A 288,358-nucleotide genomic window follows, 5' to 3' on the forward strand; every position below is an offset into this window, starting at 1 on the left:
AGGTGGGGCTTGTTTTAAACAGATGCTGTGATAGTAACAATAGGGATGTCATGGAGAATGTTCTAAACAGTACATAAAAAGCTAGGCTCGGAAGTGCAGGCCTGTAATCTCAGCAGCTTGGGAGGCTAAAGCAGGAGGATCACAAGTTCAAAGCTAGCCTCAGCAACTTAGTGAGGGTCTAAGCAACTCAGTGAGGCCCTAAGAAACTCAGTGAGACCCTATCTCAAATAAAATATGAAAAAGGGCAGGGGATGTGTCTCAGTGGTGAGTGCCCCTGGGTTTAACCTCTAGTACCAAAAACAAAAACAAAAAAAAAAAGAAGAAGCCCTTGATATATAGCAGAAATAATTACCTGAAATCTAATAAGTATTCAATAAATGTTATCTGCAATTATAATTAGGCTTATTATTATTAGACAACAGATGGCAAAAGAGTCCAGTTAACCTATCAGGTCACTTCCAAATAAAAATAACTCATGATTACTTGATTGCTTCATAGAATTAGCAGGAAGAAGAGCCCCAGGAAATGGGTCTCCCCCTGGAACCCAGAGGTAATGCCAGAATCTTTACATGACTGGCTCTTTTTTGGTTTTCAGATCTCAGTTTAAATGTCACCTCCAAAGAAAATGCTTCTTTTTGATCATCTCGTCTAAAACACACTCTGCCACCTACCCAGGTCAATCTCTTATACCTCTATATTCTTTTCATTGAGTCATGCATCCATCACTAACTGATGATTTCTTGTGGAATCATTTGTTTATTAGTATGTTTCCATTCATGGGACTATCAGGAGTATGGGAGCAGGGATCTTGTCTGTTTCATACCTATCTTTACGTCGGATGGAGAAAAGGCCAGACATACTTAGTGCTTTTTCAAAGCAACAAATGAATGAATACACAAAACTTGGAGAAAGGTGTTCATCATCTCTACTAAGTCTCCATTCATATGCCTCTTCTCCATGAGTCTTCCCCAGCCTCCTATACAAAATTTCAGCCTTTCTTCCTCCTCCAGCACAAATACAACTTCCTTTTTCCTTCTATGCTTGACCTTTTATAACAGCCCTTGCCAAGTGACATGCCGTGCAATTTACTTGTTTATAATGTTTATTTTCTATCATAATTGTTCCCTTAACAATACAAGTTCCATGAAAGTAAGGATTTGGGGTTGGTGCCTTTTTGATTCTCTACTCTCTCCCCACTACACAGAATAATCCTGGGCATAGTTTGTGTTCAGCAAAAAATGGATTGGAATAGAGAACAAATGATTCATCAAACAGATCAGATACCCCTTGGCAAGCCAGACATGGCCTGAACTGCCAAATAAATTGTAGCCGCCTGTGTTGGCTAGTCATGGCATTGCCCTCCCAAATGGAAAGGCTTTTTGTATAGAAAAGAGTCGTCTCACCTTTACCCAGTTGTGGGGGGGGGTAAATGTTGGCATTGTCAGCTCCCTTTCTCCAGGGAAATTTCTGGAAAAGCCCTCAGCTGTGAGCCATCAGAGATGTTCACTGGGGAAATAGGAGCCCCTGTCCTGAAGGGCATCTGGGTGATGAATTTCAGCATCCACTACAGTCATAGGTACTTTGAGTAAGGAAGTTATTGGAAGTTTTGAAAAGAAGGCAAACAAGTCTTTTAAAAATTAGTTTAATAAATCTTTAGTGCTACCAGTGCACACATTTAGTCTCAGCTACTGGGGACTAACTCAGAATGATCACTTGAGCCCAGGAGTTCAAGCCATCTAATCAACATAGAGGGATAGATCTGCCTCTAAAAAAACAATTCTTTTAATAACACAAGAAACTGATTTTTGTTTAAAGTTGTTAAAATTGTCTTATATAAATTATGATTTCAAAGAAAAAATTCATGCATAAAAAGACTAAAAGAAAACATGAATATATATATTTTTTTAAAGAGAGAGTGAGAGAGGAGAGAGAGAGAGAGAGAGAGAGACAGAGAGAGAGAATTTTTAATATTTATTTTATTTATTTATTTATTTTTTTAGTTCTCGGCAGACACAACATCTTCGTTGGTATGTGGTGCTGAGGATCGAACCCCGGCCGCACGCATGCCAGGAGAGCGCGCTACCGCTTGAGCCACATCCCCAGCCCCAACATGAATATATTAATAATAGTTGTACCTGGGTCATGATTTTTTTAAGGAAAAATATTTACTTTTTATATTTAATTAATATAATATAATATAACATAATATATTTAATTTTTTACCATATTCTCTATCATAAACATGTTTTGTAGTTGAAAATTGAAACTTGTTTTTAAAAATCTAAAACATTAGATCCTTGTTAGAAACACCTTGTTTCCTTTGGTAAACACCAAATTAGCCACCAGTGTTTGCCAAGGGTAATATGTAAACCTCAGAGGATGAAGTAGGAACCTTAACACTCTGATCTCTATTCTGAATTAAGTAGGCAATGTGAAGTTCAACTAGGAGATATCTTTAAGTGCTTGAGACTCAACATATTGTCTTTGAAGACTTTCTCCATAATCTTTTTCTGATAAAGAAGAAAGAATAGCCTGCTCACATAGTTAAGACATAAACTGCTTTTACCAGAGATATACATAGGTATTTCAACAGCACCAATTTCTTGAATTGAGCATAAAGATATCTCCTGAATAGAGATCAGAGCCAATAAGAGTGTTAAAGTTCCTGCTTCATCTGGTAAAGTTTACATATTACCCTTGGCAAACACTGGTGGCTAATTTGGTGTTTACCAAAGGAAACGAGGTGTTTCCAGCAAGGATCTAATGTTTAAGATTTTTTAAATTAAGATGTTGGTCTATCTTTGTGGTAATGAAGGACATGTACTGTGAACTCACTCAAACCCATAAATATCAAGCCTAAGTTCTAATAGGATGGCCTCAAGTGCAGCAGTTCTTATCTCATAAAACCTTAGCTTTTTCATCTGCTTGGTGTGTATTAAAACCATCACTAATGTGTATAGTATCAAAGGGGTTTGATGACATTTCACAGACCTCTTGATATGGGATAAGTACTTTGTGAATTAGTTATTTCATTATTTATCATGGTTTTTGTTGCTACTGGTACCTTTATTATTCATTTGGTTTTGGTTTCTCCATTACCACTGGCTGAAGAAGGGTTACTTTTTCTTCCTAGTTAAAGACGTACCAATAACACAACTGTCTTCCCAGTCCTTTCATCGAGTATCCTCACACCAATATAGGCAGACGTTTTCCTGAATTCTGTCCATGCAGTAATTTACCTTTGATAAAATCCAAGTCAAGCATTTTTACCAGTTTTAAAGACCACTTGTGCCCACTCCTCAACTCTGACAAAGCCTAGACTTAGGGGAGAAGCCAACTGGGAATGGGGCTCAAACATATATTCAGCCAAAATGAAGCATCAAAACCTTCCAAATTTTGAATTTTTTGGCACATCCTTTATCTTTTTGTTTCCTTAAACTTGGGGCAAGGAGAAATCCCAATGGAAAACTCTTTAAGGCCCTGATCCAAAGCCCAACCCATATCTTGTAAAAATTTATTTATCCTGTGGTCACCAGCCTCTCCCAAGGACCTCTAGGCAGCCTATTTCGTATTTGAACAATTTAGACCATTGACAAGTAAGTGATTTATGATATTTATGAAATTTCCAAGTTATGACCTTTACTCATCAGTCCTACTTCTACCCTGGAACACACAAAGGAATATGCTCCTCTTTTTGCACAACAGCCCTTCAAATGTCTTAGATCCCCTTATGTTATTCCTACATATTTCTTATGATACATTTAATTATTCAATTCATTCAGGATGAAGTATTCACTTTCTATTCTATCAGAAACTACCTTTACTCTAGGGGAAGTCAACAAGAGGAAAGATGACACTGTCTCTAAAATTTTGAATTTTACTTTGCCTTGTCTTTTTCCCAGGACAAAATTGCTCAGATTTCTTTCCCAAATTATTAGGTGTATAGCACAGTTTCACCCCTCTCTCTCCTACTTCACCCTTCTGACTACACTCTAATGCATCTTTGTCTCTCTTAAGGGTTAGCATGCAGCCCGTTGAAGTTGTGTTCTGATCAGTGTAAACATACAAACACTGGATGAACCCAGTGCCCCCAATATCAGTTCCCCTCAAACCCTTATCATCTGAAGTCACCAAAGCATGAGTTTTTGAGATTTTATTCTATTCTTGGTATCCAGAATAGATTGGTATTCTATATCTTGGTATCCATTTCTTTTTAGGTTTTCCTATGGAGAAATTTCTTATATCCTTCCTTTGTTTTCTATATCTATATCTATATCTATATCTATATTTGTATTGCTCCAGACTACAATAGTATTGTCAGATTCTCATCATTCCATAGTTCCTCCCAATTATAACAAACCATGAGCAAAACAACATTCCTAAAACACATCCTTTCATCAGGTAACTTACCTGCTTAAAGGCCTTTACTCTATCTCCTTTACATTCAAAGTAAATTTCAAACTTCTAATAAGACCTTTTCCAATTGTTTTTTAGGACTTTTTTTCCCTCCTTCCTGTCTGATTGCTTGTGCACTTAGGCAACCAAACCTGGGGTAAGGCCATGTCTCATTCACCTCACATTCTCCCCACACTCAGTAGATGCTCAAATGATGTTAGTCATACAAGAGGCTTTGCAACAGCTTGAGGATCTCTGCACTATTCCTCTTTACTCTTATCACACTCTGAATGTCAAATCCACTTTTTACACATGAAAGAAGCTAGCTAGCAAGTTTCCCTGTATAACAGGAAGCACAGTTGCCCTCAATGGTAATCAAGCCAAGTACTCCTTTTTCATCTTACCTTCCAAGTTCCATCTTTCCTACTCTCTTCAAAGTAAACAACTTTTGGGGGCTCTGCCCTGTTGAAGAATAGAGAAGGGTTAATTAAAATAATGCTGCATGCTCCATTCTTTATTCTATTTTCCTAGCACTATTTGTAACTGTGTTAAATGATTAAAATTCACATAGCTTTTTCACAGGTATAATTCATTGTACCCAAACTATTAATCTGTAGTAATCCATCACATTTATTTTGCAAATAAGGGCACTGTGGTCCATTGCTACTGTGAGGATCACAATATTATTCACTGTATGCAAATGATTCACAGCTTAACACCATGTGGTCAGAGCAATATGGAAACAGATGTTTAAAGCCATGTTTGGAGGGGGAGGGGATTGTTGATGAACAGAGACTTCCCAGAAGAGATGAAATGTAAATTGAGATGCAAGTGAATTGGTTCATAACCAATCACAGAGAAACTACTAAGCCCTGATAAGGAATTCGTATTTTATTATAATTACAAAAAATATGTCAATAGAATTTTTGATTAAGGCAGTTATATATAATTGTATGAACAGGGATGTCAAAACATTGTTATAAAGGATGGGTAAATCTAGAGATCTAAGGCATAACATGAGTATTATAGTTAAAAGAATTGTGCTGTTGACATATCATATTTCATACATTAGATTGAAGTGGGTTATGAACTCCCAATTTTACCCCAAATGCAGATTGCAGAATCACGTCAGTTACACATCCACAATTTTACATAATTCCCTATTAGTAATTGTTGTATTCAGCTTTGTAATGTTGTGAATAACCAATAAAAAAAAAGAATTGTGCTGCATATTAAAAATTTGCTGAGAGTAGATTTTAATTGCTCTTACTACACACATAAAAAGAATAACTATGTGAGATGACAGATGTGTTATTAATTGGCTTAACTGTAAGTTAATTTTGCAACTAATTTTATTTGTTTGCTAAATGCCTTCCATACTTGTTATTGTTTTGAAGCAATAATTTAAATATGTATACCAAAATATCATCTTGTTTTTCTTAAATATGTGTAGTAACAATCAAAAAAAATTTTTCTAAAAAGAAAGAGAAGTCTCAAGCATCTTGTAGTGCCAGAGAGTAAAGAACCATTCAAATAACAAAAGAATAAGGGCCTGCCAAAGAGCTGCAGGACCCATGAGAAAGCCTTCCCCATGGAATGGCCAGCAAGGAGCCAGGTGCCCAATGAGAGAAAGATAAATAGCATGGTGCTATTATTATTTATCAAAGTGTCTGATCAGGGAAAATGATATCTTGTTTCAGTCTGATCACTAATATGATTGCATCAAAGGGTTTTCTTCATACATTGACTTTTCCTCATCTGTAAATGAGATAAGTGAACTCAAGGACAGAACCTTTCAGGTCTGAACTCATGCTGTTACTGGTCCCCCCTACCCACTTTTCTTTTTCTTTGCAGTAGCTTTGGTATTATTTATCACCATCTCAAAATCATTTTTACAACTTTCTGGACTCTTATTTCGTTTGTTTTGGTCAGAGTTTCATTCTGTTATAACCACATAAATATGGTATGTATACTGAGATATAAGTCAATTATTAGATACACAAATTAAGAAATATGAGAGAAGAGACAGATATTCCTTATGGATAAGTTCTAAATAATTGATGCAGATGCCCCACTCTTGGGAAGATGGAACTTAACTGTCTTCTCCCCGACATGAGCTGCACTCACTGACTTTATTCCAAACAGTAGACTATGAAAAAAGATAAACAGTAACTTTATAGTTGAGAAACACTACTTAGACCACATGAGAAGTTTTAATATCACCATTTAAGTTTATCATCCTGTTTTTTTTATTGATTATTTAAAGCATTACATAGCTCATGATATATCATCTTTCATACATTTGATTCAAATTGGGTTTTGAACTCCCATTTTCATCCCAAATACAGATTGCAGAATCACATATGTTACATATTCACATTTTTACATAATGCCATATTAGTGACTGTTGAATTCTGCTACCTTTCCTATCCCCTACTATCCCCCCTCCCCTCCCCTCCCCTCCCATCTTCCCTCTCTACCTCCCCTGCTGTTGTTCAATTCTCTCCCTTTTTTTTCCCTACCCCTTGCCCCTCATAACCTCTTATAATTTTATGTATCATTGAAGGTCTCCTACCATTTCCATATGCTTTCCCTTCTCTCTCCCTTTCTCTCCCCCCATTCGTCTTTGTTTACTGTAGTCTTTTCCTCATGCTCTTCCTTCCTGTTCTGTTCTTAGTTGCTCTCTTTATATCAAAGCAGACATTTGGCATTTGTTTTTTAGGGCTTGGCTAGCTTCACTTAGCATAATCTGCTCTAATGCCATCCATTTCCCTGCAAATTCTATGATTTTGTCATTTCTTAGTGCTGCATAATACTCCATTGTGTATAGATGCCACATTTTTTTTATCCATTCATCTATTGAGGGGCATCTAGGTTGGTTCCACAGTCTAGGTATTGTGAATTGTGCCGCTATAATCATTGATGCAGCCGTATCCCTACAGTGAGCTCTTTTAAGGTCCTCAGGGAATAGTCCGAGAAGTGCCATAGCTGGGTCAAATGGTGGATCCATTCCCAGCTTTCCCAGGAATCTCCATACTGCTTTCCAAATTGGCCTCACCATTTTGCAGCCCCACCAGCAGTGTACAAGTGTACCCTTTTCTCCAACACTTATTGTTGTTTGACTTCATAATGGCTGCCAATCTTACTGGAGTGAGATGGTATCTTAGGGTGGTTTTGATTTGCATTTCTCTGATTGCTAGAGATGGTGAGCATTTTTTCATGTACTTGTTGATTGATTGTATGTCCTCCTCTGAGAAGTGTCTGTTCAGGTCCTTGGCCCATTTGTTGATAGGGTTATTTGTTATCTTATTGTTTAATTTTTTGAGTTCTTTGTACATTCTGGATATTAGGGCTCTATCTGAGGTGTGGGGGGTAAAAATTTGTTCCCAGGATGTAGGCTCCCTATTTACCTCTTTTATTGTTTCTCTTGCTGAGAAAAAACTTTTTAGTTTAAGTAAGTCCCATTTGTTTATTCTTGTTATTAACTCTTGGGCTATGGGTGTCCTATTAAGGAATTTGGAGCCCGACCCCACAATATGTAGATCGTAGCCAACTTTTTCTTCTATCAGACGCAGTGTCTCTGATTTGATATCTAGCTCCCTGAGCCATTTTGAGTTAATTTTTGTGGATGGCGAGAGAAAGGGATTCAATTTCATTTTGTTGCATATGGATTTCCAATTTTCCCAGCACCATTTGTTGAAGATGCTATCCTTCCTCCATTGCATGCTTTTAGCCCCTTTATCAAATATAAGATAGTTTTAACTTTGTGGATTAGTCTCTGTGTCCTCTATTCTGTACCATTGGTCCACCTGCTTGTTTTGGTACCAGTACCATGCTGTTTTTGTTACTATTGCTTTGTAGTACAGTTTGACCTCTGGTATCGCTATACCTCCAGATTCACACTTCCTGCTTAGAATTGCTTTTGCTATTCTGGGTCTTTTGTTTTTCCATATGAATTTCATGATTGCTTTGTCTATTTCTACAAGAAATGCTGTTGGGATTTTGATTGGCATCGCATTAAACCTGTAGAGAACTTTGGGTAATATCGCCATTTTGATGATGTTAGTTCTGCCTATCTATGAACAGGGTACATTTTTCCATCTTCTGAGATCTTCTTCTATCTCTCTCTTTAGGGTTCTGTAGTTTTCATTGTATAAATCTTTCACCTCTTTTGTTAGGTTGATTCCTAAGTATCTTATTTTCTTTGAGGATATTGTGAATAGCGTCTATCCTTAATATGTTATTAGAAGAGAACCTCATCTCTGTGACGTTCTCCTGCCAGATCCATAAATCCAGTCAAACCATGAGCAACACAATAGAAAAATACCAAGACATTGAGAACATTCTAAAAACTACATGACTACTTTTCAGAAGTGTCCAGATCATGAAAAACAAAGAGTAACTGTGGAACTGTCATAGACTAAGGGAGATTAAGGAAATGAAAAACTATATGTAATGCAGCTTCCTGTGTGGAATATCAGTGCAAAAACTAGTGAAATTTGAAAAAAGCCTAGACTTTACATTAAGTGATGTGCCAGTGTTTGATTCCTTAGTTTAGACAAATGTATCCAGGTAATATAATATGATAACAAGGAAAACTGGATTTGGGACACACAAGAACTCTGTACTCTTTATTTTCAATGCTGTAAGTCTGTAAATCCAGAACTATTCCAAAAAAGAACATCTATTTAGAGGAAACAATGGTAAAATGTAGGGGGAAGGCAATACTCAGCCAATTGCTCTTGGTCTGAAATAAGGAAGCATCAGTCAAAGATAAAGGAAAACTGAGATTTTGGAAGTAGGTTCAGTGTGACTTGGTGACTAGTTAAAGGACAAGGGAGGCTGGAGAATGAGGGGCAGAAGTCGGAGTGTTGGCGAGTAGCAGGGCCAAGTCATAAATCCAGAGACCCTGTGCCTTTGTACCACCATTCGATACATAACCCATTGCACATAGGGGAGACCACCTGAAAAATTGGGGGACAAACCAGGCACAGGGCAGAGTGATGTAGGAGGAATAGAAAGCAAGATGTGGATAAAGGCTAAATGAAGAAAACTTATGACTGATTCCATTAAGGGATATGGAAGAGCAGGGACCAAAGATCACTCTAAACATGAAATCTGAAGTAATGATATACTTTCAAGAGAAATGAGAAAAAACAAATGGAAAAGGAGAATTGACAGGAAGGTTAAATCGATTTGTTTGATTTGTATACATGAAATGTAATCAGAGCAGCAAGTGGAAATGCACCATATCATATATCATTCTGGGAACAGGAAGGTCAAAGAGTAAAACATTGTTATAAAGGATGAATAAATTCACCATGGTGGGCTGAGGCCAGGTAGAGTCTGGAGATGCATTCTGTGCTTTAGAGATGTGAGATAGGTAGGAGGTTTGGTTAGGAGTGGTTATTTGAAAAAAGTCTGGACTTTACATTAAGTGATGTGCCAGTGTTTTATTCCTTAGTTTATTCAAAGGTATCCAGGTAAGGTAATATGATAACAAGGAAAACTGGGTTGGGACACACAAGAACTCTGTATTTTCAGCAGAAGCTGAAATCTACTTCAATTGTTTTTACTGTTTTCAGGTGCTCTCCTTCCTGATAATGAGTGTTCCCTATTTCCTTATTTGAAATATGGTTACTTATTAATTGATCTTTTGTCCCCCAAAATATGTTACTTCCTTTAGCTATAAGATTCTTTGCTTTCTATATATCACACACAAATTACTTTTTCCAGTAAACATTCATAGTTCTTAACTGAAATACTTCCTTATCTTCCTATTTGAGCATTTAGTTAATCATTGCTGGAGGGGATCAGTCCAGGCTGGGAGAAGAGCAAAGCTGCTAGAAAGTGTGACTCAGGGGACTATTAATGAGGAAAGCTGTACAGAAGTGCTCACAACAGTTCTGTCTGTGTCCAGCACAGGTGGTCTCCAACAACAATGGCTTGCCCTTTTAAGAAAAGTTAAAACAGAAGTTTCCAAAGTTTTCTGCAAATTACATATATAATAAAGAAAGATCACGATGATAAGAAAGAGAAAGGGCAGGTAGTCAATGCCAACATTATCATGAGCAAACCAATAGGCAGCAGTAATAACATTTACTAAATCTTTAGTATCATGGTCTAAGCCATGAGCTTTTCATGCATTATCCTCTTTACTCCTTGTAGTAAGTACAGGTGCAAAGTCCCCAGTTTGTAATTTCAAGCCCCACAGAAATCTGAAAACTAAAGTATTTGCTTTGTTTAAATTTGTATCTCATTCGAGAGAAACATTAAAGAGATAATTTAAGGCTATTTTTAATATATTTTTTATATTTTTATTTGTTCTTATTAGTTATACATGACAGTAGAATATATTTTGACATATTATACATATATGGCATATAACTTCTCATTCTTCTGGTTGTACTTGATGTAGAATAATCATATGGTCATGTAATCATATAGGCACATAAGATAGTAATGTCCAATTCATTCTACTACCTTTCCTATTCTCATTCCTCCTCCCTTCCTTTCATTCCCCTTTGTCTAATCCAAAGTACTTCTATTCTTCAATCCCCACTCACCTTATTGTGAGTTAGCATCTGCATATCAGAGAAAACTTTCAGACTTTGGGTTCTTTTTTTGTATTGGTTTATTTCACTTAGCACAATATTTTCCAGTGTCATCCATTTACTGGCAAATATCATAATTTCGTTTTTCTTTAAGGCAGAGTAATATTCCATTGTGTATATATACCATATTTTCTTTATCCATTTATCTGTTGAAAGGCTCCTAAGCTTTAGTTCCATAGTTTAGCTATTATAAGTTAACTGTTATAAATATTGATGTGGCTGCATTACTATAGTATGCTGATTTTAAGTCCTTTGGATATAAACAGAGGAGTGGGATAACGGGTCAAACAGTGGTTCCAGTCCAAGTTTTCTGAGGAATCTTCATATGCAGTCCTAGTAGCAAATGTATGAGTGTTCCTTTGGAAATCAATAAAAAAAAAGGAGTGAGGGGGAGACCTCTACAATGAAAACTACAGAACACTAAAGAAAGAAATTGAATAAAACCTTAGAAGATGAAAAAATCTCCTATCTTCTTGGAGAGACAGAATTAACATTGTCAAAATGGCCATACTACTGAAAGTGCTATACAGATTTAATGCGATTCCTATTCAAATGACATTCTTCATATAAATTTTTTAAAAAGCAGTCATGAGATTCATTTGGAAAAATAAGAGATCCAGATAGCAAAGCAATCTTAGTAAGAAAGTGAATTAGGTGATATCACAATACCAGGCCTTAAATTACACTACAGAGATATTTTATTATTTTTAGTAATAAAAGTGGTATGTTATTGGCTTCAAAACAGACACATAGACCCATGGTACAGAATAGAAGACACAGAGACAAACCCACATAAATAGTTATCCAATCCTAGACAAAGGCACCAAAAACATTCACTGGAGAAAAGATAGCCTGTTCAACAAATGGTGCTGGGAAAACTAGAAATCCATATTTAGAAAAACGAAATTAAACCCCTATGTCTCACCCTGCACAAAACTCAAAGTAGATTAAGGAATTAAGACTATCTATTTCCTTATGAACAATCCCCAACTCACAATGGTTCAACTTACATTTCTGCTTTATGAGGAGAATATGTTCATTCAATCATTCCAGTTTTCACTATCAGTATAGATTTAATAAGTTACAAGAGATATGCAGTACTTAATTATAGAATAAGCTCTACGTCAGATGATTTGCCCAACTACATACTCTAAGGGATTTGAACATGTTGAAGGTAGGCTAGACTAAGCTAAACTGTTCTGTAGTTGAGTTAAATTAAATGCACATTTGATTTATGATATTTTCCATTTACTAAGGGCTTATCAGGACTTAACCCCTTGTAAGCCCAGGAGCCTCTACATGTTACATGTTTTTCCAAGGAATTATTGCAGTGCTTGATTAGAGGATGCTCCCCCAGACACTTCTGAGCTTTCTGTAAAGCATTGTTCAACTTTTCTAAAATTAAAAAACTGAATCTCAAAATTCATCTAGCCACAGGGGTTTTGATAGAAAATTATAAAAACTGAATCATAAGTGTGAAGTTTAGCTCAGACTCACACAGAATTTGAACTTAGGTCTGTCCTTCTCCAAAGATTGGGCATTCAGTCATTTTATAATGTTCTAGAAATATTATTTTAACAGATGGAATTAGAATTTATCTTAGGGAAAGAGTTATCTTTACTGAGAAGTCATTCTGAAATTAATTTGTTGGATGTGGCGTCTCCTGGACTGAGTTGTCATCTGGTTCTGCTCTAGACAAGAAATAAAACTGGTTGTTTGGTTCCAGAGTGGAGAGTGTAGAAAAAAAAGAAAGAAAAGGCCAAGATCTATAAGTTGGCCACTGCTGGGAGCTAGGGGGTGGGAAATGGGTGGGGGGCAAAGAAGATTCCCAGGTAAGAAGGGTCAAAAAGACTGACCATTCTTTGGAATTATTTTTTATCTAGTATATTGCACAATCTCCTCCACCATTCCTTTGCAAAATTATTAAATATACTATGACCACAAATGACTGGAGTAAATGAATTATTTCCATTTTATCAGATTCCACTGAACTGAAGGGTATTTTGACTCTGGATGTGAAATGAAAGGTCATAATGCCAAGGAGTTTAGTCTAACAGAGGAGAGAAATAAGAAAACTGAAAAATTAGAATTCCCTATTTAATATTCTGTAGGGGAGACATGCTTACGTGCAGAGTTTACTGGATGGGGGAGGGTCACTTTCTGCCTGGCTGAGGACCATTATTCCAGCTCTTCATCTGTGTAGCAGCCAAAGCCGGGAAGATCATGTTCTCATGATGCTGAAAAGCGCTTCTTTAATACTATGTTGGAGGTCACTGATGAATTACAGTTTTGTTTGAGCCATCACAAGGCAGAGGGGTTGCCTTTCTGAGAACTCCTGATGGGAATCTATCAGTTGCAGACTGCTCAGATTAAAGCTGACACCCTACATTAGCCCTAGGTTCAAACTCAGCCACTGGAGGTGGATGTAACCTTCCTAGCCCCAAACAACTTGTTTTCCCCATCTTAATCCTGTTTTCTTCAAGAGGCCTGCCACACCAAACCTTTTGATGTATTTCCCCTTAAATAAAAAATTAGGGCCTTTTTCCTTGTTCAGTTCCACATCTTTTCAGGGCTGGAAGACCCACCAGGCCCCAGCTTTTAAAACTATTTTCTATCTTTTTTTCCTTATTGATTATTTTCAGAACTTTAATTTCCCCACTCACTTCACACCTCCAAGCAGGAATTAGCTCTGGGGATGCTGGTAACCCAACAATACTGTTACTTGGAAATAACCCACCAAGATTCCCAGTGTTGAAAGACATTTGCCTATTGAGTTCTACAGTTTTTTTTTTTTTTTGTGTGTGTGTGTGTGTGTCTGTCTGTTTCTCAGAAATCCATCATTCAAAAATAAGATTATCTCAAGCTTCTTTTATTACTCCAAGAGGAAATACTTATCACCTGACTTTTTATGTTGAAATACTGGAAGACTTTATGGAAAGTTTATGACACTATTTTTTTCCATTTTGGTAACTGATTAAAGGAATTAAGAGTTTTGAGTTTGTAAAAGAGAACATTGAGGAAGGGCCTCATAACTATCTTCCAAAATCTACAGTTGAAGTATATGTCCCCTCTTAAAACCCTTTTTAACACTACATCTCCTTTTAGCCAACACCCCCTATTTCCCACATCCTTTAGAATATAACTTCTTGCAATAGATGTCAGACCCTATATCTCCATTACCCCTCATTTTTTAAACTTATTTTAAATAAAATGTATATATTCCTTCTACCAACACTTAACCCATGTTAAGTCTAGGTAAGTGCTTATTGGATTTAAATGTCAGTTCCATGGCTTCCATGTGCTGGGGAAGGGGTCAAGTTGAGGCACTTCCCCATTTGTCTGACTCCAGGTAAAACCCTAAGCTGAGAGTCAGCAAAAGGGCAGAACCAAGACCAAAAACTTAGCAGCATCTCATGAGGGAAAACGAGATGGAAGAACAGCCTACATGTTAAGGTAAGAAAATGAATGTGATCCAGACATATTTTAGAGTTTCAGTGTCTAGAGTAAGAGAGGGGGTGATATGCTACAGGTTAGTGCATTGTCAAACTGTCCCAGAATAAATTTCTAGGCTATCTCCTTTAAAAACACAAAGACACTTGCATAGAAATGGAAGGAGACCCTCATTGTTATACAAAATTACATATAAGAGGTTGTGAGGGGAATGGGAAAAAAACAAGGAGAGAAATGAATTACAGTAGATGGGGTAGAGAGAGAAGATGGGAGGGGAGGGGAGGGAGGATAGTAGAGGATAGGAAAGGTAGCATAATACAACAGTTACTAATATGGCATTATGTAAAAATGTGGATGTGTAACCGATGTGATTCTGCAATCTGTATTTGGGGTAAAAATGGGAGTTCATAACCCACTTGAATCTAATGTATGAAATATTATATGTCAAGAGCTTTGTAATTTTTTGAACAACCAATAAAAAAAACACAAAGACACAATGGAATGACTCTGAGGACAATCCATAGATTGTCATCATTATTAACAAATACGTGAAGGGATATCCTGGAGAAAATGAAGTAAAACTGTTCTGAGGTCAAGGATTGGGATAAATAGATGAAAATTCCAGAAGAAAAGATTGCAGCCTCATATAAAGAACTGCTATTCCTTTTCCCCTGAAGTATGAAGCAGTGACTTGACAATCAACAGCAGATAGATGGGACTTAAATATCAGAGTGAGGGTTAGAACAGATGACTCTTATGCTTACGAGGAACATGGTTATTCTAGAGAACAATTGCAACCCCTGGAAACATGGTCAGCTGACACTTACTTTGCTTTAAAATGTTTTTTAAAAGACATTCAAATTCCCTAAGATAACTAACCATGGGATTTTCATTAAAAAAAAAAAATGATGCTGCTGACATGTCCAGTTGATTGGAACAATGAAGTGCACCTAAGCTCAGTCAGTCCCTCACTGATGTCTGCACAGGGATGTGCTTATCACTATCTACAACATTCTTTCACTATCAAAACTCAAGCCCAATTCACTCATACATTGCTGGTGGGACTGCAAATTGGTGCAACCACTCTGGAAAGCAGTAAAGAAATTATTCAGAAAACTTGGAATGCAGTTATCCAACTCCTTGGTTTATATCCAAAGGACTTAAAATCAGCATACTGTAGTGACACAGCCACATCAATGTTTATAGCAGCTCAACTCACAATAGATAAACTATAAATGTGGGGGAAAGAATAGAAGTTCATTGGATTAGACAAAGGGAAATGAATAGAAGAGAAGGGAGATGCCAATAGGAAAGACAGTAGAATGAATTGGACAGAACGTTCCTATGCTTACACACAACCAGTGCAACTCCTGTCGTATATATCTAAAAAGAACAAAAAAAAAAATCAAACCCAAGAAGAAATATTTTAACTCCAATTTATTCTTTACAGTATTAGTTAAAGGCTGTTTTAAGAAAGTGAAGTGGTCTGATAGGTCCCAGTGAATTTTTCATAGCTTTTAGGGCCTCTACAAAGTAAAAAAAAAAAAATGTTAGCCAATAACAAAGACAAGACATAGTGGGGACACAACTATATGTAATGTGCATGACAATATACAAAGAAAGTGCAGTGGTGAGGGGAGAACCAACTGGCAGAAAGGCAAACAGATGCTAGAGAGAGAATACACATTTGATTAAAAATCCAAGATCTCAGCAAGGACAGACAAGAGAAGAGTATCCAGAAACTTCTCTACAATTACGTGGCCAATTGGTTTCCAACAAGAGTGACATCACACTGCAGTGGAAAAATAAAACAATATTTTTAGTTATTTAAAATAAGTTGATGGGGCTGGGGCTATAGCTCAGTGGTACAGGATTTGCCTAGCATGGGTGAGGCACTGGGTTCGATCCTTAGCACCACATAAAAAGTAAATAAATAAAATAAAGTTATAAAAAATTTTAAAAAATAAGTTGACTATCCACAGATCCATGTTTAAAATTTTTTCAATCTTAAGACTCTTTACATTATCCATAAATATTAACTACAATGGACAGTAGATTCTCTTCAATTATATAGAATATTTTCATGATCTCGAAGATAGGAACTATGTTCATGAATGGGACACATAAACACACTAAAAATAAAGAAAGAGGATTGCTGAATTGGACTCAACTAAATTTTAAAACTTTTGTTCTTTAGAAGTTATCATCAAGAGGGTAAAAATATAAGCCACTCAATAGAAGAAACCAGTAATCTGTAGGAAACTGAAGCTGACAGAATAAAGAGAATTTTACAAACATCAGGTTGTCATTGACAATATTAAATTCAGAATTCTGGCCTTCTGGGGTGGAAGCCAGTTTCTAAATGTGCCACTAAGTTCCATTTTTAAATAAGTTCAATCTGATCTCCGTGACTAGGAGTGAAAAAACTGAAATCTTCTCATTTCCTTGTTCATAAAAATGGAATAATAATGCCACAATGATTTAAATGATAGAAATAAAATACCACAGTGAGTAATGCACAGAGATTTTGAAAAATTCAGTAGTAGTTACAGTTATAACCATTAGTTATATTAGTGGTTTTAGTGATGGTGACTATGATATAATTAATATAACCACTTCAAATTAATAGTGTTACAAACTGCTGGAGTGGATCATTACCAATTAAATCAAGCACCACAGATATTTCAGCCATGCTTTATAAGTTGGATACAAGTAAAATCTGGTTGGAGAGTAAGTAGTGAAAGGAAAAGAAGAGTGGTTTTGGAATGGCTATGCTATTCTCTGGATAACAAAATCAAAGGCTGAAGAGTAAAGACACAGCAATGTCAAAGAGGTCTTCAAATGACAGGCTAGATATCACAGGCTTTCTATAGCTAGTTTCTGTCAATTTCCTTACTAGGCAAACCCTGGGTCATAGGGTGTGAAAATCAACAGGTGCCCAAACAAAATCCCCACCCCAGTGAGTTTTATCAGTACCCATTGCAGCAGTTCTCTAAAGTTTCATCATTCTTTGATCAGGTGAATAATGAGTCCTTGGGACAGAAGGGAGTAGGTTATGCCATATTTGCTCAAGTTCCCAGGGATAGACATGCAGAAATATGTACATAGAGGTAAAGAAGGGGGAGTAATTTACACAGGCTAGGCAATATAAACACAATAACTGTGACTAATCGTCTAGCACAGTAGCAGTATTGCTCTAGTCAATGCCACCCAACACTGCAGGACAAACAATATTTATTCCATCAAGAACTTGATCATGAAGCCTAAATGTATATCCATTGCTCCAGTCCATGAAAGAGGGTGATAATATTACTAGCTAGCAATTGTAATTTTAGGTAAAATGGAGGATAAAGTAACTGCACAGTATTTATTTACAATTTCTAGTTTTATTTTCACACCAAACAAATATATTACGATATTCATTTTTGTTGTTAAGGATGTTGATTCACTCAGTGTCAGATCACAGTTGAAATGGCAGATTTATTTTTGCAGCCTGGCCTGTCTTCTCCGTGTATTTCATTCATCCCCTTCTACTTGCTGCCACCAACGGTCCATTCCTATCATGATTTTAGGTCTAATTTCTAACCAGAATTAGAAATTTCTAATTGCTAACCAGAGCAAAGAAATGGCCATTATAGCTTGGTAGATTGAGCAAGGACAGAGCTGGGGGTGGGAGCAAGCAAGAGAAGAAGAAAGGAGTCAAGACATTCAGAGCCTATACTCTTCCTGGGGAGTTTGGACAATCAGAAACTAGAAAATAACATGATTATATCTGCATTCTACAAAGTTCATTTGTTATTTCCATGGGTAGATTTTTGAGTAAAGAACAGTAGATGTTGGGAAAACATTTGAAGGAAATGGTGAAAAGCCGAAGAGGAAATACTGGCCTTATTTTAGATATGGCAGTGGAAGGTGATAAGCAGCATCCAGGACTGAGGTCATCCTGGGCATAGATCCAAAAAGGATCTATTAGGTGTAGAAGATGGTGCATGGTAAGGGAAAGGGAAGCATCAAGGAGAACACTTAGGTTTGGACTTGAACAATCATCTAGAAAGAAAAGAAGCAGTGGGAGAAGGAAGAGAAGAATATTGGTGGGAATGATCCAAAGAGTAGACTGGGATGCATCAGATCTGAGGTGCCTAGAGGAAGTCCAGATGAAGATGTCAAGAAAGCACTCAATGTCTTCTGAGTATTTCTCTACAGTAAAATCCAAAGTGCTTACTATACACTGCATGGCCCTGCATGATCTAGGCCCTCATTGTTTTCCTTATCTCATCTCCTATTTTTCTGTCATTTTGCTCCAGCTAAACTGTCATCCTAGGTGTTTCTCAAATTTTATCTCTGCCTCAGAGCCTCTGCACTTGGCCATTCTGTCTAGAATGCAAATTTTTGGATATTAATTTCCTTCTGTTTAGAATGTCACTTAAATAGCAAAACCTCACCAACACAAATATATCCGAAATCCTCCTTTACCTTCTGTATCTTTTTCTCCTTAGTATTTATAATAATATGATATATTTTATCATCATTTGTGATTTTTGTTGTCTGTCTCCCTCAACTAATATAAACAGAAGCTCCAAAAGGACAGAGATCTTGTCATTTTTATTGATTAGGATATCCCTAGGGATTGGCACAGTGCTTACTAGATGTCAAGATCTGGAAAGGGTCTGAGATTTTACCCTATTTGGAAGCTATCAAGTTAGGCTGCCACAGTTTAATGGATGCTAGCAGAAGACAGACTCCTGGGTCAAGGAGACACCTACTTATTCTGTAGCAATGGCCAGAGGGACATCATATGCTCTGGTGTCCCCAAGCCCAATTTTCACAGGATGACATGAAGAGGTACAAACAACACTCACACAGAAAGTGACTGTGTACCAAGAAAAAAAAGCCAGGCTTTGCAAAAATTCTAAATCTTTTTAAAAGGACACCTGAATTTTGTCTTGCAAAAAGATATTTCTGTTGCTCTAGACAATAAACCAACTGACTCCTTGCATCCGAGGGTGACATTATTTTGTTTTAAAGAACCTGTGTTATACAAACACCCAGGAAAAGACAGTCTGAAACAAAGGCGATGGATACTCTACACACAAGTCTTGCAGCAATATGAGAGAACAGAGAATCATCTCCTAATAACACATGATAGACATGCAGTACATATTATTTTTTAATGAAAAATCAAAATTTTGAGTTAGATACTAATATTATTTCAATTTGCAGGTGAATTAATCAAGGCACAGCAAAAGTGAATCAACTATCCAGGAATGCACAGCTGCTAAGTGGTTCTCAGCAGCACCCTCCATCTCCACAGCATACACTTGATAGAACTCAATCCTCCCTAGCTCTGACCTGTCCCTCCATCAACCCCACCTGAGGCTTAGTGAATAGGTGATTGAAAAAGAGAGAAGACAGAAAAGAATAATAAGAGTGGAGAAAGGGAACAAAGAATGGAGAGGGTGTTTTAGCTCTCCTTACTTGCTCATGTATCCAGATCTACAGAGTAGACAGGAACTTTGAGTTCACCTTACACCTAGAAAACTGGAGTTCCAGAAGGGAAGAGCCTTCCCGTAACCACAGAGAGTTAGGGTTTGAGTTAACTATCTAACCGTCAGAACTGCTTTTTCCTGATAGAATTTGAGGTGCCTCTTCCTGTCACCTCTCATGCACACAGCTCTCTCTGAGCCTGGAGGCCAGGCCATGACAGTCAATCAATAACCAGGGGCACCTGCTACGCAACACAGCAGGTGGAGCCTGTGCTGCCCATAGCCTATATGACCCTCCAGTTCCATGGTTGTTGAAAGCAGTGGTAAACTCTGTGCCTTTTTCATCTGACCTCTTGACTCAGAACCTCAGCCATGAAGTTGACAAGCATCTTTCTTCTCTGTGCCTTGGCCTTGTTAAGTTTATCTGGTAAGTGATTTGCATATTTCTCAAATTTAAAACTGCTTGCTCTATTGCATTGCTAAACATATATCTTTCTGGAAATTTAACATGATCTAGACTTAATTAAAACTAGTTAGTCTTGGCTAGCCTTTTGGTCCCAATGAGATAAAATAAGATCAATAGTTAGGAATTATAGAAAGAAAATTTTTAACATAAAATGAGAGAAACAATTCCAGTAGGAGGTGCCCAGAGATAGAAAAGTTTTCCTCTAGGCTGGAGCTGACATTCTATAAGGAATATGATAGAGAGAAAGTGGGGATACCTCAACCTTAAATACATTTATCACTCTGTAAATGCTTAAGGCCAATTTACAAATTTATAATTCTCATGGAATTGCATTAAATAGATAATAATGGTTGCCAGTTATTCAGTATAAAATGTATGGTTTGACTGATTAAAATTTTTATTTTTGATCTACAGAATGTTTCAAAGGAAAATATTCTGCTTGAGTAGATGGTATACATAGGTCCCCAAACTGCCTCTTGACAAGGTTAGCAGACAATTCTGAACCCACAGACTTCAGATTACTTTTTATCATTGAAAATGTTTAACATTTTCAACTTCATCTCCAATCCAGCAGAAAATATTACTGAGAGCCAAACCAGTACTTCCTAAAGAGTAGAATATCATTTGTTATATTTGCTAAATATTTATGGGAGCAGAGGTCCCTTTTCCCTCCTCATACATATTAATTAATGCAAATAGATGCCTGTGGTGAGCACCTGCTCATCAATTTTTAGACTCATCTAGATTCTGAAACCCACGGGGACCCCAACAACAGCATCAGGTTCTGACTATTCCAGCAGCTCTTCTTCTCCATGCCCTCAGAGATTGTTGATATCAAAATTATATCTCATAAACATTTCCTACTTTGGGTGCTCTCAGATTAGTTTCCCTTCCTTTCAGGGAATTCTTCCACATTTACCATCCCCTACATAATGTTAGCAAGACCTGCAATTTTCTGGAGAATGCAGTGTCTATTTTGCTATTTGTAAATTCATGAAATATGATTTGATCCATAGTCAATCTGTGTCATACAAGTGTGAGGAAAGGTTCTTGGGAACTGATGGTGAATTGGCAAAAAGAGTCTGGTTTTAACTTATGAAAAGGGGACTTAATGCAATTATATCTGAAGACCTAGTCACTGTTATGAGAACTGTTTCATAGCTAGTTATGTAAATATCCATACCTCAACCCATAAACTCAGATAAAGATACTTAAACTCCACTCATTATGAGATCAAAGATCTAATGACTGGTTGTGAGAATGTCAGTGAGCCTTCAATGTCACTTACTCAGCACCAATTTCAAGCAGTAAGTACATAATTTCTATTTGCAAGGAAATGAATCAATGTTTCTGAAATACTGAATTGAGATACTTTTAGTCATAATAAGATTTTTACTTAACTTCTTAGGATTTTAGCAGACAGGGAGTAAATGGAAACCAATCAGATGTCCTTGAAAGAGCATGGAAATAAGAGGTGGTCATTGGAAGAGGCCAGCAAAGAAGTCACAGCATTCTGTGAAAGCAGAGGGTTCTGGATAAGAATAGGTCTGCATCTCTCATTTACGATCCAGCTTAACATGTCTGGTTTTGTTTTCATTTGTTTGTTTTCTAGGTAACACTGAAGCTGGCTCCCAAGGAAGAAAGGTAAAGAGAATTTTAGAATTTTATAAGAGGCTAAAACTTTTGATCCAACAGAAATGCAGTCTGTCAACTTTCAGTTTAACCTGAGGTCAGGATGAAGAGTAGGAATGCTAGGAACACTCAGCCTGTTAAATGCAGGTGGTAAGACAGTTCCCCAGCCCACAGTCCTGTGTGGGAGAACACATTCACTGATGCCTGGGCAACTTCTATGCAGATGATGCTTGTTGTGAAAAAATTCACGTATGCACTAGGGCTAGCTGGAAGGACAAGCATTTGAGATGTAAGCTCTCTCTAGTCCACTGAGTAGCCCTTTCTCTTAGGGCCAGCTTGACCATGTTGACATAAGTTTCCCCCAGTCATCCAGGTGCACCTCTAGTTTACAATGAACAGCAGAAAATAGTGAACCAAGTTCTTCCTCTAGAAAAATAATTTTACACCTAACTTTTCCATATTTTCTTTTTTCCAAAAGGTAATTTCATTAAATTTGGTGACCAGAAGAAGTTTCCATCTCTCCTTACACTTATATCTAGGCAGCTGATGAACCAAATGTTTATAAGTGAATAAATTACTGCATTTGTGATAAATGTTATGAAGAAGCTCTGGTACCATTAGGAGCATCACATAGTTAAAAGAAGGTGCCCCTAATAAGTGACAGTGATTTTGAGCAATGAAGGATAAACAGGGCTGGCAAAACACAACTGGTGGGAACACTGCAACAGCCATTTGGTGATTATTAGCTCTTACTGGAGCAGAGCACACAGAGGACAAAGACTCCAAGAATGGAAGACACCTAGTGCTTTTGCATGTTTAAGGGAAGCATGTATAGGGAAGAACATGCCCCAGGTAGCAACTGGCCTGGAGAAGCAAGCACCTGCCATAATTGTAACCTGGGACATCATCTTCCTCACCTGAGGGAATCCTCATGACAGCACTATGACATTGATGGGAAATGGTAACATCATTCCCATTTTATAGATGAAGTGACTGAGATTCAGGAACCACAAACACACCAACATCACACAACTTGCACATAGTAGAAGCTTTACTTAGAACCAGATTTTCTGATTCCAGGTGTTAGATTCCTCTCCTTGGAAAATTCAGTGTAATTCTCCAGATTGTAACCATGCACAAAAAAAAAAAAATTAAAACCATTTAGTAATTTTGCCATCAACTCAAAGAATAGAGGATGATGGGAAATGATTGTGTTTAACTTCATTTTCAGGCTAATTGCAACAATGCAATTACTGGATGCACCAAGATTTATGACCCTGTCTGTGGAAATGATGGAAATACTTATGCCAATGAATGCATGCTGTGCCTTGAAAATCAGTAAGTACAGACTTTTCTTTTTAATATATATTTTAAGTTTATTGTCTTCAAACTTTTATATATCTTATTTTCCTAAAGGCCCAATCAATATACCAATAGCATGAATCTTACTATGAAAAAACGTCAACTTTTTCCAAAACTAATTTTTCCCTTTTTTATCTCTCTGATATGATAATATGATTTTAAAATCACTTAGAGGATAAAACTCATGTTTTAGAACAAAACAACAGATAGTCTAGATTCATAAAAAGCCTATACACAAAAAAGTTACTTTAACTTTAAAAAGTCATTCTTACTGACAGGAGTGATTGTATTTTCTAAAGCCCCCAAATATACAAATATAAATTATATAGATTTGGGTGCCAAAAAGTGATTTTTTGTATCATTTTAAATCATGGATATGATAGCTAACCTCAAAGAAGTTTCATTTTCTGAAGCACCCGTAAGTGGGTGAAAGGAATTGGATTCAGGGGTCAGATGTAAGTGTGGCACCGATTTCATATTTCATTCAGCAACAGAACAATTAACACTAGCCTCTGCCACCTTTCTTAATCTTATGACTAGGAGAATATAGGTCATGAGCACATGTAAGCCACCACCCTATAATTTGTAGCAAATGCCAACAGAAAAGATATAAGTATTACAGAAGTACAGCAGAGACTTGTTTTTAAAACTAGTGCTAGTTGGAATACTATGCAGCAATAAAAAATGACAAAATCATAGAATTTTCAGGGAAATGGATGGCATTAGAGCAGATTATGCTTAGTGAAGCTAGCCAAACCCTAAAAAACAGATACCAAATGTCTTCTTTGATATAATGAGAGCAAGTATGAACAGAGCAGGGAGGAAGAGTAGGAAGAAAAGAGTAACATTAAACAGAGACTTGAGATGGGAGGGAAAGGGAGAGAAAAGGGAAATTGCATGGAAATGAAGGGAGACACTCATTGCTAAACAAAATTACATATAAGAGGTTGTGAGGGGAATGGGAAAATAAACAAAGAGAGAAATGAATTACAGTAGATGGGGTAGAGAGAGAAGATGGGAGGGGAGGGGAGGGGGGATAGTAGGGGATAGGAAAGGTAGCAGAATACAACAGTCACTAATATGGCATTATGTAAAATTGTGGATGTGTAACTGACGTGATTCTGCAATCTGCATTTGGGGTAAAATTGGGAGTTCATAACCCATGTCAATCTAATGTATGAAATATAATATGTCAAGAGCTTTGTAATGTTGTGAACAACCAATAAAAAAATGTAAAAAAAAAATAAATAAAGATCAAAAGGGTAAAAATAAAATGTAAAAAACCATTGCATTTAGAAAAAAAAAAAAAAACTAGTGCTAGGATCAAACTCAGAGGTTTGAACATGCAAGAAAGTGCTTCATCTGCCTCTGAGCTACACCCATCCCTAGAGATTTATTCTTGATGAAAGGAATCAAGAAAGTATTCATGAAAAGAATGCCATTTAAACAGGATTCTAAGTTTTTGGCAGCATCAACAAGGATCATTCTAGGCTAAATAAATATGTGAATAATCCAAATAAAAGAGGTTCCATAAGTGATTCAGTAAACAGTTTTTTTTGGGTTGACTTGTTATTAAAGACTTTGACTTAGGCTCAATGACTATATACATTTCCACTATTGCATGGATTCTCTTCCTATAAAACAATCCCTTTTTTGAGCAGTTTTAAACTGTCTCAGAAACTTCTCAGAGTTTATCAAGGAGTGTGAAAACAAAGATTCAACACAAAACAATATGTATTCTGCTGTATTGTGGGGAATTTGTTTCCACACAAAAGACTTACAAAAAGAATCTGCAACCACTTGTTACTTTTCCCATGACCTATGCTGTTGACATAAGATCAACTATCATATTTCCACCTAAGGGGAGAAAAAACAGAACAGCCCTGAGACTTGGGAAATTTCCAGATGCCAACTTCAAAAAGCCCAATATCGAGGGTGACACATTGGGAAAATATGAGCAGAGGGCTGGGACATTTGTTTGCCCTTTAAGACCTATTAATTCCTGCTGGCTCTTTTTATTCTTTCAAATATATGTAAATGTGGGAGAAAGGTTTGGAGGGCAGAAAATGTAACATTTCTTCCTCTTTCTATTTTTCTTAGATAAGAAAATTAGGTTTATAGGTAAAATTGGCTCTCTTTAATTACAACATTCTCTAATATATGATATTGCCTTTATTTCTATCATGTATTAAAGGCCCTAGACAGTGGGTAGAGATGTTTCTTGGTGGCAGAATGCTTGCCTAGTGAGTGCAAGGCTCTGCGTTCAATCCCCAGCCCTAAAATACATACATGCATATATACCCCAAACAAATTGGTTGCACAGTAACTAGAGTCAAGCTCTCATCCTAGATGCCAGGTAAGCAGATAATATCAAACAAGGGCTGGCATGTGGTAGTCTCCTTTGTCAATATGCACCTGGAGGGGATGTTCAATCAGGACTTTTTCTATTTCTTCCATATATTCTTTGCTATAAGACCATCACCATCCAACAGAATTTTCTATAGTGGTAGGAATGCTTCTATCTGTACAATACATAGCTACTAGCCACTACCACTTAAATGTGGCTAATACAATTGAGAAACTAAAATTAAATATATATATATATATATATATATATATATATATATATATAAATCAGTTATACAGAATAGTGGGTTTTACTGTGGCATGTTCATATATGCATGTGACATAATTTGATCAATTTCTTTCCCTAGTACCTCTCCTTGCCTACTCCTCCCTCCCTGATGCCTTTCCTCTATCCTAACAGTCTCCCTTCTTTGAGAAACTGAATTTTTTATATTATTTAACTTTTGATTTAAATTCAAATAGCCAAAAGTGGACACCAAATATTCTGACCTATAGTGAACAGTAAGGCTATAGAAAACCAATCAACTCATGTGTTCTGTTTAGGTCATTGTACTTACTGTATGCAGCTGATTTAGAAATCAGTATTATTACCAGTTAATGATTATGGGACAAGAAAGAATTAAACTCTCTCAAAATAAACAACCAGAAAACTCCAGTTAAATGGACATATACAAATAGGAATATCAGATATTTTCCAGTAATGGAGAAATAGAGGAAATTTTGTAGGCCAGTATGTTCCAGAAAAGGATGGCTAGAAAAATGAGAGATCAGGAAACAGTCTCTGGAACAATTATAGGATTTAGGGCTATTTAGATAAAGAAAGCTGCAGTATGAAGAGAACAGAATTTTTTAATCTGGAGAGCAGGATGCTTACCACTAGCTGACATTATATGGGCTACAGAAATGATTTCCCTCAACAAGACCTCACAGATTTGGATCCCCAGTTTTCTTTTTTGTTTATATTTATGTTTTAGTTGTAGGTGGACGCAATATCTTTATTTTATTTTTATGTGGTGTTGAGGATCGAACCCAGTGCCTCGTGCATGCTAGGCAAGCACTCTACCACTTGACCCACAATCCCAGCCCCATGGATCCTCATTTTTCTAAAACCAAAGATCAACTAGTTCTGCAGCAGCCTGGGTACCAGCTACGATGGAAACCTGGTAGCTAGGGCAGTAGCATCTGGAACAAAAGAAGCAGCAATAGATAGGAGATTAATTTCAGGGGTCCACTATAACACTAGATGTATGAAGGACAATTTTCCTTTCTGTTGTATGGCTAGTGAAAGTAATAGTTAGCAACAAATTTGTGACGAAAAAGTGAGTGAATAAATGAATGAGAAAAAGACAAAGGAACACATCTTTGTTTAATAAAGCCGTTTTTTTCCCATTATTTTTTTCCCATAGTCACTTTTTGTCAATAAACTTTTAAGTTGATTTTCTTTTTCAATCTCTCCTACAGGAAGCGCCAGATTCCTATCCTCATTAAAAAATCTGGGCCTTGCTGAGAGCCAAGGCGTGAAATCCTTTAAGATCACCAAGATGCCCAGCTGACCTGCCTGCTGAATAAATGTATTTGAACACACTCGTTCTTCCCAAATGCTTTTTCCTCAAACACATGTGTGATTACACTGGGGACAAGGAACTTGCGAAAGACTCAGAATGGACCCAGTGTTAGCAACTCCATAATCTTGTGAGCTCAGACGGTGTTTCCCTTCTAATGCATTTTCCTTCCTATCTTCTTACATCCTGATGCCTCTGTCTTGGGAAATGTGATGCTGATACTGAATGACAGGACCGAAGGGACTGTGGACTCCTGTAATCCCACATATAATTGCCTACTACCACAGGGGATAGTTGGAAAACTCTCAGTCCAGAAACATGTTACCTGTCACATTTCACTAATTGAAATAATTCCTTTATGACAAGCATGTTGGCACACACCTGTAATCTGTAATCCCAGGTACTCAAGAGGCTAAGGCAGGATCATCTCAAATTTGAGGCAAGACTCAGCGACTTAGGGCTGAGGATGTAGCCTAGTGGTAATACTACTACCACCACCATCATCATTCCTTTAGATTTCCTTGGGATTTAACTGGGCATTTATTTTGTATGGCACAGGTCTGTATATGTGGACACAGAGCTACCCTCTCTGGTAGAATAGAGTTGAGTCCTTGAGAGGTTTGGTTTGTCAACCTATTGAACAAATTCATCCTATCTGAGAACTTAGAAGAAAGACATTTCTTAGGGCTCATAAGGATACCAAGCTGGGAACACAATCTCAAGCAGTAATGGGTCTTTGCTTCAACACTTTGCAAAATGGAATCTGTATATATAAAGGGGAGAGAATTGACATGCATCTTGTAAGGATTTTGGATTGATACTGGTAAAGGACATGTTGTCTTGTTAGTGCAGGACTGGACAACTGTTATCATTCTCTGGACAGTTTCTCATAAAAGCAAAGAAACAGTGCAGTCCAAAAGATTTGCTGAAAACAGCACACAGTATTCCAGGGAGTGATGGTTTGTTTGTTTGTTTGTTTGTTTGTTTGTTTGTTTTTTCCCAAGACATGAGCTAACATTCTGGTACCTATTGTAAGCAACAGAGTCAAAAGTTTGGATCTAGACATATCTGAGGTCTGACTTAACTTCCACTTCCCAACTCCATCTTGGACCAAAATTATTCCATTTTGAGTATTTGAGTATTTTTCTTGATAAGACTGAGCTCTCCAAAGACTTGCCTTGGATATCTGCTTTACAATTGCACTAAGGATGTGGGGAGGGTCCTGATTCTGAATTAATTTGAGGAGTGGACACTTGTACCATCAAACCATTCCCAAGAGATGAGATGATCTGGAAAGGGAAAAGGGGGTGATATTCCAGAGAAACTGATGGTGAGGACTCGGCTAAGTGCACCATGGTTTATACGTGAGCCATAATAGCACCATCACATTACTTTCACCTTCTGAGTAAACTTAGAAAAGTGAATACACTTGACTAATATCACCAGAAAACAAAGCGTCAGAGTTAGGCTTTTAATTCAGGGCTGATTTCAAGTCCAAATCTTCCCTGAAATCACAATCTCCTCACATGGATTACTCACTATTCCTTGTATAGAAATGATAGAAAGCATCCTTCTATTAAAACAGTCTATGTGTTTATATTCAGCAATAACTAATAAGAGAGAAGTAGGAAGTGTCCCAAAAGAAAAAAAAATCTACAACTACTAAAAATAAAAGGAGAAAGAAGGAAAAGCAGCTTGAGATCCTGCGTTTCTTAAAAAAAAAAAAAAAAAAAGCCTAAAGTGGAGAAGTGGATAGAGGACTGATGGAGGCTGAGTTGCATCAGGTTTATACATCATGTGGAACATATCACCGATTCAACTAGAAATAACAGGTGAAAAACAATTCTGCACTGAAAAACACAGTTACCTGGCTCTATCAGGTTTAAGTTAATTTCTTGTGATATTTAAAATACACGTCTCGAGGTTTAACTGTGACCACTAGAGGGTGCTGGCCTGCCATGTGAGTCAGCGTAAGCAGAGCCTAAGGGCTCTCACCCAATATTATGCTAACTGCAGTTGTGGATGCAAAATGGCTTCCAGCGCCTCTACTGTCATGCTAGAGGACATTTGAAGGGCACCCCTAACATTCAGGAACTTTGCCATAGTGAATCATTGAATACTACAAATCTTCATGTCTAATGGGACCATTCTGCAAATTCAGAAAGAAGAGTTTAGAAATTATAAGCAGAAGCAAGACAAAAATCCAGATTATCTACCTCCAATGGCTCTGAGCTCATCTCTTCTCTCTTCTCTCCTCTCCTCTCTCTCACTCTCTGATCCATCAGAAAACATAACCACATGCCTGGTGGTTATGCTTTAAAGAGATAATTTACAAATTAGAATGTGTATAAAAATGCAAGCTATCGGGCTGGGGATGTGGCTCAAGCGGTAGCGCGCTCGCCTGGCATGCGTGCGGCCCGGGTTCGATCCTCAGCACCACATACCAACAAAGATGTTGTGTCCGCCGAGAACTAAAAAATAAATATTAAAAATTCTCTCTCTCTCTCTCTCTCTCCTCTCTCACTCTCTTTAAAAAAAAATGCAAGCTATCAAAATTGATAAGATTTTGAAACTGTTTTATGATGAGTGATTGAAAGAAGTAGGAAAATTTTAGCTACAAAAGAAAAATTCTCAGATCTTGGTGGGTTTTTCAAACAATTTAAGGGACAATAGCGTCAACACAGTGAAAGCAGAAACACTGTCCTTTTCTGAGTGCTGGATTATAGGCTCTACCACGAGGAGATACCAAATTAATATTTTTGTTACATAAGTGAACAAGAAAGAGAAATGAACACCTTTTGGTTGTCCCCAAAGGGTAAGAATTTAGACTTTATGAGGTAGAGAATAAAGAGGGACTGACTTTGGTCAGTAAGAAATATACACTACAATGATTAAAGGGCTCTGTTTTAGCATGCTTGGGCTTGCTGTGGCTCTGCCACTACTTAGCCTAGCATCCTGGCAGAAGTCAGAGACTTCTCAAATTTCACTCCTCATCTCTACTATGGGTTAGTTATAACAATTCCTTCCAAGGGCAAGGAGCCCAGGGCTTGGCAAATAATAAGTGTATAAGAAGTATTAGCTGTTGTTATTATTACTCTTATTCATATTATAACCCTTATAGCTCATTGAACAAACATTCGACTACCTTTTGGTAACTTTACTTCTTCAAGTAACAATTCATTACATTATTGAATTGTCAGGGATTTTGTGGAAGATATTCTCAACTGGGTAGAAGTGGACTAAAACTCTCTACTTATATATTTGAAAACATTTAGGATTATAAACCATAACTACGAAGTTCAAACTCAAGTATCAGGACTAATCACAAATTTTATGCATTGAGAAGGGTATCATGGCCATGGGAGGGAATAGAGTAGTAAACCCAGTGCCCATTATTAGGTCTCCTTCCCTAAGTGGAGGTAAGAACTAATCCTCATCAAGTGCAGGACCACAGCACTACACCATGTAGTTAAAGAACCAATTCATTCCTGAAGTTTTCTTGATTTGGTCCCAGAGTATTTGAAATATGAAGCTATCTGATGGGAAAGGATATTTTTAAAATGTTGCAAGGGAGAAGGAAACTTGTTTGAAATGAAACATGTAAAAAAATGAATTATACTGAGCCATTTGAGAAAAAGGAATGTGAAAAATATTGAGCATTTATTTCCATTTCTCTGATCCAATTTATTTCCTAAAAACCTTAGCTTAATCTAACTATGTAGAAATAAACTTTATTTGTATAAGAGAGAATTAAGTAAAAAACACGCACAGCTCCTACTTTTTCAATATTTAGCACTGCCAACAGTTTCCTTTGTTTTCTTTCATTGTTTAAACAGTAATTAACTTTTAACTAAAAACATGAAATATGTAAATAATAAAACAGTATGCACAAAATGAAGTAATGTAGATCTTTCCTTATAGTCAAGTCAGAAGTCACTAAAAAGCCAACAAACAATAAAAATAAAAACAGCTGATTGGAGATCAGGTCAAAACCCAATTACTTGGAGGGCAGGGTGTATGGGGGCAGAAAGATGGTGGAATATGATGGATATCATTATCCTAGGTACATGTTTGACTGCACATATGGTACAACACTACATTGTGTACAATCAGAGAAATGAAAAGTTGTGCTGCAATTGTGTACAATGAATCAAAATGCATTCTGCTGTCATATACCCCCCCATTAAAATAAATAAATAAATAAATAAATAAATTTAAAAGAAAAAGAATATAATCAAAATAGACCCAGGAAGTTACAAAGCCAGAGCCAGATATCTGGCAGAATTAGTTTTGTTCTTATATAGCAGTCAATAACTCATAATGGTTCAATTTAGATTTCTTGACATGACATGGTACAAAAACAATAAACATTCATTTAAAAAAAGCCAATTACTTGAATGGAATACTTTTGCAGTCAAGTATTTTTTAAATGTGTTAAAAATAAAAATGGAGATCACAGTTTAGATACCTCAGAGTTAACTGTCTATTGTCATTTAACACAATTTAGAAAACCCAACTCTGAACAAAACACTAAAGTTAGTTTTTTGTCCTTATCAACATGATTCTTTGAAATGAACCAGCTACCTGTAGACAAATCAGCTTCAAGTGCTCTGCGCCTTAAAGAAGATTATATGACAGTGACTCACAAAAGAGGTCAAAGGTCTTCCTCCTCTACTCTGCAAGTTGTGCTGCAGGTGCTGTAAAATTGAGATTTCCTGCTATTTTCCAGCTTAGGATTTCCTAGTTCATGAACTACTCTTTTGTATTCTCAACAAAATCTTAAAATTCTAACAATCTGATTTTATTTTTGACAGATGGTAATAGGTAACTCATTGTTCTCAATTGTTTAGAGTCATGAATAAGGAGTGTAAAATAGATAATGTTTCTTGATTTTATATTATTCCTTGTTAAAGGAAGAAAAAGGAGAAAATTCGGGGTGGGGGGGGGAATGAAGTGTTTCCAGGGGAAAAGTTTTGTCAAAAGTAGAAGCAGAAAGCAGGTGGCACACATGACTAGGGAGGCTGAGGCAGATGGATCCAAGTTCAAAGCCAGCCTCAAGGTATGGAAATATAGCTCAGTGACAAAGCTCCCCTGAATTAAGTACCCATTACAAAGGAAGGAAGGAAGGAAGGAAGGAAGGAAGGAAGGAAGGAAGGAAGGAAGGAAGGAAGGAGAGGAAAAGGAAAAGAAAGAGAAAAGAAATGGAGAAGCAAAAATAGGAAATTACCAAAAAAAATTAAGAAAAATAACAAAAAGTGGAAGTGAGAGGGCATAAGCAGGATCATGCATATTCTTATTAAAACATAGAGAGAAGCACCTCAATTGACAAGGAATAAAAAGCAGAGAAAACCTAGTGAGCTTTTTAGTGAATGTGGTTCTGGACAGCCACATTCCAAGTGAGTCACCACACTTCGAACTACTTACTGGTGCTTAATTTCGGCTTTTTGAAAGCTCTTTTATTTACTGAAATGAATTGCATGCACTTTTCTTTGTAACTTATAATTATAGTTTGTGGATCTTTTTTACATCCTGGAGACATGTAACATCTTCAAAATAATAACAGAAATTAACTTTAAAAACTTACAGATGTAAATGAGTCCAAGGTGAAAATTGAAGAATAATGAGGATAGTAAGAGCTAACCTCTGTATCTCTGTATGCCAAGACCTGCACTGACTCTCTCCCTTCTGTTGTTCCATTGAGTGCTGACAAGAGTCTTGAGATTCTCATTGTAGGAATGAGAAAATTGAAATTCCAACTCACTCAGGTTAGAGCTGGTCATACTACAGTTCTTGGCCTGTCCGTTATGTTACCCAGTGTTGACACCTCACTTAACTTCTGCTGCCTCTGCCTTCTGTGATAGCACTGATGACCTCCTTTGAAAAATCTTCACTTTAAGTCCTGGAGGCATGCTTTCTGGCCTCTGCCCTACTTGGACTGTTTATTTCCTCCCCACGACTGACTGACTCTCTCTCTCTCTCTCTCTCTCTCTCTCTCTCTCTCTCTCTCTCTCTCTTACACACACACACACACACACACACACACACACACACACACCTTCCAATTCTTTCTCAGTTTCTCGGAATGCAAGCATCACCTGCTCTGGGCATCCTTCATGCCCTGCTACCCAGTTCAGCATCCTCCATTTCTTGCTCTTTATTTGTGCTCACCAATTAATGAGATGTTTTTCTAAGATCTATGCCACTACAAAAGCCCTGGACTCTGCAAAGTTTTTTTTGTTTTGTTTTGTTTTAAATCTCTTTTATCTTCCTAGTTTTTTAAGTATCCTAAGAGTGGCATTGGAGTGGGTCAGTAAGTTCCATTTCATAGGCAAACACTGTAACCCTTTCCCCACCCTGTGCTCAGCAGAATCACTGGTGTTTTAGTCAACTTTTTCGCTGCTGTGACTAAGGGATCTGACCAGCACAACTATAGGGGAGGAAAAGTTTATTTCAGTGCTCACCGTTTCAGAGGTCTTAGTCCATGGAAGACCAGCTCCATTCCTCAGGGCTCCAGGTGAGGCAGAACTTCATGGTGGAGTGTGTGGCAGAGAGAAGCAGCTCACATCAGGCTGGTCAAGAAGCAGAGAGAGAGAGAGAGAGAGAGAGACTCCAGCTCCAGATACAAATATACACCTCATAGCCATGCCCCCAATGAACCTCTTCCTCCAGCCACACCCCACCTGCCTCTAGTTACCACTCTGTTAATTCCATCAGGGATCAATTCACTGATTGGGTTAAGACTCTCACAGTCCAATCATTTCTCCTCTAAAACTTCTTGCATTGTCTCATATGAGCTTTTGGGGGACCCCTCATATCTAAACCATAACAACTGGTATCTACCATGGCTAACTATCCAGGATCAATAAAATATTCTATGAAGCCTGGACCACAGAATCCATTCCTGAATCACATAATCTCTCAGGGGCTGGGTTCACAGCTCAGTGATAGAGCACTTGCATAGCATGTGCAAGGCACTGGGTTGATTCTCAGCACCACATGTAAATAAAATAAAGGTCCATTGACAACTAAAAAAAATAAAAATAAAAAAAACAAACCTTTATAATCTCTCAATCTAATCTTGTCTCGTTTCCATCAATTGCCCTCAGTATGCCCAGCATTGCTTCTGACAAAGTTTAAGGTAACTAACCAGGGGCTCTACCTGCCTGGACTTACCCAGCCCATCTTCCCTCTCACACATCCTTCCAACTGCACTCAGAAAAATGGCACCTAATTTGGATCCAGAGAATGTATCTACACCACAAAGTAATCATAGTGGTGTCCAAAAAACCTACAGTGGCCACATGTTAAGGAAGTCCTAATTCAGCTGGTGGCTGTAGGCCCTCAGCAACACAGAGCCCCACATGATCTTGTTGTTAGGCCTTTTTCCCACTCACTTGTCTTTCTGCACTCCTTTATCTCCTGTCAAATTGTACTGTTTAGTAGACATTACACACACACACACACACACACACACACACACACACAAAGTGCTGTCAGTTAAGATTGTGTGTTTCTCAAACTTAGCATGCATTTGAATCACCTGAAGAGCTTCTTTGGGATTTGGGTGGCCTCATCCTCCTGATATTCTGATGCACTCAATTTGGGGATAGGGCTCACTGATCCATGCTTTATCATTTCAGGAGTTGTTTCCCAATGAATTTGTTCTGCTTTCCTTAACTGATCTCTTTTATATTCCCATAATGACTTGTTGGTCCCTGTCTAACTGTAGTCAACCTGTAAGTAGCATGTGCTTTCTGAAAGCCTTGTTCAATGTGTAATGCAGCTTCCAACACAGATTAAAGGGCAATTTTTTTTTTAAATCAATGAGTCACTTTGACTTAGAATATCTATCTACTGTCAGCAGTAGAAAAGTAGGAACATTTTTGTTCAATACTAGATTCCCAAAACCTAGAAGATATTGGCACAAAGCTGTGCTCAAAAATTATTAAATGAATGAATAGTATGGAGATATTTAAATGAGATTATATAAATGAAAAAAGTATGTGCATATATCTTTCTCTTTTTAGCTTCCCACATATTTATCTCTGTGATCTGCATTAACAATCACAGCACATTTGTATATACTGTCTCAAGAAATAAGGTTAATTTTATATCAAGAATATTGAAGTACTCATTTTTTTTAAATTCTGTTTTATTTCATGATATTATCTGAAAATTTCTGTTTGGAAATTGATCAGATCAAATGTTTAAAGAATTTAATTGAATACCTTGATTTAATGAGGTTGTAATGAAACTTTTAACAATAGAAATCTAAAAAGGATTAAAAACATCCTTATAGGGTAAAACAGGCACTTAGTAATTAAATATGTGTTGCTCTTTTCAGTTTCCAATTTGGTACTTAATTTTCCATTTTGTACTTAAATATTATTTAAATATTTTGCAGTCTTCAAAATCCAAATTAGATTTTGTTTTAAACTGTGTAACTAATATCCAACAAAGATTTTGCCTTTGTAACTACAGATATACTATGCCACATAGTATATCTGTAGTTTTTTTTTGTTCCCATTAAATAATGCTCCCTCTAGTGTTCCAAATATCAGACATCAGACATTCTTCTATACTTACCAGCAAAAACAAAAAGGAGAAAAATAAAGTCTGTTATATATTCTCTGAAATGTTTTTTAAATGCTAATTAAGAGGGCTGGGGATGTGGCTCAAGCGGTAGCGCGCTCGCCTGGCATGCGTGCGGCCCGGGTTCGATCCTCAGCACCACATACAAACAAAGATGTTGTGTCTGCCGAGAACTAAGAAAAAATAAATAAATATTAAAATTCTCTCTCTCTCTCTCTCTCTCTGTCCCCCTCTCTCTCACTCTCTCTAAAAAAAAAGGTTAAAAAAATTTAAAAAAATGCTAATTAAGAGCTATATATAGTAAGGAATATCTTACCTATTAAAGACAATTATTGCTCTGGAATTAACTCTTTCAGGGTTCAGTAGAGACAAGCAAATACCTACAAGCCACACTCTATACACCACACCAGCTGAGATCTGTACCTGAGAAGACTTTACAAGTGAAAGTGGGAAGAGGGCGATTAGTTTATGCAGATATGTCACACTGAGGACATAGGGGACACAACCATCAGTGAAAACAACAGCTCAAATGTTACTGAGGATCTAAATAACATAAGTTTTCAAAATTGATGGGAATACAATCGTCCTTTCAACTGAAAAACATCACAATATTACCTTCTGAGGAAATAATCTCCTTGAGGGAGGGGAGCATGGGAGGAATGAAGGAACTTTAGATAGGGAAAGGGGAGGGAGGGAAGGGAAGGGGGAAGTGGGTAGGAAAGACAGTGGAATGAGATGGACATCATTACTCCAAGTACGTGTATGAAGACATTAATGTTGTGACTCTACTTTGTGTACAACTGCAGACATGAAAAATTGTGCTATGAATGTGTACTATGAATTGAAATACATTCTGCTGTCATATGTAACAAATTAGAATAAATAAATACATTTTTAAATGTACACTTTAACAGTTCAATGTTTTATCTATTTATTTATTTTTGGTGGGGGTATGGTACCAGGGATTTAAGATTTAACCCAGGGGCACTTGACCAGTAAGCCACATTCCCAGCCCTTTCTTGTTTTTTTTGTTTTTTTTGTTTGTTTGTTTGTTTGTTTGTTTGTTTGTTTTTGAGACAGGGTCTCACTGAATTGCTTAGCACCTTGCTAAGTTGCTGAGGCTGGCTTTGAGCTCTCAATCCTCCTGCCTTGCCTGAGCTTCCTGAGCCATTGTGATTACATGTGTGCACCACCTCTCTGGCCAGTTCAAAGAGTTTTTACAAAGATGTGTGGTTATGAAATCACACTGTGATCAAAACAGGGCATATTCCTATCACCCAAAAGTTTCCTGTGCTCCTTTGCAGTGAGCACTGCCCTCTCCAGTCCCAGGCAACACCTGATCTGCTGTAGTAAAGATTAGGTTTGCCTTTCCAAGAATTCTGCAATGGATAGGATAGGTATTTTGTATTTTTTTGTGTCTACCTTCTTCCACATGTCATGATTTGAAATTCATTTACGTTGTTGCAGATATCAACACTTCCTTTTTTATTCCTTAATAAAATAAAATATTCCATTGTATGAAGATCCCATAATTTGTTTATCCATTTATCTTTTCTTAGCTTGTTTTTTTCCCAACTTCTGATTTAAGCAGTTTCTACTTATTATCATTAAAGTTGCTATAATCATTCTCTTAGAAGAATTTGTGGGGTATGTTTTTATATCTCTTGGATCAGTACAAAAAAAGCACAATTTCTGAGTCATGATATATGTTATTTCACAAGAAACTGCCAGCTGTTTTCCTGGTTGTATCATTTTACATTTCCACAGCAATGTGTGAGTTCTAATTGTTCCACATCCTCACCCACATGTGGTATTGTCAATCTTTTTTTTTTCATTTTAGCAAGCTAGTATACTAATATCTCATTGTAGTTTTAATTTTTATTTCTCTGATGACTAATTTTGCTGATAATATTTTTATGTATTTATTGTCCATTTACATAGTTTTCTGTATTTATTCATATATTTTGCCCATTTTTAATTGGTTGGTTTGTCTTATTACAGTCATTAAGTTGTGAGTATTATTGATTTTTCTCCCAGTGTGTACTTTTGCAATTTATTTTGTTAATGGTTATTTTCAAGGAGAAAGTTTTAATTAGGGGCTGGGGTTGTGGCTCAGTGGTAGAGCACTTGCCAAGCAAAAGTGTGAGGCACTGGGTTTGATTCTCAGCACCACATATAAATAAATGAATAATAAATGCCCATCAACATCTTAAAAAATATATATGTAAATGTTTTAATTATGAAGAAGTTTATTTCATCAGTTTTTCCATGTATAATACTTTCTGTTTTATCTAGGAAGTATTTGCCTACTCCAAAGTCAAGATTTTTTTTCTATACTTTCTTCCAGAAGTTTTTAAAAATTTTATCTTTTATGTTTAATCTTTGAATTATTTTGAGTTTATTTCTGAATATCTTTATCTGTAATATTTGAGATCCATTTTTTCATGTCATATTCTGTTTTCTGGCACTATTTAATCATATCCTCATTTTAAGTTGAAAGAATAAATTAACAAATTTGTAATATTCCACTTGAACACAGAAGGAATAATGTCAATTCTATAAATAAGAAATAGCAAAAGAGAAAAGAAAAGAGGAATAGAGAGAGGATTGAAAGGAGAGAGAGATAGTAGGAGAGAGGGAAATGAAAAGGAAAACGTAGGAAGAGAAAGGGAAAACAAAGAGGAGGAAGAATAAAAGATTCAAGAACTCTTCTGAAGCAACACCATATTTTTGTGTTTTCTATGCTAACTTCTTAAAGTCAAGTGATTGTGTGCGTATGTGTGTATAATGTGCATACATACACACATATGTGCATGTGTATACACAGACTCATTGATTCAGGAGATATTTCTGAATAGGTTAATGTCTCAATCCAAAAGAGATCAAGAAAAAAATCATAAACTATTTGGTCAAACAAGCCTTTCTATATTTTCTTGTGAGTTTTATAGGTTTAAATATCACCTAAAGCTTTAAACTATTCATTTAAAGGTGTGTGTCTGTATTGCAAGAGTATGAGCCTTGTAAGGGAAGAGAAGATCAAAAACCTTCTTCTCACTTATTGCTGGGTTCTTGGCTGTGGTACCTAATAACAAAAGACAGATTAACAGATTAACTATTATATAGTCCCCCAAATACTATATATCCATAAATTAAAATGAAGTCTTACTTTTCAGACTAAAACAAACTCCAGTTAGGATAGATAGATAGGATAGATAGGTTCTTTTATTTTGGATATGATATAATGATAAAATATAAAAATACTTTTATCAGTTGGAAATGGTTCAATAAATTTTCTTGATTCTGTCTTAAAATTATGTGAAGTTAATTCTAGTTGATTCTTTTCAGCTTCAAAAGAAGCTTCTGCAGAAAGCAGGTTACAGTAGGATCAATTGGATGACTTAATTCTCAGTTATTGAACAAAATAGTAAGGAAACACTCAGGGTTGATTGTAATTAATTATTCAGAATTTGAAGAAGAAAATAAAGCAGCATTTCAGTATTATTCTAAAGCCTCCTTAGAACACTAACAGGCCACTAAATCTTTTTACCATTCTTTGTACTTCTCACCTTATCTTCAGCTGGCCCATAAGTTTAGCTCCCAGAAAATATTCAAAGGAACCAATTCCAAATCACAGTACATGCTGGCCCACAAGTTTCTCCTGTTGAGCCAGGTGTTCTGAATTCAATTGTTCATTCATTTATTAATTCATACAGTACTCATAAATTGATTGTCTACAATATGACAAGGGCTGGGCACTCTAATCCCTGGAGCTTTGATAATCACTAAACCAGAAAAGATGTCTTCCCTCCTGGAATTCACAGTCAAAGGGAAGAAGGAGCACTCATTACCAAAAGGAAACAAATACATGAGCAAGGTAACTATGCAAAATGTTAAGAACTAGAGAGGAAATAATATGAGGATGTAATAAGAATGATGGGCAAGCCCAGGAAAAAACAGTCACACATTAACTGCAGCACTTCGAATCAAGAGATGGGAACCACTTCCCATCTTCACTTCAGCTAGACTTGTGAAATACTTTGACCAATAGAATGAGGCCTAAGTGACATGTGCATTTTTCAAGAAATACCTCAAAGGAACTTTTAGTTTCTGCAGTCACCTCTTGAAGCCCAAGTGTGTGAGGAAGCCTGAGGTAGCCGGCTTGGCAGGTCCTGAGGGTAAAAACTAATGCCCTCCAATTGACAGACTTACCAACTTCCAGGCAGAGGAATGAGCCCATTTAGAACCAGCCCCTGGTAACCTTTCAACTGACCACAAATGCATGAGTGGACACAGCCAACAGGATGGAGTAACGACAAGCAGAGGCCTGTCCAAGGAACTGGTCTACTGAGTCTTCAGCAAATAAGTGGTTGTTTTAAACCATGATGCTTTTGAGGAGTTGTTATATGGTAAGACGATAGTTGAAATGGAAACAATGGTAATGCCAGCACTTTAGATGGGATGGTCAGGGAGGGCAACCAAGAGCGGGCAGTACTTGAGCAGAAACCTAAATAACAAGAAGCTAGCCCTGAAGAGATACACAGGACATGATTCCAGGCAGGAGCAAATGCAACTGCAAAGGTCATATGGCAGAAAGAAAGAAAGAAAGAAAAAAAGACTAGGTGTGCAGAAAAATAGTAGGAATAGCATTATGTCTGGAGCATGGGGAGGAGGTGGAAAAGATAATATTGTCCAGATGAGGTGGAAGAGTGAGGCAGGCCGCATCAGGTAGAGCAACTGCAGCGACAGTGTTGGATTTCACTCTAGATAGGATAGAAAGTTACTGAGGCTTCTCAGAAGGGAAGTGAGATGTTATTTTTACATGCTTAAATATTATCCTGGGGCTGGGGATGTAGCTCAGAGGTGGATCACTTATCTAGCATGTATGTGGCCCTGGGTTTGATCCCCAGGTAACCAGCACTGAAAAAAAAATTTCCTGGTGACTGTAAAAAACAAAGAATAATTGAACATGACCTGCTAAAAGGCATTTGAGTTATTCTCCACATGTATTTAGTATTCCAGGTTGTGGAAGAACATAACTATGGCAAATTTAGATGGAGATACAAGTCTTGATCATGTAGAGATAATGTAAAAAGAGTAGCCAGTTAACTATGAAGAAAATAAAAAAGGTGTGAGGCTATGAATAATAAGATATAAAATATCTTTTTTTAAAAAAGTGAGTAGTCAGCTGGGTCACATGCTACTGGGAAGTTCAACAATGAATAGGAGGAAGATCTGCTGGATATTTTAACAGGGAAACAGTGACAGAAAAGAGAATTTCAGAGATATGTTTATCAAATGAAAAAGCTTGCATTGAACAAGCTTAAGAATGAATGGGTAGGGAAGAACTGGAGAGAGTCAGTAAAAATAACTATTTCAAGAAATTTTGCTAAGATAGGGAGCAGACAAACAGAGCTGCATGCAGAGGAAAATGTAATCAATGGATGACTTTGCAAGGGTCAGAGTATGTTTGTGTACCAATGTTTAGCCAAGAGGGAGAAACTGATGATGCAGGAAGGTGGGGGTTAATGGTAGGTGTAATGTGGTTTGATGATCTGAAATCTTAATCTCTCCAGATAATGTTTTACATTCTTTTTAAATAAAGCTTTTGAAAATGATATTGTGAGCATGCTTTGCAGCCCTGGATAGTACCCGAGCAGATGGCTGAGACTCCTATAGACCTACTCCTATTGCAAAGATTCTCCTCCTTCAAGGGCACACCTATGGCCCCTCTAGAATTCTTTATTTCCAGTAAATAGTCAAGGAAGTAAGCATGGTCTAATTACAGATGGCTTTGCATATTCTGCTAGCATTAAGTTAGAAATGCACTGATGCAGCATTTAGCCCCATTAAGGGCATTTTTATTATAAAGTGCAAAAAGGGAAGCCTGTAATTTTGAATAAATTCCAGTATGCATTTGTCTTTTAGAGACTTAGTCCCAGTTGTCCTATTTTCTGGTGACTATAATGGGCTGGCCAGATCCTCAGAGACTTGGAAAGAATGGGAGTGAAGATTTGATTATAAGGATACCTAGGGGAAAGGTATATTCACAAACTCCTCAGAATTGCTCTACAGTATGAGGACATTTGTGTTTCTTGTGAATGCTCGCCCAAGGGTCCCACTGCAGAGGATGGTCTGAGAAATCTTATGGACAAAATGATATGTTTTATAGACATCAGTTAATCTTTTTTCCCAAGCACTCTAGTGAAATTAGACTTACATGCCCATAACTGTATGAATGAAAGTTTTGCAGTCAACAACATGGATTTCTCCAGGGCTGATGTGGCTGCCATCATTACTGAGATACCCTACTACCACAGCAGACACTGAAGCCCAATTCTTGTGATAGAACATTCCTGAGGGATCAAACAGCTGTGCTGGCCTAGGCTGATTTCACTGGACCCCTTCCACAGTGGAAAAGGAAATGATTTATCATCATCAGAAGAAATTATTCTGGAAATGGACTTTCTGTTCCTACATGCAGTGTCTTTGTAGGTACTATTATAAATGCCTTGTTTGGTGTTATAATATTCTACATAACATTGCTGCTATATTAGTTTCCTATTTTTGCTGTGAAAATTACTATACAGCCAAAGACTTAAAACACTCTGTTGCTGTGCCTTTTTTCGGTTTCTCATGGCTCAACTGTGTTCTTTAGCTTGTGACCCCTTTTTCCATCTTCAAAGTTCATCACTCAGGTCTATGCTTCCATCATTATACTGAACCCTTCTCCTTTGTAAAAATACCTCCCTCTGTTTCCCTCTTTGAAGAATGCTTGTGATTATGTCATTGGGACCACCACATAATCCAGGATAATCTCCCTTTCTCAAGATCCTGTCACACATGCAAACTCCCTTTTCATAGGTTCCATGGATTAATAGGTAGACACACTCGGGAACCACTATTCAGGTGACCACAGTAATTGACCAATGGGTTTATTCTATAGAAAATAAAGCATGTTAACAGGCCCACATCTATGAAATTCACTGACCTTTTTCTATGTCCTGACTGCAACCCTCAGAAACATTCATCCCTATAGAACATTTGATTCTACTACCGGAGATATACATCACTTTCTGGCTGAGAACCCCTTCCAAAGATGTGATGCTGTTCTAAAAGACATGGCATATGCTTTGAATAGCAGTCAAAATATGATGATGTTTCTATCATTACCAGAATTTACAGATCTGGGAATCAACAGATAGAAGTATACCCAACAATCAACTTAGATAATTTTGGCTTCCTGTGCCCATAAGTTTAAGTCCCACTTTTTTTTTTTTTTTTTTTTTTTTTTTGAGATCTTAACTCCCAAGGAAGAATGTGTCCACCAGATGACATGATGGTTCCATTGATTTGTAAGTCAGGACAATCACCAGATCATTTTGTTAATAACAAATCACAGATGGCTGATGGCTGTGGTAGTTACACTTGATTTTTATTTTGTTAATTTATGTAACATTTATGCATATTAATCAGTTATTTCTTTTTCTGTTCTTCCTTTCCTATCCTGTATTATATAAGAAGTGGGATGTTGGGTAATTTGCCAGTTTATTATTTAATTTGTGACTATCCAGGATAAGCGTATTGTAAAGTGGTTTATTATTTTATGTAAAAGCATCCTATTGTTGTGATGATGGTTACATGAAGTTTAAAGAAGGAAAGGAGGCAAATGAACACGACGTAATCAGGAGGTGGACTATTATCAACTCTATCCCATCTCGCCAGGGCTCTGCTTTGTATAGGTGGCAGAAACAGGAGCTCGCAAGTCACATTTCCCTGGTTCCCTTGTCAGTGGAGGTTAAAGAGAGAAAGAAGAAAGCCATTTTATTTTCTGCTATTTGCATACCTTCAGAAGTGGAAGCAATGTCAATCAGGGTGTAATCTGAGTTCCTGCTCTACTGCAGTGGTGTAGATCCTACTGTAGAAGCCGCAGCAGCAGGGGGATTGTAAGCTCAAGAGCAGGGAGGCCATTCTGGCACTGACGGCAGCACCTCCAGCCCAGACAGCTGGCAAGAACAGCCAGGCTCCAGTCCAGGTTCAATAGCAGCTTCTGGTTTCTGAGCAACAGCCTTCTCTTTTGCTCTTTCAGCATTTCCAAGTCTGTTGTAACCAATTATCTGCATTAAATCCCTTTTTGTTTCAAATATTTAGAATGGTTTCTGATGCCTGGCCTTGACACTAATATAGATTTGAAACTTTGATTTATAAAATATGTAAGAAAACGATTTCCCATGATTGTATGTTCTTTCTACTATTTCCTACCCTGGAGTAGACTATTATTGAGGAAATCGGGATGACTATCACAGCCAGGGAAACAAGGTATCATGGTAGAAAAAGAGTTTTGTGATTTTTTTTTTAGGCACGTTAACATTATCTTTCAGGTTATGTTTCCTTTACAATGGAATAACAGATATAATGTTATTGAGTGGATTGAAATAATGATGTACTCATTTATAAACATTAATTAAGTAATTTAAGAAAAATGCCTGAAATCAATGGAGAGAAGCAATCTGCTATAAGGATGTCAGAGTTTCTATTTCCTCTTTCTCTGTGTCTCCCTTTTATTTACTGTTTTGCTCTCATTCTCTTCTAATTTTACCTCTCTTTCTATATTCTTTCTTATCAATTTCCTAGTCATGATTCCTTCTTTCCATGGAGAGAGAGTTCAGTAGCCAGTTATCCTAGTTACCTCTATCAATAACTAAAAATTTAGTTTATCAGCTATTATAAGTATTAAAATACTTATTATGGAACATTCCCCTGTCATGTAGAGTCTGTGGAACTGCAACTCAGATATGATTTTATATATATATATATATGATTTTATATATATAAAATTACCAGGGGTAGATACTTAGAAATAAATCTGGAAGCTCTGAAGAGCATGGCTAAGGAAGATATTGTTCCAGGCTAAGGATGAGGAGTCAGGGTCCTATCCAGATATGAAGTCATATTGGTGGGAAATCAGTCTTGGGCAGTGGACAAGGACCTAAGGAATAAGTGGTCATGATTGCAAGATTCATATAACAATGAGGAGTTCTGTGCTTTGGTCACAAGAAAGGAAATTATGAATTTACCTGCAAGGGTGAACTTACCTAACTGGACCAGGTAACCACCCTCTCCACTATGACCTGTGTAACCTTTAAAGCCAATTGCTAAAGATGAAGTTTCTCTGGGAGCTCAGAAGACTTACCTGGGAAAACGAGTTGCTCTTTCCAATGCCCACCCTGTCTCCGACACTAGACAATCAATTGCTGTGTAACTATCTACCTATCCTTTCAGATTAAGGGAATCGTATGGGTCACTTCTTTTTCTTTACCTGGAAAAGGAAAATAGAGGTTTGGTGATCAGAGATAAGCATCTGGCTCTGTCCTTCCCAACTTCCGGGTTCTACATTTGGACAGTCACCAAACTGCCAATTGTTTAAATTCTACTTGAAAAATAAAAAATAAAAGAAGAGTATGTGCCTACATTTTCCCCTTATGATGCCTCTACATTACAGTTAAGAATGCTCCAAGACAATCATTTGCAATTACATTTAGTGGGCAAGTTTTCCTAGGATTAATTGTTCCCCCTGAACTGGAAGAAATCATGTGAGAGAAGGAAAAGCAAAAGTATAGGGACCTTGAGTATAAGATTTGTCAGAAAGTGTAAGAGCAAAATAAATAAGGCATTAGGCTAGGATTACCCAGGCCCACATCATACAAATATAAAGATCAAGACTATTTTTAGTGTTCTCTTTTCTGCCTCTCACCTAAGCTCTCCAATTCTCTCTGCCAAGTTCCATATAAATTTAGGCACTCACCTGACCTAGCTTCAAAATCTCACCTTTACCTGTTTATCTTACTCTTTTTTTCAGGATTTCTGGATGGATGTTCAGTTGCCCAAGAAAAACCAGGCTTAAAGCATGTACATCTGTCCGTCCAGATCAATTTAATTTAAGTGGATATGTCCTTCTGGCTGCACACAGGACTTTTCACTGATATTTCACAAAACTGTACTAGAGAGACTTGTCCTGAGAGAGTGTTCCTCCTTTATTTCCCAGAGCAGCTAGGAACAATTGATTGAAGAGCCAGAGTTTTTGTTTCACCATAAACCAAAGGAGCATGCAGTCTATGTTACCATTTCTCTCAAAATGAAGAGAAGGGAAAAAATATTTATTATAACAAAAGGCATTTACTAAGGTGAGCTTTTTATTTATTCTTAATATTAGATTACAAATGAACTATTTTTAAAGAACTGATATTCATAAAGTCATTAAGTAAATACAAAATTAGTAAACCTCAGTGCTTAAAAGAGATGGTTCATGTATATTGAAGCATCTGAGGACTTAATTTTTATCAAAAATACTGATTCTCTGGCCTGTGAGTCTACTATAAATATCATTGAGAGATTTTGATCAAAAGCCTTTCTTTCAGAGATTTGTGTAACATTTGTGTGTGACATTGTACAACCTGAACTCTGCAGTCAGCCTGCCCCTAAGCTTAGCCTGCTCCTACCATTTCTCCTTCTCTTGACTTTCTGATCAGTCTTGCTTTCACTGATTTTCACCAGGAATTTACTTCTAAAATTGCAGGGAATCTTCTCCCATTGTAGGGCTAATACCATATTTACCATGTTTCCCTTTAGCATGGACTAGCAGAAAAATCATCAGTCTCAATGTAGTAAGATTCATGAGAAGATGAAAAAGCAGAGTCTAGCTGTTTTGAAATTCTTCTCGGGTAAGTAGGAGCTATAGAAAAATTAAACTGTGACATCTTGAAGAAAAATTTCATAATAAAGTTGGTCAACAATGAAAAGTGTTACTGGACCAGGTGCTGCACTTAAGACATCCTACTAACCACTAAATATTACTGCTAATATTCCTACTAAATATTCAGCTTAGCATCCTTTTCAGGTGAAACTCATGGAGAAGATGCTGAGAAGTTAAAGGGAGAGAGCCTGTATTTCCTCTCCTACCTCTTCTAAATTCTGGTTTTACTCATGTACTCCAAATTAAGCATCCTGCCCATTTGTTCTGCTATATCAAAATATCACAGACTGGATAATTTGGAAACAAGAGGAATTCATTTCTCACAGCTCTGGAGACTGGGAAGTCTAAGATTTCTCCTTCTAGGACAGACTCTGTAGCTGTGTCCTTACATGGTGGAAGGTATTAGGGTAATAAGAGGCCTTATTGGTTTTTCCTGGCCCTTTTATAATGTCACAATCCCATTCAGAAGGGTTTTGCCCTCTGGACTTAATCAGCTCCTAAAAGCCCCACATCTTCATGCTATTGCTGTGGTGACTTAATTTCAACACATGCATTTTGGAGAACATTCAAATCATACCACTAAGTGTGCATTTTCTTTATGCAGTCAGAAGAAGTAATTGCTCGGTGACATCTAGACCTGTATATTCCAGAGGCCTAGAGAGGCAAGGAGAAGGAGTTTCTTCCAAATACACCAAAACTCTTGCCTTTTTAATCAGGATAAATATTCAAATATAAAACCTTCAAAGCATCTCCATATTTAAAATTGGTCCAATCTCTGTGCAGAGGAGGGAATAATAGATGCTTATAGAGGCAACTATTTTTAAATGTTATAATTTTAGTATAGATAGAATACATTCCTCCAAAAAGTCAGGAAGACTGGGAGAAATTCTCAGGGAAATAAAAACTCATCTTGGGGCACAGAGTTAAATCTGAATATTTCACTGGGGATTGAGAAGAAAATACAGTTTACAATATATATCAAATTTTAAGGAAAAAAAAGGTCTTGAATATTAGGGCCGAGAGAACAGAGGGTAGGAAGGGCAATGCAATATGACAATCTCACAATAAATGGGTTCAGAGTGTGTGTATTATTAAAGACATATTCTAAGAGAGGTAGACCAGAAGGCAATGTACCTTGTATGTATTCAAAATTGGCTTCCCTTAATGCAAGACGCCTACTCAAGGCAAAGCTAGAGAAGGGGGTCATTTGTTTAACCTCGGAAGATAGCCTACAGTTAAGTGCCCAGAGAACTTATAAACCACTTGTCTGGAGGAACTGATCTCTAACCTCAACTGCAGACGATGCTTCCAGCAGTTTATTTGTAAAAAGTGGGTGTGTACGGGTGGGGGGAGAGATAACCATAGCTACAACTGATTACAGGGGCCTATCTTTAATTTTAGATGTATATGATTTGTTATGTTTGGTATCTCAGTTTTCTGACTAATACCAGGTTCTCCTTAAATAAAGAAATAACTAAATCTAAGGTTTGCTCCTTGAATGAATACTAGGAAAATGACCAGAGGGGCACAGAAAAGAATGTCCCAATGGACTCAAGTTCTCTAACCAGCCTTGATGTCTCCTATGCTTTCAGCCCCAAAGATAACACCAACACAGTTCTCAGGAGCTCCAAAGAGGCCTTATCAGAGCCCCTTTTCTTTATTTAATTAGGCCTTGCTACATCAGGTCTCTGCCACAAATACACACACACACACACACACACACACACACACACACATTCACACACACACACACATATATATATAGCCACTTGGCAATAGTTCAGGAATATGTGAATGCGAACTTTGTCTAGAGACCTCTACATCATTGTCAGAAAGGTGGATGAGGATTTCCCAGAACTTATATCCACTCGCATAGTCTGGCTCCCTAATAAAGAGAGTTGTTTTTTTTTTTTATGGAGAAAGACTTGAGAAAAAAAGAGACCATAAAACCAGGGCACTTTTGAGCAATAAGAGAAGCATAGAGTGTCCTCCCTAGACTAAACAAATCATAATGAGTACGGGGCCTCAGAAGCTCAGTATCACATTGCTCAGGCAAGTTTAGGGAATAAATTCTTCAAAGAACAGTCCCCAAGCCCAACCCCACCTTTGCTTTCTTAGGAAGAATAAATGCCGTTTTCTACATATACAAAGTCTGCAGAATGGGCAGCATCTCAGGGGCCAAAGGACTTGGCACAAAGCAATTTCACTCTTCTCAGGGTCTTCTATGACTCTGTATCCTGGATACCAAGGGGGTAGGAATCTCAGGATCATGAGAATCTGAAGTAAAGCACAGGATCCTACCTATCAAGTCCCTGTACATTCCAAATGTTATCATAGCTCAGAGACAAAAGCAAAGGCAGTGGAAAATGAGGAATGGTCACAAATATTGTAGATCAAGTGAAAGTTTCACTTAAATCTGCCTGCGTTATTCATGACTAAGTTTGGCTTACAGAAAATTTATTTTAAAATTATAATGAATCCTATGCGATCATTCAGATTCTTCCTCTAGTGCTGATTGATTTCTCTTTCTTTCCATGTGTACACACACAGAGAAGCACATACAGGATGATCGAACAAAGAGAGAAGAAGAAAGAGGAAAAACAGGAGGAAGTGAAGGAAGAAAAGGAGGAGGGAAGAGGAGGAGGATAGGAGGGAAGAACCAGAGGAGAATAAAGAAAGGGTAGAAAAAGGGAAAATTTTCAGGGAAGTTACAAACATTGTGGTCTTTCCCTGAAAAACATTGGTATGTATTACCTGAAAACAAAGTTTTTTTTCATAGCAAGAGTTTATTTATCAAAATGAAGGAGTCAAGATTGATATGATTCTAATTTAAATATTTTATCCAAATATTGCCGATTACATCATTGAAGTCCTTTATTGTAAGTTTGTGCTTTAAAAATTCATCTTCCCAGGATTCAGTCCAAGATCCCATGGTATTTAATTATATCTCTAGTCTCCTTTAAGTTGGATTTTCTCAGTTCTACTTGGTCTTGTACTGCTTTGAGATTTTTGAAGAATGCCAGCCATGTATTTTGAAAAAAAAAAATGTCCCTTGAATTGGATTTTTCTGCCATTTCCTCAAGAATAAGAATCAGATTATGCATTTTGGCAACTATTACAGAAGTGATGTGTCATTTTCAGTGCATCATGTTCAGAAGGCTCGTTATGTCTATCTATTTTTTATTCTTGGTAGTATTAATTCTGATCAGTTGATTAGAGATATCAACCAGGTTTATTAGTTGCAAAGTTACTATATTTCTCTTCATAATTAATAAGGACCTTTTGTGGAGATATTGTGTATTCTAGTCAGTTTTTTCACTGCTGTGACTAAATGACCTGGCCAGAACAATTTTGTTTTTTTGTTTTTTTTTTTTTTTTAATTTTTTATTGATTATTTAAAGCATTACATAGCTCATGATATATCATCTTTCATACATTAGACTCAAATTGTGTTTTGAATTCCCATTTTCACCCCAAATATAGATTGCAGAATCACATCTGTTACATATTCACATTTTTACATAATGCCATATTAGTGTCTGTTGTATTCTGCTACCTTTCCTAACCCCTACTATCCCCCCTCCCCTCCCCTCCCCTCCCATCTTCCCTCTCTATCTCCCCTGCTGTTGTTCAATTCTCTCCCTTTTTTTTCCCTCCCCCTTGCCCCTCATAGCCTCTTATAATTTTATGTATCCTTGAAGGTCTCCTACCATTTCCATATGCTTTCCCTTCTCTCTCCGTTTCTCTCCCCCCATTCGTCTTTGTTTACTGTAGTCTTTTCCACATGCTCTTCCTTCCTGTTCTGTTCTTAGTTGTTCTCTTTATATCAAAGCAGACATTTGGCATTTGTTTTTTAGGGCTTGGCTAGCTTCACTTAGCATAATCTGCTCTAATGCCATCCATTTCCCTGCAAATTCTATGATTTTGTCATTTCTTAGTGCTGCATAATATTCCATTGTGTATAGATGCCACATTTTTTTTATCCATTCATCTATTGAAGGGCATCTAGGTTGGTTCCACAGTCTAGCTATTGTGAATTGTGCCGCTATAATCATTGATGCAGCCGTATCCCTATAGTGCGCTCTTTTAAGGTCCTCAGGGAATAGTCCGAGAAGTGCAATAGCTGGGTCAAATGGTGGTTCCATTCCCAGCTTTCCCAGGAATCTCCATACTGCTTTCCAAATTGGCCTCACCATTTTGCAGCCCCACCAGCAGTGTACAAGTGTACCTTTTTCCCCACATCCCCGCCAACACTTGTTGTTGTTTGACTTCATAATGGCTGCCAATCTTACTGGAGTGAGATGGTATCTTAGGGTGGTTTTGATTTGCATTTCTCTGATTGCTAGAGATGGTGAGCATTTTTTCATGAACTTGTTGATTGATTGTATGTCCTCCTCTGAGAAGTGTCTGTTGAGGTCCTTGGCCCATTTGTTAATTGGGTTATTTGTTATCTTATTGTTTAATTTTTTGAGTTCTTTGTACATTCTGGATATTAGGGCTCTATCTGAGGTGTGGGGGGTAAAGATTTGTTCCCAGGATGCAGGCTCTCTATTTACCTCTTTTATTGTTTCTCTTGCTGAGAAAAAACTTTTTAGTTTAAGTAAGTCCCATTTGTTTATTCTGGTTGTTAACTCTTGGGCTATGGGTGTCCTATTAAGGAATTTGGAGCCCGACCCCACAATTTGTAGATCGTAGCCAACTTTTTCTTCTATCAGACGCAATGTCTCTGATTTGATATCTAGCTCCCTGATCCATTTTGAGTTAATTTTTGTGGATGGCGAGAGAAAGGGATTCAATTTCATTTTGTTGCATATGGATTTCCAATTTTCCCAGCACCATTTGTTGAAGATGCTATCCTTCCTCCATTGCATGCTTTTAGCCCCTTTATCAAATATAAGATAGTTGTAACTTTGTGGATTAGTCTCTGTGTCTTCTATTCTGTACCATTGGTCCACCCGCCTGTTTTGGTACCAGTACCATGCTGTTTTTGTTACTATTGCTTTGTAGTACAGTTTGACCTCTGGTATCGCTATACCTCCAGATTCACACTTCCTGCTTAGAATTGCTTTTGCTATTCTGGGTCTTTTGTTTTTCCATATGAATTTCATGATTGCTTTGTCTATTTCTACAAGAAATGCCGTTGGTATTTTGATTGGCATCGCATTAAACCTATAGAGAACTTTGGGTAATATCGCCATTTTGATGATGTTAGTTCTGCCTATCCATGAACAGGGTACATTTTTCCATCTTCTGAGATCTTCTTCTATCTCTCTCTTTAGGGTTCTGTAGTTTTCATTGTATAAATCTTTCACCTCTTTTGTTAGGTTGATACCCAAGTATCTTATTTTCTTTGAGGATATTGTGAATGGAGTGGTTTTCCTTATTTCCATTTCAGAAGTTTTGTTGCTGATATATAGGAATGCCTTTGACTTATGCATGTTGATTTTATAACCTGCCACTTTGCTGAATTCATTTATTAACTCTAGCAGCTTCTTTGTAGACTCTTTTGGGTCTGTTAAGTATATTATCATGTCATCCGCAAATAGCGATAGTTTAATTTCTTCTTTTCCTATTTTTATGCCTTTAATTTCTTTTGTCTGTCTAATTGCTCTGGCTAGTACTTCGAGAACTAAATTGAATAGAAGTGGTGATAGAGGGCATCCCTGTCTTGTTCCAGATTTTAGAGGGAATGCCTTCAATTTTTCTCCATTCAGAATGATGCTAGCCTGAGGCTTAGCATAGATAGCTTTTACAATGTTGAGGTAAGTTCCTGTTATCCCTAGTTTTTCTAGTGTTTTGAACATAAAGGGATGCTGTACTTTGTCAAATGCTTTTTCTGCATCCATCGAGATGATCATGTGGTTCTTGTCTTTAAGTCTATTGATGTGGTGGATAGCATTTATTGATTTCCGTATATTGAACCATCCTTGCATCCCAGGAATGAATCCTACTTGATCATGGTGCACAAGTTTTCTGATATGTTTTTGTATTCGATTCGCCAGAATTTTATTGAGAATTTTTGCATCCAAGTTCATTAGAGATATTGGTCTGTAGTTTTCTTTCTTTGAAGTATCTTTGTCTGGTTTTGGGATCAAAGTGATGTTGGCCTCATAGAATGAATTTGGAAGAGCTCCTTCTTTTTCTATTTCTTGAAATAGCTTGAAAAGTATTGGTATTAATTCTTCTTTGAAGGTTTTGTAGAACTCCGCTGTATACCCATCTGGTCCAGGGCTTTTCTTAGTTGGTAGTCTTTTGATGGCTTCTTCTATTTCTTCTTTTGTTATTGGTCTGTTTAAATTGTGTGTGTCTTCCTGTCTCAATCTGGGCAATTCATATGCCTTAAGAAATTTATCGATATCTTCGTTATCTTCTATTTTATTGGAATATAGGGTTTCAAAATACTTTCTAATTATCTTCTGTATTTCTGTAGTGTCTGTTGTGATATTGCCTTTTTCATCCCGTATGTTAGTAATTTGAGTTCTCTCTCTTCTTCTTTTCGTTAGTGTGGCTAAGGGCTTGTCTATCTTATTTATTTTTTCAAAGAACCAACTTTTAGTTTTATCTATTTTTTCAATGGTTTCTTTTGTTTCAATTTCATTGATTTCTGCTCTAATTTTAATTATTTCTTGTCTTCTACTACATTTGCTATTGTTTTGCTCTTCCTTTTCTAGATTTTTGAGGTGTTGTGTGAGTTCATTTATTTGTTGGTTTTTTCTTTTTTTGAGGTAAGAACTCCAAGAAATGAATTTCCCTCTTAAAACTGCTTTCATTGTGTCCCATAAATTCCGGTATGTTGTGTCTGTGTTATCATTTGACTCTAAGAATTTTTTCATCTCCTCCTTTATGTCTTCTATAACCCATTGATCATTCAATAACATATTGTTCATTTTCCATGTGATGTAGGATTTTTCCTTCCTTCTTTTATCATTGATTTCCAATTTCATTCCATTATGGTCAGATATGGTGCATGGTATTATCTCCACGCCTTTATATTTACTAAGAGTTGTCTTATGGCATAATATATGGTCTATCTTTGAGTAGGATCCATGTGCTGCTGAGAAGAACGTGTATCCACTTGATGATGGTTGATATATTCTATATATGTCGGTTAAGTCTAGATTATTGATTGTGCTGTTGAGTTTTATAGTTTCTTTATTCAGTTTTTGTCTAGAGGATCTGTCTAATGGCGAGAGCGGTGTGTTGAAGTCACCCATAATTATTGTGTTGTGGTCTATTTGACTCTTGAACTTGAGGAGAGTTTGTTTTATGAACGTTGCAGCTCCATTGTTGGGTGCATACAAATTGATGATTGTTATGTCTTGTTGGTGGATGGTTCCTTTTAACAGTATATAGTGACCTTCTTTGTCCTTCTTGATTAACTTAGGTTTGAAGTTGATTTTATTCGATATGAGTATGGCCACTCCTGCTTGCTTCCGAGGGCCATGTGAGTGGTATGATTTTTCCCAACCTTTTACCTTCAGCCTGTGTATGTCTTTTCCTATCATATGAGTCTCCTGAAGGCAGCATATTGTTGGATTCGTTTTTTTGATCCAGTTTACTAGCCTATGTCTCTTGATTGGTGAGTTTAGGCCATTAACATTTAAGGTTACAATTGAGATATGATTTGTATTTCCAGTCATGCTTCTTTATTTATTTATTTTAGTTTGGTTAGTTTTGCTTTTTGGTTATTTTCCTCCCCCTTTACTGAGATACTTCCTGCTGTTAGTTTTGGGCACTATTTTTCACATCCTCTTCTTGTAGTGTTTTGTTCAAAATGCTTTGCAGAGCTGGTTTTCTTGCTGCAAATTCTTTTAGCTTTTGTTTATCGTGAAAGATTTTAATTTCATTGTCAAATTTGAAGCTCAATTTTGCTGGATATAGTATTCTTGGTTGGAATCCATTATTTTTCAGCGTTTGAAATACGTTATTCCAGGATCTTCTCGCTTTCAAAGTTTGTGATGAGAAATCTGTCGTTAACCTAATTGGTTTACCCCTGAAAGTAATCTGCCTCTTTTCTCTCGTAGCTTTTAATATTCTCTCCTTGTTCTGTACGTTGGCTATCTTCATAATTATATGTCTTGGGGTTGGTCTATTATGGTTTTGAATGTTTGGGGTCCTGTAGGCTTCCAGGATTTGGCAATCCATTCCATCTTTCATCTCTGGGAAGTTTTCTAGAATTATTTCATTTAATATGCTGTCCATTCCTTTGGTTTGAATCTCTGTGCCTTCTTCTATCCCTATGACTCTCAGATTTGGTTTTTTTATGACATCCCATATCTCTTGAATAGATTGCTCGTGGGAATTAAGCATCTTTTCTGTGTTGACTATATTCTTTTCAAGTTGATAAACCTTGTCTTCATTATCTGATGTTCTGACTTCTACTTGATCAAGTCTATTTGTAATATTCTCGTTTGAGTTTTTAATTTGGTTTATAGTTTCCTGTAATTCTAGGATTATTGTTTGATTTTTTTTTAATATCTCTATCTCCTGGTAGAGCTCGTTCTTTGCCATTTGAATTTGTTTGTTTAATTCATTTTCAAAATATATTTTTATTTCTTGGACTTGCTGTCTCATGTCTTCTCTAATATTCCTTTCCATTCGAGTTAGGTATGCCTTGAGTTCTTTCCTATACCTGTTTCTGAAGTTTCTATGTCCTCCTGTAGAATTGAGTAGTCTTGCATTGTTTGTAATCCTTTTTTCCCTTTTTTTCTCATGTTGTCCACGTTACTTTCCAGCTCTTTTTGATTGTCGTGTTTCTGCTCTCCTCTATAGATTTGTTTTGTTTCTGTATTACTCTGATGTCTCTCCTTTGTGTTGTTGAAGTATGACTGCTAACGTGGATTCCGCTGGGAAGGAATTCCGACGTTCGAGCTCCAGTGACGACACTACTCTGCTATGACGGGCCCCAGTCTCCTTGCCGGGGTGCCCTAATGGGGGGGTGTGACTGGACTGTCTCTGTGTGGTTTCAGCTCCCGGTCGTGGCAGGCGGGTAGACTCCAGCCGCCCAGTATCACAGGCCGCGGGCAGGTGATCCGTCACCAACGGGAGGGCGTTCTCCTACCGCCCAGTTACGCGGGCAGTGGGTGAACTGTCGCCGGTGGGCCTGCAGTTTACAGCTGCCCAGTCGCGAGGGCCTTGCCTCTAGGCTCCTGGTTTCTCCTGCTAGCCTTGGTTTCTCCTGCTAGACCAGATTTCCCCTCAGTGATGATTCTCGGCAGTTCAAACTGTACTCTGTGCCTGTTTTGTTGTTGCAATCTGTCGGACAGTGGTGGTGGATACTTCAGCTGTCCAAGATGGTGGCCGCTGGTTACCTTAGTGGAGTGTCCCTTGTGGGGGGTGGGGCTGTACCGCTTCCGTCCCCATCAGCAATCCCGAACTCAGCCCGGGGGTCAGTGCGGGCTTGGGCTTGGCTGGTGGGATACCACCGTGTCGCAGCCACTTAATTCCCTGCTGACTAGTTAACCCCTTCTCTGGGGCGCCACGCCTTCTGTAGCCTCGGGGCAGGCCGCGCGTATCAGACAGCCTGGATCTCCGGGGTCACACCGTTGGCTTTTGGGATCCCCGGCACTCTATGGTTTTGATTTTTTCTGCTTGCCCCTCCCCCAGCGCTGGCTAGACAGGTTTTGTTTTGGCCGCTGATGGGGGGGGGGTTGGGGGTCAGGTGCCTCTAGCTCTCCTTTAGTCTTTATGCAGGCTCACTCTGATAGTCCCTCCCCCTGAAAGTCTAGGAGAGATTTTAAGCGAAATCCCCCTATGTATGGGGGCTGAGCTGGGTGACACACACCTGTTTGTTGTTGCAATCTGTCGGAGAGTGGGGGTGGATACTTCAGCTGTCCAAGATGGTGGCCGCTGGTTACCTTAGTGGAGTGTCCCTTGTGGGGGGTGGGGCTGTACCGCTTCCGTCCCCATCAGCAATCCCGAACTCAGCCCGGGGGTCAGTGCGGGCTTGGGCTTGGCTGGTGGGATACCACCGTGTCGCAGCCACTTAATTCCCTGCTGACTAGTTAACCCCTTCTCTGGGGCGCCACGCCTTCTGTAGCCTCGGGGCAGGCCGCGCGTATCAGACAGCCTGGATCTCCGGGGTCACACCGTTGGCTTTTGGGATCCCCGGCACTCTATGGTTTTGATTTTTTCTGCTTGCCCCTCCCCCAGCGCTGGCTAGACAGGTTTTGTTTTGGCCGCTGATGGGGGGGGGGTTGGGGGTCAGGTGCCTCTAGCTCTCCTTTAGTCTTTATGCAGGCTCACTCTGATAGTCCCTCCCCCTGAAAGTCTAGGAGAGATTTTAAGCGAAATCCCCCTATGTATGGGGGCTGAGCTGGGTGACACACACCTGTTTGTTGTTGCAATCTGTCGGAGAGTGGGGGTGGATACTTCAGCTGTCCAAGATGGTGGCCGCTGGTTACCTTAGTGGAGTGTCCCTTGTGGAGGGTGGGGCTGTACCGCTTCCGTCCCCGCCAACAATCCCGAACTCAGCCCGGGGGTCAGTGCGGGCTTGGGCTTGGCTGGTGGGATACCACCGTCACAGCCACTTAATTCCCTGCTGACTAGTTAACCCCTTCTCTGGGGCGCCACGCCTTCTGTAGCCTCGGGGCAGGCTGCGCGAATCAGACAGCCTGGATCTCCGGGGTCACACCGTTGGCTTTTGGGATCCCCAGCACTCTATGGTTTTGATTTTTTCTGCTTGCCCCTCCCCAGCGCTGGCTAGACAGGTTTTGTTTTGGCCGTGGCCAGAACAATTTTGAAGGAGGAAAAGTTTATTAGAGGTTCTCGGTTTCAGAGGTCTCAGTCCATAGAAGTCTGGCTTCAAATTTCAGGGCTCACAGTGAGACACGACATCATAGTGGAAGAGTGTGGCAGAGGGAAGCAGCTCATATGATAATCAGAAAGCAGAGAGAGACTCCATCCTCCAGATACAAAATATATACACCCTAGCCATGCCTCCAATGAACCACTTCCTTCAGCCACACCCCACTTGCCTCCAGTTACCACTCAGTTAATTCCACCAGGGATTAATTCACTGATTATGTTAACCCAATCATTTCTCCTCCAAACCTTCTTGCATTGTCTCACACATGAGCTTTTGGGGGACACCGCATCTAAACTATAACAGTGGGAAATCCAGTTGATATCCTCTTCCTAATCAAACTTTTACCATTATCTTCAATATCCATTGATGATTCATGCTTAAAAGTCTTACTGTGACGTTTGATAAATGACAATTTGCAAACATTGGTTCATTCCTCTTGTAGTTATTAGTTTGCATTCTACTGTAAGAATGAAGCTTTTTTTTCCCCACCTACTTATTTCATTTTATTTGTCCATAAGAGCATGTAGTCATGGATTCTAATTTTATTCTATGAATTATATGCCATTACCACCATTATTTATTTTGATGATAAAAGTTTCCCAGATTTTCTTAGTGGGAGTCCTGTCATGCCAGTTCCTTTGACTTTTGATCATTCATTGTGTACTCCTGTTCTTTGTAGTACAGATGTTCCAGGCTCTTTTATATTTAACTATCCAAGCCCTAGAATCAGTCATTTCTACGAAGATTCCTGGTTTCTTTTCTCTTAACAAAGTATGGCATTTGGACTTCGTGGTGTGGGTACTGGTGTATCATTGTTGCTGATATAGTCCCTATGATTTGGCTGAACTAGAATATGTGCAGAGAGTTTTTTCCTCCTCTCCTGATCCCATCACCATTTGTACCCACACCAACAATCTATATGGATCCATTTCTAAAAGACTTTATCCATAGAAGCTTTTTTTTTTAAAAAAAATAACTTTATTGTAGAAATTCCTTATGAAGTGTTCTAATCATGAAGGCCAGACTTGTACAGAACTGAGATAATGAAGTTTAGTATGGAGGCACAGGGTCATTAGATTTTCCCAAAAAACTCCCCTCAGAATGGCAGTCTAGGACTGAAGTTCTGCCTATAGCTCTCACTGGAAGGTGGGTTAGATATTTCCTAGTGAACTCCATCTGTTCCATTGTATATGGGAGGCATAAGAAGAAGAACCAACAGAAACTGGAGCACAAATCCCCAGAGATACATGAAGCCTTGTCTAGAGGGCTGCTCTCTGATACTGGATTAATGATTATTATGACCCCTGCTAATTCTGAAGCCCTCAGGGATGGATCAATAAAAAATTAAAATATCCTTTGGCTTTAAAGACTACATATAAAAGTTTGTTTCAAAGGCAATTTAGAGTAGAAAGAATCTTGAAGAGATGAGCATATGATATGAAGCAAAAGGGTTCTATTATTCCTCTTTGGTCTTCCCACAATGCTAAAATTCTGAGACAGAGTAAAACAGTGACTAAAAAGAAAAATAGGATTAAAGGGTTAGGAAGAAACTCTGTTCTACCTAATTCTGCCATAGCAAATTTACTCACCAAAATATACATGTGAAAACCAATCCTAGAATGTTTATAGCACGAGGCCCAGAATATATTCATAGTTAGATTAGGTCCTGCCAAAAGGCATGACCTAAAAAGGTCCTGGCCCTGATGGCTACACTCACCATGTACCGGGGATGCTCCTGGGAGGGGTGAGACTAAATGTTCTATTGATGAATTTTAATGGAGCCAACACTGGGGAAGCAAAGCATCATTCTTAAGTCCAGCTACAATTGTCATCCACAACCACAAAAATAGGGTTTTGTGGGGATCCTGATGATAGCATGATGTCACTTCTCTACTGAAGTTCCACCATGCAACCAGCGCACTGGTTTCATTAAAGAGGTTCTTGGCATAAAAGTTAGCTAGTGAGATCAAATAAACACACAGACTCGGTTACCTTTTTCTATGACCAGGTCCGAGACGGCTCTCCCTCTGGGTCACACCTCGAACCACCCAGTAGGGCAGCAGGGATTACTCAGGGCTAGCAGGAGAGAGAGAGAGAGAGCACGCCAGGGAGTGGCCTTTTATTGGGGAACAAGAAATTCAGGGAAGAATTCCACCCAATGAAGGTTGAGGGGGGCAGCACTCCAAGGTCAGGGTCAGTGATTGGCCCCCGGGGTCAGTGGTCAGTCACAACCCCACACGGACAGGCTCTCGCACCAGGAGAGGGTCGGGAAAGCTCCGACACAGTTTAGCCAGAGCGCCTCAGACCCAATCCGGGAGTTGCCCAATCATGTGTGAGAATGGCTCCCCACACTGAAGGGTGAGATAGAGGAGTGATGTCGGAGATGTATTCCTCAAGTACTTGCTCAGGAAAATAAAAGAAAGTACATAAAAATTCTTCTCCAAATCTGGTTTCTCAGACTAAGCTCTGAACTAATATTATGATGGATTATCTACATAAGAAGTAAGAAAAAATTACCATATACTTGGAATTGTTAGTATCATCATCTTAATTTTCTCCCCTTCCATTTTATGCATCATCATCTGGGTGTCAAACAGAGGAAAGAAAGTATGAGGATTTAAGAGAATGAAATAAGCAACAATTACTTTGTGATATATGTTAGCCAAAGCTTAGATTAAAAAATATGGGAAATGCAGCTTCTTTTCCTTGATCTCATAGCATTTGCATTTAAAATTCTGCTCATAGGTTCTTACCTAGATTGACCTGAGGGATTGAGACTCAAAAGTGAAATTTAATTTCCATTTTAACCTTTGGTTCAAAACATACAAAAGATTGTTAGTATGATTTATACAATATACAGGCATTTGGTTTACTCTAGTTTAGATCATTGAGGTCAAAATTATTCATAAAATAGTCTTTATGAGCTTGTTAACTCATACTTAAGTCTGGGACATGAAGACTTCTTAAGGGAAGAAGTTAAACAAATCTACTGTTTTCAGAAAGGTCTCTGTAGAAAGTCAGATGTAGGTTATTTTCCAGAAAATTCTGGGAACTTAAGATCTTGTATGATGCAAAGCACTTGTTTCTTTTTCCTTGAAATCATCACCCTACAATGTCTTAGGAGCCAAAATAGAAGTGGTTATAAAAATTGAGAAAATATTGGGAGCTCCATTCCCTCTGATTCACAATGTATTTTAATCCCAGTAATTAAACACCTGAACCAGATAGTCATTAGTCATTCCACTATGTCAAAAGAAAGAACAAAGATCTACTCTCAATTTTGAGGGCCAGCAAACCCCAAGAAACACAGAGGAATTTGCATGAAGCTCAATGCGCCACATATTCTTTGTTTCTATGTTCAAAAATTGTTCCATGTTAGTGACAAAGACAGATAACAGCTTGCTAGGAATCCAGGGTAAATTGTCATGAAGCACTGTGACCTCTTTCTCCTTTCTGGGTCTCCAGCTATTCTTTAACTATAGATAAAATAAGGAAGGTCTATAAATTGAGCTGTTTGGAAATGTTTAAAGAAGTGAGATTGTTAATTTAATCCTGAAGTAAAGACCTTGAAAACCTCATTCAGAATAATATGGTAGCCTGAAAGAATGGTTAAATCCACCACTTGTGGCATTATTATTTTTTTTTTTAAAGAGAGAGTGAGAGAGGGAGAGAAAGAGAGAGAGAGAATTTTTTAATATTTATTTTTTAGTTATTGGCGGACACAACATCTTTGTTTGTATGTGGTGCTGAGAATCGAACCCGGGCCGCACGCATGCCAGGCGAGCGCGCTACCGCTTGAGCCACATCCCCAGCCCCACTTGTGGCATTATTACATGTGAAGTCTTTGGGGAGACAAGAGCATGTTCTAACAGTCTTGAATTCTGCTACTGATACTCTGTTCCCATGTTGAAGGCCAGATACTTAGTGTTCTGGGAAAGGTCTTGGCCCAATTTTCTATTGTAATGTTAAAACTCAGTTTTCCTGGGGTTGTTAAGTGACCCCTCTGTAGGTGAAGTGAAAACAGTTTTTCCCACTTTGTTTTAGAAGAGCTTTCAAAGCAAGATTACTTGGGCCCCCATGTGTGAAAGTGTTTTTTTTAGAATGGATCTCCAGGTTTCGACACAGAGCACAGCACACCAGACACATAGTGTGACAGGATCAAGACTAGCACAAGGTTAGCATCCACCTGGAAATGTTGCTTTCATCTGTTCTTCTTTCTTCTATTTTCATTTATTTATCTATCTGCTGTAAAATGGAAGGATATTATAAGAGATGAGGACATGGATGAAATATTTAAGTTTGGGCTTATTGTGATTCAGTAGAAGCAGTTAAAACAAATTGGCAGGACCAAAGAAAGTTGGGATAAAAGGTATAAAATTCATTTATCTGACTTTAGTATCAGACAGTTGTGCCTTTAATGTTCTGAATGAGGCTCCCTCAGAAAGACAAAAAGAGATTAATATTCATTCTAGCTACTGATTGAGGTGACACAAGAGCTGGCTACTATGATCTAGAGAAACTCAACAATTAACTCAGTTTATTGGGTATCCTAGAGATTAATAGGTTGCACATTTTATTTCAAGTTGTAAGATCAAGTGAGATAGCTTGAGTAAATCTACTCTTCTCCTGTACACATTGCCTGTAAATACTTAGTTCCTCTTTTTTTTTTTTTTGGTACCAGGGGTACTTAACACTCTGCACCACAAGCCACATTCCCAGCCCTTTTTATATGTCATTTTGAGACAGGTTTTCAGTAAGTTTCTGGGCTTTGAACGTGAGATCCTCCTGCCACAGCCTCCCAAGTCATGGGATTACAGGTGTATGCCACCACACCTGACTTCCTCAAACATTCTGGAGGTCAGTTTTAACATCCAATTCAATAATTAATATGATTTATATATTCATTTTGCATTTGTCCAAGAGTCCTGATTTTATCACTTTGGAAAATTATGTTTCCACCAAAGTTAAGACTTTTTCAGATTTATTTGGAAAATGGGTTGGGGTTTTATTAAGGATTGAGAAATTTATTAGAAGAAAAAACAGGTACTTAGAAAAAGGTAGGATTTTGGTCTTCGGGTAAAAGAAGAAACCTGAAAGAGTTAAGGTAAGAATAGCCAGGTGGGGGTATAGCTCAGTGGTAGAGCACTTTCCCAGCATGTGAGAGGTTCTAGGTTCAATCCCCAGGGCCACAAAAAAATAAAAATAAAAAATAAATGTAGGCATGGGAGGGATGAGGAAAGCTGCTTTTCTGACATTTAGTTTCCCTCTATAGACTTGGTCCTATGTTTCCTTTTATCTTCACTCAGAGTTTAACCCACTTGGTCCAGAGCAGTCATTTCCAGCACCTCAGTAAAGTTCTCCAGCTTGTACAGGAGCTGAGGTCAGAGCCATGTTAAATAACAATATCCCAGGAGGAGGCAGAGAGGCAGTGGGCAAACACAGCCCTCCCAAGGGTTTGTTGTCCTTGGTGGAGAAAAGAAAAAAGGTGTGTGTGTGTGGGGGGGGGAACCCTGAAAAATCCAGCTTCTTTATTATCCATTTTTTCTAATGTGGAAGTGTTGGCAGGCTCTAGGCTCTCAATTTCACACTTCAGATCAACTGTAAGAAATAAATCGAATAATAATGAAAAGTAAATATAGGACGTAAATATTTAAAGAAAGTTGACTTATGAATACATGAGACAGACCATGAAATCTTTACTCTCCCCTTTCTGACAATCCTTTTCTCCACCAGCCCCTGCACCTGGCCTGTCTTTCAGAGTAAATTAAGCAGAGACCTATGGGATAGTTTGGAGATGGTGAGGTAGGAGATATTCAAAAAGATTTCCAAATACTTGAGGACCTGAAGGAAAAGGCTAGGGCTTTCAAGAGTTCCATAAGAGGCAGATATGGGGGAGGTGATGACATTGCAGAACAGCTAGAATTCAGAGAGACCCGTCTACATGCCAGGAATCGGCTCAGGCTTTCACAAACATAATCCACCTGAATATCCATTTATTAGGCCAAGGTGAATATTATCCTAACTTCTTCAAAGATGAGGACATGGATGCTGAGAGAAGATAAGGTTACAAGTGCACCTTATCTTAAGGTGGCAGGATAAGGATGATAACCAAGAAAGAAGCCAAGCTGGCTGCAGAAGGGAACACAGCTTGGAGATGGGAGACCCAGAGGAGAAAGTTCATTTCTTGTTTGTAACCTACTTTCCAAGGCCCTTGGGAATTTTCTGAGTGAAAATCCTGGTTTTCACTCCAAGGCCTCACCTAGCCATCTCAGCCTCATTGCTTTCGTGGTAACAACACAAGCCTCAAGGTGGTTTGCACCCCCACCCCCTGCTTTGGAGTTAATACCTAATATCTCAAAAACACCAAACTTGGGAAGAAGCTTGCCTTGCAAGCTGTGTGCTTAACTCTGTCCCTCAAGTTTCCAGACTTTCCCCAGAACTCTGAGGCCTTTCCTCACCATAGATGGTAAAGGTCAAGCCTTTCTTGTTAACCTTTTAAAGAAGTAGTTAATTACTACAGAAGCTGGACATTTTTTTCATATATTTGTTGATCGAATGTATATCTTCTTCTGAGAAGTGTCTGTTCAGCTCCTTAGCCCACTTATTGATTGGATTGTTTGTTTTGTTGGTGTTAAGCATTTTGAGTTCTTTATATATCCTGGAGATTAGTGTTCTAATATGTGTGTGGCAAAAATTTGCTCCCCAAATGTAGGCTTTCTCTTCACCTCATTGATTGTTTCTTTTGTTGAGAAGAAGCTTTTTAGTTTGAGCCCATCCCATTTATTAATTCTTGATTTTATTTCTTGCACTTTATGAGTCTTCTTAAGGAAGTTGGAGCCTAATCCAATGTGATGAAGATTTGGGCTGACTTTTTTTTCTCTATTAGGTGCAGGGTAAAATGCAAATCAAAACTACTCTAAGACTTTATCTCACGCCAGTCAGAATGGCAATTATCAAGAATACAGACAACAATAAGTGTTGGTGAGGATGTAGGGAAAAAGGCACACTTATATATTGCTGATGGGACTGCAAATTGTTTTGTACATTGTTTTCCACTCTGGAAAGCAGTATGGAGATTACTTAGAAAACTGGAAATGGAACCACCATTTGACCCAGCTGTCCCACTCCTCTGTCTATACCCAAAGGACTTAAAATCAGCATACTATAGTAATGCAGCCATATCAATGTTTATAACAGCTCAATTCACAATAGCTAAACTGTGGAACCAAACTAGATACCCTTCAATAGATGAATGGATAAAAAAACTGTGGAATAAATAAAAAATGAAATATTACTGAGCATTAAAAGAGAATAAAATTATGGCATTTGCAGGTCAATGGATGGAGTTGGAGAATATCATGTGAAGTGGAGTCAGCTAATCTCAAAAAACCAAAGGCTGAATGTTCTCTCTTATAAGTGGATACTGATCCATAATGTGGAGGGGCAATGGGAAAAATGGAGGAATTTTGATTGGGTAAAGGGGAGGAGTAGTGGGGAGGGGCATGGAGGCAGGAAAGATGGTGCAATGAGATGAACATCATTACCTTAGGTACATGAATAACTGCTCATATGGTGCGATACTATATCATGTACAACAGAGAAATGAAAAGTTGTGCTGTAATTGTGTAGAATGAATCAAAATGCATTTTGCTGTCATATATACCTAATTAAAATAAATAAATTAATTAATTTTAAAAAATTTTAAAAGGAGTTAATTGTCCACCTAGAAATATCCCTCGAGGACTGGGATTGTGTCTCAGTGGTAGAGCGCTCGCCTAGCATGTGTGAGGCCTGGGGTTCGATCCTCAGCACCACATAAAAATAAATAAATAAAGATATTGTGTCCAACTGCAACTAAAAAATAAATTGAAAAAAAAAAGAAATATCCCTTGAACCTCTCTCTCCCTCAATCTCAAGATCAAATTCATCCTCAAGTCCTTGCAATTCCACTTCTAATGAGTTAGAAAAAGTCCAGTTTCTCTATTGCCACTGCTACTCATCTACCCATCATTGTCTGGAGTTTAGATTGATCACAGCCACTTTCGCTCACCACTGATTTGTTTTCTTGAAACCAAATTCAAATTTTCCAATGGTTTTTCATTGCATTTAAGGAAAACTCCAACAACCTCACAATGGGGCATGAAGTGCTGCATAATTTGGACCCATCCCAATTTTACCCTTAATCATTATGTTCTAGCTACATAGGCCTTCAGCAATATTTCTCATTTCTGGTTTTTTCTCTCCTCAGAGCTCATCTTTCTACCTGAAACTCTCTTTCTCAGCTTTTCCACAATACATACAATCCAAATGTCACTTCTTGGTGTGGATGTCACCCACAGAGTCATCCCGCCCTCTCCATGCACAGTCTTTACTCATCCTCTCGCATCACCACATTTAGTAAAACTCGCTGATGTGTTAGTGTCGTTGGTGTTCTTTGGCTGTCCAAGTCCCTGGACTCCACGCTCCACAAGGACAGGAGTGTGTCCGTTTTGTTCACTGTAGGTTGAATGGGATTATTGTACTTCATGGATCATATGATTTCTAGGGCTATAGTAAGGTATTTTGAGTCTCTAGGCCCCGCAAAAACTCTGAAAACTATGGTGCTTCCCAAAGATAACTTAAAGTAAAAACTATACTTTAAACTATACTTAAAGTTAAAATACTACTTGCCTGGCTGATTAATAGAAATTTCTGGTTGTAGAAAGTTTGAAAAGGGTCACTAAAACAGAACTTTTCTGTTTTCTTTGATATCCCTGATTTTTGCCTGTGTTGTCTGACATCAAGTCATTACAACTGTCCAGGACCTGGAAGGGAAGAACTGCTTCTCCTTTCAGCATCAAGCAAGGGTTGTGTTATCACTTACACCTTACTTAGCAAATCTATAATACAGCAGGGGTCACTTTGAGAGAGTCGTACCTCTTCTTCTCCTGTGAAAAGGTCGATCTTTTGACCTCCCCCCAGTCACGTTATCCAACATAGGCTGTCATCTGCTTAGCTATTGATAAATCTTAATCCTTCAAATAAATTAAAAGAAAAAAATCAGGAAAGAAGATGTGTGAATATATGTGAGGGGACAAAGGCAAAATCTTTCAACAAATGTGGGAGGTACATGTACCCAGGTACAATGCTAGGTACTAGGACTGCCTGAACGCTGAATAACTTTTTTATTTCTCCCTCCTCCTCCACTTCCTCATTCTCCTTTTCCTCCTTTTCTTCCCTCTCCTCCTCTTTCTCTACCTTCTTCATCCTTTGTCTAAAACCAACTCCCCACGATCCCTTCAGTAATATCTTCCCTAGGCTCCCAAACAGGTTATAGCCTTCCTTTATCTTCTGCCAGAGATCCCTGTATTTCTCTGTGGTAGCCCTCGACATAATTTATGTACTTATGCAATCTCTCTTTCCTTTTAGACTGTGAGCTACATACAGGAAATGCTCATATTCTCTGATTCACAGCTACATCCCTGGCACCTAAGATGAGTTTAGTAATAGTTACCGGTAAACTTTTGTTAGGTTAATATATTAATAAATAAATGAATGAATATTATCCCTGACCTCCAATTGCTTTGTAAAATAGGAAAGACAAAGAAAAAATATTTGTTATTCATCATCATGAATGTAGTAATTAAGATGTGACAGCATCTGTTGACATCAGTTATAATGCTAATCCTTGTATCAGTGAAGGTACCCTTCAGGAGATTATGGGTAAATGCTAAAGGTTGAAACAATAGGGCAGGGAAGAGACTTCCAAAGGAAACAGGGGAAGCAAAATGTATTAATCAGCTTCATATTACTATAACAAAATACCTGAGACAATTAACTTTTGAAAAGAAAATATTCCTTTTGGCTCATGATTCTGAAGATTCCAATTCAAGATTGGGTAGCACAAACTGTTTCTGGCTTCTGCTGAGGTGGTACATAATGGCAAGAACAAAGGCAGAGCTAACTACTTACCTCATAAGCCAAAAGCAAGAGTGAGCAAGAGAGGATGAGACCAAGGTTCTATGATTTCCTTTAAGACCATGCCCCCCAATGATCTAAGGACCTCATATTAGGTCTCACTTCTTTTTTTATGGTAGGAGGGGATTGAACAGAGGGACTCATTCTTGTTAGGCTAGTAATCTACCACTGAGCTACATCCCCAGCCAATGCCTCACTTTTTAACTGGTTCTGCCACCCCTCAATTCTATTTTCCCTGGGGACCAAGCCTTTGGGGAACAATCATTCAAACCATGGCAAAAAAATGTCCACCTGCTATGCAAGGAGTCATCCAGAAGTGGTAGAGATGTGGAGTTCAAGGGAGAGTTATTCTAATGCACTTGCTTACTGATTCTATTAATAAAGGACATGCAGTGAAGTCATAATCCTATCCCTATTCTTAGTAAGTGCAAGCAGATACTGACTGGTCATTCAATGTGGTCTATAAACAGTATGTTAATAAATCTCTTATAGACTAGACAGGAGATAAACAATAGTCATTTCTGAACTCCTCACTGTTTTGCCTCTTGTTTGGGGGATATCAGAGGGGTGGTCTATGACAGAAACATCTCCAGATGTCCTCAGGGTCAGCTGCCAGCCAGTCTGCAGTCATGACAGCAGCTTTGTAGAATGACCCTAACTGATCTGAGTGTTTTGGGTTCACCTAGAGAAAAGATATTATGTATAATTGCAGTTACTAATTATTTCCATAATAACATTATCTAATATTATTTATCATTTATCACATGGTAAGTACTCCTTAATACTATACGCATACAAACTTTGATGTTCAAAATCAGACAACCAAATGGGGTAGGTATTGCCACCATGTTGCTGATGAAGAAACTGAGGCACAGAGAAATTAAGTTATTTGCCTAAGAAAGGTCACACGGGAAACAGATGGTAAAGCCTGAACCAAATCCAGGCAATCTGTCTCCCCAGCCCATGCTTTGCAGCTTCCTCCCACAATGCTGTGGTACCTCCTGAAATTTTAGTGCTGCTTGGAGCCAAGTACCACACCCTGTATTTTTTAAGACTTCTCTCAATTCAGAAGTCTAAGTTGGAAAGGTCCCTGGAGAGGTAGACAACCAGGTTCCCATTTTTACTATTGGATAAGAAACTGTTAGAACGAAATCAGCACCACACACACCACTGGGGATGGGCTAGAGAATTCTGTACCTGTGTAAACACTTTGAGTAGCTATTTATAAAATTGTGAGAGATAGATATTATGCTAATACACATGCAAGCTAAATAAAATAATTAGTATAATTGTCTTAGTTATTAACTATGAGAAATATCAAAAATACATAATATTATAATAATATATCTAGCCTTGATTCAGTACAGGAAGTTGTTATTGCATTCATTTATTGGTTTATTCAGCAACAAATATTTGCTAAGAACTAATATGGCTTAGGCACTGGTCACAAATAATGCACAAACATAAATCTCTGCCCTTGTATAGCTTACATTCTAGTTGGGAGAAAGAAATCACACAAAAAATTTTAAAAAATAAGTAATCTGCTATATTATTAATATTATATGGTACATTATACATTTAATAAAAAGTATGTTAAAGTATGTTAACTGTATTATATAACTATATATTATAGTGTACTATAATATTATATTATTAATACTACTTACAGAAGGAGATCATGTGGAAAAATAAAGCATGGTAAGAGAGGAGATGATAATAGAGAGGAGTAAAATTTCAAATTTTCTTAATTTAAAATGATTATAAATAAAGTTGAACTTTCTGTTTCACAAAAAATAAATACATACATAGGTAATGGCTTTCAGTTTTATTCTCTGGGGACCATCTATTTAACTTTCCAATTTTTAATTTATTCTAATTAATTATATATTCAGTAGAATGCATTTTTACATATCTTACATAAATGGAGTATGACTTCTCATTCTTCTGATTGTACATGATGTAGCGTTAACACAGGTTATGTAATCATAGATGCATATATTGTAATAAAGTCCAATTCATTCTACTATCATTCCAACCCCAAACCCTGTCCCCTCCCTTCACTCCTCTATAATCTGAAGTGCCTCTATTACATTCCCCCCTTATTATGAATTAGCATTCACATATCAGAGAAATCATTCAGCCTTTGGCTATTTGGGATTGGTCTTATTTCACTTAGCATAATATTCCCCAGTTTCACCCATTTACCAGCAAATGCCATAATTGGACTTTTTAAGGCTGAGTAACATTCCATTGTGTATATATATATCACAATTTCTTTATTCATTCTTCTATTGAATGGCACGTAGGTTGGTTCCACAGTTTAGCTATTGTGAATTGAGCTGCTGTAAACATTGATGTGGCTGCATCGCTGTAGTGTGCTGATTTTAAGTCCTTTGGGTATATGCCAAGGAGTGGGATAGCTGGGTCAAATGGTGATTTCATTCCAAGTTTTCTGAGGAATCTCTATACTGCTTTCCATAGTGGTTGCATGAATTTGCAGTCCCACCAGCAATGTGGTGGGACTTTTTCCCCACATCTTTGCCAACATTTATTTTTGTTTGTGTTCTTGATAAATGCCATTCTGACTGCAGTGAGATAAAATCTCAGTGTAGTTTTGATTTGCATTTTTCTAATGGCTAGAGATGTTGAATGTTTTTTTAATATATTTGTTGATTGATTGTATTTCTTCTTCTGCGAAGTGTCTGTTCAGTTCCTTAGCCCATTTATTGATTGGTTTATTTAGTTTTTTAGTTTTATAACTTTCCAGTTTTATTTGTGTTCTGCTGAAGTCAGATAAATCCCATTTAAATGTGAATACACAACAAATAAACTAATTCTTACATAATTAAAGTTAATATTTAAAGAAAACTATTATCAAATCATAATTGTCTGCATGAATATGGCAAAACAAGAAAGGGAGAATAGTATTTGGGTGATTAAGTTGGAGAACTGTTCAAATAGGGACCACCAAACTTTTCCTTCCCAGTTGCCTTCAAAGCATCTGTGTTTAAGTTGATAGGAGGCGGAAGAAGACCAGAATCACTTACTCTGTGTTAGCTCTTGGCACTAAAGGTGAAATGCCCTATCACCAACCAATGGGGAGGGTCCTGTCACCTCAGCTTGTCTGAGATACAAAGTCCTCTGTTTCCCCCTCTGCTTGCCTACAAGACCGCCTCCGGGGAGAAAGAAGAAGTTGAAAAGTAGAGCATACAAAAAGAAGCAAGTTGATTGCAACCCATTATTTATTTTTGGTACTGGTGATTAAGCCCAGGGATGCCTAACCATTGAGCTACATCCCCAGTCCTTTTGTAATATTTTACTTAAAGACAGGGTCTCACTGAGTTGCTTAAGGCCTTGCTAAGTTTCTGAGGCTGGCTTTGAACTTGCAATCCTCCTGCTTCAGCCTCCTGAGCCACTGGGATTAGAGGCATGCGTCACCATGCCTGGCACAAACCATTCTTTTATGTTACACATAAAAGTGTAACATAAAAGAATGTGATGGTGATTGGTGGTGCATGTAGGCAGTGTGTGTGTATTGAGGATTTGGGAGAAGGTAGAGGCCATAAGCTACACAAAGTAGGATACAGGCTTCCCCTCAAAGAGGACACAGGATGTACCAAGCGCTGGGGAGGAGTTGCAACCCTTTTCTCACCACCGGGTCACTTTCAAGTCACTTTTGTCAGAATAAGCCTTTAGCACCATGAGTGACCTCATGCAGGAAAGAGTCTTTTCATACTTTTAGATTCATTACTTTTAAGTGACAAATAATTACAGCCAATATTTGTGGACCACCTACTGTACACTAGACATTGTGCTCTACATACATCTTCCCATTTAATTCACACAATGGCCCATGAGGATCTATGATTACTATACAGATAAAGGAACATAGGTTTATGGAAGTTCATTAATTTGTCCTAACACATGCCAGTAGTAAACACTGGCACCAGAAATGACCGACTCTGGAATCTGCATTAATTCCATTTGAACCTGTAAATAACTCCATGATTTATCAAGAATAAGGAATATCTTTACTCTGAGCAGGAATGGCAGACAAGATGAGAGATGGTAATGTTAAAAGAGCTGGCTTTGATTATGGCTCTGCCATTTATTAGTCATTTAGAGTTGAGAAAATTATCTAAGCCCTCCAATACTTAAAACATTTTTAACTGTCAAGTTTTAGAGAACATGTCATCTCCTGGGGTCTTGATATCTTGGCCATCTTCATCACCATCAGAACTATCACATATCGAGTGTTTTCTCAATTTTTTTCTCCTACCTGAAATTGCCATGCTCTTCCCTCAAAACCTTTATATTAAGTGGTGGCTACCACGTACTACTATACTACTAATAGTAATGATAGTAAATATTTATTGTACACTTACTACATGACAACTGCTTTTAGTGCATTATCTCAATCAATCTTTACAACTACAGCAAAAGATAAATACTAGCGTCATCTATAATTTATACTTCGAAAAACAGCATGCTTAGTACTCAACACTGCTGATTTCACTTGCATTTTTCCTACCTCCCACCCTAACTGCCAGCTGGCTTTGGAACTCCAAACAGGCATCCATGAAAATAGCATAGGATTGCTTGCAGGAAATGGAACACTCCAGGAGTTTGACACTAAAAGGGTTTGGAACTGTCCACTAACTAGTGCTGCTGAGAACCTGGGTTGTTCAAAGGAATTTCAGATTCCTCTATTCCAACTTCCTTTTCCTTAGGGTACTTCCAATACCAACAGGTCCTCTTCATGGGTGTGTGTGGGGAGTGGGGAGCGCTGGTAAAACAGCAAAACCTGAGACCCAGCCTGGAGTCGTGCAAAGGAATCAAACAGACTTGGTTTATTAAATAGTCCAGTCATTTGCTTTGCTTTTGAACAACCTTGAATGGCAGTGTGGATGGGTGCGTGGGATGCTATTAAGTATGAACAAATTTGGAGTAAGAATCTGCTATATCTGCTATCACACGACGTAATTTTCTCCATTTTTTTCTGATTGCAGATTTAATCCATTTTATCGGAAAAGTAGAAAATGCAAAAACAGCTAGATTTTCATTAAATTTTAATTATTCTCTTTCCATGCCTTTTCTCGTTTGCTCCATATCTTCCGAAGAAGACCTGGAGTGCAGGGTAGGAGAGACCCAAGAGCATCTCAGAGGGCAACAGCTCAACTTCACTCCCCTGCAGCCCCTGCAGCTTGCTTCGCCCCTCACCCCTCCCCCTTACCCGGCGCTTACCATTGGTCATTGCCATGACAACCAGCAGCTGCCGGGTCGGCCGCCTCTACCGCAGCAGGGGTGGGGCCGTCGGGGTGGGGGAGGGAGAGGAGGAGCTAGTGGAGGTGTCTGCTGCAAGTTCCTGGCTGCTTCTGAGCTCACCCCATCCTCCAAGAGGGAGGAGGCCTGAGCGGTGATGCTGCGCTGCTGTCGCTGCCGCCTGCCTCTGCTGACATTCTAGTGGGGCTGGAAGGGTGGTTCCTGTTCGCCACATTGCCAACCAGAGAGGAGGAGGAAAAAAATCCCAGCAGCCGCTGCTGATGTTGGGTTCGGAGGCTGCATCCGACTCGGTCACAAGGAAAATGGATTCAGTTTGCATCTCTCCCTCCTTTCTACAGCTTCTCCGAGTCTCAGCATGGTGAGTAGGAGACCTAAGGGCTACCTTCTTGGTTTAGCTGGTTATTAAATGACTTGTGTATACATTTGTGGCCTGGATTTGAACAATGACTCCCGTCTCTCAGTCTAGGAGGGGGAGATGTGGAGACAGATGAGGGGAGAGAGAGAGAGGAAGGTTACCAGGGAGAGGAGTGAGAAGGCATCCGCTTGTGTTAAAAAAAAAAAAAAAAAAAGTGTTGTGATTTTTATCACAAATTGGCTCAGAATACAGACTGAGCCACTTGATTCCTTCCCTCCCAAGCTTAGCAACAAAATCAGGGGGTGGAAAACCCGCTAACAACAGGAAAAGGGTGCTGTTGAAAGGAATCGTTTCATTTGCAGCTCTTATATGTAGGGTTTGGGCCTTCCTCAAAGCCCCATTTGGTGTCTCAACCTTCTCGGCCTAATTATCAGGTGGTTTTGTTTATTTTCTTCATTGCTAAGGTGGCCCCAGAATTTAGCCTTCTATTTCATACTCTAAAGGACTCTTGTTGAGAAACAATTTGATGGATCTGGAGCTTCATTTTTAGTATATAGATTTGATTGTGAACATATAGACATGCATCTTATGGTTATTCATATCAGACATACACATTACTTAGCATTTATATTGCATTTATGAAGCATATTTATATGTGGAGGATGCTTGCTTTACTATCATTTTTTATGGGTTTTGAATGGCCCTGCGTGCTTGGAAGTAATTGCAGGTTTTTGAAACTATGTTTCTGGTTTGTATTATTATTCATTGGCTTCCTTTGGATTAATGTGAGATTTATTCTTGTTATTGTCCCTTAGTTTCATTGTGACCAATTAAGACAGATGCCTATCATTTGATCTGCATTACAGAACTAGATGTGAATTCATAGAGTGGCTCTTTTCTTTATTTTTAATTGGGTTTGTTGGGAGTGATATTGAGGGCCCTGGATTTACAATGAGGGGAAAGGGAGGTGGCTTATGGTATTATTTTGCATCCAGCATCTTGCCAAATGAATGTTGGAACAAATCAGTTTTCTCAAAATTCCACCCCAGTCTTTGTATGTGTGTACCTTATGTCCCGTGAACATGAAGCACAGCTGAGCTGGAAGGTGAAATGCATTCATTTTATTTAATAGTGCTGCTATTTGATGTTCATTCCTTCAGTATCCAGGCACCATTTTATAGTTCTCCCAAATATTGTGTTACAGGTCTGCTTCTGTAAGTAATTAAGTAGGAAAGTAGGATTGCTTTTGAATATTTAAGTATTCCCAAGAACACTGGGATAGCTATTTCCAAATCAGCCAGCTTATACAATGAAATGAAAGAGTGAGCAAAGCTTAGCTGGAGAATGGCTCATGCTACTATGTGCTGAAATAGGAGGGGGGTGTAGTTTATAAATGCTTACTAGGATCTGCTTGACCTTTTATTATGTCAAGGTTTTAAGGCAGCTCAGGAAGACTAAAGATGCCTGATATGAGTAGCATGCAGGGCTCCATTACCACCTAGGATAATGGATTTCATTGAACTAAAGCCAGAAAAATCCTTGCAGGTAAAAGTGTGTTATAATATCGCATTCATCATATATACTGATTTCAGTCATCTGCCTCTTCTCCAACAATATCACTCTGGATATCTTAAAAACATTTTTTTGCAATGTAAAATCACATAATTTTTTTTGCCTTCATCTTTCATTTATTTTAACATGTGTCAGGTTTATTGTTTAATTTTTCTGAGAATAATTTTTCTATTTGGTTTATACATGGGACACATCCTTAGTGAGTTAATTTAACCTACTCATAGTATGTCATATGTTATATAGATTCACAACTCTGTAAACGCATGCTATTATGTGCCTAATTGTAACAACTATATAAAGTAGGGCAAGAAAGGAGTTACTGGGCTTATATGTCATATCAATTTTTTATAACACTTTGTGTCCTGAATATTTTAATGATAGCTTTGACTGCCCAAAATTAAAATTTCTGACATATCTACAATAAACTAAAAAAAAAAAAGATATGTAGCAATTGGCCCTGTTTCATACAATGAAAGAAGATAGCATAGGGCTTTGTTGTTATTTCCTTTGTGTTGAGTTTCCATTTGGATGTGGTTTTTATGGACAAAGTTGGTACAGTTTGAACAGAGGCACATCACTGTCTGCCTTAGGCTTAGTACTCACTGTAAGTAGTCTGTTTCAGCTCTATCGCCAGGCCCTGTTTCTGAGGAAGGATTCAGACACTACTAGAATTGTTTCATTTGAAGAAGAAAAAACTGAGAGATATCAGTTTTTTGTTTAATAACAATTATTTGTTTCAAATAAGCTGATGTTTTACATAGGGGTTGTATATTGCTATTTGGGGGAATGTAAAATATGGTCAATGGGCTTCAACTTCATTAAGAAGAATGAAAATTAAAAATATGAAATGTAGAAGTTCCTCTTAGTAAGTGAGAATAGTTACGTGGATAATCAGATAAGGTGGTGCATTCTTCTCTCATTGAAACCTCCAAAAGTATGACCTACATATGCATTTGTCTGGGATGGACTAGTATCCTTCTCAAGAATTCCTCTGGCTTTTTCTAGAGTTAATCATCCTTTTAAGAATGTGAGTTGTTTACTACCAGGTACTTCTAGATCTACAATAGCTAGACTCCATTTTGTAATTGGCTTCTAAATTACGAAATCTGGATATTTAAAAAAAAATCTATTGATCATTTGCTTAGAGAAATTTTTATGTAATTCTGCCAGTATGCAGGGATTAATCTGTTCATTAGAGCCCTTCTTTCTCAGCAGCTTAATGAAATGCAATGCCAAATACCTACACTAAAAGTTTTCCCTCAGCAGGCAAGGTGGTGAACACCTGTAATCCCAATGACTCCAGAGGCTGAGGCAGGAGGATCACAAGTGCAAGGACAGTCTCAGCAACTCAGCAAGACCCAGTCCCAAAATAAAAAAAAAAATTAAAAGAACTGGGTATGTAGCTTAATGGTAAAGCACCCCAGGATTCAACCCCCAGTACCAAAAAAAAAAAAAAAAATACTCCCTGTTGTATGGTTAATGTATTGTATAACGAAAAATGTATTATGTTACTTAGTAGAGCCTAGATACAAAGTAATTCAAGAGCTACCAAGTTGAAAAAAATATATGTAATGAAGAATACATACAAAATGATTTTTAAAATATGCTATTTAAATATGTTGTTTGAGTAGAAGGTACTAATTACCTTTTACCCAAACATTGTCTTGAAAATGCCATTCTTGTTGGACTATTACAGTTCAATATTTTGACAGCCATGAAAACCCTTAGTAAAACTTGTTTTAGTTAAAACGCACATACTTTAATTCTTTATTGGTAGTAGTTATTTCCTAATTTTCCAAGTGACCTCAGGTGATATTTTAATTTTATGTTCACACTCTCAGTTTCCTTAAAAACTTTGTGGAGGGTAAAACTGACTTAGAGTGTCTTAGAAAATATTTGGAGACTAAAAACTCTTTTCTGTATTTCTAATTAATTCATAAAAGGTTAGTGTTTTGTTTCTTGTTGTAGAGGCTTAGAAGAAAAACAGATTGATCATGGAAATTTCAACATAAATAACTCAATAATCAGCTTTCATTGCAATAAATAAACTAGATTAAACTCTGGTGTAACTTTGAGAATTTAGATAAATTCCTCCTTTATATATCCCACTATTTTTCTTCAGGTGAAAACATGCTTACAAACACAATTAATTAATGAATTTGCTAATAACTATTAGTAGAATTCTTATATGATTAGCATAACTTGCATATGCCAGCAACATAAAATTTCCTTGGCGGATATAAGATACACATTAAAATAGATAATGATGAAAACAATATAGTTATAATTAGTACTATCATAATCTTATTTTAATGTAATCACTAATAGTTCATAAGTGTACTTCCCTTTTTTATTTTTTGTTTTATACACTCAACAGATCAGATCACTTGAGTTTAAAAAAACTCATAATTATTTTATATAAATGGAAACAAAGTCACTGAGGTTATATTTGTCCAAATTTGTGTTTGGTTCATGGTCAAACAGGGAGCTAGATTTCAAGTCTTCCAGGCCCAAATCTACCATATAAGAAGGTATAACAAATTGCTTATTTGTTTTATAAAATATAAAATATTGTAAATCTACATTATTTGGCTCATTTTTATTTGAATATTTCAGGTACCACAGTTTGCTTTTTGACCATATTGAATTGCCAAACAGACTAAATACATGTGTAAAATATCTGCAAAAAAAAAAAAAAAAAGAGACACAAAAATATTTTGCAAAATATCTGGGCTTCTTGATATTTCAGGAAAGCATAGAAGCATTTGTCTAGGTGAAAATCCAAACTTTGTTGTACTGTGATATGAACTAAAAAGCTACCTGTAAGTCCTGAGCATCTCTCTACCTCATGTTCTTAAAAATAAAACAAATGTTGTTATAAAATAAGTGCACTTCTGTTTAAGAACTTTCTGATGTTTTCCTGGGCAAATTCTTCTAAAACTTTTCTGAAATATCAAAACTTGATATTTTTCCAAAAACAATCTAATATTTTGGTTTCCTTTATTTAATTTTTTGGGGGGTACTGGGAATTGAACCCAAAGCACTCCACCTCTGAACTATAAAGCTATATCAGCCCTGATTTTATTTTTATTTTGAGACTGCATCTCAAAATTGCCCTGTCTCAGCCACCCAAGTAGTTGGGATTACAGGTATATACCACCAGCACCAGTATTCACCAGTTCTTGATTTTTCTTTTGACCGTCCAAAGCATACACTTTCTCTGACTACATGGTAATTCAATCCTGCAACTAGCAAATCATGCCATCTGAGCTAACATTCCATATATGGAAAAAGGTGTCCCTCATAATTAACTAGCTTGCAATAAAAGTAAGACCTATTGCACTAAAGATAGTCTATTTACAGCATTATTCACTGATATAATTAAATTTTGTCTTTCAAATTTTTTCACTTGAAAAGATAATACATCCTTCATTGTGGGGAATGATACTATACAGAAAAATCTAAGAGGAAGATGAAAATCACCTGTAGGCCTGCCTTCAGGAAATCGTTCCTGTTTGCACTCCGGAATCTTTTTTTTTTTTTAATTTTTTTCCACATGCACATAGAAATGCCCATAGACACATCATTTCATAAATGCACCATACTCAAAAGATTGTTTTCATGTTTTACTTTGCAGAGAATAGCCGTTTTTTTCATGTTAATAAATATATTTTTAATAATTTTTAAATCTCTGTTCATTTTTCTTGATGATTCAAGCTGTTTTTTTCCCCACTTAGAGGTCCTTACACTTGGGTTTTAAGTAAATCTCATGACGCAGGTAGAATTTGCTTGATGTACAGCAGGTGGTGAGCCAGGCATTATTTTCAGGAAATATGAGTTGCTTTTCCCCTGACCTGTTACTTCATCTCATAATGGGTATTAAATTAACCTAGGTCATCCCTTGTCTGCTGATAATGAATGAGTTGAAAACCCAAGTCAGTGAAATCTCTAGTTTGAATCATGAGGAAGTTCACCATGTGTGAGCATCAGTATCAGTTAAAAAAATAAAATAAAAAAAAGAACAAATTTCTTTCAGGTACATTTCCCTCCACCATATGATGGTGGTGTATGCTGTAGTTTTAACCTCTGTGACAAATTGACATCCTTTACAGAAACATATTTAAACAATGTACATTAGCTGCCACAAGACTTCTCAGAATAAACCAGGAGGTATTTTTGTCATCTCTTGTTCACTGTGATCATTGTGCATGTATATGATGGTTTTCTAATGCCAACCTGATGTCTGACTGTTTCTCTGTTTAAACATGAATGGTTGGATTCATCCTAAACCTGATGTATGAACTTTGAATATAACTGTGTGGAGAGGATTTCCTAGATGTGTTTCCTCTGTCACTCCCTGTGTTTTCTTCATAGCACTTGCCAAAAGTCATGACTATAGAGCTATTTGGTTTTAAATTTTTTCCCTTCATTATATTACAAGCTCAAATGGTCTTGTCCACAAGTTAATAATAAATGCATCAGTACAAGGTGGTTGCAATAAAGATTGGTTGACTGACTGAATGAATGAATTGAGGTTCCCATGAAGATCCTTTGTCCTAAGTTTACAGAGATTTTCACTACTAGTTCTTTAGACTGTGATTTTTATTCTTTTAAATTATTTATAGAGCAGGGGATATAGTCCAGTGGTTGAATACTTAACTAACATGCATGAGGCCCTGGATTTGATCCCCAGCACTGGTAATAAATAAAGACATAAATAATCTGTGAAATAAAATAGATCATATTCACATATGTGGTATTCTCAGAATGTTGTTAAGCCCTGGATGGGGAAAATCAAATTCTTAAAGGTACCAAGTGCAGTGATGGATTCATCATTAAAGATAGCTCACTATGTGCTGTGATGTAAGAAAGAAATGCTGTGAACACTTCTATGGCTCCTTTTATGTCTTTTCAAAACTAAATTACAAATAGGAATAGTGATATTGTTAAGGGGATTCCTTTGAATTCACATTAATTTATTAAAATAAGTTAGTAATTTAATTATTAGTAGTAGTATCTAATTACATGTAACACACAGCTATTTTGCTATTCTAGAAATCCATCCTACCAAATTCATTAAAGAATCATTCCTTCATATCTTTACCCAAAGAGGAAGCCGAATAAGAAATATATTCTAAAAATAAACTAAGGCAGCATTCTGCTTTCATGTAAGTTTGGAAATCAAATATAGAAAGGGTGACAGGGGAGGTGGGTGTACTTGGCAGGTGCAGAAACTTACCTTCCAGCCACCTGGGACAGCCTTCCCCCACCCCCCATGGGTTCCTAGCCCTCTGACACACCGAAGCTGAAGTAGGAAGAAAACAGCTTTGTTGCCTTTGTTTGGCATCTAAGTCAAGATCATGGCATTGACTACAATCTTGAAATTCTGGAGTCCCGCTGCAGTTAAAATGCACATGGAAGAACCAGATCTGACCAAGTTTAGCTGACACTATCTGGTTAGAAAACAACTCTTTGGTATTATTTTCAAAGAAGGAAATTTTGCTGTGATTATTATGCCTAAAAAAAAACCTGTGAGTATGTGCTGAAGAAAAAAGGGTGATATTTTCATCATGCCTTCTGTTTCAAACTGGAAATATTCCCCTGGATAATGCTTCCCAGCATAACCACATCAAAAATGTAAACCAAGCAAATGTTTCTCACCCACACTCCTTGCGGACTCTTCCTTGTACAGCATTTCATGGAGAGAGGTACTTTCCAAAAATAAACTTAGTTCTTACTCTGTAGTCATCGATGATCCATATTTAAGGGCTTTAAACTACTCATAAGGACAAACACACCTAATTTGAACACATTTTCCAAAGTAAATGTTGTTCACATTCTTAATGCTATAATACTAATAAAAATAGAAATTTTAATTTATTATTTATCTTTATTAATTAACTTTATTGACACATTGTAATTATACATAACAGTGAGATTCATTGTGACCTATTTGTACTTATACATAACATGATTTGGTAATATCATTCCTCTGTACCTCTCCCCACTCCCACCCCCAACCCCTGTCCCCTTTCTCTACTTGTTTCTAATTTTCATAAGACCCTCCCCACACACACACACACCCTTTTTTCCTCTCTAGCTTTAAATAACATTCTGTTTAAAGACATTCTGTTCCCTCTAGGCTACTGTGTCATTCTGCCATTAAGTGATGAGCAAAACAATCAGTAATTAATTTTCATAGAATGGTAAACAATTTTCTGAATTTATAAAAATCCTATGCTGGGAATTAATATGAAAATCCACAACCTGCTAATTTGGCTAATTGACACTGACTAGATAGAAGGACCTATTTTGAAGATATGTGTTACAGACATGAAACTTGCTTTCTTATGAAGTTCCTAGATAATTTGGACTGTGAAAATGGATACTCTGAAATTCCTGGGATTTCTCTGTTATCTGCTCAGCTCTAGTTACCTACAATCAGAGGCAGGAATTACCCAGGCGCCAGTGGCTCTTTGTCTCCTGCGTCCATGCAGGAATAATTTAAGTGGTAGATACTCAACCATAAGACGGGTTTTTGTGTTTTCGTGAATATATGTTTTTTTTTTTTTGCTGCATTATGGAAAATATTTGAATTTTTACTTCTTTTCATTCCTTTATTTAAATAAATAAATGGAGGCTGGAGATCAAACCCAGGACCTTGTACATATTAAACATATTCTCTACCATGGAGCTCTATCTCCAGCCCCGACTTCCTTTTATTTCTAAAGCATTTCACTTAATAAAATCACCTATAAAATGTAGAATTTGTAGTATTTTGAGTCAGATGGTTAAAGCATTAGTAATATTTAAAAATAAATGTTAGCTTTTAAAAACTGAAGTAATAATAACTGCCCCCCCATCCTGTTTTGTTTTGTTTTGGTACCAGGGATTGAACCCAGAGACACTAACTATTGTGTCATATCCCCACCTTGTTTCCAAAATTTTTTTTTTTTAATTTTGAGACAGGTCTTGCTAAGTTTTTCAGGGCCTCACTACTTTGCTGAGGCTGGCTTTGAATGTGCAATCTTCTCGCCTCCCCCTTCTGAGCTGCTTCAGATTAAAGGTGCGTGCCACCACACCCTAACTGGGCCCATTGATTTAACACATACCCCACTCTTCTTAGCTGGATTGTCACATTTTTAGAGCTGCAGGCTGCATTGCTGCACTTGGGAAGAAGAGAAAGGAAACCTTCAGCTTGAAACAAGGAAAACTGCTCCTCCAACACTTGAGTGACTGTCAGGTTTACAACCTGCGTATATTCATTGGTGTGTAAGAGACCAAAGTTCAAATGCTTGCTAGAAACATACCCAAGTCATTCTAATGCTCATATTTGAGCAGGTTTGACTAAAAAAAATACTGTCCAATCTCTTTTGGCTTGGTATATGTATATTTTTCTCTTTTTTCTCTATTTATGGTTTTTAAAGCCAAGCCTACATAGTTTAGCCAAGGCACCTAGAAAGTATTAAGGAGGCAGTTAGTCATTGGTCACTTACTTACTGAACTTTGACATTTGTATAGTCTGAAAACATTAACTGTCTATATTTATTTTGTATAATCCTTTTGTTTTGGAACATTGATATTTGGCCATATAGACAATATAGAATTGTTTGGGTCTTAGTTCACCTGGTGCCATCAGTAACCACATTCTTGAGGTGCTTAATGCTATCTGTCTAACCAGGAGACCTCTATGACAGTCACTGATGAGATGGCGGAAGAGCATTTTGTTCAGGAGGTAGACTTTGTGCACAAATGAACTTTCCCCTGGGTCACGCTTAAATTGTTTCAGACTTGAGGCTGACTCATCTTTACTCTTGAGAAGAAATGAAGAGATCCATAGTTTAGAGTTTTTCTTATAATTCCAACAACAAAAGGGATACTTCTGACCCTCTTAAATAGCAATGATATATGATATACTCAGAGTTTATAGGTATGAAAAGTAAATTATTCAGAAAAGGAGAAAAACTGTTAAATCCTTTGAGCACTTCTTTGGTATGGATTATACTGGAGTGTTTTCATTGGTGTAGATTTCACCATCTTCAAAAGTCTAAGGCAGTAGGCATTTTTCTTCCCATCTCGAAAGAGGAAAATGAAGCTCTGATGGGTTAAATGTCTTAGAGAGGCATCTGGCCAGTATATTTTAGAGTTGAAATTGGAGAGAGGTCTATTTGATTTTATAGCACAGTCATTAAAACCTGGAGATGTGGGGCCAGGTCCCGCTTCAGGAAAATGCTTGTAAACTTGGGTAAAATGTTAGTAAAAGCTGTATGTGTATCCAGCACAATATTTTTAAAAACATACTTTTATCTGAAATTTCATGAGGTTGACATGAGAAGAAATACTAAAATATCTGGCCCCTTTGAGAAAGAAAGAAAACTTGGCAACAACAGGCCTACCTGTCTCCCAGCAGAGGTGTCTGAAGTTTAACAAGAACCAGCAGGCTGTCTTCTGCATGGGTATTTCCCTCCCCAAATGCACCATCTCCACTCTCCAGGATCCCTCCCCAATTGGTGGCCATTGTTCTTCAGGTAAACATGGAGCTTTTGTTAACATAGAAGCCAAAAATGAATATACATAATAACCCAGCAGACAAACGTTTGCTAAAAATGAATTACCTGTATGAAATTTAATGCTATGGTTTGTGGACAATCACAATGATATTTCAATAGGATAATTTATAGTTTCAAGTAATCCCTCTTATGTCCCTTCAGTTATTTATTTTATGCCTTTCAGGATTAGTAGGCTAAGGTTTTTTTTTCCCCACAATTAATATATATTTAGGACTTTATTTTATAATACACAAAGAACTTTTAATACTTTTACTTAATCTGCAATAATATAGGTGAGGTAGATATCATACTAATATGTATGGCTTGGGTCTTTTGGTCATCCTTACCAGATCTTTCTTTCACTTACAATCAAAGCCAGCCAATCCATGGGTGCCTGTATAAGAAAATAATAAGTAAGCCAAGGGCTTTGTGTTGTTTATTTGGTGGGGTGCAGGAAATATGAATGGGTAATTCTCACAAGTGTACCATTACCATCTTCACCAACACCACACAGCTTCCCTGAAGATCCTCAAAATAGAAAGTGTCTGTAGGCTTCTGATTATTAGCCCCATCCTTTTCCCAAAGGATGTATGTTTTTTAAAGGGAAAAGAGCTAAATTTGAAGAGAATATTAACATGTAACTATTATAGGAAATAAATAATACCCAGTTTCTTGCAGAAGTCTTTGTTTCAGTAAACTGACTACTGTGGCTGCTAGCCAATGGACCTAAACTAAAAATGTTCGTGCACATTTTGAAGAAGTTGGATTTCAAAATGTCTTCAAACTTTCCTTTGTTCCCTTAAGATCTATCTTTCATTTGATAAGTCAAATATAATAATATTTAAATTAGTAAACGGAAATTATTGAAATATAGAAATTTACTTTTTGGACTAAATCCAGGTTAAAAATTTTCTAAGGATTTCTTTCAAAACATGTTTAACAGTAATGTTGTGTTGTTGTTGTTGTTGTTGTTGTTATTATTATTATTATTATTATTATTATTATTATTATTATCATCATCATGCTGTACTGATTTTTGTTTTGCATTACTAGAGGAGTTTCCAAAGAGAGGGACCTCAAGACCTTAAATCAGGACAAGTGGGATGCTTGGAGTACATGATGGAAGAGAATTTCAGTACTTGTCAGTCAGAGGCACAGGTAGATTTATTTAGGAAAGTAGATACACATTCAAGGGAAATGCAGGCTATCTCAGGGGAGAGAAGTCTTTTTGGGAAGTGGGGGTGAAGTAAGAAATAAATATTCAAGGAAGAATGCCAACCATCTTAATAGTGAGAAATATTGGGGGTAAAGAAAGGAATTCACATTCAAAGGACAATGTGGGCCATCTCCAGAAGGAGAGACAGCAACCCCTTGGTATACGGTGTTCATATTTATAGAGGTACAGTTGCTATAGGGCAGAGTGACACAATTTTTTTCCAGTTTTTCCACATTGCCCTCATGTTACTTTTTCCAGCGAAAAGTGAGCCTAGTAGATCTGGAATGCTTGTTTTGCATTTCCAAGTTTCAAGGGCTTTCCCTGCTTTCCAGTGGCTCATGGGGGTGCTTCTCTTTTGAGACCTAGTGGTTCATTTTCTGTATCCTCAGATTCCTATCTCACCAATGTATATTGAAGAAGGTGGTATTATTCTTATTTTGTATGTAACTAAATGAAGGTTAATTGAAATAAAGCAACAACCTTTAATCAACATTATCCAACTAACAACTGATAGAAAATCTGTATATGGGGTAAAAATGAGAGTTCATAACCCACTTGAATCAAATGTATGAAATATGATATGTCAAGAACTATGTAATGTTTTGAACAACTAATAATAAAAAAAAGAAAAAAAAAAGATTCTAACTTTAAGTCTGACTCCAGAGTTGCTCTTCAATAATCTACCCCTCTTCCTTCTTAATGAAAACTCCATTGTCCTCTTGAAAATTAAAGTAAATGAAGGAAAAGACAAATGTATTTCTAATGCTACTAATGTTAAGTATTAATTAAAATCCAATTTTTACTATCACGGATAGCAATACTCTTAAAATTTGTATTCGAGAACCAAGTCCACATAACTACAGATTTCTCAGCAAGGACTCAAAATTAGGGCCCGAATGAATCTCAGTTCTAAAATAAACCCTTTGAAGGTTTTGTGTTTAAATAACTATTAAGAGATCATGTGTGCTTTGTGTATTTGTGATATTGGGGATTAAACCCAAAATTTCTTTATCACTAAGGTACATCCTCAGCCCTTTTTATTTTTTATTTTGATCAGAGTCTCGCTAAATTGCCATTGGCCTACAATCTTCAATCCTCCTGCCTCAGCCTTCGGAATTGCTAGATTTATATATGTATACAACATGCGCAGCAAGTTTTGTGTATTTGTACTGTGTCATTCAGAATTTTCTTTTTAAAACAAAAATTTAAATAAGCATTACTATATTTTTTAAAAACAATTACCTAGTTTTCCTTCCTACACTTCAAGCAATAAATACACAAGAGAAAATTTGTTTTTCACAGTTCTGCAAACTATAACATTTTTTTTTTCAGGGAGTAGTTTCATAGAAGTTTGTTCTCTGGGAAATGCCTAGCAAAATAACTTGAGCAGAATTAAGTCCCAGAATTTAATACTCTGAACAATACCATTTTCCTGTGATCTTATATATAGTTTCACAGTATTAATCCATGAAACTCAAGACTCTCTTGTTTCAATTTTTTTGGAAAAAAGCAGGAGTTATATTAGAAATAGGTTTGGAGAAAAGAAAACTTAAATCTTGATTTGTTTATCTCTGTGTACAGATCAAGAATGTAGGATGAATTAATTGTGACCTATCCTAACCATTGAATACAACAGGGCACTTTAGCTGTAGAAAAATGTTTAGCAATATACGAAAATATGCGAAATGTCCTTTAAGTTTTAAAAAAGGTTCAAGAATCAAAAGATGAATTTAAACCCAATTTTGTGGAGAGGGAAACTATTACACAAGCGTACCCATTTTTTAAAAGGATGAAAACAGTGTAAATCAAAATGCTAACAGAGTGATTCTAGGTGGCAAGTTTATGTGAAATTTTTTCATTGGGTCTCTTATGATTTCTAAATTAGCAAAATGAGGTAAATATTTTTGAAGGAACAATTTTATTATCAAAAATTCTAAAACATCCACAAACACAAATACTTGACCATGTGGAATGCCTCTGCAGGGCTACTGGAAAATGGTTCTTTTGTTCTACCTCGATCTGAGGTTCCAAACTGGTTCTCAGATAAAACCACAGTGTTCCTGGTCTGCCACAGGGAGAAGCCAGAAGGAGGTTAGGACCCAGCCTCTCTATGCAAAACACCCATTGGGTATCTTCCTTGGTTTTGAGAAAAGGTCCTGTCTCAAAATACTCAGAAACTCAATGGCATAATTCATGTCATTGATATTTTTTGTGCCATAATATCTAATTTCTTTAAAGCCTAAACATTTCAACTTGCACTTGAATATCCAGCATCTTATTTTTATTATTCTCTGTGGTTTTAGTTCATAATTGTTATTAGAATTCTTGGGTATAGCATAATACTCCATGTGTAACCCTGTGTGGCATAGTAATAATCCATTTTTTTATTGAAAAATCTTAAGGAAGGGTTATTACATGAGAAACCAAAAACCCATACGAATTCTTCAAAATCTTAAGCTCTTTCCCTTTGGGAGGTAGGCATAGCTATTCCCATCATGAAGGGCCTGCCTGCCTAAATTTTGATGCATTTTCTGAAGTTTATATGATATGAGATATTTTTATTCCTGAGCCTAATAATGCTGATGGTAAAGGTGATGCTGATGCTGATGATAACTCACACTTGGAGGGTGCAGCCAAGAGTGACACAGCTCCCAGGAGGACTGTGTGCATGGCCTCTCCCTCAGCGGTACAGTGGCGCAGTGCTGAATTAGCACCTGCTGTGTGCCAGGTGAGGTTTTGGACACTTAACAAACTTAGCAACTTTGGTGTCCCTTCTATATACTTTTCTTTTTTGGAGGAAACAATGATAGAGAAATGTTAAGGAACATGCCCAAGTTCAACAGTTAGTAAATGGTGTGTGTACTGAATAGCTCCTAAGTGCTGGTCTTGATCCTAAGTGTAAGGGACAAAGATCAGGAACCCATACTCAAAAGTTGTTTAGAGTAGTAGGGATACAAGTCTGTAAACAGAAAGTTAAAAATAAAACATCACAAACATTGCCAGGGAATAGTTTTCCCCTCCACCCTCAAAGAACATGGTCTCAAACGAAAATTGAACAACTTAACACTTGCCATCCAAAAGTAGTCTTATTTCACCTAAATCATAGTTGTCTTTTTTACTGAAGAAACAAAATTAGAACGTTAATTATTTTATAGTGCCTATTTCCATGTATATATTGTACATGGTAATGCTGTACATTAGTATATTTTAATGTTATTTGGCCAAATCTAGCTCAATGGTGAATATTAAGATAACTCAAATACCTTAACTCACATGTGAATTACTAATCAAGGATTATATTTTTTTCTCATGACATCACCTGGTAAACTGTTCAGTTATGAGCAAGACAAATATTTGGACATTTTAAATCAAAACAGAACTATAAAATATTTTTCAAACAAAATGGAAAAGGGTGTTCTTTAGCTTTGTGATCATGATTTTAATATAGGAAAAATTAAGTTTAAAAATAATTTTGACACCTATGATCGATCTATTCTTCTAAGTTAGGTGTGTGTGTGGAGGAGTAAGTAGTGAATGGGGAATCTGCAAAGATGAGTAAGACTGAGTCCTAAAAGTACTGTAAGCAGTAAGCATGTAGGCACTGAAATTGTGCCAAGATACCCTGAAGTCTTTATCAGAACATGAAAACATTTGCAAATGGGTATTGAGCATGTGGAAATCTATACAGGGAAATTTGGTTAGGAACATCAATCAAAACCCATGGATCAAGAAAAAACACTAAAATCAGAAATATTGGGTTTAGGTACCTGAAATGCATGTGGGGATGTTGTAACCTGCATTGCCTTAAAGTTAAAGGAAGAATACTACAAGCTGGGTGTGGTGGCGCCTGCCTATAATCCCAGCGACCTGGAGGCTGAAGCAGGAGGATTTCGAGTTCAAAGCCAGCCTCAGCAAAGGCTAGATACTAAGCAACTCAGTGAGACCCTGTCTCTAAATAAAATACAAAATGGGGCTGGGGATGTGGCTCATTGGTCGAATGCCCTGAGTTCAATCCCTGGTACACACCCATCTCTACCAAAAGAATACTACAGTCATAAATGGCCATTATTCAGGGAATAATATAAAATGTGGATATGTAAAATAAAGCAAAATAAAATCACTCAAACAAAGCCCTGTGCAGTTTGGATGGTTTGCTGTGTTCCAAATTTCAGCCTACATGAAGCTTTATCACTTGGGATATATTAGAAAATGAACTATGAGACTGAAATGAGACATGACTGTCAAATCCTGAAAGGAAAATTATGAATGGCCTTCTAAAGTTTTTTCCCCCATCTGAACCCTTCCTTGTGTGTGAATCTAATAAGGCCATATGCACAATAAGTATTGGAAAACATGTTAGATACATCGATTGCAGTTACAGTCAAGGGACTCTTTCATTATTATTTTTCTGCATTTAGTACATAAAAAGTAACCCAGAAAGTGAGGAAAAATATAAACCCAGAGGAAAAAAGGTCACTGAGTGTTTAATGGGAGTATTGATCCCAGCTAGCTTGCCTTTGCCTTGCTGATTTTCCTCCTCAGAGCCATAATTATTAGTACTCCAGCCGTGGTATTAAGTAATCTGTAAACTCTCCCTCTCTCAGTGTATAGTCATGTCACTGAGGCAGGAGGCTGTAAAACCATCTCAAATCCCTTAAACTCTTTATTTCTCCTTAAGTAAACAGAAAGTCCAGGTTTAAATTATCCACAAGGACGCTTCTGGCTGTAAACCTCTTATGTTTATGACTCTGTGATAGTTCCTTGCACTAGCTGTCAGCCCTGCATCATAATAGATGTTTTCCAAGGTAATTAGGCAATATCAGCTTTTAGCCCTTTCCTCCTTTTCTGTGGGTGTACCTGTGTGTACACATGTGTTATATTGTCATCTGGTGTAGCAAACAAGTTCTTTTTTTAAAATTGATTTTATTTTTCTTAAATACACGACAGTGGAATGTATTACATTCTTATTACGCATATAGAGCATAGAGGGAGGGGGCAGGGGATTAGCAAGGATGGTGGAATGTGATAGACATCATCATCCAAAGTACATGTATGAAGACACAAATTGGGTGTCAATTTACTTTATATACAAACAGAGATATGAAAAATTGTGGTATATATGTGTAATAAGAATTGTAATGCAAAAAAGAAAAAAACAAAGTACACATATAAAGACACAAATGGGCTGAACATACTTTATATACAAAGATATGAAAAAGCAAACAAGTTCTTAAATTCAAACTACGATTTTAAAAATGTAGGTAATGTATGCTTCTAGGCTAATTAGTCACCCACTGTATAAAAGAACTGAGTTTACTTCTAATCCAGCCCAGAAAAGGCATCCTTCGGTGCTGATACTCAAGTGCAAGGTAAATGCTTGATTAGCAGAAATATTACTGAGAGGTTTCTGGCTTATTATTGGGATATATATTAGATCATATGTAAGAACTCTTTCCACTCAATATTGTGAACATGTTGTCAGTGGAACCCCAGTGCAGAGGCATTCTCTTCGCTGTGAAATATTTGCCTTTGCACATTCAGATAATCACCATATAGGTTTCTTTAAGTTCTCCTATTCCAGGAGCCACGTTTTTCGGATGGATCAGTATGACACAGTGCAAAGGCACAAAACTGGGATTCAGAAATCCTGGGTGTAATCTTGGTTCAACGACAGCTAGTATATGGCAAGAGCAGGCATCCTGTCCAATCTTGAGTTTTGCTTTTTCAATTGTGAAAGGAGAGAAATAAAAGATATCGACTCCTTTCCTCATCTTGAGAGGAAAATAAATGGTAAGAAATATATATATAGAAGGGTTTCTTAATTCTTTTGCTTTCAGGTATGTAGGCATATTTGCAGGCTGAATGAAGAAATCATTACTGAAAACCTGAGTCTTTCTATGTGCTCTATTATCATAGGGACTGCAATTATTTATGGAGCTGACTTAGACTTCCATTAGCCTAATTCTGCTTGAGAGAGTGAGGTAGAAAGGTGAAGGAGGAAAGGAGAGAAAAAGATATATTCCTGAGGATGAGATCACAACCCAAGGAGGAGTAAGGGAATTGCAGGTGGCTCAAAATGCATATTAATAAAATAAAGATATTATAAACCTGCATATTAATTTTATCTCTGTTTTGTAATATCTATTTACACAAAATATAAAACTGCATAAAATTACCTTGACTGGCTGGGACATAGGGAAGATATAGTGAGAGAGCATCACAGAAGGCATGCGTTATAAACATTTAAAAAACTATCATGATAAAATGTTAATGAAATGCAAAGATGTTTAGAAAACAGTCGGTGAAAATGTAAGACTTGAAAACACCATGTCTATTAAAAAATGTTTGAATATGCATGAAGAAAAAGGACCTAAAGGAAACAAAAAATATCATTTGTATTCAGGTGGTGGAAATAGTAAAATACTAATTTTAGTGTTTTTCTTCTTGTTAACTTCTATTTCCTAAGGTTCCCCCCCCCCCAATGAACATATAATACTTGGTTAATAAGAAAAGAAGCAGGACTGGGGATGTATTTCAGTAGTAGGGCATCTGCCTACCATGTTCCAGACCCTGGGTTCAATCCCCAGCACTTCAAGGGGGCCGGGGAAGCAAACCAGAAAAAAACAATAACTTTACCTGATCATTTCAGAGAGCTCCTGATAGATATTAGGTAGTAAAAGATAGGCCTCATATTTTTTTTTTCACCATTAAGGTGAGTGATTTGTATCCTTGATCTTTTTTTTTTTTATTTCAGTGTGAATTAACATAATTATTGACCACAAATAAAGGTAGGAAGTGAAAACTCTAGGATTTAGACAAGCCTACTGAGAACAGCAGCACTGTCCTGACAGAATTCAAACTAATGAAACTGAAGGACAAGCCACAGGATCAGGCCACACAAACCAAAGTCATCGCACCATCACCCTCAGTAGAAAAGAATGGAGCTTTCTTGGTGTTCTGTCTACTAATGGTTATGCGGATCAATATCGAGGTCATTTTTCTTTTGGAAAGATGTGACCAGTTGGTTTATATAAACAAATCCTTCTTAATTCCCAAAATGAATTCTGATAAAGCAGCATCGTCCTCTGTTAGTATTTATTCAGTGTATACTCATACTGGAATCCTTTCTAGTTATTCTAGTCTTTTTTAAATGAATTTATTGTAACCATCTATTTTTCCATAAGTTAGACCAGTTGTCATTTCTGTTTTGCTGAATTCAGTATCACCACCACTTTTTGTCTTTGCTCCTGCATTCCATCCTGACCCAATCAATTTTCAATATACTCTTTACTCAGTTAGCTCCTCTTACATTGCTTTTCCCAGATACCCAGTGTCTAGGACCTCACAATTTCAGGAATCTTTCACTGGCAGAGTAGTCCAATGCACACTCTGATTTCCCCCGGCTGGAATTCCTGTCGCGCCTGTGTTCACTACCATATTGTTCATTGCATAATTGTTCTCCTTGCTTCAGTTGGTCTCATCTGAACATCTAGATTCTGCATCTAAACTGAAAGTCACTTGAAGGATTTACAGTCCTCTTCCTGCTCTTAGGAGTGGCAGGAAACCCCTGTTTGAGCAGTGAATCCTGTGTGCTGTGTATACTGGGTGTGCATTATCTCCTGAGCATGACAATTACTCAATTAAGATGGTTTTTGGATCATATGTCACGAGGGAAGACTGGAACTCAGAAAGGCTGTCTTTTCGTGAGGCTGTATAGTTGGTTTCCATCAAACTTGTTTATCTCCTGGCCAGTCAATGTTTTCATCATGATGTTTGGTAGCTCACTCAAAATTTCATTTCATTTTCTACTTTTCCATGCTCTTTATTTTTTTGTTTGCTACAATTACGAGGCAAAATTTAATGGTAAAAATATTAACTCCAACTGATTCTTAATTATTTCTCCCTAAATGCCCTTCCCTGTTTATACCCAGTTTTCTTTTTTGGCATCTTTCCCATGATATTTTTTCTGCTTACCAAAACCAGATTAAACTTTAAGTGCCCAATACACTAAACTACTCTTGTATCCCAGGAATCAACTTGAGATTCCTGTCTACCTCTAAATTAAAATATTCACCCAGTTGTGAAGACAGTGGATTCCAGAGAAAAATGAAACAGAGGAGACAGTGATTCATATTTAAAATCCTGTAGTGCCTCTAGGACACAGAGTAACCTAATGCCCGCAGGAGACAGTAGAACAGAATACTTACTGAGAGAGTGCTGACAGAGAAGGAGGTTCACTGTTCTAACTTAGGGAAGAAAGAGAAGCCAGTCTCATCCTCCCCAAGTGAACCTGCCCATTCCCTCTCATCTTTTTTTCCCACAGTGTTTCTGTTTGTCATTGGAATAAACTATCTTTTTTTTTCCCATTAATGCACTGTGAAGAAATTAAAGAGAATAACTTAGAATACAGACATCCTAAAGGAAATGTCTGAATGTACCATCTGGGCCATTATAACTCTGCTTTCCTCGCATGGTTTTCCTTTGCTCTCAGAATTCAGGTGGAACTCAGGAGTGAGCACATTGGCTGCTAGAGGTCAGATGCTGGGAACAGTGGTAGTCTGAGGCCACTCACCCCTTGTCATGGATGGTCAAGAGGTGATGGTCTGACCGAAGCTTTATTTCAAGCTTAGAGCATTTTACATGGGTATGTTACTTCTTAAAACTGTTTTGTTTGCATTCTCACGCACCACTGGCACAAGTTCAAAGGGAAAAAACTGTCCAAAAGACTTTGTTCATGAACTTAATAGTTCTAGTTAAACATCTTAGACATACACTTTGATCTAGCAATTATTCAGGTAGGATTATATTATATGGAAATAACTGGATAAAATCACTTTATAATTGATCATCAATGTGATTTATACTACTAAATAGTTGAAAATAATCTCTTATGATTGGAATTGTGCCTCCCCCAATACATATATAGAAATCTTGTCTCACAATGTGACTCTATTTGGAGATAGGACCCTTAGGGAAGTCATTAAGGTTAAATAAGGTCAGAAGGGTGGGGTACTAATCCATTATGACAGGTGTCCTTAGAAGAAGAGGAAGGGACACCAGGGATGTGCATGCACAGACAAAGGCCATGTGAGGACATGGCAAGAAGGTGGCTCTCTGAAAGCCAATGAGAAAAACCTCAGGAGAAATTAAACCTGCCATCACCTTGATCTTAGACTTTAATCTTCAGCACTGAGGAAATAAATTTCTGTTGTTTAGGCCATCCCGTCCATGGCATTTAGTTATGACCGCCCTAGAAAACTAAAACACAATGCAGTCATCCAATAATAGGAGAAAACTACATGAATTAGAGTGCAATCTAACAATAGAATAAATATAATTAAAAAATAACAGTTTATATAATACCTAATGATATAGAGAGTGTTCCTAGTATGCTTTCAGGTAGAAAAGGAGGTAACCAGAAACTATGGTGCTATTTGTACAAAAATGAGTGTGTGTGTGTGTGTGTGTGTGTGTGTGTGTGTGTGTGTGAGCGTGCACATACACTCACAGTGTCAGGAAAACATGCAACTAACCCTCAATCCTTTCTAGATATAGTTTTCTTCTTCCTTTTTGCTTTTCCTCCCTCCTTTCTTTCTTTTTAAGGTTGTCTGTCAAGACTATTTCCCCCCAAAGAACCAGAATTATTTTTGGAAATATTCATAAGATACATGTATTTTTATCTCATGTTTTAAAGTACATTTCAGATGGAATTATACTTATCCAGATTGGAAAGTTCCTGAGATAAATATCTACCAACATCTTATAAATTCAAGCATATATATATAATCATTATTTAATTATCTTCATTACCATTATAATTTAATCTGCAAAAATTCCCTTTCTGCACTTGTCATAGCTATTCAGCATTTTTGAGTGGTGAAAAACTATTTACTATTTCTCAAATTTAGTGTAATATCAAGTGATGAGAATATGCACTTGCAGAGAGAAAGATCCAGATTTGAACACTTGCCAAGTGACTTAAAAAGTGTGACCTTGAGAGAAAGTTACCAAACTTTTCTGAGTCTCACTTTTCTTAGCTGTTAAATATCGATTAATTATACTTTCCTTGTAAGTTTGTTGTTAAGATGAAGCTAGCTACCAGTGGAGAGGATTAAGGGGAAGGATTTTGTGTCTTTTTTTTTGTTGTTGTTGTTGTTTTGGGGTTTTTTTTGTTTGTTTGTTTGTTTGTTTGTTTTTGGTACTGGGGATTGAACCCAGGGACCTTAACCGCTGAACCACATCCTTGGCCACTTTTATATTTTATTTTTAGACAGGGTCTTCCTGAATTGCTTAGGACCTTGCTAAGTTGCTGAGGCTAGCATTGAACTTGCACTCCTCCTGCCTCAGCTTCCGAAGCTTTTGGGATTACAGGCGTGGGCCTTCGCACCTGGTTTGGGGGGTTTTGATCTCAGCTTCCTGATTTGTTAGATGTGTGGTTGTAGACAAGTTACTTTAACCTCTTTGTGCCTCAAGTTTTTCACATAAAAAATGGGAACAGCAATGCTTCCTGTACAGCATGGTTTTTGGTATTAAATATATTAAAATGTAAAAAATTATTTAACAGTACTGGCATATAGTAAGACTATATATATATTTATTAACTATATGAAGAATTAATACAGTTGATGATACATAGTATTATTAGCTCAATGTTTTGTATATTTGACAAAGCACTGTGTATTTTTTAGCTTTTTTCTTGTTGTTCAACTGATAGGAATACCTTAATTTAGGAGCTTTTTCAAGAATCTGTTACTTTTCAAGCAGATATTAAGGGATTCTAGAAGAAAGAGTCACCTTGTGCCCTCAATTAACTCTTCAGCCACTCCCATTTCCTTCCAATCTGCCTTGTATGTATATGAAGTCCAATTTAGAATTAGAGTGCACATGCCTTTGGACATGTGCCTCACACTTTTCACAGAATGGGGGAGTTCCTTGTTGCCATCCAAGTCATGGAGAAGCCTGTGGCTTCTGTACCCCCTCTCCTCTCCTCTCCCAAAGACTTTTCTCCTGTAATTATACTCTCATTCCTTTAAACCATTCATTTCTTCCTCTCACCTGGATCACTCACACCAGCCTATAGATAAGCTCTTGTACCACAGACCATTTTTAAAAGTTCCTCTTTTGACCTCTGCATACCTTTCAATCATAGTCCATGGATTTGGTACTGGGGATTGAATCCAGGGACCTTAACCGCTGAACCACATCCTTGGCCACTTTTATATTTTATTTTTAGACAGGGTCTTCTTAGCAAGGTCTGCCGAAAATATTCTCTTGAAGCCATCTACCCCTCACCTCACATTCTTCCTATATGTCCTAGGTGGCTTCCATTTCTTTCATTCCACTGAGACTGCACCTGTTACACCCCTAGTAACCTCTGTCTGTACGTCAATGCCAATTCTAAAGTCTTTTATTCTCTGTTCTTTTCCAAAATATTGGTCACTCAGATAAGACTGTTGATGCCTTCCCTGTTTAAGTTTTTCCTTCATGGTTTCTTTAACTACGCACTCATGGGTTATTTTCTTTATTTCACCAACTGCTTCTTCTAATTCCTGGTGCTGCTCCCTTTTCTACTTTCTATCCCTAAATACCTGAGTTCACCAAAGTGCAGAGCTAGACCTCCTTAAGCATGCTGGCTACACCCAGCCCATGTAACACCACTCAGGCCGTCTGGAGGACAGTGCAGTCAGCCTGCAGTCCTGCTTCTCCTCAGGATTCCAGGGTTACACTCAGTCATCCACTTAACGTCACCCTGCTGTGTTTGCTAGACCTTCAGACAGAACACGGACATGGCAAAAGTCACGTCTTGCTTGCAGAGTCCACAGCAACACCAGCTTTCCTTTCCTGGCCTCCATCTTAGTACATGGCATTAATATCCTCTAAAGGTTTAAAGCCAATTGGAAGACCTGTCTTTGATTTCTTTCTTTCTCTTAATTTTATTAACAACCCTGTTACTTTTACCCCAAAACATTTCCTACTTTCTCATCTTTATTTCCACTTTCCTATTCAGAGCCACCCTCTTTCCCTGCCTGATCAAACTTTCTAACTCATTAATGGGACGCTCTGCCCCCACCACCTGCCCTGCTATACACAGTAAATTCTCAGAAAAAAATTGCATTGACTCTTTTAAACATAAATATAATTACAACTTTCTCTCCCAATGCATCTCGTAAGTACAAACTTTTTGTCAAAATGTACACAGTGCATGACTTCATACACCTCTCTCTACTGGTCTCTTCCTCATGTTCTCCTCTTTCTATTCCTGAGACATACTCTTCTTGGTGCTTTCCTCTCCCTTAATAAGTCTGGCTACATCTTGTCTTCAAACTGCAGCTTGTCCAGTGTCCTGTTTTCAAAAAGGCTGTCTTAGGTCATCCAATCTAGATGACCACTAGATGCTCCTCATCACCTCCTGCCATGTGATGGGCTATGGAACACTCGTCACTGATGGACATTTGGTGTTCTCTGCCACCAGTAAACATTTTGTTTATTTTTATATCCCTGAAGCCTAGAACAGGGTCTGAAGAGTAGGTACTCAATATGTGTTGAATGAATGTTCTAGAGCAGAACTTACTTAAACATTTCCTTGTATGATTTCATGGTTCTCAAAGCTGTCTTCAAAACAATGATCTGATTACCATCTTAGTTCCTGAGACCTTCAGGTCACTTCCTTTTTTGTTTTTTTCTTCCTTTCTGCTTTTTCCCCTTCCCTTCCTTTGTTCTTTTTTCCCCTCCCCTTCAACCTTTCTTGCTTTATTTTCTTTTGTTTTTTTTTTTATGATTAAATAATACTGATATAAACATTTCAGCCTTACATCTTTACCCTACCACTGGGTTATTTTCTGGCAATAATTTATCCAGTAATGGAAATCATTCAAAGGGTAAGGCACACCCTATAATCTTTAAAATCAGTCCAAAGAGTAAGTCAGACCTACAACCCTTAAAGCCTGTTGCTTCTCTTTCTCCTTCCTGTTAGGACTTCATCACCAAAGTATAAGGTGGAGGTGTGAAGAGAAAGAGGGTTCCAAGAGCAATAGAGCAGAGGCACTAGTGTCCCTTAGCATGTGGGTCAGTGATTAGACCAGTCAGAGGACATTTGAGCCTGGACTAAACATGCCTTCACAAGTTTCACTCTTGGGATTTTATTTTGCTTCAGTTTTTTTCCATGGACATCTGGTATCTTTATGTATGTTCTAAAGGAGTTTTCTTGTATAAAACTCAAATATTTTGTATTCAATTCTGTTGAACTTATTCTTTGATTTACTGCTTATAATTCTCAAACATTTGAAAGGCATCACATTTTCAGCTAGTTTTTTGGTGATTTGATGATAAAGTTAACTCATTAAACAACCTGAAATTTACTATGAAATATCATATAAACTACAGGTTATCTAGGTTTGTTTATAAAATAATTGTCTTTGCTCTCTTTCAGATTAAATATTTGTTTCCAAAGAAATCATTTCTCCTCTCTTAAAATTAATTTTTCATTTGAATCTGAGCAATTAGTAAGGCTTCCGTTGGTTACCAACAGAAATTATTTAAATTATTTAATTGCTACATTTCCATGGACATATCTGTTTAGATGAAGTGTAAGACTGAAAATTAGCAGACACATTCTAATTACCCTAGTGCTTCTGTGTTCTCATTATTGGTCTAGTAACATTTTAGTTGGAGGAGTTAAATTTAAGGGACCTTTATTATTTTCTGAAAATTTACTAAATTATTTCTACATCTGATTATGTTGACTAAAATAAAGTCTATGACAAATATGTTTTATTAAATAAATTTATCCTTTATAGGTTAAATAGCACATAGTACAGCTTATACATGAGTTTAAGAAAATCATGGAGGGTTGGGGTACCTCAGTGGTAGAATATTTGCTTAGTATACACGAGGTCCTGGGTTTGGTCCCCAGCACTGGGGGGAAAAATTCATGACCTTATTTTGAACTTAAAAACAACTTGATTGATATTATTTGTATTTGATATAACCCAAAGAATGGCAAAAAAAAAAAAGGAGGGGGAGAAGACGAAGAAGAACCTATAGATAGAAGTCACTTCCAAATATATCTACTTTTTAGCATATCTCTGTCAAAAATAATTATAATAGGGGCTGAGATTTTGGCTCAGTGGTAGAGTGCTCGATTAGCACGGGCAGGACCTGGGTTTGATCCTCAGCACCACATAAAAATAAAGACATTGTGTTGTGTCCATCTACACCTAAAATATAAATATTTTTTAAAAAATAAAAATAATTATAATACTTTAAATATTATGCATAAATTGATACTTAATCTCAGACACACATGCATCATTGCTCAGATTTTTAAAAAAATGCTACCAGCATAAATTAATACATGTTGAATTTTTACCACATATCTAGTACTATGCTAAATGTTCACATGTACTACTTTATTTCATTACCACAACTGCCCAGAGAGGCAAATATTTTAGACATTGTTTGGTCATTTATCTTCTAGATAAGAAACCCAGGGGCTGAAGATTCAGAACTAGGTCCAACTTCAGGGGCAGAAGCTAAATGCACACCCAGGCCCATCTGACTGCAGAGCCAGTGTGGGTCTATTTCTCACTTAGGTGATTTGACTAATTCCCATCTTGTGAAAGCTAAAACTTCTCAGAGGTCTTCTTGAGATTTTTTGTAAAACATTTTAGGACCAACTTTAATCCTGTGGGTGAAGAGATGTCTCCAGGAACATGTTTCCCTAATGCCACATCACAGTCTGTTCTCTGATTTAAAAGTTAAGAATTAAGGTCATGATTTAGTCAGTTTTTTTTTGTTGTTGTTTGTTTGTTTGTTTGTTGTTGTTTGTTTGTGTGTTTGCCACTGTGACCAAAAGACCTGATATGAAGAATTTTAGAAGAGGAAAAATTTGTTTGGGACTCATAGTTTCAGAGGTCCATAGATGGCCAACTTCATTGCTTTGGGCTCAAGGTGTGGCAGGACACCATTCATGTCAAAAGGGTGTGGTGGAAGGAAGCAGCTCAGGACATGGCACCAGGAAGCAGAGAGGTCCCTGATCACCGAGGACAAAATATAAACCCTAAAGGTATGTCTCAGTGACCAATCCCCTCCAGCCTCACCTACACGTCTACAGCTACCAGTTAATCCCTATCAGTGATTAATCCACGGATTAGGTTACAACTCTCATAATCTAATTATTTCCCTTCTGAATGTTTTGCATTGTCTCATACATGAGCTTTTGGGGGGACACCTTATGTTGAAACTAACAGGCAATAACTTCATTTGTGAAATGTTCCTCCCTATCCTAAATATTAGTCCTCTTCACTAGAGGGAAGGTCTACAGAAATTTTGTATTCTGTCCCAGTGACTGCTTCTGTCTATTGGGTTCTTCATTTTTGGTAAGCAATATTTTCTGTGAATGAATAGGTCCCAATGGGATGTAATCACCCTGTGGAACATGCAAACAGACCTTGACCCAGCACCGTGCCTTTTCTTTTGGGCTTCCAAGCATGCACAAATTAGTTTCGTTCATGATCAGCAGGATTCATTCACAAGGACTCTCTTCTTCTTTTCTACAAAAATTAATTTTCTTTAATCAAATAGCACAAAATATGTGAAGGGAAAGAAAATAAGCATTTATACATGTGACAGCTTCTGGCACAGTTTGCAGAGCATAGAAAGTACTGTGCTCCATATTGTTTGTTTTTGTCTCCCTTCTTGCCTTCCCACTCTCTGCACTTCTGGTGTTTTGTTCACTGTTGCTCACCTGAGTGAACAGATGGCAAATCCAGAGACAACAGCTAGCACATGGGAGGGCTGAGCGCAGGCTATTTATTCTGCTGGTCCTACCAGAGGACAAACATGCAGCCCTCCACTTCTCTAGTGACTTTAGACAACAGCAGGCACCTGTCTACCCTCCTCTTCCTCTCACACTCTCCATTCTCCCTTTACCTGATCCAATCTCTATCTAGTGGGCAAGAGTTTCCATAAGGAGTTGTATTAAAAAGGTTTATTAGGCCTTGTTTGTGAAGCTCTTTCAATTCCTCAAACAAAAAGAAGCATAAATACAACACATCATGCTGAGCTAGTTATTTTCTGTTTCATGTATTATAGTCATGAGAAGTTTTCAAGAACAAAGGCTTTTTGAATAGCTGAGGAGGTGAGGTATGGGATTTTTCTAAGGATGAGTGGCTAGGATGCCCTGATCCCTGTGTGTACCACAGTAAGGGGTAAAGGCAGGACCCTTCCTGTTATATATTTATTTTTACTGACTTTTACTGACTTAAATGATTTATTCCATAAAAACAACACAAATAAAATGTCTTTGATAGAACTCTTCTCCCTGACACTTCAGCAACTACATGAAAATATAAAGTGCTTTGGAATGAAATTTTTAATACTTTCCTTTAATTCACTATAGTCAGACCATGAATCACAGTGAATCTTCCTTTTAAAAAATATTTTAATATTCATATTGGTCCCTGCACTGATACGTTCATCTGTCATACATTTTTATGGATTGTGTTGATCAGCTTTTCATCATTGTAACCAACATACTTGACAGGAACAACTTAGAGGAGGAGAAGTTTGTTTTGGCTCATGGGTTCAGAGGATTTAGTCCATGGTCTGCCAGCTCCATAGCTCTGGGCCTGAGGTAAAGCTGGACATCATGGAAGAGAGTGGTGGAGGACAGCTACTCAGTTCATGGCAGCCATCAAACAGAAAGAAAGTGAGGCTCACACTCTGCATGCCTGAAGGATCCTGATTGCTCCAGCCACACCCTACCTACCTACAGGTACCACCCAGTACAGTAATCTTGTAATCCTGTAAAATTATGAATCCATAAAATGGATTAATCCACTGATTAGCTCTTATAATCTAATCTTTTCGCCTCTGAACATTCCTGCATCATGTCACACATATGCTTTCAGGGAGACACCTCATATATAAACCATAATGCAGATGTTTGTAAGGACATTCATATAAAGGCCTGTGTTTCTTTTTACAGGATATACCTGTATTTAGATCAAATTAAATGATCTCAATTCTCGTTGTGGGTCTCCAAAGCAAACATATTAAATTTGCAGATACCCTTGTACCAGTAAATGCTCAGAAAACCTTAGTACCTATTAATCCTTGTAGACAAACTAATTGTTTTCTTAAGAAGTTACCCGTCAGTTTAATTGCAATCAAATAACAAAAATCAATTACAGAGACACTGAGAAGAGCAGTAGCTAATATCAGGTTTACCATTATCAATAACATCCATGTATGAGAAAAACTATTACTGCTATTGCTATTGTACCTGAGGTCTTTATCTCTTTGTATTCCACACACTTTCCCTGGGTGTAGATAATCTCCCCTTTCTTGTGGTTCCTAAATCTGTTTTCAGCACAAATCTCTACATTACCAATTACGTCTTGGACTTATCCATTTGAAAATCCATGGACCTTCCTGTTATGTTTCAAATTTCAGGTCAATACCTACCTAAAATTATTCAAGCCAGAATCTTGGATGTCATTCATGAGACCTTTCCTTCCTCACTTCAGTTAATGACTCTGAAATCATGCTGATTCTCCCTGCACAGCATCTTCACACATCCCTATCTTTCCCACTGTCATTACTCTTGTTTTGACCATAGTCACCTTACATCTGGATTATTTCAATAACGTCTTATAGATTGCTGCTAGTATTTGGTTTCTCCAAAGCTTGCATGAAGGTCTTGGGTTTATCTAATGAGCTTATTCTTGATCTTGCTACTCTGATTCTTACAAGCAAACAAAAAGTCCTCGTTGCCTATGAAATAAAACTTCAATTCTGTAGTCATAAGATGTGAACCCAGTTTACTTTGCAAACTTTATGCAGATTGAGCATCCCCAATACCCAAATCCAGAATCCAGAATGCTTCAAAATACAAATATAACGCCACGAGTGGAAAAATCCCATACATGATGTTATGTGACATGTTATAGTTAAAACACAGATGCTGTAAAACTACTATATAAACTGAGCTTTGGGCTTGCTTGTAAGTTTTATATGAAATAAAAATGCATTTCTTGTTTCAGCATGGGCCTTACCCAGCCCTTTATCTCATGTATATATACATATTTCAAAATGTGAGAAAATATGAAACCTGAAGCACTTGTTGTTCCAACCATTTCAAATAAGGGGTTTTCAACCTGTACTGAAATACAGCTGCTTTCTGCCTGTACACAGGGATGTCAGCTACCTTCCACTCATAATGAACTAATCTGTCCTCAAATCAAAATATTTTATGTCCTCCTGCTGTTTGCACTATCTGATAACAGAGATGAGTGTTTAAAATATGAGGCTTTCAAATTATACAGACTTGGAAAGGAGTTCAAATTTTTTGCTGATAATTAGGAAAGGATTTCTGATTAAGTTATTTCACCTTTCTGGGCCTTATTTTTGTAATATGAAAAGTAAGACTTTAAAATAAGCTTCACTTAACTGGGTTGTGAGGAGTGAATTGTAGGTGCAAGTATAGAAACTTCCCTGTAGAAAACATTGTATCAATTAGCTAGTTACCCAGAGTGCACCTTTTCATATACCTGAAATCTGAAATTCTAGATATCCTGAAAGTTAAAACAAATCAGTAAACTTTCCTTTGTAAGTTTCCTTGGCCTAGACTGCTCCCTCATGAAATCATCATTAATCATCCTTTTATCTAACTTCCCAGAGCATCTGTAATCCTCCTATTATAGCAAACATTGCAATGTATTATTTTTATGGGTCCTCTTTCCGAGCAGACAGTGAATGTTCATGGATAGGTACAATGGCTTATTCATTTTGTATCCTGGGACACAGCACAGATTCAGCCTATAATAGGCATTCAAGAGTTGTTCCCCAAATTGAACTAGTGAGAAATTTAAACATCTTTAAAATCTTTAAAAAAAAAAAAAATATATATATATATATATATATGTGTGTGTGTGTGTGTATGTGTGTGTTTATGTATATATATTTAGTTGTTTGAGTGTGTATGTATATATATTTAGTTGTAGATGGAAATATATATATATATATATATATATATATATATATATACATACATACATATATTTAGCTGTAAACATACATTCAGTTGCAGATGGACACAATACTTTTATTTTATTTATTTATTTTTATGTGGTTCTAAGGATTGAACCCAGTGCCTCACTCATGCTAGGAAAGTGCTTTACACCTGAGATACAACACCCAGCCCCATTAAACATCTTATTTCCCTCATTACACTATTTAGAGATTATTATGCCGAAAATCTTAAAAAGATAAGCCAACAATCAGATTTTCTAATCTCACATTTTTATGAAATTATTTTGAGTTGGAATGCAATGAGATATCTGCTCTCCAGAAACCAAACTTAGTGACTAGAATTGAATCTTTCAAAAAGCAGGAGGAGTGGGTATTCAGTATCTTTTGTTCTAAATTTGCATGGCTCTTTGGCACAGTGAAGTCGGCAGGATTGCATCACTGCATTAGGAAAACTACAGGAATTCATTAGCCACTCAGACAATATGATTTGGTGTTTCATTCTAGTCATCAGGCAGATGTTCAGACCTCAGACAATGGGTACAATGTTCTAAACAGAAAAGCAAATGCTCAGTGCAACCCCTTAGCTATTATAGGAAACATCTTCAATGGAAATTGTATTTGGCTAAGCACACAGGGACAGTGTGATACACCAGATTTACTAATAATATTCACTAAGGATGGATTAGCTTTTCTCCCCACTTGAAAGAAAGATAGTACACAAAAAGTGTGAGAAATAGCTGCTAGGGTTGGTTTTTTGTTTGCTTGTTTTTGTTGAGAAACTACATATGTATAAAATAAACTGGATTTCTAGCTCCCTCTGAAAAATCAGACCTGGAAATACTGAGTGGCTGCATTTATACAGAGTAATGCTCAGGGGTGGCTGGGGAGCAATTGCCCACCTGAGGAAGGCTGTTGCCCTTCCAGGTCCCATTAGTCAGTACCTGGTCCCCTTCACCCACTTATGCATCCCCATCTGACCCTGTAGGGTACACATTTGTATTTTTTACACTTTCCTCTAAGCCTTAGTTTCCAAATGCATAGAATTAGTATAGCAGCAACTTGCATGAGGGACTTCACTAAGGATTAAATAAAGTAATGTTACTTACGTTAAGTGCCTCAGTCAGTCCCAGATACTGTAGTAAGTTCTCTGTAAACACATGCTGACTATTTCTTCTCCTCAAAACCAAAATTTTTTGAGCTTCTTCTATGTGCCAAGTGTGGGATTAAGTATGGAGATATAATGATAACCGATACATGCATGATTCCTGCCTTCAGCGAATTTATATGTTAACATCCAAAAAAAGAACCAGTGATAATGCTATTGGGCAATGTAGATTTTGTTTGTTTTATAAAACAAAGAGATCGAGGTCATTGGGTTACTTTCAGAATCACTGCACTGTATTGAGAAAGCAAAAACAGCAGAGAGGTCCTATCAAAAGGTCATTGAGCAGAACTTCTAACCGATCCTCATTCGCATCCTTCCTATGGCGGCTCCTTCCTCAGAACTCTCTATCTCAGCAGATGGTCCTAGTATCCACTCAGCTGTTCAAGCCCAAAAGCCAGAAATATTTTGATTCCACTCTTTTCCTCTCTTCTGTCTTTCACAATTTTAATTCATCACCAAGTCCTGTCACCTCTTCTTGGCAAAGCATGTTCTCGGTCTGTCCACCTCCCACGTCTGTACTGCTACCAACCCCTGTGGTCCACACCATCATCCCCTCTCCACTGGGTAACCCCACAGCCTCTTGACCCCTCCTCCTGCTTCCACTCCAGCAAACTTTTTCTGTAAAGGGCCATATTGTAAATGTTTTAGGTTTTGTGGTGTCTGTCGCAATCACTCAACTCTTCCCTTGTAACACAAAGGCGGCTATTGATGATAATTAAATGGCTGGGCATGGCAGTGTCCCAGTCAGCCTTGATTTACAAAAACAGGCTACAGACAGACTAGTGAGGGTGATTTTGTAAAAGTGAAATAAGTTCATGTCACTCACTTATCTTAAACCCCTGAAAAATGGTTTCTCCAAGCAGGAAGAATACATCCCCAGCTTTCTCCATGATGGTCAGCCTGGCCCTCTTAGTCTAGAGCCTCTTTCTGCCTCCACCACTTGCATTCTCCATCCTGATTTTCAAAGGCAACAAGCAAATGCCCTTCCCAGGGCTTTTATGCTAGTTGTCCTGCACTGTCCTCACTCTTCACATGACTGATCCCTCCTTACATTCATCCCTGAGAAGGCTTCCTGACTTCATTTCAAGACTCCCTCCAAATGACAGCATTATCCACGACTGTATTGCAGGTTCTTTCCCATGCTTACCACCATCTGAAAACTTCTTATGATTAATTTGGTTAATTTTGTAAGATGCTCTTTATTTACATGCTAGTTATAAGCAGGGAGCCAAAACTTAGGCTACTGTTCTGTCCTCAGAGCTTAGTCCAGTACCAGGAATAAAACAGTCCTCAAAAATTGCATATTGGGAAAGTAACAGAGGGGGTTATGAGGGTCCCGGAAGGGATGGGGGAGGGTAGAGAGGGTAGAAGGGAAAGTAGACATAATCAATGCCCCATACAGGCATAGACGGAAATGTTACAGCAAAGCCCATTAATTTGTACAATTAATACATATTCATTTTAAAAGCACTTTTTCAAAGGAAGAATAAATACTCTCAATCAATGTAAACCGGAGTACCGGTTCAAGCCTGCAGTCCTAAAAGGCTTGCAGAACCTCATCCCTCAGGGCAGACCACAGCTTTATTCTGTCCTCCCTAACCGAAAATTGTCAAGTACAACTGGCCTCAGAAGATGGAATTGTAAAATCCTTTCAACCAGAAAGAATTTAAATTTCAGAAAGCAAAGGAATAAAAATCCATCTAATAAAGAGCCTGTGTCATTGCTAAGTGTGCCCGTGGCTGTGTGGCTGGTCTTTGTCTCCCTGTGGCCCTCTGCCCATGCATGATGTCTGGAGGGAGGTACTTAAGGAAGAGATTGCTAAAATGAGACTTTACAAAGCAAGGACTTTGCTTGGAGATGTTATTAATCTTTCTCTTTCTCTCCTTTTCTTTCTTTTCTTTTTAATGTGGTGCTAGGGATGCTAGGCTGAGTCATATCCTCAGCCCTTAATTTTTCTTTTTTTTTTTTTTAAGAGGGGGGGGAGAGAGAGAGAGAGAGAGAGAGAGAGAGAGAGAGAGAGAGAGAGAGAGAGAGAGAGAGAATTTTTTAATATTTATTTTTTAGTTTTTCGGCGGACACAACATCTTTGTTTGTGGTGCTGAGGATCGAACCTGGGCCACACGCATGCCAGGTGAGCGCACTACCGCTTGAGCCACATCCCCAGCCCTAATTTTTCTTTTTGTTTGAAATATGAAAGATAAAATCTATGTCCCCCAAACAAACCTTTTGACTTGAAAGGGACACAGAAATTCTTTCTCTTTAAAAGTCCTGACTCCTCACTGGAAAAATAAAAACTATTATTTTTATAGGAAGATGGGAAATAATTTAATAAAATGAAAGTTTCTTTTGCTGAGAATGTCGTAATAGGATACTACCAACTGGGTGGCTTAAACAACAGAAATTTACTTTCTCATAGTTCTTGAAGCCAGAAGGTGGTGGTGGGCCTGGTTTCTGGTGAGGGCTCCCTTCCTGGCTTGCAGATGGCCGCCTTCTCACTGATTGCTGCAGGACCTCTCCTCTGTGCACTAGGTGAGAGATTTCTGGTGTGGCTTCCTCTCCTTATCAATATACCAGTTCTATCAGATCAGGGCCTCCACATGTCTTCATTTAACCTGAATGACCTTCTCAAAGGCCCTGTCTCAAATACAGTTGGAACTTCCACCTATGAATTTGAGGGGGACAAATCCAGTCCATAACAATGAGAAGTCAGGAGCATTCAAACATTGCAATAGTACTTAATAAAGGCTTTATAGTGGAAGGAGGGGGCTGGGTTTTGTGTGGGAGGGATTTTGAGTGAGGGTGTCCATTTGTATTTTCTGGCAACATGAATAGCATCCTCTTTGATAATCTGTGCTTATTCTCCGCCCCCCACACCCTGGCGTGGTGCTGGGGATTGAACCCAGGGCCTTGTGTACGCAAGGCAAGCACTCCACCAACTGAGCTATATCCCCAGCCCACTCTTTTATTGATTGATTGATTGATTGGCTGTCATGCATTCCATCACTTTTAATAATTTTTTAGTTTTTACCAAATTGGAGATTAGAATTTCTAGATAAATGAACACTCCCTGTGAAATTCACTTTGTCAGTGAGACTGTAGAACAAAGGAAACCCCTCCCATGGGGCCTTTCTCAGGTGTCTTAACAACACACAGGTCCACAGGGGACATCCCCATCCCTGAGGATGAGAATGAAGCTGTTTACCACCAATGGCCTCCCTTCCTGCCATTGCTCACATGTGTGGCCCTTTTGGGGTGCCTTTCCCAGTGAGTTATTTATTTTCTGTTCTCTCATATTCACTTAAGTTCATTTCACAATATTTTTTACCTACACCAAGGAAGATGTTAAATCTAGATAAGAGCAATTGCTTAAATAATAAGAATATATTCTTTAATTGTTTAACCTGGAAATAATAAGTTTTTATCTATCAAACCTTTATTGAGTACTTGCCATGTGTTAGTCACAATTTAAAGTGGTTTTCATGAATATTCTCTTTTCATCACGTCAGCAATCTTATTTTCTCTTTTCAGATGAAAAAAACTGAGGTTCAGAGTGGATAAATAGAACAAACAAAAAAGTTAGTATCATGCTCAAGGTTAAATGAGAAAGTCATTTCTTGTTTATTAATCATTCATGGAGGAACTAAGCTTAACTGTGTTCTCTTTTAAGTGTCCAAACGTATGCCAAATGCTTCCTATGCACCATTTGATTGTCCATAGTCCAAATTCCACTATGAAGTTTAATTTAGTCCAGGATTGTTTAGGTATGTAATGCTTAGAAGACATTCTTAGGTAGGCAACAGTGTGAGTGGCAGGGTCCTACTCTTCAGATGATTGACAGGCTGGCAGGTGTGGCTGGTACATGTACAAGTAACAAAGCACCAAGTGACATAGCAACCACTGAGAGACCTAGAAGAGTAGAATAACTCTCCTAGAAGAGTAAAGAATAGCCAGCTGAGCAGGATCTCCATTCAGGGAAGAGTCTATGTTTGAGTCCTGGCTCTGTCACATGTAAGCTGTGGGACTGAATGATTTTCCCTAAAGCACAGCTTCTTCCTCTGTTAAGTGAGGGTAAAGATGGCCCCTACTCACTAAGTCGGCTGTGAGAATTAAATGAGATAATATATGAATAGCACTGATTACTGTGAAAACTCAATAAATACTGGCACATAGTAATAACTCAATAAATACTACTACATATTGTTGTTGCTCTATTGTTTAACTCTCAGGAAATCATTATGTTAAAAGTAAAGACAACCAGTCTGCTTATATAGCAGAAAATAAGATCATAGGTTTAGAACGGAGAGATTTATTTGTATGTGTTCTCGATATCACATATTAGTTGTATAGCTTTGGACATGTTTTCAACCTTTCTAAGCCTCCATTTCCTCCTCTCTTAAATGGGAACAATGATGACATCAACTTGTAGCATACTATGTAGTATAATGGTAATGGCATCAGATATTTATATTGTAATTGCAATGTGCCAAGAACTATTCTGAGGGATTTATAGGTATTATTCCATATAATCCTCATAATAACCTTATTAAGTAGTACCAGTCTTATCATTATCCCCATTTCATATCTGAGGACTATGAAGTATAAATTCACAAGTTCATACACCAAGTATGAGCCAGGATGTGAACCCTGGCGTTCTGTGCTCTTTAACACTACATAATCCTCTTCTCATTCGCTAGGTAAGTCTGTGAAACCCTCAGCAGAGGGCTCAGAGAAGTGTCAGCTTTCAGTAAGTGTTCCCAATTATTGTCATAAATAATAAGTAAAGGAAAGTGGCTTTTCAGAGGAAGTAGTACATGAAATGCCACTTAAATAATATGAACACTTTTATTTATAATAAGCATAAATAAATGAGAAAATAGTTAAGCAAACCCAGAGAATTTTTGTACTTCAACATTCCAGATGGTGTAAATGGTTTTATAAAGATACATAGGCAGAAAGGCACAGGACATCTAGGGAAAATAGGGAAAGTTCAGTTTGGCTGTAACATGGCATGAGGGAGGTAGTCCATGGCAAAAGCTCTTGAAAAGATAGCCTGGGGTTAAATTTGGGGATGGTTTCAACAAAATGTAAGAAATCTGTGAGAGGAAATCACTTATGGATTTGGAGTATTAAAACACTGAGTCTCATTTGATGGCATCTTGAGATGGTTTGTAGGATAATGTGGATCAAGGGTAACCTAATAAAAGGCAGCTGAATTCATTCACAAAGCATATGATGAGGTCCTAAGGCTGACCTAGGAGCCATGAGACTGTATCAGAACAGAAATTCAGCCTCTGTGTTGACTTACATTTTGATAATTACCAATTTCTAGAAGCCTCACGTTTTCAGGCCAGCTTTTCCTATGTTGCAATTTGTTTTCCTTCACTGGTTTAATTTATCCTCCGATCAGAAACTCTGGTCCTTTAGAAGTGATGTTTTAAAAGCCCCCCCCCCCTTTTTTTTCTGCAGGAATGTTTACATCTGTAATGATTTCTAGGCTTTGTCCCCAACTGAGAAATGGAGAAGAGTTCATTTCCCTGTGTTCCATTGTCTGCCTGTGCTTAGCAGAATGCCTCTGTGCTGGTGAGCATTCTCTGGTTGTACCGCGACACTCTCAAAATACAAAAGAACCTTGTGTTTAAAAGAGCATCTAATGACTACTGGGCAAAAAATACAGGCACTCCAACATGTGGGCAATAGGGGGCGTTAATGCTTCGTGGAGTCTCTTTCACAGCCTGTGAATCAGTGCTGTGTGATCATCAGTAAGCAGTGGACTCTGGGTAGTATTCTCTGTCTGTAGTGCTGGTCCTCCTGGAGAGCATTAGGAGAAAAATTCAGTCTTTTGAGTTAAAGCATAAACTTTATGGGGCACTGGCTCCTTTGGTGACTTCAGTTTTGGGGGTGGATTTTTGTTTGTGTGTGTGTGTGTGTGTGTGTGTGTGTGTGTGGTGGTGGTGTTTTATAGTGGGGATTAAACCTAGGGCCTTTTGCATGCTAGGCAAGTGCTTTATCACTGAGGTACATCCCCAGCATTTTTAAAATTTTATTTTATTTTGAGACAATATCTTGCTAAGTTGCCAGGATGGCCTTGCACTTTCAGTCCTCCTACTTCAGCATCCCGAGTAGGTGGGATCGCAAACAGGTACCATCATGCCCACCTTAATTTCATGTTTTTCTTAGTAAAATAAATGGCTTAACTGTTCAAACATGTAGGAATCATTAACAAACTATTCTAAAGCAAACAATTGGATTGCTAGGTCACCAATATAATATACAAATTATAAAGTTAAATATATGATCTTCATCAATGCTATAATATAATATATATGAGAATTTCTAAGTAATAACCATTTTTAGAAAAATGTGCTTTTATCTTAATGAATGAATGAAGATGTATGTGTAAAACATGTGGAAAACACAGACTTATATAATTAATTAATATTTTGGTGAGTACACCTTTTACTCTGCAATAATGGAACTAGTTAATTCTTCTTGAGCATTTTACATGGTTCAGGATCCATAATGAATTGTGTATTTATATACGTGTGTGTACAAAGATTTATTGATTACATATTTTATTTTGTATACCTATTATTTTATATATTTATCACATTTATTATATTTAGATAATATTTATATATTTATATTTGCAAACTAGTTTATAAAGCATAAGAAAACCTAAAGTCGCAGAAGAACAGTTGATTCCAATAAATTGTCATTTTGGCATTTTTGGAGTTCTTTGTGTAAATTCTATTCATGCTTTTTCCTTTTATAATTTACATCCCCAGGTTTTCTCTAGGAGAGGATTGGCTGAGGAAATACCTCTAACCGTCATGTCTGAATAAAGGACCATGAAGACTTTTTAAATTCTGATCAAACCTTGCTACACCAGGGTCACTTAGTTTATCAATAGAGTCCTCAAGAAGTATTCCTGTTTCCTCTGACTGGGTCTAATACATGCAAAAATCCTGTTATTTCTAATCATATATTTACCTTTAGAGTTTCCCAGATCCTATATTCTCAAAATTTGATATCATCTCCCCAGAATTCAACTCTCTAAAAATGTAATCTATCTTCAACACAACCTATAATCAAAAATAATAGTAATTTTAAGTATTAGTTGATATTAGTTAAGTATAATTTCATATATAATAGTGTATTCCTATAAAACATGAGGTCTATTTCTATATACCATATGAATATATTAATCTTCATCCAAATTCTAGATAAAGTGTTATGAGTGAAGAATCTGAGGCTCAGAGAGTCTCTGAATAAGCAAATATACAAAAATAAATTCATTAAATTCATGCACTAAAATTGAGGCCCTGTATCCTGTGTTGATAATAACATCTCCCCAAGACTATGTCTTTTCCTAAAAGACACAGCCAACAAAAGTTGGTAATTTAAACTTCTAGAAAAAATTACAGATTGGAAGAGACTCTGTTACTTGTAGACTCAGTAGCATATGTGAGAAATATAATCACTAACAACAAATGAGAACAGTACAAAATGCCATAAAAATCTAATTTGACTCTCTGAGGGTGGGGGATGGTTAGGGAACAAGTGTCCTTGTCCTCCTGCATAGACTCTATGGGTATAACTTGACCACAGCAAATGGCATCTGAACACAGGTCATAATCATGTTGACATAGAGATAACAAAGACTTGACTGCTTCTGGCATTCTCCATTCATAAAGCAAAGGGTGGTTAATCAAGCAGAGTCCAGCATAAGCCAAAACTTGGGGAATCTCAAAGAACAGGTCTCAAGTTGTCCAGATCATTTTAAGACAGCTCCATCTTCCTTTCCCTGCACTGATTACCACTTTACTGGTGTGCTGTCCTCAGGGCACTGATAAGTGTTTGTTAGTATAATCTAACTCTTATCCCCTAAGATTTGTGTGTCTGTGTTTTCCCAAAGGATCTGGTATTCAAGAAGCACTCAGTACAGCTTGCAGCACCTAGAATAGGGACTAAGGGCAGATCTCGTTTCCAAAGATGGTCTCATATCTAAATGATGGTGCTATGTCCACACAAAGAACTGTACAGTCACAGAAATGCTATGTGAGATTGAAAGACATGCAGCAGCCATTTAAAATCTTTACATTGCAAAACATTATTATAGCCCATTATTTACTAAGATTAATTTTGTATGGTATATATTGGAATTCCTTTTGTGAGGAACCCTTATACTGCTTTGCAACTTTTGCTTAAAACAGAATTAATTGGTAATAGGATTAAAATATGGAACAACTTTTGGAGAATTGTTTTGAAATTTTTCTTTTTCATTTTAACTATAATTATTAATGCATATTGATTGTACAAATTAATGGGATTCAATGTGATACTTCCATACATACATACGTATATTGTGCATTCATCCTGTCCACCCACCCTTCTTCCACCCTTGCCACTCTCCTCTCCCTCCCTGATGGCTGCTTTGGGTTTGTATTCACTTGTAATATAACTGGAGCCTCCAAAGTAGAAGTGGCCTAATCCTCACTTGGTCTTTGAATATTGAGCAATGCATTTGTTAACATCAAAGTCCAGTGAACGTTCAAGAATCTGAACATGTTTTCACAATGGCATATGAAGGATCAAGTTGAAACCTAGCCTTATAGGTAGCCATTACCACAAAACATGACATGACATGGGGGAGAAGACTTTTTCCTTTGGCAAGCAGAGTTGGGGAAAATTTCATTGGCCACCCTAGGTCCTCTCCAGGTACCCTTGGAAATAGGCCAATTTTGTGTTGGTTCATTTGTTTGTCTTTTTGTCTTAAAAAATAAAAATGAAGCAGTGTATTTGAGAAAGAGAGAAAAAGGGACAATGATGGAGGGGAAGAAAGAAAGGAAGGACAAAATATTTTTTAAAAAGGGTGAGCAAGGGAAGGATATTGCTTTCAGGCTTCTGATGAAACTTGGAAAAATGCCAGCCTCCACAGTGGAGCATAATTTTCAATTCTGTTTTTCAAGTCTGAACCTTTTGGAAAGGAACTTCTGTTAACAGGTTAAGGGCTTCAAGGGCCTTTCTGGTAGCTTCAGAGAATTCACCAGGAAATCAGAGCCAACTTGAATATAATACCCTGGACAAAAACCAAGAGGGGAGAAAAAAAATATCCATAAGCAGATTTTCTACATCCATTAGAATAGTAGGTGGCATGGCACATTCCCTAATAAAGCCCAGAGTAGTATTGCACTGTCCAAACTGTAGCCTCACGAATTATTTTCTGGGATAATGGAGAGAATAGGGATAAAATTGTTAATTCTAAACTTCAACCCATTAGTGCACAAAAGAAAATTTTAAAACAGATTTTATATCTGTGCTATAAGTTTCCTTTGAGATCAAGATCTAATGCCTGCATATTTGCAGGGGTTGGGATAGGTACTGGGAATTGAAATCAGGAGCACTCGACCACTGAGCCACATCCCCATCCCTAATTTGTATTTTGTTTAGAGACAGAGTCTAACTGAGTTGTTTAGCACCTCGCTTTAGCTGAGGATGGATTTGAACTCACTGTCCTCCTGTCAGCCTCCTGAGCCTTTGGAATTATAGGCGTGAGCCACCTCGCCCTGCTAATGCCTGCATTTTATTGTGAGAGATACACAAATTCTAATTAAAATAAAAGATTTCTCCACACCCACCCACTTTAGTACTAGTAGTCAAATACCATTACTGATATCTGCATCTTTGTCAGGTTCAACAGCCTTCAAGTTCTAAAAAGTTACTTCAAATTAAATGGCTAATGTAAGATTTGTTTAGACAATGTGCTTGAAAGTGACGAAGAACACTGGTTTGCCTCAGCTCAGCTTTCTTGGCTCCAGAACTATGGTACCTTCTGCAAGCTGTGTGATGAATAGCAGGTAATCTCGAGATGCACGTTTCTCACCAAATAAGTAAATGAATAAGTAAAAAAAAAAAATCAAAAGGATCAAGAAGTACTTTCCTCAGTGTCATGTGCAAATTCATAAGATGATGCTCTAAAGAACTGATACAGCAGCTCAGTTATTTATTGTAGTAAGTGCTCATAACTGATTATGATTATGATTTGAAAGGTTTTTCATAGTGAGAAAGCCAAATATTGAAGGTTGAAAAATACTGTGTGAAATTCTTGAGAGTGAATCAAAATTCAGTGCTGTTTTTGGTTTACAGTGGTATAAGTCAAGAAGTCTTGAAAAATACCTGCTGTGTGCCAGTCATTGTGCTAGACATGTTTTGTAAGCCATTCCTCAATAATTAATTTTTTTCTAACACCAAAATAGTGCAGGGATGATAAACAATAAGTTGAAAAAGAAACACTGGGGGAAGGGATCCAGGTCATCATTTCTTTAAGGACCAACTAACTTAACAAATGCAGGATTATGTCCACAATGAGACTGCCCTGCATTCTGCTTTCTTGACCATGCTGTTTGAATTAGCCCCTGTCTCTCTATTCCTCACCTTGCTTTACATTCTAAGTAGCATTATCATCTGTCTCACTGCATGCACATTTTTAGTTATTTTCTGTCTCCCTTCACATGTTTACAAACTCCATGGTGCCATACTTCATCAGTTGTCTCCTAGACCTGGAAAATAGTCAGTGCTCAATAAATTTCTTGTGTATTAATGAAGGAAGGAATGAAATTGCTCCTTGCCACAGAAGGGCTCAAGAATGGGTTGAAATATTAGATGGCGTGATCCTGAGAGTCCAGAGTAGGCTGTGCTGCATCCTAATTGCATTGAATAAATAAGCATCAGGGTTTTTGTGACAGCTCGACAGCTCATGAGTTCTCTGGTTATCTTAAGGATGGTATAACCTTCCCAAACCCACTAAAATATACAATACAGTAGAATAAATATGTCTGTAACCTCGGTGGTTGTGGACAACAAAGAAAGAATGTCACAGATAAGGTAGATTCAAATTGTCTGTCTGTCTGTCTCTTTATTTCTGTTTCTGTGTTGGGGATGAACCCAGTTCATACCATATCATATGCTACCCAAGTGCTCTACCACCAAATGACACTGTCAGCCCCACGTAGCTGTACCGTTTTTAGCAGTGTGGTTTTACAGCGACACACCTGTTGTCCTTTGATACGTGTGTGTTTAATGAGATTTCCAGCTGCACCTTTCATTCTCTGGCCAACACTAATACTATTGTCACCTTCATGGTTAAGGTCAGGTGATGTGGGGTAGCAGATGAAGTTCAACTTGAGCGCTTCTGCTTTTCAGCAGTTTGCTGATGCGTGCGCCCAGAGTTTATTCATGCTCTGGTATTGATTGTACTGTCCATCGATTCTAAACTAGGAGTGTTAATTCAGTACTCAATTATAGCTTTCAGGTTTTCCCTAAAGCTAGAAAGGAAACACTTCCTTGTGCCTCACTGAAGGAATGATGCTTTTCTCTAGTTAAATATCTGGAATGAGTATTACCCGTCTCTACCAGTTTTCTGTGCAATTATTTTCTTTCACTGAGTAATTACTAAAGGCTCTGGAATAAAACAAAGATTTCTTATTCTGATAAACTAATCAAGGATGTAAGCAAAATCATTTGCTTCTAGGAAAAAGTATATACTTATTATACAACTTATGTATTCATTTTAGAAAAAAAATAATGCAAATCAAAAGAATAGACATATTAAATGCTACACATAATTCTCCTCTCTAAGAAATAGCATTTTGAAATCATATTCTGAGGCTAGAAAAGTTACATTTTTAAAAAAAAGTATAAGTCTTTTTAAATGCAGCAATTAAAATTCTGGTAAATATATTCTGTGAAAATATTTTAATTTTATATTTGGAGAATTACTGAAATTGTTTAGTATTTACATAAGGTAAAAGATTTTTATCATGAAGTAATATCCTAATACCTAAATTAATTGAGCAAGTTAATATTTTAATTAATCATAGTTTTTGCAGCAGAATATATATATATATATATATATATATATATATATATATGTATATGTGTGTGTATATATGTATATGTATATGTGTACACACACACACACACACGCATATATATATATATATATATATATATATATATATATATACACACATATCTGTAATATACTTCTTTTTTGGTCCCCAGGGATGCTTAACCATGAAAATACATTCCCAGCCTTTATTTATTTATTTATTTATTTATTTATTTATTTATTTATTTTAGGCAGGATCTCACTAAGTTGCTTAGGGTCTTGCCACATTGCTGAAGCTGCCCTGGAACTTATGATCTTCCTATCTTAGCCTCCTAACCTGCTGGGATTACAGGCATACACCACCATGCCCAGCTATAATATATTTCTTAAGCTGAAGGGAGAGGGCTCCTCATACTGATTAACTTCATCCTAAGAAGTCAGGGCTAGATGAAAATGAGGAGTTAGATTCCAAAATACTGTCAAGGGTGACAAAAAATGCTCTCACTGGACCTTCCGGCTCTAGCAATTTGTGATCACATTAGGATGCCTCCCCACATAAAAGAAACCCACAGCTCATTTTAGAGACAATGTCCCTTCTCACCAATTCTATATGTGAGGCTTTCTCTTCAAGATAGATTGTAGTCATGGTAATAAGACACCATATGATTATAGGGGTAAGGGTCTGGTGTCCAGAAAATAAGATTTTTCAGTTTCTCTCAAGAGAGAGCTGTTTATTATGTTTGTTATCAGTCATACTTTTAAAAAATATAGCTTGTGGAACAAGAATTAAAACACTTCATTTTTATCTTTGCATTGCTTTCTTCAAGACAATCTCTTTTAATGCAATCTCTTTTAATGATAGTCTCGTTTTAGAAAGTAGACTGTCTAGTCTAAGAGATGAGCACAACTCTGAATTGATTTGTTGTGCGTGGGGTCCCCTTGTCTTTTTTCTCATTCTCCAGTCTCCTCTCACTTCTCATCGCCCTCTCTGAAGTGGGAGCCCTGGAAAGGGAAAGGGTAACTGGGACAGAGAAGGTATTGCTGGGTCTTGTGCTGCTTCCAGAGAGCTTCATGTTCTTTTCTCCTGTGGATAATGATGATGACAATGACGATGACAACGATGATGATGATGATGATGATGAATGGATGATATTTTTGTCCACAAGAGAAATAAGCTCACAACTGATTTTGTCCCTGTGGGCATTTGTGTGAGTCCCTCAAAGCCTTTTCCATGGGCTCCCACAGCTGTTACTCTCAGGAGCCAGGCAGTGTTGCTCATGGCTGGCCACCTCTCTGTCTGCTGTCATTGTCTAAGCACACGCCACATAGACCATGGAAAGTCCAGCACTCCTTCCAATTGCTACGTTGGAACACAAGCAATAACAGCCCTGGGCCACCCCATCTCACGTGGTATGAGTATGAGAAGCTCACATATTCTTTTGACCTGTGAGAGAGACAAGAGAAAATGCAGTCACCCTGCAGATGCAGAACACACCCACTCCACTGTGTCCGTAAAGCAGCTCACCAGCCTTTCTGCTGCCCTCCACACTTCTTGTTGAAAATGTCTCCAAGTTCAAGTCCATTGACTCAAGGTTCTAGGAGATCCATCAAGCTCTCACAGAGAGCTTGTGAAAGCCCCTCACTGGGTTTCTAGAAGCCCTTCCCCTTGGAAAGAATTAAGGAGCAGATGTGACATACCATCTTCCAGAGCCTCTTTCCCCAAACCACCCAGACGAGTCCCCTTTTCATGCTAAAGCATTTGTATCCTATGTCTCAATTGAAGATCCTCAGATGAAATGTCCAAGGGTTATGAAACAGGTGTTCAAAATGTCCATTTTGGTTTGGTTTCTGTCTTTGATTTGCAGTATTTGTTATACTTAGGGCTTAGAACTTTAACATCAACACCCTGTTACTCATGACCATATTATGACCTGCTGGAATCTTAATAACCATCATGTGAGATAACTGCAACTCTTATCATACTTTGTCTTCAATGTAAAGATTAAAACTTAGAAAAGTAATCAGTTCAAGTTCATATAGCAGGTAAGTGGCAGAACAGTATTCAATCCTAAGCTTTTCTCACTCCAAAGCCCAAGCTTTTAATCATCAACTTCATATTTACCAACATTTACTTGCCATTGTAAATCCAGTGTTCTAAGAGGGAGATTCTGAGGTGTGCTAAGTAAGTTGTCTGCCTGACCTATACATTGAATTTCCATATATTGAGTATTCTTGAGTTTTTCTGCAAAGCTTTAAACCCATGATAACATTTTGAAAAAAAATCCATATATATGCACAAATAAGACATTTGTGTTAACCTGGCCATTTAAAATCAACCAACTTAATTAAAAACTGTGGTTACTAGTGACAGAGAATAATAGGGAAAAGGGCAGGCAGAGAGGTTGATTGATGAGTCCAATGTTACCGTTTGATAGGAAGAATAAGTCTTAATTTTCTATGACACAGTAGGATAAATCTAATTAAAATAAGACATCATAAATCCAAAAATAATTATAAAAGAGGAATTTGAATGTATTCACCATAAAAAATTGATAAACAGTTTTGTTTTGCTTTGGTTTTGGTTTTTTAAATCTGAACCAAAAAGGCAAATTGCCAGGAGAACAACCTGGAGAATACAGTACAGAATCTAACAGTAATTCAACAAATAAGCAAGCTGTAGAAGCATTTGTTGAATAAGTTAATTATACCTTCCTCATTTCCCAAAATGATAATAGTAAGTTGATTATTTGGATATAAAAAAGCAATAATAAAGTTAATATAAAATCAGTAAAAAAGAATAATCCTGGATACCATTAATGAGAATATTACTTTCCAGTAGAGGAAACATGTTTCATGAGGAGAAGCTCAAAATCAGTCACCTTCTGTTGGAATCAATTCTCATATGTTATTATAAATAGCTAAACCTAGAGGTCTATCACAGTGCAATTGCATTCTGGGCCACATGTCCTAAAGATTATGAAAGTAGGAAAAGTTGTTGGAAGATCCTGCTCAATGTAACAATCTCTGAGGACTTCAAATCTGAGTTTAAATCATCACCATTTTGTTGATGGAAGTCAAAATCTCATCACTATTTATTAGTGAATGCTTTCATCTTCATTTATTCCTGTCTACAGAAAAAAAGGTACTTGAATATATTGGCCTAAAAAGATATTTAAAGTCTTTCTTTCTAATTTGGTAGTGGGAATAGAACCTAGGGATGCGCTTCCACTGAGCCACATCCCCAGCCTTTTTCATTTTTTTATTTTGAGACAAGGTCTCTCTAAGTTACTTAGGGTTTGCCAAGTTGCTAAGGGTGTCCTCAAACCTAAGATCTTCCTATCTTGGCTTCCTGAGATGCTGAGATTATAAGCATGCACTACTGCACCCAGCAAAATCCTGCTTTATAACACAGCAAGAACAGAATCACATGCAGCAAAGCTAGAACAAGGAACCAAGACAAAATTCACAGTAATCATGTGCCTCAGCTTTATTACCTAATTTTATCAGGGAATGTTTTGACATAAAAGTGGGAAGTATTTTCATTCAACCAGATGAAGCAATATTGAAGTTTCAGAATTCAACATGCAACATTCGTGATCTTTATTTTTATAATGAATATTTCTGTACATATCCCGGATTAGCGTTCACATCTGGGTTCTTTAATAAAGACTGCTGGGCCTAACATTAGGTAGTCAAAAATATCTTACCTGAAAGGATAATGCATGTTTATCCCTGTGGTAAGAGAGGTGAACAGCACTTAAGGTGAATAGCAATTAAGGACATCTCAGATCTTACCCTATTAAACTCAGGGTATCTTCTAGAAAATCTCTGTCTTCTTCCCTAATTTGGGAAGTCAACTGGAAATAGTAATACTCAGCTGATGGGTTATAAGGTTTGAACCTAAATTGTTCCCAGTTACCTGAATATCTCTAGTAATAACAATACAGGAAACACATAAAATTTGTGGAAAAAAGAACATATAAATACTCAACCTCAAAAATATTTAAACCCAGGGTTTTGATTAAGTCACCTCTAAGAAAAATCCTTAGCAGGTAATATTCTTTAAATCCAATGGATTAATCTTCCTAGAATGTTTTTGGCAATGTTTGAAATAAAATTTTAATTTTATTTAATCAGGAAATTAAACTAATTTAATTAAATGAATTAGAAAATCCCATCTCTTAAAAAGCAACTTACTATATTTCCTTTTTAAGTCAAGTTAGGAATAAGGGGTGGTTAAGAGGACTAGTTTACAGTCATTGCCTCAAGTTAGAGGCCCTGAGTTGCCCAGAGTGAACTCGAGTCAGAACAGAACTGTCCAACTCCCAACTTCCAGTTCAGTGCTCATCAGACTCTTCCATGCTGACTTCATTATTTCTACAAATGGAGTTTCACTGAGTTACTGATACGAATGTTTTCTAGAAAGGAGCATCACTGAAAAGTAAGTGCTAGGCCTAGAAAACAGAATATTGTTAACTAGCAGATAATGGATCATTCAATTGGTGGAAACTTTTGCAAGATGATACCTGTAATAATACTAAGCAATATTTGAAGTATGCCTTACCATTTGAAAATCACTTTCATATTCTGTATTATCACCAGCTAGCCTCGTTGGTGACCTATGCTGGGTTCACAAAATCTGGCTACATCAATAACTGAGAAAACAGCAAAGAAAGCATGCAAGCACACAGAAATATCTTTTCAAAACCTGGAATGACTCTCAACCTTACAGGTCCTTTGGAAAGAGAGAGCGTGCTCCTGGATTCTTTATTTTTATAGGGCACGGGGCATGCAAAGGGAGGTTCCATAGAAAGTTCTTTCCAAATAAGGCAAGTGTCAGGTTTCAGGTGGTTGAGTCTAGCTTCATGATATCTTGTGGTCAGCAGATTGACTGACATCTTCGGAGGCCACACCCCTCTCGGATGCTGTGTGGGATCAAAGACAGAGTGAGAGGAAAGTGCCCATGTGTATTGCACAGCCCAAAGAGCACCCAACACCAGACCAGTCCTCCCATAAACTCAAATGCTCATAGCTCCCACACACTGCCCGGGGCTGGCTCACGACACTGTATTTTGTCTGATTAGAGTTTAATGTAACTCACTTTGTTCAAATATGGGAAGTAAGATAGCTTTGGTAATCTAGTCAAGGTCACATTATTGATCCCATTGTTGAGCTAGCACTTCAACAGAGGTCTGGCAGGACAGAGACACATTGACGTGGAGATGCCTGAACAGGAAGAATCTCGGAAGACACCATCTTCAGGGTTCTGACCCATCATGTGCTGATCCAAAGGAATACCCTGAAAAGAATGTCTCTGCTTTTCATCTTGCAAAACTACTGGAAGGAGGTGTTTGCTTTGCTTTTTCAGCCCAGTATTTCTTTTTTTACAAGACATCTGCAAGAGTCCTCAGTCCCTGCCCCCAACACAGAGGATAAATCAAACTTTTCACACCCATGAGAAATATAAGGCAGTTTATTAGCAGTTTGCTATGATCTGCATGTAGTTTGTGAATCTTACCTCAAATCAATATCTGTTGTTCTTCTTGGAAAGTGGTTGGTTTTGTCAATAGCTTCTCATAAAAAGATGCTGAAGCAGCAGTGGTGAATGGAAAGATGAAAGTTAGTCAAGAATAAACAGGGAAACTAAGAGGCAGGAGAGCGGAATAAAAAAATGCCAGCACTCAATGATAGTGATTAGGAGAGGCAAGAATGAACTAGGGCAGGCACAGCATGAACCTTATAAAGATAAAGTTATCACCCCTCGCCTTGGTGAGCACAGCCCGTGATGTTGCTGGGTTCAGTTTTCCTATCTCTATCCTGCTCTCACATCTAAAGTGAGTGTATTATCACAAGTATTTTTTCCCAATTTTTATCTACATTTATTTAATAAGTATGACTTGGTGACAACTATCTATCACTATTGTGTTTATCAATGGGAATGAAATAATACTATCTCTCTAAGAGCCTTGAAGTTTTAATAGATTTTTAAAAATCTTCACCTAAACTATGATTTAATTACAAGTACCTTTTCACAGCTAATTTCTTAACAATTTAAAAACATTTAAGCATCATAAAGATCCTAATCTTAGACATATTCTTAAAGGTGCTAGGAAAATTCTTATATAACATAGTAAAATCAAGTGGCATGATGGTGTCAGATATGTCGGAATACCAGGTAATGAAAGGCAAATATCACAGCATGAGCTGGGTTTTACCTCTGATCTCATGAAAAATTACAAGCTGTGTGACATTGGGCAAGTCTCTAGTCTCCGTCTCCTTTCTCAGACAATAAGAGGGACAGCATTTGGGCTGGGGATGTGGCTCAAGCGGTAGCGCGCTCGCCTGGCATGCGTGCGGCCCGGGTTCGATCCTCAGCACCACATACCAACAAAGATGTTGTGTCCGCCGAGAACTAAAAAATAAATATTAAAAATTCTCTCTCTCTCTCTCTCCTCTCTCACTCTCTCTTTAAAAAAAAAAAAAAAGAAATGATTTAAAAAAAAAAAAAAGAGGGACAGCATTTACCTCAATGGGGTTTCATGAAGACCAACAGCATAATGCAGGTAAGGCCCTCAGTACCTAGTAAATGCTCAAGACACAATTGTTATTATCACTACTAATATTAGTGCTATCTCTCCTTATTATTATCTTAAAAAACACTACAAGCCCTGTGTTGTCTCCTACATCCACATTGAGGCAGTCAGGAAGAAATATCCATATATAAATCTAGTATGTGTAAAGTCCTGGGTTCAATCCCTAGTACTCCAGGGAAAAGAAAGAAAGAGAGAGACAGGAAGGAGGGAAGGGAGGAAGGGAGGGATGTAGAGGAGAGAGAAGAAGGAGAGGGGAGGAGAAAGTACAGGAGAAGAAAAGAAAGGAAAGCCCTATATAAATTCTAACTTTATTACAAGTGATGGTGTTATGGTTTGGATGGTTTGTGTGACTCAAAAGCTCATGTATGAGACAATGCAAGAAGATTCAAAGGAGAAATGATTGGGTTGTGAGAGCCTTAACCCATTCAGTAAATTAATCCCCTGATAGGGATTAACTGAGTGGTAAAACTGAAGTGGTAGGGTGTGACTAGGGGAGGTGGGAATTGGGGTGTGGCTTTGGGGTATATATTTGTATCTGGCCAGTGGAGACCTCTCTCTGATCCCTGGTCATCACGTGAGCTGCTTCCTTGAGCCACACTCTTTGGCCATGATGTTCAACCTCACCTCCAGCCTTGAGGAATGAAGCTGGCCTTCTGTGGATTAAGACCACTGAAACCCTGAGCCCTCAAATAAACCTTTCCTCTTCTATGATTGTTCTGGTCAGGCCTTTTAGTCTCAGTATCAAAAAGGCTGACTAAGACAGAAATTGGTACCGAGAAGTGGGGTTGTTGCTGTGACTAACCTGACCATGTGGTTCAGAAGTTTTTTGAAATTGGTGGGAGGAATTTTAAGATATTTAGCACGTGAGCTGTTTCTCTCTCCCATGCTCTTCTGCCATGATGTTCAGCCTCACCTTAAGCCCCGAGGAATGGAGTCTGCCAACTATGGATTGATATCTCTGAAACCATGAGCCCCCAAATAAACTTTTCCTCCTCTACAGTTGTTCTGGTCCAGTCTTTAAGTCACAGCAGTGAAATAAGCTGACTAAAACAGATGGAGACATGGCTTGTTTTCTGTGTTGATCATCAGCAGCTGTGGACTGAACTTCAGTGGCCATACAAATACCTGCTGAAAGACAACACTAAGAAATACTCCATCCAGCTGGGCACAGTGTCTCGGTAACCTGTAATCTCAGTAACTCAGGAGGCTGAGACAGGAGGATCATGAGTTCAAAGCCAGCCTCAGCAAAAGTGAGGCATTAAGCAACTCTGTGAGACCCTGTCTTAAAAAAAAATAAAATACAAAATAGGACCAGGGATGTGGCTTAGTGGTTGAACACCTCTGAATTCAACCCCTAGTACAAAAGAAAAAGAAAAAGAATTGCTCCATCCAAACTGGAGAACATCATGCTAAATGAAATAAGTCAAGCCCAGGAACTCAAAGTTGAATGTTTTTTCTCACAGGCAGAAGCTAGAGTAAAATAAAGGAAAGGGGGAGGGTAAGATAGGCTCACATAAAGACCAATCAGATATAAATTAATAGATGAGCGAAAGGAAGTCTAGTAGACAATGGAGAATGGAGTGGGGGAGGGAAGACTAGAGGGAAATGGGGGAGGGAAAAGGAAAGATCATGAACTGAAATCAATTTCCATGCCTGTATGAGTTTCTCAGGATGAATCCAACTACTATGTATAACTAAAAAGCTCTAATTAAAAAGAGAGAGAGAAAAAAATTACTCCATCTACATGGAGGAAGGGTGCAAAACTGGCAATGATTGCAAATGAAGCCACTGATCTTTTTTATAGTTATTTGGGGTTATAATGGGAAATATACAGAATCACATGATCTGCTTTCTTAGATGCCATTTAATTAAAGCTTTATACTGAGTCAACTAAATGTGCTGAAAATATTTTAGAAAAAACATGGACTGGAAACACAAAATGAAAGGAATTTGGAGGTGTACATTTGGAGTCCTTATTAACCACCTATCTTAAAAGAAAACTCAAGGTCAAAGGAACAGGTCACTTGTATAGAATAGAATTTAACTTACATCTGCTCAGCAATATTCAGATTTTAAAACCCATATACTCCATCATGTTCTAAGATTTTCTGTAGTTATGTTTTGTATGCAGGGCACACTGATCCCAATTGAAATGCTGAGTAGTTTGTTTCTCTGAGACTCAAATTCTCAATACATCTTCTGAATATCAAATACCAACAGCAATGTTACAACACTGGGAAATGTGCAGAATAAATGTGTTATGTCAGGTTTCTGCCATGATACCAAGAACAGCTAATTTCCAAACCATCCTCAGCCCCAGATGGCTCGAAATAAAATGGTTTTGAAATCTAGGTGACCTATTTTTCAAAACTATTGTTGCTATTATCTTGGAGGAAAAATAATCGAGACAAGAGGAAGAGAGAATGGTTGTGTTTGCTGGGACTCTGAACCTGAAGTCCTTTTTTCCTGGATAAATATGATCATGGATTTAAGAGATCATGAATGTAACTGCATGTTATTTCAGGAAGTACTGTTTTCAGAACAACTATAAAAGCCTCATCCAGAATCTCTCCAAATATTCTTCCTTTATTCTGAAGACTTCAGAAGTAGAGAGACTCTGTGTAATTTGTTGTCCAGATCTGGACACTTAGAGCACTGTTAATAGTTATGCCAGGACAGCAGGTGTGAAGCAGGTCTGTCCACAGTGAACTGGAATATGGCCATCATTTAATTAAGTTTAAATTACTTCACATCACCCAAAGGATTTCTTTTGTCTTTAAAATTTTCTTTTTCTAAAATTTTAAGCAATGCCTTTTAAGGAAGCCTGGATCTTAGTGGCTTTATTGACCCATCCTTCCTAATCCATTCAAAATGGAATCAACAAGATTCTTGTTTCCAAAACACGTTGCCTCTGAGCCCATTCATTTTCTTTCAGTCTACCAACCTTACCTCTGTTATTCTGCTAAAGAAAAAAATATTCATGATACTTGATAACGCATAGTAAGGAAGACTTTATTCAGGATTATAACTAGATATCAGGAATACTGCATTGGTGTCTTATAGAAGGGAGAAAGATTGGGCTTAACTCTGAATGTAGCAGGCAAGAGGGAACTTACAACCAAGGAGCAGAAAGGGGCCAGTAGATGGAAAATTACTGAGAGAAAATATCAGGTGTAAAGGGTAGAGGTCTCTGCTAACTTGACCTGCCAGGATTCTTACTGAAGTCAGTCCATGGTGATCAGACATCAACTGAGGGTGATGGAGAATGAGTAACTCAGGCAGATATAGAGGTTCAGGAGTGCTTGCTAAACTGACTTCCAAAGTTCTGTGTTAAAACTGTATTTTACAAGTGCTTAGATAGACCTAGGGGAAGATTTAGGACCCTAAACCTTCAAGCAAAAAACTCCTTGTCACTTCCAGACACTTCTAATTGGTTTGTATTCATCATCATCCTCCTAAAGGAGCCTAAAAATCGCTCAGGTTTGGGGCATAGTTAAAAGAACAGGACGGTGGATATATCCCAGTGGTAAAGCGCTTGAGGTCCTGGGTTCAATCCCCAGCATCAAAACAAAAACCAAAACAAAAAACCCAAGCATCTTAGTAGGAAATCACCTAGCATATCAGTCTCCAGGGACCATTTATTGAGCATGTTCTAAGTGCAAGGCATAATGGCAAGCACTTTATCTATGGTAATTTTATTTAGCTTTTGCAACCACCTTTTCAGATAATTGTTATTACTAATTTATAGATAGCAAAGTGAGGCTTAGAAAATTTAAATTATTTCTATGGTCTTGTAGATGACATAGCCAAACTCACTTTAAACCAGGCATAGCCAAACTCACGTCTGCTTTCTTATTCACAATTCTCTGCTGCATTTTCTTTAAACCTTCTGTATCCTCTAATTTGTTCAGAAGTTTTTCAGGGAATAAATATTTCACAGAACAAAGTTTTTGTTGGACGACATCCAACCCTGCTAACCTTTGAAATTATAATACTTGAGGGACACAAAGCTTGGTGATTTTTCTGTATTCCTTCCCAGCCCAGGTTTTGTTTTGTTTTTATTCTACCAGAGCATCTTCTTTTGGTTTCCAGACTGCTGTCTCAGACATCCTTTAAGTTACCCTTAAGAACTGAGGATGCAATCTAGGCAAGATTTGAATTGTGACTTTATAACTGAAAAATCAAACATAGAAGAGGTGAATGTCTTAACTAAAGTCATGGATCTATGACTAAAATTAATATTGTCCAACACTTAAGTCAAGGACATCCTAATGTACTATATAAGAAATTCCATCTTCCTCCCTTCTTCCTTTTTCTTCCCCTCCCTTCCCTTCCTCTTCCCCTTCCTCCCTCCCTCCCTCTCTCCCTTCCTTCCTTCCTTATTTATCAGGACAGTGGTTTTAATGGAAAAGAGAACTTATCACTCTTCTGATCCAGTTCTGAGAATCAGTTCCCGCTTCCCAACCCTGGGCAGACTGGAGCACGAAGAGAGAGCCCTCTTTTCTTCTGTGTTACTGTTCCATTAAGAAACCTGGCTGAGTTTGAGCTGAGCCTCCCCTTAGCCTGGTTTACTCGAGGGATTTAGCAAATGGCTCTGACCCTGAATTTCCTCTCATTATATTAAAATGTTGGTAGTTCTTATCTTGTAAAGTTTTTTTTTTCTTTTTTTTTTAATGGACTTTAGGGGGCAATGCCTATAAGGCACATAGACCAATGCTGGGCACACTGTATATACAACACACTAGGTATTCTTCTTTTTATTGATATTATGATTGAAAATTAAAAGAAAAACATAAGAAGATAGTGCTGAACATAACTTGCCTCATTATATGAAGCTATAGGTGTGGTAAACAAATGGAAGGAAGATGACAGAAATAAGAAATACTGTTATTAGTTTTGTGAATTATAATTACATGTACATATCATAAGTAATATTAATATTTTCAAATAATAAATATCAATTTACATAGGCCCAGATATTTGTCCCTTTTCCTACTCTTCATTCCCTCCTATATCTGTGAGCACATGGCATGGTGAATGGCGTGGCCATGCTTTGAAGTACTCTATAATGAAAAGTAGAGTTGGATCTCCGAACCTGTATCTTTAGACCTAGCTCAGTGCTCAACAAATACTAAGAATTCAAAAAGTAATTTGTGATTAAAAGATCATTTGTTTAATTAATGTCTTACTTCTTGGAATCCTATCCCCTTGCAGTATGTCTGACATGAAGTCCTTACATGTCTGCGTTAAGTAAATTGTTCTTTATCATGAATAGCATCTTCTGGGTGGTGAATTGCATTTGATTGAAGCCCATTTGGAGATGTAAATATGTTTTGCACAGGCTGTGAGAAAATATTAGGTCCTTGTACCACAGTGTCTTCCAAGTATGTTCTACACCTTTCCTTTTGGGACTTAGATCACTCATTCTAATTTTTTAAAGAGCTGATGTGTTTAGGTTGCTTTTCCTGGGCTACTGTAAAGAGGCAGCTGGGGGATAAGACAGAATGCGTGTTTTTTAAGCCAAGTGGTGTTCTTTTCTGTAATCTCTAGTGGTGATTTATAAAGACTGCATAATGAATGAGACATTAGGCAGAGCAGCAATTGCTAAAAATAACCATGTCAAAGGTACGGAGAGTAAGAGAGAATTATCTTGTGAATATTAAGAAGTATCAACTATTTGACCAATGATTACTTAATTTCAAAAATTGCTTATGATTAGACATGTGGCATGGAGAGAAAAGAAATTCTTTGAAAACTGACCAAACAGCACCATACAGTATTGCCCAAATTAATGTTTGTAGCCCAAAGAAAATTGTAATAGACCATATCACCTAGAATGTAAAAAATCACTGTTAGATCATTTTTGAATATTTTAAAATTATACAAATGTTTCCTATTTTTGGAAGAGTTATTTTACATGATCTATATTAATTTGAAAAGCTTCTAATTAACATAGGGTAGACAGCTGCCAATTTGTGGAATCGAATTTTATTTTATTCTCTAAAGATTAAATATATTTTCATAGCTTAAGTACAAGAAATGAAACTTATATTTTTCTTAAAATTTTATGTAAGCTAGAAAGTGGGGTTACAATTACAGTATTATATACTAATTTAGAAAATGTTTATAAGATGCTAAGATATAAAATGCCAAGTAAATCAATATATTTGTATAATGCACACGTTTCTGGATTTTGTGTGGGGTTATACAGGATGTGTGGTGCTTTTTCTCTCTACTATGATATTAAGATTAGAATGACAGGATAGAAAGTAAAAGTAGTTTAGAAAGGCAAACTCTAGTGAAATGAAAAATTTATTAGTTTTATTCTAAAATTTTCACTGTCACTTGATGCATGGTTAAAATTTTTCAAAATTCAAAATGTAATTAATTAATCACATAACATTCTTATGAAACTCATGATGCAAATCCAAAAGGATGTAGATGTTTGGACAACCATTGAGAGAAATTTTCAGGAAAAAACTGCTTCTTACATAAGGAACCTCAGATGTATGCAAAGTACACAATTAAAAAATATATGAAAAGAGAGAAAATGCAGGGAGGGAAATGAGAGAGAGAGAGGAGGGGAGAGAAGGAGAGAGGAGAACAGAGGAGAGAAATAACTAAAAAGAGCAAGGAGACAAACCTGAAACCTGTGATAGCAAGTTACAACAGTGTCCTTAAATGATTGCACAGGTGTTTATAAAACCATGGGGATGACAATTGCAACCAGGTGCAAAATACTAAGATCCATCATTTGCAGTAAATTGGGTAGAAGTTACAAACAGCAGCCAGTTGATTTCCTAAATGTCATAGATATATGGGACCCTTTAGGAAGTCACCTGCTTTAAAATGTCACACCATCAAATACTTCTGTTGTAAATGATTTATGAAAGCCCAGGATAAATAGGAGTGATAGCCATTGAAAGGAAGGCTGGTGTTCCATAGTTTTTTGAAGTACTTTCATCTCTAGGTGACTGCTTCCAAAGAGGTCCTAGTCCTGGGAAAAATTAAGAAGGTACTCCCCCTTTCCTCCCACACTTCCTTGTGTGAGAAATAGGATTTAAACATAATAATATCATTAGATGTCTTGAGGGGCTATCTTTGATTCAGATAAGTTTTTTTAAAAAACTTCTGCTATGATTATGGATTTGTCCATTTCTCTTTATAACTTGGTTGACCTTCATTTTATGTCTATATTGAATGTATATTAATAAATATATTAAGAGATGGCTTACAAATTATCCTCCTAGGGGAAATTGAATTTCATCATTATGAAGTTACTCCATTTATATCTAGTAAAATCTATTTTTCTGTCATTAATGTAGCCATTACAGTTCTCTTTAAATTTTGTTTTTATGTTGTATATGCTGAAGTAACACATACACAAACACACAAACATACACACACACACACACACACATACACACACACATATGGATTGAACTCAGGGGCACTCAACCACTGAGCCACATCCCTAGCCCTGTTTTGTATTTTATTAGAGACGGGCTCACTGAGTTGCTTAGCGCCTCGCTAAACTGTTGAGGTTGGCTTTGAACTTGCAATCCTCCTGCCTCCGCCTCCCGAGCTTCTGGGATTGCAGGAGTGCACCACAGTGCCCAGCCATTTAAACTCTTTAAAGAGCATATGACTTTGACATTTCTGCTTGGTTGGCTTTTTCCCCACAGTGCTTATTTTTATCTTTTAATTGGCATATTTTAATTCATCCACATTTAATGTAATGATTGATATTTGAACTTACATCTGCTACCTCATTATATGTTTTCTGTTTGCCCAAGCAATTCTATCTTTTTTCACCTCTTTCTTGAGTTCTTTTGGATTGTAGGGAAATTATAATCAATTTCTTTCTTCTATTAATTTAGAAATTGTAGACTATTGTTTTAGCTTTAATTATATTTTTGTTGTATCAAAGTCTAAAATTAACATACACATTTTCCTAGGCCTTCTAACCATATTTACCCTTCTTGAATTATAGCATTAGATGTTATTAGTTTTGTCAATTATAATTACATATACATAATATTAATATTTTCAAATAATAAATATTCATTTACATATGCCCAGATATTTATCCCTTTTCCTAATCCTCATTCCCCCCTATATCATCTTCCTTCTGCCGGAAGAACACCCTTCCTGTGTTTCTTTAGTATGCATCTAGAATGTCTTTGTTTTCTCCGTATTGTCGAAGGATGCTTTCAGTGAATACAGGACTCTAATTGGCAGTTACTGTCTTTCAGCATGTTGAAAATACTATCACACTGTCCTCTGCAGCTCCTGCTGCTGTTGAGAAGGCAGCTGTCAGTTTAACTGTTATTTGTGTGTAGGTTAGCCATCTCTTTTCCTCTGACAGCATATACGATTTCATTTCCTCTTTGCCTTTGATTCTTGCTGATATTCACTGGATTTCTTGACTCTTCTCGATTAGCATATTGCATCAACTATAGAAAAAAAAATTAGCCATTATCTCCTCCAACATTGCCTCTACCCCATTCCTTCTCTGGGATCCTTTCATGCCTCCTTTGAAGATACCACAGGCTTGCATGCTGTATCCTCCATGCCTTTTACCCTCTTTCATCTCTTACACCACTTTCCATCTTCCCATCTCTCCCTGCTTTTGACCTGTCTTTCATTCCTTGATTCTCTTTCTCTTCTAAACTTCCAAGAAACTCTTGCATCGATTTCTTAAATTCGGTTGCTCTTTTTCAGTTTTGGTGATTTCTATTTTGTTCTTTCCCCATCTCCTGTATCACTTTTAGTATTTTCAGGTTGCCTTAAAAAAAAATGTTCAGTGTTGGCTTTTATCTCCTTGAATTAAGGGAGCACAGTGTCTTCCAGGACCTTTGTACAGACCACAGTTTCTGAAATCTGTGGGTGCCTGTTGTCTCTTGTTTCTGCAAATCTTGTCTCCTCCTGTGTTTGGTTACCTTTGTGTGCTGAGAGGTTGGTATCTTGATAATAACAGAAATAGTTTGAGTTCCCCCCAGCCAATTTTCTCTTGTCTTTCCTAGGTTTGTGGGAAATAACAATCTGAAATTACTTTAATCTAAATCAGGGTTTGAATTTTTCCAGGTCACCCAAATCACTTTCAGTCAAGCAGTCCTTAAAAGTTCCCATTTACCTTTATTTTACCTTTGCCTTTAGGATGCGACACTCTGAGGCCCCAGCCTAAAACAAGGATAGTTCACCTAGATTTCCCCTCTCACCCCATTAGTCTGTCCAAAGCTCACATCAGCCTCTTAGTCATCTCTCCTGGATCAGCAAATACCACTGTAGCAAAATCCCCTGGAGGGCTCTGTGTTCTTGGGTGTGGGCTCATATTTCCCACCTAGATCTCAGTCTGGTAATTTTTTATAATTTTGTTTGCTCTTTATTGCTTTTTGAAGTTGGAGGGTTTTTTTCCCCCCCTAGTCTTTTAAATTATTTTCATTGGTTGGGGATTGGCCAGAAGCACGCAGTCTGCCATTAATTAAATAGAATCACCATTGTATTCACAATTTTTACCATTTATTCCTACTTTCCTTGTAAGTAAAACAAAGTGTGTGTGTTTGGGGGGGGGGGTCAGCTGTCAGCTGTTTCTTTGGACTGTTTTAAATAAATTGATACATGCAAAGCCCCAAGAATAATACTCAGTCGTGGAATGCTCAAGTTTAGTTTATGTGTCTTTTTCTAATATTGTGTTGTTTAATAAACTTATTTATTTATTTTGAAGCTCAGGATTGAACCTAGGGGTTCTTAATCACTGAGCCACATCACCAGTCCGTCTTATTGTTTATTTTGAGACAGGGTCTCACTTAGTTGCTTAGGGCATTGCTAAGTTACTGATGCTGGCCTTGAACTTGTAATCCTCCTGCCTTAGCCTCCCAAGCCACTGGGAATACCACCATGCACCCCACCAAACCAGGTTTGTTTATTAAAATTATCTCATGTAAGCAATGTCTGAGCCAGCTACATTCTATCTTTCTTAGCTGACAAAATGAAATGTAAAATGTACCAAGTTAGTTTTATACAATGTATCATTAATATTCAGAATTATTTTTGGATCTTTCCAGTTTTGACAATGCCTTTCCCTCTCACTCCCCTTTCCCATACACACACTTCTAAATAGCAGCCAAGTTCCTTAAAGGAGCCCTGCCTACCTAGAGTTACTCTGATTTATGAATTCAAGGTAACAAAGAGAATATATCTCAGTCCTCAGCGTTATGGACAGTGCTACTGCTCAGGCTTTTGAGAAGGAGAATGGGAAGTGAATGCCTTTGAAGGGAAATGAGCACCCATTCGTTTCTGCTTTTAAATGTTCATAGGCGTGACCATTATTTCCATCAGAGTGGAAGAGGTATGTGCTCGGTGCTATGTGGTTATGTTGTCTAAATCAAGATGAATGAGGGAGCAACCGAGTGAAACACCCAATTCCTTGCTTTAAAATGTCTCCTCCTGCCTCCACTAACTGACATTGGCAAAGCAATTTTGCAATGTGAGAAAGCCTTACAAAGAGATGGGATGCAGCCCTGTGAAAGAACTGTCAGTGGAAGGACTGGAGTCTTTGTTCCCTGGTGTATCTGTTCCTATTGTTTTAGATTTTATATTACATTACGTTAGAAGGTGATCTGTGCAAAGTAGGATCATTTTCATACCGAAATAAATTTTGAAAAATAGAAACAAAAATTTGCAAAGCAGCAGACAAAAAGTCACTGTCTAATCCATCCTGTCATTTAATGGAGGTGGAAACAGTCCTAGAAAGCGTAAATTACTTCATTACAAATGCAATTGGCTGAATCCCTTCCCCTGGCCCAGGCAGCACAAGGGAACCTGGATTGGTTGGGCTCAGACAGACTTTTCCTGGCGTTGCTGGAAGACATGACTTCTTCAGGTGAATGTGGGTTGTAGCCAAAAAGGACCAGCCAGGGCAGGAGAAGCAGTCTGGTCTGATATTAGGTAAGAACCTAAAGACAGAAGACAGAGCCAAAGGTCAGGATGTGGGAGATTCAGATTAGAAAACAGAGTTCAAGGTTCAATATGGCATAAATTTTCAGGTTGTAAGTTATGAATAAAGCAAGATTGATTAATTCATAACTCAGAATAGCTGACCGGAGGTTCTAATGAAGCTTAAGTTTTACTTTTTTAAATTTACATGGCTGAAAAACATCTTTATTAAGATCATAAAAAATCTATAATCTGTTCAAAATTTTCTATGTATCACAGACTATGATTTATACCAGTTCATTTATCAGTGATAATACTATTTCATTTTTATCAATGAGTAAACTGAGGCTTAATAAAATGAGGTTACCCCCAAGTCCCATAAGTATCCCTCTTTCTTTAGAAGTATGCATTCTAACCAATATACCATCCTGCCTCTGTGTTCCTTGTAGAATGATCCAATAAATGACCAAATAAACAGAGTGTTATCACTTTTGTAGGTTGGCAACTACCTGGATATGACTCTAGGAAACTGCAGGCTCTGAGTTTGATTGGCATTTCTTCTTGTAACAGGCACAAGCTTCTACTTCTTGGCCTTAATAGTTAAATATTTCATTTTTGTCATAAAGCTCATTTTCTCAAAGTTTCCATGAAAATAAAAAAAAGAAAAGGTATTTGTTTTTAGATTCATTCATATCTCTACTATTGTTAGTTGTTAAAGTATTATTTTTTCAACATTTATGAACAACATTCAGAAAGATTTAAGAATATAGACTTTTGGCTTAAATAAGAAATAGCACAATGACTTTTATTCCTCTCTATTCAGAAGCAGTTGCTTGTCACCTAGACACTTTATTGCTTGGAATGCATCTTTATAACTGATTCAGAAATCTGCATCAAGATATAAAATAATATTACTCTACATTTGCATAATGCAATTAAGTTTTCAGAGCCGTTTCCCGTCACATCTATCATTTTATTTTATGCTTCTTTTCAGCAGAGCCTTGGTAAATTTTGAATTCATGGTGCCATAATAATATATAGTTGAATATCATTAAAACATTGATATAAGTGATAAAATTACAACCTTCATTTGGACAGCATTATATAAACTGCTTCTACATATATTATTTTAATGGATCTCACAACAACCCTGAGACAGAGATAGAGTAAGTGTTATAATCTTCATTTTACAAACCAGGAAATGGAGCCACAAAAGTTAATTGACTTGTTCTGAAGGTCACCAGCTAGTAAATGACAAAGCCCAGACTAGATTCCAGGACTTTTGATTTTTTAAGCCTCTGCTTTTTAAATTCTTTGTTCTCCCTGACACTTTGCTGTATATAAACATCAAAGCTTTTGACTTTAGATATTTTTCTTGACTTTTATTTCCTTCCTTCTTTCTTTTCTTTTCTGAGCTAATATGATGGAAGAAATGTTAAAACTTTATGTTGTAGCAAAATGTATGTATCTCTATAATGTTAAAAGCAGTTATAACATTTAAACATTTTTTTAAAATATGCAAAACAGGGCTGGGGTTGTGGCTGAATGGTAGAGCACTTGCCTCCCACATGTGAGACACTGGGTTCGATTCTCAGCACCACATAAAAATGAATAAATAAAATATATTGCATCTATGTATAAGTAAAAATATTTTTAAAAAATATTCAAAACAAAAAACTCCAAGATCCCTTAAAAATAATTAAACCCACTCTGCAATTGTGCAGATGAATACACTGATTGTCAAGGAAATTATGATTTTTCCCAAGTTCAAGAAGTAAGTTCATTGCCTTTTAGGCTCATAATAGAGCTTGTGTTTTCTAACTCCTTTATTGACTCAACACTTCTAGATTTTATTAAGCTTCTATTAAATGCAAAGAACTCTCTTAGACATCAAAGGATGCAAACACAAGTAGAGCATGATTGCCTTTAAACAATTTCTAGCCCAATCAATCAATGAGCATGCACATTGATAAATAAAATGCTGTGTAGTATATGATGGGGTCTTTTTTAAAAAAGTACAAACAGATTAAAAGAGGAAAGACTGGAATAATATGAGCATCTCCTATTTTCTTCACACTGAGTTCTGAGAAAATCATTAATATATCAAGGACTTACTGTACTTTTAAAAATCTTGAAAAAATACTATATACAACAGTATATATACAGCATATATATCTTATAGAGGAATGTATTTATAGCATCATGTGATTATGTATAGGACTGTTTACATATGTGCATTTATACGTATATATATAACTAAGTATAGATGTGCACATAAATGCTTTTAGTGGTGTATGTGTATTTACAGATTCATGCACATATATATGAGGGTTTCATAATGCAGAGCCTTAACATTCCTAGTAGATCCTAAGATCTTCTTAACTTCCCCAATGTAATTTAAGTTTTCACAATACAATTACAAAATATCACTTAAGCACTGGCCAGCTCCATAAAGCCAAGCTGTATATCATTCACTGAGAAAATTTTAAAACTGTCAGTTTAATGCATTGATTAATTCAGAATGCTCCCCCCTTTTATTTTTTTTAAATATTTATTTTTTAGTTGTAGATAGAACACAATATCTTTATTTTATTTATTTATATGTGGTGCTGAGGATCAAACCCAGGGCCTTGCAAGTGCTAGGCAAGTACTCTACCGCTGAGCTACAACTCCAGCCCCCCCCCCCCACCTTTTAGATTAAACATCACTCCTAGACACCTATGCATCCATCACCAGCTCTAACCATTGGCTAACTCTCAGGGGTGATTTTCACAAGAAAACAAACTGTGCTGTTGAGGTGGTGATGGCTGTTTCACCACTCCAGGTGAATAAGACCCTCCTGCTTATCGGGTAGCAGCCTGGGCTCACCCCGCAAGCAACCCCAGCTGAACAGCCAATTCACAGCACTCACAGATTGAGCCAGGAACCTCAGCACTACAGATGCCCCATCTCCTGATCTTGGAGATTGCCAGCAAATGTGGTGCTTTCTTGAGAAAGACACAATTTTTTGCATTTTGTAATATTGATTGGGGCTAATATCTTTTTGTTGGTGGTGGTGGTACCAGGAATTGAACTCAGGAGCACTCAACCACGGAGCTGCATCTCCAGCCCTATTTTATATTTTATTTATTAAAGACAGGGTCTCACTGAGTTGCCTAGCGCCTAACTTTTGCTGAGGCTGGCTTTGAACTTGTGATCCTTCTGTCTCAGCCTCCTGAGCTGCTGGGATTACAGGAATGCACCACTGTGCCTGGTTTGGGCTAATATTTTTTTAGGAAAAAATCCAACTTTAAGAAGCAATTCAATTTCAGGAAAATTGAAATATGGTGGGGAAAGTTCAGGTTAGAATAAAAAGTTCAAGTGAAAACTATGAAGGAAAAATAAGAAATTTTTAAAACTATTTTTTAAAATTTTTTACTCTGATTTGTTATATATGACAGCAGAATGCATTACAATTCATGTTACATATATAGAGCACAATTTTTCATATCTCTGGTTGTATACAAAGTATATTAACAACATTCGTGTCTTCATACATGTACTTAGGGTAATGGTGTCCATCTCAAGAACTATTTATTCTGTAGCTTGATTATTAAACTAATCCTAATTAAAGCGTAAGGGTTGGTAATCATAATTCCAACCTGTTTCTCCTCCTTCGTGACTAGCAGTTAATTAAGTCAGGATCTTGAAATGTGATGTCTTGGAATCACTGGGTGCTTGCTAAAACCAAAGATTCCCAGTCCTCACCTTACAGCTCCTAAGTCAGAATTTACCTGGGTGGAGAATAATGTCTGTGTTTTTACCAAACTCCTCTGGTAAGACTGATATTCTTTAAGGCTTGAGAATTAATATCTGGAACCTAAAGCTGGGGGAAACATGAATCCTTTTTTGGTTCACATTTCTTTTTTTATTATTTTATTTTGACTTTACAGTTTTGCTTGCCTTATTGCTTTCTTTCTTTTTTTTCTTCATATTTTTTGCTGCACTGGGGCTTGAATCCAGGGCCTCACACACACTAGGCAAATGCTGTACCACTGAGCTATGTTACCAGCTCTTTTCATTTCTTATTTTGGGATGGGTTCTCACTTGTCTCACTAACTTGCTGAGGCTGGCCTCAAACTTGCAATCTTCCTGCCTCAGCCCCCTGAGTAGCTAGGATTACAGGCATGAGTCACCACCCTCATCTTGCCTTATTGTTTTCAAGTTGATATTATCCTTACTTGTTACTGGAATGTTAGGTCTTGTTTTTACACCTCTTGTATCTAAATGTGTAAAATATTTTCTTATTCTTTGACTCAATAATTGCACACTTCCAAGAATATCTCCTAAGGAACTCTTTTAGAGAACAGGCAAATACTTAATATAAATATAAATCACCCTCTTCTCTGACTTATGATCTTTGGAAAAAATGCTGAAAAATTACCCTAGTTTAAGCTATTTTTCTAACTTTCCTCAAACCATTTGATATAGTTGATATTAAACAGTCCAAGTTCCATCCTGTGGAAGCCAGATCAAGACTCTCTTTTTTGCTAAGACTCTTCACTTATTATTTCTGACCTGATTTACAGAGCAGTCATTGATTCATCACAAGTTGATTAGCAAAACCTACTATTATACATTACAGTTACAGTCAGTCAAACATTTTGGAAGAGCAGTACATGATGGAAAATGCTCAATTTTGGAGCTGGATATGTTACCAGGGAGAGTGTGCTAATGTTTGGGAAACTGGGGGCCACACATTGCATTTCTCTGAGCAGTAGCAGTATATTAACTAGAGGATCTCAAGTAGTTTGGGAATGGTCCTGTTGCTCTGAGACAGTCAGATATTAATCCAATATTTCTTATAATGTGGTGTGGATAGTACCATGAGTAGATTTCTTTTCCTGGAGTACTATACTTATTGTTGCATATATTAGAAAAATATTACTAGCATACCACAACTATGGTTTTATAATGTTTGTCTATGTTGAGGCTAAAATAATGAACTTTAAGGGGGGAGAATGAGTTGGTTTAAAGAAAAACTAATTGAATAATATTAAGTTGGCATGTGGATAGAGGGAAATTATGATGATGGCATAATTTCCTAATAATGCCTAAATTCAGAAATTCTGCATTGATTTACTGGTTGTACATCCGACAAGGGACCATGGACATGTTCCTTTCTGGGAGTCGACAGCTTGGCTGTTCTTGCAGGGGACTTCACACAGTGCCTGGCACGTAGGGTTAATTAATTTATCTATATTAAATCACAGTGTCTCTTTAGATGCCTTTATAGGAAAATGTGTTTCACACACCCTCAAAGAAGGTCTGGGAGCTCAACACACAGCTGAACACATAAGCTCTGACAGCAAAAAGAAAGAGACATAAATCTCAACCCCTTAATGACTTGCCTTCTCCATATAAATCAGTCAATTTCTCTAGAGCCTGAGTTTTGCCATCTGACAGTGGAGACAATATTTAGGTAGATTCTCACTTTTAGAATAAATGGCAGAATCAACATAAAATTCTAGTCATAGTACATGGCACATGGTAGGTACTAGGTACTATACTATTATTGCTGTTGTTTGCTTTTTTTTTTTTTCTTTTTATATTTTTAGTACCAGGGATTGAACTTAACCAATGGCACTTAACCATTAAGCCACATCCTCAGCCTTTTTTTTTTCTTTTCTTTCTTTTTTATTTTTCTTTTCTTTTTTCTTTTACTTTTTTTTTTTTTTTTTTGAGATAGGGTCTCACTAAGCTTAGTGCTTAGGTCCTTGCTAAATTGCTGAAGCTGGCCTTGAACTTGCAAACCTCTTGCCTCAGGCTCCTGAACTGCTAGAATTATAGGTACACATCACTGCACGCAGCATCATTTACTTTCTTATAAAGAAAATTATACTAGGTGGCTATGAAAGTATTGAGAAAAAGAGTTTATGAGTAATCATGACAAAAGATATTAACATACAGACATCCTGGAGAAGAGAACAATTGACGGTAGAGGAAGAAACTACTAATGGTATATCTCAGCCAGAGTCCCCATTCCCTTCTTGACAATGTGGACTGAGCATAGTTGCTGGCCTCACACCCATTCCTGATAGGCACATCTCAGGGAAGGTAGAAAAGGGAAGCAACCCTCTTGAGCCCTCTAGAAATTTAACCAAGGTCAGTTAATTTTGTGAGAGTCCTTAACATATTTTAAGGTCCTCCTATCAAATCTCAATTTTATTTTTTTATAGCCACATGATATTTCATTATAGATACGGATACTTGGGCTGTTTTTAGTGTTTTGCTACTGGAAAAATTACTATAATGGTTAGCCTTATACAAACATCATTTTACCTGTGCACAAGTACACCTATTAGCATAATGTCTAAATCAATGTGTAGCTGCTTGTTCAATTGTCAAGTATGTTGTCAGATTGTTCTATAGAAGCTTGTGCTGGTTTACACATCCATTGCAATACAGGCATGTTTCCTCACATCTGCAGCAAAATATTGCCTTTAAAATATACTTTTTACTCTGTAAAAATATGCATTATAGTTTCAAATTGCAAGTCCTTAATTACACATAAAGTTGTGCTTCTGCTCTTCCAAAGCTCTCTGTCAAACTGAAGGACCAACCCTGTAGCCACACATTGTATCCTGAGGATAGGTCAGAACACTTCATTCTGGAATTGACCTTGATTCACACTTAGCCCACTTCCCTCGCTTTGCAGATCTGATAGAGAAATCCCAAAGTAGAACCGATTTTACCAAGGTTCACAGAGGACCTCAAATGTATTATCTCCTTAACAAATTGCCATTCACTGTCTCTGAGTAAAGTCTGTTCTGAATTTTTTCCCCAGATCCAGTAACCAACTGTTTCATGTGCAGAAACCAAGTGACTTTATAAGAATTTTTCAGTTCAAACTCAGCTCAATCAATCCAAGTTTTCCCGCACATTCGTAATGGGCTTAATTGATGCAAAAAGCATTCCAAGGAACCAAGAAATCAGAGGACAATTATCATTAAAATCAAAGAATATTCTCTCTTGCAGCACCAATGAGCATATTCCCAGGAGATTTCACATGCATCCTGGGCATGGCAGATGATGAGATAAAATCACCCTGCCTGATTTGTGTGCAGATGTTTTCCTGCACTTTGTCATTCACACCCTGCTATGTTGTTAGTGCTATTTTCTCTCCCTGGCTCTATCCCATAAGTGCTGTGTCCTTTAGAAATGTGAATAAATGCAGCTCCACTGGGCCTCTGACTGCCTTCACACCCATCATGTGAAGTGCTGCTCTTTTGGAGAAGCTTCCTCCCTCCACCCCACAGCCTTTTTGCAAAGTCAGAATAATCAACAGTATCAAATATAAAGGTGATTGATAGGCAAAGATATTTAGAAGTCAAGGAAGTAAATCCTCTGCCAGACTTCTCCACTGAGTAGGGACTGAGCCAAGGAATCCTTGGAGAAGCTGACTGATTATTGTTGGGTTATTTAGTCCTCTGGGTGGGTGGATCTCTCCTCCCTGGTTGTCTTTGCCCTTCCTCGCTTACTGTGATGTTAGTGACTCCTTTTCCTTTCTTTACAACAAAACCTCCAGTAGTGAAAGATGTAGTGGGAAGGAAAGGTGCAATGTTACCTCGCGGAGAAAAAACGATAGGCAAACTGGAGTGTAGCACTAGACACCCCGTTAACTCACTCTGGGACTGGAAGCAAATCACAGCATTTCCCTGGATATCATTATTGCTGAGACTCCCACTTCTTTGAAATTCTAGGACTGCTTTTCTTCCCCTTGTGGAAACTCCTGTTGCAGATTCCATCCATTTCACACTTTCCCAAGTGTACTTGTGAGGAGTCTTCCTTTTGCAGGCCACAGAAACACTAAAAATGGATGTTGCAAGAAAGATGATTTGTTATCTCGTGTAAATGGAAAATCTTGAGTATCTCTTGAGTATAGAGACAGAGCTGTACTCAAGCATGTTCAGTTCATTGTTTTTATCTTGTTTCCTCTCAGATTTCCTCCCTCTTGGCTTCTACTGTTCTCTCTGTGTTAGTTCTTCCTTTGTGTGGGCAAGGTAACCACTAGCAGATCCAGAGCAACAGCTCATCAACTCCACAATTTAAATACTCCCACCAAATTCCTGGAATGGAGTTTCACTAGAAAAAAAATTGTGTCCATCCTAGAACAAGTTGCTCTGGATTATTATGTGCCAACTTTTTTTAAAATATGTATTTTGTTTTAGTTGTAAGTGAACACAATACCCTTACTTTTTTTTTTTTAATGTGGTGCTGAGGATTGAACCCAGTGCCCCATGCATGCTAGGTGAGTGCTCTACCACTGAGCTGCAGCCCCAGACCTATGTGCCAACTTTTTACCAGTAAAGTAGGAGAGAGGTAGGAGCAGAAAGGCACTCAACTCTATTGAAATCATGCTAAGAATGGATAAGGGGTGGTTCCCCAGTGGAGGTCCTGTTATTAGAAGACTATAGAGATAATGGGCAAGAAAAATGAATGGTCAGTAATGCTAAACAAATGCCTTGAACTGAGTAATTTAGAAACACAGAATTAATTGCTCACAGTTCTAGAGGCTGATAAGTCCAAGGTCAAAGCATCAACAGATTTGGTGTCCAGCGGGAGCCTCTTCCTCCTCGATGGTACCTTCTTTCTGCATCTTCAAATGGCTAAAGGATCAAATAAGCTCTCTTGCTGATGGCATGTCACTGAAGGCATCCATGAGAGTGCAGCACTCCTGGCTTGACCAACTCTTAAGGGTCCCACCTCTTATTACCATTACCTCCATGTTAGGCTTCAACATATGAATTGTGTGGGGGAAACAGGGATACACCCATTCACATCGCAGCAGTATCATAGAAACCTAAATTTTGCTGACAAGAAAACTCCTTCCTTACCTTCCAAATAGATACTGCCTTTCATCTGGCACTCACTGGGAGGGTGACGAAAAGGAATCAGCATTCTCTTCATCTTAAAACATTCTGCCTCTACCATCCAACCACAAACCAGTCTCTGGCCATAGAGTGAATTAAGTTACTCCTCTGTCTTTGGATCTAACCTTCAGTCTATTTCCAGGAAGCTCTTTTCCTGTTATCCAGAATCCCATTCCCTTTCTTTATTTCATTTCTTTTATTTGAGACTTTTTCTTTCATGGCATCAGGTCCTTATCATATTTTGACCACACATTTCCCTAAAAACAAAATTATCACCATAGCCTCCAGGTTTCTACACGTCATGCACCACTATGAGGAAGACTTGTGGCCCCATGTCAGGAGATAGTTTTACCCCTTCTCACATCAGCAGGTTAGAAATGGTATTCCATTTGGTGTTCCAGTACAGCAGGGTGATTTCTGTTTTCTTTGGGAACCCAATTTTATGCAGGCCTCTCTTGAAAAGTTAGCCCTACATTTGAAAGAAACACTAGGGTTTGTTTCCTTCCCCTGTGCCCAACAGTCATCCCACTTAGAAGATACTGGGAGAAAGCTACTTGCAGTATTGGTTTATATTTCTGGAATCCTGGTTTTATTCTGTTATTGGCTTTTACTATTGTTATGATGCCAGAAAGTTTGTAATTTTTTTAAAAGTAGGTAATATGTTCAAGAAAACTGGATCACTCTATCTAGAAAAGAAACTCTTCTCAATTCCTCACTATTCCTCCAGTCACCCAGCCCTAGCCCCACCTCAGTTGCCTTTCTATCTACTTCCTTTTCCATGATTTCATGTTTAAGACTCCCTCATTGTATTTCCACAAGTGTAGTAACTTCTGAGGATGTCTGTCAATTATCTTCTGTTGCCCTGGAAATCTCTCTACATTTGTCTTTTTTATTTCCACCTCAGGCTAGAGCCTGAGTACATCCCGTGTAACAATCACAGTAGTTTTCTGACTGTAACCCAGCTTGACTTACTAGCCCACTACTCTGTTCCTGTCACGCGTCTATTCAAACCATCAGTGTCACTCATTAAATATGGAATTTACTTGGCCTAAACTGTCTTGCTTGTTACATTTTCCTTAAAATTTCCCTTGCCCTGCTGCTCAAACATGATATGCCTTGGCACTTTTCCTACCATATGTAATAGGTAGATGTACATTTATATGCTTTAGTAGATTATAAAGGAGGGATACAAGAATATAGGCCAATTTTAGGAAAAGCTAGGTAGTGAATACATTCTCAATAGCCTCAGATAACACAGACTGTGATAAGTGAGATTCAAGCCAGATTGTGAAGAACTTTCAATGCTAAGGAGGTAGTATCATTCTGTGGGTCACAGAGCACAAACCAAAGCCCATATTATATTTACTTTTGTACTACCACTTCTGTGCAACTTTAGGGAGCATCCATGAATGACATCCCCTGAAGCTATACAACATGTCAGTACTAGTATGCCTCAAACTCTGTTGAGCAACATCTTAAACATGGCGGGCATTCAGTTAGCTCACTAAATTTTGTCCAAATGCCTTAGGGATCTGTTTTGGTATTCTGTTTGTTGTTTCCTTATCTATGCTGAGATAGGAAAACTAAGGCTGTTAGCACCCCCTGTATTGGGAAGATCACCATAGATTATTGTTAAACCTTTGTTTTTCTTTTAAAATGGAAACAAATATCATAATACTGTATTCACATCTTAGTAGATCGGTTAACAGTTTTAAAATAATAGAAGTATTATTTTGCATAAGCTCGTTAGAAAAATGTTTCAGTTCGTATTTAACCTGTGTCTCAGTTTAAATCAAGCATGTATGCCAACGTGTAGACCTTGATTTCTATAAACCAATGTACAATGAGTGAATACCAATTACCAGGAGAAGTCCATGAGTACTCTCTCTCTCTCACACACACATGCACATGCACATGCACATGTATGCACATACATACACACATACACACCTCCACTTCTGTGATAATAAGGAAGGAAAACAGAGAAGCGAGACTTGTTTCTGATCAGAAGCTAGGAAGGAAGGGATGTTGCAGCTGGAGCAGTGCCATTCCCATTAAATAATGCCTGAAGAGGGAAGCCTATTCAACTGGCTCTCTAGACAGGAAATGTGGGAACCATTAGTCCAATGTCCTTCATAAATTTGCCCTATCTCGAGTCTAAGAAAAGAAAGCCTACATCCTTGAGAGTCTTCTATGGGTGGGTGTGGATGTAAGCCAGGCAATTTGATGCCATTTTACTGTTTTTTTCCCCCTCTCAACTACTAAATAGGCTTTTCTTTCTTTTAGCTTGTGTTAAAAAGCACTTAATTGAGTTGGATTGTTGGCAGCTATCTATAAACTGCCAAATTTAGTACAAGACTCATTCTGTAAGAATCCTGGGCATTAATACTCATCATTTCTTAGACTTAATCATTAATATTCATCCCTAGCTAAGATGTAAGAACAAGGGGGAGAGAATCCTTCCAGTCCTCTAATGATGGTCCTGTAAATATCAAATTGCTTGCTTGCATGTACTTTTATTATTTTGTGCTTCAAGTTATTCATCCTTCAGTGGGAACCGGAAGCACACAAAATTTCTCACAATTGGTTAACTCTGAACCCATATGTGAGTATTTTGGTCAGAAGAACAAGAGTCATGAAATTTAATGTTAATGCTTGACAAAACAGTTTAATTCCCTGAGTTTTATTTTCTTCATTTGATACTTGTGTCTGGTTTTACTATATATTTTTCAAAGATGTACTGTGACTCTTCAACAGCAAGGAAGAGTGACTCAACGATACTGGGAAATGAGCAAAGTTTGAGAAATAGGCAGATTCAGAAGAAGTAACACGAAGGCACATGTGAGAGGCCAAATTATGCACCAGACTGTCCAGGCTGCAGATGGAAATTGCCAGTCACAAGGAGAGAGGGAGGAGGGAAGCAGGAAGGAAGAATGGCAAGCAGCAGCTTTGACAGGCAGAGCCTATCTATTTCACCAGACAATGAAAGGATCTGTGGGAATTTTGTTGGCAAGGGTCATTTTCCTGCAGAATCTTCCCAGCTCCTAGGAAATCCCGACCTGGAATAATGACTGTTTGTGGTGTAGGCAGCCCATTGAAGAGTCCTGCTTCTCTTTTATTTGTTCTTGATATGACTGTGACTCCACAATTAACCCTCAAATAAAATGGGAGACACCACAAAATGGGAACAAGCTGCTGGAATGAATTCCCCAGGAAAATGAACTTTAATCCTCTTTAGCAAAAATAGAACATCAAAGAAAATTTGAAAACATTGATATTTTTCTATTGTAGCTAATAGTGACTTGCAGAAGACAATTCCACATTAAACCTAAGACCAAACAAGAGTGACCATGTTGGACATCAGGAGAAGAGACAAGTTCTAGTTTGGCTATTGTATTCAATTTAAATATTATTAATTAACCATAAAATTCTTTGTGCTATTAGAATGAGGTTTTTGTTTGTTTGTTTGTTTGTTTGTTTTTGGAACTGAGTGATTAAACCCAGGGGCACTTAACCACTGAGCCACATCCCCAGCCCTGTTTTTATTTTTTATTTTGAGACAGGGTCTCATTAATTTGCTTAGGGCCTCTCTAAGTTATTGAGGCTGTCTTTGAACTTGTGATCCTCCTGCTTCAGCCTTCTGAGCCACTCGGATTACAGGCATGTGCTGCTGTGCCAGGCGCAAGGTATTTTTTCTGAAAATAGGAAACTTTGAAGATAATGCTTACTGGATTTGTTTTTCTGAAATCTGACTTGTCTGATTAGAAATTCAATCTTCAAATGGATTGTAACTCTGAGTATAAAAATCATTCAGTTAAGCTGAGTTTTTCACAGTTGCTAAAATTTTGACTTGACAGGACTGGAACTGAAATACAAAACTTTGCAATTAAAAATTGCCATAAAAATAAATTGATGCCTTTAAGAAATGAAAGTAAGGAATTTTAATTCCAGTGGTTTTTTATAAACATTTAATTTCATGCCCCTTATTCTGTTGCCAAAACAAAAGGTCTAATTAAGATTTCAGCATTTTTACCTGTAAGAAATGTTTGCAAAAAAAAAATGTCTTTCCCATCCCTAACCCCATGTGTCACTCCTCTGTTTTGTTCATTGCTTTTTAATTCCTAAAGATGAAAGAGGAAAATGATCTGTAATTTGTAGTGATGACCTAGATAAATGAGGTTATCTCAATGACTACTTGCCATGGTCTCATCAAACATCAGATTCCAATAGTAATCATAATGGCTAGAGTATACTCTGCTTTTCTCTATGCCAGTTACTTCTGTATGTGTTTGCATTTGTGAACTTAATAGATCCAAACAACTCCTCCAAAGGCAGAAGTTAAAAGCTGGGCAGAGAGGAGTTAATATATACCCATGGTTGTACAGTTAGCAATTGGTTACAGCTGGTCCTTAAATCTGTGTTCTGACTCCAGAGCAGTGTCCTTAAGCCCAAACAATATCTTCTTTTCAGTAATTAAAAACAATGTGAATATGTGATTATTTTTATAAATAGTTAACTTTTACTGTTTCCATTAAGCAAAAATTGTGTATAATTTATATTATATACAGAAGTGATGGCACAAATAATAACTATTGTGCTATTTGATAATACAGTGAAATGACCAGGTGCGTCCGACCCCTCTAACTTACAGAAAGGAATGAATTGTTTTCCTACTTCACAGTCTTGCCTTCTCTTCTCCACCATCAGTGCCAGTGCTGACGGTTTCCCTGGTACCATGAACTGTTTTGTCAATGTTGTCATCGCCCACAGACTTTTAAAAAGATACATGTTCTAAATCTAACTCAACAAAAGCAAAAAAAGCAGGGAGCTATGGGGAAGTGGGCGTTAAGAGAGCGAAGCTTTGCTTTGCTTTCGGATGGACCCTTTCCCCATGTCCCCAGGCCAAGACTGCAAGTGCCCTGTTCTCTTTATGTCGTTCACCAACCCACACAGGCACTTGCTCTCTTTTGTTTAAAATTATGTATTGGCTGCTGCCCTGCTTGTAGGCTAGTCCCACTCACAGCACTATCCCTGCTTTTGCAGGGCTTCTGGTTAGTGGAGAAATGAATATGGATCCAAAAATCAGTAGACCACAGTCTATAATAACCTGGTTTGGTGTGGAAAGCCTGGGAAGACTTCTGTATTCGTTTCCTAGGGCTACCATAACAAATTACCACAAACAGTGAGGCTTACACAACGGAAATGCATTCTCTCACAGTGGTGGAGGCAGAAATCAGGTGTTAGGGGAAGAATCTAGACCTTGACTTGTAGACACATCACTGCCTTCAGCCTCTGCCTTCATCTTTTTGTGGCATTCTCCACTGTAGGAGTCTGTGTGTTTGTGTCTTAATTTCCTGCTTCTTCAATGGACATTAATCCTTGGATTAGGGCCCAACTTAATGTATTCATCTTAACTTGATTACATATGGAAGACCCTCTTTTCAAATAAGGTGACCTTCCTAGGGACTAGGAGTTAGGACTTGTGTTTCTGAGGGGCACAACTCAACCCACGTGAGACAACTTCTTCCTGGAGTCAATTGCATTTGAGCCGTGATATTCAAATCTAAGAAAGGCCTCTGCAACAGCCCTAAGGCATGGAGAAGCATCCTATTTGAAGACTTAGGAAGACAGACAAACATGTACGCAAGGAATCACAGGAACAAGGGGACTCAAGGTGTGCACCCACAGCTGCTGGCCAGAGGTTCCCATGCACAGACTCCCTTCCCAGGAGGCGTGGGCATCACAAACCTGGGCATCTTCACCCCAACTCTGCTGCCCACTGATCAACCTGCCCCCTCCTGTGTCCACACGTAGCAAGAGGGAAAAGGAAATCCCTGGTTATAGGCTGCTGAGGGAGAGAGAGCCTATGAGGCACAGCTGAGCTTAAAGCTAAGGCCTAGGGTTGTGGTGTGGAGCTTGAAGGTGACTTGGATTAAATCTCAGCTTTGTGAGGACATGAGTAGGTGACTGCAAGATTCTGAGCCTCAGTTTTCTCATCTCAAGTGCGAGGAGAGTCGTGTGTGTCCCTGGGTGTCACTGTGGACATTCAGTGAGACAAAGCATGTTCCAGTACTTCATCAACTTGTAATGAGAAGAAAGAATGCCACTTGAAATAGGGAAGATAGAAAAACTTGACCTTTTAAACCTCACACAGTTCATCCAAATGACTTCATGGTGACAGCAGAAGCTGGGTAGAGGAGAGGGGAATTACTAATAGCTTTTCCTAATCTGTATCTCATGGAGGAGGTGAGAAGGTTAATAATAACAATAACATTCAATCTGTGCACAGTGGAAAAGGCGGGAGCCTTAATAAGAATCCTTTTAATAACTGCCCACAAGCACGGTGCTTTACGGTAACAGTGCCTTCTTGGATACAGTTTCATGTTATGCTTGTGTCTTCCAAACTCCTTTTAAGAGTAAAACTTACATATCTTGGGGATGAGAGAGCTTTTAAATGTGAACCTTATCTGCTAGTGCACTGCCAGGAGTGGTCAATCAGCTTAATTTGGAGAGGCTGAAGCTAGCAGGTGAGAAGATCAAGGCAAGTGAGGAAACCAAGACCCAGAGCAGAGCTTCAGACACCCAACCCACAACTGCCCTGGATTCAGGAGAGAAGCTGGACCTAGGACAGATCCTTTCCACTCTGAAGGTTTCAGCATCTCCAGAAACAGGACCAAAAAATGTAATTTGTCAGAGTTGTGGTCAAGGTGGGGTTTAATCAGCTGGAGTGTGACACAGGTGTATCTTACAGTGGCCAGGAAGCTGCCGGGAATGAGCTGCAGATTCACGGGAGAGTGGAGGGACTGCCGCACATTCCCAGGAGACTTTCAGGTGTAATGGATTGAGGAAGACTTTTTGATCCCGTAAGGAAGTGGAGATCTTTACCCCATATGTTGGTCCAAAATGTCTTTGTGCACTTATATACAAACATGTACACGCAGGAGTGTATGTGTATCTATGTACTTGTGCATACATATAACTAGTTTTTTTTTTTTACAAGAATGACATTGTCCTTTTACTTTATTCATAATTTTTCTCTTGAGTAAATAATGTTTTGACATCCATCTAGGAAGATTGGTTTATGTAGATCTACTTACATACTTTCAGACTACTATACAGTCCCTGACATACCACTTTAGAAAACTGGTATCAAGTTCTTCATTGTTACCTTTTAAAATGCTATAAAACTTTTATATTTATCTTGCTCATTTTTATTTCACTTTTCTAGGATGTAAAGTCTATAAGGGCAGGAATTTTTGTATATTCTAGTCAAAATTCTAACTCCAGTACCTAAAACTGTGTACCTCCAAAAGAGAAAATGTACAAATTCTCTGTGGCTGTATTCTGCCTCCAGGTAGTTATGATGTACCCCTGTTGTCCCATTAGTAAGAGGACAGCCATCTGGGCACAGGGACCATCACCCTCCACTCTTAGCTGCAATGCCAGACATAGCACCTTGCCTAGTGCAGGAGCTCAGGGTTTCAGAGACAAACAGTACAGCACACTGTTTAATACTTCAGTCAGATTGATGTGGCTCTGTATCTCAGCTCCTGGGATTCTGATAAAACAGCAATCTAAAGAGAGTTGCATCAGCTTCCATATGCTGCTCTCTCCCCATCTCCTCTGCTCCCATTCTGGTCTACTCTAGTACAATCTCTAAGCTGGAGTTTTGCAGTGGCCTCCAAACCAATCTCCTAGCCTTCACCCTTATGCTAATTCTTCTGCTCTTACCAGAGCTGTCAGAGTGAAAGGTGAAAACCTCAGTCAGGTCAGGATACTGGTTCCTTTGAACCCTTCAGTTGCTCCCACTCACTCTGGATAAAAGCCCAAGTCAATGTAAAAGGGTCTTAATAGCACAGCAGGGTGTGCACTGCTGCCCTCTGGTGGGTGTCTAACCTCAGCTTGGCTGCTGTCCTAGCTCTCATTCCCTGAACCCCATTCTCATCAGCATCCCAGCAATTCCTGGAACTTGGACGCCTAAGCCACACTGGAGCTTTGGTACCTTCTCCTCCCTCATCTGGAAAACTTTCCTCTAGGCACACACATGACACATTCTTCCAGCCCTCAAAGATATCCAGATAGCATTTACTTGGGTCTGAAATCACAACCTGTCTTGCACAATTCCTATCACCCTCTGTCCTACATTATTTTTTTTCCATAACATTTTATCATATGTATGCATTATGCTCTTTTTGTGTCTCGCCCTACAAACATGAGCCAACAATGTTATATTTTACTTGTTCATTGCTATACCTTCCATGTCAAAATAGTGCTCAGCTGGGCACGGTGGTACATGCCTATCATCCCAGAGACTCAGGAGACTGAGGATTGCAAGTTCAAAACCAGCCTCAGCAACTTAGTGAGGCCCTAAGCAACTTAACAAGATCCTGTCTCAAAACAAAACAACATTTTTTTTTTTTTTTTATAAAGGGCAGGGGATGTGGATCAGTGGTAAAGTGACCCTTGGTTCAATCCCTAGTACAACCCCCTTTCCCCCCCTCAAAAATACCAAACCAACAGTGCTCAGCAGCCATGAAGTATTTAATATCCATTGATTGAAGAAACTGATTTTAATACAGAGCACTTTTTGACACATACCATGTTAAACTTTACCTGCATTAATCCACATGACTTTTAACAGCAGTCAACAAGGAAGGCACCACAGTGATAAAGAGAACAAGCTCTACAGTCAAATACATCTTCCCCAAATCCAAGTTAATCAGTAACTTCAATACACCCATAATTCTTACCAAATCTTCTCATAAAATATTTACCGGATTCTTCCTTATTCCCTGGACCACATGGCAGATTCTCTCTTATTTTTCAAGACTCAGCATGGCCATCCCTTCTACCAGGAGTACTTGCAGACCTCCCCAGGGAACTGGGTCTCCCCTGAGTGCAGGCAGTGCCTGGTCTGCTGTCTGGTATGGCTCTTATTACATCTTCGGCCTGCAGTTCATTATTTACATGTTGGTCTCTCCCCGTAGGGAAGAGTTGTAGAGAGGCTTCATAAATCATACACTCAGGGCAGAACTAGAAGACTTTTAACACCCAGCTTGAAGCATTAAAAAGATAATGCATGTAAATAGCACAGTGACCAGCAGTAGTAAGCGGTCAATAGTAATTATCATGATGACGATTAGCAATGGTACTAGTATTCATTTGTCACAGTACAGCGTGAATAAGCAGGTGAAGTGTAGTAATTATTGCCACAAATGCTATTTGCTAGGATATTATAGGCCAGGACCCCAGAGCTTTGGAATTTCAAATATTGCTTACTATACAAGAAGGAAATACCAGCTATAGAATCTTCTGAGATTCTAGGATGTGGAGGAAGCAATTTTGAGCCTTTGAGATTTTGTTTTCACTAACAAAGATGTCCATAGAATGAGATTAAAACTTGAAATGAGAAATTATAGTTCCTAGTTTCAGTGCTAGAAGGTAATAAATCAAAGAAAATACCAAGAAAATATGTTTTCTTGGATGTTAATGTCTAACTTTTGAACATGCATTGTGCATTGCTTAATTTTCTAAGTCCTCCCCACTTATTATTGGTGTACTGCAAAGTTCAATGTGGGGCAAAATAACACGATGATTAACACAATGGTGACTTACAACCTTTCCTATAATAGTCATGTTTAGGGGAATAATGTTAAGATTTTGTGGGTTGAAGGAGTTTATTATTGCCAATGACAATTTCATTTTGGCTCCCCTTATGTATTTTTCCAACAAATGTTTCCTTTTTGAGTACCTGCTGTGAGGTACTTTGCTAAACACTAGGGATAAAGTGGTGACCAGGACCAGGGAAATCCCTGTCTCCAGAGCCAAATCAAATGGCAATACTGAAAAAAGAAAGTATCATAGGAAAGGGCTTTTATTTCCTCGAATGATTTTGTATCCTTGAGTTCTGAAAGATGTGCCCGGATGGAGGCTGGTGGGCAGGGAAGGCATCCTTAAGAAAGAAAGGCTGATAGCAAACAGAACCTCTGTGATTTCCAAAAACAGACCCATTCAAGTTGACGTCAGGACTAGGCAGCTCAGGAGAAAGGGCTGTTGTCCACTCAAAAGTCTGTTTTGGCCCAGTCTATCCCTATTAAGTCAGGTTTGCAGGGAAACAATTGTTCTGTGACCTGCTGTGACTTATGGCTTACTCCCTCAGAAGAGAGCAGAGGCAGCTTCAGAGCCACGGCACCCCAGACTGAGCACCAAGCTCTCTGTGTTTGCCTTGATCCCCGCTCTCCTGGCTTCAGTTCGTCATCTGTCTTTTTATTTTCTCTTTATCCTACTTTCCTCACTGAACACTTCCGTGTTTTGTTTTGTTTTGTTCTATACAGAAACATTATTTTGTTCAGATTACAGAAGCAATATCACAATTATTATAGAAATCTTTTGGGTGGAGAAGAAAAAAACCTCAGTTTAAATTAAGATCTTTCATCATCCACCACTGGGGGTTGGGTGGGGACTTACTGCTCTCTGAAGGAGCCTTTATATAAGTAAACACATGGACTACTTCCTTATAAATGTTCTAAATCATATTATGTTGTAGTCTGTTTCTATAAAATGCTTGAAAATTGATTTCAAATAAGGTGTGGAATAAAGTTTTCATAGGTCAATCAATCAATCAATAGTAAAAAGAGAGTGCTGCTCTTCCTCAAGTGTCATTTCTATAAAAACCACTAGAGTATTTCTGGTATGGCTGAGTTTATAGGCTCTGGACTAAGGTTGTCTGTGTTATATACTGACTTGCTTTTTACATCTACATAGTTTTATATAGTCTGTATTTCTGCTTTGATCTTTTTCCTTACTGTAATATTTAGAGTGCAAAAAAATTAGTTCATGCTATTTCTAAGCACATGGATGACTCCTTTAATCTCAATGGATTTACTGACATCTCAACATTCTTCCAATGTCCCATGCATAACAGTTGTGTATCAATCTGGCCATTTCTTTATTACCTCACTACTTTCTAACTATTAGCACATTATTTGACTTGAAAACATTCATGACCAATATGTTTCTGCAACATGTACACTCAGAAAAATAAGAAATTATATTTCATCTATGTATGATATATCAAAGTGCATAAATGTGTTCTACTATAATGTATAACTAATTAAAACAAATAAAAACATTATTTTTTTAAAAAAATAAGCTTCAGGCCCATATACATCTTGATTATACATTGACCTCACTCTGACTTTGAGTCACAGACTTGCCTCCTATTAATTTAATTTTTCCATCCATAATTGGGAATAATAACTGTATATATCACTGCATAATCTTTTTATTGTGTGTGTGTCATACATATTTTTATTAAGTCCAAAATCGGAAGATCCATATAAATTGCTGCATTGCACAAGGCTTAGCACAAAATAAGTACCCCATAAAAAGAAGTTGTTGAATCATGAAGAAAATGGTGATGGTGAGATGGATTAGAGTTCTTTCATCTTAGGAAAGTGAAAAGCCCTCTACCCTGCATCTAGCCCACATTTTACTGTTTTTACATGTACGTCAGCAGTGGATTCTCCTTTGGACCTACCTCTCTGGTTTCTTTGTGTTCTAGTCTACTTAAAAGTAAATTGAAACATGCCTCTTAAGAATGCTGATCAAATCTTGGTCATTATTAAATAAAATGCAAATTCAGTATCTAGGCAGTCAAGATAGGCATCATTTATCACCTCATTTTCCTATCACTACATCTGTTGGTTTTTCAGAACTGAACCTTCCACATCTGATGCAGTAGTAGCAATATTCTTTTAACTATTGATTGATTAATTGAACTTGTATCAATACTACCTTGCAGTGACTTTCTGACTTCCCTTGATCCTATTTTCTTTCATGTTTCAGTTTTAACCCTATTTGTTCAGAAATAATTATTCAGAATCTGCTTTGTGCCAGCACTGTACTAAGCACTGAGATTCAAAAATGAGACAGGAGGCAAGTGGACATAATCCTGGTCCTACGATGCAATCATCGTGTGTGTGTGTCCACGTCTTTTGCATTTATGTAGTCTCCTTTGGTAGATATATATTGTATCATCTTCAGCTCTAACCTTATGCTTTGCACATAATTATGGTTTAAGAGATCATTGTTAATCAGATTTTAAAATGCTTTTCCTATGGAATATGGGTTATGGTGTTACATTAAGTACTTTCCATTAGTTGACCTCACAATTTTAATTACAAGAATCCATCAATTGGACCCCCCCAAAAATTCATACACATATATATATATTTTTTTTTCGCCCCTAAGCATTCATCTCTGGGACAAAACTCAAAACAGATTCCTAAACATTTTTAAAAACTAATCTTTGTCACTCTATAACTTGTTATTATATTATACCATAATATAGCACAGTAGAAATATTGGTAGCTAGTCAGAGTGCAGATCATTAAATATAATCCTTTATAATAAAAAACTATCTAATATATCCAAAACTATTTTATTTTAAAAGTTTATGTACTTTTACCTAAGTGATATTAATCAGTGTAAATTTTTGTAAATTGAATTTATTTTGTCTTTTTAAAAACAAGAGATACATATTATTCCTCCTCTATATATAGAAATCTCTGCTCATGTTTGACTCTTTGCAAAGGTTTGGTAGTTTTTTTTTTTTTTTTTTTTTTAATTCAAGGCCTTTGAAAGCAGTTACCAAGGAAACTACAGAATAGGTTACATATGTTTCACTTACACCTAAAATAGGAAATCTTGCTGTCAGCTATAAATATAATTCTATGAAAACCCCTCCCTCCAATACTTTCAGTGTGTTTCTTTAACCTACATACCACTTTTTAACAATAGTGCACACATACTGTGGTGCCTGCTCTGACGGGGCTCTGATGGATCTTCCTGGCTCTGTCTAGCTTTGAATACATATTTTTCTCCTATTGTGTTTGGGGTTTCTCCCTCATGTCCAGTGAAGTCGATACCTGTCACTCCACAACAGCTGTAGAATACTTTGAATCCAGACAGAAAAGACAAAGACAATGACATAAAAATTTATGGCACTTAGAGAATTAACTTTGCTAAACTAATCTTTGTAGAAGCCTTCTAAATCCAGACAAAAGAACATGAAGCAAGATGATTTCTTCAGTGCCGGGATAGCAGCAATGATTTAAAAAATGTTGACATATGGCTTAACATTTTTTTTTAATTTTATGGTTTAATTCACTCTTACATCAAGCTTTAACTTTTGCCTGAACTCAAAACAGTTATTCCAGGGATCTCATAAAGTAATTTACCATAATAAATCTTATCATAATGATCTTTGTAGAAACTGTGAAATAAGTTTCTCAGTGTCAGTGTTTTCCATTGATCAGGGTCAATGTTAATTAAACTGAACTTGGTGGTACTATGAGAACAAAGATGAGTAAGACACAGTTTTACTCTTAAATGGGACTCAGTCACCTGAAAATTAGTAATATACGGGGTTGTGGCCCCCTCCTCCTAACTGTTCTTTCTACATCCAGCCTACCCCTTTAATCTGTGCTGTCCTCTATTGCCAGAGGATCATCACAAAAGTCAAACTTTTCTCAAGTCTCAAGGAAATCCTTGATGACAACCCATAGCAATGATGGGTGAAGCCCAAATCCCTTAGCACTGTCTATCCTGTCCCCCTCCATTGGCCACGCTCATGACTCCAAGCTCATCTCTTGTTGCTTTACCACTCACTTTGGAAACTATTACAAAAAATTTTTAATACATATTTTTAGTTGTTGATGGACCTTTATTTTATTCATTTATTTATATGTGGTGCTGAGAATCGAACCCAGTGCCTCATACATGCGAGGCAAGCACTCTACCACTGAACCACAGCCCCAGCTCCCACTCTTACCAATATTTTTCTTCAACTATCTTTCATATTCTTTCTTACTTCTAGACCTTCATATTCCTTCCTATTCCTCCTTGACCATTTTCTAGATGATTCCCTCTCATCTTACAGATCTATTTTTTAATCTATCACTTTGCCTATGGAATCTTTGCTGATTCCCAACTCCTATCATTGATGCAATTATCACACTGTTTTAAGTGTCTGATTTCCCCTCTGGGAAGGGAAGGGATCCTGCCTTTCTTGCTTAGCACAGACATGTCCTCCACCAGGCATTTTGCAACTATTTATAAATTAACGAGTGAATGAATTAATGAACAAGTGATGAATGCTATAAAAACCATTTTCAAAGAGAAAATGAAAACCCATGTTAGGTAAAAATTCATTCTACCCAGTGCCTTGGTCAGCTTTCTTGCCACTGTGACTAAAAGACCTGACAGGAACAATTTTCAAGGAGGAAAAGTTTATTTTGGGGTCCATGCTTTCAGAGGTCTCAGTCCACAAATGGCTGACTTCAGTACTCAGACCCTGAGATGAGGCAGAAAATCATGGCAGAAAGGTGTGAAAGAGGAAAGCAGCTCAGGATGTGGCAACCCAGAAGCAAAGAGAGAGTCGCCCCACCACAGACATAATATATACCCCAAAGACACATCCCCAATGAGCTACCTCCAGCTATACCCTATCTGCCTATAGTTACCAACCTATCAGTGAATCCCTATCAGTGAATCAATTCACTGATTAGGTTAAGGCTTTCATAACCCAATTATTTCACCTGAAAACTCTTGCATTAAGCTTTTGGGGGATACCTTTAATCTAAACCATAACATCCAGGGAATGGTAAAGAGGTGTAAAAGAAAGTAATATGAAGTGATATTTGATCTGACTTTAAAAGATGAGTAGTCAGGATTTCACCAAGAAGTTGAGAACAGAACAGGGAAGTCAGAGAACCACCAGGGCAGTCGAAGGTTTGCATAGTAGCTCAGTTCTGGATGAATGCCACCTCATTTAGATCTCAACCTAGACATCACTTCTGCCAAGCCTTCCTGACACTCCCCTGCAGGAGGTTCAATGTCTCTTATATTTATGCTAAGAGCTCTCTCCAGCTCTATATGCTATGAATAATGTTTCTAATATGAAATTTTAAACCTGAGATCTATAAAGCAATTCATCAGGAGTAACCACTTTTTGTTGTACATATGTGCCACTCTTTTTGTGTAAAAAACTTAATGCATTAACATGAAATAAATTTTGATAGTAATAATTCTTTTTTTGTTATAGATAAAGAGGGTGGTTTGGTGGAAAAATAGGAAAGAGGTGAACATAAAGAGATATACAAGCCTGGCGTTTTGCAATTTTGAAGATGCATAATCACTACCATGCTGAATGTCAGTATTTCAGTTTCATTTTCTTTTAACAGATCTGTAATGGAGTAAAAGCCTTTTGACCCCATAGCCATGCCACCACATTTCCTTTATATAGGGGAACTAGAGCTACAGGGTTAGACTCACTTTTAAATAGAAGCCTCTCTCCTTTACATTACATTTCAGTGTCAAATCTCACAAATGACCAGTGAGACATTCTTCCTGCATAGAGAAGGGTTTCAGGAGTGTTAGCAAGTCTCTGCAGGCTACCAGGAACTGAGTGTGCAAGTTTAATTCATACATTTTAAACAACAGCATCTCACTCAAAAGTGCCATCTTTGGAAAAGAATGTAGACTTAGACAAACTAACAAGGCTTTGTTAGAGTGGACATTTCCAAATATTAATTATGAAAAACTGCTGAAGCATTTAGCTGCCTACATGTGAATTCCAGCTATTTTATCACAGTTGCTTTCGAGAATCATAACTCGGTGGCAACAGCCTTATTGGAAACCCTGAGATTAGTAATGACTTTATTCAGCACATAGCTGGAGGCAAGACTGGCTACAAAGCCAAGGCCCCTGAGAATAGTGATCCTGTCATTGCAGGTCGTATTTCCCCAGAAGCATAAGCATTAATTTCTTTCATCTTTTAAGGGGTCTCTGTGCCTTCCCTACCCTGTCTTTTTAACACAAAGAGGTGATAAATTTGTTGCTTCTATCCTTTGTATTAAGCTGATGTTTAGTGGATAATTACTTTAGTGGAAAAACTGTAAGTATTATAATAATGATAATAATAATTTACTAGTCATTTCTTATACTTTAACCCATTTATTCTTAGTTTTAAGAGCTCAGTAAGGACATTCCCTTCCCCGATTGCACAATAAGAGTACCTGTATAAGTTTAAGTAATTTCTCTAGAATATATTGCTAGCAGTTTAATTCAAAGCCAATTTTTCTGATTTCAGATTTCAGGCTCTTGACCACCATTTTTAACATTCTATGTTCTTAGGTCCCCAGCTGACCTTTCCATTCTGAGCCATAGCTGTAGTCTACTGGCAACGGAATTCTGCCCTTTAAAATGCATTGTAACTAAGAAGCTCTGGAGACTGACAGATGTGTATTTGAGCTGCAGCTCTGACATTTCATGATTACAGTATTTTCCAAGTTAATTAAATCTTTCAATCCTCAATAATGAGTAATAATTAGGAAGAGTTGAATGGAGTAGCTCTAGCATTAGTGCTTAGCACTAGGCATGGCACAGAGTAAGGGAGAAGTCCACCCTGGGCCTGCTCCTATGCCAGGTCCCTTATGAAGTCTTCATGCCTTCTCCAGCCAGGTGGTGCTGTCCCACAGCTTTTACCCTTCACAGCTTTCTAGAATTTGTTTTCTCTTTGCAGCTACTTGTTTCTTCTTTATAGACTGGAGGTCAGTGAAGGATTGGATTGATACCTGTGCCTCTTAACATCTACAAAAAGTCAAGCTCAGTAAATAGTGCCTATCTTTTTTTGATCAAATATGTGGCCACATTTCTGTCAAAGAATTGTGTAGTATTTTAGGATGGAAGAGCCAGTAGAAATGTAGTTAGTTCTCACTTAGGCAGCACACATACTGAAATTGGAACAATACCAAGGAGATTACCGTGGACTCTGGGCAAAGATGACCTGAAAATTTGTGAAGCATTTTGTATTTAAAAATATATATAATTAGACACCAAAATATTAGGGTTTCTAGGATATTTTTATTTTTCTGAGCAGAGTATGCAGCCAGGATTATAACCTGAGATCAATGCATAGATTTATCATGTTTTAAATACTTATGCATTGATTCAATTATATGTTCCCAATTTCTTCATTTGGGTCTTAAAGTATGTCATTATAAAAAGAATAATGCTGGTATGACAGTAGCCCAGATATGGAATCAACCCAACTCATAGATAAACAGAAAAAGAAAATGTGCTGTACATATAAAATAGAATACCACTCAGTCTTTAAAAACAAGGAAATCGTGTGCAACAACATGGATGAACCCAGACAGCATTGTGTTAAATGAAACAAACCTGGCACAAAATGACAAATATTGCATGATCTCACTTATTTAGGAAATCTAAAAAGTCAAGTTCATAAAAGCAGAGAACAGAACCGGGGTTACCAGGGGCTAAGGCAGGGGGTTGGGTACAGAGAGATGATAATTTTTTTTAAAAAGTAGAAAATTTCAGTTAGGAGAAATAAGTTCTGGAGATCTATTATATAACATAGTGAATACAGTTAATAACAATATATTATCTAACTATAAAATTGATAAAAGAGTAGATTTTCAGTGTTCTTACTTCGATAAAATAAGTATGTGAGGTAATGCATACATTAATTAGTTTGACTTATCCATTTCCTAATGTATGCAAGTTTCAAAACAACATATTGTACAACACAGATTTTTGTCATGACAAAAAGAAGGCTAAATGGGAACAGTTATGGTTTAGATATGAGGTGTCCCACAACAGCTCATTCATGAAGCAATGCAAAGAGGTCAAATTAATAGATTATAAAATCCTTAACCTAATCAGAACCTTAATCCAGTTGAATGAATTAACTGGGTGGTAACTATAGTCAGATAGGGTGTGTGTGGCTGGAGGAGGTGGGTCACTGTGGGCATGTACCTGGTGAGCAGAGCTCTTCCTCTGCTTCCTGATGGCCACTGCCTGCCTTCCTCCTCCACACCCTCTGCTTCATGTTGAGCCCAGAGCTAAGAGTCAGCTGTCTGTGGACTGAGACCTCTAAAACCATGAGCCCCAAATAAACATTTCCTCCTCTACTTTGTTCTTCATAGGTCTCTTGATCACAATAATGAAAAAGCTAAAACAGAAACTTTTAAACCTGGAAATTTTATTTAAAGGAATAATTCTGAGTTTACCTGAACACTAAAAAAATATAAAAGGACTACTCCTGGGAGTAGGTAAGCTCAAGATGATTTCAAATGTGGCGCCATGCTTGGGGTCTCCAAAAGTCATAGAGGAGCAGCCTTGGTGAGAAAGAACAGGGGTTTCATTTGCTCGTGTTGAGTTCACTCCCTTCTCTGTTTTTCTCACTCAAGAGGTTATTTATTTATTTATTTATTTATTTATTTTTGCCAAGATCTAAATAAGTCTGTAAAGAACCAAGAACAGAAGGGCTTTTTAATATAAGAAGCCTCCCATAAGTGTAGACCCTCAAGGATCATGATTTTTGCACATCCCCTAGTGGTGTCTGTTATTGAAGTACCTTGAGGACAGTGCTTATAGGCTACTTCATATCTTCCACCTAAATCAATGGTAGAAAAGGAAAACAATCAGATTGTCCATCTTCCTGGGTTGTGAGCCCAATAAGAGCACAACTTGCCTTCTTTGTTTAAATTGTCAAACAGTCGAATGTGATAAGTACTGTAGATCCCTGTGCCTCTCACCCCATTTTAAAGGTGAGAAATGTTGAGGTCTTGAGAATTATATGGCTTAATCCAAATCACATAGGTGACAGTTAAACTCCATAGCATATACTGTACAGATGCCCTCAAAGAGGCCTGTGAGCCAGAATCCCCTGGCAGCAACTATAGAAAAATCCCCAGATCACCAAGGCTCTCCCATATATTTTGATGCAATCAGACCAAATATTTGGGTAGCTCTACTCTAAAACACTACATGATATTTCCTCCTTAGTAAATGTCTGTTAAATGAGTGAGTGGTGTCTGTTATTCTGCCATTAACAATCTATTCCTGCATTAAGTCTTGCTCTTGAGCAGCAATCCTCCGTTTAAAATGCAAATAATCCTGGGAGTCTTTCCATCGTCTCTAATATCTTCTTCAGAGATGTCATAACAGAGAACTCAGCCACTCTGACTGTAGGAGGTGCATGATATAATGGAGTAGGGCCACAAGGATAGAGTAAAATTCACATCTTTGATACCTCATAATGTTGTCAGAGGCTTCTACTGCCTGAACCTGTAGCTATGAGAAGGAAATGTAGGGTTCACCTAAAATTCCTTCAAGTGTTTGATGTTATAAAGCTCCTGTGAGGACTGGTCCTTAGTTGAACAAGGCTTCTATCCCTCCTCCACATAATCTGCGGTCAGACATCCTCAATGACAAAGAATTTCTGGATGGTCTACAAACACCCATCTGTGTGCTGAGACACTTCAGGTGTTCTCCTTTGTGCTCTTAAGCACACACCTGAAGGGTGGGATCTCTCTTCATGGTCACGAGCTTCTCTCAAAAGCTGACCTTAAGGCTCTTATGCAAAAGCAGCACAAGTGTCCATCAGGTGATGAGTGGATATATAACATACAGTTTGTCCACACAAGGGAATATTATTCAACAGTAAAAATAAATGAAGTGCCAGATGTGGTGGTGCCCACCTGTAATCCTAGTAACTTGGGAAGCTGATCAGGAGGATGGAAAGTTCCAGGCCAGCTTCACCTTAGCAAGGCCCTTAACAACTTAGTGAGACCATGCCTTAAAACCAAAAAATAAAAAGAGCTGGATATGTAGCTCAGTCAGTGGTAAAGCACTCCTGGGTTCAATCCCCAGTCATCCCCCCAAAAGAATCCTATAAAAAGAAATGAGGTATCAATATATGCTACAACATGGATGAACCTTGAAAAAATTACACTAAAGTAAAAGATCAAATGAATACATTATAAGAACCTTAACCTAATCAGAACCTTAATCCAGTTGAATGGATTAACTGGGTAGTGACTATAGTCAGTTGTACCTGCAGAAAATAATATATGTTGTATGATTCTGTTTATACATAATATTCAGAATGGGCAAATCCATACGAAAAGTAGATTAGCAGTTGACAGGGAGAGCTAAGAGAGTTTGGGAGAGAATCTCAAAATGACTACTAATCAATACAGGTTTTTTTTAGGAATGAAAATGTTCTAAAATTGAATATGATGATGTTTGTACAACTTTGTTAATATATACTAAAAACAACTGAATTATGCACTTTAAAAGTGTAGAGTTCATGGGGAGTGACTTTTATCTCATAAAAAGCTACACCTTTAATAGTGAATTTAGAGAATGAAATTGCCAGGCACCCATCACCCCTAGAGAAGATGTTAGAAAGTTCTATGTCACCAGAGGGGTGCATAGGATCATAGTTGTGTAATTTCCCACCTTAAGATACCATAAGCTGATTCTAATTTCCCATGTTGCTTTTTTCTCCCCTGAACATTTATTTAATTCTTTTACCCATTCTTTTTCTTCAGTTTTTATGGGATTACGTTCCTGCTTCCCAGATTAAAAATACATGAAATCAGGTGCATAGTATTATAATTCTTTGGAAAGGATTATTATAAATGAAAATGCAAAATGTATCTATTGTACCTGTTGCTTTGCACATTTTGGCTACAAGCAGCTCCTGAGAGTTTCCACTTATTATGTGTAACAGGAGAGAATGTTCAAACTAGTAACAATGTTTAAAAAGAGAACATAATTCCATCAATGTCTCCTTCTGTTAAAGTTGCCACTCTTTTTCATCCCTTCGGCCCATGTCATCTCTCACATGGACTGTTGAAGCAGTCTGATTTCCTCCCTCCCATCTCTCCCTCTTTAGTAACTCATCTTTCATAACCACACAGTTAACATTTCTAAAACACAATATAAAGGAGTGTGAACCAGAGGATAGGAGTTTGGGTCCCAGTCTCAGACAGCCTGGATTCACACCTGAGCTTTGCTGCCAACACTTGATCGGCTTAAGCAAATGATCTAATCTTTCTGTGAATGATTTGTCCCTGAATTTTTGTGAGAATTAAATGAGAGTAGAATATTCAGTGCCTATTCCAAATGATGGACTGATTGATGGGAGCAGAGTAAACTTGGGAGAATGAGATTTTAGGAGACTAGTAGTAAAGGTAGTGCATTATTTATGTTAGATTTGAGATGCCAATCAGATACTCAAGTCAGTCACCATCCGCTCTTATTTTTATTATTACACTTAATAGTCAAGTATTGCCATTTCCTCACTTCTGCCTAATCAAATCCAAACTCCCTGGTTATCATGCAAGAAACTTTGAAATCTGACCTCAACCTATCTTCTCCCAGTTCACAGCCTTTTCTGAATACATCAGGCAAATCTGTGGCTCCAGGTTTTTGATCAAGTTCTTTCCTCTGCTGCTCCATATTTTCCATTTTAAAATTTCCACTCTTCATTCAGGAAAGCCATGTGAAAAAATAGGAAGTTTTTTTTTTGTGTGTGTGTGTGTGTGTGTGTGTGTGTTTTCCGAGCTCCTTTTTCTTGTGTCCCAACAGCACTTTAGGGGTTTGAAAGAAGTTGGCTAAAGAGAATTATTTGAAAGGTAAAGCAGAAAGAACATCCCAGAAGACTGGTTAAGAAAAATAAGGAATAAAGTAGAAGAAAATAATGACTTCCAAGCTTGTGTCAGGAACAACAGGACATGTGACAGTCCCATTTAATGATACGAGGAAACTTGGGAGAATGTGGTTTTAGGAGACTAGTTATAAACGTAGTGTATTATTTATGTTAGATTTGAGATGCCAATCAGATACTCGAGTGAATTTGGTAAATAAACAGTGGAATCTACATACAAGTGTGGGGTTTGAAGAATGCTTACAGCTAATGATTAAAACTGGGAGTCACAGAAGAGGCCAAGAGATATGCTCTGGAGAAGCCTGGGGAACTCCAACATTTAAAGATCAACCAAAGGAAAAGAAACCAGTTAGCCCTGATTATACTTAAAATCAGTACCTACTTGGTTTTAAGTATACTCATACTTGTCTTTATGCCTAGTAGTGTTCAATAATGCTTGCTTAATACATTTTACTACTAACTGCAAGGAAAGGTTGCTTTTTAGAAGTCTTCCAGCCCTCCAGTTTAATGATCAGGCAAAATTTGCAAAAGCAGGAAGGCCAACTCTGGTATCTAGCCCAGGATTGAACATGATGGACAGTTTAATGACTGCTGTAGACAGGCTCACCCTCCCAGACTCTCCCTATTCCCATGTCTCCCGGACACACTTCTAAGGGCACAGCTCCAGTGCTCATGAGGGATGGCACACAGCCCAGGATCCCAGCACAGCCCTCAAAGATAAATACAAGACCCTTGAGAGCATAGCAGCTGCTGGAACACATGGATGATCAGCAGGACACCCCCCCACACACACACTTAGGTGTGGACTGAAGCACCTCAATGTACAAAACACTCTGTTTTTTGAACAACTACATGGGAACCTTTCTCCAGTATCTTGTCATGTTTTTCCCATTGACATTAACCATTCAATGCTCATAATTTTCTAACTCCCCCTTGTTTTTATGAAGTATTTAAGGATTTGTAAACCAGGCATTTTGATTAAGCCTTCATCACCCATCACCTAGACAAATTCAATAGCATTCTGGCTGGTCTCCTTGCCTCCACTCTCTCCCCACTTTGCCATCAGAATACCACACCAAATCTCTTTCCTGTTAGTGCTCCCGCCTGCCAGGAACTTCAACAGCTTCTCCACTGCTGACTGAAAAAATATTACAAAATTCTAAGCTTAGAATTCTAGGTCTCTCACCATCTTTCACTTCCAGGAACCTTTCCATCACTAGTGCCCACCAGCCATATCCATATCCAGACTGTAATTAACAAGACCCCATCTTTTCCATACAATTATCACTGTGGCTTGTCTCTGCTGTGTCTCAGCATTGGCCATTTTCTCAGCCCAGGATGCCTTATCTGTTTCTCCATCTGTTGATGCTGCACTACTCCTTAAGTACCAGGCCAATGGTGCCTTCCTCAGGAGCTTTTCTTATTCACCCCAGGTGGAAGGAAAAGTGCTTGTCTATACTTCTGAAACAATTGGTGTGTATTTCTTTAAAACTCTAATCAGAGAGATGATAGTGGTGATGATGGAGAGGATTGTTCTTCTGCCTTGGAACTCTTTTTATTTTATTTTATTTTATTTCAACATATAGCACCTAGCAAAGCATATGGAAGAAAATCTTAACAATATTAACTGAATGTCTGAGTAATTCATTTAACCCACTAATCCCCACGTCTTGTCGTTTAGCCATTACATAATCTTCAGTCTACATACATTGGATTTTCTTAAAATTCGAGCTCTGAGCATTTGGAGACGGCCACATAGGTGACTTTCCTTAAGACCCATGTTCCTTAATGGCCAGAGTATCAGTGACTGACCTGGAAGGGATAAGGATAGAAGAGTGGGCAGATTCAGGAAGAGCTCTCCAAGATGGGAAAGTCATATGCTTACAGCTGGAGCAGCAGGGTGTTGACATGATCAGACTAGGCTTTTGGAGAAACCACTGTAAATTCAGTGCAAAGTGTGGAGGAGATGCCAGAGACAGGAGAGCCTCAGGAGGAGGCAGCTGCAGGCCACTCAGGCAGAGAGTGTACCTCCTGGCTCCAAGCCCAGGTCTTTGCCAAACAGTCACTGCTGTCTCTGCCTCTTCTCAGGGCTTCCAGGGCAGATGTGGACACCTTACCAAGGAGCGCCATGCAGTAGATGCTGAAACCACGCACCCCAGGCTAAGAATCAGTAACATGGCAGCACCTGCTTGAAAGGATTACAAACCAACAGACTCCACTTAGAAAGGAACAATGTCCAAGAAAGGGCGAAATAAGGGCGAGAAGCCCGAGGCACTCATTGTCGCCCTTCAAGCTGCCAATGAAGACCTCAGGACCAAGCTCACAGACATTCAGATAGAGCTGCATCAAGAGAAGTCCAAGGTGAGTGAGGGCTTCCTGTGGCCATGGCCTTGGGAAAGTCCTGGCCACATTCACCTGCAGCAAGCACAGCTCTGTCTGCTGGCCCACCCCAGTATGTCCTTTGCCAGAGGGCAACAACCCCTGTATGCATGGTGGTTCTCTGGTTTGTGGTGGAGGGACAGAGAGTGAGATGAGCATGCTCACTAGATGCAGCTCTACCTCCTCAGGAAGCTGGTGCAGGAAACGAGACAGACATACTGAGACAAGGACGGCCGCCACCGTTTCCTAACGCTTCATTGTACAACCCTGGAGGAGTTCCACCCTTGCTCTCTGTTGAGTATTCCTTCCACAGCATTCAGAGCAGTCCTGGGATAATACATCATTTTATTTCACTCTGCTGCCCAGTATATTCCAGTGGCTTCCTAACCCTCTTTCAGTCGAAGGATTTCCCTTACCATTACCGGATATGACCTCCAGCCCCCTCTTTGATTCATCCCACACTACCTACCTTCTCTTGATTATGCTGCTCTAGTCTCTTTGCTGGATCAAGAGAGATATGCCAAGCACTTTTGGGGTCTTTGCCCTTGTTCTTCCCCTGGTCAGAAACTTGCTCCTTTCCTTACCTCCCTCCGTGGCTGTTCAAGCTTGACCTGTCTGACCACACAGATCATTTCCCCCAGTGCCAAGGGACTCCCTGTGGACTATTCTTTTCATTCTCATTTCATGCTCATTTATATATTTATTTATGTATTTACTTCCTTAGTGCTCATCTTTCCCCACTCAAGTGTCATCTCTATGAAAGGAGAGACTTGGCTTACTTGGTGTCTCTAGAGCCTAGATAATATCCAGAACTTAAAAATCAACATCTGTTTATTGAATAAAGTAGTGATTAAAAACTGGTTTCTTCTTTACAACTCAGTTTATTCATCAGTAAAGTGCTACCACTGTCTCCTGGGGCTGTGAGGAGGTATAAATTAGGTACATAAAAGTACCTGTGAGGATTAAGTAAGAAAATTGTTCACAAGTGTCCAGAGGGCTGCAAACGCTCAAAAACTTATTAATATTAGTGTTCTTTATAATGTTCTCTGAACTTCAGTCAGTTGCTAACCAAATTTAGGAAAATCTTATTACTTCTCTGAATCTTATCATTTAAATGGATAAGCTAGCACATATCTCACCAGGGCAGAGTCAATATAAAGCCAAGAAAGCATTTTGAAATATCCATTATGTACTAAGACGTTTTTGATCCCTGTCATCTGGAGACAACCAGATTGGTGTCAACAAGTCTCATTCAGATAACTGTGCAGTAAGAAAGCATTCTAGATCAGCAGCATTAGGTCATAAGGCAATGAATGTTCTGATTCCATTTTGTACGGTTCTTATTCTGTAACATCATATTAAATGTTGATTGTTATTTCCCCCCAATTCTATTCCTCCTTGTTTCAACAATAATAATAAATGGGCTTTGGATCAGCGAAACCCACTGCCTCCTGTTTCAGCTAAGCCTTGGCCTTGGATAAATAAACGCTAAAATAAAGTTTACAAAAGAAATTACTTGGTTTCCACAAAGCAAAAGGAATTGTGATTTAAAAAACAAAACAAAACAAAACATTAGTTTGAGAGTCAGAAGTCCGAAGTGTTATCTTTCCCTCTGGAGGAAAATTTAAGTGTCTCCATGTCTCTGTCTGTAATTCAGATGACTGATTCTGTGACTCGATATCTGTGTTTTCTAAGCATCACTGTGCAATAGACCAATCTTGGGAACTTGTTAAGAATTGAGATTTCCTGAGCCTCCAGGCCAAGAATTCTAAAAATAAAGGAGGCAGAGTGGGGACCAGGACTTGTACCACTGGGAAGCAGCCCAGGCGATTCATATGGAGGGGCTTCCCAGTGCCAACAACCACTCCACTCTAAGACCCCTCCCAGGTCTCACTGCCTGTGAACCTGTCCTTGGTTTTCCCTGGGGCAGTTTAATATTTGAAGGGAGATAGACTCCTTTAATTATAGCAACAACAGGATGACAAACGATCTTTGTAGGAAGAGGCTCATTGGTATGAAGACTGGTAACCATAAATTGTCCCTGCTTGTCAAAGCTCTATAGATTCCCAAGAAACAGAGGCCCCAAGGAAACCACCTTACCATTTTCCTATACATTCGAGCTTGAATGAGGTTGCCTGTCCCTCTGGGAATGGGCACAGGTGTCATCTCCCCTTCCTCTGCAGACACTGACAGGACACTAGCAGCGGAATCTCGGAATCTCAAATAAAAACACAGCCTTATCTTTCCCTCTCCTGGCTGCCCCTGCCTTTCACCCTGAGGCAGCTAATTACAACCCAGCACAAAGTCTCACCACCCACCCGTCAGCAGCCTTCCCCCAAAGAGCACAGGGAATCTAGAGGGCAAACAAGTCATAAAGCAGTTTTATTATAAATAAATATGATTGTGTTTTCAAAGAACCAGGCTGTAGCAGAAAGAACATGAACAATAGCAAGATGTGAATTTACACCCTTGGTTTGGCTCTGAGGTGCTGATGATAAAATGATACTGCAACTATTGGGAATAGAGTAGTTAAAGAGTGGAAAGCTTTGGGGTGATGGGCCATTACTCATCTTTCCAGCAAGATATATAATCACTTTGACATTTACAAAACATCTATCATGCACAGAACAGAGTCATAAATACTGATAATGTAAATAGCTACAATGTATTGAATGTTTCTATCCATCACACACCTAACACGCCCACTCCAGCCTGCCATGACCCCAGCTCTTATCCTGAGCACCTCAGTGACTCTTGAGTAGGTCATAGAGCCCTCTGTGTTTTCCTCTTCAGTCATATGAGACAATGGTGGCATCTGCTTCATAGGATATGTGTGTGTGTGTGTGTGTGTGTGTGTGTGTGTGTGATGCAGTTTGTGTCAAGTGTATTAAAGGTGTTCATGCATCTATCTCTTTTGACCCTCATTACCTGCCTTGAGGTGGGCATTGTTGCTATCTGAATTTTACAGATAAAGAAACTACCTGGCAGGTAGGAGGTGCTCCAAACTACTTGCTGAGTAAACTCACTTGAGCCTTCCTAAATGGTTTCTGGACAACTCTGTCGCAAAAGCACTGTTATAATGCTTATTTAGGTGGGAAGCCTCAGGCTTGGTTGGGGAAAGGATTTCCACCAAGGTCCATCTTTTCCCTGAGCCAGTAAACTATAATATTTTCCTCTGTCTTTTCTCTGGATACCGTGAGGCTGGGTCCGCTGTTCAGTGTGCATGAACACACCAGGGATGGCAATGAGATAAGAAGTTCATCCACTAGACTCCCTGTGGCTTGTCCTCTCCTTCTAAGACAATACAACTGTAGTGAGCAGTGTGAGCACGTGACAGGGGGGGATGAAGGGGCAGAAGCAGAGAAAAGGATTCAAGGGTAGAGGCAGCAGAACAGCAGGCCAGGTGGCAGGATCTGGGAGGAATTGGCTCCAGACAGGAATGAGTAGTCTGCACCTGACTAGCCCTTCAGACTGCAAAGAGCTTTCACCTCCTCAGAGCAAGCCTGGGACAATGGCTGGGCGTGACTAATATTCTGATTTCACTGAGGAAGAAAACCAGTTTCAAATCGTTTAACTCATTCACTCCCAGTGACACAGCAACTGAGAAGCTAAAATGGGAATTCCCTTCTGTAAGCAAAAGAGATCTGGGGAATGCTGAGCATCTAACTCCACTATGTGCCATTGTCCCCAGGGCACTCTCAGAAAGATTTCTCTCTCCTCAAGTGCTCAGACCCTTCAGGTTCAAGGCTCAAATTGGGGGTTGGATATTTATTTCAATCTGCACCTTTACCACTGTTTTCAAGATAACTCAAAGCAAGAAATTAAAAAAATATTAATCATTTGTACTTCCTCAAGTTGTAAAGCTTCTTATAAGCAAACTTCCTGTAGTGGTAGCTTTTCCCTTCTCCACATCTCCAGATGGAAAGTTCCCACTAGTGAGGATATGGGGAAAAGGTACACTTACACATTGTTGGTGTGACTGCAAATTAGCACAACCACTTTGGAAAACAGCACAGAGTCCTCAAAAGACTAGGAATGGAATCATCATAAGACCCAGCTATCCCACTCCTTGTTATTTATACAAAGGAACTAAAACCAGCACACTATAGTGATGCATGCATACCAATGTTTATAGCAACACAGTTCATTTAGCCAAGTTATGGAACCAGCCTAGGTGCCCATCAAGAGATGAATAGATAAGGAAAATGTGGTGTATACACACAATGAAGTTTTATCAGCCACAAAGAATGATATCATGTCATTTGCTGGTAAACAAATGAAACTGGAGATTATCATGCTATGTAAAACAAGCTCAACTCAGAACATCAAAAGACAAATGTTTTCTCTTATGTGAAAGTTAGGGCTGGGGGAAGGGGGATCTTATGAAAATAGAAGGGAGACCAATAGAGTGGAGGAAGCAGATGGAGAGGGAAGGAGGAGCGGGCATGGGGAAGTATAATACACACACATACATACATATATACACACACATACACATATATAATTATAATCACTAACAAAATAATAATAATAATAGTACTAATAATAATAAAAGAGAGATCAGTAGAGTAGAACCAACTGGATCAGGAGAGGGAGGAGGGAAAGAAAAGGCAAGGTACTAGGGGATGAGATTGATCAAAGTGTGTTTTATATGCATGTATTAATTATGTTACATACACAATGAATACCACAGTTATGTATAAATATAATGCACCAATAAGTTTAAAAAAAAATAAAAGGAAGGAGGAAAAAAAGAAAAAGAAAGCAAATCCTCACCAGCTTACTGAGAGTTTAGCATTCCAGGAACATCCAATGCAGATAACCCAAGTGGAAGCCTCTGTAAGCTTGTTCTGCTTTGATAACCTCTTGGCCCTTCCCTTCCCTTTGACTGGGATCCAGCTGTTAATCCTAGTTCTATGATCACATTAAAGTTCACACCATCACCATCTTTACCTCAGCAGAATTTACAACGGCGTTTTTCAAAGGCCAGACTAGAATGAGGACAGAAGATAAAAATACAACATGCAGCCTGTGTAAGGTAGCCATGAATTCTCTTCCTTCTGTCATCGTTTAACCTTTCCCTAGTAGGATTAATGTTTCCTAATGATCATTTTTCCCCATAGGACTCCAGGGTGGAAGGGATGTGAAAACTCATCCTTCAATGACCTGTTCACAGCTCCCTCCAACCTTGCCCTGGCCCACCTCCACCCCACTACTTGTGCCTACACCTCTTCCAGGTGTCTTCCAAGCTAAGATTCCATACCACCAGTGCCAGCAAACTCAGTACAGAGGAAACCCAGTTTCACCCGTGAACTTCTCTTTCTTTTCGGAAAACATTTATGGTCTTAATAACATTATATAGTAATGTCAGTCTTATCACAATAATATAGGTCCTTATTTTTTGTTGGTAGTATTAATATAACATTGTATGATAGTATATTATTATATGCAACAGTATTTATCAAAATTAGTACTATAGTATTTACCATATATTAATGGTAATGCATCTCCTATATGCTGCAGGCTTTCCAAAGGATTTTTGATATATTGTTTAACTCAGTCCCCACCACAACCACCTGAGAATGATATCACCAACATTAATTTACAGATGAGAAACTGAGGCTGACAGGTGAAACAGCTTGGCCAAGGGCTGGTTCCCTGACAACTAAAATAAGTGGACATAAAAAATGTTAAATGTTACTGTATTCCTTTGAACTTTCTTTGATTTTATGGATTATTTTAATTGATAGGCAGGAAGGGCAGTGCTTTTTTTATATTTGGTTTTGACTTCAGGTTGGAATGTATTTTCCCCGCATCTGTATTTTCACATTTTTCTTTTTGTTCATCTCACCTCCTATCTACACAAATAAAAGGTTAATGTTTATAATTTGAAAGAAATGACAAAATCACAGGGAGACACTGTCTCATATACCTGAAGAGAATTAATAATAATTAATTAATTATATTTATTTATAATTAAATTATAAATAACTTTAGATGGGGTGTCTTCTATCATAGCTAATGATAATATTACCTTATATGTCATAGTACTTTACAGGACAAGTTTTTTTCCCATGTGTTTTCAAATTTAACCCTAGAAACAACCATTTCAGGAATTTTCCAAGTAAGTTTCTTAGAGATAGCAGATGGAAAAAGGGAAATGTAGATCCAGAATTTCTTATCCTTTTTCCATTTTTACTACAGTTTTTCATTGTTCTAGGAAGAATTGTTAGAACTTCCCATTGTAACTTATTACCTGATAGCTCTTGTGGTTGTGACACTGTGCCAAACGCCTAACATAAATACATACTGCTGAAATTGGAGAGAACTAAGTTTTCATCACTTGAGCTAAAGTATCTTTCCAATGTCTTATATGGAAGAAAAACTGAGTTTCTGTGTCTATTAAAAACAAGGCCCTTTCTCTATAAAGATGTGTTTTCTAGAATAGGAATCAGCAAAATTTTCCTGTAAGGGGAAACGTAGTAAATATTTTAGAGTTTAGACACAGAGTATCTGTAAAATTGCTCAACTAAACTGTACAATAAAAGCAGCCTTACGCAATATGTAAATGCATGGACATGCTGTGTTCCAATAAAACTTTATTCATAAAAGCAGGAAGCAGGATGGATTGGACCATGGCTATTATTTGGCCCATCCTCGTCTGGAAGATATGTTCTTCCATTCACTGTATTCGAAATATCGCATTTTTAACTTATAATTACTATAAAAATGATTAACAAGAAATTTCACATTCCTTACCTTACCATAAGTCTTCAAAATCCTGAGTATATCAGGGCAAATCTCAACTCAAACTTGCAGCATTCCAAGTGCTCAGTGCATCTAATGGCCACCACCCTGGACAACCAGCTGTAGAGCATTCAAGAGAACAGGCATCTAGGAAGGGGCCTTAGACCTGAGCTGGAGCAGAGTAGGATGAAGGTGAGTTAAAGATGCCTGACTACTTATTTCACCAAGTCCCCTTGGGTTCCAAGCTCTTTCAGAATAACCATCCTGAGAATAATCACTGTGCCTTTAAAAATGAAACATTCATAAAATGCTATGTGGACCTAGAATATACTCTTATAGATAAAGGTAGGTAAGCTATTGAGGTAAGTAAAATCTCAGATACTTAATAATTACCATGATTTAAATAGACTTTGAATCTTACAAAAATATTATAGTCAGAAAGGCTTCCAACTATTTTGTGAGATCTTACAGTTTGACAAATGGCAGAGACTCAATATCACTCAGCTAGGTAATACGCCTGGGATTTTCTTCTCTTCCAAGTTATTCTAAGCGTGTGGGTGGGTGGGTGGGTGTGTGCATGTGGTGATAGAGATGGAGAAGACAGAGGCAGGCCGCAGAGATGAAGTCAGGGAAGGAGGACACAAAACAGGGTCACTGAGAGGCTTTTTCGAGCTACTAATGCCAAGCCCCATCCTGACGTCCTCAATCAGAGACTTACTCAGCCAAATTAAGGCAGCGAGTGCCATTGCTCATCTACTAGGAGTCCTCCATCATTACTGGAAATGTAACAAAACACAGAACATTATCTTAGCCAGAATTCTTAGGCGGCAAGATGGTTTGAAGGAATATTTCAAGCTACCTGGTCTGTTGATTTGGGGACAGCACAGGACAGGGTTTCGACTAATTGTGGAGAACGATGTAAAGAGACATCCTTCTCCACAAGTGGATGTAGTGTGCCTGAATGCTGAGACAGAGAGAGGACTCTACAAACTGCAGTGTTTTCATTTTGTTAGTTTGTTGGTTGGCTTGTGTTTCCATATGTGCATGTGCACAGAGCTTAGGAAAGGAGCTAGGTCGCTGAACTAAGACAGGTAAGGTTAAAGCCATTATCAACTATTTTTCACCTTCTCCGTTAGCAGTAGCATATTCTGTTCCACCCAAAAAGGAGGAAAGAGAACATTTTATAATATCATCTTAGTCACCAATGTATTAGCCTAATCACAATATCAATCTATGAGCTAACTGGAGATGACAGTCTGGATCCAAGGAGGGTTGTAGAGTCTAAAAAGGTCTCCAGCTGCTCTGTATTAAACTCTTCTCCTTTCAGGGGAACCCCATTAGAGCAATACTTCCTAATTTTAATGTATATTCCAATTGCCTGAGAATTTATTAAACTGCACATTCTAATTCATAGGTCTAGGATGGAGCCCAGGATTCTGTGTTTCCTGCCAGCTTCTGGATGATACCTTCCTTCTTGTCTGCAGGTGACACGTTGGATAGTGCGGGCTGCAGAACTTCAAATATTTGTCTGAACAAAGTCCCCAAAACCGTCTTGGGTATTTCCTCCTTTTACACACTGCATTCCTACCTCTAAGGCTCCTGATTCTCTCCCCTCTAAGCACATGGTGGCCTGGAATATGAAAAGAGATGAGGAATTAAGTGATCACAGCGGCATAAACTATAAATCCTTCCTGGGAGCACACCTTTTCTTTGAGGCTTATTGCTTTTCATCCTTTTGCCTCTCTGCCTTTAGGTATCAAAGCTTGAAAGAGAGAAGACCCAAGAAGCAAAGAGGATTCGTGAGCTGGAGCAGCGCAAGCACACAGTCCTGGTAACAGAACTCAAAGCCAAGCTCCATGAGGAGAAGATGAAGGAGCTGCAGGCCGTGAGGGAGAATCTCATCAAGCAACACGAGCAAGAAATGTCAAGGACAGTGAAGGTGCGGGATGGAGAGATCCAGAGGCTCAAGTCGGCTCTGTGTGCTCTCCGGGATGGCAGCAGTGACAAAGTAAGGACAGCGCTCACTATTGAGGCCCGGGAGGAGGCCCGGAAACTGTTTGATGCAGAGCGCCTTAAGCTCTTACAGGAAATTGCGGACCTGAAAACGGCTAAGAAGCAGGTGGACGAGGCTCTGAGCAATATGATCCAAGCGGATAAAATCAAGGCTGGGGACCTCAGGAGTGAGCATCAGTCCCACCAAGAAGCCATCTCCAAGATCAAGTGGGAGTCGGAGCGGGATATTCGGAGGCTGGTTAGTAATCCCATCAGACCATGCGGTGCAGAAACCTTCTCTTTCTAGGCTCAGAGCTCCGTGGGACTTGTTTTTTCAGGTGTTTCCTGGTCAGTGGATGGTATACAATGCCTAATTATTGTCCAGTGCGATATTCAAAATGCAAGATAGGTCAACAGGTATTCAGGGAGCGAGATAAACAGATGGATGTGCCCAGGCCCAAAAGAAATTATAAAACGTAAGAGAATTTGGAATCACCCTTCTCTTATTAATTGGCTCTTCCTAGTCCTACATTTTTAGAGAGTATCTGTTCCATGACCATGGCTTTCTTTGATTGACATCTGTAAAAATATTCTAAATTATGAACTCTTCCAATTTTTTTTATGGACTTTGCATTTATAAAACCTCACTGGGATTTTTACAGGGCACAGGAGATGGTTCTGTAATTTTTCAAGATGTCTGCAAATGGTAGCCACTGAGAACATCCTAAGTGATTCACCAATCTTTTTTTCCATGAACCATGTCTGAAAGCAAGAGACAGAGCTATAAAAGCTTTAATTATTTTGAAAATTGATCTTTTCTCAAAATAAACAGGGGTCATTCAAAATAAGAGTCATTATAATTTCTTACTTGGATGTTATTCCTAAGTAGCTAGTTGGCTATTTGCAATATTCAAGATTTATCTCAGCCCCTGCAGTTTGGATCTTTCATTTTACCTTGTATAACCCCAAAGCACATAGATCTTTCACCATACTAAAAATAAATAAATAAATAAATTTTAAAAAATACAAATGTAACCATCATCTAAAAGCTAAAATGCCCTACATTGGCCATTTTAGTTATTTTAGAAACAGCATTTATGTTCATCTACACTTAGATGTTTAGTATTAGTTGTATCTTAGTTAATCTTATTAAATTAACTATCACCTATTAGAATGTACTTTATGCTTCTCTAAAAATAGTATTTTCTTAGAATAAAAAATAACTATATTTTCCTTCCTGCGTCTGCCAATTCTAAGCAATTGTTTTCTAAGAATTCTAATTATGTTCTTTGGATATACCTAGTATTTAAATTTTAAGGTAATAGTGGTTACCATAGAACATTTTTAAATAGCTAAATGTGTGATTTTCTTTGTAATGTAATATAGTATGACTGTAAACTATTCCTGTTGCCACACCTTCTGAATCTTTATATCTGCAATTCATTCTACGCCAAGGTTTGACAATGAAAACCAAACACAGTGCAGAAATATTGGTCCCTGCCCTGTCTTTGGTTTTGCAAGTGACAATGGCTGATGAATAAAGAATCAAAACTGTGAAAGCTGGAGTTGGAACATAGGTAAATGAAAAAGAAAGCTCTGCAGTAAATATTTTTGTTAATGGGTTTCAATATAAAATGTACAAGTACATGTGTTTGTTTATCTGTGATTATTTATTTATCTGTTTATTTATTTAATTTATGTTGATACTAAGAATCAGTGTGGTGATAGATTCTTACATCCACAGCTACATCCACAGCCCTTTCTTATTTTTTATTTTTGAGATGGGGTCTTGCTTAGTTGCCTGGGCTGGCCTTGAATTTGAGATCCTCTTATCTCATCCTCCCAAGTAGCTGGGATTACAGGTGTGTGCCCCTGTGCCTGGCCATAAATTTCTTCCATGGCTTCCTTACTAAGGTACTGCTGAAGTAGACATGAAATCCCCCTTAATAACAATGTAAAATTTAGATCACCTGAAGAGTGGTCCAAAAACTGAGTGCAAACAAAATACCAAAGGAAACCTTTAATAATACACATGCATTCGTCTTCATTTCTTTCTTCTTCGTACCTATCCCTACCCACACCCAGCTCCATTTTTGGAACTGGAAGGGCCAGAAATGGAAGCTGTTCTGTCTAGAAAAACTTATCTAAGAATTTGGTGCATACCCCTTTTTATCTGAGAGCTAGAGCTTGGCTTTATTTTCAGTATTTGGAGATCAGAGTCCATTCCCACCACCACAGTAATGGAGAGCCTCCTCAGTGCCAGCTACGGAGAACCACTTTGAGAATTTGGCCAGTCTTGGGGCCATAGAGTCTAGGGCCTGACAGAATGGGCTCTAGAATCAGAAGACTGAATTGAAAACCATGCTTCCCTACTTCCTAGCTAGCTGCCTATAACCAAGATTTCACCTTTCAGGTTCTCAATCCATCACCTGTAAAGGGGTAATAACAAAACCTACTGGATAGGATTATAATGTTTTGACTATTGTGCTTCAAATATGGTAAAAGATCAGTAAATCTCAGCTGCGATGATGGTAGTGACTATTTTGGCACTGATGGGATGATTCCCCCAGCAAGCTGGGTTAGGCAGGGTGTGTAGGAATTCAGAAGACACCCATCTGCAACTGTGTTTTAACCATGAAGAACATTACCCGTGGTGACCTTGACGAATGACTGCGTGAGTTAAAAATAAAACTGGGGCCGATAGTCCGGTGCAAGACAATAAAAACTAATATTTTCTCTTTTTATCAGAGGAGTACCTGATTACTTACCATGTTATCAGATGATGTTGTAGATCCTACATACCTTAGCCCCCCATCCTCCCAAAATAGACCTAAAACATGTGACTTAGAAGCAATAGTTTACTGACATTTCTGTGTGGAAAATACTTTACTATGTCTAACAATATCTATCCCAAATGCTTTTCTTTTTTTTCCTCTGGTCAAAAGAGCATAAAAAGAAAGTGATTTGTTAAATATAAGGTTACATTTTAGGAAGAGAAAAACAGAATGATGTTTAAATCTTTTCCCAGTTATATTTCAAATATTTACATATAATGTAATAAAACAGAGAGAAAGTTTTCACCAATAGCTATTGTCTCTTCAAAAATTGTTTGCCAACACTTATTTCGTTAGCTCTCATCCAGGGATAGCAAAAAGATTTCAGTCCAATGGAAGTCTGGTCAATTGTTATTGAATGTGTGTACCCTTTAGTTGAGAAATACTTCTGAGGCCATACCCAAGCCTAGCACAAATGAGTATTGAGATCAATAAATATGTCCCACAGATGCAGGAGGAGAAATAGTGACTATTAGCAGGTATTTTCCATCCCAGTTCTAGTCCCAACCATGATTTTCTGACAATAATGGCAAAATGTTTGCAAAATACAGCCTGCTCCGAAATATGGATGGGAATTGGAAAGAACCATATAACATGAACCATTGAGAGGACCCTCCTTCAAAGTGGCCAACCAAATGCAAACATCTTAGTCTTGAAAGATATATAGGCCAATGAGAAGTCTGCAGTTATAAATGACCAGCTGATATTTGCTATTTGGATTGAACTCAAATGTGCATTCCCCTGAAGAGAAGGCAACATAAAAATTGCCTGGGAAACATTGTAGTAGAATATTCAGTATTCGTCTTTATTAACACAAATGACCCATTTTCAAGTTAGCCTTTCTTTTCCATATCTAACCAACCCAGACCATTTCAAACAATACATTGAATGAGAACATCTGTGCAGAATATACTAGAAAGGAAAAACTGCTCTCCTTGCCACCTAATTAAACTAGGATGACCCTTTATTACACATTGTTGCCCCATCATATTAATGTGTTCAATACACTTGTCATATTCATTTTTCCCCCTGAATCAATCAGAAGAAATAAGTTAAACTCCTACCATTGAAAAATGCATTTCTTTACAGCATTGTTAAAATGTCCTGGGTCTCATTTCATTCAGATGGATGAAATCAAAGCCAAGGACAGGATCATCTTTTCTCTGGAAAAGGAACTGGAGACCCAGACAGGCTATGTACAGAAACTCCAACTGCAGAAGGAGGCCTTGGATGAACAGCTCTTTCTGGTTAAGGAAGCTGAGTGCAACATGAGCAGTCCCAAACGGGAAATCCCAGGAAGGGCAGGAGATGGCTCCGAACACTGCAGCAGTCCTGTAAGTCCACTCAAGTTGGGGTTGGGAACTCAGGAGTCATCTTTTATTTAGCCCCCAAGTTTTACCTTTCACTTAAGCTCTTTTCCTGTTTACTGCCCAGAAATCAATTTGATCTCCTACTATAATACCAGCTAATATCTTGGGAACAAGGTTTTCTAAATTCATAGACAACAAAGTGGTCTGCACTGCATTAGCAGATCACATGAGAATTATAGATCTCTTCATAGACTGCTTCTAGCCAAACAATGCCTGTGCAAACTTAAGTCGATTATAAGAATCATAAATTAAATGAAAATATTTTGCCTCTTGCCAAGACTGGTAATTTTCCCTTGTGTGAACGGTTGGGTTAGAAATTGGTAAAGACAGTTATAATCTACAAAGGTCAAAACGCATATCTGTAAAAAGACTAAACCATTTATAATCATTGTGTGAAAGCTTCTAGTATGATTGAATTTGCCATTTATTTACCTGGATTTTCATCATTTTATATAAGAAATTATGTTTGGAAGTACTGCAAGAGAAGTCAGCTTGTATGTAGTTGGCTGTTACCTTTCAAATTATTTAGCTGCTAAAAAGATCAAAATGTATTATTTAGGAATAGAGATGAGTTCCAAAGTACTACTTAGAACAAAGTAATGAATAATTAATGAATTGGTTTTCAGGATATATATATATATATATATATATATATATATATATATATATATATAGCCTAGTAGGTGGTAGAAAGCATACCCATCTAGGATGTAGCAGATGTATGTTTTAGTTCTATCACTGACACTTACCTACACTGTAGCATAATTGTCAGAGAATGAGCCCTAGAATCAGACTCCTTGGTTCAAATTCTGGATCTGACATTAACAGAATAACCTTAGGCAAACCACTTCACTGTACAGAATCTCCTCATTGATAAAGTAGAGGCTATACTGGTATCCCACAAGGCAGTTCAAAGGATCAGAAGAAATGGTGTATGAAATGTTGAACACAGTATCTGGCATGCAGTTAACATCCAATACAAATTTGCTATTAATCTGCAGACATAAGTCATAAGACCTTGAACAAGTTATGCTTCCATGAAGTTTACCTGTCCTGCTGAATCCCCTAGGATATTGTAAATCTAGGGGTATATTGGTTGTGAAACTGTTCTGTCAACAGCACTCCTAAATGATATTAGAATTGCCAGAATATGATAATGATAATGACAGCCTATGGGCTCTAGTACAGAATTAAGTCATGACTGCTGTGTAAGGTGATTCATAGCAATTCTGCCTATGGAAAAGCCAGTCACACTGGACAAAATATTTTAGTGTAGACTACCCTATAAACTACTACCTTTTATACCTAAAGGAAAGGTACCTTTCTTCAGTCTGATCTTTTTCTCCAGGAGTATGAAGGAATTTACAAAGCCCATACCTACCTCCTAATGTGTCCTCTCTGTGGCGAAGTGTAAGAGCAGGATGGCTGTCTAATTCGTAGTAGAAAGCCATGTGCAGCCATGACATGAGGGATGCTCCTTGAACCTCATGTAATCACCACATGACCTTGGTCTCACAGCACAGAGCTCTGATACATTGATCCAAAACTCTGCCATTGCCCCTGCCTTGATTCTGGACCCCTGAGTATCTGCCATGTAGAATTCATTTACCATTTCCACCTAGCTTGATCTTCATCCCAAGTGGTGAATACTGGGAGTTAGAAAAGGGTAAATATTTACTCTTCTCTGAACAAGAGAAATTTTGATGTCTCCTTATCATAAAGTAGATAAGGAGAAGTCAGCCTATTACTTTAATAAATGCATTCCAAAACTTTGTGAAAAGTATTAAAGATGAAATACCCATTTTAATTTTTCATGTATAGGATTTACGAAGAAATCAAAAGAGAATAGCAGAGTTAAACGCCACTATAAGAAAATTAGAAGATAGGAACACTTTGCTTGGAGATGAACGAAATGAATTGGTGAGTATACTCGGTTAAGCCCTATATCTTGGAAATAGGTATTATGTTTTAGCAATGTAACATAATAAAAAAGTGAGCATATAACAAAGGTACAGTTCAATAAATACTTGCAAAGTGGCACACCCAATCTACCTAACCACCACCAAGATGAATGAGTAGATTACCAGCTCTCAAATCCTCTCTTTCTTGGGACCCCTCCCATTTGTCATCCTTCTAAAGATGACCACCGTTTTTGCCTTCTATTCCCATAGACATCACCATTTATTTATTTATTTATTTATTTATTTATAAAAGGAATCATACAATTTTTACTCTTTGTGTCTGACTTCTTTTGCTCAGCTTTATGTTTGTGAGATTCATCATTGCTACGGAGGACACTTTCTTTACACTATATTATTCAATTAAAATATCATAAGATACTTATTCATTCTATGGTTAAGGGCTATTTTTGCCTTGTTCCACAATACTTTTAAGCTGTTAAGAGTGGTGCTGTTACATGGTGAAAAACGTGTCCATTACTACTAGAGTATCCTAGAGTAGCATATAGGCAGCCTCAGCGGTAATTGCAGTTTCCTAAAGTTGTTTTAACTCTTTACATCTCCATCCACAATGTACGGGAGTTGCGGTTTCTCCACATACGTGCAAAAATGCAAAGATAATTGTTAATTTTAGCCATTTCAGTGCCCATGAGGTGTATCTGTATTTTTATTTTAATTTTTACTTTTATCATTATCAATGAGGTTGGGTAACCTTGCAAACATCTCCCAGTCTTTTGGGTTCCCTCCAGGTTTTGCCCTTAGCCTTTTGCTCAGTTTCTATCATACTGCCTTAATTTTCTTATTAATATTAAGGCTAAAATGATGAGAAAACATCATTTGTGGGATATTGCATTTAAAATATCCTGCTCTGTGGCTTACTATTTACATTTTTAATGGAGTTGTTCCTATAGAGGAGTTATTTTCAGCCTTTCATGTTTTAAAAAATACATGCATTTTAGGCTATAATTGTTCTTCCAAGTCTGATTTTTAGCCTCATCTCCCAAGTGTTGAAGTGTCGTAATGCACTGCTATTTTACTCAAAATCTTTTCTAATCACGTGTGATTTCTTCTTTGCTCCATGGCTACTAGAAGTATATGGCTTAATTTCCAAAAATTTGGAGATTTTTTAGTTATCCTTTGTTTATAGATTTCTCCCTTGGAAGGCTTCTTTTGGAATTTGTAGAGATTGGCTTTGTGGACTGAGCATATGGTCAATTTTAGAAATGTTTCATGTTCACATGCAAAGAAGATATACTCTATAATTATTAGTTATAGTTTGATTCAAGTTTGTGAAGTCTATTTAAAATTTTTGGTAGCCTTGCTGATATTTTTGCCTGCCTGCTTTCCCAAAAGTTTTATCTATCTGCTTCACTCTATCAATTTGCTTTACATATATCTGAAGTTATATTACTAGATGCATATAAATTAGAAGTCATTGCATGTTTTGGCGTACTACCCTTTTATCGTTATGAAATACTTTCTTTTCTCTAGGACTTGACTTAAAATCTATTGTTAATTTAACTGAATCACATTTTTTCTTTTAGTGTTTGCATGAATCTATAAGTGTATATACATAAATATACGCACAAACACATATGTGTATACTTTACTTTCAATCTTTTGTTGTTACATTTAAGATATATTTTTTTAAAAGGAACATTTTGTGGGGGCACCATAGAACTGATTATTGGTCTATGTGTTGTTAGAATTATACAGATTTCTCTCTCTTTGTATGTTTTCTGTGAATAGTAAAAGTAAGTAAACTTAGATATTTAAAACTCATGTCATTGGCCTCCAGAAAAGAGATAAAGATCAAAATAATGAACCTAATAGAAGAATTTATTTGTCCGTATGTGTTTTCAATATTTAGTACTAATGATTCAGGCACTGAAGCTCAAGAACTGAGAATTATGTCAGGTTATTTATGGAAATCAATACATATCTGGACTTCCTTATAAAATGGAAGTTTTCAAATGGAGATTAGAATGAAGTAGGAAAGGTGCTGTTTAAGAATCTCCAAGGCAACATTTTCAAATATTCATAGATAGCCAAGTCCCCTACCTCAGCACCTCCCAAAACCACAGACTCTCAATGGCAGGAGTAACTTTAAAAAATCTTCTTAGATGTTTCTGATAACCCTTCCCTTTCCTTGTGTTGGTCACTCCTTCCCTAATAACTTTTCATGTTCAGAATCACTACTATGAAAAGAATATACTGATCATGGGAAACTTAACATGGAAACCCATAATATATAAGTAGACTGGTCATAAAATACATCTCCAAACAGGAGAGTTTTGAGAGTAAAATGGGGACCATTTACATTTACCTCAAGACAACATTCAAAAGTTTAGGTCAGTGGTTCTAAATTTCAGAAGCAGTTTGAGCAGCATTTACATTTGGTTGTCACAAATGGCAGGGTGTTACTGACATCTAATAGGCAGAGAGCAAGAAATGCTGCTAAGCATAGCATAGAACATAGAACAACTTCTACAACAAAAACCTTTCTCCAACAATGTCAAAGGTGCTGAGGTAGAAAACCCCCTGCCTTAGAACTGGGAAAATGAGAGTCACTTTTGGTTATGCATGGATAACAATAAAATCATACTTTGCCAAGACTTGGTGAAAATTGTATTCTTAACACAAACATCAATACAGTTTTTGTTCAATATATCTCTTCTTTAAAAATAAATAGCTTTAGTACGAATCAAGAGATCTCAGCAAAATCTCTGAGGCAATGGATGAACTTTTGGAGACGAGCAAGCTTGGATTCAGAACGTGCTTGCATTACTTGGTGACCCTGTGACCTGGATGAGCTGCTTTGTCACTGTGAGACAATGAGAGGCCATCCCAGTTCCAGGGAAGGGGGCTGAGCATAATGGGGTAAACAGGCAGGAGGAGCTAAAGGGAGCTCTTACTCTTGAGTGTTTCCAAAAGCAGTATCTCTGCAGCACCTCCTTTAGGGTAATAGAGATACAGGGTTTTAAAGAAAGTGATGAAAAGCGAGCGGTAGAGGAATCTGGAAACAAAGAAGCAGATCTGTTAAATGGAGGATTGGAATGTCAGTGAAGCAGACAAAGGGACTCACTCTGAAGGTACTTTCTCTCCCATCAATTGACTCCCCTCTCCAAACCGAGACAAATTCTGATGTTCCTTCCCAGTTAAAACGTGTGCGGGAAACGGAAAAGCAATGTAAACCTCTCCTGGAAAGGAACAAGTGCCTCGCCAAGAGAAATGATGAGCTGATGGTGTCTTTGCAACGCATGGAGGAGAAACTAAAAGCCGTCACCAAGGAAAATTCAGAAATGGTGCGTACTGCAGGCTCGGCAGAACTCAAGTTTCCTTCCCTATATTCCTTCCTTCTTTGTAATAGCCTGACTTACTGTTTTCTTTCCGCTTATTTTTGAAGTATCATGCTATTTGGGTTTTTCCTTATGTAAGCAAGGAAGCTTTAAGGAGGAAAGCAAGGGAAGCCTGCTGCCTCAGAATTTTATGGGGTTTCTAAATTTACAGAACTGGAGGAGTGCTTCCAGGAGTCTGCACACTTTCCAAAAGCAAAGCTTCAGTGTGTTTCCTCAGCCATAGAAACCTTCTTCCAATGTACCCTTTTCAGAACTATACAGAGGGACACCTCTAAGAACTGGCATAGTAGTTGGAAAATAGAAACTGTCACTGGCATTAGGTATGGACAGGTGATATACAAATGCACTCCTTAACAGATTTCCAACACAGCTATAGAGGTCTCCAGAAAATCCCCCAATGACTTCAACATAGTATCACAGATAAAACACACGTGAGGTTTTTAGTTGGTGTGTGTAGAAACACACATTCTAACTGGAAAATGTTTAGCTGGAGCCTCATAAACTTTCTGCCAGTGTTTTATAGTAATGACTGAACTTTGGCATTTTTTAAAGTTTCCACCTGTACTCTCTTCTTTTCAAATCCAGAGAGAAAAAATAACATCGCACCCACCTTTGAAGAAATTAAAATCTCTGAATGACCTCGACCAAGCTAACGAAGAACAAGAGACAGAGTTTCTAAAACTTCAGGTTATTGAACAGCAGAACATTATTGATGAGCTCACAAGGGTAGGTTCAGGATCAATCTGTAAACTCTACACTGATCCCAAGGACAAGTAGTGTGTTAGTCAGCTTTTTATCACTGTGATGAAAAAAACCTGACAAGAACAATTAGAGGAGGAAAAGTTTATTTGGCTCACAGATTCAGAGGTCTTAGTCCACAGACTCCATTGCTCTTGACCCAAGGTGAGGCAGAACATCATGGCAGAGGGGCGTGAAGGATGAAAGCAGCTCAGGTCTTGGCAATCAGGAAGCAGAGAGAGCTCCACTCATCAGGGACAAAATATAAACCCCAAAGACATGCGCCCAGTGACCCACTTCATCCAGCCACTCCCCAACTATTTATACTTGCCACCCAGTTAATCCACATTAGTGGAGTGATGCACTGATTATATTAAAGTTCTCATAACCTAATCATTTCACCTCTAAACTTTCTTGCATTGTCTTATACATGACCTTTTGAGGGCTATCTCATATCTAAACCATAACAAATAGCCAACAAATCAACATACAGTGGAAGCACTTAATAATTTTGGATTAACCCCAGAGGCCCAAGTTTACATGTTCAGGATATAATTATGTTTAGGAGACTCTATTCCAGAGATATTTTATATTGTTAAACTGCTTTAGATCTTTTCATTTACAATCCTTTGTTAACTAATTTGGTAGCATAAATAATAGCTGCAAAGCACTTTAAAAGAACCTTGAAATGAATTGTTATGTAAGTTTGCAGGGTGTGTGTGTGTCTTACAATTGTCTTCCAGTATTAGAATCCTGAGACTAAATATTTTGCTTATAATACAGGACCATATATCTTTTGCTACCCAGCACTGAATCAGTGTGTAACACAGATGCCATTTAGTAATTATTTTCTGAATAAACAACAACATAATTACATGACAGAACTGGAATTCCAGTCCAAATTTTCTGACTATGCTTCAGTCCCTGCTGTATAGGTAGAGCAATTACTGCTACTGATGACATCTGGCTGAGGTTTGTGTTACCTGCAACAAGGGCTGAGACCTTGGAAACCTTTGAGTTCTCTTCTTTGCCTCTCTGCCTTCATTCTGAGAATGATATCCTTGATTCCTTGCACTTCAGGACCAACCAAGCCCCACACTTGAGAAACTAGAGATGGGGGTTAGGCAATAGTCTGCCAAGTGGTTGAGCAAGATAGTTCACTGTCATTAAGAGAGGGAAACTTATGACTTTGGTTGTAAATTATTTATTGTTTATCCTTTAAACAATTTCTATGTTGACTATATGCTGTAATGCATACACTAATTTAGGAGGGTTATCTAAGTATTGTAATGCATATACATTTTAAAAGTCTCAACTACAGCTAGGTGCAGTGATGCATGCCTGTAATCCCAGTGACTCAGGAGGCTAAGGCAGGAGGATGGCAAGTTTGAGACCAACTTCAGCAACTTAGCAAGGCCCTAAGGACTTAGGGAGACCCTGTCTCAAAATAAAACATTAAAAAAAAAAAAAGCCTGGAGATGTGGCTGAGTGGTTAGTTAAGCAACCCTGGGTTCAATCCCCATTACCAAAAAAAAAAAAAAAAAAGTGTCAACTACAGTGAGGTGTCAAGATCAAAATGTTTTAACTTGTAAAGGCAAAAAATCAAAAAGCTTAAATACCATTTGCTTAAAACACATTACTTTTCAAATGTGATATGAAGCTCTGGGTTCCTCACTTCATTTCCACAATGTAATAACTCATAAATATCACATTTTCACAAGTTCAGGAATTTACCTCACTTTAAAAATCCTGGATTAAGCTATAAGTTTCATATAGAATTCTAGGCTATTTAGGCATGTTGATCAGAACATCTGCTTTAAACTTGTACAGTAAATACACAGAGTACTTAATAAGTAATCCTCAAATTCCCTCAGTATCTCCATTCATAGCAAGAACAAATTAAAAAAAAAAGATACTATAATTCCCCCTAAAAATAAATAAATAAAAATAAAACAAAACAGAAACACTGAATAAATCCAGTGAACTAGGATCCAAACAAGTTTCCACAAAATAGCCAAAAGATAGCTTTCTGTACTTTACAAATGAAGAAAATAAAAGAATAAAGGTTCATTTTATTGTGAAATGCTACTATATTAAACACAAATAAAGTAATCTGGGGTCTGGGAAAATAGAAGAACTGTGCTTTGTGGATATATAAGTAATGATTTTCAAAACTGCTTGATTTTTAAGTATAAATAAAACCAAGGATTCTGATTAGGAACACAGTACACTTCCTGATGGTGAGGCCTCAAAACCAAAAGTTGCCAAAATTTTCCAAACAAAAATCTTATTTTGAAGAAAAATATGTAAGGCCTTAAGGGAAAAACTAATCGTTTTGTTTTTTTTTTTTTTTTTTTTTTGCAAAAAAAAAAAAAAAGAAGAAGAAAAAAAAGAAAGAAAAAGAAACCTGTATGGACATATATACCAACTAGCACTCAAAACCCGTTATCTGTTTTACAGGACAGAGAAAAGCTCATCCGTAGGAGAAAGCATAGAAGAAGTTCCAAGCCAATTAAGGTAATGAGAAAACTAGGTTATTAGGCATTTGCCACAAATAGCCTGAGAGGTGAGCTTACCAAGGAATCTTCCTGCAAAAATGTGATAAATCAGATGTTCCTGAACTCAGCAAACCAGGAGCTTTATTTGCTAAAAGAAATCTCTTCTCTTGACATTTCTCAGAGTCTGAAAATAATTGTGTTTGCTTTAATAGGACTTTCTCTGAATAGAGAAGCCACTAAGTTTAATGTAGAAAGGCTTGTTTAACAAGTTGAAAAGTTACAATCCAAGAACACGCAAGAGGTAGATATGCTTTGATGTCTCCCTCTGGATAATATCAGAGTTTTCTGCTCATTCTGTCAGTACATTTTCATTATTCACTTGAACAATAAATTTTATTGATAATGACATTCTTAATTCACCAGTATCAGGATGGCCTCTTAGTGCCCACAGAAGTCTTGTTATTTAGTTTGTTTGGTTTCAGTGTTTGTTTTTACCAAGTGCCTCATTTGACTTGACTTGGATATGGAATTAGATGGCCAGACTTAAGTTCTGATGATCCTCTTCATAAATGCCTAACTTTTTAAAGAATATTTTATTGACCCTAAGAAAAAATGTTTTTTTGTATGTTCTTACCTGTAAAATTAGGTTAGAGAAGGCATTATAGTATTGCATAATGTTAGCATTTAGATGCCTGGATTTTCAAAGTCCTGTGAGCACATTTTAAATACTAGAAAGAGTAAATTACATTAACTCTTCAAGATAAAAAATGTAGTGTAAAAGAGGCTATAATATTAATGAATCCCCTTTGAATAAGTCAGAAATGAAATAACATGGGAGAAATATTCATTGCTATTGTTGTGCTTCTGCCTAATATTTTTCTCTCATCAAAGAAGCATTACAGGGTGTCTCCCGTGCTCATCCACATGTATGTCGGCATGGTGTTTTGACATTCCAGCTTTCCCATGTGTAGTTGTGTCAGTCAACACATGTTTTCCCTCTGCTTAGAGGCCTGTTTTGGACCCATTCATTGGCTATGATGAGGACTCTATGGATTCAGAGACATCTTCCATGGCCTCCTTCAGAACAGACCGAACACCAGCTACTCCCGACGATGACCTCGATGAGGTAAGCTCATCTGTTTCTCTAGTCTTGTGTGATGTTGTCACCAAATCTTTCCTTTAAGGGAAAGAAAAAAAAAATCACTTTTCATATCCTTTATGACCCGCACATAGTGATCTCATAACAGTGACCAAGTCTGAGACCACAGTTTGCCTTATTCCTTCTTGATAAGTAACATCATCTGTGTCATGTGAAACTTCTAGAAACTGCTCTGCATTTCAGCTCTATAAGTTGAAGACTTCTTTCAAAATAAAAGTTACTCTCCAACAGCCTTCATCTAGGGAAGTTGTGAGCCCATGAACAAGCTCAGGGGTTTTCTGTATAGAATCTAAGGCTCTCTGATCCACCCTCAACAGACCAATCTAGGTGGTTTCATTACAGTGAAGAATCCAGGACCCAAACACACATCCCTTGACTTGGGATCTGGGGGGTGAATATCCCCCAGTCTTCAATTTTCACAAAACTCCCTAGTGATTGTGTAAGTCCTGAAGTTTAGGACCTTGAGCTATAAACAGTTTTTTTTATATATATAATTTATCTGCAAAAGAAGTCGTGGATATGAATTATTGAAAAGAAGTAAAATTTTGAATATCATCTTCCTTTGATTTAGATCCAAAATCCATGTACTTATTTGCATTTGGATCTAAATTGTCTGATATCCAATCATAAATGGGTAATAATCAGAAATGAACAAGTGAGTAAATGCTTCTTTTTAAAATTCATTTCTTACACATTTCTGCAATGTCTTGAGGGTATTACAGTACTTGTGTCCACATATACACTTGAGAATTAAAAATGAAATCAAACAGAATGTTAAATCAAACAACTTTCCTTCCCTATAAACAGTGGGTGAATGTTAGTTATTGCTTACCTGGAACACAGAACCTGAATTAACACAATCACTTTGGGGCTGTTTTGGTTTTTGTTTGTATTTTAACCTCAAGAGTTTAGCAGCTGAAGAATCTGAGCTACGATTTCGACAATTGACAAAAGAATACCAGGCCCTCCAAAGAGCATATGCCCTGCTACAGGAGCAGACGGGAGGCATCATCGATGCTGAGCGAGAAGCCAAGGTTGGTGCTCCACTGCCCAGAGCGCTCTGAATTAGGTTGGAGAGGTTGCAGCATGGATCTCAGCAACAGGAAGATGTCAGTCAGTAGCATCCTTCTATCCTCCAAGGCTTTTGAACTGTTTTAATTTTTTTGTCAATACACCTTGGATCTAAAGACATTAAAAACAACCTAGATTGATGCTTTTGTTGAGTATGTAGTTCTCATTCTTGCCATCTGAAAACTTTGATTTTCAAAGCTAGACAATATTGGTTTTAATTTCTTGCAAAGAAAAAAAAATAACGTTTATCTTTTTGGCTAGCTAGTTTCTTTTCTTAGTAAATAATTATATAATATTACATTGGACAGCTCACCGAGAATTTTCACAGACTCTATCTCACTTAATTCCAGTGACAGCTCCCTAAGGCAGTTATTTTATTAAAAGGGAGTTTAAGACTCAGAAAGGTTAACTTAATTGCCCAAGTTCACACAGCTGGTAAATGGCAAAGCTGGGATATCACTCATCTCTCTCTCTCTCTCTCTCTCTCTCTCTCTCTCTCTCTCTTTAGTTGTCAATGGACCTTTATTTATTTATTTACTTATATGCAGTGCTGAGAATCAAACTTACACATGCTAGGCAAGTGCTCTGCCTCTGAGCCACAACACCAGCCCTCCACCTCATATCTTCCTGGGTCAAATGTTCTTTCTCTTATATCATAAATACCTCATACAAGCATATCTTGAAGGAAGGAAGAAAGGCAGACAGGAAGAAAGGGGTGGGGTAAGGAAAAAAGGAAAAAAATTAAAATATACTACTGATATTTAACATTTATTGAGTGCTGACTGTGTTACAGACACTGTGTGGAGTACTCTACATGCATCTATGTAATCCTAAAAAACTATGAAAAAAATCACTTAGTAGAAGTTAAATGTACCTAGTTTAAGTTAAATTATTTACCTTAGGTCACAAAGACATGAACCTAGCCTTCTGACTTCAAAGTTATAGTCATCACAGTATTCCTATCTTATAGACTGAGGGAGCGTTTGTATCCAGTGATTTTGTTTTTGAAGGGACTACAATATACTGAATTTTTTTTTTTTTTTTTTAGTGCCAGGTATTGAACTCAGGGGCATTTAACCAAGGAGCCACATGTCAATTCCTTTTTTACATTTTATTTAGAGACAGGATCTTACTGAGTTGCTCAGGGCCTCACTAAGTTGCTAAGGCGGGCTTTGAACTCCCTCCTCAGCCACCCAAGCTGCTGGGGTTACAGGTGTGCGCTACCACGCCAGGCCAATATACTGGAGAGTACTGTAGCAACTGCTGTCAGTTGTTTAGAAGGAAAGATGGCTATTACAATTATATATGTTAAATGGTAGCATACACATACATATACACATTTGAATACATAAGGGAGTAAGCATTTTTTTTAATGAAACTTTGGCTTGGAACAGACAGGCAATCCTTCATTAGAAAGGGGTATACCTGTATGATATCACGCATTTGCCTCAAAACTGTGATATTTGTGTTTTTCACTGCCAGTATTTACTGAGCATTGTTACTGACACAGGAAAGGGTAGTTAAAATATTAGGATTTGGATTTAGATTTAAGTACAAAGTTGGCTTCGTAAGAATGGGTAGATGTGGACATGCAAAATGGGCCAAGGCTTTCCAGAAACAGAACTCATTCAAATGCAGAAGTGGCAAGTTAGAAACTAGGATTTAGGAAACAAGAATGTCACCAGCAGGTAAGGGGTAGACTCCACGCTGAGGAGGAGTAGGAAAACATGGGCTTTTTTGATTGCCGTGCTAAAGGGCTTGGACACTAACCTGATGATAAAGGGAGCCACAGAGGGTTTTAAGCAAGAATTTAGATCATAGAAGTAGTTTAGAAAGATGCTTTTGTCCTAGAGATTTCTTTCTTTCTTTTTTTTTCTCTCATCTCTGTTGCTTGTTGAGTAACTAGTGAAGGAACAGGAGAGAAAGAAAAATGTTAAATTGATGTAGGACAGAAGAGGCTAAACACCTGAGCGGTTTTTAGGAAGCAGAATTATCTAGCTGCAGCAGTCCAGAGTATCTATCACCTAAAAAACTCTGGACCCTGAGTCTGGAAATTCGTTTAGATTTATATTCAGTGGGGTGGTGACATGTTAGTGGGTTGGGTATATAACAGTTATTCTTTGTCTCATATTTTTAGGCTAGACAGGTTTTATTTTTTTTTCCTGCAACCCTAACCCTAACCCTAACCCTACAAAGAACAATGCCCTCTGCAGAAGTTAATACTGATATCCTGTGTAAAAATCTTTCTGATGAGAAGAGAACCTTAATTATGGGGGGGTGTCCTTGGAGAAGCTTATATATTAAAATATGGTAGGGGGTCTCTTTGGTGGGGGTACTGGCCGTTTTGCTTGTTGAGTTCTGGAATTTTCATTTTCACCAGGCTCAAGAGCAGCTCCAAGCAGAGGTGCTGAGGTATAAAGCCAAAATCGAAGATCTGGAAGCAACGCTGGCTCAGAAAGGGCAGGTAGGCATGCGGTTGCTACCTCTTCTGCAGATGCAGAATTCAATCTGACCCTCCTCCAGTTCACCCCACGCATGGGCCAAACCAAGAACACACCTTGGCTCTCCACAGTGACCTTTCTCAAATTGTGTCAGAATGTTCACTCAGTATTTCTGTCCCTGGTGTTTTGCTGGCCAGAGTGTGAAACCAGCCACAACTGGGAATGAGGTGGGGTGAGAGAGAAGAGGCCAGAGGAAGAGGAACCCCATACAAATAGCCTAGAGTTTTCACAAGCTGCTAAGACTAAGACTCACCCGACCCTCAGCTGCATTCTTTGCCTCTATGCTACATCTATGGTTCTGCATTTTAATGTTTCCATTCATATGTATCTAGCCTGTGTGCATTCTGACCCTTTTCACTTTTGGCCTGTGTGGTCACTTCTGAGTCCCCAGAAGGCTGGTCCTGGATTATTCAGACTGAAAAAGGTAGAGGTAGCCAGTGAGAGGGAAAGGGGGTGAAATCTTCCTGGCAACTTTGGCCCCAATATCTTTGAAGAAGGAACTGGTAGGGGTGGGTGTCACTTATCAGCTGTTGGTAGGCAAAAGCACCAGGTAGAGAGAAGACAGCTCTGGCCAAGTGGTTTGCGGACACGTGCTCTTTCGTGCCACTCTGAAATGCTGACTGCGCGATATTCTTTGTCAAACAGGATTCACACTGGGTAGAAGATAAACAACTTTTCATTAAGAGAAACCAGGAGCTTTTAGAAAAGGTATGTTGGGCGCAACACCCTAGTGGGGCAGAGGAGAAAATGACAAGAGATCCAGGAGCAGCAGGGGGTGCTCTCAGGAGTGGCACAGGGGCCAGGGAAGGGGAGGCTTTTCCGGCGCTGCTCTATCCTCTGCTGCGTGCTCAACTGCATCCCTGTCACCACCATCACCATCAGTTAAGTGGCACGTGTGCATGGCTCCACGCTGCGCGTCCTACAGACTTGAAGGGTGTGATCCCTACAACTCGCTGATCTGTTAACCATGTATATATGTATATATATATATATTGTACACATACTGTACATAGATATATATATATGTACACACACGTACACATCTTATGTGGTTGTCCACCCACCAAAAAAAAACCAACCAAACAAACAAAAAAACGCAGCTCCTACTATAAATATTGTTTTGTGCAAGGAAATGAGCATATGACTCTTAAGACCATGAGGCAACTCAGCAGATTTGTGTTCTCACTTTTAACCTTTTTCATTAAGCTTGACTGTTTTTTTTTTCTTGTTTCTTGTTTCTTTTCTTTTCTCAACTTGAACCCAGAAGTGCTCAACCACTGAGCTACTTCCCCAGCCCACCCCCCCAGCCTTTTTTTTTTTTTTTTTTTTTTTTTTTTTGCTAAATCACTGAGGCTGACTGCAAACTTGAGATTCTCCTGCCTCCTGGGCCCCTGGGATTATAGGCATGTGCCACCATGAGTGGCTCTTTTTTCTTTTCTTAAGAATTTTTTTTTTTTTTTTTTAAAGATGCATCTAAAGCAAAACAGCACATCCAGGAAAATTGGTCAACAAAGTGAGATACAAAAGCATGATTTCAAGCCAGTATATGTAATTCATTTTGGCTGCCCGAACATTGGCTTTTGATTTGAGGCAATTTTACATTAACAGAGAATGATTTAAGTTCAAAAACAACTTTCTCTTTACTATTTACCTTCTACAAATTTAATCAAGGATAAAAAAAATTTAAAAATTTATATTATCCTTGATAGAAACAGAATTTGAAAGCTTATTTGAGTAATGAAAATAATTCACTTAATTCACTGGATTAGTCCAGAATTATGTAAAAATCATTTTGTAGATTGTTTCTACCAGCATTTTCTGCCTTTGACAAGTCATAAAAACTAAGCACAATACCCTGGTCAGCATGGGAAGGAAGAAACAGATGCACGTCTCCTCTCCCCCAGCCTCTAGCCCTGCAAGGTCTTATTTCCTGCATGATGTAAGACAGAGCTGAGATATAGAGGGTGTGTAGGTATCCAAAATCGAGAACTGGTGCTCTTGGGAAGGTTGAGTGTTCCTATAAGAAACCTCGCTGTCCTTAGTGCCAGCCCATGAACTCAAATCTGTAGACAGCTGATCTAATTGTTTCACTAACTACCAGGACCAGCAAATATCCCATTACTGACCCAATTCAAGATTTCAGAATGTAGAATCTCCTTTACAATCTGAGTCAATTTCTAGAGACATCTGAAAGTTCACTGAACCACTAAGATCTAGAGTTAAAAAAAAAAATTGAGTTAAGGGATGGGATATAGCTCAGTGCTGGAGCACTTGTCTGGTATTCGTGAAAGCCTGGTTTACATCCCCAGCACTGCAAGAAAAGAATAAGAAAAAAACTTGAGTTGATTACATTAATTCATATTCCATAATTTCACCACCTTTTCTTTCCTGTTAATTTCAGAGATGTCTAATAATAAGTGTTATTTCATTTTTATCGTGAAAAATGATTCCCAGTATGTCTTACATCTGATTTCCTTTAGTGTTTTTTTTTTTTTTAAATTTGGTCCAAAAGGAGAAGTTTTGAGCTCTGGCTTCTAAGAATAAATTTAAAAGTAAATATTTTACTTTAAAAGTATATGTTTGGGTGAGTAAGATACATTCTGTGATAAAAAGAAATGGACTCTGGGTTTGTATTTCTAAATCTGAGATTTTTAAATACTTACTGTGTATAATACCCACCCACACAGCTAGTGTCAAAGGAAGCCCAAAGTCTATTGCCATTCATAAAGATTTTCTGATCCCTTATATCCATAGATGACTCAGACAAGAAGCCTGTATACAGGAGGAGGCACATTTGTACACAGCTAACTTAATTCTATGCTTCACCATGTTGTATAAATGTCCTGTAAGAAAGTCCTATAGGAAAACAAAAAGAAGAGGTGTCACTTCCAAATGGGTAGACTCCCCCCAACCCAGGAAAGTTCTTATGGACCTTAGAGCTTGGTGCCCAAGAAATGTAGGGGTTTGTCTGTAAAAAAGGAGATAAGGAAGTGCTTTTCAGAAAGAAAAGACAGAGTTCTAGAAGAATCACTTCATCTGGGTAGATTGAGGTTGCCAGATTCTAGGGTGTATGTGGTTGGTCACATGAGTACATAGAGGATTTTTAGGAATGATACTGATACATTTAAAACTGGATTTAAAGTTAGATGGTGAACAGATTACTAAAGTATTTGAATTTCATAATTAGGAGTTTGCCCTTATTCTGTAGATAATTGGAATTTAGTGAAGTTTTGTATAAGATAAATGTTGTTTTTAAAAAATTATTTTACATTTCAAAACCCTTAAGAGCATAAATGTCAAATATTATCACCACAAAAATGTCAAGTATTTTAGGTTCTGGATGAATTAACTGTCTTGACATAATTATGTCACATATATTCACAAATTATAACATCACTTTTACCCTATAAATCTATACAATTATAAATTATCCATTTACAATAAAATATACTTCCCTGACAAGTGGTATCTCCAGAATTGAGAGGTGTCAATACCCCTTATAGAAATCCTTGACTTTGTTCTACTCCACCATGTCTGTCCCACAAGAGCATATGAGTAGCTCACATTTACTATTCGCAGGAGCCTTGGACTTTATCCCCAGAAACAGAGATTTCTTCCATCATTTTTCTCTATGACTCAGACATCTTAGCTGGAGGATAACTAAAAGGAAAGCCAAAAACTATTTTATTCACATCTTCTTGGGAATTTTTTCATGGTCTAGATGATTGATTCACCGAGGAAGTTAACACTAGCCATGCTTGCTTTGCAAAATTGTAGTTGCTTTTTGCAATGCTCACCTAACTTCAGGATTTACTTTATTAGATAGAAAAACAAGAGGCAGAAAATCACCGGCTACAACAGGAGCTTCAGGACGCCCGAGACCAGAATGAGCTGCTGGAGTTTCGAAACCTAGAACTAGAAGTAAGGAGATGATGATGATGGTGATGATGATGATAAAACCCACTGAGTACCTTAGATAGGGGCTGAAGGAAGCATTTCAAATTCATACTCCCACATGGATCTCAATCTTATCACCAAGGCAACTAAAACTAAGTTCCCCAAGTCCCCCAAGCTGTGAGTGGTAAAACCTTGAGGCAAATCAGAACTGTGTGCTCACATTCTGTGCTTTTCAAACACCTATGCCTTTATACACAAGTCTGATGATTTTTAAATAATTTAAATAATAAATTTAAACCTCATTATTACTTCATTGCTTTTAAAAAATGTCCATCTTTCATTGAATCTTGACTCCGAAATATTACTTCAAGAATTATATTTCAAAATGTTAGAGAAAATACTTTAGTTAAATTTGAATTGCTAAATAAATATTAGTCTATAAAAACATTTATGCAAAAGTATACTAAGAAGCAAGGAAACATGTTTTAGGAAATACTTGATTAAGTGGGGGAAATTCAGGTGTTTGACTTTGGGTTTTTTTTTTTTTTAAATACAACATAAATCAAATCAGATTTTGATTGCATCATGCAAAATTTGGCTTATGGTCAAGTTGAATATGTTAATATGTAAAATTGCAAGGAAAATTACTGTATGATTTTTATATTATTTTACCAGTTATTTCTTCTTGAGGCTATTTCAAATTAGACCTGGATAAAAAGTTAGTTGATATCCTTCAGGAAAGAAGAGTGAGGCATCTTTTAAACCTACAGATCTCATTCAAAATGATTGAGTGGATTGAAAAGGCTATTTGCTACCATAAACTTCCTTGCAAGCTACTCTTTGATATCTGAAAGTTCTAAATATTTATACAGTTGAAACAGGAACTTCACTTTCTGCATTTCTCTAATCAAAATATTTGCAAGAATGAATGTCACTATCTATCCATTTTTCTCCATATCACTTAGTTGACTGATCAGTTTTTTTTTCTATTAAATTTAAGCATGAACACCTTGAGTTTAATTTTTTGTGTGGGGAGGGCAATGGACATATTGATACACTGCTAAAATTGCATAAAGAGACAACTGGTTTAGTGTTTAATCAGTTGCTCCTTATTTTAAAAATTCTCACATATTCTTTGCTGTATTTCAAGGAGAGAGAGAGGCGATCCCCTCCATTTAATCTACAAATCCACCCATTCTCAGATGGTGTGAGCGCTCTACAGATCTACTGTATGAAAGAAGGTGTCAAGGTAGGCACACATGAAATTTTTTGTTTTTAGAAATTAGAAAAACTGGGAATTGGAAAAGGGGAAATTGTTCATGATTGTTTTGTTTTTCAATCACTGAATACAAATCATGTAGGAATTGCAAATAGTCACATCTGTTGGAAAAATCAATAAGAATATAAATGTGTCACACATACATGAACAGTAAGGACACAGGCAGTCATAATTATTTAGAACAGAGCAGTTCTGTTCTAATATCTTATTTATTAAGATAATTAGCCTTAATTAATGAGGGGAAATGTGAAAGTAAGTCAATACTTCACATAGCATATATCAAGACTGAAATGTAGCTCTGTGGTAGCGCTTGCTCAGCATGTGCAAGGTTATGGGTTCCATTCCCGGGATTGCAAAATTAAAAATTTTAAAAATGAGAGAGAGAGAGAGAGAGAAGTCTGCAGATAAAAATGTATCTGATGAGTCCCTTTGTTGTGACTTTCTAGGTGCTATGGAATTCATTATTATGGGATTTTGGAATTAGAAGACATCTTTGAAATCATCTAGTTTGCTTGATATATTTAATTTAGAGAGGATTTCCACTTTGGAAGTGCTTCAGTTTTATAACATGTCACTTATTTAATAAAATAAAATCTACCCTTAGTGTTAATGGAATAAGGTGAAATTGAAGTATCTGCATTTCCCAGAAAATGTATTGTCCTTCCGTGTAATGAAATTGCACTATGAGTTTCTCTTCCCAAGCTGCAGCTGTTATGCCTCCTGCTAGTCCTGGTCTCTCTTTTACCCTCTGCATGGCCGGTCTGCTCCTACTCTGAGCTGCCAAACATGCCTGCTTCAGTTGCCTTCTCTCTTCCTATCATAAAGAGATAGATTTTCCCTTTCCTGATGGCAGGGCTCTGCTGTGCTGTTGTTTGAACATGAGTAGGAGGAGGGAGTGGTATAATGAGGTTAAAAAAAGTGGGATATAAATTAGTCAATAAAATTGTGCATCCTTGGCTTCCATCACTTCAACCACTTCATAGTGTTTAAACTTCTGGCCTTCCTAGGTTACATGAAAATTTGAAAATCAAAGCAAATTTTAATTTAATTTTAATTAAATGAAAGCAGGGGGTTTTTTCCCTCAGTTTTTTTTTTCTTGGATAAATCATAATTTAATTCCAATGGATTAGAAATCCCAATTCTAAACAACGTAGTGGATGTAACTTATATCCAAGAGAAATGTTTCAGAGTTTAACTGCTCCAAACAAATACAAGAACCAGAGTCTTCCGTGAGCTACTCCCCAAAGGATGAAATTAATCTAACCATATAAAAAAAGGAATTGCTTTGTAGTTTTCTACATTGACAGTCAAAATTAACCAAACAAAGATTCCTTTAATTAGAACAAAATTGATTCTTTATATTACCTTTTTTGATGCCTGAAACATATCATAATTGGAAAAAAATTGGCAATTATAAGAATAAAAGTTAATACCCCAAGTCCTTACTTCATGCTAGACTCTCACACAGCCTCATTCTGTACACCAGCCTATGAGGTAGATACTTATTATCTCTGTTCTGCATCTGAGACAGCTGAGAATGAACTGTTAAGTAGACTTCCCAAGTTCACACAGCTGTTAAGAAGCAAGAGTGGAAACTCAAAACAAGGTATGCCTCATGGAAGACAGACCACAGACATAATGGCCCTAAAATGACTTCACTGAATTGGTGACTGGCACTGGTAGATTGGGAAGCCACATTCATCTCTTTGACTTCAATGCATCTTCTTGATTTTGCAGGATGTGAACATCCCTGATCTCATAAAGCAGCTTGATATCTTGGGCGATAATGGGGTAAGTAATGAATTGATTAAGTGTGATAAAGATATGAATGTGCCTAAACAAGAGATAAGAAATACTTACCAGTATATCATGTATGTGAAATAATAGCAAGTGAGACACCGTTTTCACTTACAGATGTAGCTCCCTTGGGAGATTCTACAATTTATTAAACAACTTTGCCAAAGGGGATGTTAGGATCTGTAGGAGGTAGTAGCAGAAATGGGACCTGGTAGAGTGCTTTTCATGGGCAGGTTTCAGATCTGAATGCTGACCACATCGGCAGTCATTAAAGCTAATTACCATCTGACTGTTGCTCAGAGGCATCCAGTATAAAATTAATCAGTCAGGCATTTGCAAATGCTGCTAAATACTAGGGTTGCTGGCAGCTCCATAAAAATGAAGCAGAAAGCTATAATCCTTTTTCTTTCTAAAAACTCCTTCTAGACAGGGTCGAGGCATATTAATTCAGTGGGGGATCATTCATTGTGATACTAGCTGAATGATGTATGCAAGTTCAAGCAGTCATTGTTTATTCTGAAAAATTATCAAAGGAGAAAACAAAATCTATGGAATCACATCAAAACAGCTATGAAGAGTGTTCATTATTTTATTTGGTTTCTGTTTTTCTCATAAAATAGCTATTAATGAAGTATCCTTGCAGTGACACAAAATCAAATCAGAATTAGGGAAATGTAAAAAAAAAAAAAAGAAAGAAAAAGAAATCATACTTGATATGCCTCTTTCAGGTTTTGGATTAACTACTGGGAATTATTACTAAGCAATAGGAATTTGTTAAGCTTTTGTGCATTCATAAAGAGTAGCATCTATGGCATCAGTTATTTTCTGTAGTATAAATATAAATATATTCATCTTATTGCCTTTCTCTTTTATATTTCACAGAATTTAAGAAATGAAGAACAAGTGGCCATCATTCAGGCCAGTACTGTGCTGTCCCTAGCAGAGAAGGTAGGTAATAAGTCCTATTAACATATCACATCATCTCCATGTCTGGTTTAACATCTAAAGAATAGGGCAGAATATGGAGGACATTCCCTTTGCACAGGACTTTGCATTAATGAATATGTAATAAATGTGACCCAACTCAGATTGAATGAGAATATAAAATATGTGTGTGTATAAATGTTTTTTTAAAAGTATATACACTGATTTAGGATAATTTTAACCTTGAAGTCCCTAAAAAGTATATAATTCTTGGGGCTAGGATGGTGGCTCAGTGGTAGAGCACTGACCTAGCATGTGTAAGGCACTGGGTTCAATTCTCATTACCACATAAAAATAAATAAATAAAGGTATTGTGTCCATCTACAGCTAAAAAATTGATAATATTTAAAAAAACGTATATTGTTCTTAAAAAGGGGGAACTTCTGGGCTACATTGTTCAATCCATCCTAACTAAGCTGGGAAGCCAGTAAAGAAGGATTTTGTTGAGAGGAGGTAACCTGGAGCACCATTCTTCTCACATTCTTTCTTGGGTGTACACACACATATTGTTCTCCATTGATTCTGTAGCTTGGCGAGGGTTCACTGCAGTCCCATTCAGAAAGCCCCGTGTAGGGACTGTCAGGAGAAAAGCAACACTGGTGTGCTCTTGCCCCCTTGTGTCCAACCATGGTAAGTGGCAAGGCAAGAAGAAGAGGAAAGAAAGAAATGGGGAAGCCAGATAACTGATTGTGTTCAGTGCACCTCAGTACAAGTGCATACTTGAGAGTCACATGCACACCTTTGGGTAAAATTAGAGTTGTACTGTATACATTCACTGAGATGCTTTTTAAGTTCTGAGATGCAGAAAAATCTGTTGGAGATTAAATGAAACCAAGCACATATAGTCAGCTTTCTCCAATCTGAAATGAGGGAATTCTACAGGTCAAAATATGTTACTCCAGGGGCTGGGACTATATAGCTGATTGGTAGAGCACTTGCATAGCACAGGTAAGGCACTGGATTCAATCCTCAGCACCACATAAAAAAGTAAACAAATAAAGTTATAAAATAGTAACACAAAAGGGAAAAGGTAGGTGGGAGAAGGGAAGAGCAAGAAAGAAGTTTTTTACAAAATAAAAAGGATACTTAAGAAATATTAAAATGCTCCTTTTTTAATCCTGATGTAGGGAAACCAAGTGTTGTGGGGTGTTTTTGTTTGTTTGTTTGTTTGTTTAAAAAGACATTTATTTTGGCTAAGCAGATTGGCACATGCCTGTAATCCCAGCAGCTTGGGAGGCTGAGGAAGGAGGAGCACAATTGTGTTCAAAGCCAGCCTCAGCAACTTAGTGAGACCATGTCTCAAAATAAAATATTAAAAAAGGCTGGGAATGTGGCTCAGTGGCTGAGCAATAAATAAATAAATAAATAAATAAATAAATAAATAAATAAATAAATAAATAAATAAAGACATTTCACTGACTACTGGAGAAATTTTAATATGGACCAGGTATCAGGTAATGAGAGAAATTAATGTTAATTATGCAAAATATGAAAATGGCCTTGTGATTTCTTTTCTTTTTTTTCTTTTGTCTTTTTAAGGCTTTATCTGAAAGAAGTGCATGTTGGAGTGCTTACATGTGAAATGATGTGAAAGCTGTGCTTTGCTCTTTTAAAATCTGACAGTTTACTTACTAACCCAATGGCTTCCCTCTCCTTTCCCCAGCAGATTAGTAGCAGCACATTGTCCCTAACCCAAAATCCAGGTCCAGAATCCAAACTTTGACAAGGGGACCCCCTGGGATTTAACTTACTGCTTACTTTTCCAGCACCTCTTCTTCACTTGCTCCCTTTCTTCCTCCATCTCTGTCTCTATTCCTAGTTCCTTTACCCCATTCTTCTTACCTAGAAGATGCTCCCATCTTCCTATTTTCTCTATGTCTGGCTAAATTTTTATATGTATATGGGATGCTAGGAATTGAACCCAGGGTCTGGCACATGCTAGGCAGGTACTCTACCACTGAGATACGTCCCCAGCCCATTTTTTAGAATTTGAGATAGGTTCTCACTAAGATGTCCAGGCTGGCCTTGAACTTACTTACCATCCTGCTGCTCCAGCCTGGGATTCCAGGCATGTGCCTTCCTGGCTAAATCCTAATCAGAAGGCTTCCCCAGGCAGGGCTTTGCTCTCAACATGTTCTCAGTGTTTTCACACTGGCCTGTGCTTTGCTCCTGGGATTTTAACCACTGCATTGCATCTTCCCATTTACTTCTTCCTTTTGCTACCCTTCCCCATCTACCTGCCACTGGACTCTAAGCCCTATGAGGTCAAAATGGTCTCCTTTCTCCCTCCTCTTTCCCCTCCAAGCTTTCCAACCAGAACAGCAGGTGAATAGGTGATCAGTAAGTGTTCATTGAAGAAGTAAACACATGAATTTGTGAATGCTCACAGGATACAGTTCCTGTGACCCAAAGGGAGAAAACATAATCGTCCCGCCAGTTCTAAGTATTTATTTAGTAATGGTAGAGAGTCTCATGAAGTTGAGTTATGATGGACTGCAATTCTTTAGTGCAAGAAAAACTGCCTTGAAAACTACCAAGAAAATGGGGGTAATTCTATGAAAGGTATAGACTAGAGAGATGAAAAGAAAAATGACCTTGTGTGCTTCATATTTATTTAAATTCAACAATCTAAATCCATTGATGCCCTGTGTGAGTGTAGTGCAAAGTACATTCAATCACAATGAACACTTGCACTGTGTCTCTTTTGAGCATTAACTGTTGACTCTAAGCATTATTATCATCTCAATATTACAAAGAGAATCTGAAGCACAGAGAAGGTAGGTCTTCTTCTGTGTGACTGTACAAAGTCACACAGCTAGAAGTTGATTAGAGTCAGAGTCAAGACCCAAACTCCATAATCTTAATGTTGATCAAACTCCTCATCAGGCATCATATTAAAAGCAGGCAATAGACCTTGTCTAGCAGATGGGAGCTGAGTTATTAGCACTATGGTGAATTGGTGCATGCCTCTACTTACCTCCTTTGCAAGTCAGGTGTCTGTGGGGTTCAGTTGAACAAACACTGAGTGATGGCTATGAGCTGAGCACTGGGTTAGAAACTGAGGAACCAGATAAATAAGACATAATCTGCCCTAAAGTGCTCATACTCGATGCAACTGCTTTTTGGAGCAGATCTTTGCATTTCACAGATTCAAAGTCACTTCCTACTTTGGGAGACTCACAGATAAGATTCTACTCCCAAGCATTTCTGAATGTCAGCCTTGAGTTTTCTGAAACCATGAATTTGAATAGCATTGTACTATATGGAAGTTCTATCTTTAAAATTAAAATATACTAATAGTGAGTTTACATGAGAGAACGCAGACCAGGTACTGCAGTAAACACTGTACATATGTTATCTCATTGTTTCTCACAACCAGTCTACAGATGTCTCTATTTTCACTTTATGCATGAGGAAACCAAGACTGAGAGTATTCAGTAACTTATCCTGGATTGCACAGAATTGTAAGGGGCAGGACTCAACATAAGGATCTATGCTAAAGCTCATAATTAAAGATTCACAGTACTCTCAAAAACCTGATTTAAAAAATGAACTTGCTTCTCTATGACAAATGAGCCATAAGCAAAAAGAAATATTTTAGTAAAACTCAACAGTATAAAATAAACTGTGGCTTTGAAATTTTTTCAAGAAGAAGCCATATGTATGTACAAAGGACGTGGAGAGTATCTTTCCAGCCTATAGGGCAAGAAACACCACCAAACGGTGGCTGAACATGATGTCTGTCTGTAAACACTAAGGCTCTACTATGCTGAAGTGCTCTGTGTACCACATAATGTACCTGGTGGAGAAGAACACGAGTAAATGCAGCACTTGATGAATAGTGCTTCGTGTGGATTCTTTCTTTAACCTTCACATTACTATTAACCCACTATATAGATAAGAAACTTGAAACAGAGAGGTCAGGTTAGCTTTTAACACCACACAGACATGAAAAACTAGAAAGCTAGGGTAGTCTCCCTGCAGAGTCCACACACTTAACCATTAAGCCCAGTTGCCTTTCTAACACATCAGCTGTTGGTTAACTTGATAGAGACCCATTATAATAAACCATATACGTGGTACGCTCACACTGTATTAGTCATAGTTTAAAATCATTCAGGGTGTTTTTCAATGCTAACATCAATACCATATAACAGAATTATATGTTCTGAACACTAGGAAGATAAGTCCTTTATATGTTATTTATTAGAAATGCCTCCACTTAAAAATAATTCGTTATCACTTTGCTCTAATCAGTTTTTCCTACTAAAAAATCACTATTACTTATTATCCTTCCTCCAACCTGGATATAGTGTCCTTTCTGCTGGGGATTTCCTTTGCAAATATCCCCCCAGGTATCTTTCACTCTTACTTTAGACCTCAGTGCAATTGCCACTTCCAGGAGAGCCTCCCAAGGTGTCCTCCAGTGGGAGCAACAGCCTGGTTGGTCTTGTTCACCATTGCAGCCCTAGCACTAAGCATAGTGCCTGACGAAAGACAGATGTCAGTGAAGGCATTTGTTGAATTAAACACACAGGGAAGACTCTAGCCTTGTATCTGAACCAAGAGAAAAGAAAATGCATTAAGTTTTCACTAGAGTTCTCAGCCTGCTAAGATCTAAAGTGGGGAGACTGAGGAATGAGGAGCCCATTAACAGCCTGCAAGGTGCATGCCAGATCACTCAGTCATATCAGATGTTTTGTCTTGTTAATCCCTAGTGGATCCAGCAGATTGAAGGAGCAGAGGCCGCCCTACACCAGAAAATGATGGAATTGGAAAGTGACATGGTGAGTGCAAAGACAAAGTACCATGAAAATTAGCAAACATTTATAAGGCAAATGGAAAATGAAAGTTGCCTCTTTGGTTTGATCCAGCACTGATGGAAGTTTGTAATTTCCCTGTTTGCATACAAACTATGGAATAAAATTTGAGAAGTATTCAACAATTTCAAGTTATATTCTCCAAAAAGAGCAGTTTACGTATTTTGGTGATATTTACAAAACTAAAGCTGCAGAAAATTGAATAAGGTGTTTTCTTTTTTAGGCTAATTTCTTTGCTGCATAGAATTATCAAGTAAAAATTATAGAAATGGTGACTGAAAGTGTGATGACTTAAATTCCCAAGCCACTTCACATCTATTTGGATGATTATTATTTAAAAAAAAATAGAAATCAACAAGTGTTGGAAAAAAATATGGAGAAATCAGATTCCTATTGGGAAAGGTGCAGCCCCTCTGGAAAACAGTATGGTGGTTACCCAAAAAAATTCAAAACAGAATTATCATACAATCCAGCAATATCACTCCTGGACACACACACACACACACACACACACACACACACACGAATTAAAAGTAGGGTCTGGGAGATTTGTGCACTCATAGTCATGGTGACATTATTAACAATAGTCAAAAGGTGGAAGTTATCAAAATGTCCATTGATGGGTGACTGTATAACAAAATATGGCATATTTCTAATATAAGTCAGCCTTAAAAGGGAAGAAAATCTAACATAAGCTACAGTGTAGATGAACTTTGATGACACTGTGTTCAATGAAATCAACTAGTCACAAAAAGACAAGTACTGTATAATCCCACTCATGTGAGTAACCAGAGTAGTCAAACACATAGAAAGAATGAAATTCAAATTATTTTAGGTGCATGTACAAATATGTGACCATGAATCCTACTATTATGTCTAGTCATCATGCACCAATTAAAAAATAAGTAAAAATAACAAAATCACTATTTGATTTGTAAAGAGAGAAAGAGAGAGAGAGAGAGAGAGAGAGAGAGAGAGAGAGAGAGAGAGAGAGAGATTGTTACCAAAGATTGAGAGGAAGAAAAAATAGAAAGGTATTTAATGAGACTAGTTTCAGTTTTGCAAGATGAAAAATGTTTGCACATTAGTTGCATAACAATATGAATATGCTTCTCAACTCTGAACTGAACATTTAAAAATGGTTACAATGGTAAATTTTATGTGTAGTACAGTATGATTTTAAAAATTAAATTCCCAAGTGTCAGAATTGGTTATTATTAACCTACAGCAATGTATAAAATTTTATGACAGAATTCATAAATAGTCTCATTATCATTAAAAAACATATAGTGTATTCCTATCAGAGAATTAAAACAACTTGTATTTTTACAGCATATAAATCATTTACTTATGCTCTATGTAAAGTTACCAAAAGGAATAGACTCTATAGTCAACACATATAACAAGAAATGTCTATGTTCAAAATTACCCTTGAAAGCTCTTGAAATGCACAGTTACTAATGAAGCAATCAGCCTGTATCAGCTGGCTGTAGGCAGTGGAACCCAGAGGTGATCAAGAAAGTCAACAGCGAAATTGCTTCATGTTGTCTCAAAGTCCTGCACCACTGAGGCTTCCCCAGAACAGGAAAAGGTCCCTATCCCTTCAATTAAGCACCCAAATAAATAATTGACTTTCACTTGTGACTATGCTGTACACAAAGATGCAGTTTTAAATCCTAATGGCACAATGTCCAGGATATGAGAAGCCCATTGGAACTGGGAGCAAGGGAGGAAGCTTCAGTGCTGTCTCTAGCTCACAGCAGGTCTGAGGCAAGGGCAGACACCTGCTCATCAAGGGGCAGCATAGGCACAACTGCCCACCCCACCACAATGTTATTTGTGTCTGAGTTTGCTAATTGTACACAGACAAATTTCAGTAAGTTAAATTTGTTTATCATACAAATTTCACAATATTCTTAAGAACATATACTATCACGATATAGAGTTTTCCCTTTGTGTTCATAGGACTTTGGTTCCAGGACCCCCTGCTGAATCAAAATTCATAGATGGACAAGTTGCTTATATAAAATTGCACGGTATTTGCATATAGCTGGCATACATCATCTTAATCCTTGACCTCATGTCTAGATTATCTGTTATAACCTAATACAATGTAAATGCTGCATATTAGTTTTTATACTGTATTTTTATAGGAAATAATAAGAGAAACAGTTTCTACGTGTACAGATGTACAATTTTTCGAGTAGTTTCACTCTGCATTTGGTTGAATCTGGATGCAGACCCGACCATATTTACACAAATGGACTTATTATTTAACACATAGCTTGTCAAAATCTGTGCTTAATCACATTGTCTCCAATAAAAATCTTGGAGCATTCCATGTGGATTTTTCATTATGTCTTTTATACCTCAGTCTATTGATTTTCATATTCCCTGTGTGAGACTGTGAACATTAGACTCTTTCCCTAACAAAAGTCTCTGATTCTACAAATACCAGTGATTTGTTGTTTCATTGGAATTCGTGAAAACATTAATCAGTGTGATTTATATACCACTTTCTATTTAAATAAGCTGACTCTTTTTCTTTAACAATGTGGCCGTTATTATAGGAACAATTCTGCAAAATAAAAGGCTATCTGGAAGAAGAACTAGACTACAGAAAACAAGCTCTCGACCAAGCATATATGGTAAGTACAGCAAGCAATGGAGCCATCCAGAGAATTTACAATTGTACGCTATGGAGTCAGGGATCCTACTTAATTGGTCATGCTGTGTATTTGAGCAGACCACAATGTACAGGCCATATACTTACTGGTTTCTGGTTCTAATTTTAGAACAAGAACATCCTCACTCTCTTCTTTTATAGTGTTCTTAAATGTTAGATAAGTATATTTCATTTTTTAAAAATTAAATTTAGGTTGTTAAATAACATTGAGACACATTGGATGGCAGTTTAGATGAAAAAGAAATTTTATTTAAGCAACCTAGACATTTGGGAGTCTAATCTAGTGGTAGAGTAATAATGTTTTTAATGTTTGTTATGCATATTTTTAATTAATTTATTTCTTATAATAACCTAGTAAGACATGGATATCACTATTGCTATGTTACATATAAGGAAAGTCTTGAGAGTAAAACAAAACTTTCCTAGGCCAGTCAGTGGGTATTGTATAGGTCTGGCTTTAGATGCTGTGTTCTTAGCTACCCTAATCCAGGCACAGCAATAAGGCTATGTCGGGAAGTGGACTCTGCCTTTTCCTCCCCCACAGATATGCTGATAGAGACTCATGTTTGATTTCTTCTCCATCAATTCATATTGCAGGATTGCTAATATTGGACTCCAACTCATATTTCCTTTCTCCTCGTGCCCTGCCCCCATTAATTCATAGTAATAAATCAAAAGAAAAAGAACAAACCAGAGGACTATTTCAAGAAGCTGCTAACAGAGGTTTTTATAATGCTCTCCTGGAAGCAGACTGAGTCACTTTGGGGGAAGAGTGATACACTTAGCCCCTTATTATAACAAAAATGAATTAGTCTTCCCTCTCCAAAATGAATAAGAGACTCTGGCATTGTTTGAAAGAAAAAGAAGAGAATGACAATTGGTTACTACTTAGAGAACGAAGAAGCAAGTGTTTTTTTTTTTTTTTCCCCCTCCCTTCCTACCCTTTCACCCTTGTCTCTTTTTACCTATACATACTAAAATTGAGCTGGGTATGTATGTGATTCCCAAAAATATTGAGTCCTCATTTAGAAAACCATATTTAACTTTTCAAAGACAGATATGCTTAGTCAAGGCTAAGAGCTAGGAAAATATCCCCATCAGGACATGCTCAGTTACTCCTGTCAAAAATCACAGGAGATACAATTATAGATTTTTGGCAACTGTATCTGAAGAGTATAAAAATACAAGTACAAACCCTGAGCTGTAAGAGACAGTAGAATCTTTTTATCTCTCAAAGCAAGGATTCACAGAGAAATGTTAGCACTAGAGCTACCATAAATCTCAGTGTATTACAAACAGACCAATTCCAAGAATCTAAGCCATATTTGAATCATATTCCCCAATTTTTGTTTCAAGGAAAAAAAAAACATGGAGACCATCGAACCATCTTCAAGTACAGAGAATTGTTGTGTGAAAGAAAGGCAGCATTTTGTGGATGAAACATATCTTCAATTTCAAATATTTTGTTCCACCTTAGATCACTTAATTCTAAAAGAATGGCCACCATGATAGATGCTTTTAAATTTCTAAAGGGCTTTTAAATGAGAGAATAAGCCTATTCTCAGCTATACTTGAGAATAGAGGGAGGTATGGCTATTTTAACAAAGGGCTTTCTAAAAATGAAAAGTATATGAAATGGTCAAGATCCTAAGACTGAGAATGAATGAATCTCTGCCACTAGAGCAGTTCACAGGTGGTCTTCCCTCATAGGAGGAATATCCAGAAGGGTAGTTGGGCTGGAGAAACTTTGAAATGTCTTCTATCACCAGGATCCAGGGAGACTCAGGCATCCCTCCATGTGCATATCCACCCACACCTGTACATTCCCTCATCACACATAAATGCTCCATTCCAAAGTTAGACCTTTCTAATTCTATTTGCCAGAGAATCCAGGAACTAGAAGCTACTTTGTACAATGCTCTGCAGCAAGAAACTGTTATCAAGTTTGGTGAATTATTAAGTGAAAAACAGCAAGAGGAGCTGAGGACGGCAGTAGAAAAGTTACGGCGGCAAATGCTGAGGAAGAGCAGAGAGTATGACTGTCAGATTCTCCAGGAGAGAATGGAACTCTTACAACAAGCCCACCAGGTGAGGACCGAGTCCCTACATCCGTGTAGACCAGTACTAAGCAAGTGGGACTTAGTATGAAGCACATGGTGTTGAGTATAAGTACGGAGAAGCTCAGGAGATTTTTAGACACTAAAATAAATATTATTTTCTACCATCACTCAATACAGGATGGCAGTTTGTAATAATTCTGTCTTCAGAAAATTGGTATTTCAGAAGCACTGCATACTGCTATCATTTTTAGAATTACTTTGTCATGAAATATCCTTTGAATCTCTTGGAGCAGAAAGAACACTGTCTTTCCAGGGCAGAAATACTGCTTTTCTCCTATTACTTATCCTAGTCCATAACTGAGCCTAAAAATTAATCTGAGCAGGGTGAAAAAGAACAGGGCTTCTCTTTATTCCCAGAACAAACAGCAGCAACAACAAAACCTGAAGCTACTCTATACTGACTGCCATTTGATGTATGTCAGGAACTAAACTAAAGGATTTACTTAAACCATTTTATTTAATCTTCACAATAGCCCACAAGGTAAGTATTCTTATTATCCCAATTTGGAGACAAAAATCACACAGATAGCAGTTTGCCCAAGATCAGACAGAGAGTAAGTAACAGAGCTAGGATTACAACCCAGGTCTGCCTGATCCCAAGACCAGTGTGTGTAACCATTGTTCAGTACTGTACTATGTAGATTAAATCATCTGTGGCTCATATTCATCTAAACCAGCAAGACTTAAAATAGGACCTGGTGTGGTGGTACACACCTGTAATCCCAACAGTGTGGGAGGCAGAGGCTGGACTATCACAAGTTCAAGGCCAGCCTTGGAAATTTAGCAAGATCCTACCTCAAAGTAAAAAAAAAAAAAAAAAATCAAAAAGGACTGAGGATATAACTTAGTGGTAAAGTGCCCCTGGGTTCAATCCCCAGACCAATCAATCAATCAATCAATACTCAAAATAGGCATCCTGGACTAATTTCCAACTAAAATTCTTAACTCTAATTCTTCATTCATGTTTGATCTTGACATATGAGGGATAAGGCCCTGGCCAAAAAAGCAGATTCAGTAAGAATTCCAGAATTGAAAATGCCAGGCTGTAGTATTCAGTATTGTAACAAGAAACTGGTCTAAAAGCCAGATAGTATATATAGGAATTGAAATCATGTGGCTATCAGTGATGGAGGTAAGTGAAAAAAGAATTGAGATTATAATATGGCACCAATAAGAACAGTTGGTGGGAACTTGGAATTGGCAGTCTTCAGAAGCAGCCAGGATCTTTGCAGGCCCTTAGAAGCTATTTACCCAAGTTAGCAAGGAAGTCTGAAGTACTTTGTCCCAGAGACAAACATGTGTGGTTCTATTGACTCTCTGTCTGAGCCCATCACAAAGGCCTGGATTTTGACCCATGCAAATTCTAAAGCCTTTAATAATGGGACTCTGTGGCACCCTTTGCGTTACTCCATGCATTCATTTTTTTTTTCTATCAAGGGATAAAAGTGTCCTCTGCACAAATTTCTTAGGCAAAAATGACATTTAATTGATTTTAGCAAATTGAGAGTTATGTTTTAGAACCACAGAAATGTTTATTTTTGAATGAACTAATCGATATCTAAATTTATGATTAAAAAAAAACTGTTTTCCCATTTGAGTCTCTCCTCAACCAGTTAGCTGAGGTACTTCACTCCTGAAAGAACAGCATTTATTTAATTGACCCAGCCTGAGCTAATAGGCACATTATATTTCTTAGCTTCAGAGAGTTACATTGACATTTTCCATCTCCCAAACAGTCGTTCATTAGGACATGCCTTTACCAGTTATTTCTTATTTTTCTTTCCTTTTAAATAGTAGCTTATTTCTGGGAGTTACTTCAGAAAATATTGGTCAGGATTTGTCATATATAATTATGTAATACAGTCTAAATGTGGAGCATATCACTAACCATTTGTTAGACATATCTGTTTAAATGTGTCAGAGTAAATTCAACTATGCATCCTTGTTCTTATAACCTTCCCTCTTTTCTCTCCATATGCCTCTGCTGGTCAGCAGAATGACTTTATCTCAAATCACCTATGCTGGAAACCTTCTGTCCTTTGCCCCCAACAATTAAAGAACCCCTGCATCCAGCTGGCATTCCCCACTAAATGTTTTTGAGGCTGGTCCATTTTGTTCACACCTATTATTATAGCCATTACTGCTACAGCTTTCAGATGTTCCAAATGTTTTCTGAAGTAACCCGGTTCTATCATCAATGCATTGATTCAAACATTTAAATGTATTTCCTAGTGCCAGATACTGTGCATGATAGAGAATTCACCGTAGATCCTACCTTTACAAAATTTAGGAGACAGTTATGACATTACTTGATAAGTGGCATTTTTAAAGCACCTGCAGTGCCATGGGGACCTTGTTATGGGAAGGCTTCCTGCTGTCTTCTTTTCAGTCTACTGTGCATAACACCACAGCTTCTTTTTTGGCTCAGTGATTGAACCCAGGGGCACTTAACCACTGAGCCACCTTCCCTAGCCCTTTTTATTTTTTATTTTGAGACAGGGTCTTACTAATTTTCTTAGGCTTTTGCTAAGTTGCTGAGGCTGACTTTGAACTTGTAATCTTCCTCCTTGACTCCCCCACCTCACCCCATGCCGTGCCACTGGGATTACAGGCATGTACCACCACACCCATCTCCACCACAGGTTCTTGTTACCTTTCCTCATGGTTCGTTCTTGCCCTAAAGTCCCCATGGTCTCAATTTTCCATTGATCAAGTCTTGTGCAGATCTTTTCAGGACCTTTATCAACCAGCTGCCCCTCTCTCCAAAACCTGACTTAAGACTATTTCCAGGGCATATTTTCCACTACTCATGCAAAACTTTCTAGTATCATTTGGACCTTGATTTTCTACCTCCAAGCCTTTGCATGATTGTTGACCCCATAATATCCTTCTGTTGTCACTGCATTTAGCCAGTCATTACCATTTTTCCAGTTCCACTTAATCATCCACCTCCTTCAGGGTCCTTTTCCTAATGAACAAGATGGACCACACATTGCAGAAGAAAATCTACATTTCATTGCTGGGCACAGTGGTGCCCATCTGTAATTCCAGTGACTCAGTAGGCTGAGGCAAGAGAATCACAAGTTTGAGGCCAGTCTGTGCATGTTAGCAAGATGCTGTCTCTTAAAAAAAAAAAAAAAAAAAAAAAAAAAAAAAGGACTGGGGAAGTAACTTAGTGACAGAGTGTCCCTGGGTTCTACCCCCGTTACAAAAAACAAAACAAAAAAAATACCCTGTTATACACCTATTTAATATTGGGGCCTGCTGGGCACCAGGTGCTGGGAATATGATGATGAATAAAGACATCAGGGTCACTAATCTCATCTGCCTTATAGCTGGAAACGGACAAAGCCACACACAAATGAGCAGTGGCCAAGGCAATTTCTAAGAGTGGTGATAAGTGCTATGAAGAAGATTGTACAGTGCACATGAATGTGCACAAGAGCGTGGAAGCAGGATGGGCTGCTTTAGACCACTGGTCAGAGCAAGCCTCTCAAAAGATATCTAAAACCCAGGAAAACTGCCACCCCAAGATCTTGACAAAATGTCTCAGGAGATAAGAACAACAAGGGCCAGGTCTCTGGGGTGGGAATCATTTTATAACATTCAAGGAACTGAGAAAAGGCCAGTGTGGCTGGAGCACCCCCACAGTCAGGGGACGGTTTATAGGTCAAGTTTGAGAGATAAGAAAAGGCCAGATCCTGTAGGGCCTTGCCAGCGTCTGGATTTTGTTCTGAGCACAAGGCAGCAAACTTTTTCTTATTCCCTTTCTTCAGTTTCTTAAACTCATGGGACTGCTTGGTCATTTTCACATTTTCAGAGTTCACGTGGCTGCCGTTGATGGATGAGAGACAGGCAGGAAGGGCTGGTAGTGAGCTCTCACACCATCCTGAGGGGCACGGCAGTGACTAGATGGTGTACTTGGTAGCAGCAGAGGTAAAAGAAGAAGGTATAAAAGGGATCTGTTTGGGCCCAAAAAGGTTTCCTGTTGGGTCGGATGGCAAGGGGATGAGAACAAAAATAAATGAAGCCTTGGTCAGAAAAGTAGCTCAGTAGTTTCACTTGACCACTATGCGGGGAAGCTCCCCCATGCCAAGCACTGTATCAGGAATTGGAGATTGGTGATGGAGTTATACATCATTTTGGCCACTGTTTACTTTTCCACATAATTTTTCTAATTCCTGTGTTTTAAATTTTGTCTTCCCATCTGGATCTAATAGCTCTTTGAGATCAGGGTCTAATGGTTGCCTATCTTCTCCACTAAATCCAGCATAGTCTTAAACATGGAAAGATGTGTCCAGCAAGCACAGAGTTGATGGCTGAACCAGTACTTCAGTAATCTCACATATTCATGATTTTCTTGGTATCATACTTGCCTCCCCACCCAGGGCACATGCCAAGGAATTACTTGCACACTCAAGGTGGAAATGTGTAACAAATATCCTCTTTTACTGCATGGCTTTGGAGCATAGCAGCATCATGAGACGCACACCAGCACACACATCACACATATATACAAACCAGCAACATTGCAGTCCCATCTCCTTCTCTAGCATTCATTGCCCACATCATTTCAAGACCCCCCTTGATGGTCTCAACTCTAAGCAAAACACACCAGCCCCTCCTGCACAAATCTTAGGGCCTTACTTGTAAAGCAGGGCTTCTCAGTCTCAGCACTATTGACAGTTTGGACCAGATAATTCTTTACTCTTTATTGGGGAGGGGTAGGGCTGTCCTGTGTATCACATTAGTAGGATATTTAGTAGCCTTCCTGGCTTCTACCTTCAAGATGCTAATTGTACACACCTTCAATTATGACAATAAAAAATGTCCAGTTAGATAGTGGTGATGGTGCATAAAGTCATGAACCACTGAATTATACATGTTAAAATAAGCATACTAGCTTTTTAAAAAACTGTTCAGACACTTCCAAATGTCCCTCCAGGGTAGGGGAAATAATCAGCCCCACTTTAGAGCTACTGTTTTATAGAGATCTAATTTCCAAGTTCAAGTACCCTTTGCCTTAGCTTCCCTTTTTTCTCCTCACTTGCATTATAAAAACCTCTCTTCATATATTGTCACTGCATTTGGCTACCACTGTCGTCTTCTTAGGCTTTAGTTCTCTTGTTTCCCAGTTGTTCCAGACAGAGGATGCCGTAATAAGCCTGCACAGCACGCTTGTGTGCATGAACATGTCAGGTTGCCAGGTGTAATCGTGAAGACATTTTTACTTGTAAATAGTTGTGCATGTAATGTTGATATTTAATCTGTACTATTGAAATTAGAGGTATTTTATTACCTAGTTAACCAGGTAAGTTCAAAGAGTCCCAGAGGTTTTTTTGTCTTTATGGTTCCTTGTAATATTTTTGTTATGATTTATTTATCTCTCAGTTTATCACTACCTTTCTGAGAACTTATTTTGAAGCATAATCCATGCTTGTTGAGTATTAACCAAACCTGTTTTATTAAAAAAAAAAATTCCACCCTGAAGCAGTTAAAATAAGGTTGAAAAGAAAGGTTTAATAAAAAAGCAATGGGATTATTTATATTTAGACAAAAGAGCTTTTGCCATTTTCACTGTGCTAACAAACCTCCAAAAATCTCAATCCAAATGTTTTATAACACACCTTTTTTTTTTTTCTTGTTCACTAGTTCTAGAACATATTGCTCGATCTACAAGGATGTGGTATTCCTGAATATCACACCAACTCACAATGCCCTAGTCAAAACAATTCTCATGGCCAAGCCCAAAGTCAGCTGGTGGGATCTATTCCTCTCCCCTGGGAAGGGATCTGCAAGAATAGGCCAAGTGTAAAGGGCTGGTGTGTTAGTCAGCTTCCAGTCACTGTGACAATATACTTGAGAAAATCAACTTAAAGGAAAAGGTTTATTTTGGCTCATGTTTCAGAGGTTTCAGTTCAGTGGTTGGCTCTGGTTTCTTTTGGATGCATTGTGAGTCTGTGCATCACAGTGGGGAGTCTGTGGTGGAACAAATCTGCTCACCTCCTGGCAGCCTGAAAGCAAACAGAGAGAAAGGGGCTGGAGTCCCAATATCTCCTGTAAGGGCACACCCCCAGTGGCAACTGCCTTGGAGGACATGCCCCCAGTGACTTTCCTTACACTAGTCCCCACCTCCTAAATAGATGTTCCACCACCTCCCAACACTGCCACTGAGGACCACACCTTTGGTGCACTGGCCTCTGGTAAGCAACTGAGACCCAAACCATAACAGTTGGGAAATATTTTTAATATAACCAATGACAATTTTTCACCATAAGCCTGGTGTAAACAATCTTGTATGTACACACACACACACACACACACACACATAAAAAAAAACTCTATGTGATATTTCTAGCTACAATACAAATGTAAATGTTTTGATAGAATGGTTTGAATTTTGGTTTGGTGAACAATTTTTCTGTATGACTTAACACCTACCAATGTTTTCCTTTTAATTTTTTTCCTTTCTTCAGAGAATCCGTGACTTAGAAGATAAAACAGACATTCAGAAAAGACAGATAAAGGACTTAGAAGAAAAGGTATGCGTCAAGTTCAATATCTTTTTTATCCTTTATTTATTTAATGAGAGTAGTATTGATTTTGCTCCACGTGTCCTCCCTCTCTCTTCTCAGTTACTGTGGACTTGGCATAGGTAGGTGCAGATACAGAAAATGTAGGACTCACCTGCAGTTAGGCCCAGGGTTCCAGCAGAGGCTGGGGTACCAGTCACCCACCCTTGACATTTTCGCATTGTGTGTTGGTTCTTATTCTTTTCTGTGTTTTCTGTTTTTGTTTCTTGTTTTCATTTCCTTTCCCAAACTTTTTTCTGAATTTCGTTACTCCACTCTTTCTTTTGAAAATATTTTTAGCACCTTAAAAAAATCTTTCCCATTATTATTCATTAAAAGCCCTTTCATCCTTGTGCTACAGTTTTACTTCAACCGTGAGTTCGGAATCTTAGGCTGACACATGATAACTATGCCTCTTATCACTTTCTCTGAGATCTGAAAAAGAAAATGTTTCTTCCAAGTCAATCAATGTTTGGGGGGAGCAAAACATAGGGATTCTGAAAGAGGTCACTTGGAAATGATTGTGTGTTGGGAGAAAGGCTGAGGCTCAGGAAGGGATGCTGTGAGTTTAACAGTCTTGCATAGTAAAACCTGTCCTCCCCAAAATACCAGGAGAGTCCCCCGGAGAAATACAAAAAGGACAGCAACAAGGTTTTCTCTAGCATCCCAGTCTTACTGAATGGAAGTAGCTACCTAAAACCCTGTATTTAAAAAGCATATGGCTATTTTTCAGCTTGTTCCATGGACACATAAGAGTAAAATAGTAAACCATCAGCCATTCCTGAGATAATTGTCAAGATTTGATTAATCTCACATTGCTTTTATAGCTATCCTTATTTAGTGAGGTCATGGGGAAAGAGTGGATTGCAGTGGTCAGGCCACCAAGCACCAGATTCTTAAACAGGAGCTTCTTCAGGAGCTCTTTTGACCTTGAGTGAATGACCGCACTCCTTATGTCTAAGCCATTCCTAGAAAATAGGAATGCCAACATTTCTGCTCACTTCTCATAGGTCCCATGAGTAACAAGGTCACATGTGAAAATTAGGAAATACTAAGAAAATTATCAATCAAATTTAAAAGTATAATTAAAAAGAAATTTCTACTCCTAGAGTACACATAAAATTTTAAATTCAAATTTCCCTTTTCAAAAGTGGTCTGTATAGTTCTGCAATGGCAGAGGTAAACCAAGAACCATCTTTAATCTCCCAGTGACTAGTAGGAAGACCCACAGAAGGTATTGTTACTCCCAGCTTCCCTGGGGTCAAAGACATATCTAACATTGTCCATTCATACATTTTCAAGCGGCCAGCCCTTGGCCATGCTTTGCTCATTCATAAACTTGCTGGGTATGGCTCAAGGAGAAAGTTGATGTTAAGGCAGTTCTGCCCCCAAAACTTGATGATGCCATTCAGTCTCCATTTAGCTGAGGTTTAGAAAAGTGGAAAGGGAACTATATCTATCAATGTCACCACCCTAGCCCCTCTCTAAATAAATCCCATAGAAATTTTGGGGAAAAAGGAATTAAGATTTTGTTCATTGTAAGAACATAATGTGAAAATGTTCCCAACCCTTTTGCTCAATACATTTCACTTTATTTATGAACTTCCTAAACATTCATTAACTTCCTAACAGAAAATAAGGACTGTAGTTATCAAAGCCACATACTGCACATGAGATGGTAAGCTAAGCCACTTCAAAAACATCCCAGTTGTTTCTGATTAGAGAGATGAATGAAAGATGAGATTTATATTGAACCTTCTATTCAGTTTGCTTCACTCTCACACACTCTCCGAAAGTCTAAACAGCATTTATGTCAGAGATACTCTCCATTCTTTCCCTTGGACTATTAGATCACCTACTGAGAGTACTTGGAATCCCTTATTTGAGGCCCATTGCCATGCACACAGTTAGTATAAATCAGGTGATATCAGCACACCTTACAAAATTACCTCAACTATGTCCAAAGCATAGTCCAAAGCATTTCCAAAGTCGTCATCTCATATGATCCTCATAATTACTCTATGAGACAGACACAGCAGATGTCCTGGTCCCTTTTTATGTAGATAATAAAACAATGGATCAAAGAGATTAATAACTTGCCCAAGATTATGTAACTAATCTATGGGAAATCAAGACCAGAAGTCAGGGTGTGTGACTGATTCCAAGTGCCATGATCTGTTCACCATACTGCAGGGACCAAGAATTTCATCACAGATTAAGTGCAGACATCTGCTTATGACCAGAGAAGTAGCTCTGATGTCAGACCTTCTCATAGTAATTGTGGGAAGCCTGCTGTTTCTCTCCATCTCTAGCTTTCCCTGCTGTGGGTGTATCTTCCAGGATTTTTTCTAATGGATAAAATTTCTGCTTTTCAAAATTATGGAATAGTCACTAATACATGACCATGAGCACCATATTTATAACTTGATTATACAGTTTAGCCACAGTGAAGCCAGAACCTTATAAGCAACAACAGTAAAGGGAATATGCAAATAGTATGTACACTATGAGAAGCCTATATCTGACCCTTAATCAAATATGCTGGAACCAACAGGATATTTTCTGTATGGGATAATTGAGCAAAAGGCTTATGGACTCAGTAATAAGTACATTACCAAGGAAATCAAAATGTTTTAAAACTCACCTAACCTATGACCTTTTATAATTAGCCTACAGTTGGTTGTACTCCAGTGCCACACAGTCTGTGTTTGTTCATCCAATTATTTGCTTTTCTAGTGAAAGTCCTCAGTAAAGAGAGATAAGTCAGACTTTATTTAATAATCGTGAGTCCATTAAGAAACAGTCTATACGAGAGGCACAATAGTGGGAACATCACACATTCATTATCTAACATGCCCATTAATACAGGAGCATATTTCATACCAATAGGAGGTGTATACACTATACCCACACATACCCAGGAATTTCCTATTGCCCCAATGTAATTACTAATAACAGCCCATTTCCCTCTTAGAAGTATTCCACTGTGTATAATTGATCATATGTTTACCCTACATATTAATATTCTCTCTGCTGCACCTTGATTCTAAACCTATCCCATCAACCAGACAATGATAGTTTAATGTGTCGTTACATGTATATTCTGATCATATTTTATGTTTTTGAAATATTCTCCCATACATAGAAGATAAAGATACTGTAGGACTCGGGATATCTAGGTTCTAGCCTTCACTGTGGCACAAACTTGTGTGAAATTGAACTATTGATTTATTATTCTTGTTTTACACATCTATAAAATTGGAGGCTTAAACCAAATATCTAGAAGACCTCATGCAATTCTAAATTATATGAATCAGCATTAAACTCTGGCATTGCTTTGCCAATAGATAAATGAAAGGTGTGAATTTTTGAAACAAACAGGTACTTGTGCACATGAGAAATGGGAAGACCTGAGCAATGTGGAAATACTTAGGTTTTGTACTACCTAAATGGCTCTACAGAAATTCAGATTTACATAATCGTCTTCTTTTTCTTCTGCAGTTTCTGTTTCTATTCTTGTTCTTCTCTCTTGCCTTTATTCTATGGCCTTGATGTCAAGGTGCCTCTTAAAGGTAAGATTCCATTTAATTCTCAAAATGTGGTTTTAAGTGCTATCTGATAAGAACGGTGCTGCAAATAGTTATTCTGCTATGTTTTTTTAAGAACAAATGCCCTTGGTTTGTTTAGCCAAAAAATGAGAAACATATCCAATCCATTTTGATGACTATTAAAGACATAGAAGGGTTATGAAGTGGGAATTAAGGGTTATTAGTGGGAATTAAGAATTTTTTCCAGTTATCTATATTTCTTTGAGAAGTCACAGTGCCTTTAGATCATGGTGTTCTCATAGCAATCTCCCATTAAATGGAAAGAGTTGCTTCTGTATCTATAGGGTGAAGAAATAGGACTGTGGCTTTAGTATTTCGTCCAGCTTGAAACTGCCAATTCTGCCAGGCATGGTGATACACATCAGTAATCTCAGCAACTCAGGAGGCTGAGACAGGAGGATGGCAAGTCTCAGAAACTAAGTGAGGCTCTAGACAATTCAGCGAGACCCTGTCTCATTTTTTTAAAGGCTGAGAGTGTGGCTCAATGGTTAAGAAGCACCCCTGGGTTCAGTCCCTAGTCCCCAATACCACCCCCAACTCCTGCAAAAAAAAAAAAAAAAAAGGAGAGAGAGAGAGAGAGAGAGAGAGAGAGAGAAAGAACAAAAATGCTGATTTTGAGAATTTAACAATCCAATAATGACTAGATATATATATGTGTGTGTATATATGTATGTATATATTATATATGTGTATATATAATATATATTATATATGTGTATATATAATATATATTATATATATATTAGTCTTAAATTGACACAATACCTTTATTTATCTTTATGTGGTGCTAAGGTTCAAACACAGAGCCTCACATATGCTAGGTGAACACTTTATCACTGAGCCATAACCCCAGCCCATGACTACTATTTTTTTTAACCCTTTTCTAGCCCTCGTCATGGGACTTCAATGAAATAGACTATTAAGTGACATTAGATCTTGTTTTAAATAAATTACATTTCAATGTCAATTTAGGAAGAAAAAATGGGACTTGCCATTACCAAGTCCATATCTCATGAACACATGCATGAGTAATCCTAGCCAGTGATTTCCAATGCTTAAAAATATCAGATTCCAAAGCCCTACTGCAGACTCAATGAATCAGGTCACTGAAAATGGAGTTGAGAAAGAGGGTAAAAAGTGAAAAGCAAGGATTGATCTGCATTTAACCAGTGTAACAGGTGATTCTGCTGTCCAGCCAGGTATGGAAGCCACAAATCTTAATACCATGGTTAAAAAGGAAGAAATTCTAGCTGCTATTCTAAATCCATTTACCATGGTGCATGTCAGCTTTGATTATCCTAAGAAGTTATTACTATATAAAGATCCTTCCTAGAACCCAGGTCATTTAGTGTTCTTTTCTAACAAGTTGAAAAATGGAAGAGAGGCCCTTTCTCCCTCCATAAGAATCAATTCTGTTACCTACTGGTGAAGCAAACAAGGAAGAGGGCTTTATAGCATGACCTGATACAAGGAGAGTGAAGCATGTCCTCTTATAGCCACCTCTCTGGCTTTATTTCTTCTTCCAAAAGATTTTCTTTTTAGTCCGACAACTGTCCTTTGTCTGGTGAGAAGGATGAGAGTCTTGCAGTACACAAAGAGGAAGTCTGAGTCTTAAAGTGAAAGATAATACCTAAATAGAAAAAGGGGCAAGGTTCTATAGGAGTGGATAGGTACTAGCTACAAAACCACAAAGTTTCAATATTGATATCAATAATGGCTATGCTGTCATGTGTTAGGAGATGTTCTGAGCATTAGATGCATTTAATTCTCACCAAACCCCCTAGGTGGTGAGTATTGCTTTTATTCCCATTTTACAGTTGCATGTAACTTTCCCAAGACCATAGATCTGCAATTGGCAGAACTGGAACTTGTATCCAGATAACTCACTCCAGAGTCTAATTTCAACTTCCAAAGGAGAGGGCATTTATGTTCACATGTGTCAGCAGTCAGAAGCATTGTCTCCTGTTTCCTTAGTACAACTTAGCTGTTGGCTTTTGAAATTCTGATGTGCTTATCTCTGTATCTCTTTTCTGTTCTGTGTAATTCCTTAAACAATGTGCAAAATTTGATTTGTTTTCTTCCATAGCACATAATTAAAACTCAGTAACTGTTAAATGATGTTATGATGACAAATAATATAATTATTATAATAAAGTAAATGAATGTGATAATGGATCTGATCTGTATAAAATATATGCAAGAAAATGGGTCAGTAGTGTAGAGTATACAGCTTTGAAGTCAATATGTTTGAGTTCTGCCATTGATCAGCTATGTGATGGTAAGCAATTTATTATTAGGTTTCCTCTTCCATAACGTGATTATGTTGTCTGTAGCATGATGTTGAGAGAACTGAATGAGGTTATGCATATAAAACACTTATCACATTGCCTGACAAAGTTAAAAAATCAACAACTCTCAGCTATTATCATTAGAAAGTTAGCTATCAAATTTATTGAATTTGCAAATATAAACACTGGAAATAATAATTTCTAGTATTTCCAGATAGTTTATTGCCTAAATACAAATACGAAATTGCCTTTTTATCACCTCTTTTATTGGTAAATAATCTGGATTTAATTAATGTAAAGTAGTATGAATTTATAACTGAAAACTGATTAATCTGATTAATGCTACTTATGTCTCCAAAGCAGGCAAGAAAGAGATAGGAAGAAGTAAAGAAGAAAAGTGCTTGAATTGTTAGCAGGTCATACAAGTATACTGAAAATAACCATAAAATGGTTTTAATGAATAATAATAAATAAAAAATTAATAAATAAATTATTTATCCTCTGCTCCGAAACCCAAGACTAACTTATGTATAAATTTATTCCTTCCTTAAAATGAAGTGACCAATACTTCTTTTCTTTTAGCAATTATCTAAGCCATTGTTTTCAGTGATGATATGGAAGCTACTAAAATCTCCCCAGAAGGCACCTGCACTGCTCTCAGTGCCTGAGAACTGAATAACTCAGATGTCTGGATTACATGAGAATTTTTACCTTAAACAGGTCATTCCAGAGGTATCATCTGTCCAAGCATTCTTTTTATTCCAAAGAGCTAGTGTACCATTGTATAAGTCATATTATTCCAGAAACAAAAAATGAATAGAATAGAATAGGATAAGTGGGCTCTATTAAGGGAGTTGACTCATATAACTATGGAAGCTAACTCCCATGATGGGTCATCTGTCAGCTGGTGAACTAGAGAAGCCATTTGTGTGGCTCAACACAAGTCAGAAGGCCAGAGAACCAAGAAAGCCAATGGTATGAATCTCAGTCCAAGGTCGAAGGTCAGAAAGTCCTACAAGTCCTCAAGTGAAAGTTCCCAAATTGGAAGGCTAAGAAATCCAGAGTTCTAATGTCTAATCCATTCACTCCACCCTCGTGGCCTCACACCTCTCATAGGCCCCACATCCCAACACTATTGCATTGAGAAGTAATGCAACCTCATTGTTGATTTTCCAATACATGATTTTGGGGGGACACACTCAAGACATAGCAATCACTAACTTTTCCATGTTGGACAGTTACACTAGGAGAAAAAGGAAGATAAAAATGAGAGGAGTAGAAAGATAGCTGTCTCTGGGTTAGTCATATCCAGGTTGCAGTGAACCAATGGAGAGAGAATCCACTCTTATGAACAGGAATGGATTAGTGAATAGGACAACACCTGACCAGACAACAGGCGATAGTGTCATCTTAGCTACATACCCTAGCCTAGATCATTTCTAATGACACTTCTTCAGTGTCAACCACAAATTATTGAATTTATCAGATTAATATTCTTAGTTTGACATATAAAAAAACACTTATAACTATCTTAGTCTTCTAATGTTAAAAAAAACTTTAAATGCTATATTATAAAAATAGCTGCACTACAGTTAAATGGTTACAAATCACCTTAAAATATGCAAATGTCACTTTTTAAAAACATTTATATTTTTCAATCCCCTTGCACCAAATTTACAAGTGGCCTGTGGAAAACAAACGATCATATGGAATTTCTATTGTATTTGTTGTTTAAAATAGAAGAATTTTGTTTCTTATTGTTTTTACATTAGTAAAATTTATAAGATGAATCACCATATGCCAGTTAATCATTCCTTTCTTTATGTAAATATATCCATTGGCTTTCATCTGGCCATACTAAAATTATTTCCACTTCTGTCTCAGAAATTGGACTCAATAGACATAGAGAAGGATTTAAGCTATATTTGCTTTTGTAATTTCGTTAGCTACAACATGCCTGATATATACTAGGTGGTGCATAAAATTGAAGTTGACAGAACAGAAGATGGATGATTGAGTAAATACCTGGGTAAATGAACTTGAAAGCAGATTTGTGACATGTGAGAATAGAGCCATCAATAGTGTAGTACTGTAATAATAAAATAGCATCATGAATTTGTTCTTTATATATCATTGGGAGACTGACTTAAAGAATTCATAAACAAAGCAACTAGATGCATTCTCCCCCTCTGCCACAGCTGGAATAGTCTAACTTGGCTCATTGCTTCTCTGTTGATATTCCTAACACAGCAGTGAGAGTGAGGTTTTCAATCCCAAATCTAATTTTACACTTATTCAAGGAAAGCCCCAGTGTTAGAATCAAGTACTGGTTCCCTAATACGTGCAGCAGTGGTCTTACTACAGACAGTTTCTCAGGCTTCCTGTTGCTCCATTTTTCCTTGATGAGCCACACTCCCTCCTGCCTCCAGCAGAATTTGCTCAAACTGTCTAGTGCACAAATATTTTCCCCTACTTCACCCAGTAAACCTTGCTCACTCATTCTTCTGATCTCAGCTCAGAGATGTCACTCTTGATGGCTGTTCTGGCCAAGTTTTACATACAATTTGGATGGATTCACATATACACATATGTATGTGTACATATATGTATGTATGTGTGTATGTATATATATAAATTTGAAAATATGGATATATAATTTTTAATGTCTCTCTCCCTCGTTGTACATAAATATATATCACAAACACCTAGACAGTGCCTAGCACATAGTCAATAATCACTAAATGCTTTTAAAAATAGTAGTAATGATATTATGAAAAAGAAGACGATATCTTGGTTTATAGTTTTAAATTAATTTAATATCCACTACTTTATTTAATATTCATAACAACCCTGCAAAATAGATTATACTTTACTGTCTTGCTCTGTTTGTACCACAATAACAAAATCCTGAGTTTAGGAAATTAATAAATAATACAAATTTGTTTGTGCCAGTTCTGGAGGCTGGGCAGTCCAAGATGGAAGCATTGGTAAGTTCAAGGTCTGCTGAGGGCCCACTCCGTGCTTCCAGGGTGGCACCCTGTGGCTGTGTTGACATGGTGGAGGGGACAGGAGGACAGAGGTGGCTGGCTAGCTTCCTCCAGCCTGTTCACAAGGCACTACTACTATCCATGAGAGCATCCATCTCCTAAAGGCCCTGTCGCTTAGGGATTAAATTTCAACATGGATTTGAAGAGAGCATGAACATTCAAACCATAGTTCTTCCCAATATTAATTTCCTGATATAAAAAAAAAAAAATTAGCAGCTGTGGGGTATATAGTTCAGTGATGCAGCAAGTTATTAGCATGCACAAGGCCCTAGGCTCAAAACCCAGTACACACACACACACACACACACACACACACACCCTGCCAAATTTAGCAAGTAATAGCATCACTATTTTTGTATATAATGTCCAAGTTTTTTAAGACATACCAAGCACTCTATTTTGACTCAATCTTGACAAAGCAAAGAATACACAACTAGAAGCATTCTCCCCCTCTGCCACAGCTGGAATAGCCTAACTGGGCTCACTGCTTCTCTATTTTTTTTTTTTTTTTAGAGAGAGAGAGAGAATTTTAATTTTTTTTTTTTAAATTTTTCAGCGGGCACAATATCTTTGTTTGTATGTGGTGCTGAGGATAGAATCCGGGCCGCACGCATGCCAGGCAAGCGCACTAGCGCTTGAGCCACATCCCCAGCCCCTCACTGCTTCTCTATTGATACTCCCCGCACAGCACTGAGGGTGAGATTTTTAAACCCAAATCTAATTTTACATTTTACAATGTAAAATTTTACAATTTTAATGCCTTTTTTTTTTTTTTTGGCACTGGGAATTGAACCCAGGGGCGCTTAACTACTGAGCCACATTCCCAGTTCATTTTTATATTTTATTTACAGGCAGGATCTTGCTGAGTTGCCTAGGGCCTCGCTAAATTGCTGAGGCTGACTTTGAACTCGCCATCCTCCTGCATCAGCCTCCCAAGCCACTGGGATTACAGGCATGCGCCACCATGCTGCCTTATCTCATGCCTTTTAAAATGTGCGTTCCATCTACCTAGACCACATTTCCCACACCAACATCAAACACCATCCATTTGTCCTTCCCATCTCGATGGACAATCAGGGTTGCCTCCATCCCCTGGCTTCAATTAGGCTCCATTCAACATTATTATTTGCTTTTCCCAACAAGATTCTCATCAGCCAATTACTTAACAATCCTTAGCGTCAATTTCCTCATCTTTAAATGTACATAATGAAAGCAGTTTCCATTTACTGAAAACACTGTACAATATGATAAATTGAATATGAGTGTTGAAGGAGTGAAAAATGTGATGATGGCTCTTAGGTTTTGCAATGTGTAGCTGATTGGACGATAGAGCCCTTCCACATACTAGAGTCCCAAATCAGAGTGACATGCTGTAGTCATTGACTTCACGTCTGATGGCCTGTTGTACAGTTTCAGAAATGATAGCTGCAATTGCTGTTTCACAGAGAAAGAAAGTACAGCTCAGCACAATTAAGCAACCTGGGTGACAGAATCCCTATGACCCCTATTGTGATCTGGATAACTGCAGCTATTCAGAAGTTCAGATTTATTCAAATCTGACTTTACTATAAATTTAATATTTCCTTTTACAGTCTTCCAAATAGTCCTTAGGGTGGAGACTACCTGTCAATGTCAATTTACAGAAATGTAACATTATGGGAGAATTCGTATACATTCATTGGTTTTTAAAAACAACATGTGTTTGCTCAAATGATAGGTTTTATTTACCTCAATTGTAAAAAGCAGAAATTACCTTTACAAGCTTTGACACAAAATAGGGTATAATCTCTATTGAAATATAAATTGAAAATTTGCAAGTAAAAGCCTTTTGTGTTGTATAGTTTTTATGTATACAGATACACAAACAAACATATATCCCTTAAAGGTCTTTTGTATGAATGTTTAGATCAGTTCTCTTTTTTTTAAACCAGGGATTAAGAGATTATTATATTTGCAATTAGTTGTTTAAGGCTGTCATTACAGTAGTGTGCAAATATGAACTCAGTCTGTTTTCTTAGGTTCTTTCCTATTTCCCTCTTTCTTTCTTTAATTAGATCCCAAGGTGCTTCCCTACCTTTTCAGTCAAAAGTCTTGTCCAGTTTAAAAATTCAGTCTCAGCCTCATTTTCTCCCTTATCCTACCTGAGTTATAAGTTGGATACCCTGTGGAGAGTAGGTTCCTGGTTTGCTCTAAGAGGCATGGCTCCACCTTCAAAGTTCTGCCCTTTTCCAGGGAAGGAAAAGGAAAGGCATCCTGCCCCTGGATCAATTCACTGACCTTGTTAACCAGGTCTTGAGGTCTTTCCTCTGAGAGGCAAGAAAGGCTGATCATCCTGGGAGATGTGTGAGTTCTTTGGAAGGAGGCATGCCCCTGCAGTAGTCCCACTATTCCACCCAACCTCTTCCACTGCCATTTGGCTCCCATATTATTGTTGGTACAACCCACAGCTCCCAGCTGGGGAGGCAGTCTTTAGTTGAATAGACTAGAAGACAACTACACGATTTCCTCCATCTTTGCCCTGTCGTCTCTTTCCAGGTCTTCACTCAGAAAAACAAGAGAAACAAGTCTGTGTTTGCACCAAAGAAAGCGAGTCTCTTCTTGCACCCAGCCCAAGTCTCATTATGCCTTTTAACACCTTATGCCCCCCCTCCCTCAGGGTGGCTGTCCCCAGCCACTGCACTCCTTTCCACGACTCCTTCTCTGTAACTTCAACTCTTGTATCCTAATCTAACCCAGTCTTGGGAGCAGAGTGGCTCTATCTACAAATAAAAATCCCAAATATTTCTGACTTGTCCTCCCAGCAGGAAGTTCTATGAATCTTTAATTTGCTAATATATGGTATCCTGAAAGTGTCCTTTGGGTACTAAGTGCCTTCTTTTCCCCCCTTTAGGATCTTGGTCAACATTTCAGGGACAATAATAAAATCTTTCTATTGATTAGTATCTTCATTTTATAGATGAAGAAATTGAGGTCTAGCGGGCTTATATAACTTGTCCTTGGTCAAGCACATGATCGCACATCCTCTGCCATTTCCTGCTTTTATTGGAGAAGAAGCATTAGGTGATATTCTATCCAAGGGAAAACCCAGACGCATGGACCTAAGGAGGAATAGGGTAAAAGTCTTGATTGGTATAACTCCAGAAAGGCATCTTTTCAGAGACATCTGGGGGCCACCCGGGAAAACCCTGTGGCAGATCCCAGGTAGTCTTCCAAATAGTCCTTAGGGTGGAGACTACCTGTCAATGGCTATAATTATTGGGAGAAAGCATGACATAAAAGCTAGTGGCTTGGGATTCCATCTCTTGGGTCCCCTTCTTCCTCCGGGAGAAGTCTTTTCTGCTGTCCTTTAATAAAGCCTCTACTTTCCACTCTGAAAAAAAAAAAAAAAGCTAGTGGCTGAAGGGCATATAGAGAACTGCTTCTAAAATAACCTTAAATTAATGTCAGGGCCATGATGATACAATTGAGTTTTAAGATACCGCCCTGGAAGACTCCAGAGGAAAAGGCAATAAAGATAATAGCTAATATTTCAGGCCACTTACTATGAAACAAGAACCATTAATTACATACATTATTTTGCAACAAACTTTGAAACAAAGACTTTCATTTTCTCATTTAAAATTAAAGTAACTAAGCTTAGAGATGTCATCTAACTTGCACAAAGGCATTTAGCCCAAAGAGATAGTAAAGAAAATATTTTTATCTTTATAAAAACACATTTACACATTTACTTTTTTTTTTTGGTGGGATGGGTGGGGATGCTGGGAATTAAAACAAACTTGACTTGTGCTAGACTTTTTTTTGTCTTTCTTATTCAGCCATTAACAAAAAACGGTGATTAAATAATTTTTTCCTTTGTTTTACAGAATAACCGAAAACAAGGAACAGACCCCAGAAAGGCAAATGCTTCTAAACCTTCAAAGATGGCAAAATTGTTTACACCAGTGCGAAGGAGATCAAAAGCTAAGAAGTACCCTGTAGCCAAGACTGCAACTTGTACTTTAAAGCCATTATTCAAGGTTTCTTACTTGACAGTTCCTACATGACCCTGTTGAAAATCTACAATATATGCTGCATTTAATGACACATGTATATGTCAAACCAGAAGAAAAGAACTGTAAACATATATTGTGTAAAGAAAAAAATCAGCAGTGAAACCAGTTTCAGCAGATCAAGCAAAGATGTGTCTTGGGCATGGAACCAAAGTTACAATGAAACATTCAACCCCTGCTGTGCAGGGGGGGTCATTTTAATGTAACACCACACCCCATGGAAATACCAGTCCTCAAAATAAACACAATTTTAAAAAATCAAAACAAAACCAACAACAACAACAAAAAATAAGGGTGGGTGGGGAATGAAGCACGAGGAATACCTATGAGGAGCTATTTACAATAAAATGTTTCATTTGAAAAGTCTGGTTTCTTACTACAGGGATTTGCTTTTCTGTCTTTATGATTGTTTTAAACTCAGGAACAGAGACATCTGCAGTGTGAAGGGAAGAAAAGCACTCTCCATTTTGATTTTCTGCAAAAGATGAAGCTGGTGGAATGCATTGACAGATGACAGAAGTGGATCTCAGTGACCCTACCTAAACTGGCAACCAAGTCAAAGGACTCCGGTGAATATAACATGAGATGTAAATGTGGATTTGATGCTTCTTTATTCTTCTCTCACATCTGCACTCCTTCACCAACAACAGACTGATCTCATTCATATTAAGAAGATGATACTCTAAATTGCAAGCTCCCTAACTTAGTTCTGTTTAGAACACCAACATCCATAGGGAACATGGGCCAGAGACACCTCTGAATCCTTCCATTTCCATAATTGCTGGTTTTCAGTTTAAAAAATGCCTGCAATGAATATGCTATATGATTTGGATTAAAACATCATATAGAGGTGATAAGTAAACTTCTACCAACAGTTGGGTTTACCACCAAAATGTGAATATTAAAATTTCCTGATATACCTAGAGCAATTTGACCTCTTGTCATTTAGAGTGATGACTTTTCTTCCTGGTCAGCTAGCAGCAACAAGATGGCTCTACTTTTCTATAGAGAGGTAACATTATGTTGCTGATAAGGCCATTTTATACCAGAGACAATTAGAAGGCCAGTATTTTTCCTAAGTTATGCATTACTGAGTCTTGGACTCAACTCTGAGAGTAACTACATGTTCCTGAAAAGTTAATTTTACACCTCATTTACTATAGATAACAAGATAACCTCAATTTTTCAAAATGTCAAGGTTTTATTTGTGGGGTTAGAATTCCCACGCATAAAGAATGTGTGTAGGGAGCCAGAAACTCTTTTAACAAAATGCTACATGTATCTTTCCATATGTGAGTTCAGCATCTTTATCCTTCAGTTTTAGTGCTAACATTTTTCAAGCCAGAACAATAACTGAAGAATCTGCAAGAAAATCTAGAACACTGGGGACCCACTTTTTGTCCTTGTACGTACTGCTGACCCAGATGTCTTTGATCCAGTCACTTAACCTCTCTGTGCCTCAGTTTCCTCATCTGCAAAATGGGGTTGAAATGCTTTTTCATGAAATATTTTATTTGCAATTCTGGAACAAGAGGTGCTTAAAGTAGCACAAAGTGCTTTGTAATTATTATAACTGCTGTATTTGACTTGTGTTGTTGAGAAAAAGATTCCCCTATGTAATAAAATAGTGCTTCAGTTTGGTTAAATCTAAGTTTTGCAGCACTGAAGTATTGCCATCAAGCTACCTGAGACATTATTAGCAATAAAGATTGAGAGATCCCAAATCAGGATCTCTAGCCACCTATAGCAAAGAGTCATCTCATGCTATTGAACAGGACAGAGAGTGTGTCATTTCAATGAAAAGCATCTCCCAGCTCTCATGATTGCATCAAATAAAATTTCACTTTGCTCACATGACATCCAACCATGAAAGGCAGGCTTGGAAAGAATTGACAATATCATCCAATAAGCCTGATTATCGCTTTCATTTGTGGGGAAGGTCAGATGATACGTCCAACTGGGAATGTACAAGCAGAACTATCCTACTAGATTCCTTGCCGTGTGTGTATGTGTGTGTGTGGTGCTGGGGATTGAATCCAATGGGCTTCCTGCATGCCAGTCCAGTGCTTTACCAACTGAGCTTCATGTCCAGGTCATCCTACTGTATTCTTTGATCAACTAGATAGGTTCTAAATTAAATGTGAACCTCGGGTTCACAATGCAGTAAATGTGAAAGAGGGTACTTCTATGATGTCTATCACCTAACCTTAGCAAACCTCATTCAGAAAATATGTAAGAGGACAAATGGCTATCCTGTATCTCAAATCTTTCTCTTCAATTGCTCTGCTCTTACACTCCAGGACCTATCTGAACAAATCCATACTCCATCTGCTCCACCAAACATACCTTCCTTCTCTTTATTTGGCATTCCCCACCAAGAAACTTGTGGGTTGAAATTTATATCCAATAACTATTTTCTAAATGATTAGAAATGTTTGCAAAACTTGTGTGGCTTCCTCATATGTCCTATCGGCTTGTCTGCTATTAATTGGATTGTATGGTATTTCCAATTATATGAGAATAACAATGATCACCTAGGAAGCTTTAGATGGGTTTAGGGCAGATGCAAAAGGAGATTTTTTTTTTTTTTGCTTAAGACCCAGGACATCAAGCAAATTTCTCTAGATTGTAAGCTAAATGGTGATATTTTTGTTAAGTCATGCTCATGATCTTCAAAATTAACTTATCATATAAGTCTAAATATTTTTATTGATACATTTCTCTGTCATCTATTTCCACAATTATAACAGCATCAGGAAAATTGTATATTCATGTTGCAGTCATTCATGGATCCATAGAAATGGACCAATCTAAATGTATGGTTCCCCTTTACATTTGAAGTTCAGCAATAGTAAACAGGATGCTTTGTTAATAATAGGTCTACCTTAGCTCCATTTCTTTAGGAAAGAAAAAAAAGATAATTCCCATTCTGATATTTAATTTTTTTTTAATCTGTACTATCCTGACATCTGGCCAATGAGTTAATAAGAATCTGAACAATCAGGGTTCATTTACTTACTTTGTCTTACGCAAATATTTGCACCCTCGGAAAAATACATAAGTATTGAAAATAGTTTGAGATAAATTAAAGACCCAATTTAGCACTGTTATTCAGGACCGAAAATTTTCTATGAGAGGGAAGAAATGAAGAGGCAGACTCTAGGTGACTGCTACATTAGAAAACATGTCACTAAACTGTTCTTTCTTCATTTCTTTTTAAATACTACCCATCTTTCAATTTAGGAGACAATAGAATAAGCTGAGAAAATCATATTCCTTTTTACTTATGACTTGCAAATAAAATTTTGCCAATTTTTTTTTTTTGCCAAACTTTAGGTTTTAGGGGCAGAAGAATTAATTTTACTTTGATTTTTCTTCAGCCCCTAAATAATTGCTCACACAGGTAGTATGGGTCTTCCAAACTCAGAAGGACAGACATGGAGAGGGCAGGGTCACCGCTGGGGTAGAAAGGAGGATTGGTTCTCCACTTGTAATTGAAGAAATAAAGTTTGCCAAGGAATTTTTGTTATAGTCTTTTATTTCAAACTGTTTGATTTCTTTTTCTTTTTTTTGCTTTGGTTTTAAATGAACCTCTGGCAAACTTGTTCCTTTCTGCCTATTTCTTTTCCTGTAAATCCATCGTGTAATTTGTATGTTCCTGTCTTCAATGTAATTCATAAACTCATTATTTTTAAATAATGCATGTCTCTATAGCCTATGTGGGTTTTCATGGAAACTGTAAAAAGAATAGTTATTGGTTGTATGTTGATCTTTGAATTATTGGACCATCTGTGTGATTTTACATCAAGATAGATGGACAGTGCAGACATTTTATTTTTTAAATATTTAATTGCATCCTTTTGATCTGTCAGAGTGGTGCAAAATGTATACAAATATACACACACACAATAGAATAAAAATGGCTATGTTGTTTGGGGGTTACATTTCTTATTGTCCTTTGTGAAATTTTCATAACAAAGTTCTGGTAGTTTAATAATAGCTTTTATTAGTTTAATTCATCGCTTTAATAATTTAAATTCATCTACCATATTTAGAAATCTCAATACAACTTTTGAAAGATGAGTAATCAAAGCAAATCTTAGACTGTATGTCTTGAATGAGTGCTTCCAGGAGAGACCCAAGTCCCTCTTTTAGTGGACTTCTGTATTCTGGAGGGAAAAACATTAGGTCACAATTCTTAAGAGAGGAAGCTTCCTTTATGTCCAACTGCGTCATTTTTTTCTGTATAAATATTCTGTCTCAAGACTGAATTTCAGGCATATTGGCAAGAGGATTCAGCCCAACAGAAAGTTGGTGTTGATCCTTATAAAGCCTCTTCAACTGCCAAATTCTATGATTCCATTTCAGAATTGGGAAGCTCACATTCCTTTGCTATCTTTAGTTTGACAGTTTTTCCTTCTAAATGTATTGTTGACAGTCCAAGTTCAATGCTTAATCAGAATTACTGAAGTTAGACTTAAAGGGGAAATGTGGCAAAAAATAGGATTATGATTTACTATATTTAACCTAAATCAATTTAGTGAGGCTTCCTGTTCTTGCTTATTTGCACTGAGGTCTTTACACACGTGCTTATTTTTTCTGCTTCGTTATAGGCAAAGTTCTATAGGGTGAGAGTATCATAGACAAGTTTGAGTCCCATTTTGCATATAATTAATACTCCACAAACTTGCTAAAGAGTGAATGATGCAATTTCCCAACAAAAAAACAAATTGAAGTATTCATTAATAATGCAATCACTTATTTTAACAGATATCTCACAAAATGTGCCTATTCCCCAAATTAACCACAGCACCTTCCCACAAGGCAGATCAAAATCTAAGCATTTTATAAATATGTGATGTACATATATGCACATATATATTCTGTACATAGTGTGATGGAGTGAGCACTTACCAGGTGTGTGCTTTTGTTCTAGGATGGAAGAGGCAATTCGTGTCTGTTTAGCATCTACTGTCTGTTCATTCTGCCCTTGCCTGCCTCTTCTTTCTGCTCCCCCATCTTCTGTTCATTCTACTATTTTCTATTATTGACTATAACAGAGACTATTCACTGCATTTTCAATTATCCAGACCCATAAACCAGCAATTCTTTTTTTTTTTTTTTGGGGGGGGGGGAATAGCAACAAAACACCCAGCACAATATTCAGTATTATTATCAGCTAAAGGTCCCATATCTTTCTCAACTAAAAATCCCATTCCAAGCAGGGTTTATGCATGATTTAATCTTTAATATTCAGTTCTCTGGGGACTCAAGTATTGAGCTAATCTGAAGACATGATTCCTCAGATTTCTATTGTATTACTGTAGCCAGAGGGCCAATTTCCCAAAGCTTCCCCGAAATCAGTTGCATCAATTAGGGTTCTTTCCATCTCATTAGCACGACTCCATATACTGCTTCAGTGCTTGTTTATTAATGAAAGAAAGATATAATTTGCCTCAGTTTCTCAAGAACAGTCCCGTGAAGTACACTGGACATGTACATGTACTATATGTATTACCGTAGAGATTGGAAACAATTTATTGTATGTAAAGTTTTATGAATTGGTTATTTTATAATTTATGTATTTAATATAGGAATCAATGAACTCTGGTGTTTTAGTTTCTATAAAAATAAAACAAGCTGCATTTTTTAAAATATGATCTTGTATTGTTTGTAAGTGGCTGATGTGACTTTTTTGTTTTAATTTTTCTTAACTGAACACTATTTTGGAAAAAACTGGGGGAAAAATAGTCATGAAGACCAATGGAATAGAACAAAAGACACAGGGGCAAACCTGACATTTCACAAGGATGCCAAAAATATATCTTGGAAAAAAGATAATATTTCTAATAAATGGTGCTGGGAAAACTGAATAGCTATTTGTAAAAAAAAGTGAAATTAGACCCTTATCTTTCACCCTGCACAAATCTCAAACAGAAATGAATCAAAGACTTCACAATTAGATCAGAAACTCTACAAATGCTAGAAGAAAACATAGGCTCAACTCTCCAGAATGTAGGTGCTGGTACAGACTTCCTTAAGACTCCCAAAGGACAAAAAATAAAACCAATAATAAGTGGGATGATATTAAACAAAGAAGCTTCTGTACAACTAAGGAAACGATGAAGGGTGTGAAAAGAGCCTACAGAATGGGGGAAAATCTTGGCTACCTACTTCTCTGATAGGGGATCAATATCCTGAAAATACAAATAACTCATGAAACTTTGCAACAACAACAAAAAATAACCCAATCAATAAATGAACAAAAGAACTAAACAGACGAAACACAAAGGACCAATAAATCCATGAAAAAATGTTCAACATCTCTAGCAATCAGCGAAATGCAAGTCAAAACTACACTAATGTCTGGGGTTGTGGCTCAGTGGTAGAGTGCTTGCCTGGCATGTGTGAGACACTGGATTGGATTCCCAGCAGCACATATAAATAAATAAATTAAATAAAGGTTCATTGAAAACTAAATATATTTTAAAAAAGAAAAACCACATAAAGATTTCATATCACTCCAGACAGAATGGCAATAAATCAAGAATACAAACAACAGTAGATGCTCACCAAGTTGTAGGGAGAAAGGAACAATTGTACATGGTTGGTGGAACTGCAGACTAGTACAACCACTCTGGAAAGCAATTTGGAAATTCTTCAAAAAACTAGGGACAAGCCACCATATAACCCAACTATCCCACTCCTAGATATTTTCCCAAAATAACTAAAGTTGGCATACTACAGCAATTTAGCCACATCAATGTTTATAGCAACATAATTTACAATAGCTAAATCATGAAAGCAACCCAGATGCCCATCAATAGATGAATGGGATTAAGAAACTGTGATACACACACACACACACACACACACACACACACACACACACACAAAGAAACAGAAAAGAAAAAGAAAGAAATTATGGCATTTGCTGATAAATGGATGGAAATAGAGAATATCATACTAAGTGAAATCAGCCAAACTCAGAAACTCAAAGGTTGAATGTTTTCTCTCATATGCAGAAGCTAAAGTAAAATAAAGGAAAGGGGGAAGAAATGATAGGATAACATTATTTATATAGAACCAATCAAATACCAATTAATAGATTAGCAAAAAAAAAAGTTTATTGGGCTAGAAGGAGAAGGTCGGTGGGGAATGGGAGTGACAAAGGGTAGAGAAGATGGGAGATCAGATTTCTATACGTATATGAGCATGTTGGGATGAGCCTAAATACTATGCATAACCATGTAACTCTAATAAAAGATTTTAAAAGAAAAGGGAAAACAGGATGAGGCAAATCAGAAACATTAGTGTAATGGCAGGAAATACACTCTACATCCTAGATAGCAAACAGATTTCTTCTTATCTCTCCTCCAAAACTTTGAATAATTTATTGTGCCTGCAAGCTCACTGTGATAGGAGGCCACGGTAGATTTACACACAGAGGAAAAGAACCGTGATCATTAGATTAGTGTGCTTGTTTCAAGTGTAGTTTGACAGACTCATGCTGGCTGTTTGCCATCCTTGTTCTAGGTATTATTTCCCTTCATCTATCCATGTACTTTTTCTCAACTTTGTAGAACCACTGCATGTAACAACTGTGATCATCTGTTACGTTTTGGATATGGACTGTTCCCCCAAAGACTCACGTGTTAAAGGCTTGTTCCCCACAGCAATGTTCAGAGGTGGACTTTTAGCAAATTATTGGGATCACTAACCTCATCAGCAGATTAACCTATTTGATGAATCAACAATTTAAATGGTTTGTTGGGAGGTGGTGGCAACTGTAGGAGGTGAGAGTAATCAGGGTAAGTAGGGTAGAGAAAATGGGGGAATCTCCCTCTCTCCCTTTCTCCCCCTCTCTCTCTCCCTCCCTCTTTTCCCCTCCCCCTTCTCCCTCCCAGGTCCCTCTCCCTCTTCCTCTCTCCCAGCTGTCATGAGGTAAGCAATGTTGCTTTGCCCCACCCTTCTGCTATGACATTTCTGCTTTAGAGCCAGCTGACCATAGACCTGTGAAATCATGACCCAAAATAAATTATTCCTCTTTTAAGTTGTTTGAGATACATTTTGTGGTCATAGCAACAAAAAGTTGGCTAACACAGCATTCCATTTCCAAGGCCTCGTATGTATGGACTTACCTCAAAAGAACTTGCACCCATGAAACAAATAAGGAATCTATAATGCAAAGTACAAAGAATAATTTTGTAGATCCATGTGTTACTGTTTTCTATAACTGTAACAAATATCTGAGATAATCAACTTACATGGAAAAAGTTGTTATTGTTGTTGTTGTTTCCTCACAGTTTTGGAGCTTTCACTCCATGGTCAGTTGGCTCTGTGGCTTTCAAACCTATGGTGAGGGGAATACATAGCAGAACAAAAAGCTCATTCACCTCATTATCAGGATATGAAAAGAAAGAAAGACATCAGGGTGCCACCTCCAAAGACCTAAAACCTCCCCCTTAGGCCCCACTTTTAAAGTTTCCACCATCTCCCAATAGTGCCATGGGCAGGCCACCAAGCCTTTACCCATAGACCTTTGGGAGACATTCCAGGTCCAATATGAAGAACTATTAAACATAACATGAATACTTGAGGGTGGACTCAAAGAGATTCATACTAAAATTTCTCTCTCTCTTTTTTTTTAAGTTTTTTTTTTTAGAGAGTGAGAGAGGAGAGAGAGAGAGAGAGAGAGAGAGAGAGAGAGAGAGAGAGAGAATTTTCAATATTTATTTTTAAGTTCTCCACGGACACAACATCTTCGTTGGTATGTGGTGCTGAGGATCGAACCCGGGCCGCATGCATGCCAGGCGAGCGCGCTACCGCTTGAGCCACATCCCCAGCCCTCTCTCTCTCTTTTTTAATGCAATCCCTCCTTCTCCTTCTCCTCCTCCTCCTTCAGTTCTTGGACTTGAGACTCTTCATATGCTGGGCAAGTACTCTACCACTGAGTTACTGTCCCAGCCCCTCTTTTATCTGTATCAGCAAAAACTAGGGTCACTCATCAGTTCACTGCAATGCTCTCTCACTCATTCAGAGAACCACGTATGTGCCAAGAAACACCCTAAATTCTAAATACAGACCAGAATAAGCCATAGCTCTAGCCCTAGGGCATCACAAGTTATATTATTTCACAATGACTTATGACTGTCTATTAGAAAGTATTTTCTTTCCTTATAACGAGATAATTTGCTATATTCTCATTTTGCCCTGTTTAGAAATGCATAACAAATCTAAAAATCAGTCATAACATCTTATCATTTTATTTACTTTTTAAATGGATCTTACCATTTTGCCTAAATTTGTTGATATGCCTTTGATTTATAACACCTCAAATCTATTTTTGAACAGTTACAGGATATAAAATCAATATAAAAATTCATAATAGATATTCTTAGAGGTACTTCAGAAAATAAAATACTCAAAACCTGGAAATAAGGCAACAGGATGACTGTATAATTTCTCTTCAGAGTGATTTCTAAAATGTCAAAAGGGAAATGCAACAAATTCAGAATTCAGATGTAACTCTATAAAGTTAGAGATTAACTTATAAAAATTAATAAGATATAATGCATTTTTTTTCAATTTTATAGAGGGGGAAATTCCCAAGCAAATAAATTTGGGGTTTTTGTTCTATAAACACATTAATCACTATTGTTTCTAACATTGCTTTCATTTTTATCAGATCTTTCCCCATTCTTTAAATCCTTCTTAAACCTGCTCAACCATGCTACTTGTTCATATAATTAATAAGCTACATAAACATTGAATACCTGGTCACTTATTTTTATGAGAATGACATTTTCAACAATTTCATAAAAATGCTTTTTCAAAAGGCATTCTTTGTTGAGATGATGGTGACTGGGTCCTTGTTCTTAATGCACTTATATTAAAATGAAGCAGATAAGGCTGAGACAATGAAAGAGAAGCCAATCTAGGGTGGTTACAGGGTAAGGGTAGCATAAGGCATCACAGATCCCAGATTAAACTTTAGTGCAGACCTGCTCCTCTTCCTGGGTTCCCCCACTCAGCAAGAAGCACCAGATTAAATTAGGATGGGATCATGAACTTAATTCTCTTTCCTTTCCCTCACCTTTGCATGGACTCCTTCACAAATTCTATTGATTTTAGTTCTCCAATCATCCTCTATTCTTCATGATTTCTACTAAGAGTGTCTCCCCTAAACTCTCAAAGCAGCTTCCTAGTCATATCAGCTGATTCTAGGTTTGTCTCCTTTATATAAACTACACATTTTCAACTTGATTTAATGTGCAAATCATACCAGGTTGTCCTCCTATTTAAAATTTCTCCTCAGTTTCCCACCACCTACCTACAGTGAATTCCCAAAAGCTATGGGAACTCAGAATTTAACATAAACATGGGCTTTAGGACTGAAGTGAGACATTTCAGACAAATTGAACACAACACTGTCTAACCTAGCACCAGAAAATAAGGTCAAACTCTGTCTTTATGCGTTTAGGGTATCAATCATTGTGTCCTATTTCCCCCATCCCCATCTCTCTCTCTCTCTCTCTCTCTCTCTCTCTCTCTCTCTCTCTCTCTCTCTCTCTCTCTCTCTTTCCCACCCCCCCCACACAGCCTAGAATATCCTCCTATTTTCCCTCAAACCTAGATAAATTTATAAATTTTACACTTGAAAATTCAGTTTAGCCATCATCTTCAAGAGAGATGGACAAAATAAACTTTTGTTCTCCCAAAGCCTTCTTGGTATACCCATCTCATTTACCATGTGTATTAAGTTGCTTGTTCTATATTTCTCCACTTAATTCCCTAATTACACCTGAATTATTTCAGGGCAGAGAATTCGCCTTTTTTTTTTTTTTTTAGGTTTTCTAATCTTCAGCATCTAGGACAGGTCCTTGTACTCAGCAGAGCCTCACTAAATTATTCTAATTCTGTTGTTTTATGCATTAAACTGTGGAGGGAGGATTCGCTTCTTGTTTGAGTAATCAGAGAAGATTCCATGAAGGTAAAAATTGCTAAACTGAGCCATTTTATAGAAAGTTATTTTGTTGGGGCTGGGGACGTAGCTCAGTGATAGAGCACTTGCCTAGTATGAGCAAGTTTCTGAATTCCATCTCCAGTATTGCAGAAGGGAATAAAAAGGCAAATCCTTTTACTATTCTTTGTGGATTTTTTCATTTATTTCTTCCTTTCATTCTTTTGTTTTGTTTTGGTTTTTGGAGGATTTTTTTTTTTCCATAAACCAAAGACCTTCCAAAAACATAGACAAACTACCATATCCCCTGCCCACTTGACAGTAATTCTCTATTCCTCTGTATTCTACTCTCTGACCACAGGAGGGGAGCATTTGTCCAAAACTCTAGGACAAAGTGTGTGCTCATAGAAAATCTGAAACTGATTTTACAGGATACTTTGTGTTCCCTGGTTTGCTTTTTCTCTTCCCACATCCATATGAAAGCAATAACTTAAATATAAGCACTGCCTTGTCCACTTCTCTGGCATGATTTTTTTACCATCTGAGTTTTTGCAGCCTGTCATTTCAGAGAAGCTGGGTTGTTTTCACTTGGGCAGCAAATTCATTTGCAATCACAAAGGCCCAGGGAAACTTGGCAACCAGTTACAGTCTCCAAATATTCCAGACTGGCTCAGACTCGGACAAAAGGGGTCAAGGCAGTTCATCAGATTCACTCCCTAATTCCCCACCTCTGAAACAAGTTTCCCCCAGAGGACAGGGAAGGCGTGTTATTGTGTCTAGAGATTCTCTTACTATGTAGATAGCCTTGATTGTTTTTTAAATAAATGTGTTATGTTTCAAAAATCTTTGCCAAAACATATTATGATTCTTAAAAAGTGATTTTTAAAGGAGAAACAGAGTCCATAAAAAATTTACCTCCCAAGATGCAAAAGAATGAAAAAGAGCAATATTTTTTTGTTGTTGTTGTTCTTACAAAATATTGGTTACATAAACTTTTATTCCATTAGTTCACCATTCCTAACCATAAATAGCATTTTATAAGTCATCTACAATTGACGAAGGATTTTGGCTTCTTAGTATTGTCATCTCCCGAGTCATAGAGGAGCTGCTGTGGAAAAGCACAATTCAAAATAAGCCAGATGCTTCGATTTATTTGAATTACACATGGAAGTAAAGCACAGACCCACTGATTTGGCCTTCTCTTTTTATGACCTTTTTTCTTTCTAATATGTTACAAGAGGCAATGCGTGTACAGAAGTCAGACAGACTTGGTCCCATTCCTATCTCTGCCTCTAGGATATGTGTCATTGAATGAGTAACTTAATCATTCTAAACTGCCCTTTCCTTGTGTGGAAAGTAAGATAATGTAATTATTTACCCTGTCAGCCTGCTCTGGGAATCAAATAAGATTTGTAGTAGGATTAGTACAAAAGTTTTAATCAGTGCCTGGTCTATAGAAAGGGTTCAATAAATCACACTTTTATTAGTTATGTTTTTCAACTTATTAATTAGCATAGAAGGTTATAGTATAAAAGGACAGTGTAAAAGCATAAAACATAAAAGGATCATATGAAAGAATGCTTTTTACCCCAGACATCCCTGCCTTCATGATCCTTCCTAATCAACCCAAGAGTATCACAATGTTAAGTAAATAGACATTGATTTATTTAAATAAAAATAGACACTAGTATTGCTGTATGTATATACATGTTTGTATAACCAATGTGATTCTGCAACCTGTACACTTGGAAAAATGAAAAATTATACCCCATTTGATTCAAATGAAAAAAAAAAGAAAAGAAAAGAAAAAGAACCAAGCCAGGACTAAAAACTGTAGCTTAGTGGTAGAGTGCACGCATAGCATGTGCAAGACCCTGGACTGGATTCCTAGACGCACACCTCCCCCACCCAAAACAAACAAACTAAAGAACATAGCAAAATCTTCTTGTTCAGACTAGGTTTAAATGGCAGTAGAAGAGAAGCAAACAAGTTGCACAGCAAATCTCAGCTGAATGCAAGAACCAGGCACTGAAGGGAAGTGACGCTCAATAACTTGCAGTAACTGATAGCACCACTCGAGGCGCTATAGAAGAAATGCTTTGGTCTGGGACATCTCTGATGGAGATATAACAGACTTCATTTGAGCATTAAATGTTTGAATTTTCATTTATGTACATCACAAGGAAAATAATTTTTTGGACCTGGAAAAGAAGTTAATATTCATTCATTCATTCATTCATTCATTCATTCATTCATTCATTGTTTTAATAATATTCACTGAAGAGCTACTATATGGCAGGCATGCCTGTGTATGAATGAGGCTACTTGTGTAAGTGACTTTGCCTATCCTCAGAACAAGTAAATAACAGAACCAAGACCTGGGTCAGATTATCTGATTCCACATTTAGTGAACTTTTCACTAAACAACAATAAGATCAATTTACTTAATCTATAATATACTGTAGAATCCTATATACTCTCTTATGTAAATATATTAAAATAATTATCACTAGAGGAAAGATATGCTTCATTATGTATTAAATATCAATGTAACAACAACAGCCCTTATTGTATATATTTTCATGCATTTTTTCATATGTTCCGTATCCTCTGAGTGATCTAAGTTTACTGACTTTGAAGCCTGTTTAAATCCAAGCTCTGTCCTCTGTTAGCCTATAACATTGACCAACTTACTGAATGCCTCTGAGACTCAATTGTCTCATTCACAAAATGGAAATAACACAATCCGAGGTTATATTATTGAAAATGAAATTATAATGAATTAAAATAAAGCATTATGGGGCTGGGGATGTGGCTCAAGTGGTAGCACGCTCACCTGGCATGCGTGCGGCCCCAGTTCGATCCTCAGCACCACATACAAACAAAGATGTTGTGTCTGCCGAGAACTAAAAAAAATAAACATTAAAATTCTCTCTCTCTCTCTCTCTCTCTCTCTCTCTCTCTCTCTCTCTTTCTCTCTCTCTCTCTCTCTCTTTCTCTCTCTCTCTCTCCTCTCTCTCTCTCTCTTTAAAAAAATAAAATAAAATAAAGCATTGTAAAAATGAACATAAAAATCTTCCAATAGGTTCAATCAATATTATTCATGCTCTTAAAAACTTTCTAAATGAGGAAAGCAACATATAAAAGTTTAGTAACTTACCCAAGTTTATTCAACTAGTAAGTGACCAAGTCAAAATTCAAACTCTGATCAATCTCAAAAGCTTCTACTCATTCCACTATTATGGTTCCAGTGTGATTTGGTCTCCAGTTTCTTGGTCCATAAGAGGTTAGAACATCTTGTGTTCTCCCAGAGCTTGCAACGGGCTATCTATCTAGATTAATCGACACATGTCTATTAAAGAAGCAACACCTTTAAATAAGGGGAGAACACAGAATAGGAAAATATTGTTTTTGTTCTACTCTTTTTCTGTCTGTAAGAATTTAAGAGGAAACATAGCTGTTTCTCACTAAAGATGAAGGATCTTGTTCTTCACTATCTAGAAGCTTGCAGAATTCACACAGTGATTTACAAAGAATCCCTGTGGCTTTTGACTCCTGGAAATTTTAAATCAAGCTTATTTTCTCAGTTCCCATCATCTGACTCAACAGAAAAGATCAGTCCCTGCAGTTTTAGAGAAAATGGATGGAACCAAGAGAAGAAAAGACACGTCAGTGTGGATGAGACCAACAGCTGCCTGTTTGGTGGGAACTGAGAAGGGTGGAAATTCCTAACCCACCTTCCCCCACCTCCACATATATACACCCTCCATCCTTCTCCTGGGGTTAAATATATATATCTGTGCTCCAGAAAGTCCCTGGCAAAATAGAAAAAAGGTTATTCCAAAAAGGTTATTTAATAAGGTATTAGAATCCATTAACAGAAAATCTTGCTGTTTTATTAGATTATTTGCTGTCTTTTTTTTTTTTTTATAAGCTGAGGGAAAAGAAACATGATGAATGACCAACCTTACTTTCTTACTAGGAAAGAGGGAAGTTATATTTGACAATCCCAGATGAGAAGAGGAGTACTGAGAACTGGGATTAACCAAGGAAACTGTAAATGATAAACAGATAGTAGCATGCTGCTAATCAGGCTTTTCTTCTTTTGTAGGACTGAGGATTGAGCCCAGGGCTTTGCACATGTTAGGCAAGCGCTCTGAGCTACATCCCCAGCCCCTAAACAGACTTTTAGAAGGGAGGGGGAACCTTGATTTATGCTCACTGAAGATTTCTCTGAGGTAATTATTCCACCAGGGTTGATTCAAACTACCAATGACAGAATTTCTGAATGCTTAACAATTGGCTGCCGAGCTGGTACAAGTCGCCCAAGCATATTACCAAAAGTTTTGGAATGATGAAGCTACTTCCTGACAATTTGTTACCATAAGGATAATAGTATAGCATTTCAACGGAGATAGGTGTCTACCGCATAAATTCCAAAATGCTCCCTACCCACCCTCACCACCAGTAGTGGTGAACACTGAGGAAAAAGTTAAGATGGAGTATCACCACAAAAGGGGTGCATGTGAAATCTGAATAAAGTTGGTAGCTGGTGTTGTACCAATGTCAATTCCCTGGTTTTGTTCTTGTACTGTAGTTACATAAGTGTTAAGCATAGAGAGAAGCTAAATGAGGCACTTTGTATTATTTTTCCAAATTGCTGTACAATTTAATTGTTTTAAAATTCAAAGTTGTAGAGGGAAAAGCAGGAAGGAGGAGGAAGGAGAAAGAAATCTCAAACGAAAAGAAAACACTTTCAAATGATATAGGAAAATATAAAGATATAGGAACCACCCCCCTCACTTTATTCTCATGCCAGAGAAATAATCCCGATTGTTAGACAGTATTCAAGACATTTTTCTGTGGAAATATGCAAATAGAAAAAGGAAAAGTTGGGGCTACTTTTAAAAATGGAGTTTCATAAAAGATTCTACTTTAAAATAGAGGTAAATTATCTAATTGTATTTAAACTTAATGAAAGACCCTGATGTTAAGTTGTAATAATCAGTAATCAAATAAGTTTGTTACCATACACATTCACAGGCACACACTGGAGTTTTTTGTTTCCTGTACAACCAGACCACAGTCTGTGGGACCATTTCTTTGGCACTAAAATTAAGGCTTATAAAACTATAAATTGAATTCATGTATTTCCTGTTCTCAGAGATCATACTATTAAGAAAGGAAACATTAAGAGAACCAGCCCAGGAAAGCTTCAGAGCTTCAGAAAAGAATGCAAAAATCACTGAGCATTAACTCTTTACCACTTTAGAACCTTGACCGAAAACTAGGACTTTTACAGTTGACTCCTTGCTTTATTTCACGGCAGAGTCGTTTTTTTTTTTTTTTTCTTTCCCCAAACTTTCATTATGAAACCTTTCAAACATACAACAAAGTTGAATGAATTTGAGTGGTTTCACATAATTTCACCTCTTAGATTTTACTATTGATATTTTACTATATTTACTTCATTCAATTCCTACTTATCTTCCAATCTCTGTCAGTATTTATATACTTCAAAGTAAATTGTAGACATCATTTCGTTTAATCCAAATGTTGAGCATGTATGTGACTAGCCAGAGTTCCATATATATTTACTTCCTTTCCTTTTTATGTAAAATTTAATCTCAATTAATTACACAAATCTTGCCTATTTATTTATTTTGCTTTTTCTGGGGATTGAACTCAGGGCCTTGTACATGCTTGAGAACCTCTGAATTATATCCCTAGCCACACATATCACCAAATTTTTTTGAAACATGTTTTTATTAGTGCATTATAGTTGTTATATAATAGTGGAATTCATTTTGACATATTCATATACGGAAGCAATATAAGTTGTTCCATTTCAATCCCCATAATTCCCCTTTCCCTCTCCTCCCCACACTCCCTGGTTTCTCTCCTCCACTCTACTGGTTTTCCTTCTATTAATTTATGGGTTTTAGCCGGTATCTTATACATGAAGCTGCAATTCACTGAGGTATATTCCTATATGTCACATAGTATAATTTCATGAATTTAATTCCACAGTTCTTCCCTTCTTCTGTTCCTCCTCCCTTCTTCTCAATTCCCTTTTTCTATTCCATGCATGTCCCTTCTATTGTCATGGGACCACCCCTCCTTCCCATATTTCTTTCTAGGCTCCATGAGAGGAAATATTAGCCCATTGACGTTCTGAGAATGACTTATCATGGTGTTCTCTTGTTCCATCCATTTATCAGCAAATGCCATAATTTCATTCTTTTTATACTGGAGTAAAATTCCATTGTGTGTGTGTGTGTGTGTGTGTGTGTGTGTGTATGTGTGTGTGTGTGTATAAACACCTGGACTTGTTCCATAACTTGAACATTGTGAATTGCACTGCTCTGACCATTGATGTGGATATATCACTATAGTTTGTTGATTTTAGTTCTTTTGGATAAATATCAAGGGGTGGCAAGGAGTGGGATAGTTGGCCGATATGGTGGTTCCATTCCTAATTTTTGGAAGAAATTTCCATGCACAGCAGAGCTTTTGACCATACTGCCCTCTTTTGATCTTTATCTTGAGGTCACCAGTGAGGTACAGTGTTAATGAAATTGAACATAAAAATTAACATTGATATTTTATCACAATTCACTTTGCAAGTATTTCAATAAACCACTTTACAAATGTAGCACATTTTACAATTCTAAAAGTTTGGCTCCATTCTTACCTCCTCTCACTATCAATAGCAACTCTGTATAACAGTCCATGCTGATATTTCAGCCCATTTTAGGAGCAGTGAAGTGAGGCTCTCAGAAGGCAAGCAACGTACGTATGTCATAGGGAGTAAGGGAAAGGCCATGTGAGCTGACAGATCAATGGAATTTTGCCCCTTTCATCACAAGTTAATAGAAGCCTCCTTTGACTTTAGAATTCTAGAATCCCCCATTCTATTACATCGTAAATGTAATTCAGCACAGTGTACAAGATACATCATGGCATTGTGCTAAATCTTTCACTGGTAGATTTTATACTCATTTTGATCCCTTGAGGTAGATGATATTATTATTCTAATTTTGAAAAAGAAGAAACTAAACTTTGGAAACATCAAATAGGTAGGAATTAAAACAGTATCTGAGACGTTAGCTAGTGTTTGTCTAATACTAAATCCTGCATTTTTAACCAGAGTGGGCTACATTATTTTCTCTGAAGAATAGAAGAAGGTCAAACAAACAAAATCCAAAATTAATTAAAGTACAGCAGAAAAAAAGAAAGAAAATTGACCTTTGGGACCATCATGTGCTTTTTTCTTCTTTGTCTTACTCCTCTTCTCAGCTAGGTTACCCAAAGCCACTGGACTCTCCCCTCTTCCATATGCCAAGGTGCTGTCTAAAGCACCTGGATCTCATTTATACTCAAGAGCACTTGACTCACGATTTTGAAATCCATTGTTTCTGAAGCCTTCATATCAAGCCTTAGCTCATCCTTTGGAAGCTTAAATTGCTCAGTCCTCAGGAACTGGAGATTTGGGGGTAGAAAAAAAATTCTTAAAATAATAAGGCATAGAGTCCATTGATTTTTTAACAAGGTGCCAAGACAATTAAGTGGGGGAGAGGGAATAGTCCTTTCAACAAATATCCTCGGACAACTAGATATGTACATGTAAAAGTGACTTGGGACATTTACATCGCATTATATGCAAATTTAACTCAAATTGTATCATCAACTTAAATGTAAGAAATAAAACCGAAAAACTCCCAGAAGAAAGGTCCATGATCATGGATGCAAAAGCAACAAAATAAAAAATGGATAAGCTGGAAATCATCAAAATTAAAACTTTTATGCTTTCAAAAATACTAGTAAGAAAATGAAAATACAACCCACAAAATAAGAGAAAATTTGGAAAATCATATGTCTGATGAAGAGCATGGATCTAAAATACAAAATAACTGTTAAAATGAAAAACAAATAATTGAATTTACCAAAGAAGATATGCAAATGAACAATCAGGATAAAAAAAAAGATGCTCAATATCATTAGATACAAGGAACTTAAAATTAAAATCAGAATTATTTTTTGATACCTACCAGGATGACTCTAATAAAAAAAGAAAGATAATGACCTCAGTTAGCAAGGGTGTGGAGAACTAAAACCCTAATACACTGCTGACAGAATATATGGTGCAGCCATTTTGGAAAGTTATTTGGCTGTTCCACAAATATAATCACTATATGACCTAACAGGTATATATACCCTGAAGTACTGAAAACATGTCCTCACAAAACTTGCATATGAATATTTACAGCATCATTATAATATCCCCAAAGTGGAAACAACCTAAATGACTATCACTGTCACATGGATAAATTGAACATATTTCAACCATCCATGAGAATACTATTTGGCAATAAAAGAAAATGAAGTTTTAATGGATGCTATGAACATGAATGAACCTTGAAAACATTATGTAAAGTGAAAGAAAACATTATGTAAAGTTAATAAGGATCACATGTTGAATAATTCCATTTGTATTAAAAGTCAAGAATACACAGATATTTAGACAAATGTTAAGGAGATACCACTGACTACCACTCAGCAATGGAAGTTACGGAACTGTTGGTACATGTAACTTGGTTGAATCTCAAGGACATTGTCTGCATGAAAAGTGATATTCTCAAAAGATCAGCTACTATCGGATCTCACTGATATAACATTCTCAAAATGTCAAAATTATGGATGTAGAGACTAAATTAATGGTTGTCAAGGGTTGCGGGTAGTGGATGGAAAAGATGGCTGTGGCTGTATGGGGGTAACATGAAGGAAATCTTTGTAGTGAAGAAATAGTTCTGTACTTCGCTTGAGTTGGGGAGGGCTTACAATAATCTACACATGCAACAAAATGACAGAGAACTAAATACATCTTGTACAAATGTTAATTCCCTGGTTTTGATATTGTACTATACTTAGCAAAGGTATAATCATTGGGGACAGCAGACTGAAATACACAGGGGAACTCTTCTGTATGTCTTCTCATCTTCCTGTGAATATATAATTATTCCAAAATAAGGATATATATGTGTGTGTATATATGTGTGTGTGTGTTTATACATAACTCCATGTACATTCATATGCATACATATGTATATAGATATATATCGAGAGAGAGAGAGAGAAAGAGAGAGGAAAGAGAGGAGCACAATGCAGTTGGAAGATACTACCAATATAGACAACATGCATAAATGTACAAGAAATATGGAAGATTCACTACAGTTGAGTCCACTTCTCCTCATAGCTCCCAGATGGCACACTGAGATAAAAGCCAAGAGAAATGAGATCATCTTCTGAAGAAGTTGTAATTCCTCGATGCCTTCTTCACACTGAGAATATACAAAAGTAGATATTAAACCAACATGACACACTCCCTAAAATATGCCAACTTTTCGATATTCGTAACCACAGTAAGTCGATTCTCTGGTGATTTCTCAGTCATGGCCACGATCCCCCAGCCGGTGAGAGCCATGCCTCCATTTCTCTTCACGGCAGCTTTTCCCTTCCAGGTTCTTACAGATGTGAGAGCCACTCTGCCTTTAGTCCACTTCTCTTTCACCATAGGGCAGCTGGTTCCCAGCTCTGGAGTAAATTCAAACTTTGTGATTCAGAACGTACCAGAAGCTGCCAGAAGGATCCTAATCTTTCAGTTCCTGGACAATTGTGAAGAAGGGATTTTAGCCAAGTTAATCAAAAGACTGACTCCACTTCTCAAGAGAGCCAGACAGCAGGGTGGAGGGCATCCCCTTGGGAGCCAGACTTGGCTTCTCATCTTCACAAACTCCATTAGCAGTGTCTCAGCTCATTCTTTTCTTGATTATGTCGCTTCCCACTCCCCAGCAGGAGTGGGGCCAAAGCTCAATGTGGTTGGCAGCCAGACACAAAACAGGACTCTAAGGCTGCAGGGTGCACTCAGTGAGGAAGCTGTCACCACAAGGGAACCCAGGTGCCTTTGCACCCTTCAGGTCTTCCACCCAACTTCAGGCCCACCTCCTAAATGTCCTACTTCACTTCATGTTGTCTATTTATTTTCTCAACTCCTACAAAGTCTCATATAGTCACATGACAGTTCAATTACTATTGCTAGCATTATTACTAACAGTTGCCATTAAAAAAAAAAACTTACTATGTTCCAGGACTCTCTATATATTATTTAATTCAATCATGACAACAACCATTAAAGGTAAACGTACTCGTTATTTAATCATCAACCAAACAAAACATTGAAAACAACATAGGACCAAATACTTCCAAAGTCCACACTCTTCCGTGTTTCCACCATAGGGTCTTTCTGCTCTATGGAAAGAATTGTACATCCATGATCAATGCTGTGACCTTTAGAGCATTAGACACCTGGCCTTGAACTCAGCTAGGTGAGTCACTTGATAAATGGCACTTAGCATCAGAGCATCATTTCCTCTTTTGTGAAAACTGATGAAAATAATGCCTGTCTCATTAAAATGCTGTGGGGTTAAAGAGAGAGAAAGGTATTTAAAGGACTCAGCATGATACCTGACAACAAGCCCTGGTAAGGAATGAACCTGTAGCAAGTAGCAGGAATAGGAAAGAGATGAAGAAAATGTTACAACACTAACAAGAGAGCAGTAATATTTGACTTTGTGATGTGGTCAGAGACATCTGAATGAGAACATTCCAGAGCTTTCTCCCAATTCCAGTGGCTGTTGCCATCTGTTGGAGTTTAGTTCTAATGAAACCGCAGCCATGAGGTCCAATCCCCTGTGGCAATTCCTCTGCTCTGTTTCATGGGACCCTGGTGACATCTCTAAGGCAGACATTCAAAAACACTGTCTTTGAAAGGGACAGGCCCCAAAATAGTTACATCTAAAGAGCTCCCTCTCATATCAGGCAAACAATTGCAAACCAGCAAGCCACCAACATCAAGGGAGGGACAACTTCACCCAGAGAGCAGGATTCACAGAAACACTGACCCACATCTCGGCTGGGCCCAGTATTTCTTTATCATCAGCTCACTGATCCTAGGACTCCAAAATTTCTCTTACTGATAAAATAGTGGGGTTTGAAAAAAAAACAGGGAGAAACCTTTAAAAAGTATTTCATAAAAGAAAAGACATTTCAAATCAAAGAGTAGAAAACATTTATCTCCACCTTTTTCATGGTATAGATTAACACTCATTTTAATTTTTCTTATTTTACTACAGACATACAAGATCTTTGTTATGGACCTTGCCCAGTATGTGGATAAGTATTTGATAATGACTTTGTTTTATTATTTTTTTTCATAAAAACCCAGAAACCGATATTATTCTCAGTTTACAGAGGAAGAAATTAAGAAATTTACATAGGATAAAAAGAAGCTCCAAAGACACAGCAGGAGTAGGTGAGCTCAGACCAAAATTGTTCAGTGTAAGAAAGGTCACCTTATAAGTGGCAGCAATGTATGAGATACTAAGTAATTAATAAATACTTCATCATAGAAATGTAAGCTGTGGTTAATATAATTGTGCATACATAAAAGAAAATTGAAGTTTTTACCCATTGTTTTCTACCTTCCAAAAACCAGACCATATACTATACCACTGATATAAGGATAGTGTTTTAACTCATATATTGCATTTTATGTAGACTCAAATTGAGACACTGCAGCATCACCCTTCTCTCTCTTCCTCCCTTCATCCACCTTCTTTTTCAAAGTCTAGAACACACTTCACTATGGTCTCTTTTCCTCCAATGTCTTGCCCTTTCATATGCTGGGTACACCATGAGAGAAAAGAGTCAAGGTGAGTTATAATTTTATATAAGTTTTCAGGAAGAAGTTAATGAAAACATCTTGGAAACTCGGCTCATTAAAAACCAGTCAAACCTTTGCTACAAGATCCCAATATCATGATAAAGTATTTTCTCCTAAGTCTGCCTACTAATATCATCTAAGATTTCTTAGCTTTTGAGTCTTCAGAATTTTGCTCTTGAGAGCAATGCCTGGTGTCACCATAATTGTCATAAAGAACATTCTTTGATGGACTAGACACTCTACATGCAAACACTGGCGCTGGCAGTGGACTGCTGGCTGAGTCAGTGTATAGCCAGCTCCTTTCTGGGGAATGATGAGATTGCAGAGCTCCCAGATCCAGATCCTGAGCACCTCTATCCTTCACGAGGTCACTAGGTGCACCCTGTTGCAAACAATAGCACTGCACACAACAGCAACAGCAGGAGAAACAACAGAAAAATGCTTCATGTTCAAATTTATTTGATTAACACCGGATTATGTTATTTTTACATAGACCTGCTCAGAAATGTGGTCCTAATATTCATTATGAATTTCCAAATATACTCATTTTCATAAATATATTTGACTAAAAAACTTGTTTACAGGATTGGGCAAGACTACTGAGACTTTCAGATGTGTCTTAGAAAAAAACAACAATAACAACAACAACAACAACAACAAAATTGTTTTGTACCCTAAAGTGAAAACACAAATTGTAGATTTGTTATTTATTCCCCCCAAACATATGACTCGTTCTATCACTTTTCTCCTTTCCAGGACTCAAGGCCATTTCCCTCAATAAATCCACCCTCAGCTACCAAAGTGAAAATTTAATAAAAGCTAAAAAGCACTAATAAACACGATGCATGCCAATGCTGTGAAATAACTATAATACTATCCCCATTTACAGAAAAGCTATCTAAGTCTTGTAGTAACAGGCATTCTCCAAGATCACATGGATATTTGCTAGAACCCAGGCACCCTCTGTGCAGAGCCAGCTCCTTTCAAAACTGTTCCTTCTGTGCTGTGTCAGCACCAGAGCCGATGCAGTCTCCTCCATGCTCTGTCACACTTGGCCTTGAAAAAAACCTGCAGGAGAGAAGTGACTCTTTCAACTTCTCCCATCTCAGTGCCTTAAAAGTGTGGTGGGTGTTTAATCAGCACTTTTCAATTTGAATAGAGACAAAAATTATATCCCAAAGGATCAAGACATCTGCAGAGGGACAGAGGGCCCCGACTGGATGTCCCTTCTCAGACAAAGGCTGTGTGCCTCTCACTCCTTTGTCAGCTACTCCACACTTGAGGGATCTTCGAGGAACACAAAGGACATGTGAAAAGGGAAGAGCAGTCCAGCTGACTGATAAAAAGCCCTCTCTGTGTCCTGTCCCTCCAACTTGGACCCCAGTGAATACCATTTGTTTAAATAATGATCAGAACATAATAGATACGATGAGGTTGCCAAGAGCCGGGTCATTCAGCTCTGCTTGGCTAATAGGAAAAAAAGAAAGAAAGAAAGAAAAAGAAAGAAAGAAAGAAAGAAAGAAAGAAAGAAAGAAAGAAAGAAAGAAAGAAAGAAAGAAAGAAAGAAAGAAACCTGATGTGGCCATGGCATGGTTCACTGGGCTCAGATTTCCCCACATTGCAGTTTGAACTGGAATCCCAAGACCCCTCAGTTCTAGGGAATTTAGAAGTTGACAAACAGACAGGACCTCCTCCCCTTCTCAATAATTTTTTTTTTTTATTGTTGGTCGTTCAAAACATTACATAGTTCTTAATATATCATATTTCACAGTTTGATTCAAGTGGGTTATGAACTCCCATTTTTACCTCGTATACAGATTGCTGTATCACATCAGTTACACTTCCATTGATTTACATATTGCCATTCTAGTGTCTGATGTATTCTGCTGTCTATCCCATTCTCTACTATCCCCCCTCCCCTCCCCTCCCCTCTCCATTTCTCTCTCTACCCCCTCTACTGTAAATCATTTCTTCCACTTGTATTATTCTTCTCTTACCCCTCATTTCCTCTTATGTGTAATTTTGTAAAACCCTGAGGATCACCTTCCATTTCCATGCGATTTCCCTTCTCACTCCCTTTCCCTCCCACCTCTCATCCCTGTTTAATGTTAATCTTCTTCTCAAGCTCTTCGTCCCTACCCTGTCCTTGGTTACTCCCCTTATATCAAAGCAGTCATTTGGCATTTGTTTTTTAAGGATTGGCTAGCTTCACTTAGCATAATCTGCTCTAATGCCATCCATTTCCCTCCAAATTCTATGATTTTGTCATTTTTTAATGCAGAGTAATATTCCATTGTGTATAAATGCCATATTTTTTTTATCCATTCATCTATTGAAGGGCATCTAGGTTGGTTCCACAATCTTGCTATCGTGAATTGTGCTGCTATGAACATCGATGTAGCAGTGTCCCTGTAGCATGCTCTTATTAGGTCTTTAGGGAATAGACCGAGAAGGGGAATAGCTGGGTCAAATGGTGGTTCCATTCCCAGCTTTCCAAGAAATCTCCATACTGCTTTCCAAATTGGCTGCACCAATTTGCAGTCCCATCAACAATGAACAAGTGTACCCTTTTCCCTGCATCCTCTCCAGCACTTCTTGTTGTTGGACTTCATAATGGCTGCCAATCTTACTGGAGTGAGATGGTATCTTAGGGTGGTTTTGATTTGCATTTCTCTGACTGCTAGCGATGGTGAGCATTTTTTCATGTACTTGTTGATTGATTGTATGTCCTCTTCTGAGAAGTGTCTGTTCAGGTCCTTGGCCCATTTGTTGATTGGGTTATTTTTTTAAAAATCCAAATAAATAAAAAATGGGACAGAGAAGACTGAATAATTATCAGAGCAGCTAACCTTAGTGCTAGTTCCTTCCCATTAATCCCCCTGTTTGGATGAGTGGGGAAGGTGATATATTTGAAATGGTAGAAATTATACACAGATAGGGAACAGGACCCTGGACATCATTAGATTGAGTTTTGAGGCCAACTCTTCCTTGCTTAGATTATCCACTCTTTATCAAGTTAGTATTACTTTGCTGATAGTTTCTTTGGCTGAAACAGTAGAGAAAATACAGGCATCAGTTTTATAAAGATTAAATGATTTACTATGCCTAAAGACTGTGAAAATGGAAAAAGCCTGCTCATCCTTGAAAGCTAGAATCCTACCATCAAAAGCATGGATGACACTTTATTCTCTTTCCATCTCTACTCTCACCCAAGTGGAGAGCTGTCCTCCTCCCTGCTTTGGCCAATTTGCCACATTAAAAAAAAAAAAAAAAACAGCACAAAGGGACTGGGGTTGTGGCTCAGTGGTAAAGAGCTTGCCTAGCATGCGTGAGGCACAGGATTCCATCCCTAGCACCACATAAACAAATTAAACAAAATCAAAATAAAGGTATTGTGTCCATCTACAACTTAAAAAAAAAAAAAAAAAAAAAAAAGCACAAAACCCCAAACCATGGAGTGGTTAAAATCCAGTACAGTAGTTGCTTCTCATCATGTACCAAAACACAACTACAACATAAGTGTGTTATGTTCAAAAGAATACAACAGGCCAGGTGTGGTGGTGCACATCTGTAATCCCAGAGAATCAAAAGTTTAAAGACAGCCTCAGCAACTTAGGCTTTAAGAGACTTAGTGAAACTCTATTTCATTTAAAAAAATATGAAAGGGCTGGAGATGTAGCTCATTGGTAAAGCACCTCTGGGTTTAATTCCCACTAACAAATCAAACAAAATAAAACAAACAAACAAAAAACATTAGAAGAAACTCAGAACTGTCACTGAGGAATGAATCTGACATGTTTTCCTATGTACATATATGAATGCACCTCAGTAAATCTCAACATGGGGTACATGCACAAGACTCGGATCCTAATTAGAACAAGATATATTCCATGCTTGTATAAATACATCAAAATAGATTTTCTACTGTCATATATAACTAAAAAGAACAAATAAAGAGGTGGTGGGGGGGAGATGATCACTGAATGTTTTTCCCTCAGGTGGAGACTGGCTGTTGAAGTCCACACTTCTCTGTTTATCAAGTTAGTATTACTTTGTTGATAGTTTCCTTGGCTAAAACATTAGAGAAAATACATGCTTAAGTTTTATAAAGATTAAATGATTTACTGTACCTAAAGACTGTGAAAATGGAAAAAGCCTGCTCATCCTTGAGCAAAAGTTCTGTATCCTGACTAGTGAAGCCTGTGTCTCGTAGTGTTCCTAACAGAATTCCCCTTCACCCAATTCTCTGTATAACCTGGGGTGGTACCAGACGGCAGTAATAAACCTACCCAGTGACTGGAAACCTTCACACTTGAAAAATGGTACTTCCTACAAAGCAAGTGCTTAATAGACGGAAACCACTTTATGAATGTAAGGCACGGGAAGTGGGGCGAGAACCTTCTAAGATAGGAAGAATATACAACTACCTGTGGACCACCAAGGTGACTGCAGAATATTATCCTTACAATTCCGTAAATGTCTTCTAATCTCCATACCTTTTATCCAGATATATGTTTTCTTTAAAGTCAAACTCCTTAATGAGCTTCCTGATTAACGTATTCTCCAAAATATACCAAAAACAACATCCTTTTGGCTAGCTTTCCTCCATTCTTCTGTCCTCTTTTCACTCTTGCCTGACTTCTCAGGTGTATAAGTAAACTCTACAACTTATATCAGAAGTATACACAAATTATTCCAAAAATGATTCGGGTAATCTCATACTTATTTACAATAATGCTACCTTCCCACCCACACAATTACAATGTAAAATCAGGAAACTGAGAAAGAAGGGATCATGTCACAACAAAGCAACTACCCATTTCTTCACCTCCCCACATCAGGGGGTTTGCAGAGAAGAATATGCTACTCTCATATTAAGATGCTGGAGACTATTTCAGGTTCCACAGGATAAACAAAGAAATTGCAACAGAGTGAATTAGACACAACTACCTAAAAATTTCAAGACAGCATTTGCTCATTAAGTATCTGAACATGTACTTCTCAAAATTTTATCTTGGCCTGATTTGGCCAACCCATTAAAACTATTTTAGTTCACTTTTTTCCTTTGCCTAGCTAGCATGATCTATCCCCAAGCCGAGCCCACCCACGCTGGTCCTTCAAACAATCATAATTGAGAAATTTGGATCTCAATGTGAGGCCTTCAGAACTTAATCACAGCAGTCCAGAATCAGACAGCCCTTAAAAATCAGTTCTGTCATTTTTCATACAAAGGACTTTGTGGAACACAGGCAGGCACCCAACAGGCTCAGCCCAGCATCTTCCCCTCCCAAAACCAGACCCAATGTCCTTGTCTCAAGTGGCTCCCAGCGCAGGTGAAGCAAGTCCTTACTCCCAGGGCTTCCTCTGCTCCTACTTTAGGGAGGTCAAGCTGACTGACTAGTGATCTGCCCTTGTTAAGGAAAAAAAAAGAAAAGTTTTATCAGGGATTACAAAATGAAGTAGCTGGAAATTCCCTAGCTGAAAAGAGAAACATGCATAATTCTATGCTCTTCTGCTTTTAGTAAAAGAATTCAGATGATAATGATTGTGTCAGGAAAACACAGGATCCCAACAGACTCCTGAAAAGGAGCCTTTCTGCTGAGCAGGGAAATGAATATGAAGTCATAAACTAGAGAAGCCAAGAACATGGACACAAAAGGAATGTCGATGTGTCCAGCGGGGAGTATCTAGGCAGGAAGAGAGCTGAAGGAAAGGGACAGTTGAGAGAGAAGAACATATCTAGCATGTAGACAGAAAAAGTATAGGAAAAAAATAGGAACAAAGAATTTTTCAAGTCTGGACACACATTTGAGATATATTTGTAAATGAAATAAATCAGCCTATAGGTTGCTGTATAGTAAACAGAGACTGCTAGGAGCCCTGTCAGTTTAGGATCCTGTCCTTTATTATTATATGCTTTGAAAAAGTGGGTTAATTTATTATTCTAAATTTGGTGCCTTGAGCTTCTTTAAACACAAGAAACTATTTAATAAATGTTTCTTTCCGTTTTGATGGCAGATTTTATTCTTTTAGTGGAGTGTAAGGAGGGAATAGGGGATATGAAATAAGATATAAGAGAATTCTTCTATCATGACTGGATTTCAATTCAACTATACTTTAATAAATTCAAGTTTCTTTTTCTTTTCTTTGCGCCAGGATGAGAACCCAGAGATGTTCAACCATTAAGCCACCACATCCCCAGATCTTTTTATTTTATGTTTAATTTAGGGACAGGGTCTTGTTAAGTTGCTTAGAGTCTTGCTATGTTGCTGAGGATAATTTTAAACTAGTGATCCTCCTGCCTCAGCCTCCTGAGTAAATTCAGACTTTTATGACCCTTTATTTATAAGAGAACCAAGGCCTAGAGGTTTAGAAATTTACCCAAAATAGCATGATCAAAATTTGGAGAACTGGGTTGGAGATCATTCCACAACACCTGTCACCTGGCTGTTCCTCAAAGTACAGGCCACAGACCAGAAGCCTCTGTTAGGAGCACGGGAATAGTGAGAATGAAGAAGCTCAGATCCAGCCCAGCTTTCCTGTGTCATAGTCTGCATTTTGCTGGATCCCCAGGTGATTCATGTGGGCACTTCAGTTTGAGAAGCTAGGGTTCCACCATTCTGCCCCTTCTAGCTAGACAGCATTCATCTCCAGTGAAAGCTTTACTCTGGCTCTTAAATAGCCAAGAAGTGTTCTGTAAGAAATCTGAAAGATCCATGCTGCTAAGACACTTCAGAGGATAAAAAGCAAGCTACAAAGGAGTTCATATAGAGTAATCCTACTTAAAAATAAATTTTATATATAATAGCCATGTGTGTTCATGCAAGAAATAAAAACTGGAAGAATTTAGAATAAAAAGTTCTCTCCGGTGATAGGATGATGGGCAATTTTGTCTCTTTCTTTCTTTCTTTCTTTCTTTCAACTCCTGTTTAGTTTTCTTCAAGATATGTGTTAATATTTTAAAAGTTCATTAAAAAAAATCATCTGGCCAGCAAGGAATGAGGAACATAATGAACAGGAAAGCTGAGAACCCGCAGGAAAGATCCCAACAGAAAGTCACTACTGAGGTTTCTCCAGTACCTAAGGAGAATATTCTACTGGATCAGCCTCCTGAAGCCGTGCATCCTCTGCCAGGAAGGGGCTCATCCTTCTGGCCCCCAGGGGGCAGCCCTCTGTAAGTTTACAGGAGCCTGCTCTTCTCCCACACAGTACCAATAAGCCGGCGTCACATCGACCATAACTCGCCTACACTGAGGCTCTGAAAGATTCTGGGCACTCTCACAACAACAACAGAATACTACAGACACGGAGGAGATAATATTTTATAAACAGAGGGGGAAAATGATCCCCAAACAGACATAAACTACCCACATGGTTCCTCCCCAGCACCAAGTTAAGTCGGTACAATGATATCTTGTGTTTGGGAGGGTGGGGAAAGGCTGGGAGCATCCTCCCAGCACAGACACCACCCAGGTTCCCACCAAGGAGGGAGAGGTCTGGTTCTATTCTTACCAGCCTTCTAACCTTGGGCAAGTCGATTCCCGGGTTCCACTTCCTGATCTTCAGCTTGGAGGATGGGATGGATGCTTTGAAAACTGTCCAGGGTACAAATGCACGAGCATCCCGGTTATGCTGGTTAGTCAACACCTGTCCTTTCCCACAGTTCTGTGCTTTTCTCTTAACTAGTCTGTGCCTTGAGATGCTGATGTATTTGGATCATCCACTCTCCCTTGCCCACTGGTGTCTGTTGGGTTTGGCCAGTAGCATGATTAGACTTCAGGAGGGAACCTAGGTTATAGGAATGGTATTAACTCCTTCACTCCACTTCCTTCTTGCCAGACACGTGACCTTAGAGAAGTCATCCCAGGAGCATAGTGGTAGCACTTTATTTATTTATTTATTTATTTATTTATTTATTTATTTATTTATTTATTTATTTATTATTTGGTACGAGGGATTGAACCCATGGGTGCTTAACACTGAGCTGCATCTCCATCCCCTTTTATATTTGATTTAGAGACAGGGTTTCACCAAGTTGCTTAGGGCCTTGCTAAGTTACTGAGGTTGGCTTTGAACTCACAGTCCTCCTGCCTCAGCCCCCTGAGCTGCTGGGATTACAGATGTGCACCACCACACCCAGCTGCTACCACTTTATTATGTAGGGCTAAAGGTAAAAAGACATTTTTGAGATGTTAGGGGTGTTTTGTGCTAGTTATTAAATACTAATTTTTCTTATTCACCTTGTTGCCAAAAGTTGAATATATAAACCTTAGACTCTTGGAAACAGGAGCAATTCCAGGTATTACCTAACTTAGTACTTCGTCGGTGAGTGCCAATCACTTGGTATTCAAGGAGTTCTGGAAGGAAGAACCAAGTGCATGTGCTTGACTGTGGCATTGCCTACAGAGGGAACAAATCATATGTCTCATACAAAAGCTCTATTATTTTCCAAGCATACATAGATAGGATCATGACAAAATATAAAACCCTGTAAAAGCATTACTGAACCCTGCCAGGGATTCGGAAAGCTCACATATTTTCTCAATGAATAGTAAATAGAAATAGAGTCACTGTCATGAAAGTCCATTTTTTTTTAATATCAAAATTTTGGAAACAACTCATCTAGACTCATTTACAATGAAGTAACTCTTTTTATTGTTTTGTTTTACATTTGAGGTAAATTATTTCCCCTGCCTTTGATTGCTTTAAAAAAAAACTAATCGAATGCCTCATCTATGTTCAACATTGAACTAAACATTCTGATTCTTCAGAAAAGTGGAAAAGACCATGTCATGGGCCTTATGCTATGACGAAGGCATTCATTAAACAAAGCAGTACAGAAATAATTGTTGAACTTACATTTGTAATTAAAAATGATCACTATAGCTGGGCATGGTGGTACCTGCCTGTAATCCCAGGGCTCAGGATGCTGAGGCAGGAGTATCTCAAGTTCAAAGCCAGCCTCAACAAAAGCAAGGTGCTAAGCAACTCAGTGAGTCCCTGCCATTAAATAAAATGCAAATTAGGGCTGGGGATGTGGTTCAGTGGTGGAGTGCCCCTGAGTTCAATCCCCAGTACCACCTACCAAAAACTGATCACTAAACTCCTTTCCACTCTTGTAACATTCCACTTGTTACTGTGTTTATATTCTAAAGATATTCACTTTAAGGATCCACAAACCAGTTTATAAAAGGATAATCCAGTAGAAGTATTACTTTTATAATTAGCAGTATTTCTTCTTACTATTGAAAAATTAACCTAGAGGAGATGATAAATATAAATATACATATTTGCCATTAAATATATTCCGAGTTATATTTGAACAAATATATTAGCCTTTGATTTGTAGGATAGTTTCTTGATTTTAAGTGTATACGCATCACATCAATTCAGAAAATGGTTAAAATTGCTGTGCTATGGATATTGTTATTTTATGAGGTCGTGCAACAAGAGAAGGGAGCTTTTATTCTGTTAAGTGCAGTGTTGCCAAAGTGCTGGAAGTTGAACTTAACTTAGTTTGTGAGATCTTTGAAATCCTGTAATGTTTAAGGAAAAGAAAACTTTATGTACGTTGAATAAAATAAATCAATATCACCAAGGACTGTGGCAAGACCCTAATGAGTCCTCAATGAATGCAATCACAAAAATGGTGGAGAACCAATGAGTACGTCTGATCCAATGCAAGAGCTCCTGAGAATTGTTAGGACAGGGTTATACGAAAGCAAAACATGAAGCTAGAGTGCTCATGATGGAAAATTCAGGGACTTTATGATGCCCAGAGGACATAATTCTCAGCTACTTGCATGCTGAGAATCATTTTTAGTTTATATATATACTTATTTATTGTGGTGCTGGGGACAAAATCCAAGACCTTGTGCATATTAGGCAAGTGCTCTACCTCTGCGCTACACCCCTAGACCCAAAAATTATGGTAAAGACGTATTTGGTTGATGGCATTAAGGATGAATGATGGCTTCTCACCTCATTGTAAAACCTAAGAAACAAACTAGTCTGTCATTTCAGAATGCCAATGAGCTTTCTTCTCACTCCTCAAACCACATAACACATAACCATTGATAATTAGTCAACTTCCAAGCCTCACAGTGAGATCCCAGCTTCCTCGACTATAAAATTAGGATGATCCTAATCCTTTCCTGATTGCTGGGGTGATGCATGTAACAGATGTAACCACAATGGCTTACACATTGCCAAGATTAAAAACTACTGGTTGTCACTGATAGTACTCTCATTGCGGTAGTTAAGGAATGGACCACGTGCTGCTCCTCGCTGCATTCTTAACACTGATTACAATGTCTGCACATAGACCACACTCAAAATTCATGGCAAGAATGAACAAAATATTACCAACAATCTAGGATGTCCACAGTTTAGAATTCAGAATGGTGAAAGTTTTCTTTTTGTTTCATTGGCCCTATCAAAAAATCCATTTAAAGATCACCAAAAAAAAAAAAAAGCTGACTATGACAATGAGAAAAGTGAAAAAAATTCACTGGTTTTATCTGAAACAACAGAAAGAACGTGTTTCCAATTAGGGAAAATACTCTGATCACCAGTGTCCAAACATTTACTTCCTGGAAGAAAGTAGAATAATCCAAATCTAAATAAAAATCAGCAGCTTCTCCAAGACCCATGCTCAGGGCCATATCTTCTAGCACCTTGGGAGGGAGTAGTTTTCATCCAGGAATGAAACAAGCTTCCCTTTGCAAACCCCTTTTTATAGGAAAAAAAATCCTTTCCTATTCCCCTTGGGGTTTTATTTCACTTTGTAGGTTATTTGCAATGTTCTAGTTGTAGGGAGCAAAAGAGAGAGAGGACAAAGTGCAGGATGAGTTCCTCCAAATGTCAGGGTGGGCAGTGCCAGGACAGCTGGGCCTGAAACCCTGTACCCAAGGAGGGACTGGTGTGGCTGGGAAGAATGTGAGCTCAACCTCATCTGGTTTCTTTTAATACTCCCAGCAAAGGCCTGAGTTATTGCATTCTTTTCTGATGTCTTACATAAAATCAGATTATTAAGTGCAGAGACAGTCAACTGTTCTCTGTCCTCCTGGCTAGCATTTTAGTTATCACCGTAGCAACGTCAATAAACAGAGAAGTAAGTTAACCTCTGAAGAGCGAGAGTGCTGGCTTTGCTGTCCAAATTACTCTCACTCTCCCTGCTTACACACACACACACACACACACACACACATACACACACACACACACAGCTTCATAGTTGTTGCTATTGTTTTCCTTGTAAGATCGATCAGCTCTTTGCCCTAGTGATAAGTCCTAAGAGCACAGCGTGGTTCCTGGCATGCCTTTGTTTAAAAATGCCATTTATTACTCTTCATCACCTGTGGAATTAAGTCTGATTTCTTTGCATAGATTCAAAGTTCTCCTTGACATCTTTTAAAGCCAGTTCTCCACCATTAGTTTTCAATGCTGTCTTCAGCATCATCCGAAGTGGAAAAGATCTAATTTCCATCTGAGATTCTTTTATTTTTTTTGGTACCAGGGATTGAACTGAGGGACACTTAACCCCTGAGTCACATCCCCAGCATACCCCTGCCCTTTATTTTACTTATACACAGGGTCTTACTGAGTTGCTTAGCACCTTGCTAAGTTGCTGAAGCTGGCTTTGAACTCAAGGTCCTCCGCCTCATCCTCCTGAGCCACTGGGATTACAGGCATGTGCCTCCATGCCTAGCTAAAATTCGTTTTTATTTGACCTTGATGCCTCTGTTTATGCCCTCAGCTGCCAACTCAATACCACCAGCAACCTTTAATCCCAACTCCAACCTTCAATCCAAAACTTCTCCTCCTCTGCTTCTCTCCAACCACCAGCCTGGACAAAGCCTTCTCCAGAGCCAACAGGGATGACGTCTGTATGAACCTCAGAACTGGACTCAGCATTTCTATTCCTGCCCTGCGTGGTGAGAATGATGTTTTACAAATATAAATCTCATTAAATCACTCCCTTGCTTAAAATCCTTCAGTGACTTTCCTGGCGTGTAGATTAAGTCCAAAGAACTTACAATGCCTGCATGAGTGGCCTGGCCCATATCCATCCATCTGACTTCATTTCTAACCCCTTCTCCCACTCCTAGCCTTTATTTCCATTCCTTAAACATGCACAGTCTTTCCCACTTCAGAACTTGGCAGTTTTTCTTATCTTTCCTAAAACAGTTTCCTCTAAATTTGTGGGATTGACACGCTTTCCTTGCCATTCAGATCTCAATTTGAATGTACTCTTCTCAGAGAATTTCTTGACCATTCTACCTATAATCAGCCCTGCCCCACTCTGGATGCTATCAAATTGTCTGATTTTGTTTTCTTAGTAGCACTTAACTCTATTCAGTATTATCTTGCTTATTTATTTGATAACTTCACTGGTTCTTTCTGTTAGAGTAGAAAGAGGGCAGCAATCATTCATGATTTGCTCACTACAGAAACTCTAGGACCTAGATGATGACCCAGCACACAGAGGCAATTAATGAAACTATTTTTTTTAAAGAGAGAGTGAGAGAGGAGAGAGAGCGAGAGAGAATTTTTAATATTTATTTTCTAGTTCTCGGCAGACACAACATCTTTGTTGGTATGTGGTGCTGAGGATCGAACCCCAGCCGCACGCATGCCAGGCGAGCGCACCACCGCCTGAGCCACATCCCCAGCCCTGAAACTATTTTTCAAATGAATAAAAAATGCACCCCATTTTCTTTTTTTAGTTTTATTATTTTCAACAATTATCTATAATTTTTATTTGTTCTTTTTAGTTATACATGATAGTAGAGTATATTTGACCTATTTATACAAACATAAGAGTTTATCTTATTCTTTGGTATCTTGTGGTTGCACATGATGTAGAGATTCATTGTGGTATATTCATATGTATACATAGTTGTGTCAGAAAGTTGTGTCAGATTCATTCCACTGTCTCTCCTATTCCTGTCTCTTCTCCCTTCCTTCCATTCTCCTTTGTCTAATTCAATGAACTTCTATTCTTCACTGCTCCCATTATTGACTGTTAGCATCCACATATCAGAGAAAACACTCAACCTTTAGTTTCAGGGGATTGTTTTTTTTTTTTTTTTTTAGTATGATGGTCTCCAGAGCCAACCATTTACTGGCAGATGTCATAAAGTCATTCTTTTTATGGCTGAATAATAGTCCATTTGTGCATATGTATCACATTCTTTATCTATTCATCTGTTGAAGGGCATCTAGGTTGGTTCCATAGCTTAGCTATTGTGAATTGAGCTCCTATAAACATTGATGTGACTGCAAGTCCATTGGGTGGGTATATGCTGAGGAGTGGGATAACTGGGTCAAATGGGCGTTCCATTCCAAGTTCTATGAGGAATCTCCATACTGTTTTATAGAGTGATTGCACCAAATTGCAGTCCCACCAACAATGTGTGAGTGTACATTTTTCCCCACATCCTCGCCAACATTTATTGTTACTTATATTCTTGATAATTGCCAGTCTGACTAGAGTGAGATGGAATCTTAGTGTAGTTTTAATCTGTATTTCTCTAATATACACCTCATTTTCAAGACCCTGTTTACATGTGACCTCTCTGGTTCAGCCTTTTTTTTTTTTTTTTTTTTAAAGAGAGAGTGAGAGAGGGAGAGAGAGAGAGAGAGAGAGAGAGAGAGAGAGAGAGAGAGAGAGAGAGAATTTTTTTAATATTTATTTCCTAGTTCTCGGCAGACACAACATCCTTGTTGGTATGTGGTGCTGAGGATCGAACCCGGGCCGCACGCATGCCAGGCGAGCGCGCCACCGCCCGAGCCACATCCCCAGCCCCTGGTTCAGCCTTTATTTCACATTAGTAGGAAAGTCCTCTCCTTCCTGTGCATGTCTTCTGCACAGCATTAATTACTTTCTTTTTATTTTCTTCTCTTTTTGTGATGTTTGGGAATTGAACTGGGGGCCTCATGCATGTTATGCAAATGCTCAATCACTGAGCTAAACCAGCAGCCGACTTACTGTTTTATGAAGGGATGAATTGTACAGCTGTTGTATTTTCTCCATTATTAGTTACAGTTCTGATTGATTTGTGTAACCCACCACACATATGCCTATATATCAGAGATGCCAAAAAAAGAATATTAGAGTTTTGTTCTTATCCCTACAATCACCCACAGGCCCCGTCCTGGTCCTACAGCTTGATTTCTTGACTACTAACACCAAAGACCCACACAGTTGAGGGCCCACACCACTTTCCCAAGTCCACATTTCATGCATGAGCTGTTGAGGACAGCTTTCTGCAGGCTGAAGCATCCTTGCCAGGGTCTTTGTTGAAGCCACAGGAGGCCACTCCACCCATACAGGCACCCTTTGGGGATACCAGAGCCCTGGCTCCCAGGGCTAACCCTCGATCCATGAGAGCAAAAATTGTGGGGAGGTGCCCCAGTCTCCTGCCCTTTAGCTGGGCCATTTGGGAGGAATTTTAGATAGGTTTCACATGCCCTGGAAGAATTGTGTCCTTGGCAGTAACTCCTTCATCTCAACAACAACCAAAAAATTACTCAATTAAAAATGAGCAAAATATTTCAATAGATAATTCTTTAAACAGGATGCAAAAATGGTCAATAAGCACATGAAGAAAATAGTAATAATCACTAATCATTAGGGAAAGAAAAATCAATTTCACAGTAAGATACCATGTCATACCCATTAAGTGGCAATTATTAGAAAAAAATCATGTGTCTGTGAGGATGTGAAGGAAATGGAACTAGTGGGAACCTAAAAATGTGGAAAACAGTATAGAGGTGCCTCAAAAATTAAACATGGAATTATCATATTATCGAGCAATTCCCCTTCTCGGAACATAACCAAAGTAATTGAAAACAGGTTCCAAGTGCTATTTATACCCTGAGTTATTATTGCTAATTCCAAAAACACCCAAATGTTTATTGACAGATGAGTGAATCAACAGAATGTGCTATCAACATAGTAGAATATTACTTAGCCTTCAAAAGGAAGAATATTCTGAACATGTTACTTAGATAAAACTTGAAAACATTACACTAAGAGAAGCAAGGCAGTTACAAAGGAACAAATACTGCAAGGTTCCACTTATATGAGGTCCTTAGAGTCCTTGAGCTCCATTCTCCCCTGACCTCATTCCAGAGGTGCTCTCCCAATACCTGGAGGGAAGGAACCTCCTTATTTATGAGGACATGGGGACACAGAAGAATCTGAGTAACAACCAGGCCTTGCTAAGCGCACCCCTGCTCATCAACATCAGATGCCATCCCCTTTCTCCACTCATACTTCTGCACAACCGTCTCCCCTTCATCAAACCTAAGCCTTAACATGCATGCTTTTTCCTGTTCCTTTGGGTCTTCATTTCTCCAGGCTTCCATGTCACAAGGAAACCCACACTAACTAAATTTGTGTGCTGTTCTCTTATTATTCTGTCTTTTTATCACTCATCCCTGAACCCTGAGTCTAGCAATGGGGAAGGAAAGGAATTTTCCTCTCTACCTTGATGTTCATTGTACAACTCTCTGAATATACGAAAACCCATCTAGTTGTGTAATAAATGGGTGAATTATCCAGTAGTTGAATTATAACTCAATAAAGTTGGTATATTAATGAACAAAAAGGAACCTTCTTTCCTTTGCTATTTGGCAGCCCCTCTACTGCGGCAAGTCGTCCATTGGCTGGCTGTCCATGGCATTCTTCCTCATGTCCCCAAATTCAAATTCCTTCCTTCCTACCCATCAAAATTAACTATCATCTGTTCCACTTCCTGCAGTCTAAAAATGAATATGATATGCACTTGTTTTTAAAGGCTTGAGTAACTCTACAAATAAACATGTTTGATAGAAAGGCTATGATACTTAAAGTATTGAACTAATGTGAAAAGTCCCAGGAATGTGGCAGACCAATACAGAGGCTATACTTAGATGTCACAGCAAACACGGCAAATGCTGCCCTGAGCCCTTCTCTTTTTGCTGCCAAGAGGGATAGAAATCACAGTCACAGGGCTGGACTTTCTAAAAGGGATAAATGGAGAAAATGATGCCGTGTCCCAACAGCCTGAGTCACTGGACGTGGTCAGCAGGGAGGTGGTGTTCTGGCTTGGTTTTCCTCTCCCAGAAGATACACTCCTGGGATTAATAGGAGGAGCTCAAGATTAGAAAGAGCAGCCCCGTGGTTTACAAACTGTGCAGTTCCAGATGAGCCACAGACATTTCTGAGCCCTCAGTTTCTGAGATCAAAATCTAATTATTCTGAACCCAGTGTGTAATACCCAACTCCTGCTGTGGATACTCCTTGTCTGAGGGGTAAGAATTTGCTTTGAGTCTCATTGCAGTACATACTGGCTTGGACAAGTCATGTAGTCCCTGGCTCTCAGTTTCCATAACCTCAAATGACTCCCCCAACACCCCCCTCCCACGGCAAAGAATAGAACTTGTGGCTTCATTTTATTTTATTTTTATTTTGAAAATTTCAAAAGTATATAAAATTCTAATTAGGATCCTAACTATTTTGTATGGTAGAGTGAAAAATTTGAGAGAACTCAAATATCGTTCAGTAGAGGATTAAAGTTAATGGTACATTCGTATAGTAGAATCATAAATAAACAATTTAAAATACATCTTTATAGTAGATTTAGAATAAGGGACCCAGAACACTAAGTGGGAAAAGAAATCAAGCTGAAGAGCAAGATTGTTAATTAGATCTCATTTTAATTTTTACTGCATAAAAATTGTATAAACAGTATATATGAATATGTACACGTACTTTTTTATATCTACAGAGATAAAAGCTTAGATATATGTGGATTCTAGGATACTCTGTGTTATATGTGTATGTGTGGGTGTAGGAGATTAAGGGATAAATTAAATTGAAAGTTACTATCTATCAAACAGGATATTACTTTTTCCCTTACAGAACAGGCAACTTTGTGACAAACTGCTATGCTAAGCATTTTATAATTATAACCAATCTAATCACTAAATTCAGTGATCAATTTAATTACACAAGCAACATGAAGGGTTATTACTACTACTAATAGTACTACTACTGATAGTACTACTACTACTACAGTTTTATTGATTAAAAGCACTAAGACCCAGAGAGGTTCAATATCTTGTCCAGTATCACACAGCCATAAAGTACCAGAGCCAACTGGGGTACTAACTTCACATTCTTTTCTCTGTCTGACTATGTCAAATGAACCCAAATATTATGTATAACTATAATGAACTAATAAAAGCATAAAAATAAATGATTATCAGCAGAGTAATTTCTAACTCCAACATGATTATTTTCATCAAGACAATACCATTCACAGGTTTTTCTTTTTCATGTCATATAGTGGACACTTCCCAGGTAGGATTAAGGGTGGGTGAAGGAAAAGTTGTCCATATTACACTAATATCCATCAATATATCTGTTCTTACCAGTACGTCATTTTTAAATTACAATTATTAATTCACATGCATTTTATAATGTTTAAGCTACCTCTTTGTTTCCCCTACCTTTATAAACAGTCAGTAAAATGAGTGAAGGGGAAACCCCAATATTTAAACACCAAGAACACTCCACTCCTTACATTCTTCTGCTTATTACCTCTGTCTCCAATAATCTGAAGAAGAAGGAACATCTGCTGCTGAATCCCAGCATATCCATGTGACAGAAAACCTGGGTATTTTCCTCAGCATTGCTTGAGAACAAAAATGGGAAGGAGAATGACTAGTGGAAAAGTTTCCTACTTCTTGAGAATTTAAAAAAAAAAAAAAAAGTTTGACTGGAACACAAGTTGCCCGTTATCCAGAATGTTCCAAACAGAAAATGGTACACTATGGGAAATGTTCATTTGTCTCATAAAACTCTTTGGCTAGTCCAGCTAGTTTTCTAAACAAGGAGTATGGGAAACATAGCAACCCCTTCAAAACACACACAGACACACACACACACACACACACACACACACACAGGTGTAACATTGAGTGATTAATGAGTTCAGATTCTCACTCAGAATCCCTTTATATCAGGACTTTGACCTCTTTGCTTTCCCCTGGTTGTGAAGTCACATCCTTCCTACTTCACTTTTCGCAGGAAACAATTGCAAAGTGCAGATTTTTATTGAGTGCCTTGAACATGATGGAAATATAAATCGAAGCTGTTCTGAAGGCCAAATGACACTCTGGGGCTATTGATTCAAATAGACTGCTTCTCTTTGCCCCCTTTTCCTCTTTTGTTCCATATGAATCTTGGCCTCTTGCTTTTCTTATTCTCCTGGTCCTATTGCCACTGAAGCCTCCCATTGCTTATTTTTTATGCACATTCCTGTTCTGCCTTTAAATGGAGATGTTTATTAAAGACCCAAACGAAGGGAACTACTTTTGTTTCAGTCGTTTGCATACAGGAGGAGCTAGAGGAGGTGGCTTAATTCATGGCAGAAAAGACAGTTCCATGCTACTCAGGAACAGAGACTGCCAGCCACTCACCAGACCCATTTCCTTTCCTTCCTGGGCCCCACGCCAGAAGACATTTCCCAGACCTCCTTGTGGTTAGGTGCAGTGGTCTCATCAAAATCTCCCAGCTGTCATGCTCCATGCTCTTTCTCCTTTCCATGACTTGATGTTTACAAAAAGCACAGGAGACACAGGCGCTCTATGAGGAAGAAAGCAGAAGTGCAAAAGGAAAGGGACCTAGTGTCTGCCTTGCCTGTGCAGGAGGGAGGACACCAATCAGAAACACCCATCTTGCCCTTTCCATGGGCAGGAAATGAACTTATTTTGTATTTGAGCAATTATGCATTTGTGGATGGTTTGCTTCAGTAGCTATTTTTTCACTTAATTTATAGAAGTTTTCTCCCACTTGAAGAGATTGATATGAAGGACACAAAGGCTGAGATTTTGCTCAGCTGATAATTTTAGCCAAACACCACAATCGTCCATTTTGGTGCAGAGAACAAAGGGTCCACAAGATAACTGAAAGGCCAAGAAATTAGGACAAAAGAACAAATTAGTTCTGTGTAATAAGACTTTAGAAAGCTTTCTAAAGTAATCTTAGCATGGTGAAGAGGCTCTCAGACATACATATTCAGGATATATATATATATATATATATATATATATATATATATATATATATATATATATATATATATAAGATCGAGAGGAAGCACCAAGGAGAATATGAAATGGAAGAAGCAGCATGAGAGGACTTACAGAGAAATCAGCGGGTTTCTGTTGCCCCGTGGTTGGCCGGCCTTTCATGCCCATGAAAACTTTATATTAATTTTCATGTCACTGGCTTTTGGATGATGTGGCGTGCCTCCCTTCACCTAATGTGACACCTCTTCACTATATTGGAACCGCTTAAGGAAATCAAGAAAAACATGCTGGGAGTACACCTAGGTCACACCCAGCCTACAAGAGAAGAATAAAGACCAAAAGATGAGTGACTGTAAAAATCCAGTAAAATAAGGAAGAAATAAATAGGCAAAAATTGTCTGCCTCAATCTTTGAGGCTAGTGGGAGGGTGAGAATTTTCTACTGCTTGTGGAATTGTAGAGATTCAAAGCATTCTTAAACACTGGCTCTGAAGTTAGACTGCCAATTACTTAACCCTGGTAGATGGTTAAGCAGTGGTGTAACTTTGGGCAAATTCATTTATTGCTCTGGATCTCAGTTCTAGACCCTGTAAAAAGAGGAATTATACTAGAATATATCTTCTAATGGTATTATAAGGAACAAATGAACTAAAAAGTAAAAGCAGTGAAGAATATCTGGCATGTAGTAAGACTTCAACTGTTTTTATCCGTTATTATTGTTGTCATTTTTTTAAATTATTACCTGTGGAAAATATTGTAGTGAGATCAGGAACTGGTGATGACCAAACCTTTTAGAATATGTAGTTATAAGAAGTGGTTTATGACATAAATACAGTTATCTCATACTAGACAAAGGCACCAAAAACATGCATTGGAGAAAAGATAGTCTATTCAACAAATGGTGCTGGGAAAATTGGAAATCTACTGCCGCAGCCCGGCTGCAGCAAAATAACCGGGGGGTGACGAGGAACTTGTGTAGATTGATACAGCAGGAGTGGGAGCCGTTTATTGTAGGACAAGAGCGGTATATATACATTCCACACAGCTTATCTTAATTAACATAAACTAGATACAGCAGTCAACCAATAAGGAATCTCCACACTTAATGGCTCGCTGCAGCCACCTCACAAACCACTCCCCCTGGCAAAATGCCAGGCGCCATCTTGACTTGTTTACAGACCCTAACATTTCCCCCTTTTGTTTAATTTAAATAACGACCACAGTGGTTTTTACACAAACACCATAAATAATCTAATATAAGCAGAAGGAAAGGATACAAAATGCCACAATACCAAGCCAATTGATGGCTCCATGCAAGAAGCCCTTGGAAAAATTATACCAGCAATGACACCGTTAGCAAAGATACCGAGTTACAATTTGTTGTAGATTACAGTTTGTTGTCTCAGTCCAGGTAAAGCAGTGTCTCAATAGATTAACTCACAGTCCAGGTAAGTTCTGTAGGCAGCTAGTTTAAATCACAGTCCAGGTAAGTTCTGCAGGCAGCTAGCTTGATCCGAAGTCTTGTCCGGTTCTCAGCAACACTGGAAATTCTTCCACCCTCATCCTCACTGGCACTGGGATGAAGGCAGGAATTCCCGGATGGCTAAAGAAAATCCTGTAGTATTCCAGCAGGCACTAAGAAAACAACCTTCTGAACAATTTAGTACATTATCTCAAGGTTTTTTACATTTGAAATAAGCCTTAATAGTGCTCATTACTCATCAGCCTCCAGGTGTGGGAGAACCACTGTAGCTTAGTTATTGGCATTGAAAATGACCAAACATCAGGGACGCCTGTAGCGTCTTCTGCCAGCTGTAGCATCCTGGGCAGCCCCAGATGGCCCTGGGGAGTGTCCCAGACTCAAACTTCTTCAGAGCACAGGGAGCAAGAGCCCATGAGACTGTGCCTCCAGGTCAGGTCTAGATCTGGGCTCTCAGCACTGGAAGAGCTGGCTGCCACCTCTTGGAAAGTCCTTGCTGCACCATGACCGGCTCGCGCACGTGGCAACCACCGCCCGATTCCGATTCACGCACCCTCCAGTAACGAAAAGTATTTAGTAATAAATAGCCTTTTGCTGCAACTTTTTTCCTGATAATCCTTCTTCTTCTGAACTTTCTCTTTTTCTTTCTGACTAGAGTTCCTGGGCTTCCATCAACACATGCCCTAACTGCTCTTGGTCCCACCAGGGTGCCTTCTTCCCTTAGTAATTTACTTAACACCCTTTCCATATTTTTGTCACAAAGACAATACAATACACTGAGACAAAACAAGACACAAACATACTGTATCAATCCTCTCCATTTTCTCAAAATGGCCATTTTTCCTCTCGCCCTATCTGCCTAGGGACAAGCAGATTTGCTCCCGTCCTATCTATGGACGGACAGCTTTTTTTTCCTCACTTACCCCCAAGTATCCCAGGGCTCCCCATACAGGCCACCATCTGCCGCAGTCCAGCTGCAGCAAACTAACTGGGGGGTGACGAACAACTTGTGTACATTGATACAGCAGAAGTGGGAGCCGTTTATTGTAGGACAGGAGCGGTATATATACATTCCACACAGCTTATCTTAATTAACATAAACTAGATACAGCAGTCAACCAATAAGGAATCTCCACACTTAATGGCTCGCTGCAGCCACCTCACAAACCACTCCCCCTGGCAAAATGCCAGGCACCATCTTGACTTGTTTACAGACCCTAACAATCTACGTCTAACAAAATGAAATTAAACCCCATCTCTCACCCTGCACAAAAATCAACTCAAAGTGGATCAAAGACTTAGGCACTAGAACAGATACCCGATGCCTAATAGAAGAAAAAGTAGGTCCAAATCTTCACCATGTCAGCCTAGGAAATGACTTCCTTAACAAGACTCCTTAAGTGCAAAGAAGTGAAACCAAGAATCAATAAACAGGGGGCTGGGGATGTGGCTCAAGCGGTAGTGCACTCGCCTGGCATGCCTGTGGCCAGGGTTCGACCCTCAGCACCACATAAAATAAAGATGTTGTGTCCGATGAAAACTAAAACATGAATATTAAAAATTCTCTCTCTCTCTCTCTCTCTTAAAAACAAAAGAATTTTTTAAAAAAGAATCAATAAACAGGGCAAATTCAAACTAAAAAGTTTCTCTTTAACAAAAGAAACAATAACATGAAGAAAGACCCTACAGAATAGGAGAAAATCCTTACCACATGCACCTCTGACAGAGGATTGATTAATCTCCAGGAAATATAAAGAACTAAAAAAACTTAATACGCAAAATAATAATTAACCCAATCAATAAATGGCCTAAAGAACTGAACAGACACTTCACAGAAAAAGAAATACAATTGATCAACAAATATATAAAAAAAGTTCACCATATTTAGCAATTAGATGAATGCAAATCAAAACTACTTTAAGATTTCATCTCACCTCCATCAGAATGGCAATTATCAAGAATACAAACAACAGTAAATGTTGGTGAGGATATAAGCAAAAAGGTACACTTATACATTGTTTGTGGGACTGCAAATTGGTGCAACCAATCTGGAAAGCACTATGGAGATTCTGCAGAAAACTTGAAATGGAACCACCATTTGACCCAGCTATCCCACTTCTCAGTTCATACCCAAAGGACTTAAAATCAGCATATACAGTGATGCAGCCACATCAATGTTTAGAGCAGCTCAATTCATAATAGCTGAACTATGGAACCAAATAAAGTGCCCTTCAACAGACAAATGGACTTAAAATATGTGGTTTATATATATGATGGAATATTACTCAGCCTCAAAGAAGAATGAAATTATTATGTTTGCTGGTAAATGGATGGAACTGGAGAATATCATACTAAATGAAATAAGCCCAATCCCCAAAACCAAAGGCTGAATGTTTTCTCTGATATGTAGATGTTAATTCACCATGGGCAGGGGAGGAGAGCTAGGGAAGAATAGAGTTACTATAGATTAGGCTGAGGGGAGTGAAGGGAGGAGAGGGGATCTGGGGATACTAAGGATAGTAGAATGAATCAGACATTATTACCCTATGTACATATATAACTATACCACCAGTGAGATTCTATATCATGTATAACCAGAAGAATGAGAAATTATACTCCATTATATATGATATCAAAATGCATTCTACTGTCATGTGTAACTAATTAAAACCAAAAAAAATTAATAAAAAGAAGTGATTTATGACAAAGTTACATTTATGTAAAAATAGTACAAATGGATGGAAAATTCTATAGACAAAGCATAGTGATTGCCCAAAGAAATGTTATTAAAATGATGTTATTTCCTACCAAGATGGCTAGAATTAAAAAAGATTTATCATTCTCAAATTCACACTGGAATTTTTCTATATTGTTAATAGGAATAAGAATAAGTATCAGGTGCTGTGGTGCATGCCCATTATTTCATTGACTTGGGAGACTGTGGCAGGAGGATCTCAAGTTCAAGGGCAAACTCAGCAACTTAGCAAGGCCCTTTTCAACTCAGAGACACATCCCAAAGGGGTAGGGGATGTGGCCCAGTGGTTAAGCACCTCACAGTGAATCTCAGGTACAAAAAAAAAAAAAGAAAAAGAAAAAGAAAAAGAAAGAAAGAAAAAAACCAGGAAAATTTTAAAAAGAAAGAAAGAAAGAAAAAAAAAGAATAGGTACAATCACTTAAGTGTTCTCAAAAGACCTCTGTATTAAAGGTTTGGTCACCAATGTGGTGCTGTTAAAAGATGGTATACCTTTAAGAGGTGGGCCTTAGTGGGAGATATTTAGGTCATGGTAGTGTGTGCACTTGAAGGAGATTGTGGAACTCCCATTCTCCTCCTGGCCTTCTTTGTTCCCTGGCCATGTGGTGAGTGGTTTTCCTCCACCATATGCTATCTGCCATAGCTATCTGAGAACACCATCAGAGACCTAAAAGCAATGGTTCTTCCTGATAATAGACTGGAACCTCAAAAAACCCTGAGCCAAAATAAATCTTTTTATCTTTATAAGCTGATTATGTCAAGTACTTGTTACATTGATGGAAAGCTGACTAACACAACTACTTGGAAACACTGCTTAGTTCTATCTATTAACAATGAACCTACATGTGCCAGTGGTTAAGATATTTTATTCCTAGATGAATATTCTACAGAAATTCACATATTTGGTTATTAAAAACTTATTACAAGTATATTTATAACAACATTAATCTTAATATCCACAAGATGAAAAGAGTTTATCAAAAGTAGAGTGAATGAATAAGTTGTGGAGTATACATATAATAAAATACCATATAACAATATAACAAATAAAGGAAGTTCTATTACATACAACCTGGGTAAACTTCATAAGGAAAACACTGAGAGCAAAACACAAGACAAGAAGGATAAAAACTATATGACTCATTATAAACTATACATATGCAGTTACGAATACTAGAAAGTGAGATGAATAATATATATACTGTTTCACTTAAGGGTAGCAATGACCTGTGAGAGTCAGGAGTTGAGATTAGAGAGGATGTGATTAGGAATTTAAGTAATATTTTAGTTCTTTCCCTGGAAAGTGTTTGTACAGGTGTGTTTACTATAGTTTTGTGGTGTATACACTTTTTATTTGTGCCTTTTTATACTTCAGTACAAAGTTATTTTTATAAAGAAGATCCTTGATAAGTTTGGACTCAACATTAGTCCCTGCTAGGTTCAAGGTGGTACTTGCTCTTGGATCACAAATTTTTGTCTCCATCTTTGCTCAGAGATGGAATTAATTATACAAAAAAAAAACCCTCTGGCATCACCACAGAATGACCTAAAAACAGTGCCATTTCTTAAGGGAACTATACAACTTAGCCACATATTACCACTGGTTATCCACAAGCCAAAAATCCTATTCAGATTTGCTCCCAGGTTTAAACTGAAAAAGATCTTCCATTTCCACAAACTTATTTTTATTTTTTTTACATTGTCATTGCTCTTCACAGTAGGAATTTTCATTCTGTTTTTAAATTAGCTATTTTAGATTCAATGTTGAAAGGCATTTGAATAAAATCCTTGCAAAAAAAATAGAAATTTGTGTGTCTTAATGTTCCAGAAAGAATTCCATTTCCATCATCTGGCCATTTCTACATTTGGTGGTTCCATTTCCCCCCACCCCGAAATTTCATCATCAATTTAATAACCAGAATGCCCCATGAAGGACCTCATCTTTATCATTGCTTGTAACTCCTAATCATAATATATTTATTATGTGATTGCTTCTTTAATCTCCTTCTCACTCGCAAGACTGAAAATTTCATTAGGATGGAGATTAAATCATTGCTATTTCATTAAGTAATGCAGCACCTGTAAGATATATAAACAAATAAATGACTGAATATTTTTGGCATTTACCAATGCCAACATATTCCCAAATATTAAAGGAAGGCAACAATAAATAAAATCTTAGATACCTAAAGCATTAAATAAGGCAAAGAGGAGTAAGGGTACATGGTTATTTCCAATTGTCTCTATGAAATCCTTAGGATCTTCAAAGCAAAATATGAAAATCATCTGACTACATACACATATAATTACATAGTTCTACTGTGTGTAGAACTATTTACATGTTCAGCTAGAAGTAAAGTTTCCTTATACCTCTAGCAGACCTATAAAGAACAAGGTAATGTGGAAACTGGTGTTCCATTAAACCATCAGCAGCAACCTTGTTAGTCCACTAAATTATTTTATTTTGTATGGACTCTCTTTTTCCATCTTTCAATAATTTGCTCAAACTCATGAAGATATCAAATACAATAATAAAAAATCAATCCTATTCACTGAGCATTTATTCGGTGTTTATGCAAAATGCTTTACTCACATTATTTTATGCAATTCTGCCTACTGTTATTTTGTAGCTGAAAAAAAATGATTGAGGTTAAAAAGGATTTTAAAACTAGACACAAATTGAGCATCTACTAAATTGGGATTTGAGTCAAAAGCATTGGTTTACTCAGTCATTTCACAAGTATTTCTGAAATACCTACCTTGTTGGATTTAATCTGTAACATCTATACCTAAACAACTCTATTATATCACTGACTGTGTCTTATACCTATTACAGCAAGATAATGACACCCCATCTCCATTCATTTTCTTTTCATTTTTGTCACTAATGACGAGTAAATCTTTTAGTTTACTATTTAAAAATTGTTATCACTCTCATTTTCTGAAAGACATACATTTTCAGTCAGGAAGAGGTAGAGTTTGCTTTGAATGTTGTTGTACCCTAATCCCCTGAGAAAGTCTGTAAAGGAGTCGGTGCCCTTCTGCCAGATAGGGTGTCAGACTTGCCATGGTCTTGACCTTGATGCTTGATGTTTGATGTAGCAGATCAGTCAATGGAGGAAACCATGTAAGAGAAATCAGTTCCTCTGTTAACTTCATGGGAATTGAAAGGTCATGAAGGGAGACAAGAGGATTTTCCATCTTATTGTCTGTATTTTATATGTTCTCATGATCTACTTGATGTCTGGCTTTTTCTTTTCTGATCTCAGATTGGACCTGCATTTCTACTTAAGCACCAGTTTAAACTGAAAATCTCCAAAGCCCTTTCCCCAGAACTGGGATTTTCAGAGGGAAAAATAAGATAACATAATATGAAGAGGTTACATCATTAAACTACAAAAAAAAAAAAAAAAAAAGGAACTCAGAATCCTTTTCCAAACTATGGTTTGTTTTCCCTATCCAGCCATTTGGTAAGCTAATTAGGAAGCACAGTATATCTGCTATTTTGTCTTTTGACTCAAGAGAATTCACAGGCACACACAAAGTTGACAAAAATATGACTCTAAGACATACAATGTGTTGCAGGGTAAAATTACTATGGAGAGAATTTCATAACTGCGAAAGAATATGTCAGGATAATGACCTGAAGAGGGAGAGTGCTTCTCCAGAAAATGTGGGCTCTAAGAGCTGAGGGCACATGAGACTCACCCTAGCCCTCCATAAACTTCTGAGTCTGTACAAGGCCAACAGTGGTTGTGTGGGACTGTGCACTTCCCTGTGTTTTGGATAAAGGATACACTGCATAATGCATGCATTTTCTACTTTTTCCTGTATGATATTTTATTTGCAAGAAGCTATTGAACAGAACATTGTGAAATATTCATAGAAGAATTCATAGAAATGATAATGCATTGATATAAAAGGCATTCATGGCACCTCTACTGAAAAAAAAGTGCTTATTTTTATTTATACTTTCCTAGGGGATTTGTTCATTCGTTAACTTAACAAATTTGATAATTATTTATTGGGTCTCTATTCACATGTCCAGCACTGCTGAAAGCATTAGCATTTTCACAATGAAAAAAAAAATGAACAAAATATCTACCTTCCCAGGGAGGACAGATATAAAATCAATAAGTATATTAAATTAAATGAGAAAAGATGCTGGATTCTATGGAGTAAAATAAAGATGGAAATGGGGAAAGAGAGTGAAGAAGGAATTTTAAATAGGGAGGTCAGAGAAGGCCTCTTTAAAAAAGATGCTATTTGAAAAGACTTGACAATTTTGAGTGAGAAACCATGATTTCAATTGGGAAAAGAGTGCTCTAGACTGAGGGAACTCCAACTTCAAAAGTCCCTTAGATTTAAAAAAAAAAAAAAATCTGCTTGGTTGCTTTGGGAATAACTGTAAGGAGGCCATATGGCTCTAGAACAGAGTGAGTAAAGGGGAAAATTGTAGGAAATAGGTCAGAAAGGTAATAAGGAACCACACCATTTGCTGAAACATGGCCCAGATATAGCAGAAATCAATTCAAATGACCAGAACTCAACAGTGCCCACATCCAAGTCTATTTGCTTGGAGATCAGTTACAGAACACAAGAACTGGATATTATTTGATTAATTAGCAACTAATAATTTAAAAAATAGAGGAACTACTCTTTGTGAAAACCATTCATGAACCAAGAAAACTTCATGGAGGGAACATGTGTAAATTAGTTGACAACAGAGAAAAGCAGAGAGAATGCAGAAAATAAATGTGAGACTTTGATTAGAACATCTTAGATGACTCTATAGACATATCTCAACACCTCAGAATGCAAATTTTGTTGAAAGGGTGCCTTAATTAACTAAATGGACAATAACAAAAACACAATTCAACTGGGCTTAATTAACAAAGGAAAAGTAATGCCTTTTATGACTAAAAGGTCAGAGCTAGCAAAATTTCAGGATTCAGTTGATTCATCAATTTGGCTATATCAAGGACCCATCTGTCCATCACTCCCCTCTGCTTCCCTGCTGATGCTTTATCCTGAGGAAGGCTCCCTCATGGTGAAATGACTACAGCAGGTAGATTTCATATCTTCACCGCATACAACCCAGAAGATGGGAGAAAGGATTTTTAGAAGCTCTCTCATCTCAGAAGAGTGAGGTACTTTTGAAATTACTCACCAAATTATTTTCCTTTGTCTCACTGACCTAAACCAGGTCATAAGCACATTCCTTAGAGTCGGGTGAATGCCTTGCACTGATGAGTACACACCCACCCCTAGGTGAACCATGAGCTACAAAGATGCATGCAATTCACTCAATCCACCAATATTTCCTTTGTACAACTATGTGACCCACATTGTCCTAAGCATTTGGAATGCAGCAGTAAACAAAACAAAGATCCACATCTTTATGTTGGAGAGATAGATATTAACATAATAAATCCATGAACTATATAGAAGTGTAAAAAGGAGAAAAATGTTGTTGAATAATAAAAAAGGGGAATACAGCAGGTAAAAAGAAAGTTGGACTATGAGAAGTTGAAAGAAACGGTTTCAATTTTAAATGAAGTGGGTTGGGAATATAGCTCAGTTAGTAGAGTGCTTGCTTAGCAGGCACAAGGCTCTGGGTTCAATCCCCAGCACCACAAACAAACAAACAAAGATTTTTAAATGAAGTGGTCTTATTAGGATGGTGGCAATTGAAGGAAGCACTGAAAAGAGGAGGGAATTATCCATCAAAATATCTTTAGGTAAAGCTTTACAAGCAGCAGTGAATAGCCATTGCAAAGACCCTACAGCACAGATATGCATGGCACCTTGGGAAAGAGTAATGGGAGGGGGGATTGCAAGTTAAATGAAGTTGTGGGGGGCGGGCACTGGAACTGATCCTTAAGTCTTGTGAGCACTTGTAAAAGCTTGACTAGTGGGGCTATCATTTGGAGTGAAATAGGGGGCCACTGCACACTTCTCAGATGAGGAATTAAGTCATCTGTCAAAAGGACCACCCTAGCTAGTGAAATGAGAATGGACTACCATGGGTTGAAAGTTGAAGGAGTGGGTCCAGTTAGGAGGTAGTTGAAGTAATCCAGGTGATAGAAGACAGCTGCTCAGACCAGGGTGGTAGCAAGAAGTGGTAAGAAGTAGTCAGACCCAGGACATGCTTGAATATTGAGCTAATAAAATTTTCTTTTGAGTTAGAGGTACCAAAAGGAAGAAAGGGTCAATGATGAATTTAATTTGGTCTAAGCAACTATAAAGATGGTGTTACTACTAAATGAAGTAGAGGAAGCCTGTGGGAAGAACAAGATTTCAGTGGGAGAGCAGGAATTGAGTTTGGGCACATTACTTTGAGATAAGAAGGTAGTTGGGGTAGGACTGAAAAAATAAAAAGAGAAATGTGAAAGGACATACAAGGAAAGGAAAGGAGAATGTAGCACTAGTATAAAGTTTAATGTTGAAAGATTTTCTTCATATCTTCACTCTCTAAGTCAGTTCTCTCTCTCAGGCCTGTCACTCCCAAATTTCTATGGAATCTACAGACTTCATTTACAATCGTAAAGTTACTGAAAATTCACCCATTTGTGAAAATTGTGCTATGTACTATGAATCAGCCCAATATACAAGATTTTTAGAGTACACTGAGCAAAGGAACATATGAAACCTATAATAAAGTGTACTTTGCCAATATTATCTATTGATCAGATAATGGAAAAAACATCAACTTAAGGATCCTGAAAATTGCCAGATCACTATAAAATATCTGTGGTCACCAGACTGACGTCATCTCCACATACCTTCCTATGCCTACCCCTTTCAAAAATTTTTTTCTTTAAAAAAAATCCCGAGACCCTAAAAATTCTTCTCATTCTTGAGATAGCTCACATTCTTCTTTCAACTATACTCCTCACTTTCCTAAACAATTTCTGTACCTCAATATCTGACACATGCTGAAATTCTCTTCATCATCAAAGACTCCAATGTCCTAATTTCGGGTGCTCCTCTGTGAGACCTCCCTAACCCCCTCCATGACAGTTGATTATAGAAGTCTGGGATTTGTGAAGGATATAAATTTGGGAGTCACAGCATATAAATATTTGAGAGGATCAAATAAGTTGAGATCCTGCTAAGAGGAAGGGAGAATAGATCCTTGTATTTAATAATGTGTAGATTACTGGTGACCATGACAAGAGAAGTTTCTGTGAAGTGGTAAAGGGGACCAAGAAGAACAGATGTGATGGAAAATCTACAAAGATGGTTTCCAACCATTTCTTTTCTCTCTGTATGTGGATCCTACTCCTCATATCAAGAGAGGACTACATTTTGTGCATCCAGGCTAGTCATCATGACTTGCTAGACTGAACGAAGTGACATTCTGGGGATGTGCCCAGTCCTCTTCAAAACTTAGCCCAGTTCTCTTCAAAACTTAGTCCAGTGCTCTTCAAAACTTAGTCCGGGAAATCTCCCTCTGAGAACTGGACCACCATGCTGAGAGAGACTCAATTCACATGAAGAGGCAATGTCTAGAATTCCAACTGATAGTGCCTGTTGACAGCATCAACAGGCAGCCACGTGAAGGAGCCACGGTGATGGCCGGCTCTGTCAATCCATTAGATTAGTTCAGCCTCAGCCAGCACCTGCATGCAATCATGTTTCAGGTTGGGTTCCTCAGAAAGCACACTCTGAAACAGGAAGCTTATAAAACAGTGCTTTGAGGATCAATACTTATGAAAGGGAAGGGTAGAAAGACAACTGGACAAAGGGAAGAGTTGAACTAGTATGCAATTTCATCAGAATTCTCAGTTGACCTAAGCGGAATTCTAAAGATGGGATGATCCTTTATAGGTATCCCAAGTTGAGATGAGAAGCCTGAGATTTATATTTCTATATTAATCCACCATTAGATATGGGCCACCCTAGAAAAGGTGGGAGACCTTGGGCAAGGCAACCCTCATAGTCTAAGGCAGTTACTCAGAGAGACTGACAACTAAGTGCTAATTGCCAGCCATACCCTTAGAATCTGAGGTAATAAAACCTCCATTTTGGAAGTGGGATCTTATTGACCTATCAGTGTTTGCACCAACTTTATGATGGATCCCAAGAGTGAATTGCCTAGTTAAACCCAGAATCACAAGAAGTAGCAATAAAATGTTGTTCTAAACTATTTAAAATGGGGGTTGGTATTCAGCAGACACGGATAACTAGAAGAGATGATAGAGCTGAGCTTTGAAACATCTCAACATTAAGGCATCAGAAAGAAGAGAAGAAACCAATGGAAAGACTGAGCAGGACTCAGTAGCAAAATTGGGGATAAGGTGAGTCTGATTCAGACTTGGACTTCTAGATCCTCAATTCACCCTCCATTCTTCTCCCTATCTGGTCTGTACTGAGTGGGATTGACCCTTCAGGCTGCTGGTGGTGCCAGCCCAGGTTAGGTTTCTAGCTGGGATTACTTTACTCAGGGAAGAGACTAGAAATTGGAGGAAGGGTGAAGAGCAGTTAGAGACCTTCTCTCTGTCCCTTTCAGGTGTATCTGCAATAGTGGCTGTCTCTCCCCTGGCTTCAACTGCTACCAGATGAAGCCTGGTCCTTCTCACTTCTGCTGTGTCCTGCAGCCCAGGGGCTCTGCTACATCTCCTTCCCTCTGATCCTCTATCCTTGGTTGGTAAGATGTTGTCACCATTGCCTGGGGTTCCTCACTACAGTCTGTGGGCTTGTCAGCACTTTTGTCATTGATGTCATCAGGACCCTGCATTAAATCCCTTTAGAAAAATAGCCAGAATAGTTTCTGTTTTCTTGATTAGATCCTGACTTGATTAGGTTCTGAAATACAAATGAAGGATGACTAGTAAACTTGTTTAAATGCTGCTGAGATGTAGTAAGATGAGAATGGATGATGGATTCGGAGATTCAACCACACTGAGGTTTTTGGTGACACCATCAGAGCAGTTTTAATAGAGTGGTGAGCAGCAAGGGACTGATGAACCTGTGACCATCTCCAGGACTGAATTGAGGTCAATCTCACACGGGATCTCCACAGAATGTGGCAAAGAAACCAGCATATCTATTCCCAGCAGGAGAGAGGCAGAAGATGGAGGTCCTAAGATGGAACTCAACCAACTGTAAAAGGCCAACATCAAAGCTGGGGTCTTCCAGGGAGCAAGCTCTAGCACCTGGGTACACAGCAAGACCACACACGGAAATAGGGAGTTAAGATCACAAAAGAGACTTTTAGAAGCTGGTTGAAGCAGCAGAAAACTCAGAATCCTTTCAGGGAACAATTACTTTCTGCTTTCTAGACTATTTTTGGAGCTGGACAAACCAATTAACAGTATATTGTGGGCAAGTTTATTGTAAGTTTATTGTGCTGATAAAATGTTTCCTTGCAATAAACTTCAGAATGCAATATTTTTGAGAGATGATTCTATTTGAGAGAAGCTAACTCAAAGACATAATCCTAAGAAAGGAACTATTTAGGCATAAAGATGAACTATTTTGATTTGAATAGAAAAGTTGGAAACACCTTATTTGTTTAGGAATACATGGTCTATGTAGGTAACACAGAACATCCACTCAGGAGACTGTTACAAAAATCATGAAAGATTATGTTTCCACACACAAAAATAATACAGACAATTTAATGTTCAGCTTTTAAAATGAAAGATGTAACATTTATATAGTGAATGTAATCATAGCTAAGAGACTGGTGCCCACAATTAAGTAATGCAAGGGTAGTGAGCTCCTAAGTAATCTTTCCACTTTTCTATGTTTATTAATTGGTCACATATACTTTTTAATGGTAGGGAAAAGAGACTCTTCAAAAGAGAAGAAATTTCAAATGACTTAGAGATTGGTTATTCCCTAATGGAGAAATTCTATATTTAGTAGGAAGCACAATCCAATATGGTTTCTTTTACTCTCAGTTATACATCCTCACTAAACAAAGCTTTAGTCTGAGTTCCAATTTCTTTGGTTGCTTGTGATGAACATATTACTTACACTTGTGCTGAAGCTGCCACCCTGAGGCTCTTCCCTATCCCATTACTGAAATTATTCATTCACATGATATATCACAATACTTAAAACAATAAAAGTGCATACATACAGGGCACTGATGCAAGTTTATATACACAAAAACCTTTATACACTGAAAACCTTCAGTGAGAGTGAAATAGAAATAGAAAGCAGAAGTAGAAAAGAAAGTTGTGTTAAAAATAACATAATTCTTGGGTGTCTTTGGAGGATACAGAAGGCAGAGTGGATTGAGTTTGGGTTGGGTGGTATGCCTTTCAAAACTTGTAGAAGTTCTTATTCTCAGATTTGAGAGTATCCGTCCACAAATCTCCCCATCCAGAATCAGCACTTTTTGAAAGGACATACTCTATTGCTTTAAAATCTAAATGGACAGCTTAGTGTTATACTTTTTATATATATACAATGTAGGGAAGTGTGTGCTAACAAAAGATAAAGGAGCTCTCAGACATTAAGTTAAGCTAAGAAGAATGTCAATGTGAACCAATATAGTCATTCCAACAAACCTCAACAACAAAGAAATATCTGGGATTCCATTGTAAATGAGGAGAATCCAACAGTTTTGTTTTGCTTCTTTTTAAGGTTAACCAAGAGGCATCAACCAATATTATCCACTTGGCTTTGATCATAACAAACATTCCAGATATCTCATGCAGACAAGGAGTCAAGGTCTAGACTTCATTTCTTCCCACACTCCTTAAGTTATTTTAAAAGATGAATAAAAGAGTGGATATGTTATTTTGGTAACCCAAGAGAATTCCAATCAGGTATGTACATGTATTTTCTGAAATTTAGCATTCTTCCTTCCCCTTAGGTCAGGTACTATGTGTTTTTTCCTACTCATAATAGTTCAAACTCTTCTTCACTCACTTGTAAATTAACAATGCGCCTACTATTTTGGACTACCAAAAGTACCTTGAATCAGTAACAGAGAATTGTATGAGGCAATGAATGCAGCATAATTTGAAAACATTGTTCCATGGACTCAGTTCCTGTAACCTGTCTTTACCACTTAACCTCTGAGTGACCCCAAGCAAAGTGCTTACCCTCTCTGAGACTCAGTGACTTCCTTCAAGAAATAAGGATAACAATAGAGCCTCCCTCCAAGGGTTATTGTGTGACTAAATGAATTAAAACCTGCAAAGTGTCTAGAATGGTGCTCAGTACATTGTATATATTTAATAAAGCATTAGCTGTAATTATAATCAGTAACCTTTATGTCCAGCTCCAGGAAATTCTTTGGAGATGACTCTACCCACCCTTCAAGATAATATGGTAGGACTGATAGTTAATCTCTCTAGTTCATTTAAGTGAACATCTGGTCTAGTTTTCATTCCAAACAATATCAGTTGGAATGACTCAGTCAGACCATGACTAAATAAGGCAAACATTCCCTACTTCTACTGTACTGTTGACCAAAATGTTTTTTTCTTCTGCATAGAGCCAGAAACAATGTTGAAACAGGGTTACAATTCATTTTGTGTCACAGACAAGGAGTGTCTAAACCAAATACATGGATTTCAACTACAAATATCTGGATAAAATATTATTTTAGGAGCAGATACACCACCATGCATGTACTCTAGGAATTTATCCACCAAACCTTAGTTATTTTGTAGAACAGTTCATCTCCCAAAGAGAAGAAAAATGGTGTCAATATGACTAATACACAGGGACAGTCTTCACCAAAGTTGCATACTGCTCTGTAACATGGAGCACCTTCTTGTCCACAAAACCCAGATGCCCCAGAGATACTTGAATGGCTTAGGTTCCTTTGCTCTGGAAGAATTATAGAGATAAGCAGGCTTTTAAGGTTGTCTGTAGTTCAATCACCATATTTTACTGAGGAAACAACTTACAAGTAAAGCAGAAAACTAACATATTTAAGGTCATATGACAAGTTTAGGACATCACTGGGACCAGAATGGCAATACCTAACTCCTAAAGCAGTGGTTTCATATGCTCCCCAGGCATCCCTCAAACTCTGCTGCCTGCAATTCCAGAAAAGATCTTGGCACATTGACTTATAGAAA

General features: G+C 37.7%; 2 protein-coding genes across 2 annotated transcripts; both read left to right on the forward strand.

Annotated features, from left to right (window-relative positions):
- Nucleotides 1–20,314: 20,314 nt before the first annotated feature.
- Nucleotides 20,315–27,276, forward strand: SPINK1 (serine peptidase inhibitor Kazal type 1; the record flags this gene model as incomplete). The annotated part of the gene is made up of 4 exons (XM_081300982.1): nucleotides 20,315–20,369; nucleotides 22,021–22,052; nucleotides 23,272–23,378; nucleotides 27,231–27,276. 4 exons carry the CDS (start codon nucleotides 20,315–20,317, stop codon nucleotides 27,274–27,276), a joined length of 240 nt encoding a protein of 79 aa, XP_081157108.1.
- A 45,605-nt stretch (nucleotides 27,277–72,881) lies between these two features.
- On the forward strand, nucleotides 72,882–230,505 carry JAKMIP2 (janus kinase and microtubule interacting protein 2). Its single transcript, XM_081305331.1, has 21 exons — nucleotides 72,882–73,078; nucleotides 166,575–166,847; nucleotides 175,366–175,863; nucleotides 179,563–179,772; nucleotides 181,630–181,728; nucleotides 184,925–185,071; nucleotides 185,711–185,851; nucleotides 188,324–188,380; nucleotides 189,368–189,487; nucleotides 190,426–190,554; nucleotides 192,972–193,055; nucleotides 193,738–193,800; nucleotides 196,915–197,013; nucleotides 198,140–198,238; nucleotides 200,006–200,059; nucleotides 200,948–201,013; nucleotides 205,768–205,836; nucleotides 208,440–208,517; nucleotides 210,440–210,643; nucleotides 217,152–217,217; nucleotides 230,057–230,505. Exons 2-21 carry the CDS (start codon nucleotides 166,719–166,721, stop codon nucleotides 230,234–230,236), a joined length of 2,592 nt encoding a protein of 863 aa, XP_081161457.1. The 5' UTR covers nucleotides 72,882–73,078; nucleotides 166,575–166,718; the 3' UTR covers nucleotides 230,237–230,505.
- The last annotated feature ends 57,853 nt before the right edge of the window (nucleotides 230,506–288,358 follow it).

This window comes from Spermophilus citellus (assembly GCF_964194105.1).
Source record: "Spermophilus citellus genome assembly, chromosome: 1".
Taxonomy (NCBI): Eukaryota; Metazoa; Chordata; class Mammalia; order Rodentia; family Sciuridae; genus Spermophilus; species Spermophilus citellus.

Excerpts from the sequence above, each read along its gene's own strand:
- JAKMIP2 (XM_081305331.1), top strand. The coding sequence starts at position 166,719 with ATGTCCAAGAAAGGGCGAAATAAGGGCGAGAAGCCCGAGGCACTCATT. Across the intron at positions 179,773-181,629 it reads CCGAACACTGCAGCAGTCCT|GATTTACGAAGAAATCAAAA; the intron begins GTAAGTCCACTC and ends TTTCATGTATAG. Across the intron at positions 205,837-208,439 it reads TGGAATTGGAAAGTGACATG|GAACAATTCTGCAAAATAAA; the intron begins GTGAGTGCAAAG and ends CCGTTATTATAG.